A 272600-nucleotide genomic window follows, 5' to 3' on the forward strand; every position below is an offset into this window, starting at 1 on the left:
CGGTGATTCCGATGTCAATTACGAAAGCCCCGCCCCAGTTTCAATTCAAATATGGTAGCACAAAGCAGAAAATAGTAAAACATAATTATTTCATGTTTACAACATTAACCGGAAAACAGTACAAAAGTGTTGCAAATGATGAAAATCACTGTGCATGTAGCAGACAAACTAAACCAAACAGACAAAAAAAAACCCGACGTTTCGAGCAGATAACCGCTCTTCTTCAGGGACAGACAAAATAATTTAAAAGCAAACAACGAAAACTACATGCTGTAGTTTAAAAACAAATTCAAGTCAAAAACTGTAGGCAAGTTCACTCGGTAGCAAACAAGACAGCAAACATATGTCGGGTTATATAAAGGGTATATTAAGAGTATAAAACGTTTAATAACCTTAAAAACATTTTTGATAATCTACTGCTCAGCAAACAAAAATGTTTTACAGAAAACGTTTAAATGTCGGGTTATATAAAGGGTATAAAAACGTTTTAATATCATTCCAAAAACATTCTTGAAAACTTGATACAAAACATTCTAAATAGAATGATATTTTGGGGTTGAAAAAATATTTTGCGAAAAATGTTTGCCCAAAATATTTTCAATAACGTTTTAAAACGTTTTCATGACCTTTATATAACCCGACATTTAAATGTTATTAAAAGGTTTTGAAAAAACATTTTAAGAACATTTCTATGTTTGCTGGGTTCAAATATTTTAACATAATGTTATTTAAGTTTTGACACAATATTTGGCAAAAATGTTTTACAATAACATTTTTGAAAACATTTAAAAATATTGTTGTAGTGTGTTTTCATACAAAACGTTTTAAAACGTTATCATGACCTTTATATAACCCGACATTTTAATGTTATTAAAACGTTTTTACCAAACCAAAAGCCAAAATATAACTTATTTAAAACGTTTTTAAAACGTTTTTATGTTTGCTGGATAGATATGTTTTTGGCTAGTTATAAAACTTGGATGCAAATCCTGCTTGGATTATTATTCTTGGGGTGGTTTGTGGCACGAAAACGCATGTTGAGATGATATTGTATTCATAAGCACATCCCTAGAACTATTAAATTTACCATTTGTGTAGCATGTACCAATTGTAAATGACAAGAGTCCGAAACTATATGAAACCCTGCCTGGACCATTATTTGGGTGGTTTGTGGCACGAAAACGCTTGTTGAGATGCTATTATATTCATAAGCACACCCCTAGAACTATAAAATTTGGTATATGGCTACCTGACACTGCTGATTCCAAATTCCAAAGCTGTAATCTGTGATGTGCCCTCAGTAATTTAATTTGATGATTTATCTTTGTTTACAAAGTTACATGAGTGATGACATTTTGGGGGAATTCCCCTCTCAAATTGAGCAAAACAAGTTGAATCATATCTAATTTGGAATATTTGGAAACCCCCTGAGGTTGTAAAGGGAAAGTGATGTAATGGAATTCCCTAAGGAAGTGATGTAATGAGAAAGGTTAATGTTATAAGTAAGACTTGGGAATTTCCCAGATTGAGCATAGTGTGAAGGCAGTAAATGGCCCAGAATAGAATGGGGTTTTTCCCAGGCTTGGTATATAATAAGAAAATGAATACATGAATACAAAACCCACCCAAGTCCATGGGAAGTGATTTTGAGAGAAAAACCTGTGTATCATTTTAATTCCTCAAGTTAGATTTTCCTGGTCAATATGGTAAGTTTTACGTGCAAATGAGTGGATTAAACTGTATAAAGTATGACGATTAGCATTTCAGGGACTTTGTAGGGTTCATTTTAAATTTTGGACTTGGGTGGTTTTTGAATCATATACAAAGACAACAACGTTGGAATGAGATTACCACTAGTAAGATAATACAAAATAAAGCACACAGGTATGTATAATGTTGATAAGCATTCTGCCATGTAATATAAACCACACGCCTACTATCATTAAACACATTTTTTCTTTCAAAAGTCACTCTCCAGCAATGAATGTGTTACAAGTGGACTTTTATACATACTGGATTTCAATCAATGTGTTACAAGACTCAAATCACGGAATTGGGTGGTTCTTTCATACATGCTATTTCTCACATGCTCAATAGACACAGATGATGAATTTGAGTTGTTCTTTCATACATATGACAGGCTTATGTATAGCAACAACTTCCCATGCTTAACTCAATTTGGCCAACGTATGGACTTGGGTGGGTTTTTGTATTCATATATTCAAATGTAAACAATGATTCACAGTTGATAGTATTGATCTGGGCTAGCTAGCTAACATGCTTATAGTCCAATTCCTTCAAAGAAAGAAAATTGCAAACCAGAAATATTTTATGTAGTCAAAGTACTACTATGTGCCGGTGTTGTCGGAGAAGATCTAGAATACGTCAAAGAACGTACTTCTTCCAAGAAAGGAAAATATATTCTTGCTGAAGTCTGGTTAAAGAAGCAACGCAACTGTCAAAATAAGTGGGGACAACTGCATCGCAGTCCTGCTTCCTGAAGATATTGTGAGAAAGGTGGAAATAGCACCAAGTTTGGAGAAAGCAGCGCAAGGAGTTAAATTTGGAGAATTGCGCAAGGAGTTTAGCATAGGAGAACGGCGCAAGGAATTTAGTATAGGAGAACTGCGCAAGGAGTTATAAACCTGTTTGGAGAACACCATTTTCGTATAAGGATTTTATACGCAAGGATTTATCAATGCAAGTGTACAAAGGACTTATAAACAAATGAATAAGGATATATTACAGCAGTCGTCCAGAACACTGCAAGAACTTTATGATCACCAAGAAGAAGAATGCTGGCTAAGTACTAAATAGATAAAGAGTGATTATTGTGTATGTGCATTGTTGTCATATGTTGTACCAATAATAACGTACTTTCAATTAAAGACTTAGATTTTGTTAGCATAATTAAACATATTTGTGTTGTGCATTCGTGTGAGTTCGGGTAAAAGGTGATTTTGGCCTTGAGTCAAGTACGACTCGTAACAAATCATATACTGTGTAGCATGTTGTTAATGAAAGAGTCCAAAAATGGATGAAAACCCTGCCTGGACCATTATGGGGGTGGTTCCTGGTCGGCACGAAAACACATGTTGCGATGTTTTTATATTCATAAGTTCACCCTCTATAATGCTCTAAAACTATGAGATTTGGTATAGGCTATATGTTACCTTGTCCGGCTGATTCCAAAGCTGTAATCACAGACAGTGTAGCATGCCAATTATTGTAAATGAGCAGTGTCCGAAATGGAAGGGGCCGATATGGGTTGTCCTGCAGAAAGTAGAATATACTTTTTGACATTATAAATAGTAAAACATTATTATTTTATTTTTACAATATTACTAGTCTGTAGTAGTAACGTAGAAATTAAAAATTTCGGCATTTTCAATCTCGTGTTCGAATTAGAAGCTAATGAATTCGGGGCGACTTTCGGGACTAGACTTGATCATGTTGATCCTCCAGTCCTCGAATACTCACGCACGGCGCTAAGGCAACGTGAAGGATTGTGGGTAAAAAAAGGCGCCGCCATTAGAGGCCAGAAGGATTCAGGCTATTTCGGGACACCGGACGGCATATCAATGCTGATGCTTCTAGTAACTAGTTTGATATTTCTCTTAATCACCTGTGTGTATTGGATTACGAGCAAATGCCAGTCGGTGTCTCGTCTTCCCAGATCATGGTTAACAGCGTGTCGTCATCAATATCGAATGTGACCTGAGTTTATGTGATTGGGGTTTTCTGCCAGCGCCAATCATGCCAATCGATCATCTCTATCGATGTGGTACAAATTTGAGTAATGGCATGAGCTACACTATTTTGGTACTTAGATGTTTTCTTGTTTTATTATTGCGTCGCATAGCTAACTCGCGTAAAGTTGGTCTTTTATCTGTGAGCATCGCTAACAGTACTGTTTTCTGGATGGATTGGAATCAAGATTGAAAATGCCGAAATTGACGCAAAGCCAAACATCGTCTGTAGATATAAACAGTTCCAAAGGCATAGTTCTTTTTTAGTTATACATGTTACTACTACAGACTAGTTAATGTTGTAAACATGAAATAGTTATGTTTTACTATTTTCTGATAAAAGTATATTCTACTTTTCAAGTTTGCAGGACAGCCTATATCAAGGCAGTGATAATGTGTTTTCTTTCGTTTTGGACACTGCTCATTTACAATTGGAACCTGCTACACTGTTTGTGATTACAGCTTTGGAATCAGCAGTCTTGTTTTTCCACCTAACCCTTAGTTGACCACTACTTGTCTTTAAAGTTATAAATGAGATCTGGATCTCCTGACTTAAGTGGTTTGAGATCTTTAACGTTTTGATTTGATTATAGTAATCTGCTTGCTTCTGTTACGAATGAATTTAACGGGGTTTTCAATTGTATACGATGAACTCAAACCTTTAAAACACACAATCAACACAATTTCTCATACCAAAATCCGTTGAAGTTTTAACAGTATTAAAATACTGTCGATGATACCTGATAGCTGAAAATTGAAAACCTGCAAAACCTTAGCATACTGCAGTTACTGTCCGTTTTCCTATACACAATACACAGTGCTCTCACCATTGACGCGCGACCTTTGCAAATAGTATATGTTAGAAGTATTATGCGTTTGCCTAGTTAACATCACTGTGTGAAAAATAACCGGCCAATTTTTAAAGTATTCTCCAAACTTCTAGCAAATATATTTCTCTAACATGACCTAAAATTACAGCTAGGTTAGATGTTCAGAAATAGTCGCACTTTCGTAACATATGAGTGAGGGCAAGGCATAGCTAGCTCATAGCTAGCCAACTCCCCGTGTTAATTGAATGGAGATTTGACCGAAAATATTGGTAACGGACCGCTCAGTTCTGAAGGATGCCACAAAAAAAACGGTACAAGCTACATTTTAAGTATTCTATGAAATTCTAGAAAATATAGTTTTGTAACATGTCCTAAATTTTTAGCTAATTTAGGTGTTTGGAAATAGTCGCACTTTTTTTGTTTTAGGAAGGATATGTAAACGACAGATAACACCAAAAATATGAAGAAATTATTTCCAAACCGTGTTAAGTCAACAATCATTATGTTGCTCATTTTCAAGAATGCTGGTTAACAAAAAGCAGACCATTGTCTCATTTCGTGAACAAAGGCCCACATACCATTGTTTCCTTGCGTGTCCTTTATAGTCGGTTACCCAACTGAAGCTAATAATACCAAATCATTGCGATACCGCACATATAAAACAGACACATGTGCACAACCAGAGAAGATCTGATTTAATCAGTTGAGCTGTTTTCAATGAGTGTTATCTTGGTTTAATAGTTTTTAATGGGGTTTAAGTCCTGCAAAGGTCGTGGTGAATTCTACTGTAGACATGACTGCATCATGGTGGGATAAAAACAGTTAAAATCTATGATAAAACCTTCCAATGACAGTGTGTATCATTCCAATGAATCTACAATACGGTATAATATAAACTCGGTTTACAACGTCGCATTTGCCAACTGTTGAGTCCATAGTAATAGTGTTATTATGATACCCTTACTGGCTTTATTATGCAATTATCTTTTGGGACCCCATTGGAAATAAGCCTGCATACGTAGCCAGGCCTTTATGGGATATCCTTGCCTTGCAACTGTTGGTGTTGTGGCGTGTGTGCCGTTCCAATCTGTGATGTGGCATTTGGTGGTTTATGCACATTTATTGTTGTTAAATTTTGATGCTTTGTACTTGATGTCTTATAATTTTTATGTATTTTTGTATATGTTGCAAAGCTAATTAACTAAACTAAACTATATCCACAAGGAAACCAAATTATATTTATATCTGACTGATTAAATATACTACTTTTTTTTGATATCTTCAGGACATTTGTGCTTCCATAATGCATGTTTTAAAAGAAATATATCACCTTTGTTTGATCAATAATTACCGCTCGTTGTCCCTTTGTGGAAATTATTTAATCCAGTGATTTGGTCATATCTTATTCAGAATAAAGTAAAACATTTGTTTGTTAGACTATTTTTTGTGAACTATAATTATGCTACTTGCATTTGTTTTTTGTTTTTATTTATTTGTTTGTTTGTTTGCTTTTAACACACACCCTAACTACAAAAGACTTGGTGATTACTGGAATTTTTTAATTATGATATTAAAATGTTTAAATGCTTTCTAGTGATCATGTTAAGGGCAAGGTAGGTTAAAATTTCCTTTTAAATTTCTTTTTGTCTAAGATATAAGTAATATAAAGTTTTCAGGAGTTAGTTGAATAGTGGTGCAAGAAGTCCTTAATTTGTCAAGAGAAATGACAACAGAATGCTTTAAATCTTCATATTTGTTTTAAAATAAATATCCATAAAATAACCATGAGAAATATCATTTTCAACCCCCCTTATTGTACCATACATGGCTAAAGGCTTACGTTAAAAGAATATTATAAATACACACAAGTTTTTTTTGTTTGTTTTTTGACACATGTTATTGTCCATCTCTAAAAGTTGAACCGATATTTTATATACATCGAAGTTATTTAGTACTAATTAATCTGTTTAAAACATCCAACGAGCACTTCCAAAATGCCTTAAATTTCACCATAATGCAGCATCATTATGTGTATTTTTAGAAATTGGTCAAATGTTGTGCATGTTTGTTTTATAGTGAACGTTTTCAATGCAGTGATGTTGTTTGTTGAAGAGCCGTTAATAAGTTAATATTATACTGCGCGCAAAAAGTTTCTTTACACTTGGAACAAGAGCAATTTCTTAAAGACTTTAATTAAAACTTAATTACCAATGAAAGTGATCGATTTGTTTTTCTGCGTATTTTTATACCCCATTCAGCATGATGCGACTTTATTTCCGCAACTTAACCAATTTGAATGAAAAAAGAGATCATTTCAAAAATGACCAAAATGACACATACTAATGAAACGCCTGCTTTCAGCATTGGATCCTCTTGAAATGACTACAACTTTCTTTTTATGACCTATTATAACATAAATCTACAAATAAGGTGGATGTAATCCTCTATTTTGATGTGGCAGGCTATAGATCATGGCCATGCTCGCTGGATATTAACTGGATATTGATGGGTACCAATCATTTTGATACACCCTAACACAGCGCATGGATCGTGTATGTGTAGTGATGTATTGAACCCGTTAAAAGGCGGCGAGAACCGCGCCCTGAAGGAAAAAAATATCCAAATTTCAAAATCCACTTTTAAAACTCCATTTTTTTGTCATAGTATAACTTGTAAAACTTTATATTTAGTGTATCTTTAGTGTCCTTAAGAAATCTCTTTTGTTTGAAGTGTAAAGATGTACTTTTGTGGACAGTAAAATGGCTGTACTAAAATCTCGAAAATATGTTTTCACAGTCGTGGTGTTCATGGGTCCATTTAAATCACTAAATGGGGTTACATTGAGTTTCACCATCTTTTGTAGTTTATCAATGATCTGGTGTTAATAAATAAATGGATGGTATTAAGGTATCTGGAATGAGCGTTTTGAGCGTTTTGAGCGTTTCGACAGTATATTTTGTGGGACATGAGAGCACATCAGACATATCAAATTGCATTCTTAATACGAAAAATGTCCTTCTGATATCAAATAATATTTTTATTTTTTGAAATTCACGATATAATACAAATTTTATGACAAATTATTAAAATTTGATATTTTTCAAATTTTTGATACATAACAGTCCTCGAAGTTAACTTCTTAAATCTAATGATATGTTCTAAAAGTGTATGTAGCTGGGAGGAAAAGCCGATGATCAATTGAAAATGTTGACCTTTCATATATTGAAGTTATACATTTTTTTCCTAAAAAGACCTATTTTTTTTGGTGTTTGGGGGGAAAATCCATATCTTCTATACGAAAGGTCAAAATTGTACTTTGAGGACTGTTAAATGTCAATTTTTTTTACATTGCGAATGTCAAAAAATCACAATTATTTGATATCAGAAGGACATTCTTCGTATTCAGAATGCGATTAGATATGTCTGATGTGCTCTAATGTCCCACAATAAATACTGTCCAAACGCGCATACCCCATCCTTTAAATAGATAAATAAGTACATAAATACGTGTAATTTTAGTGCAAATTAAAGTATAGAAATTATTTTGAAAATTATTTTTAAATCATTTCATTATCATGTAAACAAACCTGGAGGTCATTTTGTTTGCAATCATATTAAAAAAAAACACCAAAAAAAAACCTTTGTCTCTTATTGTCATAATTACCATTGTAAAGACTTGTCTTTGTCACAGTCTACACTCTGAAATAGGTTTAGGAATCGCCATCGTGTATGAGCTGTGTAGGAGTATAATATAGGTTTTCCTGGCCAATTTCGCAACATGTGCGTTCGATTTAATAAAAGTGTCATTCGTTTTCGCGCAAGATTGAATGATTGCAACGAATCCCGATTTCTTTTTCGCATTATGAGCAATCGATTTCATTTTAGTTCAATCAAATTAATGTATGATCAGAACAATTAATTATTGTGAATTCAATTTCGTTCTTGAATGTTTCAATTTCACCATTAGACGTCTAATTTAAAGGAATAGGCAATCAATTTCGCAAAAGATGCACGGGGGACTGCGAAACGTTGTTAATCCTATTTTCAATTTCATGCATTGACAATCTAATTAGCGAAAAGGAATTCAATTTGAAATTATGCGGATTTTCAAGTATACTGACATAGGCCTATAGACCCTACGTCTACGTTGCAGCAGAAAAAAAGCGAGTAGCCCTATGTAACACAGAATAAACACACACACACATGTTTTAATGGGTAGGCCTAATGCTTGTAATGAGAAGTATACTTTAGGTATACAGTGTTCATTAAAGCACATTAATGCTTGCAAATACGAATACGAATGTAACATGTTAATATTGTTTTTAACACACGAACACATTAAAATATGTTTAAAACGTCGCTTAACACGTTCGGGTGTTAGCAATATTAACACTTGAACATGTCAGTTAATCCAGTGGCGTAGCGTCATAGGGGCACGGGGGTGGGGGCACGTGCCTCCAATCGATCTGAAAATTTTTAAAATCCCACAGGAAAATGGCCGAAAACGGCTTGTGCCCCCCAATCAGACCCGGTGCCCCTCAATCATGGTCGGTGCCCCCCCAATAAAAATTAATAAAATGTTATACTAGGCCTATTCGCCACTTGCACGGTTCCGCCATTATGCACTATGTGCGGGGAGAGCCTCGAACTGGCAGCATACATGAATGGGAATTGAACCAGTCATAACATTCTGTGTAAGGTTACGTAATTCTTCCTTTCATGTATGCTGCCAGTTCGAGGCTCTCCCGCATATAGTGCATAATGGCGGAACCGTGCAAGTGGCGAATAGGCTCTATATATAGTTCAGATTTTCACACAATGAAATGGACACGATTGGGGTCTAATTAAACAGGTTGTGATGTGAAGGATATGTTTATAAGTCGACTGCAAAATATGCTTATTTAATTTCTAGATGTTGCGTTGACTGTGTTCATTCAGTTTTTATTCTTATACGATAGATAATGGTTATATAATTATACAATTAAAAATACGAAGATTTAAAAAGATCTATCGTAAGAAAAAGTAGCATTAACTTAAAGGAAAAGTTTTATTATATGTTTATAATTTATATGATTAACTAGACTGAGCTTGATTGAACTATGGGACATAGGCCTACATCACTTTATGGTTTCTGAACTAAACCGGGAAAATGCTTTTAAATATTATAATTAGTTATAATTCATTTTCTGTTTTACTAGGCCTATGCATACGGCAATTTTAAGCATTACTTATAAATATGTTTTCCTTCACATTTAATATAGCAACGTGCTTGTTTGAACAATGTTGACGATACATGTATCTAATGTTCAATATAAACACGATAAATAGCATTTTATATTTGAACCATTGTAAAAAATTTGAGAACTTATGGATTTGATTATGCACTTTGCGAATTCGATTGAACATTTTTCATTTTGTTTCCGCATATATGAATTTGTATTTCCAAATAGGCTCTGAATTCAAGGCCACGTAAATTTGGCTGCACAATTTGCGAAATTTGCTGCACAATGTGCGAAATTGGGTGCACTATTTTAAATTTTGAATGCGTATTAAATGAAATAGATTGCACATTTGCTAAATTGAAATCGAGAATGTAAGCGTTCATTCAATTTCGCACGAAAAGGAATGACACTTATACTAAACTGAACGACCAAAGTTTGAAATTGGACGGGAAAAAGCTAGTCGATTCAACAGGGGTCGAGGTATTCCAAAGTTTAATAGTCAATGGTTTGCAACCGGGTGGAGTGTACAAAATACGTGCTTTCAATTTGTCCATTGAACTGCAGGATATTCTAATGGTTTATTTATGATTGATGATACTCAGAAACTAAATGGATATCTGGTCATGTGTGAGAGCTGGTACTCAGTACGATGATAACTGGTACCAGGAAAGTTTACATCTTCTCTGCTGGTACAAATCAAACAACAATCTACGTATGCGTAAGTGGGATGACCAATACAACATGCTGGAAATGCATAAAAATTGGAACATTCCATGTAAATAGGGCTTAAAATTATTACAAAAATGCTATGCAAATTTTAAATTAATAATTCATATGAATTTTTATGGATGATCTCAACCTAAATTTTTTTTTTAAATAAATTTGTTATACAAACGATGACCTCTCTCTCTGCACCACTACTTTTTGTATAAATATAATAATAGTAGAATAACAGTTATATTTTAATCACGGTTTCAAATATTTTCTATAATCCGTATACCATCCTCGAGTCATTTAAGTATGTTAATTTTTTGCAGGAATCTCTTTTGCTAGTTAGATTGCTTGCATCATTTCCTTTATGAAAATCATTACATTTAGAGATAAAAAAAAAACAATGTCTAAATTACTGACTCGGTAAAGGTATACAGACTATAGGAGTCATTCTTCGCTAAGGTGCCTATTTGCAGTCCCGCCACTTCCAAAGGTCATAACTTTAATACGTATCGAGATTTCGATTTTGTTCGCAGTTGTTGAATATTGACATTAATTTTATATCTTAAAACATCAAAATATTGGAAGAAGTTCTTATTTTCGAGAAAATTACTTGTACGGGGTGTTACAAACCCCCAAATCTCAAAGTCCAGATTGGGGTCATCAAAACTTTTGATGCTGATATCTTTTAGTGGATAATTTCAAACAGAGGAATTACACATTATTTGTTATCTATTGTGGAAAAAGTTATTAAGGAGTAAAAATAATATCACCCTTTATGTCTAATATTTCCTGTCCCGAAATTTGCGTCTTCTACCGTTACTGAGAAGAAAAGTAATTTTGTTAAGTCATTATAATCATGTATATTTGACACTGAGAGAACGAGCCAATCTGCAGTCAATTCATTTGGACAAAAACGGACCTCGTGTCGTGCAATACATTCATCTAAACTAACCATTTCTTCACTCATACGGGTGGGTATTAATCGTTATCAGATCACTAAAATGTTCGTATTTTTGATATTTTGTTATTACAACAGTTGTAAGTTCAATTCACCGACTTCATTGACCATTAGTATGTTACAGTTTTACTACTAGGATCGTAAGTTCGTTTATTTCGTAATGTACCATTACAACATATCCGTCACAACTTTGTGACGGATGTCACAACTTTGTGACGGATATGACGTTCAAAGATGATTTGAACCCTGTTTGAAAGACAAACCCAGTAAACCCAAAAACGTTTTAAAAGTTATATTTTGGGTTTTGGTTTAGGTAAAAACGTTTTAATAACATCAAATATCGGGTTATATAAAGGTCATGAAAACGTTTTAAAACGTTTTGTATGAAAACACACTACAACAATATTTTTTAAATGTTTTCAAAATGTTATTGTAAAACATTTTTGCAAACATTTTGGACAAATATTTTGTCAACACTTAAATAACATTATGTTAAAATATTTGCACCCAGGAAATACAGAAATGTTCTTAAAATGTCTTTTTCAAAACGGTTTAATAACATTTAAATGACGGAAAATTTTTGCAAACGTTATTGCAAATATTTTGGGCAAACATTCTTACAAAATATTTTTTCAACTCCAAAATAACATTCTGTTTAGAATGTTTTGTATTAAAGGTCCGTAACCCGATCGACAGCATCATCCCCCGATTTTTTTCATTGTTGTTGAGGTTTTGGTATCACATAATAGATACTATTTTTCTCATTACTATCCTGAATTTGACGCTCCAAGTCGATGTATTTCCGGAGAAATCATGAAACACAGCGGTTTTTACAGGCTACCATTTTACACGACACGGGAGTTTTGGGTAGTCATAGAATGAAATCGGAAAAGATTCGGAAGACTTCACCCCAGTACCAATTCGTCCGCAAAAATACATCAAATAGGCCCCCTAATGTCAAACTATAGATGGCGCTATAATGATATAAAACAAAAAACAAAAATAAAGAAATACATAAGAGGCGAAATAAATAAGGGAACATGACCTATATTGTCAAGCATGATACGAGGAATATGAAAAAAATTATGAGAGCACCTCCCCCCATTAAAAAATTAGTTAAAAAATAAAACAAAGAAAAATCATAAATATGTGAAAATGTGCATCATATAGCTAAAAATAAAGAAATAATTAAGCGAAGTAAATACAGCATGGGCTATCTTGTCAAGAATGATAATGAGCGCAGTGATATGCAATGTTTTCGCCAGCCCATAGGGCTGGTATCTAATTCTGAGATGGGATTTGTGTACACTAAAGATTAGCTAAGATTATAGCCTTCTTCTATTGGTATGAATTATTTTTTTACTTCTTGTGGTGGAAATGTTTTTGATGTCTGCTAATTCGATTTGCAAGGAAAAGAAAGTATGTTTTGCCGTTTCAACGAACGAAAACGATTGATTATTGCCAAATTTATGTTTGAATTAATTATGACTTAAAAAGTTATCATAGGTTAGGCCTACACATATAAACATAAACTTGTTCAGCAATCAGCATATCAAAAAAATGACATGGTCAACAATTAGTAATTAGCGGGGAATGATCACTGGAACCATGAACGAGGTCATACTGAGCATAGCATGATGTTTGGTTGCCTGTGAGTGCATAATTGATAATATATCAGATCTAATAATGTTGTAGAATCAAAATCTTCATTATATGGACCACATTGAAGTCAAAGTAATTATCTATCCTATCCTGTATCGTTTTATGGATAAAATTGACTCAAAATGTTATTGATGATATTATTGCTATCTTTAACATCAGTTTTGTCTTTTCAACGGGAAAAATCCGATGGAAAATAAAGTTTCTAGGGGCTAGCTATAATATTGAACAATATATCCCATATTTTGACATGCACTTATAGAAAATAAATAAATTATTGTCTTACTTTATAAATTATAAATACTGTAAAATGACACATAACTAAAGTGAGGCCACTTTCTATCTTTTTATTTGATTCATAAAATTACATTCAACAAAATGATTGGAGACTGAGAAAACACACAATGCAGACTATTACAGAATGGAGTAGGTAAGATGCCATGTCCATAGCTTTGCAGGAGTTTCGGACTAACAATCAACACATTCAAAAAATACAGTTTAAAAGTGAAGATTGTAGTGAGTGATCAGTCCTTTATCATGTGCTTGCCACTATCTACTTTATAGTAAACTATACATTGCGAAATAATATAAAATCATTTTAAAATAAAATGTGCATGTAAGTTGAGTTTACATAGCGAATTAACTAACAACTGCAGTGTATTTCTTGATTTTAATAATAAGCATGGGTAAAAAGTAGTAAAGACAAAAATGCAGAACAAATTGGAGTAATGAATTAAAGAGTTGACAAGAGTTATAGGAGTTAATGCTTTTTGCTGTTTCAGTGTGCATGTTCTCACCATTGATGTTTTGGTGAACTGTCATGTAACATGGATGTAAGTGTGATCCTAAAAATGCCTTTCACGGTGACCCAAACTATTTACAAGACCTCTTCTAGCTTCTTCTGCATTGAGGCTGGCCTTCCTTTTAAAGGGAATTTTTATTTATGATTAATCAGTATGAATAGAGGGTATAAAAGTGTACAGGGGCGAGCCGGTTTTCAGTGCCAAGGCGAACACTTCCTGTTTCCACCGGGACATGCGCTCGGCCGTTGTTTCGGGATGCCTGACCAGAATGCAATTCACGCGTACCAGTGTATTGGCTTGCTAATTATGCTAATTATTCACATTTATGCTGAAATTGTTCCCGTTTTCTCACATAGATGGATAAAGGGGACAATATTTGACATTGTATGTAAGTTTGAAGAGAATCCATATCCTAAACCGATAGGGTTACCCCCCTTTAAGTTTTCAAAAATATTTTTGGAATGTTATCAAAACGTTTTTATACCCTTACTATAACCTGACATTTAAACGTTTTCTGTAAAACATTTCGTGTTTGCTGGGCAGTAGATTATCAAAAAATCAAATTTTTTTAATGTTATGAAAACATTTTATACCGTTATGTGCCCGGCTTACGTGATCATAGAGAAAAGTCATGAAAATAATCCATATATGGGGTCACGAGTCAACTTTCACTTCTTACTGAAAAAACTTTATATCTTTAATACGAAAAGTCGCATCTTGAAACCTGACCTTCGAGCATGTTTAATTTAATATTTGACATATTTAACCTTAAAACTTCTGAATTAAATGTAATGTAATGTAATGTAATGTAATGTAATGTAATGTAATGTAATGTAATGTAATGTAATGTAATGTAATGTAATGTAACAATATTGACTTTATCATTCCTTGCGACGAGTGGAACAATTTGTGATACTTTGCACCATGATATCATTGTAATATTTAGCCCATTATGACCTATAGACATGATAGAGGGAAATGATAGCAATTATATCTTTATCATTAATTGAAAGAATGCAGAAAGAACCGAAAATCAAAAGAAAGGAAAAGAAACACATAAACATTAGTACCACTTGGTAGAAAAATGATTTAAAAAAATTAAACATGTTTTATGTCCCTTCTCAGTGTTTCCTATTTTAGGCTACTTCATTTGATTTTGATTTTTATCAATTATGTTAAAATTTTGCTTGAGATGATTTCTATAGCCTTGCCAGTTTATAAGTATTATTTTGGGGGCCCACATACTAGAACAATAAAATGAAAATGGCCACATTATTACGCACAATCGAATACCTTTACAGAACAGGGAATAATTAGGCTTTTAATTTTACAACTAGTTCTTGGAGCCCCGTTTTTGTTCTTGTGTGATAGGCTTAATGAATATACTTTGTGTTTTTTTGATGTTGTATTAATTTAGTTCTGGTAAGGGGATGCTCAATGCTGGCATTATTGGCCTTTCGATCATCTCCTCCTTAACTGTCTTTTTTTTTTAATGTTTCGATGAATTTTGTATTTTATTATGGAAGTAAAGATTCATTCATTCATTCATTCATTCATTCATTCATTCATTCATTCATTCATTCATTCATTCATTCACAATTATGTGTATAGGCCTATATATGCCGTAGTAATTATGAATATATTCGAATTGACTACACAGTGAACATGCTGAATAATGTATAAAGCAAGCCAGGTACATGTAGACAATTTAAGCCTGTCCGCTAAGTTTAAGTGAGTTCAAGTAAGAGAGATAATACCAAATTTGGGTCTAATCAGATAATATTCAGATTACAGTCTTATTTTGACCAAGTACACTGCGCTATTGAATTCTGGTTTAAAACCACTTTGAATGGAACATACGCTTCATTTAATGTAACTCTCTAATTGAAACTTATTTTATTTGGTTGTGTACCAAGGTACACTAACTTTTTCTCAACAATTGATTGATCGTATTTACAAACACTTTAACCATAAAAATATTAAAAAAAAAAAAAAAAAAAAAAAACACCTCCTATAGCACATACATATGCTTTTCATCACTACTGAATATCACTACTGGGTGAAAGTTTTATGTCATTTTCCCAAAAAAGTCCAAATTGCAGACCAGCTAAAATCTTGTAGTGCAAAAAATAAATACAATATGTTATCCAGTGATTCAGTGTCAGCTAGTATCGTGCTGCAAATAAACCAGTACAGAAGCACACAGTCTACATGGTTTGGATATTTCATCAGCACTTTGTTGCTTCTCACAGATACACCCCACACTAAACCTGACAGTGCTTTTGTGGAATGCACCTCTGTGTGTAGTTTGCAAAAATAGTTAAATCAGTGCAATTTGTTTCAAAGTTCTTCTCATACGCACTGAACTGCGAAAAGCGATGAATAACAGATTCGTTTTACCTTGGACGCTTATTGTCATGATTGTCATAAAAGGCATAACCATAAAAACTTGACCTTACTATATAACAGTCCAAACTTTAAAATAGTTAGTATATAGTCTGGTAGAAATAGTATCTTCCTATGCACCTGAATGGTGTATTTTTCTAACCTACACAGCAAAACCATACCAGTACTGAAAAATATGATGAAATGACACAATAAGTCCATGTGTCGTTATGTTCATAGTACGAGGGTTGGTCAATAATATCCCGCAACCATTATTTATCTCCGCTCATGCATGACTTAGATGACTGTTACTTATGATCAATAAAGTTTGTACCTTTGTCTTTCAAAACGCACAACAATTAGTATCAGAGTACCTTTAATTACGTAATCTCATTTGCATAAAGTCATTGCTATATGTACACTGACAATTGTCAACATTGGCGAGAAATTTGAATTGGCTTTGAGGAACGTGTCATAAAAAGAAGCAGAAGTAAGGACCAAAGCAGTTTACAAGCCTTATTTTTGGTATGAGGTAATCTGAGTATATTCAATTGATAATTGTGAAAGAAGAAATGTATCCGTCAACAGATGAGGAAATGGACCGTCTTTGAACTTCACCAAAAATAGGCCTATAACAACAAGCAAAAATGGTGTGAAAAAGAGCCCACACGGCAGAAGAAAGAATCCAAATTATCTCCAAAATAGAACAAAATCAAACATGGTTATTGGTATGGTATTAGAGATCATAGTCAGGACAATAGAATTTGTTGCAACAAAAATAAAAATATGCGCATGCGTTGATGGTATGCATGATTGAAAGTACCAAAAATGTATGAAAAAAGTAAAAATTAATCAAAAACGCGCTAAAAATATGACTAATACAAGGTTTGCGGAACAGTAGCTGTGTGAGTGAATTGCTATACCAAGTCTTATGCCAAAATTAGACACACCTTTCGAAATTCAAATTTCTTATTCAATCCAGAGCCTCTCTATGGTGTGCTACTTTAATTACAAAAACAAGACCTTTTGAAATTAAGGGTTCATTAAGAAAGAAATGTTTATCGTTTCACCACTGGGACCTCCCTTTTTTATAATCAGTAGATACCCAATCAAACCAGGTACCATTGGTTAAATTTTGTCATCGATTAATCTTTCTATCTCTTATTATGTAAAGAGCAATGGGTGATAAAGCCTACTCAAAATTGGAGATATTCAACATGATTTCTTTTCTTTAATAAAAATGGTATATGTCTAAAAAGAGTCCAGCATCATGCCTATGATATCGGGCTATAAAGCTGCAAAAACCGTGCCAGATTCTATACTTTTATTCTCGAGATATTTGGAATTATGTAACAATACCTCAATTTGGCGCGAGATTTACTTGACTACTTTTCACCATAAATCAGGCAGTGCCCATACGCTATTGTGTTTATGCTAATGTCATTACGTAATCAAGCATTCAGCATCGCCAATACATATTCGTTTTGAAAGACAAAAGTACAAACTTGAATTTAGCGTAAGTAACAGCCATCCAAGTCATGCATGAGCGGAGATACACCATAGTTGCGGGAACTTATTGACCAGCCCTCGTATACAAGTATTTAAACTTCAAAGGTGCTTGCATATGTTCATTGAACGATGATGATCAAAATAAATCCAGAGGCCACAAGAAAAGTGTACTTGAGTCCAAGATGGCGCCCAAATTCGCGAACAGATCATTCCATGCTAATTTAAAACAGAATGAGTGTACGCCCGACCTCTTGGATGGTGTTCTACCATTAGTCGTGGGTACCTTTTGTAGTCCCCTAGATGAGGTCATAAAAAAAAGTCAAATTTACCCTTTTTTTGCCGAAATTTTTGCGACCTTGAGCATATTAGCTCATATTGAGCTGAATTTGGTTAATAACAGGTCCCTTTACAAAGAACCCATTTTAAAGGACAATATCTCAGCAACTAAATCAGCTACGACCTATAGGGCTAATCAGCTGGTCATAAATGAGCAACAGCCAAAAAATAGATATTTACATTTAGTGTCAATTTCAGGGGGGTCAATCGCAGACCCCCGTGCTGTTGAACAAATTATTTTCAACTTTTCACGGACCAATGATAATATTTCCTTACTATTTAAGGGCCATTTAATGCTCAAAATGTTTTAACTACGTGTACCTAGCAAAGTCTATCTGATTCTCAACTTCTCACATCGAACCCACTTTCCTCGGTGTTCATTATGCAAATACGACTGGCTGTATCTATTGCTCTAAGCATTCAGTCTAGATTAGCGATATTTGAGTTTTGCGGGTTATTGGTGTTGGATGCCTTGGGAGTCGTCATGGTGTATATTATTCGAACAAACCCCAATATCATATAAATAGTACGAGGGCTGGTCAATAAGTTCCCGCAACTATGGTGTATCTCCGCTCATGCATGACTTGGATGACTGTTACTTACGCTAAATACAAGTTTGTACTTTTGTCTGTCAAAAAAATGTATTAGCGATGTTGAATACTTGATTACGTAATGAATAGCATAAACACAATAGCGTGAGGACACTGCCTGATTTATGGTGAAAAGTAGTCAAGAAAATCTCGCGCCAAATTGAGGTATTGTTACATAATTTCAAATATCTTGAAAATAAAAGTATGTAATCTGGCGCGGTTTTTGCGACTTTATAGACCGAACCCCGGTGGGTTCAGTTTGTATTTAAAGGTAGGACGTATGACCGTTTCATGATTTGAAAATGACCCCCTATTTCCGGGGAATCGAGGACATTTTCAGCATTTTTACCCCCTATTATACCTCCCCTATTTTTTTGAGGACACATTTTTATTTCAACCCCTTATCACGAGGAATCAAGGACATTTTTCCCAAATAAATACCCCTATTTTGACCACTTCAAGGACGCTTTTAAATTTTCCCCCTATTTCACGGTGAAATGAGGACAATTCTTTTTGGAAAAAATACCCTATCAATCAAACGGACAGAAAATATACAAAAAACAAAAACTGTAGCGGTAAAACGCGGAGGGAAGTCGTAAAAATACACCCCTAGGTTTGCTCCAAAACACCCCTAATTTGGACAATCGCGAACAATTTTGTCCTCGAAAATTCCGCGGACATATCTTGAAAAGTACCCCTAATTGGAACCATCATGCGTACACATTGTCAGTGAAGACTGAACCCACCGGCGATAACATATGAATGATGCTGTACTCTTTTTAGACCTATACCATTTTTATTCAAGATAAGGGATCATGTTGAATATCTCCAATTATGAGTAGGCTTTATCACCCATTGTTCTTTACATAATAAGAGATGGAAAGATTATTCGATGACAAAATTTAACAAATGGTACCTGGTTCGATTGGGTATCTACTGGTTATTAAAAAGGGAGATCCCAGTGGTGAAATCACAAAATGTTTTTCTTAATGAACCCTTTGTTTTCTAAAGGTCATGTTTTTGTAATCAAAGTAGCACACCATTGAATAAGAAATTTGAATTTCGAAAGCATAAGACTTAGTATAGCAATTCACTCACACAGCTACTGTTCCGCAACTCTTGTATAAGTCATATTTTTAGCGTTTTTTTGGTAAAAGTGTCTGTTTTTCATACATTTTGGTACTTTTAATTATGCATACCATCAACGCATGCGCATATTTCTATTTTTATTGCAACAATTTCTATTGTCCGGACTTTGATCTCTCATACTATATCAATAATCATATTTGTTTTTGTTTTATTCTGGAGATAATTTGGAATCTTGCTTCTACCTTGTGGGCTCTTTTCTCATGATTGTCACACCATTTTTGTTTGTCGTTAAAGGCCTATATTTGGTGAAGTTCAAGGACGGACCCTTCCTCATCTGTTGACGCGTACGGATACATTTCTTCTTTCACAATATTATCAATTGAATATTACCTCATACTAAAAATATAAACTACTTTGGTTCTTACTTTTGCTTCTTTTTATTACACGTTCCTCAACTACAATTCAAATTTCCCGCCAATGTTGACAATTGTGAGTGTGCATATAGTAATGACTTTATGCAAATGAGATTACGCAATTAAAGATACTCTAATACTAATTGTTATGTATTTTAAAAGACAAAGGTACAAACTTTATTGATCGTAAGTAACAGTCATCTAAGTCATGCATGAGCAGAGATAAATAGTAGTTGCGTGATATTATTGACCAACCCTTGTACACTGTTTACCTTTTAAAGCAAAATGAAAATAGATAATTTAATATACCCAGCAATTTAGCAGTATATCCAGCAGTATATTACAGAAAACGTTAAATGTCGGGTTAAAGGGTATGTGAGGGTCAAGGGTATACAAGGTTTTAATAACATTCAAAAAACATTTTGTTCAAAACTTGTTGCAAAACATTCTAAATAGACTTAAGTACACAAAATGTTTGCCAAATGATATTTTACTATAGCATTTCGAATTTTGGTTTAAAATGTTGTTGTATTATTTTTTCAGTATAACACGTTTTAAAAATGAGTTTTCATGATTTAACTAAAACCAAAAACACATGCATTATCATGTTTTAAAAACATTTTGGTGTTTTTGGCCTTATGTAAACGTATACCCTATGACCATGCATGAAAACGAGCTAAAATGAATGAAATGCACGAATTTTATTACAAATAATTGCAAATAATATTGATTTTTTTCTCACCATTTTGAAGGAGAGGTAGATAATGTAGATAGTTTTATACTGCCTTTAATGTAGGATAGATCTGGTACCCTGAATCTGACAGTAAGATAGATAATTCATGTGGATTATTAAATCATCGTCAGTTTTTTTAGACGATGAATGCGAGAAGGCAAGCAGTACCATCCCGGGTATTGTGTTGTCACCTTCTTGATGCTCCTGAATTGACTATACCCTACAAGAACGTGCGATGTGCAAAAAGTACCAAATGGAGCCGTTCATCTTTATCAATTAATCGTAAATGGACAGACGGTGGTGGTGGAAGTGTACCAGTGGAAAGAGTCCCAGGAAAGAGTACGGTTTCTTAACCCCACCGGTTGATTGGAACAAAGCCGATTATGATGTACATCAAAATTTTGCCAAATAAGTAATGTGTGCTTTATTTATGTTTTTCTCTTATTTTCATTCTATAGTTCAGGGATTCCAGTTTGAAGAGGCTGCTTACACCATTGGTGAAACATGTGGGAAGTTAGAGGTTACGGTCATAAGAACGGGTAGTGGAAGTATACCACAAGGAACCACACTAAAGATTATTAAGCATGTTATCAATTAAAAACAACAACTTCTTGTCATGCTTAATATTAGCGAAATCTTAATCTGTATAAGCTTGCTTATCAAACGCGAGAATTAAAACGTCACATTTTTAACAAGGACTGAGTTTCTGATGTCCATTTAATGTAATAATTATTAGAAAATGAAAAAAGAGGGACATTATAGGAAGTTTTAAAAAAATTGTTTCTATTTTACTATATTTTTACTTTTTTCTTTATTTCATTGTGATGTCATGTATTTATGACAGTGACGACCCTATGCATGCTAGCAAATTAGATATTTTAAAGACACATCTTGAGCCTATCTTGAACCTTACTCTTCATTACAAAAGTGTTTGGGGTATATAGGCCCTGCGTAATACGTTTCAATTTTGTGTTGAGATCCTACGTTAAATGAGTGGCGTCAACAACCCGTCATTAAAAGTGTGCGGCGTTTGGTCTGAATTGTCAAGAAGGGCTAAAAATAAATTAAAAGTGGTTCATTTTGCCATAATGTGTGGGTGTCGTCCCCCAGTCCTCCTGCCCCCAGAATTGACGTCCATGCGTTAAAATAACAATTATATAGACTACAGTGGTCCACCATTACCACGGTTTGCACAAGTATAGGCCACATATCTATTAATGATAACCCATAATGTTTACCTTTTGTAAAATGTCATGTGTGTATAAACACGAAGTGCACATCAATATTTTGTGGTTAGGCATCTATCCTCTTACACCAATGCTTACCAATCTAGCCTAAGTATTTTGTTTTCCCCAGAAATAACCGCATCAGATGGCATAGGAAATAATGCTGCTATCTACCCAGATGACTACACAACACAAGAAGCTTTCATTACCTTCTTAGAAAATCAACAAAGCCAAGTGGTAACATTCAACATCAATGCAGATGGTAACAATGAAGGCGCAGAGACATTTACGCTGACTTTGAGTAAAGTGTCTGGTTTCGGTGATGTTAGCCAAGCAGTGGCGACCGTGACTATCCAGGACCAAAACGGTACATGTTCTACTATTTTCATTTCTTTAATTGCCAAGTAGATATAATTCCTAGAATTCTACTACTCATCCCATGCAATACTATACTTTTCAACTTGTCTACCTGAAGAGATTTGTCATTGTTTCACACAAATATTTGTTTATCAACTGCTTTGTTTTCAGTTATATATTCTGTAGAAGACCCTGATATTACTCGGATAGAATCATCTGGATCACAGCCAGTGTATTTTATTAGAACTGGTGACTTCTGCAGAGCTTCTGAAATTTGTAAGTTCACACTACTTACATGACTTACGGTTATCTGAGAGAAGTATGCTTCGTTACTTGTTGTAATTAACATGTAATTAGGGGCTGTGCAATAATTATGAGCCCTGGGGAGGGTAAAATTAGGGGGGGCCAAGCAATTGTTGGCAAGTCAAGAGGGGGGCAAGCGATTTTTAGCACACATTCATGGGGCGCCTTTTTAATAAAACGCTCTAAAAAGGCTTCGGAAAACAGTACGGAAACGCTTAAATATGCAAATTTTCCTGCTCGCTGCGCCCGCAACATACATCTAGACCATTTAATGTTTGCAAATTGGGATCCCAAAAATTTGGCATGTTCAAGGGGGGGGGGGGGGCAACGGATTGTTTGGCGGGCCGAGGGGGGCAAGCGATTTGGGGCGAGCCGTTTGAAAATTTTACCCCCCGGCTCATAATTATTGCACAGCCCCTTAAGGTATCATGAAAACCAACAGCAACAAATGGACCTTACTCTATATCGCCGAATTATCATTATCATTGCTGAAAAATGATGATAAAAAAGTACAAAACCAAAACAACCTTTTAATTACGGATGATTTTAAAAACTGGAAAAACGTAACCCCGGCTTAAGAGCATCTTTATAATGTTCTGATTAGGACTATGCAGCTCTATGCGATGTGGTGGTTGGGAAATAGAAAACGAGATACATCAAAAGTTTAATTTTAATTTAATTTTAGTTTTGCATTTACGGCAAATGTTTACAAAAAAGGTTTAATGGGTTTGTGATTCAAATGTGTTGTTTCTTGGCGAGTGTGCAAGTTCAAGAGAAATTGGTGAAGTGTCAGAGCCCTGATTCATGATTATTATACTTTAAAATCAACAGTCGTTTCTACTAGACGTGGTACAGCACTGCCTGGCGAAGACTACATCGGGTTTACTAGCCGTCTAGTTTCCTTTGGGACTAATTCCAACAGAGCCTCTTTGGATCTTGTTGTTATCGATGATCGTAATGAGGAACGCACTGAGAGGTTCACGGTGGAGATTCAAGGATCTGATATACAAATTGGGAGCGGGGTCACAACTGTGACTGTACAAGATAACGATGGTATGAATTTCTACACATTCAGTGCTGAATTCGCCCTATAAAGACTGTAATAATTCTGCAGTAGCATGACTAAATTATTGATGAGCACTCTACTTAAAACCGATCAAGCAGATGAAGAAGAACCTACGGCCAACATGGGATCGGTGTTGGCCTAAAAGTTCTTTTAAGGTAGGAGCATCGGATAATAGACCCATGCAGGAAAATAGCCACTATTTCAAATCAGAATTATGTATCCATTTCAAATATATAACCAATTGAAGATAAGTCTTTACTCCACTGATTTTTAATGTTTCATGAAAATTTAAGCAATTCTTATGTTTTTCTTTATTTTTTGAAAATTCCCTAATTTTTTCTACTAATAATTATTGCTAGCCTAGAGGGAATGTGATATGGTCTCCATAGTTTGTGGGGTGGTTAATAAGCCTAATATCTAAATTCTCTCGCCAGATTTTTTGGATAAAGTGTTTATTTTTTGAGAAAAATCATTTTTTCTATTTTTAAATTAGGGAAATCTAGAAACACCCATAACTTAAAATAGAAACACTTTATTAAAAAAAGCTGGCGAGAAAAGTTTCTAAATTTAATAACCTTTCATATGACACCTTGTTTGTTAAAATTGGCCCTATGGTTAGCTCAGACAATAATTATGAAATTGGATCATTCAGTGTTTCTAGATCAAATCAAGAAAATTTGAGCAAGTACTAACATTACCTTCAAATATCCCCTATATTACTGACCAATATATTGGGAAACAATCACTAATATTATTTGGTAACATTTTTGTAATAAAAAGATCCAAAAAGCAGTTCTATAAATGGGATAGAAAGGAGAAAAAATAATATTTAAACATAGTATCCATTTTCAAACTTTTACCAATTTTTGTGAACGAGGCTTAGTGTCAAAACCACTTTATGTGCAAAGTCAATGGGGCTTTCTAATGATAAAAAATGGCATAACTCAAAAACGCTTTGTTGGCAAAAATTAAAACTTGGCAGGCAAGTTTTTCTCACCCAACTACACATCCTGTATCATTTTAAACCAAATCTGTGCATGAAAGCAGCCTTTGATTAACTTTTCTGTTTAATATTATATCTTCCAAACCAAATTCATTCACAGGTATTGTAGCCTACTCGAATGAATGTACAGCCCCAGTTAGTATAAGTGATACATGGCAGCCATGTTGGTTCTTTTAGTAGGCCTATGACAACAATGAGTACATTCAGTGTGCTTTTACCAAAAAGCAAAACTAAAAGGAAAATTACTGTAAATGATTTCTCCCCGCCATTATGCAGCTGATGGGCTAAATTCGTAAATGGCATGCATTTCGTGTCCTCTTTTGATGATCAAACATCTTTTACACGTGATTAAACTTTTTTTTTATCATTTAAATTTCAACTTTCATATATAGGAAAAGTAAGGTTTAGCAAATCAGAGTACAGTGCAGTAGAAGGATCCGGAAGCGCGGATTTGACCATTGAAGTCGACAGTGACATCACTCCAACAAGAGTGGGTATGTTTTACTTTGCTTTTCCAATCAAACAATGCATTAGTTACGAATAATATGATGTACAAGCAAGTTGTCAATCATATGCCCTACAGCATGTACAGGTAGTGACCAAAGTTACATGTTACCGCTCTCTGTAAAAGTGATTGGAATTATTTCTACTGTATATATGCCAAGTTATTATATATAATATAATGTATGAAAACTATTAAACCACTGTATTTACTGTTATTATATAGGTGGAAACAATCATTGGTAGTGGCACAGCTATCGCAGGCACTGATTACACCATTGTGAGCAGCAGATTCATCGATTTCAGCACCTCAGAGACATCCAAGACATTCTCTGTGCCCATCCTTGACGATGGAGATGATGAAAACGACGAAACGTTCAGAGTAGCTATTGTCAGTACTACGTCTGGTTCTAAAGGTGATCCTGATGAAGCCATTGTTACTATTTTGGATGATGACAAAATTTCTGGGTCAGGTAAAGTACATAATAGTGGGTTAGAGGTGATATTCTGACGGAGCTCGATGAGTTCTCTGTTCCTCAGATCTTCTCCATGCGATTGGCAATTGGTCTCTTAACCCCGGTTTTCAACACTCTGCTAAGATTTAAAAGCCTGAAGCTTAGTAGCTCCTAGCTCCTAGCTCCACCGAATTGGAAAGGGATGTTCCGTGGGAGGAGGTTAATATATTTGCTAAGCCGGCTCACTTTTGTGTATTTTATAGCCTTTTAGAGATGGAAATATTGCCGATTTACTATAATCATAATAACCGCTCATATCAAATAATTATGGTGAGCCCTTAATGAGACCTAGATGTGTATAGATTAGGTTTCATGCCCGGTTTCATGTTTCTTTCAATATTATCTTGCAATATGCTGCTGAGGTGTACGCAACTAGCAACTTATCAATATCTAGTACTACTCGATGTAACCTATCAAAGACTTATCAATATTTTACAACATAAAATATTCGCCTCATTGTTTTGTAGGCTTGTCAATTGGAGCTATAATTGGTATTGCTGGCGGTGTTGGAGGAGGTGTACTTCTGCTCATTGTTATCGGAATCTGCCTTGCTGTGTCGTCATTAAGACCTGGTCCAAGACCTGTCGCAGTAGCAGCAAGAGGCAGAGCGGGCGGTCTTGCGCCATACAACATCAATAGGGCAGTGAATTATGCACCAGATGACGGCTATCAAGGATACGGGCAACCACGGGTACGGTAGTTTAAAGGAGCATTTCGTTATTCTAGCATGCACTTTGAAGTGGTTTCAGTTTGAGAATAAATTCCAACTTCTGAGGGGGCTACATCTCCCGCAAACTCCCTACGTCACGAGTCCCCTGGCTTCATTTTGGGCGTCATTTTGAGAAACAGTGCAACTTCTGAGGCCCCTCCCTTGCGCGTTCGGCGCTGACGCACCAAAGTCAACTTTAAAGAGATCTGCCCCCTCCCCTCCACTTTTCAAGATGGAATAAACGCCCCTGATCAATTAGACTCCATAGTAATATTGTTTAATAATAATTATTATTATTTCTCTTCATTCTTTTACAGAGACAACCTGTATACTATCGCTAAGGAGTTGGTATGTGGAATCGGGATCAATGAGGAATGAAGAGAAGACGTTTGTCACTGGTTGTTGAAGAATGTTTTAAACAGTACTATGTAAATACAGTATATGATAAGTGTGTTTGATTAATAAGCACAACGACAGTAAATGAGTAAATAGGAATACAGTTGAAATACATCGTGACAAAATCGCCTTTAGAAGAAGGTTGCTGGAGATATTTTGCGGTAAACCTTTGACGAGCGCGTACATGAATTCATAAATTTCCACTCGGCAACAGCAGATCGCCTCAGCAGTCAAACAGAGACAAGTACGTTTCAACGCAGTAAATACGCGATGTACGCTTAAAATACGCTCTGGTCAAAGGTTTACTGCAAAATATTATAGTAATTAAACAATAATATGTAAATAATGATTATAGTAAACACGTCAATAAAGGAATAAAAATTATATGGTGACAAAATCACCTTCAGCATGTTCTCAAGAAGGTGTAGATATTAGTAATTAAACAATACTATAATATAATGATAGGTAAATACGCTAGTAAGGGAACAAAAGTATATACATCGTGCATGACATCCTTTGGTAGCATGGCCTCCATTATAATGTAATATGAATGTTACGGGAGGACCTATTCCACTCATGTAAATAGTTTGCTTATGAAATACTTCGTTACCTTGCAGTCATAGTTGGCATCATTTCCGGGCATCATTTCTTAAAAGTTTGATAGTCAAAATCGGATAGCATCGTTTGCACAGTATTTTTGTGGGACCTTTGGGCACACCAGACACATCAAAGTGCAGTCTGGATATAAGGAATCAACTGATGATATTAAATAATTGTGATTTTTTTAAAATTTGCGATATAATATACAAATTTTATGGCAAATTTATATTGAAAATTGATATTTGTATGTATCTGGGAAATTATGACCTTTCGTATTGAAGATATAAATATAAAAATATATATCTTCACTTTACTTTGAGGACTGATAAATATCAAAATTATCTAATTTTTAATCATTTTGCTATAGAATTTGTATTATATCGCGAATTTCAAACAATCAAATTTATAAGCAGGACATTCGTCGTATTCAGAATGCAATTGGTGTGTCTGATGTGCTCTCAAGTCCCACAAAAATTACTGCAAACGTTGTTATCCGATCCCTTAAGGGATCTAGAATGAGTGTTTATGGCGTTTCGACAGTATTTTTTGTGGGACACGAGAGCACCTCAGACGTATCGAATTGCATTCTGAATACGAAGCATGTCTTTCTGATATCAAATAATTTTTGAAATTCACGATATAATAAATTTTATGACAAATTATTAAAATTTGATATTTTTCAAATTTTGATATATAACAGTCCTCGAAATAAATTTCATAAATCTAATGATATATTCTTAAAGTGTATGTAATTGGGAGGAAAAGCCGACGATCACTTTTTATATTGACGATATGGATTTTTTTCCCAAAAAGACCAAAAAAATCCATATCTTCAATACGAAAGGTCAACATTTTCAATTGATCGTCGGCTTTTCATCCCACCTACATACACTTTAAGTATAAATCATAAGATTTATAAAGTATACTTCAAGTACTGTTAAATATCAAAAATATCAATTTTTAATGATTTGCCATAAAATGTGTACTACATTGCGAATTTCAAAAAATCAAAATTATTTGATATCAGAAGGACATTCTTCGTATTCAGAATGCAAATGTCTGATGTGCTCTAATGTCCCACAATAAATACTGCCCAAACGTTCATACCCCTTCCCTTAATGTGACCCTGTTTATGCTAATATGTATTTCAACATGACCATGTAAAATATATATGGTGTATTGCATTTTAAAATCACCTTCAGTAGCACGATCACCATTGTTATTGTAAAATAATGAAGGTGACGGGAACTATTCCACTCATGTAAATAGTTTGCTTATGAAATGACTTAATTTCTTGACACGCAGTTATAATTGACATTCAGTTTCTTGAAGGTGTAATAGTTATATTAGTTGGACCCGGCTTATGCTTATGGTGTGTTGTATATTTCAAAGGTTCTAAGCATTAAAAACAGCTAATTGCTACTTATTGTGACTCTAATTGAATATATGAATACAAAACCCACCCAAGTCCATACTTTGGCCAAATTGAGATAAGCATGGGAAATTGTTGCTATACATAGGCCTGTCATATGTATGAAAGAACAACTCAAATTCATCCTCTGTGTCTATTGAGCATGTGAAAAATAGCATGCATGAAAGAATCACCCAAGTCCATGATTTGAGTCTTGTAACACATTGATTGAAATCCAGTATGTATAAAAGTCCAGTTGTAACACATTCATTGCTGGAGAGTGACTTTTGAAAAAAAAAATGGGTTTAATCAAGGAAAGTGTGTGGGTTTATATTACATGGCAGAATGCTTATCAACATTATACATACCTGTGTGCTTTATTTTGTATTATCTTACTAGTGATAATCTCATTCCAACATTGTTGTCTTTGTATTTGATTCAAAAAACCACCCAAGTCCAGCATTTAAAATGAACCCCCACGAAGTCCCTGAAATGCTAATCGTCATACCTAATACAGTTTAACCCACCCATTTGCACGTACAACTTACCATACTGACCAGGTAAATCTAACTGAAGGAATTAAAATGATACACAGGTTTTTTTCTCAAAATCACTTCCCATGGACTTGGGTGGGTTTTGTATTCATGTATTCAATTGCTACTTAGTGTGACTCTAATTGTTACTTAGTGTGACTGTTCTAAAACTCCCAAGGATTTTTCGTACAGTCCTGTTCAAAATGTTCTGCTGGAACCGCTTGACTTGACAAATCGTGATCATCTAAAAGACGTTTTGAAACTTACTGCAATTATAAAGTTCCACCGTAGACTGGCATTTGGAAAAATGCATTTGATTTTCGTCTGAACTTTACATCGTAGATAGTGAAAACTATTCTTCTCCTGAGTTCCTTAAGCTAGTTTTCCTGAATTCATTAAGCTAGAGGAACAATTTGCCTCAATTTGGCAGTTTCACCTTGAACCTTTTGAGACCTATAACTACATGTACACGAATGTTACATTTGAGCATGTTTTATTTTTGACCCCTATTTGGGGGGAAGTGTCAGGGTCCTTTTTGAGGGTTATGGGGTTGAGAAACAGTTTAGCAAATAAGCAAATTTGGATTCAAAAAAATATAAGTTGGTACCAGCTTTAACGCAAGCATGCCGCATGCAGCTTAAAGCCATATTATAATATTTTCATACAAAATAGATCAGTATTTCTTTGCCATAAAATGTTAGCTTTTACTGCCAGATATATATATCCCTTTTATTTTTGAGCCGAACAACTAAGGCAAAGCAAAGAAAATTTACTACCAGTGCCGATATCACCAATACGTATCACTCCTTCGGTCGTGTTATGGTACGATGCTTTGTTGTACTAGATCACGGTCCCGCACGCCATATATATACGTACTGTGTTATGAACATCGTGTATGCGTTCGACTAATAATTCCATTGTAATAATAAAACGACGGTTCCTGCGTTTTATTCAAGATCTCGGATTTTGACAAAACTACAGCACCTAGAGTCTTGATTTTTGCAGGGTATATTGTTGGTTTAATAAAGTACAATATAATCGTGTAAAAAAGAATTTTGAAATATTGAGGGCATCCTCCTCAGCAAATGTTATAATATGGCTTTAAATAGACAAATAGTTTCCAAAATAGAACCAGTCCACCATTGTTTTATATTGTTTCTGTATATATCAGGTAATATAAAACTTATTGTAAGAATTTTTCTCTATTAAAATACATATCTTTGCTTCTGCTGTTACTTCTTGTCCATTTTGTCTTTTCAAGCATGGAAAAATACCGTGTGTTCTATGTATGCTTGAAGTATGTCTTTAAGATTGTATTCAAGACAATGCTAAATCCATGTTGGTTCAAGTGATATTGATATGCAATAAGATAAAATGTCGCAATATGTGTCGACTCAAATACATTTTACATGTTTTATATCCACGTTTTGCTTAACTCAATCAAACCAATGCACATGCCAAACCCTATTGACACATTTTGAGATTAAGATAATTCGCCATAGGGAAAAAAATGGTATAACCTTTTAAGATCCAAATTATGATGAACACTGTATCCGGACTCTGAAAGGCAAACTATAGCCACGAACTACTTCCCTCCACACCCTCTTTTCATCTGGACTACAATAACAACAATACGAAAGACTGAATGCGATTGCTTGAAATGGACTCACCAGCTAAGTTGCAAACCAACTTCTAAAAGTTTCGGGCAATTCAAATATATAAAAAAGGCTATTTGTTTTAAAATGTTAACCTTTTTTATGTTTGAATATCTCGATTCTTTGCATGACATCAGTTGATCATCTTGTGACCCAGTGTTCACCGGCAACATCTGGTACCATGGATCTTCAAAGCTTCAGAGCCGAAAGAAGGGCAAGCAGTTTTTGGCCAGCCGAGAGGGGGGGGGGCAAGCGATTTTTGGCACACATTCATGGGGCGCGTTTTTAAATAAAACGCTCTAAAAAGGCTTCGGAAAACAGTACGGAAACGCTTTATTATGCAAATTTTCTTGCTCGCTACGCTCGCAACATTTATCTAGACCGTTTAAGGTTTGCAAATTGAGATCCCAAAAATTTGGCATGTGCAGGGGGGGCAAAGCATTTTTGGCGGGCCGAGAGGGTGGCAAGCGATTTTTGGCAGGCCGAGAGGGGGGGACAAGCGATTTTTGGCGGGCCGTTTGGAAATCCCCCCCCCCCCCCGGGGGCTCATAATTATTGCACAGCACCTTACTCATGTGTGAATTCTAACAAAAGGCGCTGGTTCCCGTAGTATTCCTCATTCAAACCAATTCAATGCACGACCTCGGAATTACCTGCATGACTTTGGCGGGCTATTTTGAAACTGTTATGGTAACCCCACTTGCACGTATGCATGCAGGTACTTCTTTTGAAAGTCCTAAACAAGGTACTAAACAGTCGCTGATAGGATATGCAGCTTATAGAACACGGATAACCTCTATTCTGATTTTAGAATCTGGCCATGTGTCCTGAACTCGCCACCCTTAGCGTTACATCACAAATATTATGAATTTTTACACCAATCGATTTTCTAATTAGATTATCTCCACAATTATCAACCCTAAACAAGCAAAAGTATACATTTTTGGAAAGCTTAAGGCATAAGCAATTCAAATATACACATTTCAACTCATTATGCAGGGTGACCTTGAAGTTATACAGGGTGGAATAAAAAGATTCGGATAAAAAAATGGGTTACTTAATGCATTGCTTATTACCAACTTTCATTTGGTTAGAGGATGGGAGAACCCATTGACTTTGGAAGAAACCAAAATCACAGCTGTTTGGTAATCTCGGAATACAGGATGTCCCAAAGTATGCTAGAATTTTTTTTACAATTCAGCCTATTTTGAACTGAAACATTTTGCCCCTAACCCATACAGAAAAAGTAAGTCAATATTTAGATTCCTCATCAAATGTCCCTTCAGAAAATCTACACTTTGACTATGGTAGGATAAGTAATTAAAATTTTACAGTAACGTTTAGATTTGAAGACATCCGCATTACTTACTACAGTGTTTAATATGAACACGGGTAGTTTTGTATGGAAAAGTTTGTATTTTCTAGACTAAACCAATGATAAATGATTAAAAACAATAGTAGAATAATGTTTAGCTGTAAGGTCATGAGTCTTTTCGAGTCAAAATCCAGTTTATAGCCTTTACAGAACCAGATTATGCACTAAAAATATCAATCCCATAGAGTTTGTGTGTACCACATCCCCCACCTCCACATCCCCCGCCTCCGCCACCCTGCCCATTCTGAATTCTATGAAGCACAGTATCAGTATTAAAAGGGCTAACACAATTCTTTTTACAGGGTTGAAAGTGCATTTTATTTAGCAATAACATGAGACCACAAGCATGGCAATAGCTTCTTGCTTAGCAGAGATATCATCATTAAATTGGAGTCGAATTTGGGAAAATATAACATCGCCACCTTTTTTGACTGGCGAGTTGAAGACGCACGACCATCTACCAGTTCATTGATCGCGAAAGCCCGAGTAAATATTCGACTATTTAATTTGGATATTCAGCAGGACTTTGTCCCTAACATATACTGTCAATCATACATGTTTATCAATTAATTTAACCGCAAGCACAAAGCATGTAAGTACAAGACGCGCTAGACTACATCGTGCACCTAGTGAGAGTTTAACTTTCGCGCCAACACAAAGCACCGCAAATTCTACAGATAGTTGTGTACGACATACACATTCAATCTTATCAATATCAAAGACCCTAGATACAAGAGTGGATACAAAATCTACCATTGGACACGCACATTGGTAGATTCTGTATCCACTCCTGCCTCTTGGGTCCCCAATGTTGATCAATATTTTGATCGTGTATGGGCCGCATTGCATATCGAGGGTTGAGAACTCAAGAAATGCCATTAGAGAAAAACAAGTTTTAATATTTTTGCTCACTAAACCTATTTATAACTAACAATGTATATAAGTATCTGATTGAACTCAAATATGGTTCTATAACTGGAAGTTGTATCCTATTCATTATAACAAATGTCAATTATGATAAAGAATAGTGGTATTTAGAATTTTCTTTAGAATTCCTTAAGTACTGAGTTACCTCTTTCTGGGGCTAATTATTTAAATATGTAATCTCTGAGTTACGGCTTATAATCTATTAATAATAGAAGCCAATGACAAATCAACTATCTATTATAGTTCTGTAACTACACTAAAACATTTTTTTTAATGAAATTCGTTTAAAAAGGGAATAGCCCAGCAAACACAAAAACGTTTTAAAAACGTTTTTAATAAGTTATATTTTGGCTGTTGGGTGAGGTAAAAACGTTTTAAGAACATTAAAATGTCGGGTTATATAAAGGTCACGAAAACGTTTTAAAACGTTTTGTATGAAAACACACTACAACAATATTTTTAAAATGTTTTCAAAAATGTTATTGTAAACTATTTTTGCAAACATTTTTTGCCAAATATTTTATCAACACTTAAATAACATTATGTTAAAATATTTGCACTCAGCAAACACAGAAATGTTCTTAAAATGTTTTTTTTCAAAACGTTTTAATAACATTTAAATGTCGGGTTATATAAAGGTCGTGAAAACGTTATTAAAACGTTATTGCAAATATTTTGGGCAAACCTTTATCGCAAAATATTTGTTCAACCCCAAAATAACATTCTGTTTAGAATGTTTTGTATCAAGTTTTCAAAAACGTTTTTGGAATGTTATTAAAACGTTGTATACCCTTTATATAACCCGACATTTAAACGTTTTCTCTAAAACATTTTTTGTTTGCTGAGCAGTAGATTATCAAAAAATGATTTTTAATGTTATGAAAACGTTTTATGCCCTTAATATACCCTTTATATAACCCGACATTTAAACGTTTTCTGACAACCTTTTATAACCTTTTGCGAATGATATCGAAAACGTTTTGTGTTTGCTGGGAGGGCGCCCAATGGGAGGTTTGATGTGGCATGAAGGTTGAACAGTGCAGGCCAGAAAAGACTTATCTCAGCGTTTGACATGTTTGACCAAATTAGGATCGGGCAAAAAAGCCTCAACTCAGAGTTGAGGCTTTCTGGCTTACTGCAAGTGGCTATATTGAGATGTGGCTAAATAGAATTGTGCTATTATTTGCAATATGAAGTATAAGATGGATTAGTTTCAATTTGTGTGCGGCACTTCAACATAATTGATAATCTCAAGTGGCATGAAGGTTCAACTGTGTAATTGTGCAGGCCAGAAAGACTTTGTTATCTCAGCGTTTGACCAATTTCAGTTCGGGCTAAAAAGCCTCAACTCAGAGTTGGCTTACTGCAATTGGCTACACTGATAGCCAGAATGGAGTTAAGTGACTCTATAAGTGGAGTAAACTAGCACTGACTCTCCAAAGGAGTCACCTGATTATCACAGGAGAGTCAGTTGACTCTACCTGTGGGGTCAATTGACTCTACATTCAGAGTCGTCGACGGAGTCAAGAAATTTATGACTCTTCAAGGGAGTCAGACTCTGTAATTGCTTGGCTTTTGACACCATGGAATGTATATTCTCCCATTCCAAGAGGAGGGTGGTCAAGCTAAATTTTCTCCATCGTGTCGTCTGACAATCGCCTATGGCGCGAAACTCAGAGTAAAGTCTCCTGTTCCGGTAGGTCTTTACTTTGAATTTTTATCTTGATATACATCTATGTGTATCATTATTTTGTCCTTTTTTTCGGACTGTCGGAGTGACCCTGTAATGGAGTCAGGGTAACTCTATTAATGGAGTCTGGGTTACTCTAGGAGCAGAGTCCAGCCACTACGCGACTCTATGTCCAAAATGACTCTATATTGGGAGTCAAATGACTCCTGTGTAGAGTCATCAACAGTGACTCTTCAGCGGAGTCAAGAAATTTATGACTCTTCAAGGGAGTCAAATGACTCCCAATATGGAGTCATTTTAGACATAGAGTCGCAGAGTGGCTGGACTCTGCTTTTAGAGTCACCTAGACTTGGCTTTCAGTGTGACCTACGGCGCGGTAGAGAGACTGACAATAAGATCTCAGGCATTTTCAAGTAGAAATTCCTCCTTTATCACAAAATAGAGTAATAAGACACATTTTCTTTTGGTAAAATAAAGGCGTAAATAGGCGACACGGTAAAATATCAGTGTCTTCACAACTCTTGCTAGAAACAATTTTAACAATTTTTTCACTCGCATACCGCGCCCTGACGTCGACGCACTTGATGATGGCTCACTACAGCATGATCCCCATGATTGCTATTCAGGTGCAAACAAAAAACCGTATTCACATGTTGACATTTGTGTTATCTACTAGTATGCTTCTGCAAAATGTAAAATGACGATTTTGTTAGTTTGTTTATTTTTTTTTAGTGTATGCCCTATGTCAAGGGGGTGTTGGTTTTATGAGTTGTTTAGATGGTGGATGTTTCCCTACTTTTTCGTCTTTTGGTACATTAAATTTGATGATACATTCCAATAAGTCCAGTAGGCCTAGGACCTGCTCAGAACGCGCTGTTATATACGAATATTTTCTTCTTCGGCATGTCCATCATATACGAATGCTTTTGTCAAAATGATCATTATCAACATTTATTTATTTTGTTTTATTTTATTTGATTATTTTATTTTATTTTATTTTATTTATATAGATCGATTTATTTGATTATATATCATTCATTCATTCATTCATTTATGTATCAGTAATTAATTGTTACTTAATTATTTGCCTTCCACACAAGAGAAACTTTAAACTATTGGTTAACCCACTTTTGGTAAGTAGCCATCACCCCTGACAAGTTGCACATTTTTGGCCCTGTGGGCACAACTCTTGTCATAAAGGGTACATTGTTGACATTAAAATATTCACAATTGCTCATCTTCCAGTACACTTCAGATGTATTAATATAATTAAAGTAGAACGCTAGAATAGATTATCCTTGCAGAAGTTGAACAGTATAAAGCATGTTGACAACACCTGTCTGCATTAAAGACATTTCTTGTGTGCACTGAGTTAGCAGAGAGGTATATGTATGAGCTCTCCCTGACAAGAAACACACAACTTACCAGGGGGAACAGCTACCAATGTTACGGTGGGACATCCTATATAATATTTTGTCTACTGCATTTTATTTCCGTTTTTATTAGTAGTAGTATATAGTAAATGGTTAATTAACAAGTTTATTTTAAATATCAAATAACATATTATTTCACACATAGACGTACAATTAATGTGAGCAATGCACTACTTCATCAATGATCAATACACATCTACAGTAGACGCGTGCAAGTAATGTACCACTAGGCCTACACGTACACGTCATGCGCATAGCTAAGCCGTTGGATGAGCGTAAATTAAAATTAGATTGCACCTGTATGTTTAAAGTCTGTTTTAATTTCAATGGTATGGTCGTTCATATACACCAGGCACAAAAAGAAACTCGTCAGTTATATTCATCCTTGCTGTTCAATAACTTGATAATTTTGGATTATTCTGAAATATACATTTTGTTAATTGGACTTTTCTTTCTCATTTGACACCCTGTTCGTGAACATTGAGCAAGAATTTACCAAGATATGCGCCTCCAAACTCTCAAACCCCAAAATGAAAAGTTGCAATTTTAACGATTCAATTGTGCCTGTTACACTGTGTGTTTTATTGATCATGTTGATTGGCCCGTGGTGCTTGTGTGCAATACAACGATGCGTTCCCATTGAAAATCGTTGAAAATGCAACTTTTGATTTTGTGGTTTGAGGCTTTGGAGGCGCATATCTTGGTCAATTCTTGTTCGTTTTTCACGAACAGGGTGTCAAATGAGAAAGCAACGTCCAATTAACAAAATGTATATTTCAGAATAATCCAAAATTATCATGTTTTTGAACAGCAAGGATGAATATAACTGACGAGTTTCTTTTTGTGCCTGGTGTATATATATATAAATAGCCAATACTTGTGGTGTGTGAGACCAACCGGCTGATTTTTGATGTAATCTGATGTTAATTTGTGCTATCTACTGAAGATAGCTCGAGACAAATGGTACGTAACCGAGGTGCCGTATAAGCCTATACATCTATCAGCGAGTTGAATTGCTCATACTGCAGTTACTGTCCGTTTTCCTATACACAATACACAGTGCTCTCACCATTGACGCGTGACCCCTACAAATGATGTATGTTGGGAGAATGGACACTTGCCTAGTTAACATCACTGTGTGAAAAATAACCAGCCAATATTTTATTTATTCTCCAAAACTTCTAGCAAATATATTTCTCTAACATGACCTAAAATTACAGCTAGGTTAGATGTTCAGAAATGGTCGTACTTTTGTAAAATATGAGTGAGGGCAAGGCATAGCTATATAGCCAACTCCCCGTGTTATTTGAATGGAGATTTGACCGAAAATATTGGTATCGGACCGCTCACTTCTGAAGGATGCCACAAAAAAACGGTAAAAGCTACATTTAAATTACTCTAAATAGGTTCTAGAAAATAAAGTTTTGTAACATGTCCTAAATTTTTAGCTAATTTAGGTGTTTGGAGAGGGTCGTACTTTTGTGTTTTAGGAAGGACATGTAAACGACAGATAACACCAAAAATATGAAGAAATTATTTCTAAACCGTGTTAAGTCAAAAATCATTATGTTGCTCATTTTCAAGAATGCTGGTTTACAAAAAGCACGACATTGTCTGATTTCGTGAACAAAGCCACACATAACATTGTTTCCTTTCGTTTCCTTTATAATCGGTTACCCAACTGAAGCTATGAATACCAGCTTTATTGCGATATCGCACATGAAAACAGTCACTTGTGCACAACCAGAGAAGATCCGATTTAATCAGTTGAGCTGTTTCAATGAGTGTTATCTTGGTTTAATAGCTTTTAATGGGGTTAAGTCCTGCAAAGGTCGAGATGAATTCTACTGTAGACATGACTGCATCATGTAGTGAGTGCACACCAGTAAATAGGAAGCTCCTATAATCCTTGTTTGAAAAGTCACAGTGTTACAAACGAGGAAACGTGCAATACGACTGAATATAATACATTAGGAAAGGCTTAAAAAACAAATAATTAGACCCTGATTCATATTTAATCCTCATTTAGGCCTGGGAAATAGATTGCCTGTAAAAATGAGCAGGATCCGACTTTTATGAAGATTTGGCTAAACTTTCAAAATGTGTTACATTTCAGAAACACCAAGCTATTTGTGAGCCGGCGTAAGCTGTATATTATATAGGGTGATCTAGTCAGCAATTTTCTGGAAAAAAACGCTCGACTCCGTAAGATTTCTCTGGACTGGATGTCTTCAGCTGCCCTTCAACTTGCAGTCAATGGAGGCTATTTACTGGTGTGCACCCTAGTTGTACTAGTATTATATGAATCGGTTACCTGTTGTAAAGCTTAGTAAATCGGCTGCAAATTATCAGCTTTTGTTCTAGCGCTATCCCTGTTCACGGGTATCTCAATTTGGTTCTACATGTATCTCATTTTGATTACGCCATTCAAACACCTTTTAAACCGACCAATAATCCTATTGTTGAAGAGGATAACACGCTTCTACGTATGTCTGTCTATAGAATTTTTAAATAGCTCTAGTCTTTGTTTGCTTTGGCTAAATTAAATCAAAGCATTGTATTTTGTCTAGGTATATGGTTGAATCCAACCAAAAGTGTCCACGGGCCAAAAATAAAAGTCCAAAATAAAAATGTCTCCACAATTTTTTCCTTTTGCCCATTGATTGATGGCATGTTGGCCTTATAGGAACCAAAAGTGCCATTACTAATCTTGAAAAATAAATCCAGGACGTGTGATAATCAAATTTTTTTTGATGCTTTTAGCAAGATTTTGAACACTTCATTTTGATATACAAGTAGTTAAACAGCAAATTTACATAATAAATAATTGTTGAATGAATCAGTATAATGGGTAATAATATTGTCCGGGGGTACCGCTTAAATTTTTTGACAATTAATTTCCATTGGTAGGGACACTTCATTACACATGTCATGTATTATGCTGTATTCGTAAGTAACATTTCAGTATTTGTAGGTAAGAATTAGACTTTTGGTGGATATCACAATCAAATCTTCATTTTTATAAAGCACTTTGAATGTATTATTTTCTTTATGTGCGTTTGTTGATACTTGAGACCCTATCATGTATATTTAATGTCGGTTCACAGTGGTTGAAAGAGGATTGAGGTAAGAAACAAAGGCACTAAAGTGACTTAAGGGGGTACTACACCCATTGATTTTCTTTTGCATTTTTTTTTGCATTTTGTGAAGAAATTACAAAAAAAATTGGACAAAGTGGTATGCAAAATGAAGGGCAAATCTTCTCGTTTTATTGGTGGCATCGGTATCAATGTAGCTTACATGCTTTTGAAGATAGAAGCCAAAAGGAGGTACATCACTGATGATTTAAATTCACTTCATTTTGGAAAGCTTACTATCAACGGATTTCGTTAAAATTTTGGATATGTGTTGCTAACACATTAGGGAAATAATGTTGATATGTAAAATGGGAATAAGTGGTCCCTGATTTCTTTTATGACTTCATGAACTTGGTGCTCCACAACTATCAAAAAAACGAACCGGTTAAAATGCTTCTATTTTCAATGTCGAGCTATATTTTGTATTTTGAACTTGCAACACTATATCACTGAAACTTAATTAAGCCATAGGTAACAGGTTACCACAACCACACTACAGCAATGTTGAAAAAGATTGTATTTTTTGTCACCTATACCACCATATTAGGTAGTTGTCCGTAAGCTTCATTTTTGTGATTTTGGTAACTATTTTATATTTATTTGCCCAATCCAACTCAACTAGGCAATCTAATTTGTACTCACCATTTACATCCCAAGGTATTTTAGTATATCCACCTCACACATTTCCATTATATATCCAGTAACAGACAAAATATCAAAATTGATGCCTCATTATGAAATGTATGATATCACAGACTATCACATGTATTCATAATTGATGCCTGAATTTGACCTGAACCAATTGACCTATAACCTGACCTTTGATGACCTTATATCCTTTTTTAATCTCTTTTCCTAACAACATAATATAGAAGATACATACATGGTCTATGTATTAAATTGTCTATGTGGAAGAGATTATTTAGGCCTATTTAATTTATTCAGTGTTATAATCAGTGAGTATATTTCTATAGATAGTATAACAAAGGATTTAATGTATTCTATTCATGTATTCTACTTGGACATGTTCAATAGAATAAATCATGGTTTGTTATGAAACACACATCTCAGTTACCAGGATACAGTAAACAAAAAAAATATATAGGGCTAAAATGATTTTCTAAAATGGTTTAAAACCACTTTTTATGTAGAGATATTTTATAAGTTCAGGACATAAGATGATGAACATATTTATATACTTTATAAATTTGCAACAAAAAGAAGAAGATGGGTACTGATGAAAATCGGGGTATTAAATCGCCTTAAATTTGCTTAATTGCACACAAATCGCTTAAAACCGTTATTGCAGACTTGTGAAGTCCATCTTGGAGTCAGTTACATCTTGTGGCCTTTCGTTTGAGGGCAACTATAATTAGCTTTATACTAAGGTCCACCACTGTGTTGTTTAGATCATGAGACAATGAGAAAAGTCGTTTTTGTCCATGGTATTCGTAGGTAAACTTAGCGAAAACGTCAAAAGTTACCTTAGAATAAACCAATTTGGACACAAATTACTCAGAAACCAGGAGGTCGGTAAACGTTTAAAATGAAACACACATGACAGCTGACAAATCCAAGTATTTATCCCCTTCTAATCTTCTTCGAATCTGATTTTTCTTTCAAATGAGCAGACCGTCGTCTATTTCAGTACATATTTTTCAACAATTAAGCCGTATTCAGTTTTGCATGGTGGGCATGTATGTGAATTCGCAACTTTCATTGACATATGATTTGATAGCAAACATATAGGCCTTCGTTATGTACCAATATGGGCATTGGCATGAATGGCGGTGTTTCACAATACTGTCATGATGTCAAATTGTATTCGAAGGTAACATTCGGTTACCGAAATTTACCTACGAATACTTGCTTTTATTGTTGACATCTCAGAAATATTTAAACGCAGGCTATTGAAACTTGGTAGAAATAAAGAGTGTATTACCCTGCACCTATTGCTTAACTATTGTTTACTATTCTCTCAGTTTGTGGAAATGACACAGCTTTTAACATGTATTCGGAGGTAATGCATATTTTTTACCAAACCTATCTTTGTGCCATTTAGAATTTCTGGCAGCTAAACACAATACTAAAGATGTCCGAATGCAATGCATTTCAGTATTGGACATATCAAAGCTTGTATCAATTGCGCATTTATTAGTGATTTCCATTGTTTAAAGATATATCTAGTGCTATGAAAAATTGTATTCGTAGGTAATGTAAAAAAATACCACTCAAAAAATTATCACAAAAAATTCATAATTATGTACAATTATGTTAAAAATTGAACAGGCATTCTTTGAATACACACCTTTCAGGAAATCAATTTAGATTCAATCCAATGACTTCTTTTCATAACTGATTTAGATGTTTTTAAAAATACTTTAAGAAATATTTTGAAAAAATGGGTAAAAATAGCATGTTGTACTGATGTACTAGACTGTCTATTTGAATACAAGTATCGGGAGCATAGCCGCGCTCGTGCGCAGAATTTGGTCTCAATACTAATGTAAATTCGGTCACGTATAGGCCTACGTACGGTCAATTCAGCAGTGGCGTACGCAGCACATTGACAGTGGGGGGGGGTTGTTCAGTTCCCGGCCCCCGAATGGAGTCTGATTAGGAGTAAATTTTGACGTTTTTAACGCTTTTCCCCGAATCCACCGAATGCCCCCCCTTAGCGCACGCCACTGCAATTCAGTCCCTGAAAAAAAAAAAATGTTGGCTAGCCAAAAGGGTGGGGGGGGCAAGCAATTTTGGCAAGCCGAGAGGGGGCAAGCGATTTTGGCATACATTCATGTGGCGCCTTTTAAATAAAATGCTCTAAAAAGGCTTAGGAAAACAGTAGTAAATTTTCCTGCTCGCTGTGCTACCAACAGATAGACCATTTAAAAGGGCATTTCGTGATCCACAGCCTCAGTCATCCTCCCACTTTTCTCAAAAAAAGTTGAGATTTTTATATCACTGGAAACGTACCTCTGGCTACATAATGTTTATGTACAAAATATTTCTTGCAGATTAATTCGTTTAGCAAAGATATCGTGAAATTTGAATTTCGTTCTGGTGCACCAGAACGAAATGGAGCAGTGTAATACACATAATCATACATAACTCGCAAACGCAATATCGGAATCAACTGAAATTTTGGGAATATGCTTTTTTCGAGGATGCTAGGATCACGAAATACTCCTTTAAGGCCGTAAATTGGGATCCCAAAATTTGGCATGTATAAGGGGTGGGGCAAAGAATTTTTGGCGGGCCGAGGGGGGAGGGGGGCAAGCGATTTATGGCAGGCCGGGGGGCAAGCAATTTTGGCGAGCCGTTTGGAAATTTTACCCAGGGGGGGGCTCATAATTATTGCACAGCCCTAATATTTTGAGCTATTTTGTCAGCAAAAATTTACAATTTAAAATGATGAAATTGTGTTCACAAGTTTTCCTGTAGGCCTATCAGAGCTAGCATGTGGGCCTACGGTTTTCCTAAGCCTTTTTAGACTGAGTTTTTAAAAGGCGCGCCAAGAACTTGTGTGCCAAAAATCCGGGGCAAAAATCACTCCCCCACCCGGCTTGCCAAACATTGCCCCCCGGCTCTCCCCCCCTTTCGGCTCGCCAACAATTTCTTGCACCTCCCCCCCAGGGCTCATAATTATTGCGCAGCCCCTTAGCTCAAACAACTGAATTTACTCACTCACGAGCGTTTGAGCTATTATACTCTACGCGCTACCTCATTTATAGCTCTCATTGGCTAAAATCCAATCGCTATCGCTCAGCGATGTCGTATAAATACATCTAACCTTGTTTGTGACCCTTCCCATCATGCACTGCTTCTGCTTCCTGAATGAATGGCCCAGAAGAAACGAAGCAAGAAGACGTCTTCTTCTTCCTAATAATCGTATGTCCAGCTCCGGGATAATGCTCAATGGTGTCACACACGCATAAAAGCTTAATTACTTGACATTTCCGGTGCAGAGACAGAAGTAAAAAGTCGCGAAAGTACGAAACAGTCGGCCGCGCAGCAGGTCAGATCAGAGGTAAGCTTACAAACATGCCATGTATGTCTTGAACCTTCTGAGTTTTTTAGTCAGCAGGGCGGAATACCGCAAGTCGCTAACGTAACTCTGGAACCTAGTAGTACAAGGAACTTATACGATGTCCTCATTCACAAACTGATACTACCTGTCCATCGTATAACTATAAGACTGTTACCGCACGGCAGCTGGTTGAAGGAATATTACACAGTCAAGAATAGGCTCCATCATTTTTTTGTTCTGATCCCTCCCAGTCTCCCAAAACATCAAAAGCGTTGCACATTTACTTACTTTAGACTGTCCTTTTTCATATAACGCAGACAAAGTAGGGCCAAGCTACCTAGAAATGGTCAAAATTTTGGCAAGAAATATTTATGTGTAATCCTATGCAAGTCCCATCACATCGTTATCATCGGCGATCGTGATTTTTTTTTTTCTGAAGTTTGGCTGGTACCCACTAGCGTCATGCATGTGACGTGACACAGCTAAAATAATCGACCGGAAATCGGGGATCATTAAAACGTCAAATTTCAAAACACAGAAAGCAGTAAACTTAATGGCGAGCGGTCCGAATTTTGAGCCATACAAGTTTATGTGGTGAACTAGGAACCTAGAGTAGATGAGTGCAGATATCAGAACCGGGGATGGTCCCCCTTCTCTTTTCGAATAGCTCTGACACTTAAACGTGCACAGGGATGAATCCTCCTGAACACGGGACCAACGGCTTTACGTGACTTCCGAATCACGGACGAAGCATATACAATAAAAAGGTTGTGGCTGCGTAGGTTTGAATAATGATAAGTAAAAGAGTCCAAGAGCAGAAATATTTGGTGTCAAACCACATTTGTATAGATTTATTTGCGTAGCAAAATTAAACACGCTAATTTTCGGTCATAGACCTTTGTCAAGTGATGACCTTTTGCGTGCGGAAAACAAAGGAAGAGGAGAGCACAGAAGCTGCGTGAGGAGTCGCAGCAAGTGAGTCTTGCGTGAAAACATAGATTGAAATGCGCGAGGTCTATCGCGACGCAAAGGGGAAGACACATAAAAGGTCAAAATCAAAATTACTGCAAAGAAAAATGAAGGAAATAAAGAAAGAAAAGTAAAGTAAAGAGAAAAGAAGAGAAGAGAAAAGAAAAATTAGAGTAAAGAAAAGAAACCTGAAAAGAAAAGAGAAAAGAAAAGACAAGAAAAGAAAAAAGAAAAGAAATGAAGAGAAATGAAGAGAAGAGAAGAGAAGAGAAGAGAAGAGAGAAAAGAAAAGAAAAAAGAAGACAAGACAAGAAAAAAGAAAAGAAGAAAAGAAAAGAAGAAAAGAAAAGAAAGGAAATGCAAAAGATGAAAGTAATGTGAAAAGTTAAATATTGAGGTTGAAGACATTAAATTGAATGTTCATCCCATTGGGTTGAAGTGTGCCAAGATTAAATATGATGCGTTGTTCCTCGACTTTCCGTTTGTGAGTATTATGCACTTGGGTGAGAGCGGTAACTGTAAGGTCCGTGATGGTATGACTATCCCCTCTAAAATGTTGAGGGACGGGTTTGGCGGTGTCACGTATGAGGGCGTCCGTCTATGTTCGGTGAACCTATCCGCCAAACGCCGTTCAGTTTCACCGATGTACAGAATATGCGGATGTCGCCGACACCCAAGTGCATAAATCACATGTGTAGAAGTACAAGAAAACTCGCTTCTGATGTGGTAGGTGCCTGAAGTGCTACTGACACAATTAGTATCAGATATATGGTTACAGGTATTGCAAGCACGGCGATGACATGGAACAGTGCCACACGCTGAGCTGTCGGTAGGATTGAGATAGGAGTGAACAAGCCGATCTTTAATGTTCTTATCTCTACGATATGATATCATGGGAGATTCAGGGAATATTTCATTGGTAGAATGGTGGTCTTGAAGGAGTTTTCAATTCCGGATGATGATGTTGCTAACGGTGCGGTGTTGGGATGGTATGTTAATACCATCACTGGACGATTAGAACCATTACTGGGGTTGCTTGATACTGAAGACATTCGTCTCTTGTGATGTTCTGGAAACGTTCGACGGCTGCTGTGGTGACATCGCGGGGATACTCACGATCATAAAGAAATCAATCATCTTGGTAGTTTGCTGATTGAAATCGCCATCATCGCTGCATAAACGTCTTAAACGTAGTACCTGTGAAGATGGGATAGAATCCTTACATGATCTGGGATGAGAAGACGAATATGTGAGATATGAATGTGAGTCTGTAGGCTTGTAGTGGATTGAGGTAGATAACTTGAGCCCTGGTTAACACTGATGGAGATGTCAAGGAAAGTAACCTGAGTGGTAGATATATCCCAAGTAAACTGAAGAGCGGGATGGAATGTGTTTACAAAGTTCATGAATTGGAGAAGATCCTCCTCTCTACAGTTCGCGATGCCCAAAATATCGTCGATGTATCTCAGGAATAGAATGGGCTTAGTACCTTGGTAGCGGGCGAGAAATTGTTGTTCAATAAAACCAGCGAAGATGCATGCGTATACTGGACCAAGTCTAGAACCCATTTTGACGCCACGTAGTTGCAGGTAGAACTTGTCGTTGAATTGAAGCAATTGAGAGTGAGTACTAACTCGGCAAGACGGCACAGTGCGTCGGTGGAGGGATTTTCTCGGATCGCTGATCGAGAAAGAAGCGTAAGCTCGGAGTCCTTCATCATGAGGAATGCAAGTATATAAAGACTTAACATCCATAGTAAACAAAAGAAGACGTTCATCATGTATATCCAGTTCATATACAAGGTACATGTACACTACCTATATCTGCACATGCTAGGCAGTGTATGGGGGCGAGAGAAAATTCTTCAATTAAATTCTGAAATTAAATAACTGAACCTAATTGAAGGATTCCCGACCATATAGGAACTTTTTGGGAGGGAAGATAATTTTCACCTAAGCTAAGGCAAGCCCAAGGCTCGAACCTATGCCCAGCGAGATCACGTCACACTTCCGGTGTGGCGTGCCCAAACTCAAATAATTCTCGGGCGACAGACAAATTACAGGAAAGCGTACCAATTTAAGCTTAGTGTAATATCAATTGCACATTACATACATGTACGAAGTCACAAACTTACAAACTTCAATATATGCACTTCAAATAAAGCAGACCAGCTGTTAATTATTACCAATCCTGCAGAATAACTTACATAATCGTCCATTTCATGGAATCCCGTTGCTCAGAATTGCAAATTCCATTTTTATCTGTCAAATGCGCTGTGGATGTGCTCAGGGATTTTATGATGTGCTTCACTAAATCACAGGTGTGAAACTGACTTTATACCACTCGCTCGCTTTCGCAGGCAAGCGAAGCCTCCACCTGATGGCGCTGGGGCATGACGTCATCATGGACGTGTGCAAAATTTTCGACGGCCGGGCGCCATATAACCCGTTTTGTGATTGGTTGCAAAAACCATTTATTGCAATCGTAAGCCAATCAATGAACGTGACGGCCTTAATTAATGTGACCCTCATGTGACCCGCCAGTAAAGTATGTCTAACCTGATTGGTTTACAAAACTACTTTGGTAATTGCTCAGCCAGTCAGCGTGCTCGATGCTTAAAACAACCTCATAGAGGTTTTCGCGACTCGCGAGGCGAATTCACGTGGTGATCCAGCGATCGAGTATAAATTCAGCGTGACAACTGCACTTGCAGATGTGCAATAACAATACATGGACACAATCACTGACATTTACACAATGAAATAATGAATTATTTATGACATGCATGGGCTGGATTTTACGATCGAGGTAAGGTTTTCGGCCTGTCCCTGCATGAATATCCTTAGTTTTCAGCATCAAAAAATACTTGCGATGACCAGTTTTTTGCGGACACTTTGATAACGGGTAACTTTTATAGGTCATTACTAGGGTAGAAACGATAGTTGTACAGTTGTACAAAATATACATTTTGTTATAGGCCTAAAATGTTTACAAAAAATATATTGGTCCACACGTTGTGCATGTATTCAGTTGTTCGACGTATAGCTCGAACCCTCGTTGATCGTATCTCCCGGCCGGCAGCGCAACGCCTTAACCACTCGGCCATCTCGCCCTCTGGCCATCTTGATGCAAAACTTAAACAGAAACACGGAACGCGGTAGCCCGAAACATCATGGCCCTATTCTAGTTGTTCCTTCCTCACCATAGGGCCATGAATGCTGTACATGTAAGTAGAAGCGGGCACCCTAAACTTGTGTCAGCGGTGATGACGTCACACTGACGGGCGTCTATTTATAGGAAGAATTCAAAACATGGCAACGATAGCCAGGTGCGGATCCAGAGGACACCCGTACACTTTATTGATTTTTAAAACAATAAATAAAGTGTACGGGTATCCAAAAGTGTACGGGTGTAATAAGTTAATGATTAGGCCTACAGTAATAGTGAATAATGGTCCAAGAAAGGCTTCTATCGGGCCTTCACCTTCAATCCGAACTTTATCTAACTAAAATTTTACACAATAATAGTGTCAAAATCGTCCTCCAAATGGCTTCAATTGGACCTTCATTTTGCAAAAATTTCCAGACACCCCCCTTTATATGTACATGTATAAGAAGTTGCCCTAGATTCTTTATGCTTTAGATACATTTGTACCCGGAACTTTATGTAAAAAGCAATTGAATTTATACAATATTGAAAACTTGTCCACGAATGGGAAATGGGCCGTCATGGTCATTTCACAAAAATGACGGAGGTGTGAGTACCTCGGGCTAGGAACGCGGACGGTTCTATTCTGCATTTTCATGTTTTAGTATTTCTTCTTCTTTTGGTGTATGACCTGGTAACTCGCATGAAGATTTAGTGAAGTGAGAAATGCTTTGTTGCGTTGACTTTAAGGCTTCCACTGAGCACTGTCTTAGTTCATCACATAAGCTGGCATTTTGTTCCATTCAGATATTGTCTTGAGGAAGAAGGAGTTCTTGAACACTCCTTTGTTAGCCCTGTGTTCAACAAATTTCTGTTGATGGCCCCTGGTTTCTATTCAACTTGAGATGAGATGTTGGAGAGATGTCTACAAGGTTGTTGTGTATTTTGTAGAGCATGGTCAATCTCTTGATTTTTCTCCGTACTCTTAGATCACCCCATTGGAGATCTTCTGTAGTAGGAATTCCAATTGAATGAACACAGCTTTCAACAGCTGTACTCGATCCAACCATGATCGTATATTGCGTGTTTCAAACTACAATGCCAACGCACAACCTTAGATACAATGCTACCCAATCACGAGTGCGTTGGCATGGTCGGATTCACTTCCGCGTTACTCACGCACAATCACACACGTACGCAAAAAACATCATGCTCTTAAAAGCTGCGTCCATTCAATTTGAATTCCTACTATAGAAGTCTTGTGACTGTTCCTTCTTCTCTGCTGTAGTTTCTTTTGCAGAATCTGGCTGCTTGTCTATTGCAAACTAATCCAGAGATTTACTGTTGCAGATTGTGTGTGGACCCCATGCTGCCACAGCATATTCAAGGTGAGGTCTCACCAAAGAGAGGTACGCTGTGGATTTAACCTCTTCACTGCAGCTCCACAAGTTGCGCCTAATTACACCAAGGACACTCTGAGCTTTACTTGAAGCTTTTTTGGTTTGTTTATTCCAACTGAGAGTGTTGTGGAGTTCAATCCCCAAGTAAGGATGGGATTCTTCAGACGACAGCGGTACACCACAAAAGGTGTATTTCCTCTTGGTGGGGTTCCATGATCCAAAGGATATGGTAGAACACTTCGACGGATTGAAACCCACAAGCCATTCATTCTGCCAGGACTCTCAATAAAATATTTACGACAATACATCAAAATTGTCCAAAGCAACCCCGTTTTACGGTACTTATTTCTTAAAGTTAGTCCAAATTTGAACAAAAAATTTAAAAAAACCTTTCCTAAAAAGTTTTATCTAGTTTAAGGGGGTACTACACCCTTGGCCAATTTTGTGCATATTTTTGCATATTTCTCAAAAATTATAACGTATTACTGACAAGTAAGATATGTATATTATAGGGGCAAGGACTACAACTACTGCACTGAAAATGCAGCAACTCAAGGCAAGTATATAGTTATTGATTTATTGATCAAATACTGGTTTTCCCTCATTTTTGACTGTAACTCCACAACTGTTGTCTCTGCTGAAATAAATTTTCCAGTGCAGTAGTTGTAGTCCTTGCCCCTATAATATCTTACTTGTCACCAATGCGCTATAATTTTTGAGAAAAATGCAAAAATAGGCACAAAATTGGGCAGGGGTGTAGTACCCCCTTAAAAAAATTATAATGAAGAAATTTTTGTGACGATGACCGAAGAAATTAGGATTTTCTCCAAAACTGAGCATTTTTGCCCAAATTTGGCCTCCCAGAGGATTCATCAAATCATCTCCATTCTTAATACTATTTATATACTTTAGACCAACAATTTAGAAGTTTTATATGAGGCCCAAAAGTTTCCATAATTCCAGGGTTAAGACCACAAATTGCTGATTACATTGACTCAATTCTAACATTCCTGATTCAAGTACTATGTTCACTTTGTTGTTTGCAGATAGAGTCAACGATGGAGACCTCCACAACAGGACATCAGATGCAGCCAGCAATGCAGACCTCCACAACAGAAAATCAGATGCAGATAGAGCCAACAATGGACACCTCCACAGCAGGACATCAGATTCAGATGCAGCCAACAATGGAGACCTCCACAACAGGACATCAGATTCAGATACAGCCAACAATGGACACCTCCACAGCAGGACATCAGATTCAGATACAGCCAACAATGGACACCTCCACAGCAGGACATCAGATTCAGATGCAGCCAACAATGGAGACCTCCACAGCAGGACATCAGATTCAGATGCAGCCAACAATGGAGACCTCCACAACAGGACATCAGATTCAGATACAGCCAACAATGGAGACCTCCACAACAGGACATCAGATGCAGCCAGCAATGCAGACCTCCACAACAGGACATCAGATTCAGATGCAGTCAACAATGGAGACCTCCACAACAGGACATCAGATTCAGATGCAGCCAACAATGGACACCTCCACAGCAGGACATCAGATTCAGATGCAGTCAACAATGGACACCTCCACAACAGGACATCAGATTCAGATGCAGCCAACAATGGACACCTCCACAGCAGGACATCAGATTCAGATGCAGCCAACAATGGACACCTCCACAACAGAAAATCAGATGCAGATACAGCCAACAATGGAGACCTCCACAACAGGACATCAGATTCAGATGCAGTCAACAATGGAGACCTCCACAACAGGACATCAGATTCAGATGCAGTCAACAATGGACACCTCTGCAACAGGACATCAGATTCAGATGCAGTCAACAATGGAGATCTCCACAGCAGGAAATCAGATGGAGTCAACAATGGAGACCTCTACAACAGGAACAGGGAATCAGATGCAGATACAGCCAATAATAGAGACCTCCACAACAGAAAATCAGATACAGCCAGTAATCAAGACTTCTACAGCAGGAATTCAGATGCAAATACAGCCAGCAATGGAGACCACCACAGCAAGAAATCAGATTCTCCGGTTCTGTAAAGCATGTAGTGATCTCAGAGTAAAGGATGCGAAGATACAGATTCAGAAACTATATACTACCAAATCAATTCCATATGATGTGTGCTGTTTGTGTTTCCTAATTGTAGTGCCGTCTAAGGAGCTTCAGGTGGGAGTGACAAAGGGTATAGTCCCAAAAATTGAACCACTTGACACTTATGACCTTCATGATAATGCGGGTGATACTCCTGCGGATGATACTCCTGCGGGTAATACTCATGCGGGTAATACTCCTGCGGGTAATACTCCTGTTGTAAATAATGATGCAAAATCTTCAGAGAACTTTGTTGAAATAGCATTTAACAAAACATGCTATAACACAAGACAAAGGAAAAGAAAGTATGGTGGCAAAAAAGTCCCATTAGTTTCCGATGCAAAATTGAAAGACAATGAAAATCTCGACAATAGGAAGGATGGTGTAAAAAAAGATGAAGAAATTGATGATACCAGTGATGCTGAGGATCCCTCTTACATACCTCGTGATGAAGAAAGTGCAGATGATGATGATGATGATGGCAATGATGTTCATATTTCTACCGATCCAGAAAATAATTCAGCAAATGAAATGCCCAAACAGGAGTATGACCCGTGCAAAAGGGCCAAAAAAAACAAGAAATGGAGTTCATCCAAAGCTGTTGGATATGATGAAGCCAACAAGTGTCAACCCAAACCGTCCATTTAGCTGCAAATTATGTACCGATGAATTTGCACAACTTCTTGTGTTTCAAAAACATCTTCAAACACATACTGGTGAAGAACCTATAGCCCACCCGTTTTACTGCACCAAATGCGACAAAGAGTTTACACACCGGGAAATGTACAATGTGCACGAAGTACTGCATACGGGAAATAAGCGGTATGTGTGCAAACATAAGGGCTGTAAAAAGACATTCGCACGCAGTTCCTCTTTTCATCTCCATCAGCGAGCACATACCAATCATAAACCGTTCAAGTGTAAGTACTGTGAAAAAGGATTCCGTACTCGTACACAGGTAGTTATTCATGAACGCTATCACACGGGTGAACGACGTTTTAAGTGTAAGCAGTGTGATAAAGCGTTTTACCTCAAAGTGAATTTGATTGATCATGAAACTATCCATACTGGTGAAAAGCCGTTTCAGTGTAATCTTTGTCCATACCGTTGTCGGCTTGAAAAGATGCTTCAGACGCATCAGAAAACACACCTCCTAAAACATTACCGATGTGAGAGGTGTTTACATGTCTTTACTCACAAATTCCGATTTGATACTCACCGCAAACTGAACAAGTGTAAACCTCCAAGACCAGCGCCAATAAAAGTAAATGTCAAAGATTCTGAAGAAAGAAAGGTTGACATAGATATTACACCCATGACCGTATGTCTAGACCAAGAAATAATTGAGTTTTTGGATACGCCAAACGACCAGCATAAACCTTTCCGGTGTAAAAGTTGCAAGAAGAAAGCATTCCGAAGCATTGGGTCTTTTATAAAGCATGTCTCGGGTCACATGCCAGAAGGATATCAAGAAACCAAACCCTATAAATGCGCAGAATGTGGATCACGCTTTAAATCTAGAGGAGTTCTAGGAGAGCATAAAGTAGTCCATACTGTGGTCAGACCATTCAGTTGTACTTACTCAGGGTGCGATTCTGCTTTCAAGTCCCAAAGTCACCTCAAGTTGCACATTCAAAATGTTCATACCAAAATCAAGTCGTACATTTGCGAGATTTGTGCCAAGGCATTTGCTAACTCCACAAAACTCAGAATGCACCTGAAAACTCACAGCGACGAGAAACCAATTCCATGTAGTCAGTGCGACAAATCGTTCAAGTTTGAATACCAACTGAAGCGACACGTGAACCGAATACACAATTACGACGGCGTCAAGGTTGTGTGCGAGCAGTGCGGGAAGGCTTGTAAAACTCGGGATGACTTGCGCAGTCATGCTTTTATCCATACCGGGTTAAAGCCGTATGCATGTCATTATTGTAGCTATCGTTGTAATAGGAATGAAAACTTGAAAAAGCATATGAAAGTACACATGGAAAAAACAGAACAAAGGAAAGATAACAAAGGTGGAAGTCAAATTGGTAATCGTGTAAAACGGATTCAAATACAAACCGATGTATTATCATCTGCATTATCATCTGCATCATCATCACCAATTGGTCATGAAACTGTGCATGCTGTATCAAGCATTCCACTCATACAAGATGGTGTGCATGTACACCCCCTCAAACCAGGTTTAAGTGAAGAACAAACTGTGCATGCTGTATCAAGCATTCCACTCATACAAGATGGTGTGCATGTACAAACACTCAAACCAGGTTTAAGCGAAGAACAGGTGCAAGGAAATGAAACTGTTAGTGCAGTAGCATATGTTCTACATTGTATATAGACTATTTCTGTACCCATATCGGGCTATTCCAGTTAAAATCCATATACCCCGTATGGAAGACATGACCTTACATGTAATCTCCCACATACATGTAGGGGGTGTAGATTTTAAATGGAGTCATCCATTCAGGTAATCCCATTTGAAATTCACACTCCCTGAGTGGAAAATTAAGGGAATGTCTTCCATAGGGGCTGTACGGATTTCAACTGAAATTTACCCATTTGTGAGACTATCAAGTAAGGCACCAGAAACAAATATATTCGATCTTTGGATCGACCGTCGATGCTGCTTCGATGCTTGTTATTAATGAACTATCAACTAATTAATTAGAATTAATGCTAAATTTATATTGGGCAATATTCCTACAGGCACAAATTACTACAAAAATGTATTTCATCACAATTAACAATAGTAAATCAATTGATTTCATAAATAATAAGGATCGACCAAGCATCGATGGTCGATCGAAAGTTCAAACTAATTTGTTTCTATTGCCTAAACTTGATTTGCTCCACATGAAGTTGTCAATATTTTTGTCATTGCTCTAATTTAGCAACCCAAAATATGAGCAAAACAAAAATTTCATGAACTGTAAATTAGGTAATTTGGTATCATTATTTGGTATAATTTTTTGGTATTTTGTCACGTACATGTAAGTTTATTTATTGGGCATTTTTAATGAGAAAAAGAAATTGACAACAAATACTTTTTGCATAATGACTATCTTTTTTCACCTTGATGTGGCAGTGATGTCAACTCATTGAGGCAGCTGTTTCACACGTGCATAGATGCAGCGTCTTTAATCATGTGCATGTGTACACCGGCGCTTTGAGCGAACTCTAGCGATTTGAAGCTGCACCCAATGAAATGCTCATTGACGTCACTGCCACATGTACATGTATCAGGGTGAAAATGGCATAACTTAAACTTGCTTTGTACATTCTTGAAACAGATTCATCAGGATCGTTCATAGTTTATTTGATTGATAAAGGTTCTTTTTCAGATCCAATTAAAATGATACTAATCACTCGGACATATTTCAATTCCTATCAGGAATTTTGTTCACTCTGGTACGGGTGTTTCTAGATGTTTTTAGCAACCAAACCAACCAAAATCACGTAATTGTGTGGGAGGAGACTCAGGTTATTGACCAAGAATCCGACAAAACCACACAATGGCTAAAGGAAGCAATCTGGATCAGGAGTAGAGGAAAGGACACTATGAATAAAGGCAAGGGGCCTACCGACTGGACAAAATTTATGACCAGGTCATAAATACTCGGCAACGAGAAAGTTTGGTGACGTCATCAAAACCAGACAGAAGTGTTGCCAGTGCTAAAAACATCTAGAAACACCAGTACCAGAGTGAACAAGATTCCTGATAGGAATTGAAATATTTCTGAGTGAGTAGTATCATAATAATTGGATTTGAAAAAGAACCTTTATCAATCAGTTGCTTTGTACATTCTGTAAATTTTGTAAATGAAATGGCAATGGAAGAAGATTATTCTTGGGTGGAACTCTAGCTTCCCTATTCATTGTGCTTGTCTCTAAAGTGACACTTTCTCAACTGTACAAATATTGACTGCTATGAGGGTCATGGTTAAAATTATAGACTTGAGGTGATCTCAAAACCGTGCTATGGCCTGAGGCGCAGCTGAGGGTCATAGTATGGTTTTGAGATAACCGTGGGCCTATAATTTTAACCATGACCCGAATAAAGCAGTCACTGTTTGTTTACCGCATAATACAGATTTTTGTCATCTGAAAAGGCCTATTTCATTTCTCATTAAAGACCATGGTTAAATTTTACAATTGACAATTGACCAATTATTCCTCGGGGTTTTTGTCGGTTGTCAACCAATCGCGTCACCACAACTGGCAAGCAGCGCATCAACGCCGCGTGCGTAATGTCAACTACACCATCGCACGAGCGTAGAGTTTGATCGGGACGTAACCAGTCCATAGTTTGTTTCCATGACTGGTCCATAGTTCATTTTGATGAAATTCTCAAATACAGGGCATAGTTAAAACAATGCCCCCTATCAGATGACATGAATATATTATTATGTAAAATTTTAATTTAAGATTTGAATCAATGTGACCTTGTCTTACTGTTAAAATTAACAGAATACTTTGAGGACTGTTGAATATCAAAAATATCAATTTAATAATTTGCCATAAAATTGTTATTATATTGTGAATTTCAAAAAATCTAAATTATTTGATATCAGGACATTTTTTATAAATTTTATAGTTGAATTGGATACATCCAAATTCATTAGTTTGTAGGATTAAAGCAGAGCAGCCAGGGTCTTAGCTAGCCACCCGTCTGGCCGTCATTTTAGACGGGGAGTTTGCTCCGGGACAGGCAAAATTAATCCCTTTGACAGATGCTATACTAGTATTATAAATTTTAGTAGACCCAATTTGTAGAACAAGGCCATCAGCACATCTTTGAACCCCCAATGGGCTATAGACGTCTGGTAAATGTTTTAAAGGTCAAATTAGGACAGCCAATTTCATTCAAAATCAAATGAGGGACAACCCTCAATTTCTAGCTAAGACCCTGAGAGCAACTTTGAATAATGGTGAGTCGCAGCCTTCTGGTCATACAGGAAATGAGTCAAGGAAGATACCGGTCACATTTCCATTAGCCTTTTGAGATATGGCGGACACAATAGGATGGCGCTGCACAAAGTGTGTAAAGTCTTTTGAATTTGCTGGGTTTTACCCAGATTGAAGTCTGCCCTCCTTTTGTGTACGCCAGTTTCGAAAAAGTTATTATGACAAAATAATGTACATATAAAACCCAATAGCATGAACCTGGAGATCTCACGTATTGAACCCATACCTTTCCCTATGAGTGTGGGCTTTATTCTTCTCAATATTTGAGCACAAACACTGAGCTCTCCAACTGGCCTTAACCCTAACCCAACTAGGACTCACTAAAGCTCAATATTAAAACCACTCTGCGTGCATGCATTCCACGTGACTTGATGACGCAATCAGACCAAGTCATAATATACCCAGGGAATCGTTGGCCGGGCCAACGTCACCTGTGTAGCTACCTGCTTGGGATCTTCTGCGTGGCATGCGAGGGGTCCGAGGTTCGAATCCCGGGGGTGCCAAGTGACTTTCTTCTTCATCTTTTCTCCTTTTTCGTTCTTTCTTTCCCTTCCGATAGCACAAAAACCACGGGTAGGGTTAGGGTTAAGCTACATGCATGTTTTTCCTATATGCCTCCTTAACCCTAACCCAACTAGGACTCACTAAAGCTCACTATTAAAACCACTCTGCGTGCATGCATTCCACGGGACTTGATGACTTAATCAGACCAAGTCATATATACCCAGGGAATCGTTGGCGGGCCAACGTCACCTGTGTAGCTACATGCTGGGGATCTTCTGCGTGGCATGCGAGGGGTCCGAGGTTCGAATCCCGGGGTGCCAAGTGACTTTCTTCTTCATCTTCTCTCCTTTTCGTTCCTTCTTTCCTTCCAATAGCACAAAAACCATGGGTAGGGTTAGGGTTAATGTTTTAATTTAGATATTAAATCCCCTATAGAACACTGCAGTTAAGCAGCCAAGATAATAAGTGAGACCTGTTTCTTTCATTTTATGTCATTATTTGGCAAGGAATAACAAAATATAAAACCAAAATCATATAATTATTTATGGCTTTAAAAGTAGTGCACGGTTGAGCTGGCATGTTTAATTTAAGGTGGTACTACACCCCTGATAAACGTTGTGACTAATAAACATTATTTTTCACCAGGTTCGCCGTCGCAAATTTTCCGTGTTGTGACTAATTTTGCATTTTTCTCGAAAACCAACTACACGCTGGTAACAAAAGTTATGTATAGGGGCAAGGAATCCAATTACATGTACTTCAATGAAATTTGAGTGATTCAAGACAAGTGGTTCATTATAATTATGTTAAGTTAAGGTACATTCTAGCGGTACAATGTACCTCTTTTCTTATCATAAATAACGTACCGCTTGTCTTCAGTCACTGAAATTCAGTGTTATAATTTTTTGAGAAAAATGCAAAAATATAATTATGTGACCCGGCAGCACAACTGAGCCCTGAAGTCGCCAATCATCATTTTTTAGATATTCAACCAAAATATTCTGCTTGAAATTAGCTTTAAAATGATGTATACCATGTCTATAGTACTTGACATTTAAGTAGTGAAAAATCAATAAAACAGTCAATAAATCCTTTGTTTCCTATTGTTTATTGTTAAGTTCAATGGAGCATATCTCAATAGTGGCACTGGCGACATCCGGGCTCAGTTGTGGAGGATGGTCACATATAGTCACAAATTTATCAAGGGGTACGTAGTACCACCTTAAGAATTGAGTTTAGAAGTGGGCTTATACAATGTATGCATATTACTCATTATTAGTGATTTTTTTCACAAGGAAGTACATGTAGTTCTAAGGTGTATGATAATATTGTAAAGAATATTTGATTTTAGTAATTCTGTTGCAGAGGTTGCATTTAAAGCCATGTTTAAATAACATTTATATTAAAAATAGATTTGTATTTCTTTTCCACAAAATGTTTGTTTTCACTGTCAGATATGTCCCTTTTTAATTTTGACCCGTACAGATTAGGCAAACAAAGAAAATCAATATTTTAATACCAGTGCATGTGTCTCCAATGCTTGTCACTATGTCTATCGTGACTGAGTTAGGTCCTTTTGATGTGTTATGACCTTCTGCACGCCATTGTACTAACAGTGTTAAGTGTATTGTGTAAGCATTTGACTAATATTTCAATAACAACATACTCCTGTTGTTTTATTCAAAATCACAGATTTTGTCACAACTACAGCACCTAAAGCCTTGATTTTTCAGGTATGTTAGTTGACTAAATTACACTACACTCGTGTAAAAATCACAATTTTGAAAAACATTGAGGGTATCCTTAGCAAATGTTTCAATATGGCTTTAGGTGCGTTTTCTGGTTATCTAGCCTTTGCTAAGTTTAGCAGGCCGTTGCAACTCGTCAGATACCAGCGTTAATGCAAAAAGGTGGTATACACCGTCGGCTTCCCCCCATTATTACCCACCAGCGCCATTGATAAGTCACGGCCGCTGCCATTAATATTGAATATTGGTACAATTCATTTGTTTATGTTTCTTATGTTCTTTCTTTTATAACTATGACCATTTATACATGTACTTTATGACTGTATCCGTTTGTTTGGTAAATTTTCATGAAATATTGATAAATTGAAGAATTTGTAATTAAACCCTGGGCGTCGCCATTTTAGAAAAGTGAAGAAAAATGCTGCTGCCACCACAACAGTACTAAAAGCTGCCTAAAAAAACATGACGTCACGAATATGCTAATTAAAGAAAAATGCTGCTGCCATCTACGTCCACATGTTGCAAGCGTGATTTATCGCTGACCTCGCATCGATGAACGGAGTTGCAAGTCCATCGCACTTCGTGCTCTATAATACGTCCATGAGTTTAGGCTAAGCATTTCTCTTTATTATTTCCATTTGAGTGTCCAACTGCTCAACATCAACTTCATCGGTTTCTCACCAGTTATCGCAACTCTTTAATAATAATCAACTTTCATCAAAATTTCACCCTGCTACATTATGTTGCAACACATCTATCCATAGTTGGTAACCCACGCTTTAGAAAGGGTGAGTTTGAAGGGTCCACAAAATGCCTGAAAGGGCGAGTTTAAAAAATTCTTGTTAAAATGCGTGTCCAAATATAAAGCATGGTCACTGATAAAAAGGGTAGGTTTACATGTAGAAGTCGACAATTGCAATCTTAAAGCTTACTGTAATTTCTGATTGAATGACACTAAATGAAACACACAAAAAATATTGAAATCCCATTCTGTTTAGTCATCTAAAACTTCAATGTAATTCTCTTTGGATGCAAATCTGCACCTCCTGGACCACCATAACCACTTATCTATGATCAGTAACCACACTTAGAAAGGATGGGTTTCAGAGTTTTGGTATAAAGGGTATAAAATAAAAAGGGTGGGTTTGTAACACCGCTGCCAACTATGCTATCCTGGATTCACTGTTCATATACAGGGTATCTCTATTCAGAGTGTTTTAAGGTGTAATTAAAGGTGCGTATTGCCCTGACGTATCTTTAGGTGGGTGGTCTGATTGTAATATCTTCTACCGTGTTAAGGGAGGTGTAATGAGCGTGAACCTGGTTTGGATGCAGAGGGAGTGTGCCTGTAACAGACACAGACACCAGAAAAGGACCAGCTCAGATCGCGCGCCAAATAAGTTTGCAGTCCAGAAATTTCATTTTTTTCTCAGCCTTGCAAAAAATAGGCAGAGGTGGGAATCGAACCCGGGACCTCGGTGTTGTAAAACCTACTACGTTACCACTGAGCCAACTGACAATCAGCTATGAGAAGTTTGATAGTAATCCTTGATATTGCTGAATAGAATAAATCAATACTGATAGGTCTATTTATCTAATGTACGATGTTATTCAAATTGGCCTATAAACTAGGAATATAATGTGAAATGACTATCAATCAATCAAGTTGTCAAGTTATCAACAATCAATAATAAACCGACGTAGGCCTATCATGGAACATTACCAACTAGGCCTACTAACTAATATACCAAATAAATAAAATAAATAAATAAGTCAGTAAATAAATAAATAGGCATAGGCCTAAATAAATAAATAAATACATAATGCAGAATGCAGTTAGTATTTTAGTTGCAAAATTCCAAACATTCTATTCACACATTCTATTATAATTTTCTGCTATACACGCAAAGGACCTGTGCCTTTAATATGTCCGCGCCTAATCAATAATGAGTCTTTCACCATGCTCACACACCATGTTAAACTATTGTATCCCTGCAAGTATTATCTACTGACCAAGTCCTAACAATGAATGAAATGGATGCTATAATGTACCCAATCAAGCGAACATATCAAGGTCATATCAGGCGTTATACAAAGAATGGTCAAAGGTCAACGTTTCCAAAGAAGTATAGTAATAGATGTAGACACAAGCTTTTCGAGGGAAACATAAACACATAGTCGTCAGTCGTGTGGTTTTTATGAGATTTGATACGGCGCTGAAGTCTATTGGCTGTCCCAAAATCAGTACCAGACCCGGTTTCCAGACGGCAATGTGTGTGTTGTTACAAGGAACGCAAACTCATTTTATCAATGAGTGAACCACATAGAGGCATCTATCGTGAGCCAATCTGCATTCTGTTGCCTGCAAAAGCCGACGATCAGGTAAAAATTCTAAAAGCAGCGTGACTAGATATTTGCGTTAATTTCATGATACGTGTAAAACACATTGAAAACGCCAAATTGCAGTCATAAAATATATAATATTAGTAAATCACCCAATCGAATGTTAACGAGGTATGTGGAAAAGAACTGCAATAACAATAACAAACTATGTGCCCAAAGAGTTGTCTTTGGCATGTCGCTTTTTTTAAATATGACCAAAAATATCAAATTTTGGAAAAACGCCCCAAAATTTAAAACAAACAGGAACCTTCCAAAATAAATATATATTAGCACTCGGCGGCCCAGTCACTACCTGCCGCTGTGATTTGGGAAGTAACTCATTGCTTCCCTCTCCAGATACCGGAACTTCAAGGTCGCTCATACCCCAGCCCTTAAGTCTGTTTACATTCTCCTTTAATTAAGATTTTTAATCCAATTCCATGCAACAGTGAGCGTTTCTTTAAAAGAATACAACAGAAACAAGTCTTTTTCATATCATTTGTACATTATATAATTTATTTTACTCAATCACATATAATATGAAGCTTCTTTTATACAGGTATATTAAACAAAATATCAACCTTTTAATAGAAGAAAACACCATATCCCTACATTATATAGCTGATACATATTGTAAGATGTCTAGGTACAGATAAATGACGGACTTCGGTGGTGATGGTTGAGACCAATATCGATTACATGTAAGGCAAGCGAGACAAATAAAGTGTCCTTATATATGTGATGCGATCAAGCAAAATCAGCCGGATGTGGAAGTATTAAATTTTCAGTTTCTTATGGGATAGTATTAAACAAGCATTTATAAAGAGGCATTTTGCAGAAAACCCAATTGAAATTGAATAACCAGTTCCAATGATATAAGCAATTAAAGAATTTCCAAAACAACAGGAAACAAAAGGAAATATTTCCGAGTTCCGACTGATTTTGCTTGATCGCATCACATATGTTTAATCTGCAAGAGCCAGAATACAATACTTGATCAATAAAAGAGATTTTGAATATTTTTCTGCGTATATTTTTTTACCCACTTCAAAACATATATGCAAGTGGAACAAAACAATTATTTCTTCAATAGAGGTTATCCACTTTACTCATGCGTGACTTCTAACAAAAGGCGCTGGTTCCCGTAGTATTCCTCATTCAAACTAATTCAATGCACGACCTCGGAGTTACCTGCATGACTTTGGCGGGCTATTTTGAAATTTGAAAGTCCTAAACAAGGTATAGGAGTCGCTGGTAGGATATGCAGCTTATAGAACACGGATAACCTCTATTTGAACATGCTGTGAGGAACCTACATGTAGATGGGAAAAGGATGCATTTTGAGAAAAATGGTAGAAATGTGTGTTTCAGTTTTTTTGTTGAAGTGACATGAGGATGCATGATTACTTCTTGCATTAGGCCGAGTTCACATAGGAGTATACGATATTCGCTATACGCTCAGGCCGAGTTCACATAGTATGAGCGTATACCGTATACTCCTATGTGAACTCGGCCTTACTGTTTTGTTAAAAGAAAAATTTGGAATTGTGTAATAAACTGACACAACTCATTATTCATGATTTTGTGACTTAATCACAGAATTAAAACCAGAGAACCAGGACTCGACCGCCATCTTGATACAGGCATGGAGCAAAAATTGGGAGTATTCGGTTTCCCTCGGAATGCGCTAGAGGCATTCGTTGTCATGCAAGCGCGACATGGATGATGGGCGCATTTGAGAGACGCACTTGATGCGACCTGCACGCGAGTACCAAGGCGCTTCAGATGAGATGCAGAATTGTTTTCGTTCGTCTCCGCGCACTGTTGGTAATGACCCGAATACCCCCAATTTTCTCCCCATAGCTGACGGCGCGATTGTACGTGGCGGTATAGGGAGTCCCGGTTCTCCTTCTCTAATTCTGTGGACTTAATAAACCTCGTTTAGATCTACAATCTAGGGTCCTCAATTTGCTTAAAGGATGGCATTATTCCTTATTCCATCTGAATTTCAAGTTTCTGCCAAAGACGAACGGCAATTGTTTACATTTTGAGAGCGTGCAGAGCGTAAACACAGAAGTGGGGTTCTGATTAGCTGAATCAATGGTCTGACAATCATTGCAACAGACCGATAATCTGATTGGCCGATTACGCGTCAAAATGTTGGTCAGCGCCCTTGAAGGACACGCAAAGCTCCGCGTATGTCGCTCATTAACAGGGCGCTCGCGTCAATCTGAGCAAGGGAGTGCCGTTCTTCTCTGAAACCCTGTGTAGGGCAGTTTTAGTTCTAATATAATAAAACTTCAGTTTGCAATAATACTTTGCTTTCTTCAACTTTGCCCAATCATCTTATTATAAGAAAATGCATTCTGCAAAGATTCAATAAACCAGCAACCTTGAGATTATGCAGCCAAGTCCCGGACCACTACATGTACACTATACGCAATAATATTGATTCTGCAAACTGCTGTTTTTACCATTTATGTACTTGAATTTGACTCTTGAATGGATACAGCAATAGAAAAAAGGAAATTGAACTTAAATGGATATGGTATATTATGAAAACTAGTTGTGGTACAAGTTGCAAACCATCGTTGGGCAGGAAAAACCTGTGTCATTTTTGGCCCCTGAACATGTTTAAAGCTAAACTATGTAATCTCTTGGCAGTTTTTTGTTTTAAACATGTTTAAGGGCCACAAGTACATGGGCTGTTTTTCCTGCCCAACAACAAAACAGAACATATTACTGTAAAAGTGGAAATTTTACTTGGTTTTTAAATTCATGATTTTAAGCTGCCATACATCGAAAAAATTACACAAAAGGAATATATTTATGTGTCGTTATTTTTGTGGCAGCTGCTTGGAACACAAAAAGCACAAAAATCATTGTAGCATGAAAGTTTCCACTTTTATAGCATAATTATTAAAGAAGATAGTCACAGCATCCACTGCTCAGGGGCATAGCAAGCGGGTGTACAGGGTGGACCAAGTCCAGGGGCCCAGAGCAAAAGCGAAAATGAAAAATGTTGATAAAGATGTTAAAAGGGCACCACACTGCTCCTTGTCAAATGCTGTGAGCATTTCACATTAATTTATCCAACACCCAGATCTGTCGGTTTCTATTCTTAACTACCCAGAATGAAAACCCCTGCTGTGTTGTTATTAACAGGGCTCTTTATATTTTTTAATTCTACCTTGGAACGTAATTATTACATATGTTCAAATATGAAGAGCCTCATTTAAGACAAAATTTAGGATTGAGAGTTGGTATAAAAATTCTCTGCATACTTCCATACATGCATAGCATACAAAAGTGTACACTGTCCCCAACTGGGCAACTATAAGCAACAACCAACTGATGAAGTTCGGATTTCATAATTCTCAATGTGCATCCCATAATGTATTACAGGATACTGTGAAAATCTTTGATGATATATATCGCCTGCTCAGTGCCAGAAGTGGGTATGTGCAATAGTTGCCATGTGTCAGATGAGTACAATATACTGTGTAAATTGCCAAATGTTCACAGTGCAGCTATTGCTCTTTCCACTTCTGGCACTGAGCAATCAATGTTCGAAGGACAATATAATAGTCAATAACTTACTTGATTTATTTTATTGTATGCTTTTAAAATGTATATCTTGATCAAATGTCATTTAATTGGACTAGCAATAAAATGTGATCTAAGTGATGTAATATTCATTACATTGCACAAAACAAAAATATTTTTAAGTTTTAGTGTCTCATACTTCCATGGTATAATTATCTAGTATAAATTCCTTGGACTTTTATTTTAATTAACACATGACCTCATTGGCGTTAATCCCCACCTTTCGTCAAAATTACCCATTTTTTGTTACTTTTTGACAATCCAGGCTGATCCCCCCCTGCTACGTTTCAAGACGGATTGATGGTAATGCCGGACCTTACACCTGAAGGAGCTGTGCAGTAATTATGTGTACCCTATGGTGGTGAATTCTTAAAATGGTGTGCCAGAAATCAATTACTACCCCCTTTGACTGAGCAAACAAAACCCCCCACCCACCTAATAATTGCCCACCCTGGGTACACAAAATTATTGCACCACCCTAATATCTACTTTTACATTTGTATTTTTCAAGGAAAGATGTACATACTGTGATAAATGGCTATGCAATTGTTGCATATTTTGTTATGGGAGTGAATGCATTCCGAGTTACTTTTCAACACGCATCTTTTTCCCCTCTACAAATTACGCGAGGCATGCTACGGTTGCATATTTTTTACGAAAGGGTATGCTTTCGTAATTACTTTCCCTAGGCCATATTATAAAAATATTGAATGTTTATGAGTTCAATGGTAAGAATATTTTCATGAAGTGAAATATATACCATTCCATTCACTCCGCAAAGCCTCGTTGAATGGAACAGTTCATATTTCACCGAATGAAAATGTTCATTCCATTGAACGAAAAAAACATTCAATATTTGTTTTATATAACTCATCTATATATATTTCTTTTCTTCCACTTAATTTTATAGATCACCAGGAAAACAAAATAAATAAAAAAATATAAGCTACATTTATTTTCGAAGCGGCACTCACACCTATAATTGGTGAGATATATGGTCACCAGGATCGCTATACGCACATGTATGTCAGGGTTGCCATGGTAGCTTCGCATTAGTGCAATGGAAAATTGACTATTGCACTGGCCCGGAGTGCAATAGTCTTTCTTAATATAGCAAAAATAATCAATAGTAATTGACCAATCAAATGACAAGAACCTTCATACGAGTTAATAATAATACGCTATTTTATTGGAGTGAGAGGATGTTCAGGTGTTACTGTATATATATATACACCCAAATACCCCTTTCAAGGAAGTGTAACATTAAAAGTTACTGCAGAGTATGGTTTGTTGTACTTTTCCAGTAAGAATTCCTTGGACAAAATGCCTTTGTTTTTCCTATTTTTTCCTATTGCCACAAATCCCAAGGCATTCTTGTTAGAGCATTTATTGTTACCACTTCCAAGTTTGTCTGAGTGCTGGCGGCATCTTATGTTGATCCTGCCTTGTTTCAGTTTGTCATCGGAATTGCCTGGCTATTCCACTTGAAATCCATCCACCCCTTATGACAAAAATCTTCCACACAGGGGTATAGATTTTAAATGTAGTAAGTCACCCATTCAGGTAACCCGATATGAAATTCATACTCTCAGTGTGGAAGATTAAGCCCCTGTTTTCCATGGGGGATGCAGATTTCAACTGGAATAGCCAAATAAACTGGCTATTAACAAACTGGTCAAGGCTGAAACTCCTCACACAGGGGGTTTTAGTTCATAAGAAATGTGAAGACGCTGTCCTGGGGGGGGGGGTCACTCCCATTGTAGCCTGTACACCATCCGCGATAATCAACTTTTGAAAGCACCCTAAACACGGATTTAACCCTTGGCTAAAACGATACCCTAAACAAGTGTTTTCACACCCTAAACAGGGATTTTATTCCTTGCATCAAATTTCATGCCCTAAATTTCATTTCCGCGTATTAGCAATCGCCATTTTGCTACCCTTTCTCCCAATCTTTCATGTTTTGACACCCTAAACACGATACGCGCGTATCATGCCTACCCACGAAAAACTACCCTTTTTACGTGTTTTCATTATCGCGGATGGTGTACAGGCCACAATGGGAGTGACCCCCCCCCCCCCACCCCGGAGCGCTGGCGCTGTATGAGCATAAGAAGCAGAGCAGTATATTTGCAAGTTTTACAAATGCAGCAGCATTTGCTGAACTATTCTGCTGTCCCTAACAAAGCTAATTCATTATGCAGAAAAAAGCAGCAGGGCAGAGAACAGTCCATTAGAAAATGGAAAATGCTGCATTATGTTGCAACTGAAAAAAAAAATTAAACACAAAAACATCCAACCGTATTAGACTGGCTCAAACAACATCACTCTTGCAGCGTATTTGGTGAATTACTTAGGAGAGAGCATGCAAAATGGGCCATTTCCAGTTGAAATCCATATACACCCTCTACGGAAGACATGACCGTAATCTTCCACACAGGGAGGGTGAATTTCAAATGGAGTTACCTGAATGGGTTATGGTGACTCCATTTTAAATCTACACCCCTAGGAAGATTAAGGTCATGTCTTCTGTCCATATGATTTCAACTGTAATAGCCCAATGTCACGGTCACCTATAGTGATGATTAATAATGATTCAATTTGAAATTTATGAAAAGTTGTAGCAAAGACTTTATCTACAAAATTGGAATGTATCATCAAAATACAATAACAAAGAGAAAAAAATAATATCACTCATACAAACATGTCTGCATGAGTGAAAGTATCTATAATAATAATAATAGTAATAATAATATATAGAATATATTTTTACATATTTGGCATAATTGACACTCAAATGTACATGGTGTTAAATTTCATTATACACAAAAAATTGATTAATACAATAGGAGATCAGGATTATCCATGGGATTTTAATTGACAAGCCGCATCATATTTTGGTTGAATATGAAGCCCCTGTCAAAATGTGGCTGGTTATCATTTACACGATACAAAGCGTGCATAAAAAGAAACCACAGGGAACCAGAAATTTGATACGCATATTTTTCACCACCATCTGGGTGCTGCTGGGGTGCTACATGTAAAAATGCATCCATCCGTTAGCACCCCCACACACGCGATCAGCAGACACCACAACGTGTGTGACTGGGTGTACTAGGAAACATGAAAAGTTTTGGGTCTGTACATCATCCATATGATGATATCCTTATGGTCAATCAAGCTAGTGTTTTCCCTATTACCTTGTAGCATGCATAAACTTTGCTTCACTTTGATGAGGTTAACATGGCGTAGTAGTGACATAGGTGCCTTTATATGGTTGCGTGCAGGTGCGCTGACAAAACACCCTTATTCGAGTGTGCAGAATTGGGATAATACGTACCAATGTGATACTGCAACCAGCAAGAATATGCAATTACATCACTATCAAATAAAATCTGTACCCGTCAGAGAAATTAGATTGGAGAGCTTGGATTCTGTATTCCCAAGCATAATGCTACGGAATTATACCATACTGGATTGTTACTCATAGGGACCAAATTAGTGTACCTCCAGCATTTGGCAAAGGCCCAAATTATGACTGGCATCACAAAGCATGAATGTTACAAAGGTTTGCTCATGTTGCATTGATACCAGCTACAGGAATTGGGCTATCCAGGTTACTTGAATGGGTGACTTATATTAAAATTTATACCCCCCTTTGTGGGAGATTAAGGTCATGTCTTCCATAGGGGGTGTATGGATTTCAACTAGAATAGCCCAATGCATTGCTTTTATTAACATAAACATGTTTGAAATTGCGAAACAATTGGGATATACACTAAGTGAAGCTACAACATGGCAAGTTCTCTGGTATTGGTAGTATTCATATACAAGTGCAATAAACCACACCCACCATTACATTGTCTTACTTTTCAAACATTTCAGTAAAAAGTATTATGCATGTTGTAGAAAATTGAAACTAAAAAATTGCATTAATCTTTCAGTATGCTTTACCATTCTTGAGTTATAGTGCAAGCTTTCCACATTTTCATCAATAACCCATCAGCCAAAAGACCTATAGAAACGCAAAATGTAATTTTTAAAATTATCAGAAATTTCACATATTAAACATGCATGTACCACTCTATAGCAAAATAGAATTTTTAAGGTGTGTAAAATTTGCACATGTATGCATGATGTATGTAATAAACATTCCATTTGACATCCATACACCCCCCTATGGAAGACATGGCCTTAATCTTGCACACAGGGAGTGTGGATTTCATATCTAGGTTACCTGAATGGGTGTCTATATTTGAAATCTACCCCCCCTGTGGGAGATTAAGGTCATGTCTTCTTTAGGGGGTGTATGGATTTCAACTGGAATAGACCAAAGTGTGCCCATTATTCAGCAAACCTGTACAACAAGTAAGGTACTTCAAATTCAACCACTCCATTGAAACATCATGGGGAATCGGGAAATGTCACAACATTCTCACGTTTAATTTCATCAGAAAATACTGCTGTCAGTTTATACTTTGTCTAGCTAGAGCTGCCAGGAGCTTGGGAGTATGAATGCCACTTCATCAAACTTCTCTTACTTAAAGATTGAAACAATCACAGAACAGGAATTATTTCAGTTCTAATTTGCATCATATGGAACCAAGGTTCCCCCTAACGTTTTTGAAATAAATCAAAAAAATATTTTATGAAATGTAAATAATCGGTGTGAGTGTGTAGCCTGATTTGTTTTACACACCTGGACCAATTAATAGCATCACACATCATTGCCTTTAATCACAATAGTTAATTATGTAAAAAAAAGCTGTTTTAAAAGTTACATCTGAGTCAGTCCATAAGAGTCAACTCTCAAACACTACTGTAGGCCAGGACTATGGATTTGGGTGCAACTTTTAAAACAGCCTCTTGTTTTTCATAATGAACCATTGTGACCAAGGAACCGGTGTGTGATGCTATGTATTGGTCCAGATGTATAAACAAATAAGGCTATACATACATACATTTTATTTTTTTTACATTGTGTAAAACATTTGTGTAAAACATTTTTGCGATTAGTTCAAAAAGTGTTAGGGGGAAATTATAAGTTGTGGATCCCTATACTTAAGATAGATGACATGATTTGCATTCATACTTCTATTTGAAACTGATGACAAGAATGGCAATTTTGCTTTACAGCTTGGACAGAGTACAAACACACTATGTTTCCTTTAATTTTTACTTGAACTTACATTTATATGTTCAGCTATATTTCTTGTGTTTTCATATTATGTATTCATATGATGAAGGAAAGGTAGTGGGGAAATATCACATAACTGTCATACAACCAGATTTTGAACTAATGTAGGAACTATATTATGAGGTCATGTAACAAAATTGTGACGTCATATGACAAGATTGTTTGTCATATGACCAGATCACATACATGTATCCATAATATCACAAAACCAAATTATTGTTTCCTGTTGAAATCCTTCAATGTGTGCTACGGACCTGATCGGCCGATTGACAGATATCAGGATAAATTGTTACAAAATTGACTGATTGATGCAAAACTCATACATATAATCTTTTTTGCATACTATTAAATGACACCACTCTCTTATCAAATCACTTAAACATATGGAGAAATAGAATCACACCAACATAAGGCTATTCTAGTTCAAATCCATATACCCCCTGTGGAAGACATGACCTTAATCTCTGACACCGAGGATGTAGATTTCACAGAGGGTGTAGATTTCAAATGGAGTCATCCATTAAACCCACTTGAAATTCACACTCCTTGTGTGGAAGATTAAGGTCATGTCTGGGGTGTATGGATTTCAACTGGAATAGCCCATTGTGTAATCCATGTAAGTTTACCTGCCATATCTGAAGAATGTTGGGGACAGTATATAGTCCTACATCTTGTGTGCGTTTCCCGTAGAGACAAACACAGTGCCAATTTTGTGCATCATTTTTTTCAGCTGTAGCAAAAATATGCCACTGTGACAAAACATAGAGCTGGAAAGCAAAGCCCACGTAAGCGCATACCCCCCCCCCCCCATTGTGTTTATCGCAACAGAAAATGTACACATACAAATATGAGACAACACTTTGTTCAGCTTATAATTATTCGTTTTTTGTTACTGCATGCATCAATAAAACCCAACTTGCATTCGCGTAATATCACATATAAGCATGCACCAGTTATGCATTACACAAAGCGCAATTATTACATTGGAGCCTTGGGAAAAGGTAAAGAGCATTGGACCTTGACCACTGTCCGAAACAGGTAACAGATTAAAGTACTATTATCAATCCTAACTGCATAGTGTGGAATCTGTGAGCCTGTCAATTGATAATAATACCAGTACAAAAATAAAGGTTACTCCAATTTTGTGGAACGTGTTAGACGATAGGTATAGGCTAGGGTGCATCTCTTGCCCCTCATGTTACCCAAATTTCTTGTCCCTAGTCTCAAAATGTGCCATTGGTCAAAATATTACCCCATACCAAATTTAAAATTATTCGAAGTCGTTAAGGGGGCCTCCGTGGCGTTGAAATTGTTGGTCAATGGCCATACCATATGTATAAGGCAGCTATTTTGTTTTGCGTGGTTAACATTAGAAATGACTGCTGCCTTATGTATTTTGTTCATGTAGTTCGGACTATTAATGAATGAAGATGTTAAAATAGTCTAACTCAAAAAATAAAACATAAGGGAGCTATCTACAGAGGTCAAGTTTATGTAAACATAAACGGCTCCCCTTTGCTGTCTCTACTGTGTAATTGTGAATTTGCTTATATCTTTCCTGTTTTCGTGCCAACTTTGACCTGTTAGGCTGATACTACTACAGAAGAGTGATCGCACACTTGCACATTTATAGACCTTGCTCAATTTGATGAGACAGCATCATGTTATACGTTAAAAAGAATGGAAGGCTGAGGTTCTTCAAATCTTCAGATCGGAGTTCTCAGCAGAGATGGTTTCGCGAAGTTGTGAATTGCATTATTGTAGGTAGTGGTGAGCAAACTCAGAAGTTTTAAAAGTTTAAGATTCCAGAGCATTATAGACGCTAGGCCAGATGAATGGCAAAACCTTTGCTCCACATAAAGATCTGCTTTAGGTTCCAATCCAAGAACTACACATGTACCTCATGGAAATATTCATAGGCCTACAAAGGTTACTTAAGTATGTGAATCATATAATTTCAAAAAGTGCCAGTTAAATCATAGTACATAAAAGAAAGTTGCAATGTAAAACCAAACAAAATGGTACACTTTGCAGAAATGCACTCTGCAGTGACAATTGACCAAGTACCAACACAGGAGAAGCACTGGCTTAAACGGCTACAACAAAGACTATGTATAAAGCTGAATGAGGTAAATGATCATGCCAGTACCAGTTGGAGATATCCAATCTCAAGTACCTCAGTCCTGTGTGTTGTCTCATCAAATTCAGCAAGATCTAGATACAAGTGTGTGATCACTACAGTCTGTAGTATAGTAACTATCAGCATAACGGTTCAAAGTTGGCATGGAAACAGGAAAGTTATGAATATTTAAGTAATTTAACAATTACACAGTAAAGAGAGCACAAGGCAGCCATTTGTGTTTACATAAAATTGGTCCTTGTAGATAGCTCCCTTATGTTTAATTTTGGGACATGGGCTTTTTTAACATCTTGATTCATAATAGTCCTAACTACATGAACAAAAAATATAAGGCAGCAATAATTTCTAATGTTAACCATGTATAACAAAATAGCTGCCTTATGCATATGGTATGGCAATTGACCAACAATTTCAATGTTACGGAGGCCCCCCTAAAAGACTTCGGAATAATTTTAAATTTGGTATGGGGTAATATTTTGACCAATGGAACGTTTTGAGACTAGGGACAAGAAATTTGGGTAACATGAGGGGCAAGAGATGCACCCTAGTATAGGCCTCTCCCAACTGCATGCACAGCGTTCTAATGATTCTAAATCAATCCATGATGTTATGAATCTATGCCAATTATTAGCCGAACAAAGTGTATACTAGTCCTTCCATTCTCAAATCAGACAGTCACAGTCCTGTGAATGACTCTATTTTAATAGGAGTATTTTATACATAGCCATCAATTTATTTTCCTTAGTATCTAAGACTCGGAATCTACTACTGTAACCAAATTGGGCGATACATTCTTCTGCCGAGTAAAACCTAACCTTTGCACTTTGCCCTGGCTTGTGTCTGCTTCCTGTTCTTCTCTTCTCAGCTGCATACCGCCCTCTCTGTGGGACCTTGCCATGATTCTGATACTGTTGAGGTTGAACACTCCTGGTTTGCTAAAACATGACCATAGCATGGACTGATGACTGCATTGAGCGGATAAGGTGAACTGTTGTGAGACGTGACCCACCCAGGCAAAGTTTGTGCATTTCACTGGAGGCAGCATGGATGTCCAATAGTCGGGAGGGTTCGATTCTGTTGGCTCAGTAGCAGTTTCACTGAAATAAAATGATAAAGCAACGTTAAACTAGAAACGTCGCGGTTTTCGACGCAAGGCGTCGAATGGGATGCCTCCACCATGGGGGCGATTTAAATTTAAATTTGTACAAATCCAGTTTTAGTAATTTGACCTCCAATGACCCCTGGGTGACTCCAAAATGACATGCCAAAATTTGGCTCTAAATGTTGACTGTACCCACCAAGTTTCATGCCCATATGACCAATTTTATTAATTTGACCTTATATGACCCCTGGGTGACCCTAAAATGACCTTCTAAAAATTGGCTCTAAATGTTGACTGTATCTATCAAGTGTCAGGCCCATACGACCAATTGTTTAGTAATATTTAGTAATTTGACCTTAGATGACCCCTGGGTGACCCCGAATGACCCGGAAATGACCTTCCAAAAATTTGGCTCTAAATGTTGACTGTACCCACCAAGTTTCATGCCCATACGACCAATTTTATTGATTTGACCTTAGATGACCCCTGGGTGACCTCGGATGACCCCAAAATGACCTTCCAAAAATTTGGCTCTAAATGTTGACTGTACCCACCAAGTTTCATGCACATACAACAGTTTTTAGTAATTTGACCTTAAATGACCTTTGACCTCAGTATATGACCTTGAACCCCACCCAAAAAAAAGTAGCCAGAGTTTTTGACCATGACCCACCTATCCTGAAAATTTGAAGTCAATACGCCCATCCATGCCGAGATACAGCCTCCGGACGGACGGACTTAGTAATTTGACCTTAAATGACCTTTGACCTCAGTATATGACCTTGAACCCCACCCAAAAAAAAGTAGCCAGAGTTTTTGACCATGACCCACCTATCCTGAAAATTTGAAGTCAATCCGCCCATCCATGCCCGAGATACAGCCTCCGGACGGACGGAAGCTCGGAAGCACGGAAGCTCGGACATTGCAAAAACAGTATGCCTCGCGGTGGAGGCATAAGGCGGTGGAGGCATAAAAATGGCCCAGAGATAGAAAATCAAAATTACTGTAAAGTGGACATTTTCATGCTTTTCATGTTCCAAGCTGCTACCCGAAAATAACAAAGTGCGAATATATTCCTTTTGTGTATAGGTCAATGTAAGGAAACTTAGAATCGCGTATTTAAGAACGAGGGAAACAGTTCAAAATTAATCCACAAAATTTCCACTTCTACAGTAGTTTAATGCTCTGCATGCTGACCATAAGGCCCAAAAAAAATGTTGTTTGTTTGTCCTCCACCACCCGCTCCTCAGATTAAGGCCTGACCAATTCTTTTTTTTTTTCATTTTTTTTTTTTTTTATAAAAATAAGTAAATTTTTTTTTCAGATTTGGAGTATCTCTGGACCTAGCCAGAGCTACTAAGATCTTTCATGGTTCAAAGTAAAAAAAGCCCCCCAAAAACATTCTGTGTCTTCAATATGCAAAGTTTTAACTTGTGTTCATGTCATAGTCTATTATTTTGAGTGACTTCAAAATACATTGGATTTGAAATCATTAAAAGACTATGACATGAACACAAATTATAACTTTAACTGCATATTAAAGAAACAATTTTTTTTTTTCAAGTCACCATGAATGATTAATAGTAGGGATGACCAATGAACCATCAACTTGATTAGAACACTCCCATAGACATGCAGGGAGCTCAACTGTGCACTGCTTGCACAGACATTTCTAAATTGATCCCATTCTTTTATTTTTCAATATTTTTCTGCAAAAATTGGGGAAATTAATGCCAATTATATTTTGTAACTATCTTGCAAATTACAGCAACATAACTTATTTCATTTTCCTGTAAGTGCGAGTCAAAATTGGTCCATCGCCACAGTGCGCTTAATTGCCAGTGGCTGAGTTCAGCACTGCTCAAGAATGGCACAAAATATTCATGTCAATAATTTCAGGTGAAAAAGCGTGGCCTACTGAGCTGTAATTTGGCAGAGTTGCCAGTAATACCTCTATCATACCCTCTGTAAAAAGGTTAAAAATTGAACAAGTAGATCTCGAGTTACAAATTAAATCACCAGCTTCCCTTTGGAATTTCCATACTCCTTTCAAATCATGCTAAGAAGACACCTTTCTGAACATAAATGTGAAGTTTCGTGCCCATTCGATGTATTTTTCACCTGATTTTAACCCTAAACGTTTTCTTATATTTAGGCCTATACCATATACAACTTGCTGCTGGCTATACCTTGTTTAGAACTTTCAAAAGAAGTACCTGAATGTGCAACCATAACTGTTTCAAAATAGCCCATGAAAGTCATGCAGGTAACTCCGAGGTCATGTATTGAATTGTTTTAAATGAGGAATACTATGGGAACCAGCACCTTTTGTTAGAAGTCACACATGAGCATGATGAGTGAAGTGGATAACCTCTATTGCTGTGAATGAGTCAATGACCTTCAATGACACTTAAGATTTAATTTGCATACACCTACTAATAGGGGGGTGTGTTATTTTGCAAATTTCAACTTTTTAATATGAATTGCAGTTCAAAATATGGTATCAACATTGGAAATCAAGAATATGAAAGAATTTTATTCAAAAATGATTTCTAACCCCCTGTACATGCCCTTGAAAATTTTGAAACAAGGTTTCCGAATTCGCAGGCTTGTGTAGCAGACGACATTAATGGAAGTTGAAATGGCTGTAAACACTTGATTAAAGTGCTTTTCGCTAAAACTATGGGTTGTGTATGTGGCCTTCTTGATTAGCTAGTGTGAAATTAGTTCCATATGATGACATTTGAGCAACATTTATAGGTTACTGAGGTGTAAAAAGTGAGTAGGCCTATCTTTGTGCTCTTAGAAGCAGCAAGTGGATGGAGTAGAAACTAAAACACTTTAAAACGAAAAGATAGACTTTGTCATCACAGATCAAACCACTCATAGTGAAGGTGTAGAAAGTCTTATTGATGAAAGGCTGGATTCTGGGTTTATGTCTGACCATCTTTTCTGTAAGGTGTAGGCCCTAAGGTCCGTATGCACAAAAGAGTTAGACTGGTCTAAGTGGAATTGAGTTCCATCAGGAATGATCTTTTTCTCTGATTTACTTCATAGAGTAGCTAGCAAATTCTAAAGATTTACATGCAAAGTTAAAAAAAAATAATACAAAATAAATAGCTTAAGAAAATGTAAAGGAAAATGTCCCTTGTTCTGGGGCTAAATTCAACTTAGACCCGGTCTAACTCATTTGTGCATACAGACCTGAGAGTCTTACCAAGCACGTAATTGAGAACAGAATAGGTAGACAAGATAATACCCAAGAATAATATTACTCAACTACTACCTCATCGTCGAGCAGTTTGACTCAACAGGCACTTTTTTTTTTTGTTTTTTTTTTTTTGTTTTTTTTTTTCAAACTCTAATGGTGACCCGCAAGTCAAATTGCTAGAATTGTACATTAAACACACCTAAACAGACACAATGCAATTTGCAGGCAGCAGCTAAATCAGCGCCAATATTGCAACATTGAAACAAACAACTATACAAACATCCAATCCAACCCAACCACATCTCCCAGTTAGGCAATGAGGATAAAGTGCCTTGCCCAAGGACACAACACGTTGGCACGAAAGGGCTCGAACTCACAACCTATGCATTATGAGTCGGGCGCCTTATCCACTCGGCCACACGTGCTGCACTTGGCTGCATACAAAGTTAATAAATCATTGAACAAGTCCAATGAATTGACATCCACATTTCCCAGTGAGCCTGAAGGACAAACGCTTTAATGACTTAACACATAGGATATAACTCTAGCTATCTAGAAGACCTTCAAAAGTAGGCCCTATATGAACACATACTTGCATGCATTGTCAGTGCTTCTTGGATCTGGACTCCCTGAAAACCATATAGTCTTACTATACAGGAGCTCTGATTAGTTTACCTCATAATTATAGAGCCATATTTTTCACTAACTAAACTTCAACAGTTACTCAAAACTGATACCAGCCTTTTATCAACTTTATGATGACTAATTGCGCAATAATCCCAAGAACCTTCTTAACATCAACATTCTAGCATTCTCCTTTGTGTCAATGGACAGATTCCAGCAAATCAAGTACATGTATGATAATGACATTTGTGATAGGCCTACTCATTTAAAGTAGCAGAATCTTTCTCATATATAAGCCACAAAGATGACCGATCATGTCTTGTTCCGGGTATCAGAAGCAGAAGGGAGACAGTTTTACCTTTGGGGAATGTGATCTTACAGCTGCATGAGCATGCCATAGGCCTATCTTCCATGGATCCAGGGAAGCATGACAAGCCACCGATCCAAAACCTTGCAGCTGTATCTTGGAAGATATGCAAGGGACACAAGTCTTTCACTTCTTAAATCAAGTGATGTTTGCAATTAAAAAATCATAGAAAACTGTGTGTGAAATATAATGCCGAAAACCTGAACCTCTATTTGAGGAATGTGATGTCTAAGGCAGACTGCGGCTGGATTAACGGACTTAAATGAAGCATTGCACTCTCTTCTCGACAAATAAAAAGTGATATTTATCCTCCAGATGATAAGCTGTTTATGTTATTGTCAACATATTGTATCAAACTCAGCATTTACAATACAAAATAATTATTAAACAGGCTCAAGCATCACAATTTCTTTCAGTTTCTATGATAATCTACTACATTAAGCATGTGCAAGGCTGCCGAATTCAGCAACCTTGTTACCAAAACTTCAGGGGGCATGTACAGGGGGGTTAATCTACTTAAATTTATTTTTAATGATCATATTCTTGTTTAGTATAGTCGATACCATAATTTCAGCAGCAATTCATAAAAAGTTGGAATTATCACACCCCCCTGCTACTAATTGGTCATATTAAACCCAATAACATTGACATTTTTGGTTGTGAAAAAAAAATGTTTACCTGGACTTTGATTTTGCAATTTTGATTTTGTGCCATATCGGCCATCTTGGATGATTTTTGGCAAAATGTTCTCTAAATGCATGATTTCAATGCCTCGGTTTGAAAAAAATTATTGCCATTGACTAGTAAAGTGCCATTTCGTAAGAAACCCCTTTGATACTTTCACAATATGCTTGTTTCATGTTTGCATATATGTTAAAATAAAGAAATATATAAAGGTAAATATATGCTTATGCCAATTTTGCTCCCAATTGATATTTTTGGACCTTGTCATTTTATTTCGTTCCAATGACCGGTCAGAATGGGAAATTTTGAAAATTCATAATTCCAAAAGTTTTTGACCGATTTTGACAATTTAACCACCAAAATACTTCTATTGATGAGTTCTATCCAGAAAACAATATTTTGTAGCAATAGGGGCAACATGAAATTTTGATGGTTATCCCTATTAATAGCATTTACCTCTAGCTAGGTCCAGGAAAACGCCAAATCCAAAAAAAAAATAAAAATAAAAATTTAAAAAAATCTGCCCGCCCACCCGCCCGCACGTCCTCTTTCAAAGCTGTGGAGGACAAACAAACAATTTTTTTTTTGGGCCTAAGCTTCAACAAAAAAAAGTCTGAAGTTTTTTTGAGATATTTTATCAAAATATTAAGAGCTACATCAAGAACCAATGAACCAATAGTGGGCTTGTTTGAACATATTTTGATGCATTTTTCATGCCCGATTCCAAATATGTGACCCACTCTGACAAAACAGGAACAAGTTGCATTTTTAAAATTTCATGATTTTTATATAAATGTAAACACTAGACAATAAGCTTTTTAAAATGATACCAAAATTATACAAACAACATCAATACTTTTCCAAGATATGGATAGTTTTGTAAATGATACCTTGATATTTTGCCTAACTCATCAGGCCTTCTCAACTAGTTTATTTGAAGTGCCAAGTGGAAAATTTCAGTGATTATGAAGTGCCAACATGTTACGGGAGCCTGAGGTCTTTGTGAGTTAGAGCGGGCGCATAGCGGGTATGGTGCAGTGTTGAAGCTTTATCAGGGGTCCAGGAGGCAGCGCCCAGGAAGCTCCTGGATTTTATGTTTTTTTAAAGGCCCAGATTGTATTAAAATTACTGTGTGCCACTTCGACTGACTCCAAGCGCCACAAGTGGCGCGTGCGCCGCCAGTTGAGAGGGTCTGGCCTAACTGCTATTCTGAGAAATGGGCCAATTAGTTTTCCACTTTACACAATATTGAATAGGTATATCATCCTAGTTCAACTCGTATTGATTAAATAATCCTCTTTTCAATGATTACTTTTCATGCTACCACAGTCAAATACCAATGAAAATATTTTGGGAATGTCATCTTTAGAAGCCAATAACTCAAAAACATGTCTGGTGACTTTTTACATGTTTAGTTGGAGTGGGTCATATATATGTTTATGACTTTGTACAATTCTAAATACATTTTGTGAACATTGATTACAACAGAACAGGTGACTGGCTTGTATGATAACGATATTGCTGTCAAAATGAAGCGTTTTACATCATACTTACATATCCGTGTTGATTTCTTCTTCGGCTGTTTCTATCACTACATCTAGATCTGTTGCAGCACAGTTGTACAGATTCAACTGTATGGGCAGGACACAGGTTCTACAAAAGGAGGAGAGAACAAGATATCAATAACCTTTACAAGTGATCAACTTACATGAGTGATAAGTGTTATTGACCTTTACAGGTGTTTAGTTTGTTAGGCTTATAATAGGCAAACATTTTTTTTTTTGTTACTACGCGTATGCTTGCGCAAATTCACGTAAGCGCGTGCCGGTCACGCTGTGCCCAACTGCATGCGCGTCATTCAATATCAATCCAGGATGTTATGAGTCTCATTTTTTGTATGCAACTTTGTCAATGCCCATTATGAAGAATAATGATATCATTGGTGCAATTACCCTGATTTCTTTTTCTGTTTTGTAGCATGACATTATGTCTGGTATCTATCTAAATCTATACATGCAAGGGTAGAAACCTGTCATTTACCAGTGGAAACTCTTTCAAACAAAGTTAGTAGGGCAACTGGTTTTACTCTGTGACACCCTGTATATGCATGGGACCTCCAACATCTGAATGTTTTGTTAACCCTTTTGTGTTACAAGTTTCCGATGAACATACAATTACGCAGGTACACATATACCTTAAAATGTTTCCATCGATGCAGTTTTGTTTATTCTTGGTATTTTTTCCACAATTCTCAGTTCAATTCTCAGTTCAGTAGACAAATCCAAAATTTCTACTCACTTAGACAGTTTCGTCACCCAGGTAGGGCGACTTCTTCAGTAATGCGATGATCCGACGGTTTTCCCGCAAGACTTCTCATCCCTAGGGTGCACACTTCTTAACAGCGGATCATATATTGTCAGCCTGCTACGCTAATTGCCTAAGTCATTTTTACATGTGTCTCATTTGCAATTTTGATTTTCTGAGTAATAAACCCATAATTAATCAAATTTCCAGCTGCATTTTTCATTAACTTGTGGAATACATCAAAGAGATGTACTCCACAAGTTAATGAAAAATGCGGCTGGAAATTTGATTAATTATGGGTTTATTACTCAGAAAATCAAAATTGGAAATGAGAAACATGTAAAAATGACTTAGGCAATTAGCGTAGCAGGCTGACGATATGTTATTTAGAGAATATACCCCTTCATCGCGAATTAGCGTCTCCTGCCCTCTCATCTGATCCATAATGCCTCACAAATCCATCTTGAGTGTTTATTTGAGTCCTTTGAATATTTGGGAAGTCTTGTGGGATAACCGGCGGATCATTGCATTACTGAAAAAGTCACCCGACCTGCGTGACAAAACTGTCCGAGTAGAAATGTTGGATTTGCCTACATAACTGAGAACTTTAATTTATTTCACAATCCTGATGAATCTATTTCAATACATATGTACATATCGTCGGTCACAACACATAGTGGCGTAGATGAAGGACAAAATACATTTCCGATCAAAACGTTTTTGAAGGATATGCTACTAGTAACAGAGTCGATACTCCTCCACGGTTATCTCTTAGTTGCCCGATTCCATTTGTAACTGAAGTTTACGATTCAAACTATTAAACTGTTTCTTTAATAGTTAACAAGGAATAACTATTATACGATAATAGCTAGCTCTAAACCACTATGTCCGAGGAAAGTATTAACATGCCTAGGACAGATGTTAGATAAAAGTGCTGAACTGACCTGTTTCTTGTGAAGTCATGTACTTTAGTTTCTGGGAATCCTAGTGTGTATTTGAGGAGCTGCATCATCACATCTTGACTTGGTTCTTGTTTCTCTTCAGCCTCTGGTTCCTTCACAAATTTCAGATATTGCTGTTCAATTGGTCTCTGCAAATAAAATCAATTACCACTTTTCATGATCAAGAGGAATAAACACAGAGCCATGGGGGGTAGGAGCCCCCTGCCCCTCCCAACTGGAAACTTTTCCCCTGCTGTGCCCCTAATGAGTTGACTGTTTGTACATGCATCACTGGTGGATCGGTATTTTGATCCCCATTTTACCCAACTCCCCCCTTGATTGTGAAAGTCTAGTCACACCACTGAATAAGCATACAATTTGACAGTTTAACTTTGTTTCAATTGTATCATTTCAGTAAATCAGAATTGATGAACACGCAGCAATGCCAGACAAAGATGTTGGGATACTTAATTTGTGTACAGACCTTACTGTCTTGATTTTAAAGGCAAGTGTTTAATCACTTGCTAGAATGATGCTAGTTGTCGAATTACTCTAGTGGTCGAATCACTATATCTCGGTTTGAAATATCACTATGAAACCAATATGAAACACTTACGCACTATTGGCACCCTCTCTTTCGTTTTCAGGGATCAAGGCTAATTTATTACTATAAATTGAATACATGGGTTTTTTTTTAGGACTCTCGCGACAGCTGTGTTGAGGGTGGATATTAACATTTCGCGAAAATTTTCACTTTTACAGTACAAGATATACTCATCAACTAACCCTAGTTATAATCTGTGTAGTGACTTCCTTGTTGAGTGCTTCTATGGCTATTTGATGCTGACCAACAAGGGTGTGGCTTTTACCATCATCATCAACAACAAAGGCCTGTAAGGAAACAAAAATATGATAACAGATTTGTAAGTTTTAGTAGGATACATGGTTTTGAAATAAGCATGAGCCATGGGAAATTTTATTTTCTGTTTAGCCTGATTTGTTTGGCCCAAAATTAAAAGAGGACATATCTGATAGCGAAAACAAACAACATTATTTATTTTTAATGCAAATCACACATTATTGCTTTAAGCCTGTGTTACATTTTAATTGAATAATTACAAAAAGATTGCTTGACATAAAACCATTACATGGGCACATAGGTTATTTACCATTTGTGTCAGTTGCATCAGAAAAAGAAGGAAAAACAAGATCCTAATTTTACTTTGTTGCATTTTTTTCATCTTACCTTCCATAAAACTATAAGACTAAGTTCTGCAGCAATACTAGACTCCAGCATAAGCTTCCGCCATCTCTCGTCTGTTTTCTCCATGCCTTGCAGTTGGTCTGTGGCGTCTACTGGACTCAAGGTACTGGGTGTGGATTTATTGGAAGAGGAATCCGTGGAAGAGAGGAGACTTGTAGGCCTTGAGCGGAAGTAGAAGTCACAGCATGGAGTGGCTGCACTGTCCACCTGGGCAACAACAACAGACATAGTGATAATAACAGCAGAAGGCAATAAACAGGCACTATGGAGTAGGCATAGGAACGTTAAACACATGTACCATAAACGCATGCATGATCCGTCAAACGTTTAGCAATTGTGGTAAACGTGTAACATGCAAGTCATTTTCAACCTTCAATTTTCCATTTTTCAATGCTAATCAACAGCTGAAAGTAACCAAATCTGAAGACCTTAATAATTTACATGAAACTTGCTCAAAACATTCATCATTTAATACTAATACGTCAAAATAATGCATAGTTTCTGACATGAATTTTACCTTATGTACGGCACCATTGGTACTAACATATTCTGCTAGAAATTCCGGTTTTGTGAGGTGCACCGCACCTATCGTATATTTATGAAATCTTGCAGCCAGATGGGGCTGGATCAATGTGTGTTAATACGTTAAACGCACGCATCACTGATGCGTTTAACGTGTAGGAAAATAAACGGAATAACCCATCCCTACTATGGATTACATGCCCAGGGCCTAATAAGAGGGCAGAAGGTTTTTTAGTTGCATCTATTATACAGATCACTAACGCTCAAGCTTAAGACACAAATTATTGTTTGAATTCTGGCTCTTTCCAATAAATGCAGGAGGTACATATCGTCGGGTGCATCACATACTGGTCTATCTTGAATTTTTGACTTTTTTGAGAAAATTGGTATATAGTTCTTTTTTACGGAGCTCTTCCAATACAACAAATTACAGACCTCAATTTTTCCTAGATAATTAGTTATAAAATGTTAAATTTAAACTATCTATGATTTTTTTCAAAATACTGAATTTCACATACTGAACTATCTCGAAAAAAACACGCATTTCTAGAAAATCGCAATTGAAAATCTTCGTTTTAAGTTTATATTTCTATAATTTAATTAGACTATGGATTTTCATAAAAGTGGTTTTAAATTAAAGCATATACTTAACAGATTTATTTAAGTGGAATCTTTAATTATATTTACGTATGTAATATTGCTTAAAACTACACTTAAGTTGTAGTTCTGTATGTGAAATCGTTAATTTCCTGATATCGTATTAAAAGTGCATCACATACTGGTCTATCTCGAGATAGACCAGTATGTGATAAATCTAAAGTCACGCCATTGTTCGCGAAATCGAGATAGCCCCAAGATAGACCAGTATGAAACGCACTTTAAATACGATATCGGGAGATTAACTATTTCACATACTGAACTACAACTTTAGTGTAGTTTTAAGCAATATTGCATACGTAAATATAATTCAAGATTCCACTTAAATAAATCTGTTAAGTATATGCTTTAATTTAAAACTACTTTCATTACAATCCATAGTCTAATTAAATTATAGAAAGGTTAACTTAATACGAAGATTTTCAATTGCGATTTTCTCGAAATACGTGTTTTTCGAGATAGACCAGTATGTGATGCGTCCGACGATATATACCTGCCCTCCATGATCGACAAACCAAGATGGCAGATTTACCATAGCGTTACATATGGTGCAATTTTGAGTCGGTAATCTTTGGGTATAATATTTGAACTTACCACACTTTTCCCAAATGTGATGTTGGTGAACACTACCTCACCATTATTTCTACCATCTGAAAGAGAGTGAGAGAGAGACATAAAATACTTCCAGAGACAGTGCATAGATGTGCGTGCAAAACAGCTGCCTCAATGTGTTCACATCACTGCCACATCAGGATGAAAAATGGTATAGTTAACTATATGTACATATCACACATTGAGATACAACACTAATAACCAAGAAGTGTAAGAAGAATATATTTTAATATTTCTTAAAAAAAGGGATATTGCTTACTTTTGCATGGATTTCTGTACTGGCAAGCTTTCAGGCAAAATCTCTGCGACTCTCCACCACTAATCTTCAGCTCTGTTAAACAAGGAACAAATTCACAAAATCATATTATAATAAAGAACATTTTGTAATATGCCGGTATCCATCTGAAAGAAGACACTCATGGGGACTTACATACAGGGCTGTGACCAGCCTAAATTTAGTGCTGGGTAACAGTGAAACACCCATCTGTGACATGTCTTAGTGTGCCACCTATTGACAAAACTGCTATACAACAATGGCTGCTGTGACCGATCAAGTGCATGTTACAGTGATTGTGTATTTCGCTGCAAATTGCAGTTTTATATGCATGTGAATGTGGACGTGAAAAATAGCAGATTTTGGCCGAGATAGCAATATACATAACTTATGGGAGGAACATTTGTCAATACTCACCCTGTGCTGACCCTTTGGGCCCCAAGCATTCAGCAGCCCATCTAGTGCTAGCACAGGAAACCTGCTCAATACTGAATTCAGTAATGTTAGAATCGTGCACCTGTAAGACAAGAATTATCATAACTCTCAATTAGGGACTCAATCGTGTTTCACCGTTGGTCATCACCGTTTTACAATGATTCGGACACGCCAGACACGATATGATAGAGCGGTGATGAACAACAGTGAAACATGGTTGAAAACAATGAAAACAGCTAAAAATTTCACATGATTATTTCATGAAGAAGTTCAACCTTACAAGAAGATCAGTGGTTTCTCTGTTGATATCAGCAATAAAACTAAATAAAATAAGCCGCAATGTTAAGCTGCTACCTCCAAAATACTGAATGCAACATGCGTACACACAAATTCCAGGCGTGACAAATTTTACGCGCTCACAAGTAACCTGTATGTGCACTTCTGTTAACTTGCGTTCACATATAAACTACTGGAAAAGTGTTCATTTATCACCAATTAACAATGTTTGGCTCCTGTACAAATGTATAGGGAGAGTTGAATACATAATCAATCTTCTCTGAAGAATGAAGACACTACTTATCTTGGAAACAAAACCTGGAAATAAGCATTTCTTGGATATCTTTGATCTTATACAGATACACATATTTACATATCAATACACACAAAGGAAACAACATTTCAACAAAATAGCAACAACAAAGGAAACAACATTTCAACAAAATAGCAACAACAAAACCCTGACTTTACCTACCTGGTTCAGATTATCAACAGCTAGACTCACTAACAGACCAAGGTCTTTGCCTTTGTTGTTGGGCATGTCTGCAGCATGAGCACGGTGTGCAGATGCTGTCAAAGAGACTGAGTTGCTTGTATGTACTACTGCAGTGTGGTACACTGTTCTATGCCTGCGCATTTGGAAGAAACATAAAGTATTAAACTCCAAAATCAAAAACAAAATGATATAATAACAGCATTTTCCATAAAATCTGTGGAATGATATTGCACATGACAATCTGATCATAATTTGACTTTGTAAAAACTTAGGACTCGGTCATGATTGATGAACATTATTTTAGTCCCCACCAGGCCTGAGAGTGTGTCTCTGAAAAAATGTCTGTTTTTGGCGAATGGAGGGTCTGGAACAGAAAATATTTAAACCATATATACTTTTGTACACAACAAGTGTAGAAAAAAATCTGGAAGTTGAAAAAAAAAATATCTGGAAACAGATTAAAATCTGGTCACTTACACCCCTGGTCCCCACTGATTGACAATCCAATATGGCCCATTTCCCCATATCATAGGGCTATTCCAGTTGAAATCCATACACTCCTTATGGAAGACACAACCTTAATCTTCCACACAGGAGGTGTAGATTTCAAATGGTGTCACCCATTCTGGTAACCCCATTTGAAATTCACTCCCTATATTAAGGTCATGTCTTCCACAGGGGATGAATGGATTTCATGTGGAATTTCTCATTCTCCCAGTCGAATTCTGTGGTTCTTCCTCATCATTATCGTAAGTGCAATAGACCTTTTCAACTCGGAAGTTTTCTGAAGACAGCTGCCGTTTGTTTATGAAGACCCAGTTTATAATAATATTCCGGGTCATCGCCCAGCTGTTGGACACTTCTGCTACTTGCGCTTTGCGTCATATGTGTCAATGGCTACTGTTTATGTGAATATGAAAGCGTAGTATGTGTGTTTTACACATTGTATGTGTTGTTAATTTCATTGCCATATGCACCATACACGTTGTGCATCATCAACATCAAGGAAGTAGATCTCATCAAAGGTTTCCATCAATTTACCAGTCTTATTTACAATTGACTAATTTGTTTCAGGAACAACTTTGAGATCAGGTAGTCTCAAATTAGATTCCTGGGTTACATGTCACTTCCAGGCCTAAACCATGATATTCTTATTCCCCTGTCACAAACAAACAGACAAACAAACACTACAAAATCCGAGCATAACTTACCTCATCCTAGGGTTTTCCTCTACAGGTTCATAATAAAACAACATGTTGATTTCATGCACTCCACTCTTATCTGGCCCTCGCACCCACATAGGCAGTTCTATACTCTCCCCAGGGACAAAGTCCCATTGGGTATTGTAATATCAGTCACACGAGATACATTGCACACCTTAACAGTTCTTTCACCCCCTATCTCATCCTTTGGTATAGTCCTGTATATACTACTACTTTGTTGTGATTGGTCATTTGGCGGTTGGATGAGTTGTGATTGGCTGACGGGGGTTTTGGTGACACCAAATGAGAAAAACTCTGGGTGGTTGGAGGCGACCTGGAGTTTCTGCAGCCCATGTGATCCTTTATTGGTGAATTCTACGTAAACCTGCGACACTTCTCCACACAAAAGTGATGATGGGAAATTGGTGAATGCAATCTGTAACATTGAAAAAACAAATCATTGATGTATAAAAGAAATGACTAATCAGCATTGATTTAATAAAATAAATATCAGTTTTAGTTTTTTATTAGGTTCTGTTTATTGTCTAACAAACTGTAAAGGGCGTTGAAAGTACTCTCAAGAAAATTTTCCCATATGCAAATTATGCTTTCACACAACATGCTTATAATTTCTCCTGAACATGTGATGCGGCATGCTACAGACCAAGGGCTGGCAAAACCTTAGCTTCTATAAATTTGGTACATTTTGTTTCCCTGCTGTGATGTAACTTTTAGCATAACATCACACAATGCGCTATTCCAGTTGAAATCCCAATGGAAGATTTAGCTCAAATCTTCCACAGAAGGAGTATGGGTAAATCAGACTGACAATGGGTAGCTTCAATTAGATACAGTCACTCCATTTGTAAAAGATATAGAAAAAAGCCATATCACGGGGCTGTATGGGTTTCAAAATAATCCATTTGAAAAAACAATTTCCAGGGGCTGTATGGGTTTCAAAATAATTAACACTTGCCAATTCCATTTGAAAAACAGACTCCCTCAGTGGAAGACATTTCTTAAATCTTCGACAGGGCAAGGCAGATTTCACATGGAATAGCCCAATTGATTTACATACCTCTACACATGGCACAGAGGGCGCCACTCCAAGATCCAGACGTCTATCTGGACCATACACCACACTACAGCGATCCTGCTTGGTGGAATTTAGCCTAGGTCCCTGAATATCCAAGTCCTGCCTCCCCTGGACTGACACCACACTAGATGAAAATGACGACGGCCTTTTGAGGATAACCTTTGGACTGTCTGGCACTTCTTTGTTCCCAACATCTTTTCCTGGATTCTGATTAGATGAGCCTGATGACTGCGCCGAGAGATTATAGGTGATGCCCAGCACGTGGAGTTCACCGGTCTGGTGTGGTTTAACACAAAGATGAAGCTATAAACACAAGAAAGATCGTTTTATGGATCAATTTCAAAAATATCTCAATTTCGTATGACTTCCTTTTTTTCCTGACACTATAAGCCAAACAAAAATTAGTGTCTCAAAGCTGTGAATCCAATGCAGAAGAATGCACCCCCCCCCCCCAACTCAAGAGCAGTTTAAAATAGGCTTGCGATGTCTGGAATTTTCAAACATTCTTATGCATAATGAAATATTTTCACTAATTACTCACACAATTATACCTATAAATGTTTTCAAAACATATTTTTAACCAACATTTTTATAAAATAAAATCATGAATAGGATTACTATTGAGTTAAAACTAGGCTTAATTATAACTAGGCTTAATCTAAAGGCACATGATTAGAGTTATGGCATTCTCATGATAACTAGGTTTATGATTAGGGTTGACTTATAGGCCTATTGATTTGATTCAAGTCAGGATTATGGTCTAAATCTTTCTAATTACAATTACAGGTGAAGGGTATTATATTAAATTAAGTTTACCTACCGGTTTGATTTCCTGCGCTGAGAGGCATATCTCTGGTATCACTTCAGTTTCTATAACATTGTGAGACTGGTCCAGCTGTGACAAAAATCATACAAATCATTATAAGCAAAATTATTATTTGATGAAAGGGAAAGCCCTGCTGCTACAAATTCTTTGCAAAATACCTGGCTCTTGTTACATGACAGACACAGAGTCTTGGAAAGTTGTGACTAAAGTACCTACGCGGACGAACACATTGTGCAGACTTTGAAGGCACGCATACCTGCAGCAGAGACGCAGCACTGCGCACTGTTTACGCGCTGTATATGCGCGTGTTATCACTTTGTACTTCAGAGTGGCCAAACTGTAGTATCAAAATCCAAGGGTGAAATTAACAGCTTTGGGCTTACCTGTTTTTAGGGCTATTGAAAATATTAAGAAATAATATCTAGAAACAATATTGCAAAAATTTAAGATGGCAGACACACAAGCGATCGGTCATATTACACCATTAAATAAGGCAAAATACTGCCACATTAGAAAGCAAATAACAAGATAAATTAACAAAATATTAGGTAAAAGGTCAGAGTTGGCACTGGATTTTCTTGAAAGTAAGTACACTGGAATTGGCTAATATTACGAGTGAAAATGAGCTTGATTTTTTCAGCTACCAGTTAGTATTTTTTCCTGTTCCAGTTGAAAATCATACACTCTCTATGGAATATCACCTTAATCACCCACACAGGGGTGTGAATTTCAAATGGAGTCACCCATTCAGGTAACCCCATTTGATATTCACACTCCCTCTGTGGAAGAAAAGGTCATAGTTTCTACAGGGGTGTACGGATTTCAACTGGAATAGCTTCACTCACTTTTCCATTCAGCACATCAGCTTCATTAGATAGGACGGTTGGCTGCTGCTCTGGGTTCTCCTGGTTCACCGTCTCATAGTTTACTGCTACAAACTTCCACAGCAGAGTGATGTTGGTGAGTACCAGCGATACTTTGAGGGGGTTCTCTAGCATTACCTCCACAGTGATGGGTTCTGAAATGCAAATAATTGAGAGATTGTGATAAGATTAGAATTATTTTGTACCCCCCCCCCTTCCCCATTGAGCTTCCCCCTTCATGTCAGAGGGCATGAGATGGAACAGCCAATGGAACAGTCAAACACGATCTATCGCGAGTGACGTTATTTTGACCAACCGAATACCTCAATGATATGTGACATGATCAAGGGAAATGAGTCGGATGTCGCTAATATTGATTTTTAGATATTAGCACAGAAAGTCTTAAAATTCTTTTGTTTTATATTGTATCGTAAAGAAAAGGTGTATCAACATGGGGTTTTCAGTTTCTGAAAGCTCTAAATATCCTCTTTAGAAACATATGTAAAACTCATTTTCGACCAGGGTCGACATGTGACTCATTCCCCTTGATCATGTCACATATAGGCCCTCAAAGGTGCTACGGTGACTGATTTCCTACTCTTTCAAGGCACCGGCATGAAATATTAACATCTTGAATTTTGATACTTTTCTTGATTTTTTTACAATTTTATACACTGTACTCTGCACCTAGCAAGAAAAATTATCATTTTGGATTTTTATACCCTTTCCTGAGTTTTTACAATTTTATACATTGCACCCAGCTGAAATGAAAAATTAACATTTTGGATTTTTATACCATTTCCTGATCTTATACATTGTACCCACCTGCAGTTATTTTATGTACACGTACAGTTATACTCTAAAAGACCATACAGAAGGTTACTATTCGTTGGGTGCATTACATAGTGATGGATCTACACTTTATGGTAAAATCCATAGTGACGAATGTTGGATTTCAAAAAAATTGTGAAATCCATAGTGACAGATAACTGTGATATTGACTGCTATGAGGGGCATGGTTAAGATGTGATGTACGATTTCACATTTTAACATTTTAAAAACAACTTTCAACTGTTTACTTTTAATAGACACATGAATTGCTGCAGTGACATTAATGGCAACTTTATAATCCATGCCCAATACAATTTGCCTACTCAACGTTTTCCCCGATGCCCATTTTTGATAAATTTGCAACCCCCATCTGTCACTTTGTAAAGCACCCACGAGTTTGACATCAGCCACTATGTAATGCACCTGACGTATTGTCAGGTTGTTTTGTGTTTGAAATGAATGAGGCTGGCACCTTTGAGCCAGAAAAAATCTTACACTTCCCATAATGCATTTCTCCCATTTTAATTTATTGTACTGATCTGCTACATATCTAGTGCAACATGGATCGATAGTGACAAAATGATCCCCAATGAACAGAGCACATCTAGATCTTGAAAAATATGTTTATTTCTTGACTATCGACCCATGTCTAACCAGTCTAATTTTCCAAATGAAAAACAAAGGGACCATGTGCAATATGGGGGTGTCATTTGACAAAATGAGGTGATATGCATGTATCATGTTGCAAAGGATTCTGGAAAGTGTAAAATTTCTTCTGACTTTGAGCATTCTTTACACCAACACGCACATTCCCTAACCCTGAAGCAAGCACTTACCCTCTACAACAGCCAACGGGTTGTTACTATTGTCAGTACTCCCATGTAGTAACTGTAAGCTAGGTCTGAATGAGTCTGGTAATTTTCTGTATTTTCCTGCCACCAACACGGACATCTCCTCCAACTCCTTCCACTGATCCCTTTCCGAACGATTTAACACAGTCTCAAAGGTAAACGATGTGGCTGCTGTTTTTGTTCCTGAATGATGACAAACGACACATGTCACAAAGATTTTACTTATTTTATTTTATTTTATTTTATTTTACAAATTCGGCTAAAATACATCAAAAAGCAAAGCAAAATTACGCAATACATACAAAAGGAAATATAAAAGTAAAATAAATAGACCCAATGGGCTAGCCAGGAAGAGTCAGAAGCATCAAGACACTGTCACCAAAAGGTGTGAATCCTCCAACCCATTGGGGCAATTACATAAAAGATATACTATTGCACTGTTTAAACACATTGTGTGTACATCCACATCACAAGGATGCACCTGCCAGCCACCTCACATGTCTCCCCCCACCTACCAGCCAGGAACAAAAACCAGACCCATGCCATGTGGAGGCCACTCCAAATCATCCCCAAGCCACATTGCCCACATGAAGGAATATTACGGTATTAATACACTTTTGATATGAAGATTAAATGGACAAGTGAGAAATGCACAGCATGGGGTGCCAAAAATGTTATACCCTAAACAGGTATGCCAAAACGGGTCACAAACTGGATGTTTGTCCACCTATTAAAGCAAAATGTGTCCATTCAAACTGCATATTATACAAAAATGCTTATCAACATGATAGCCAGTGCAATGATAAACACATATTCCAAGAAGGCGATGAAAAAACCAAACCTTGTTCTACAGGCAGACAGACCTTCCAAGTAGTGTTGGCTTTTTTTTCTTTTTTTTGTTGTTACAAATGACTGCAAAAATCAACATAATCTGTTTTATTTGAAATTTGGGGAAATACAAAAAAAAAAAATTCCTGATATTTTCAAAATTTGGGTTGGCTTTTTTGTTTGTACAGTAAAAATTTGTTACCCAAATTTTGGAAAATCTGGGTCTGGCCTGTAGAACAGGGTTATCTTTTTCGTCCCCTAAGGGATGGCATACTTTTATTATCAAAAACACACTGGTGAGTTTTGCCAATTACTCGGGTTTCTTTCATGTAACTTACCTTTGTATTGAGGTCTTTGCAGGTTCCCTAGCAACACTCGGGTTGCCGGTTTGTTTATTATCGGCAGCGGCAGTTGAGGTAATGTGGTTAGTGTCTGACCCTCTTGAGCCTGTAGCGACAAGAGTTGCTGTTAACACACACAAAAGTCAAAGAATTTAGTCCTCACCTATACTACAAGGCAGACCTTTGGTAGTCGAGCAATGACTTGTGACCCCGGCCCCCGCACTCCGTTCATCCGCGGGTATTCATGCTCGTCGAAAATTTCGTGAAATAAGGGGTGTTTTCAGATGAAGAAACGCGATTCGCGAAACACACAAAAAAGGGGTGTTTTTTTTAAACCATGTGTTCGCGAAATTGACAAAAAGGCTATTTTCATCGAGCAGCCTACACGTTTCTGCCAGAAAAGGGTATATTAGAAATATCGTTCGCGTTTTAGGGAAAATAGGGGTATTGTCGAAGGGCAAATAATTCGCGAAATCGCTAAAAAAAAGGGGTGTTTTTCCCCTAAAAACTTCAAGAAATGAGATGCAAAAGGGGGTCTTTTTAGTTCACTGACAAGCATGAATACCTGCAGATGCACGGAGTGCGGGGGCCGGGCTTGTGACTCGATAAAAACAGATGAGAATCAATTACAGGGTTCCCGCACCTTGAAGCCTTTAAAATTCAAGGACATTTTAAGGACTTTCAAAGTTTAGGCATGATTTTCAAGGACTTACCACAATACAAAATCATGATGCGGCTCTACATGCGGCACGTACTAACGAAAGTAACAGCTCTCCTCTCCCACTCCCCAAATTTTGTCAAAATTATATTTTAGATAAATTCCAATTTTCAAGGACCTTGTGCAAATTTCCAGGACTTTCAAGGCCTTGAAAAGGCGCTTTCCAAATTCAAGGACTCTCAAGGACTGCAGGAACCCTGCAATTTTCCCATTGATATTGTACAGTGACTCAAAACTTGACCAAAGAATGAGCTCAAATGTCTAGACTTGGCCTGAATTTTTTTGACTTGAATACAAATCTGGCTTTTACAAAATAGAAAACAGGTGTATGCATAAACAATGTTTATGCATAATTACATATACACTACCTCGGTCTCCCAATATGTTAATCATGCATAGCTGAGAACCCACGCAAAGAATTATTTCATGTTAACATTTTCATTAGGACATAAATTGTGTGTGTAACACCTGTGAATTATAGCTGTAGAGTATAAAATGCTGAAATTAATCAATGTGATGCGATCAAGCAAAATCAGTCGGAACTCGGAAATATCAAATTTTCAGTTTTTATAGGATAGTAAAAAGCATTTAGAAATCGGGATTTTGCAGAAAACACCATTCAAATTGAACAACCAGTTCCAAAGATATAAAAAGAGTTTCCAAAACAAAAGGAAACAAACGGAAATATTTCCTTTGTATCCCTATATCTCAAAATCAATATTTCCGAATTCCGACTGATTTTGCTTGATCGCATCACAAATATGAAACACTTTATAATAAGAATAAAAAGCACTGGATTTGAAGACTGTTTGGATGAGGAAACTTATTGTGATTGTTGTACCATGTAGGCCGCCATCTTGTTTGAGTGCTTTCGTTGCTTTCACTAGCACTGAGGCTAAATTTAAATCTGTCAGTCTACTAATCTATCCACATGGTTGCTTCATGGTGCTGACTGCTTGCGATGTATAATAATTGCTATAGCTCTTCAGGTTTCACCCAGTTATATTATTTTGGTAATACCGTATTGGTCCGAGTATAGTCCCACCCGTTTCTTAGGTGAAAATTGTTCACAATTGGGGGGTGGGATTATACTCACAATTTTTTTTTTTTTTTACAATTTCTGGAATTTTTTGAAAAATGGGGGTGGGACTATACTCGAACGTGGGACTATACTCGGACGAATACGGTAATAGTTTGTTAATTCTCATTGGTCAGTTTTAATCATTTGCCTACATATCCCACCAAGTCTTACCTTAAACACAAATAGATATTCCCTCAAAAACGCTCCCTGCTGTGTTGCCGGTTGCTTGCTCTCATTGGTCAGTAGATGCTTGAAGGCTGCTGTAGCATTCTCTAACTGTTTCAAATTGAAAGACTGACGACCAATTGTGAAGTTGATATGATCCTGAAATAAACACACAAACAGGTGCAACACCATCAGGAAACATGTGAGAAAGGAGTAACTTTCACGATTTTGATTTGATTTGTTTGAGATTGACAACTCAAGGTAACCCAAGAAAACCTCTTATGGCGCTCCATATTTCCCAATTTCCATTGGGGTCCTTTTGCACACAGAGATGGGTTGACACCCTACTCTACTCCAAACTGACTGGGAGCTGCATGTACAGGTTTGGCTCTTCTGTACACAGGACCGAAGGTTTCTCCTCCAAAGGAAAGAATCGGTTATTCTAGTTGAAATCCATATACACCCCAAGACACAGTCTTAATCTTCCACACAGGGAGTGTGAATTTCATATGGGGTTACCTGAGTGGGTGACTTCATTGAAATCGACATATCCTGTGCAGGAGATTAAGGTCATGTCTTCCACAGAGAACATACACAAACATATATAAGCATATCATAATAGAGCCAAGGATACTAACCTCTGCAAGACTCCATCTTTTACCCTTGTAAACCTGCAGGGCTTGACAGTAGGACCTCAAGGCATGCTTTCTCTGAGGAGCACAACAAAAATGAAGAATAAAAAATACAATATTAATATCAAAATTGCTACTAAAGACTATAGAACTGTAGAATACGGTTTAACTAAATGGGAAAAGGGGGCAAATAGGCTTACTAACCTTTATCTCAACTTGCACACTACCCGAGAGTACATATGTGACTGGACACTACGAATGAGCCGTAAACTTGGCAAATTGTATTCTGAGTTACAGTGTAAAATGTGTGTGAAGGTCGTATTCATAGGTATCTCAATTCATTGCGACAAGTATCTCATCAAACACTGTTTAAACCAATAAATAATCCTATTGCTGAAGAGATTAGAAAGCTTCTACCTATTTCTATAGAATCTTTCTTTAAATAGTTCTTGTCTTTGTTTGCTTTGGCTAAATCCTGTTCAAGTGGTGGATAACAAAGCATTGTATTTTGTCTAGGTATGTATAACCAATAATTAACAATGAAAGGACATTCCTGAACCTCCTTGACTTGGAGATGATTTGAAATGACTGCCAATTATGACTGTTTGATATTTATTATCAGAAATGTGGAAAAAGAGACACATGTAGAACCGAAAAAAGGTTCAACAAACCATAACCCCGCTTCTGGATATCGTTTGACAATAATCGTCATTTCTCATTATCTTTTGGATAATCTTCTTACATCTCTCTTCATAGATAGTTACATTACCCTTTAGAAAGAAAATATGTTGTAGGAATACCTATTTAGATTTGAAAGTTAGTTTATCACTAATTATTCCAAACCTCTTGGTGTTACAAAAATGAAAATTGACTCTTACAAAAAGTTCAATATTCAGAACTGATGTATCAGTATCTCCAACAGAGCCCTACATAGGGCTCTGTTGTATTTCCTCATCATATGCCACATAGTAGTAATGACCGGTGTACAATTAACCAGCAGCCATTTTGTGACTCATGCGATTCAACTTTGTCCAAATCGGTATAGGCAGTTTCTCTGGCATAGTGCCGTGGGCCTGACACTACTCAATCATCAAGTTTAAGCACTTTTTCTATTTTTGGGGAGTATACTCTCCAATCAAGGTGGATAGGCTTTAGCTTTAGCCTTATCTTCCATTACGATTCCAATGAAGTAAAACAAAGAAAAAATTTAAAAAGCAGGTTGTATATCCAAAGTAACAAAAAATAAAAACTACAAATAAAACCAAAAACAAAACATGCCTGTAATAAATAGGAACAAAAACTTTCAATTACTTAAAAAGTGAGATTTTTACCTGTGCGGCCTTGCTGTATCTATGTCCAGCTAGTATCATATGAAATGCATATTTTCGCACCATTGGTTTCCTCATGTTGATAAAACAATGCGCCGCTTGCTCCAAAAAGAGGGCGCTTCTAAGATCGGAGTCCTCACCAGTCATTCGAATAAACTCCATAGCTGCCTCAGCAAACATCCCTCTTGCTTTCAGGATATCAGTGCTTAATATAATAGCTCTTGTGGCAAAAGCTGGTTTTCTAGAAAAAATGATAAATGACAAGGAAATTAGTTATTTTCTTCCTTGCAGGGACTGCCTTTTGAGGAGAGTAAAGCCATCGCTCTCTACTGCTCTCCCCAATCTGATATAGAGAGTGATTTTTAGCTCTTAGTTGACATTCTCTCCTTACATTCTATTGCAAATGCTCTAAACAGCTCTCCTTGAAGGCTCCAGAAGAGCTATTTAATGCTCTCCTGCAAATTCAAAAAGACAGTTTCTGCTTCAGTAGTCTCCACCGCAGCCGGTTTGATCCTGCTCACTCCACGCAAACTGGTCTGCCAATGATAACATTACAAGTTCTTTTTGATTGGCTCTAATATTTTTCACGCATCATCAAGCATGACTTGTAACAATGCTGTCAATAGGTTAATGACCGTTAATCAGCTACTTAATATTCATGAGTCGTGATAATAGTCATGTGGAGTCAAACTCAGATGTACCACAAGAAGAGTTTCTGGATCTGTTTCTGTAAGATGCTCTTAGCCATTCAGAAATATACATTACAATTGTCAAATGGTTTGTGTGAAGAGCAAACTGAATAAAACTGGCAGCTAAGAAGACTACCCATTCAGTCTTGTCCAGAGGTTGGGGTAGAGAGGGGGGGGGTCCTTGGTGAAAAATGTGTGTCACTGATGAGAATGGTAGAATTTCAGGCAATGGGTTCGCAAAATTTGTGGGAGAGTAGGGTCATGTCAACCATTGGGAGATGTATATGGATTTAAACTGGAATAACCAAATTTTTTGCTGAAAGCTTATTAAAACTAAGTATACATATATTTACCAGCATATATTAACTTAATGGAATTCAGTACTTACTTGCAAGTGTTTAGATATGTTGTGACTGCGTTCTCCATGTAATGATGGGGATAAGCCTTCTGCATACTTCCCAACATAAATGCTGATATTGCTGCCATTTCCTGGGTGAAAAAAACAACAACAACAGGTGCTTAATTGGTAAAATAAATGATAACAAAGGGCTATTCCAGTTGAAATCCATAAATCCCAAATGGAAAATATGACCTTAATTTCCCACACAAGGGGTGTAGATTTTGAATGGGGTCACCCATTTTGGTAACCCTATTTGAAATTCTTGTGTAGAAGATTATGGCCATGTATTCCATAGGGTATATTGATTTCAACCAGAACAGCCCAATTCCCCACATTTGAAGGTGTCCTTTTGGGTACGGAATCTCATTCACCAATTCATCATCGGAACATTGCCATTTTAATTAATTTATATATTTTATTCATATCTATTCAAGGTAGCCAGTGGTCCAATTCAGCCAAATAGCTGGTCTAACAGTAACATGGGGCCCTGCTACACATTTACAAATGTGTCATGAACTGGTATGTTATTAAGAGTGGTTATGTTTCATGAGCATGCCTCCTCAGATGGGGTGTTTGGTACCACTTGGGGAGGGGCAAAGTTGCACATTAACCATGGGCTACATAAAAATGTCTAATAGCAATTGAACTGGAGAAGCTTTTGGCGGGAAAAGGTCATCAAACTTAACACGGGGTCCAATTTCAAACTTGCTCAAATTGTGTTAAAAACCATTTCATTGTATTCCTCTAGTCACAATGATTCAGAAAATGTATAGTTTGACCTATCTAGGACGTACCGTTCTTGAGTTATAACCAAAAAGGTCAAAGGTCACGTTTTTGGCTCTATGGGGGTCAATAACATCGAAGTGCTCTAATTTTGACAAAAGAGGTGTCAAATTGTTTGTTTTGATAAAACAGTTCAAATAAGGATAGGATTGCACTATTGGGGATGTTTCGTTACCCAGGTAACGCAACAAAATAGGTCAAGTACCATTGAGGCCTATTGACCTTGACCTATTTTGCTTACTTGGTAACGAAAAATCCAAGATTGTGCAATCCTATCCTTATTTGAATTGTTTTATCAAAACAAACAATCACCCTATATTTTCTTACGCAGTGTATACCAACTTGATTTTTGTTCAATTGGATTCCTTGGAACATGAGCTTTCCAAAAACATATACTTTTGCTGTACATGTAATTGGGTCTTAAGTTTTAAAGATACATAATTTCAATATAACCAAAAATAGATACACAAATATGAAAATTTAGTAATGAAACAATAGAATTTACAAAGTTATTCAAACACAATAAAAAATTAATAAAAAAGTGAATAAAAAACACTAAGTACATGTTCAAAATTGTATGACTTATCCAAGCATAAGTTTCCGGCTACATGTACATCTAGCAAAATACTATCATTAATCAAAATCTTGATGAATTTTTTTATATCAGAATCAACCATAGACATTGATTAAATGAGCTCAATTAATTTTCCCAGGTGCACCAAACTTAATGTAAATAAATCTATCTTTTAATCGACAAATGCTTTGCCATTGACTGAAAGCACTTCCTGTGAACTTATAATTAAACATGTTAAAGTGAGAATGAAATGGAATTTCACTGGCGATACACGGTGCTCCTGGCATGTTTCTTATGCAATGTATTAGAAGTAGCTAAATCTTTTGGGGTTTTTCTCTTGTTTGTGAAAGACGGGTTACAGACTGATTCTATGACAATAGGAGCATGGATATCTGCCTCACAGACTTTTACATTCATAATCGGTAAGCTCTTGGCAGTTCAAATTGGATTCACAATTTTGTTGCTTATGACCAAAGAGATTATTGTTCACTTAAGGGGTACTACACCCTGCCCAATTTTGTGCCTATTTTTGCATTTTTCTCAAAATTATAGAGCATTGGTGACAAGTAAGATATATATATTATAGGGGCAAGGACTACAACTGCTACACTGGAAATTTTATTTCATCACAGACAACAGTTGTGGAGTTACAGTCAAAAATGAGGGAAAACCAATATTTGATCAATAAATCAATAACTACTTGCCTTGAGTTGCTGAATTTTCAGTGCAGTAGTTGTAGTCCTTGCCCCTATAATATACATATCTTACTTGTCACCAATGCACTATAATTTTGAGAAAAACGCAAAAATAAGCAAAAAATTGGCTAGGGGTGTAGTACCCCCTTAATTTGTTTTCCGAGGGTCTTCTTATCTGTATGTCTTCTCCATATAGCTGCTAGCATGTTAAAGGCTGTTATTACACACAGGGCATAATTTAGTGTCAGAATTTTGCAAAATTGTGACAAAAAGTTTTATTTGTAAAGCAATAATTATGTATAGCAATGACATTTAATATGTTTGTGTGATTGCATAGCAATTTGGCTAGATTATGTAGCAAAATGCGATGCGATACAGGTTATATTATAATGCCCTGATTACACGTGGATGTCAATTTGCCGTAGAAGTGATGATGTAACAGGATAACTACCGTAGCAATAGGTTAAAACAAGTTTTAAATATATCGCCCTGCACTACAAGCAGGTTGCACTCATCGCCCGTTTGTCTACAGTCATAGATTGAATACAATATTACCACTCTTTTCAAAGATCTAACAGGTGCGAGTGATCAGCAATCAGGGGTAGCGCTGGCAGGTTAAAACAAGGGGTCATGGATGACCCCTTAACTGACTTAAAATTAAAAACTTAGGGGTCAAATAATTTTTTAAAGGGTCAAGTGAACAATTCTCATGACGTGTCTATGCTTATGCTCCCCCAACCTCTGGAACCCCACAAGGTATTTCTATTTTAATTATTCATAATTTTTTTAATGATTTTTGATTTTATCTATTTCATTAAAAAATTTATTTGTTTTGTTCTTTGTTTTAGGCCCCTACTATTATTTATATTTTGCATTTTCTCATTTTATTTCATTTGGATTTGTCATGTTTTTTACTTGGTTTTTGATTTTATCTAGTTCATTAAAATGTATTTGTTTTATTTTTTGTTTTATTTTTATTTAGTAATTTTGCATTTTCTTATTTTATTTTATTTGGATTTTTCATAATTTCTTTTTTTATTTAATTTTTTATTTTATCTATTTCAATGAAATTTATTTGCTTTATATTTTTGTTTCACTCTTATTTATATTAATTTTGCATTTTCTTATTTTATTTATTAATCATTGGGTTTTTATTTTCATTATTTATCTCTTTAATAGAATTATGAATATTCATTAGCTCTTAGCATATAATGAACCAATCACTGTCCGTTATTGAGCTATGTAAGCATAATGGCATACAGGCTTGATATAGCAAGCAATTTCTCCACACAGTCCAATTTTTATTTCTTTTTTTAGCGACCTATTTTGCTCGGATTTGCCCGTTTGGGGCAACAATACAGTCTTATTTTAACAGTTTTATGTCAAATATACCTAATCCTATGCTCTTATGAAACATGAAAAAGGTTTCTTTTGTTTAAGTTATGAAAATTGATCAATTCCCGGCGACCATTATTTTTGCTTTTTTGTGAAGATCAGAACATTTGATCATTTCCGGTGACAATTTTGCTTTCATCCTCGTAAATTGCTATGTAATTTCCGTCGATTTACTTGAAGATCTTTGCAAATTCAACCATAAAGTCATCATTGTTGATTCATAATCTACTGTAAAACCAAGTGTGTTTGTCAATATTGATGAAAACCAAGCTAAGAATGATGGTAGTTTCGACATGGTTTCATTGTTTACATGTTTTATTTGATGTAGTCGGCCCAGAAAGTCGGCGTCATGCTTTGACGCATAAGTTTTACTGAAACAAACTTCTGTGCGTCAAAAGCTTCAGAAACGCGTCCATGACGCAATGACGCAAGTTAGCGCGACCCTGGTCAGCAATATGATATGAATGTTCTATAGAATTACGATCCAAGTAATAACCCTGTTCTTTGACATGGTTCAATGCAGAGGTATTTTAAAAATATTGTTTGATTTTGTGATTTGTAAACTTTGGCAAGCAGTTATCGACCGCCTCATCCCCTTTTTTTTCCTTCTAAATTGAGATGAAAGAAAGCTTGCATTTTTCTCATTACCCCAATAAATAGGGATGCAAGCTGACCTGAAGGAAAAAGCCTGTAAAGTATGTGAATCTGGGCCAAAAGCCTGCAAAACGGGCTGAAAATAAAGAAAAGTGCAGGAATTTGGACTTCATGAAAGCAGGAATTCCTGCAAAAGCAGGAAAACTTGCCTCCCTGAATAAAATAATAAAGTATGTCTGTTAAAGATATTGCAACATATGCTGAGTTTTTTACATGATTGTAATGTACTTTGTTAAAACTAACATACCCTGCAAAAATGAAGACTTAGGTGCTGTAGTTTTGTAATAATCCGAGATTTTGAATAAAAAGCAGGAACCATTGTTTAATTATTACAAAGGAAATAATAGTCGAACCTGTACGCTATGTTCATAACACAGTACGTAAATGGCGTACGGGACGGTCATACACACATCAGAGGACAGTGCACGATCGACGGAGTGACACGCATTGGCGGCTTTAGAGCTGGTTGTAAATTCCAATTTTCTTCGCTTTACCTCAGTTGTTCAGCTCAAAATTAAAAAGGACATATATCTGACAGTAAAAGCTGACATTTTATGGAAAAAAATTATGGAGAAAAAAATAACCAGAGGGAAAGAAAGCCTTGGTGCCCCATGCCTTTGCATTGGTGCCCCTCAAAATGTGTAACTTAAGAATATTCTTTAGCATGTGATTGCCTTGGTGCCCCTACAGGCCTTAGCAGAATGGCCTGGCTGCCCTCGCAAATGCCAAAATGAAGTTTTTGACTGAAAAACTAATCTATTTTATATGGAAATGTTACAAAATGGCTTTAATAAAAAAATGCCAATATTTTGGGTTTTCTGCTTTCTGTCTGAATTCCATGGGGGAGGGGGAGGTTAAGTTGAAATTTATACACTTATTTATTTCAGCCCGTTTTGGGACTTCTTAACCCAAATTTAAACACGCCAGGCTTTTTTTCACCAATTTCAAGCTTTTGAGAGGTACTATCTCACATAGCATTTCCAAAGTTCATTTTCTAAGTTTTATATTGTATGCCTAACATGCTTTAACTAAAATATTCTATTAACAGCACCCATCATCACATATACAATAAAGATTACTGGAGAGAGGCCACTAATGATTTGTGGTGGAATCCTCTCTAGTTTAACACTTCTCTGTGCATCAATGACTCAAAGCATCACAACTTTTGGACTTTGCTTAGCACTCTATGGTAAGAGGCCGTTTTCCTGTGAACTTATTAGTCTTATTCTTGTAGTGCACCAAGTTTATCATTTGACTTCATGCAGACATAGGTAACAGGCATTTAAATGTAAAAATAAAACATCTTGAATGTGTTATAGGACCATAAAAGGAAGCTAAAAAAGTTGGTTTGGTAGAGTCCTGGGAGGGTCATCATTAAATTCCCACATATACCGGACTAGTTGGTCAACGTTGCACGTCTCCGTCTGTACGGACACTCGCAGCAACCCAACAACACATCAAATAGTGCTTCATATCTTCAGAGCACTGCAGTTTTCTTTTGTTTATTTTTTCACATGAAAAAATACATAATCAGAGTTTCCTACTAATTCTTTAGGAAAGGGTGGTGTTCATTTCATTTTGTAGGTCAAATCCAACAATGTGTGAAAACCTACTCAAGTTGAGTTATGTCTCTGGATCATAAGCTTCAAAATGATATTTAACTTGTCACAGTTTCTCCCTCATTTATCTTCAAAAGTCAATATTTCAATGAATTCTTTTGTTTTCTGACATGTACACGGAACCATACCTCCTTTTCTACCCTGGCAACCCTTCCGGTCATTTTGTGACAACAGGTCTCATTTATTGCTTTTTTCTACACATTGCAGGAATAGGTTATGGTATGATATACATGTCAACCATCATAGCCATCTCCCACTACTACAAAGATGCCAAACTGAACACAGCCATAGGATTCATGAGCACTGGCGGTGCTGTAGCCATGATGATCTTCCCACCAACTGCTGACTTTCTCATCCGAGTCTACGGGTGGCGAGGAGCCTTGCTAATTCTGGGTGCCATCAATTTTCATCTACTCATATGCTGCGCTGTCATACGTCCTCATCAGGTGCATCGCACCACTGAGTTAAGTCCTCTTCTACCCAATGATGCTGAAAGACAAACTATTCCTGTTCTACCCAACAATGCTGAAAGTGAAACTATTCATCTTCTACCCAACGATGCTGAAAGTCAAACTTCAGAGGAGGAAGCATGCTTTTCAGGACACATACTGCAACATTTGCTGATCATAGCCAGAGTAATACAGGACTTCTTTAAGCATACATGTAGATTATTCTTTCGCACACCAAAGTTCATTCCTGTACCAATCTATATCATCTTTTCAAGTGCCTGCTTCTCTGGTTGGATAGTATTCCAAGTACCTCATCTCATCATGAAAGGTATACCCTCGCAACAGGCTGCATTTCTAGCATCCATTGGTGGCATTGGGTTCATAACAGGCGAATTCTGCGGGTCCAATTCTTGATGCAAATTTCTTGGCGGGACTAGCCTCGGTATGATAACATTTGTTCTCAATGCTACTGTCTTCTTTCTAGACACTATAAGTACATCATTTTGGGTTTTAGCAGTGTTAGCAGTCCTGAATGGACTCTGTTGTGGTTCACAGACTGTGATTTTTTATGCCGTATGCAAGCAGATTCTGCCAGACAATGATGTCCTTTATGGGTTTTCTGTAGCCACTGCATTCGTTGCCATGGGACATCTTATGAGTGGATTTGTCATTGGTATGTGTGAGTTGATTGTTTTAACTATCAAAACCAGTCTTCTGAATTTGCAAAGATGGTTGTGTAGGGTGAGCGAGTATGTGCGAAATACGTCCTATATTGTTATATTAGATATACCGTCCACAGTTACTAGCTTAAATTCCATAAACACAAAAATACACACAAAAAATGGAGGAAAACATCCTCAGTATGTCGCTTGAGTACGGATTCGGACATCCATGTTTGCATAGTCCTAAACAGCGTTCACGTTTGGAGGCGATTGCATGTAGGGGTGGATGTGTGCGTTTCTGGAGTTAGAAGTAATTTTATGAATTTGTAATTAAATATCAGTGAGTTTAAATTCACCTTTCAAAAACTATTTTGAAAACATTTTGATAAAAAATTGTTGTACGATGTACGTACATTCAATGTTCCACTTTGAAGTACAGAGTAATGTTAACTGTTATATTTTTTAATCCTTAATATACGTTATTTAATCTTCTCATTGGTATTCAGGTTACTTTCTTCACACCTATGGAGCCAGTTTTGTGATACTGGGTATCTCTTCCCTCATCGCTGCACTTTTGCTGCTTGTATCTACCGTAATTCCAACCATATCACCAACCTGACAGTAAACCATGGATATGGGGCAACGTCACCTTAATCAATAGAGGCCGTCAGCGTGACGTCATATGCCGCCATCTTGTGGGTACACGCTGCGATGGTCGTTCGATCTCCATGCATGAACAGCAAAATCACCGCGTTGATGCGTGATAACAGCTGCGTGGCAAGCTGCGCCCTGCTCATAGTGTCCGATGCATGAACACGCATATCATTTGTACCCACAAGATGGCTAAAGGCTGACGGCCTCTATTCATAGCAAATACATTGGGAGACCTCGTTTGTAAAATTTCTTGTAAACAAGTCCAAGGATATATTGGGTAAAATGATGTAAAACAAACCTCAATGTACTTACCCTAATAATTTAATACACAATTTGAGATCATAGGCAGAGAAAGCTCAGTCACCACAAGAAACACACTGAGTTCTTGGCTTAACAAGAGAGGTACCATCTGAACATGATGAGTCAAGCTGCCTTTGGGTAACTCAAATTTGAAGCATATCAATATAGTATTGAATTTATCATGACAGTTAATGTATTAGTAGTATTGAATTTATCATTGTTGAAATCCATACACCCCCAATGAAAAACATTACCTTCATATCCCACACAGGGGGTGTAGATTTCAACTGAAATTAGTCCCAAACAAAAATGTTTGGTAGACTCATAACCGGTGCGATCTTACCTTTCCGATGTTGATTAAGATACTTCTTGCATCGATCCCGAGAAGCAAAAAAAACCAATAGTCATTTTGTCCCACATAAATGAATAAATAACAAAACCCCGATCCCCGGTGGACTCACCCAAAAGGTGACGTCACACCATATGATCGCCCTTATCCGACTTGGGATCCCCTACTCGGACCAAACTTGTAGGGGTGGCGGGTCCGGGATAATCAACACCGGAAAGGTAAGATCGCACCGGTTATGAGTCTACCAAACATTTTTGTTTGGGACTAGACTCAGTACACCGGTCGATCTTACCGTTTCCGATGTTGATTAAGATACTTCTTGCATCAACATCTGAAAGATCGATCTAGCAAGTAACCGACGGATGGAGGTACAAGATTGGTCAGCATCAGATCAGGGATCGGGGCGGTAGCGATGGTTTTCGCGAGGTCAGAAAATATTTTCCCCCAACGGCCGGGAAACAAAAAAGACCACGCGATCACAGACATAAACCTCCTTACTTAATAAGTTTGGTGGTTAAGAATAGCGACACTGGTTCTTACCATGCTGAGTATTCTGTATAGTCTGAAAACCTGGTACCCGTACACCACCGTATTATGATCGCCGAACAATGTCCCGGTAAACCTCCGCCCGTCTCTGATTACTAACGTAAGCGGAAGTATCGTAGAGAAGGGCGAAGGTGGCTTCCGGGACACCGCCTGCTAGATCTCCTCAAGGGACAACCGAGCGGTATACCCAAGATGATGAGATAGCTCATGTCGAGTGGGTCGTGGGACGCGAAACCTTCGCGATCCCGGACCCCACCAACACCTGGACCAGCCATTGCGACAGCGGCTGGACCGAAAGGCTCTGTAAGGGTGATGAATGCGGTCGTGAGTCCCTCGCAAGGCTTGTGTTGGAAGAAATAGTGCTGCAGCGCCTTATCGGACACCCCAGCCTATCTTTGGCTTCAGCCGAACCTTGCCCAACCCTGGGGATTGGAGAGGGGCGAATGTCGGTATGCACGCGCCCGTTCAGTAGTCACGAGAACAGAGCGCCCGAAACAGTGTCGCTCCAGTGTTTGTGAACACGGAAGCTAACCTCGAGACCGTGTGCAACTCAGCACCGCCGTCCGAAGCCAACGCCAAACCGGAAAGCCATCTTGAGAGTTACGTATTTAAGCGTCGCTTTTGGACGGAAGGTCAAAGGGTGACCCTTAAAGTAATCTAAGACTGTGTTGGGATCCCTTAGGAGGATCACTTTCCTTTTTGGTAGACACTCGTTGAACATACCGTCGAGGCGTAGACTAATAAGGTAACCATCGGCTATGATAGTCGACCCGTCTCGAAACCTCGGTGAATGGAGAGGACAGCTGACTTATAGCTGGCCCCAGTGGCCCGCTGAAGTCTTGCTTGGAACTTTTCTGTCAGAAACTCCGGAACTAGCAGCACGGAGGCTCTAGCGGGAGAGCTATTTGTCTCATTGCACCAAGCGTAGTATGGAGCCAGACTCTGGCTATACGTACGGAGGGTAGACTTCCGTCTAGCCCCGGCGATGAGAAAAACAGCTTCTGATGAAAAGTATCCCTCCGCTGCGTGTTCCTGGTAAGGGCCATGCAGCTAACTGCAGGTGCTCTAGTGATAGACTGGTACCTCCGCTCCGGGCATCCGGAGTAGATCTGGTACCTCGGGAGTGCCAGCGGCCTTGCCGCTAGCAGAATGACAATGCAGTCTTCCCACCCGATCTTGGCCACCACCCTCATGAGTAGTGAGATCGGAGGGACTGCATAAGCTGTCATCCTCCCCAGTCTATGGACAGAGCGCCCACGGTGAATGCTTGGGGTCCGTGACCCTTGAGCAGTACACCGGCAGTGGATGATTGCGATGAGATGCGACCAGATCTTTCGAGGGTGGTACATCCTTGAAGATCTTCTGAGCGACCTGCGGAGCAAGGGACCATTCTGCTGGTCCCGACACCCTTCCTCGTGACAGATTGTGCGCGAGGATGCTGGTGACGCCCGCGATGTGTATCGCTCTCATCGTAATCTGCCTGAACTTGCACCACCCTATCAGGTGTCGTGCATGCAGGCTCAATCGTGGTGGCCCGGAGTCCCCTTGTCTGTTGGGGTAGGCTACCACGGTTGTGTTATCCGTCAGGACAACGGTATGTGATTCCACGATCACCTCCTCGTAAGCGAGGAGGTTGATGTGAAACTCTGTCTCTATGGCCCCCATAGGCCCGAGGCGGAGTCTCCGTGGATGTGGACCCCCAGCCCGTTTTGGCGCTTATGGTCGTCACTACGTGACATACCGGGGTGCAGGAAACCTGACACCCTGGGTCAAATTGGGCTGATGGGTCCACCACCAGAGTTCCTCTCGCGCGATCTCCGACAACGGAACCGCGAGGGATATTGGTGACGACTGGGCCTGCAAGCAGGCTAGAAGGTGTAGTTGGGTAAGCCTAACGTAGAACCCGCAGTACAGTACGAGGTCTACCATACTGGCCATTAGGCCTACCACCTTCATCCATGCCACAGCGGGTTTTGCCGAGACTCGGCCAAGAGTCAGGCACACCGCACCATGTTAAATCACCCGCTCGGGTGAGAGCACGCGAACCCCTCCGTGAGGGTGATCTGGGCCCCTACAAATAGTGGTGACTGCGTCGGGACCACGCTGGACTTTTTGAGCTGATCAAAAATCCAGGGTCCCGCACCCCACGGACTATCAACCCCATGAGACCCGTAGTCTTCAGTGGAGTGCGTCCGTATATGAGCCAAACGTCCAGGTAGCAACTGATGTTGACACCCCTGTGCTTCAGATGCGCTGCCACCGCTCTGACCAAGAGTGTTAAACACCCTGGGAGAGATGGACAGGCTGGATGGCGGTATCAAAACTGGTAATTTTGATCCTGTACCTAGAAGCGCAGATGCCTCCGATCTTGAGAGGCGATTGGCATATGCAGATAGGCGTCCGAGAGATCTAGCGATGCTGTTCCCATGCCCCTGATGGAGCAGGCTAGCACCGGCGAGAGTCCCCATTCTGAACCTCTGGGCCTGAAGAACGTGTTCAACAGCCTGCGGTTCCGGATGGGGCTCCCGTCGCCGGTCTTCCTTGGAGCCAATGGCTCCAAGATCACCCGTAGAACGGGGGGGTAGACCGGGACAATCGCCCGCCTCGTGAGAAGCTGTGTGATCCCCTGTCAGTAGTGCCCGGCGCTGGGGGCCGTCTGGCGGCACTACTGTGGACCTCTGAAATGTGCAGATGAATGTGGGGAGACTGGGTTGCCAGTCTGTAACCCCCACTCACCACTGACCATACCCAGGCGCTCAAAGAGATGGTTTCCCACCTCTGGGTGAAAGCCATAAGCGGTAGATCCACTGGGAGATCCCCTGTGGAAAAACCGCTGAGCCCCCAGGAATGCTCTGCCTAGCTTCCCTTGGAAGAGCGCTTGCTCTTCTTCGGGCTTGCCAGCTGTTCCTGTGCTACCCTTGCGCCTCCCAGAAATGGGTGCTGCAGAGGTAGTGGGCTCGGGTACTGTTGGTGGTGCACGGCCTGCTGAAGTCGGAGCTCCTACCCATGGTAAGGGCAGTTTCCGACCTCTTCAGAGTGCTCCCGTTGGTAGCTTCTTTGCACGGTCCTCCACCGTGGCGCAGAAGCATCCAAAGAGAAAAGGACCCTGCCTTTCCATCGCGTTGAGCGATTGGAGTGGCAGGCCCCTCCCCGGCGCTGAGTGGACGCCCTATGGGCTAGGCCCATGGAGCTCGCGTTGAGGCTAGCTGTTAGCACCGCTAATAGGCTCACCTCGCGGAAGAGCTCAGATGTTGTCTGAGCGTGATGCGCTTGACGACATCTGGGTCCCTCTCGGATCCCCTCAGGTAGGTCCGTGGTCCTCCGCGTTACACGCAGAGAAGCGTGCAAGCAGCTTGGCGGCGTCATAGCTCTACTGAGCTCGACAGCCCTACGATATCTACCCGTGAGGTTTGCGGGAATGAGAGTGTGGCGTCCCTGTGAGGAAGCAGCAGCTGAGCATCCTACTGAAAGGATCCCTGGTCCTCCTCCATGGACTCCCCCTTAGGGGGTGTCCGGAGGAAGATCAGTGCTGTTGCTCCCCTCGCGGGGCAGCGGGGGAAGGAGTTTGGAGTGATGTCACTACCGGACTCAGCTTCCGACTCCTTTCCCTCGCCCACAGTATCCGTATCATGCTCCGATGAGGACGGTCACTGAGGACGGGCATCTGAAAGCGGGTAAGAAGGCATAACCACTGTGTGGCTCGCCGACTACCTGCCAGCAGAAGAGGGAGTACTCCCGCAAGACCCTGAGGTATCCGCCATGGCACCACTGGGTCCGCTTGCTCTCGCAGCCGTCGTCCTAGCGCTAGCAGCACGGGGCCTACCCTGATCAAGATCTGGGTTAGCCCCATGCCGGCTGGCCTGGTCAACAGCTGATGTTGGTACTGCGTGGCCATCGCTGGCGACACTTGCCGCGGTGCTAGGCGTGGAAGAAACACCCTGCGGCGGGTACCACGGGGCATACCCCCGACCGCTGACCCTGAAAGGATCCGCCACCAGGGTAACCCCATGGTACTGCAGTACCAGCACCGCCTCCCCTTGTTGCCACAGAGACTGTGGCGACTAAAGCGGTGCTGCGATACCGGTGCGGTATCAGCGTGGGTACCGTGAGGGTTCCCAACTGTGGACCGCTGTACCCTCGCCACACTGCGTTCCCTGTTTTGGGGATCAAGCTGTGTGCTGGCGTGGTACCGGTAGCGGTACTAAGCGTAGGTGCCCGTGAGGGCTCCGGCTGTGTACCACTGTACCCATGCCTCACTGCGTTCCCCGCACGGGGATCAAGCCGTGTGTATGGGTACCCGCTATACCGGCTGTCCCTTGGCTAGAGGGAGCTTGCCTAGTACCACGGGTAGCTGGCGTGCATACCCCGATCAATCACCTCGCCACCTGAATAGGCAGCGTCAATCAATGGAGCTATGCCCTGTTGATTTGACAGTGATCGATCAAGAGAGGTAATTGACCCATTGGCGGTAATGGATCACCCACGCTCCGCTGGCTCTCGAGGACATAAGTGGGTTGTTGATCAGCTAGGCTGTTCAAGCTACTTACTGTACCCTCTAGAGCTTCGCCCAAGGTCGCTGTGTGTGGCGGACCACTCACGGCAGCTATGGGCGGGTGCATAGCGGCTACCACTGAAGTCAAGCCGTAGCTCGTCTTTGTAGCTGTCACCGAATGCACCTGGGTCGCTGTCCCGTGAGAGACTGCGAGCCCAACCCCTGAATAATCGCCAGCCAGTCCCTGTGGACAGCCAGCAGTTATTCTAGGGCCCAGGGTATCACTCGGCGGTCCCGCCATGGGCGCTGCCGTGTGACAACCCCAGTTGGTTCTGCTAAGACTACACCCACAGCGTTAGCAGCGGTATCGTCTCTGCTGAACCCATGCATGCTAGGGTTCAACCCAGGCAAGCCGGGGTACCCTTGCATGCTGCCCGTCGCTAGCTACTACTGTGGCTGTTTGAGCCTGTAGATATGCCTGCAACAGGCGGGTGTCCTCCTGCTAAAACCCGTGAGGATTTTTCGCTAGAGGACTGGTATCCTCCTGCTACAAACCCGCTAGGGTTTTCGCTGGTGGTTACCGCTCTGCTGCCTGCTACTTTGCTCCGACGTATAGTCAGTGCTTTCGCTGGCTGCTGAGCCTTTGGGCGCTAACTAGCAGTCCCGAAGGAACCGCCTGCTTGTCCGGGACCGGAGCCCCTTAAGCAGACCTGCCATGACCCATAGGGGCTGTCACAGCAGAATCTACCGTGTCGACTGGTATCCTCCTGCTGCAAAACCCGCTAGGGTTTTCGCTGGTGGTTACCGCTCTGCTGCCTGCTACTTTGCTCCGACATATAGTCAGTGCTTTCGCTGGCTGCTGAGCCTTTGGGACCGCTTAGCAGTCCCGAAGGAACCGCCTGCTTGTCCGGGGACCGGAGCCCCTTAAGCAGACCTGCCATGACCCATAGGGGCTGTCACAGCAGAATCCACCGTGTCGACCTTACCAGTGCCCTTGGTAGATTTCTTCTTCGTCTTATGGCGATGGACGGAGCCTATCCAAATCGTCAAGCTGGAACTCGGAGAGTCCTAAGCAAAAGAAAGACATCTAGAAGATCGTGAGCACTCCTGTGGGTGAAACAGAGCGGGTGTGGGTCCCGCTCCGTCACCAGGGAAGGGCAAGCCCGACAGGGCGAGGCGAAGCGAGGAGAAAAGGGAGGGGGCACTACCCCCAACAACGCGACTCAAGCCCAGTAAGCAAACCTGAGCACGGAGGCTGGTCGCTGCGTTAGTGGTAAAGTAAGGACTGGCTAACTTTATTACTAAAATGTCAGGCGGGTCCCTACCAATCCCCACCGTATGAATATCTGATTAACTTCGTCTTTATTGGACGGTAATGAAGACATAACGATAGAGTAATCACCCTAACATAGCAACAATAACCTACCGTACATGAAATACAATGTGTATGTACAAACATCTATTGTAACTTACAGGCTGCAATGGTTGTTTTACGTGGGAAACAAAATGAATGGCGTCAACAGCGGCCATTTTGAATTGCTCGTGTCCCCATTATACAAGCGGAGGCACGATATGTAGCTAAGTTTTGGATCGTTTTTGTCACTTTTAGCCAGAAAATGCCGTCAAAACTATCCTCAGCCGAACAATACCGGTTTGGTTTTACCTAAGGTGTGAAACTACAACCGTATATCTCGCCAATTAGTCGAGAAATTGATACACAGTGCTATGAACAATCGATAGGCACGTCTGTGTCAGTCGGAGACCAAGGAGGATAAGGCGATCATATGGTGTGGCGTCACCTTTTGGGTGAGTCCACGGGGATCGGGGGTTTTGTTATTTATTCATTTATGTGGGACAAAATGACTATTGGTTTTTCCGCATCTCGGGATCGATGCAAGAAGTATCTTAATCAACATCGGAAGCGGTAAGATCGACCGGTGTACTGAGTCTCACACTCTCTGCATATCGTCCACAGGGGGTGTATGGGTTTCGACCGGAATAGCCCAAGTCAGAGCATAATGTACTAAACATCCAACTTACCAATGATCCTGCAAAATGCATCCACGCTTGGTCACCGCCAAAGTCCCTCTTTGCTGTATGGTATGATGTATAGGCTAACTCGTACATCTGTACAAGGAATGCCAAATCAGCCAGGCGTCTCATCTGTAGCTCAGGAGACTCACGTAGGTATCTATATTTGGGTATAACAAGGAATTCATCATTTATAACATTACAGTGTGCAAAAGAATTAATGTAGCGGTTATGTTCACCCCTGTTTATCCTAAACAGCCAATGCATATACTCTTTAGCTCAGATTTAAGACTTATTTGTTGCAATTGGTTGAGAATTAAAGAAACGGTGATCTAAAACCTAAGTCTGCAAATTGGTTCACAAAATTTGCGTTGACAAGTTGTTTAAGACGCCCAAAGCCGAGGCCAAATGGGCTGTCTTTTTGATGATATGAATTTAAATTGGAGCGATATTTACAGGATTCCTTGTCTTCCTCCCTATCAACCAAACTTTTTCAAAATTCTGCATAGAATTATAGGTATAAATGAAAATCTGTTTAAATATGGTTATGTTGATTCAAATCTTTGTACTTTTTGTAATCAGGAGTTAGAAAATATCCCGCATTTATTTTGGCAATGTGGTACTTCCGCTCAATTTTGGAAGAAGGTTCAAGATAATATCTTTAAAAAAGAGTTAGTCTTACCATGAAGGATGTTCTGATGGGCATATTAGATGTTGATTATTGTCATTATAATTTTGTTGTTCTTCAGGGAAAAAGTTTATTTATAATGCAAGATGTAATAAAAATAAGCTGGACATACAAGGTTTTAAATGTATGCTTAATAATGTAGCTGAGACTGAAAAACACATTGCAAACAATAAAGGTAAAATGTATGAATGGAATAAAAGATGGAACTCTATAAATATGTAATAACTGTTACTTTCATCAATGTAATATTATGGTACTAATTGTGGCTCATATAATTATGTATAACTGAGATCTTGTTTGATAAATAAATGCACAGGGCACCTTGTGTGCTCTGTGGAAAGATAAAAAAAAAGTATGAAAAAAAATTAATACTATTGTTTTCTACTCAATGAGAGTACAACTTACTAGTTTTAATGTGCTAATATGACCCGTGAAAGTAATGATAAGTTTGATGCAAATTTCAGTGACTGAAATATTTAATTGATTTATGCATTCTGTTGAATGCACATTGGAAATTAGACCCAAATAAGCTTAAATTTTGCATGTTGTTGCAAAAGTCCATATTCCATTTTCTACTTGGAATTCCGTTAAAACTGAGAATGGAGAACTCTATAAACCAAACATCAGAAAGACAACAGTTTGATTTTGGTACAATTACCGAATAGGGTGGAACTTGCTAGACTCGAGTCCAATCCTCGTTTACAGAGTTTAGGGTTTAGGTTAAATGTTGGGGTAGGGCAGTCTTGTAATAAGACTAGTAGAGTTGCACCCTATTCGGCAATCATTCCTAGATTTTACTCACTTTCCACCCATATCAGGTGTATTTATTGTAGCTGCTTTCTCCGCTTGTTTGTTTCCTCCAAACCACTTCTTGGTAGCGCTAAAAAGAGACCTGTGCAATCCTTTTCTAGTGGCCAACTGTTAAAAACAAAAGAGGAAATTGTCAGCATAGATCAAACAACACCATTTCTTGCACCCATTTTACTTTTGGTAATATAGCTAGGATGCAGTATTTGGATATTATAATGAGCTAATTTGCATATTTTACACCTTTTTAATTAATCCATGCTGGATATTTTTTCCCTCCCCTTAGTCACTAAACTCCAAATATGGGCTGAAAATGTGTCAATTTTGGCAACAAAAAAGAGGAAATCAGCTCAAAAGATGAACTCTCACACCCCTGTCAGTGGTTCAATGGAATATTTCTAAAATCTAAGGTGCTGTATCATGGTATCATAAGCATACTACTGAACAAGTTTAAACCGTAGGATGAATCATGTCATGCATATCAATCAAATTTGGCTGATGTGATTGACCATTGATATTATGGGCCAGCTGAAATGCTGGCAGGTCAGCTGAAAATTATATAAAAAAAGTTCAGCGCCAGCTCTGGGTAGCACATCGTAATATCATGATCTCCGTTTAATTGTCCATTCCTGACAAGCACCTCATTTACTACTGTTTGGTCACAGATTCTTATCGACATACATGGGCACAGCTGTTACTACTTCATAACCCACGGTTAATGAACTATAACAGCTATATATGCACTGTACACCCAAATTACTTCAATTTTTGAAAAAAAAAAAAAAAATTGTTTGTTTGTCCTCCACAGCTTTGAAAGAGGAGGTGCGGGTGGGCGGGCAGGCAGGCATTTTTTTTTTTAATTTGGCGTATTTCTGGACCGAGCTAGAGCTAAATGCTACAATCATTCATGTCGACTTTAAAAAACCCAACATTTTGTTTCTTTTTAATATGCAAAGTTATAATTTGTGTTTATGTGATAGTCAATTTGTTAATGATTTCAAAATGGATATAAATCCAATGTTATTTGCAGTCATTAATAATAAGTTTTTAATAATAAATTTACTTTTACCTTAATAATAATAGACTATGACATGAACACAAATTATAACTTTGCATAATGTTTTTTGGGGGCTTTTTATTTTCAACCATGAACGATCATTCAGCTCTAGCTAGGACCAGAGATTCTCCAAATAGAAAAAACTTTGATTTTTGTTGGGTTTTTTTCCAAATGAAAACTAGATGGACCGCGGTTCTCGGATGTCGCGGTTTTCGACGCATAGCGTCGACCGTGATGCCTCCACCAAAGGGAGTGATGTGGAATTCACAAGTTGATACAAAGCTTCAAGCCTAAAAGAGGAGACTGAATTTGACCTGAGATGACACCTGGATGACCCCAAAACAACTGTTCAATGACTCCTGGGTGACCCCAAAATGACCGCCCAAAAATTTGGCTCTAAATGTTGACTGTACCCACCAAGTTTCATGCCCATATAGTAATTATACTAATTTGACCTCAGATGACCCCTGTGACCCCAAAATGACCTTCCAAAAATTTGGCTCTAAATGTTAACTGTACCCACCAAGTTTCATGCCCATACGATAGTTTTTACTAATTTGACCTCAGATGACCCCTGGTGACCCCCAAATGACCTTCCAAAAATTGGTTCTAAATGTTGACTGTACCCACCAAGTTTCATGCCCATCGACAGTTTTTACTAATTTGACCTCAGATGACCCCTGGTGACCCGAAATGACCTTCCAAAAATTTGGCTCTGACTATTGACTGTACCCTCCAAATTTCATGCCCATACGACAGTTTTACTCATTTGACCTCAGATGACCCCTGTGTGACCCTGGATGACCCCAAAATGACCTTCAAAAATTAGGCTCTGAATGTTGACTGTACCCTCCAAGTTTCATGCCCATACGACAGTTTTACTAATTTGACCTCAGATGACCCTGGGTGACCCCAGATGACCCCAAAATGACCGTCCAAAATTTGGCTCTAAATGTTGACTGTACCTACCAAGTTTCATGGCCATATGACTATTTTTGCTAATTTGACCTCAGATGACCCCTGCATGACCTCAGGAGACCTTGACCCACTAACCAATATAAACTTGTTCTGTCTGGGGTCAGGATGCACCCACCCACCAAGTTTGAGTAACGTGCGACCCCCCAGTCTCCGAGAAAAGAGGTAAATATGGGAAATGGGCCCTCTGACCTCAAATGACCTTTTACCTCAGTATATGACCTTGAACCTCACCCAAAAAAAAAGTAGCCAGAGTTTTTGACCATGACCCACCTATCCTGAAAATCTGAAGTCAATCCGCCCATCCATGCCCGAGATATCGCATCCGGACGGAAGCACGGAAGGACGGACGGAAGCTCGGAAGCACGGAAGCACGGAAGCACGGACATTGCAAAAACAGGATGCCTCGCGGTGGAGGCATAAAAATGGAAAAACAAAATTTATGTTTTACTAATACATGGAAGTCTCATACCGAGGCAGATTTGCCATGCATGGCATTTTTGAATGAATTGCGTTGAAATTTATCTGAAAGTTTATCTGACATGGGGGAAAAAATAATATTGTAAGGAGACCTTTACATCATTCTTAGTTAAATTTCGATTTTTATAGTGGGTGCTCCCCCAAGGTGGCATCATACACCTATACTAAGGTATCCACAGAGCATTTGGATATCTATTTAGTGTCTATCAGTATAGTGCTCATGGAAAATGTCACCATTTTATTTGTGCATAACTCGAGGGGGGGGAGGGGGTAAAAAGTTGTGCATGTTTTGTGCGTATGCGAAAATGGCGAAAATTATGGGCAACCCAGGCTATCATATATTGAAAACACCCAAGGTCTACCATACTTGGTTGTAAAGTTACAAAGTTTTGCGGTGTCTATATTTTTATGTATTTTTCTGAGGGAGGGGGGGGTTACTCGATATTTTGCCTTTATCTCAATTTCAAATTTGCCGCCTTTGGCACATACAGATACAACCAAATAGTGACTGCATAATCTTTTTATGAACAAGTACAGGGCGAGACAAAAAAGTGCAAATATTTGTATCTACTATAAAATAAACAAAAAAACAAAACAAAACATTGTCAACTTCTCTAACCTGTTCATTGAGAGTCCTAATCATCTTCTCTATATACGGCAGGAGTCCTCTGACCACAAACTCATGGATAAATATCCTCAATCTGTCATGATCTGATAATGTTAAACACAGCCCGTGTGCAGTGTCACCAGGCTTCTGAACCTTTGGCCGAGGCGGTGGTGTACCAGTGACATTACCACCAACAATGTGAACTTTTGCCACAGGTTTGATAGAGTTTGTTAGGTTCTCTTCTTCGAAGGAATCAAGTCTCTCACTAGAGCGGACCCTGTCATCACTGGTGTCGTCTAACGGATGTGAAATGATCTCATTGGTGGTGTGCTCTGTCATGTCTATGTCTTGCGGTGATGGGTCATTTGGTCCATCTGCAATTGTAACAGCTTCATGCAGAAAATAACAAACAATACATGAAACATCATGCTTCTTGTTGTGTGAAGGTCTACGGTTTTTAAGTTTAATTAAAGCATAGTTACAAACCACAGCAAGAGCAACTATCTATCAAGAACATTACATAAACTCAAGCCCTGCTGAGCAAAATGGAATCAAACAAATACCCAACAGGCAGGTGGTGTGCGGCACAAATTTACTAAATTTGGGTATTTTCGTTTGTCGGCAGGACTATTTTGAAATCTTAAAATGCTTACAATATCACAAACCAAGTATGTTAATTAATAATATTAATACAAGTTAACCGTTGGGATTCCATAATGAACCCCACAAACTAACCTTGAAATTATTTAAATACAGTACCAATTTGATTATTACTGGGTGACAGTCGCCTGTAACGGTCTAAAATCCACCGTGTTGGCTGGGCTGCAATCACTGAGTGTGCAAATTGAACAGCGAAATTCACTTCTGTGTTCTGAGTGTATGGAAAGTGCCATACAGCTGAGCAGTTTTGCCGTCTCTGTCAATCCTGCTGCTCGTCATCTGCTAACAGGGTAATTCTAGACTCACTCAATCAACATTTCAATCAATTAGGCCAAACAAGGCGGTTCTCGAACCACGAGTCTCGCCTGCTTTTGTGACCACCTGCTTTTGCGATAACTGTTGGTAGAGAGGTAAATGAATTTGGCGGTTATCGGCTGGGCACGATTATCTGGCCGATGGTAACTGTACCCACCAAGTTTCATGCCCATGCAACAGTTTTTACTAATATGACCTAAGATGACCCCTGGTGGCCCTGAAATGACCTTCTAAAATGTTGGCTCTAAATGTTGACTGTACCCCTCGTGCTAAGTTTCATGCCCATACGACAGTTTTTACTAATTTGACCTCAGATGACCCCTGGTGGCCTCGAAATGACCTTCCAAAAATTTGGCTTTAAATGTTGACTGTACCCATCAAGTTTCATGCCCATACTGAGTTTTTACTAATTTGTCCTCAGATGACCCTGGTGACTCGAAATTACCTTCCAAATATTTGGCTTTAAATGTTGACTGTACCCACCAAGTTCCATGTCCATCCAACAGTTTTTACTAATTTGACCTCAGATGACCCCGAAATGACCTTCCAAAAATTTGGCTTGAAATGTTGACTGTACCCACCAAGTTTCATGTCCATACGACAGTTTTACTAATTTGACCTCAGATGACCCTGGTGACCCCAAAATGACCTTCCAAAATTTGGCTTTAAATGTTGACTGTACCCACCAAGTTTCATGTCCATCGACAGTTTTTACTAATTTGACCTCAGATGACCCCTGGTGACCCCAAAATGACCTTCCAAAAATTTGGCTTTAAATGATGACTGTACCCACCAAGTTTCATGCCCATACGAGTTTTTAATAACTTGACCTCAGATGACCCCTGAGTGACCTCGGATGACCCGTAATGACCTTCCAAAAATTTGGCAAAACCAAAGAACTATTTCATCAAAGTAATAAATCAAAACAGAAAGATGCTTCCTTTACGAGTTATCACTCATTGAAAGTGCTACTTTGCTATACTTTACATGGAAAGCGACTATCTTAAAGTCGTCATATTTCCTTAATTACATGACCGATCAAGCTGTTATTGGGATATGTGATGCACAGTTGAAAATTAATTGTTAAAAGATTTGGTGACCTCAGTTGACCTTTGACCTTGTATGTGACCTTTGACCTCACGAAATTGGAAAAAGTATGTTGCGCTGAAAAATCAAATTTGGCAATACCAAAGAACTATTTCATCAAATAAATCAAAACAGAAAGATGCTTCCTTTACGAGTTATCACTCATTGAAAGTGCTACTTTGCTATACTTTACAAAAGCGACTATCTTAAAGTCGTCATATTTCCTTAATTACATGACCGATCAAGCTGTTATTGGGATATGTGATGCACAGTTGAAAATTAATTATTAAAAGATTTGGTGACCTCAGTTGACCTTTGACCTTGTATGTGACCTTTGACCTCATGAAAATCTAATCAGGTCGAGTACCTCTAGCCACGCAACTCCCCATCAAGTTACGTCACTACCCCATACGGATCTCCAGATAATCTGTTCACAAGGTATTTTGCTTATTACGCATATATTATGCAAATTAGGTACTTAATTACCATATTTTACGCTCAAAATCTAATCAGGTCGAGAACCTCTGGCCCGCTTCTCCTCACCAAGTTCGTCACTGTACCCCATCACGGATCTCCAGATAAGCTGTTCACAAGGGTTTTTTGCTTGATACGCATCAAATACGCATAAATTATGCAAATTAGGTACTTAATTAGCATATTTTGCGCTGAAAATCTAATCAGGTCGAGAACATCTGGCCACGCTTACTCCCCACCAAGTTACGTCACTGTACCCCATACGGATCTCCAGATAAGCTGTTCACAAGGTTTTTTTTTTGCTTGTTATGCATCAAATACGCATAGATTGTGGAAATTAGGTACTTAATTAGCATATTTTGCGCTGAAAATCTAATCAGGTCGAGAACATCTGGCTACGCTACTCCCCACCAAGTCACGTCACTGTACCCCATACGGATCTCCAGATAATCTGTTCACAAGGTATTTTGTTTATTACGCATAAATTATGCAAATTAGGTACTTAATTACCATATTTTGCGCTCAAAATCTAATCAGGTCGACACCCTCTGGTCATGCTACCCCTATAAAGTTTCATCATCATAGCACTTACGGTTCTCAAGATAACGCGTTCACAAGCTTTTTCCGAACACACACACACGCTTTCTCCCCACACGCACACACCCCACACACACGGACACACACACACCATAGTGATTACTAAGTCTCTCCCTGAACATTCAGGCGAGACAAAAATTGCTTGATTGGCCAACCCTAATCTTGAAAATCTGGGGAAAAAAGTTTTTACTGCACAAAAGAACACCAACCCTAATTTTGGAAATTACAGAAAATTAAAGTGCGTTTCTTTCTTTTCCTTCAAAAGATTTGACATCCCAATAAGTTTTCGAAATAATTTCTTCACACTTTTAAACTAAACATGAATGAAGCGATACCCCAAATGCATACTTTTGTGGCAATCTATTAAGCTAATATATAGTAATTAGGCCCCATATATATGATTTGGCTATGACTTAAAAATTATTATTGAAATAAAAATAATCCACCAACCCTATTCCATGGAGAGGTCTTAAGTACCAATCAACCTTTTTTTTGCCTTAAACAGCAGCTTCACAACTCATTTATTTAATACCTTCAGCACTGTCTGGTGTTGAGACAGCATCTCCTATTTTGCCAGCAGCATTTTGTCCTCCTCCTTCCTCAATATGTTCAGGCCCAGATTCCATAACTCTATCAGGAAACACATCTTCAGACTGCTGGGATACATTGTCACCATCACCAACCTCCTGCTGCAACACAAATCATGTTTATACAATGTACTTATTAAAGAATGCATCACTGGACAGTTTTAAATGACTACCATTTGACCTTTGATGCAAAGCTGCATGTAACCGACATAAACCTTAGGTCAGTTTATTGTGACAATGTGGTTCCACACATTATGAGCTACGCTTTCCAGAAATGTGAGGTCATAATTTTTAATGCACATGTTAACATACACACCAAGCCTCAAAACTCATATATTTATGGGTGCGATGCCATAAACCCCTGTCCATTGCAGGGTTGTGATTCAAAGCTTGTGTAATATCCTGAAAGTAGTAGAAAATCCTGAAAAACAGTGTGAAATTGGGCTAAAATACCCCCAAATGGCCTAAAAATCCACAAAATTACATAAATTTTGGCCACAAAAATCATGAAATCAGGAAAAATCCTGAAGAATCACACCCCTGCCATCGAGTGCTGCTCATTTTCAGAGGGCTAGTTTAAAAGGAACAGGACCAATCGCTACATTGCCTAGCTGTATTTACCCTCACCCGATACACACACATCAATAGAGCTCAACTGAATCAGTCACCTTTAACAAAGATTTTACTGGGCTAGTTTACAATCACTTCATTCCCTCTTCATATGCCCCCTCCCCCCCCATCCCCATCCCACACACACATCAATAGAGCTCAATTGATTCAGTCACCCCTAACAAAGATTTGCCTAGAACAAACAATTTATAACTGGGCCCTTTCACAAAGTTTGTCAATGACATATCCAAAGCAAACAAAATCCAACTTACCCAGGTATCAACAGTTTTGTTTAGATATTGACTCCATGGGTCAGGCATAGTGTTGGCGGCATCACTGCTATTAGGTACTGCATTCTCTGCAGCGTGTAATGAACGAGAGTTGATGCGAAGCAGGTGGCACGCATGGGTTCCATAGAGGGACTTCATACTCTGATAGATAGCTTCCGCTCTGTGTGTTACAAAAAAACAACATTTCAATGACATCATAATCTTGCAGACCAAAGGATACGGAATGACATGATCTTCGTCGATCTCTCTTTTTTAAATGAATGAAATGCACTCATCACCACAGAGATTCACATAAAATATCTCTACCTACAAAGTGCCTTCTCCCTACGATATTTATTTTCAGATAAAACTAATTTTGAAGATGACTTTCTGCATTAAATATTTATTACAGATTTTGACAAAAAAGACCGTTCCCAATAAGTCTTTATACCATTGTTAATCAGAGATGTCAACAAGTCATTTTTTGCAAGTCAAGTCCAAGTCACAAGTCCTTTTGTCCAAGTCCCAAGTAAGTCAAGTCATTTTGAAAAAGTTGCAAGTCAAGTCAAGTCACAAGTCATCAAATCACAAGTCAAGTCTCAAGTAAGTCACAACTTGTCACAAGTCACTACAAGTCTATTCACCAGTTCTGTGTTTGCTGGGACAGGACTCAAGAGTTTTCAACCCGACATACTTTTACTTCCCACGCCGAGCCCGTGTCGCTGATTGAGGGCACTATACATTTATTTATTTCCAGTTCAGGTTATGCCGGACACGAGGCCCGCCAGCGGATAATTCATTAATATAATTGTAGGCCTATTAATATTCATAAATTCTATCCATAAATTTCAATTTACAGGAAAGTAACCTCAGACTTGCGTTGGTAACAAGTCAATTTTTTCAAGTCCAAGTCCAAGTCATTTTGTCTAAGTCACAAGTAAGTCAAGTCATTTTGCAAAAGTTGCAAGTCAAGTCACAAGTCCCAAAAATAGTGACTTGAGTCAGACTCAAGTCTACATCTCTGTTGTTAATTTGTCATTGGTAAAGAAACACATTTGTGATGTGATCAAGCAAAATTGAGTCGGATGTTGGCCATATCTCTGGAAACGTAAGTTTAATTATGATGGGATTTCAGCAAAATAAAGATCCAAGAATAGCTCATGTAATGAAATTGGAAATGGATTTTAATTTCGAATGACATCGGACTCATTTAGCTTGATGGCATCACATATATCCAAATTATATCTAGAACAATTTTGTGACATATTATAGGCTCCACCCAGCTTACAAAAGTTTCTTTTCCATGTAATTCAGGGAATCAAAAAGCAGCAGTATGTTTACAAACAGCTTAGATTAGCTGCTTTTCTCTGATGCATAAAAACACTATCATAAGCTCCTAAATAATCTTTGTATTGAACTCTCATCAGATATTATCAATTAGATGTGTTGAAATGCCTGCAATGGAAAAACCGCATCAGATTCAACATCAGAAGAGTTTTGATCAAGACATAGGATTATTTTTTGTGCTTATATACCTGTTCAAATGAACATCGGAAATGTCAGGAAAACCAGGTCACATGTACCAGGTGCGAACACGGCATAATAAAGCATACGCAAGTGTCCTTATTCCTGCGTATATTCACATAAACGCTGGCAAGTGGCATGCATTACGCACAATGTAACTTGTATAAATGCTGCCATATACCAGGTCATCATAAAAAACGGCACCTGTCTTCACAAAACTACGACTATAGGGACTTACTTTTCCTCTTCCCCTTCAGTATTGTCATGCACCAGGATGAAGTACTTGAAAATATTAGGACACAACCACTTTGGAGATGCACCCTTTGCACTGTGTTGTATACGATGTTGCTCCTGACTAAGCTTGTTGAACTGGTCCATGGGGTCTGTGTGATTAGTCGACACTACCAACATGCCTGATTGGTAATAAGTCAAGGAAAATCAACCTGTTTTGTTGCACACATGTTTATTGAAGTTTAAAGGCAGGCTAAAATAATATAAAAAAATGATAAAAAGGATATGGTAGATAAGCTACACAACTTTGACATTCTCTAAAGAGGACGACTCCAAAATAAAGTGAGTGGGTTGTCATGTTGGGCTATTCAAGTTGAAATCCATTATACACCCCAAATGGAAGACATAACCTTAATCTTCCACACAGGGGGTGTAGATTTCAAATACACCAGGCACAAAAAGAAACTCGTCAGTTATATTCATCCTTGCTGTTCAATAACTTGATAATTTTGGATTATTCTGAAATATACATTTTGTTAATTGGACTTTTCTTTCTCATTTGACACCCTGTTCATGAACAATGAGCAAGTATTGACCAAGATATGCGCCTCCAAACTCTCAAACCCCAAAATGAAAAGTTGCAATTTTAATGATTCAATTGTGCCTGTTACACTGTGTGCTTTATTGATTGGCCCGTGGTGCTTGTGTGCAATACAACGATGCTTTGGAGGGGCATATCTTGGTCTATTCTTGAGACAAACGAACAAGACTGACCAAGATAAGCGCCTCCAAAGCCTCTAACCCCAAAATCAAAAGTTACATTTTAACGATTTTCAATGGGAACGCATCGTTGTATTGCACACAGCACCATGGGCCAATCAATAAAGCACACAGTGTAACAGGCACAATTGAATCGTTAAAATTGCAACTTTTCATTTTGGGTTTGAGAGTTTGAGGGCATATCTTGGTCAATTCTTGCTCAATGTTCACGAACAGGGTGTCAAATGAGAAAGCAAAGTCCAAAGTAACAAAATGTATATTTCAGAATAATCCAAAATTATCAAGTTATTGAACAGCAATGATGAATATAACTGACGAGTTTCTTTTTGTGCCTGGTGTAAAGTCAATAAACCTAGGGTGTTTTTCGATTGGCCAACACCACACATCAATAATGGTGCCGTGAGTGTTGACCAAATCTGCCCAATTCGGCCCAAGTACCACTATCATGGTGTTAGCTACCCACCTGTTTACCTGTCATTTTGGACAGGCAGTTTACTCCTGGGACAGGCACGATTAATGCCTGTGACATATGCTAAATTCTGAAAATAATACTTGAATAAGTTCTGTGAACTCAAAAGAGGACCAGACTAATAAATGAAGGCCATAACAATACCTATTTGAACTGACTCAACCCCAAGAAGGTGCAGAGGTCTGGTTTATATTTTCAGGCTGAAATGTTGAAGGCAGTTTTGGTGAAAATGACAGGCACATGTCAAGTCCTAGCTAAGACCCTGACCACTATTATAAGATTACACATTTTTTAATCATGCTGAACTGTACATTACATTCACCTGCCAGTTTAACATGGTAAATCAGTCTGCTAATTTTTGTTAAGGATACATGCTATGTTATGCTTCGGGAATTCATGATCAGACGGCACCATCACTTGTAGAAAAGCTTCTCTATAGGCCTCAAACCAGGATGTTGAAGCTGAAATTGAAACAAAAAAACAATAGTGAAAAGTTAAGTTTAAAACACAAGTCTTCATAAATTATTCTGCAGTTGAAAATCTCACTGACTCTTTAGGAGTTGGAACTGCAGTCCATCAGTTTTTTAGATCAATGCTCTGCAGAATAATTTTAAGGCCTAAACTAAGTGTTCTATTGACTTCAACCATTCTACCTTGTCATTGAAAAAAGATTGTACTGTAATAATAAATTAGGTTTAGCAAGTTACTCCAATTCGCCAAACATTGAGACCAACCTCTAAGCGATTTACAATAAACAGTTTACAGTTGACAACGATCTGAGGGCACCAACGTCAAAACCGAAAAAGGGCAAGCGATGGTCTTGATGATCTCACCTCCATGAAATTCGAGCCCTGATAGCAACCATCAAATAATTTTTATTATTTTCAGAAAAATACTCTACTTTGCCTTCTAGAATAACTATTTTCTCTTAGAATATTTAGTACTTCATACTCACAACTCAATTGAAGGTCATATGATCCTACAGTCATAACATTACCACTGTTCCCATCAATATGAGGTGGCTGTGCCTGGCCCACTGCATCATTCATCATCTTGCGCGCTAGGGTTGCTGATGGTGGCTGCATATTCATCTCATTCAGGTGAATACGCATGTTGTGTACCGTGTGAGTTTGACCAGTTGGATCTCGAATGTGAGCTGAATAGGGAGAAAATCATGGTGATTCAATAATTATAATTTGGTTCACCTCAAGTTTGGTAGTGACGTCAATTGCTTTTTCAAGGCAAGAGAACATTGCAATCAAAATTTCAAAATCTATTTAAAATCGCTGAAGCATGACACCGTGTAAAGCATTGGAAATTTAGAAGTAAACACACCTGATCGCGATGGGCAATCGCATCCAAAATGTTAGGCATTTAAATTATATCCAAATGGGTCAAAATTTGAAAATAATTTTTATCACTTAAGGGCTGGGGTATGAACGTTTGGACAGTATTTATTTTGGGACATCAGAGCACATCAGACATATCGAATTGCACTCTGAATACGAAGAATGTCATTCTGATATCAAATAATTTTGATTTTTGAAATTGCAATTTAATACACATTCTATGGCAAATCATTAAAATTGATATTTTTGATATTTAACAGTACTTGAAGTAAACTTTATAAATCTGATGATTTATACTTAAAGTGTATGTACGTGGGATGAAAAGCCGACGATCAATTGAAAATTTTGACCTTTCATTATTGAAGATATGGATTTTTTTCCCAAAACACCAAAAAAATTAGGTCTTTTTGGGAAAAAATCCATATCTTCAATATGAAAGGTCAAAATTTTCAATTGACCGTTGGTTTTCCTTCCTGCTACATACACTTTAAGAATATATCATTAGATTTATATAATTTACTTTCGAGGACTGTTATATATCAAAATTTGAAAAATATCAAATTTGTATAATTTGTCATAAAATTTGTATTATATTGTGATTTTCAAAAATGAAAATTATTTGATATCAGAAAGACATGCTTCAGTATTCAGAATGCAATTCGATAGGTCTGAGGTGCTCTCATGTCCCACAAAAAATACTGTCGAAACCCAATAAACGCTCATTTTAGATCCCTTAAGGTTAAACAATATCTTTTCAGGCTTTGTCAGCTAAAAAAATATATTATCATCTTACACGTAAGAAAACATGCATACCAATCATGTGAATTAAAAAAAAGTTAAAAAAAGTGTAAAATGACCATTTTAGCTTATTTTGTCACCTTCAGTCATCTCCTATTGTTCAATTTGTTTACCGATGCTTGGTAACAAATTTGATTGACAGGCAGTAGCTTGTCATCTGTCATCATAACACAATCTCTATTATAAAACATACTATAAAGATGTCAGCCTCATGTCAAATCGCCCATCAAATCGTCTGCAGTTGCAAGCTCGACCGGCCCAAGACGCACTTTTCGGCCTCAAAGACACTGCCCCATTGTAATGCAGCCAGAAAAACCCGACCGACCCTGTATAGTTTTTGAGGCCTGTGATTGGTTTGGGGGGCACCAGGGGAATCGGGTGGGGAACATCTCCAATTTTAAAATGAAAACCTTAGAATACTGACTGGATGAGTCGGCTAGATAATGGTACTCATTTAACATGCATGTGGTCAAATCTTTTATATTATTGAGAACACCTTTTCAAGCTTTTTCATGTCCAAAATTGATGAATTTTGATCCGTTATCGGACAGCATGTTATACTCATAATACTGATTGTGTCGGGTTTTGCGTTCAAAAACTCATCTCTTTTTTCCTCAATGAATATTACCCAAGGAAGAAGTAGGCCCCTATGTAATGTGTATTAATGAACGATGACGTTTGAGATGATGCTATACTGATGTATATAGGCCTATGTATACTCTAATATCAAGTCATGTTTAAGTCTAAATGGAAGCAAATTTCGGTCAAAAGGTTTGATATGAACCTTTTAGCGGTATCCTTTGGCTTTATGTGGCTGTCGGGGTGGACTTGGGGTGGGGGTGGGGAGGTTGGTTGGGTGTGTGTGGGGTGTGTAGGCCTATGTATTTCCCTTGGGATAGGCCTACTATTTTAGTCTCAATTTGTAGTGACATCACTCTGTATGTTTAACATACCAAATTTTACAAATTATTCTGATCACACAATGTATTCTTCATGAACATTAGTACCCCCCCCTCCCACATACTCGAAGGGGGGGGTCAAAAATTTAATGAATCATTGTTTTTATATTGCCCATTATATATATCAAGTTCAGTCATGTAGGCTATGTTATTAGGCAACAAAAGAACTTTGAAGAATGTCTCTCATGTACAAAAGTATAGGAAACTGCAAATTTAAAACCACTTTTTTAGGGTGAAGGAAGCATTTTTTCAAAAAAAAGCCTAAAACAGGTTCTATGTCAAAAATGGTCTCTTTTGGGGTGCTAAATCTGCTAAAATGTTTGTTGTCCTGAAATTTTAACTAAAAGCACACTGATCGTCAAGGCCCATGATGGGGTGCCGGTTGGGGGGGGGTGGGGTGGGGTGGTTTAGGCAGTGGATGCCAAGCACAAAAAAATGATTAATTATTGCCTTTGTTGTTTGCTTCACATATATCAGCATCAGCCATATTGGTCATGTAATAAAGCCAAAAACATTTTTTAAGAGTGTCTCTTGTGCATAAAAGTATAGGAAACTCAAAACTTTAAAGCATGTTTTCTGGCAGAAGGAAGCACTTTTTATTAAAGTAAGTGTAGAACAAAGCCAGGAGCTTTGAAATGTGCTTTTTACTTTTTGAAATGGCCTTTCCTGTGGTGCTAAATGGGCAGAACCCATCTGGCTTCAGGGGGCTTCACCCCTTGACCCCCACCGGGGCCCTTAAACAGGCCCCGGACCCCGCCCGTGTTAGGCGAGAGCTACGCTTCGCTTAAACCCATAAGTTCAGGATTTTTGGGGTCAGCCTGTGACATCTCTGAGTTTAGTCCCAATTTGTAGTGACATCACTCTGTATGTTGAACATACCGAATTTTACAAAATCTTCTTATCATACAATGTATTCTTCATGCACATTAGTACCCCCATGTGGGCCCCCTCCCACATACCCAAGAGGGGGTCAAAATTTGATGAATCATAGCTTTTATATTGCGCATCACATATATCAATTTCAGCCATGTAGGCCATTGTATTAGGCAAAAACAAAACTTTAAAGAATGTCTCATGTACAAAAGTATATAGGAAACTCAAAGCTTTGAAGCATGTTTTCTGGAAGAAGGAAGCACTTTTTATTAAAAGTGTAAAACAAGCCAGGAGCTTTGAAATGTTATTTTACCCTCTGAAATGTCCTTTTGGTGCTAAATCTGCAGAAACCATATAGCTCCCGGGGCTTAGCCCCTCGACCCCCACCGAGCTTAGTCCCTTAGCGGGCCCGAAACCCTTGGCCGACAGCTCTTTTGGGGTTGCCAAAAATACCTACCGTGTTGCCAATTTGGTAAAATTTTTTGATGACCAAAATGTAGGCAGTCATATCTGATGACCACAGATAGTTTGTTTACCGGGTGTCAGTATTTTATTCAAAATACTGATTTCAATACTAATTTTAGTCTGCTTAGGGGTAAGGTGTATCGGTGGTGGTTGGGGGTCATAAAATGCCCCAAAAAAAGGGGTGGGGTGGGGTTGCAATTTTATTGCCCGTTTTATTGACGCCGACTTTTTATAAAGTTGGAACCCCCACTTCTGAAGAAAATGATTCTTATTTCACACAAACAATAATATGCCCCTAACAAAAACAAAATAGTATAGGCCTACAATAACATCATTAAAAAGTGAAGTTACTTCCTTTCCCCTACCCCATGATCGTACATCCCGAGGCACGATTGTTTTATGCTCGGCACTCGACCAATCATGTGAATGAGAGGGAAATTCGTAAAAAAATATAAAAGGTAGGCCCACCTTATGGACCCGGGCCCGTTAAAAGCAAAGCCGAGCGTAACAGAGACCTTAGGCCTATCCGGGAGGCCTATAAAAGTGAGTCCGAAAACCCGAAAGGGCCTTTTTACGGGCTCCTCCGACCCTCAAACTCCACGGCCAAACTGGACCCTTTACCGCTCCCTTCTCCCCCATTTTGGGATCCGTGCAATGGCCAACAGCAGTGTAGGCCTATAGGGGAGTAAAGTTATCATTTGATCTTTTACAGGAGGCGGAGGGGCTTGATTTTTACACATACGGGCCTACATTATTCTCCTACCCAGCAGCACCAATGTATTCATGAAACTCCCTATTTACTATTAGGCCTAGGCCTATTCATTGAAGTTTTGCAATAATTTTCATGCTCTTTTGCTATTGTATTTCTTCTATGATATATTTTGTTCTTCTTTAATATAAAAAAATATACTTATTGCTTTACGTAGGCCTATTTATCTAATTTCCTTTATTGTATAGGGGCCTAGGCTACAGATTTATTTTAGAGAAAGGGAGCTCTCCAGTGGTGTATAGTCATAGGGCATATTCCCCAATCGATCTGTCTTAAAAATTTCCCGTAGGAAAATTGTCGAAAAAGCGGCTCGTGCCCCTCCCCAATCAGACCCAGTGCTTCAATCATGGTGGTGCCCCCCCCCATGTGATGAACCATACTACGCCACTGATCTGTGGCGTGGCGCACTCATAGAGGCACAGGGTAACATGCCCCCAATCAATCTGAAAATTTAGAAAATCCCATAGGAAAATTGTAGAAAATGGCTTCTGCCCCCAAATCCCCAACCAGACCCAGTGCCGCCCCTCCCCATCATGTTGGTGCCCCCCCAATATGGTGACCTACGCTCGCCACTAAGAAGAGAGGGTGCAGGAGAAAGAAGTGGAGGCGAAGAAAAGCGGCATAGAAATTGGAAACAGTTGTTTGTCATAGTGGTGCAAATTGGTATTGGGTCGAGTTAGTCTTAGCCATGCCGTTAGTGTCACCGAGGTCGTGACCTCTTATATTTATCGTATTTATGAAAGCGTGTGTGCGGAGAAACATCTCGAGGATATAATACAAAATTGTAAAATTTTCACCATTATGCTGAAATCATGTAAGTATTTAATTGTTGGCTGCAATGTCACACTAATCATTAATTACCATGCCCATTGTGCAATCAACAGATTGAAAGATAAAGCTAATACAAATGATTTTGTTCACGTGTATGACTTGTCATGGCCGTAACCAGTCTTGAAATCCGTGAAAATGACAGCATTGATGTGACAAAACACACAGATATTTCATTTTTGGCGAATCCTAGTAAAATTAGCATACCACGTGTGAGTTAAGAAGGTATCATAGAAATAATGTAGCTAAGAATTCTGGCGATAACATCAGACACAAAACGAATATTATTGTTGCAAAATGACAATAAAGTGGTACCAGATTTCACTCAAATTCTGTCAATGCATAAGCTTATAAAATGAAATTCACACAAGCTGTATTTTAAATTGATAGGAACATTATTATATTGACCTGTTTATAATCTGCAGGCAAATCGAGAGAGAAATCGGGGCTTGTGTCAATAAATTATGGCCTCTGTCACAAAAATCTTCATGCTCATGATACGTGAACAAAATTGAAACACTTTCAAAGTACATTTGTGTATGAGCTAGATTAATAAATAATAATTAATAATAATGCTTAGAATGTTATCTTTGAGATGATTTATTATTTTTATGCCTACGATGTTTATTTTCTGAGAAAAAAAATGGTTTAGGTGGCTGCATAACAGCCAATTTGAACCTAGAACCATCCAAATTGTGTGTAACCTTAAATAGTAACTAGATATTGTAGAAAGTGTAAACTATTCTTTATCTAAATCCATATGAGTAATGAACAATTTGCTGCCAATTTCAAGAAAATCAGAGAAAGTTTGTTTTTTACCCTGTAGGCCTACAATCTGCAAATTTACCATCAGTTGGGGATGTTCACTCCCATAACTGTCACCTTGACCAATTGCATTTAAGTCTTAGTTAAGTTTGCATATATATCTATACTAATAAAATAATGAGCTCTGTGTGTCTGTCTGTCTGTCTGTCTGTCTGTCCGGCTATGCGTTTCGCCGCGCTTTGACGCATCGTTCCGATATTTCAGACATGGGTACCGGGCGTGCGCTGTTTATCGGGTAGTTTTAAAGGTCATCGGAGGTCAAGGTCAAAAGTTGGTGGGTGGGATCCTTGATACGTAGGGAATATATGCCCAAAATAAAATCGAGGTCAACCGAGGTCAAAGGTCATTACGGAGGGGTCAAATTTCAAACTTTGTCCAATCGGGCTCAAATTTGGTGGGTGGAATCCTTGATACAAAGGGAATATATGCCTGAAATAAACTTGAGGTCAACCGAGGTCAAAGGTCATTACGGAGGGGTCAAATTTCAAACTTTGTCCAATCGGGCTCAAATTTGGTGGGTGGAATCCTTCATACAAAGGGAATATATGCCTGAAATAAAATTGAGGTCAACCGAGGTCAAAGGTCATTACCGAGGGGTCAAATTTCAAATTTTGTCCGATCGGGCTCAAACTTGGTGGGTGCAATCGTTGCCACAAGGGGAATATATGCACGAAATATCATTAAGGTCAACGGAGGTCAAAGGTCATTACGGAGGGGTCAAATCTCAAACTTTGTCCGATCGGGCTCAAACTTGGTGGTGGAATACTTGATACGAGGGCAATATATGCACGAAATAAAATTGAGGTCAACCGAGGTCAAAAGGTCATTACGGAGGGGGTCAAATTTTAAAGTTTGTTCAATCAGGCTGAGGTCATTAAGCGAAGGACATCTAGGGTCAGATGTTATATGGGGTGATTGGGAGTCAAACTGTATCGCTATCATGCTGGTGGTGCTCTCACGTACAGCTGGGGTGCCCTCACAGCTGCAGGTTCTCTAGTTTTGTAAGTTACATGTACCATAGCTTTCTCTGCATACCCCAAAAATATGAAAAACACATGCAGGAAGTGTTTCTTGAATACAAAGTGCAAAATTCATCCGCATTGTAGCAAGTGAACTGCAAGTCCTTGATCTTGATGTTATTAATTAAAGGTATGAGAGGCAAACCTTAGTTTAAACACATTTGCTAGTCAGCCAAATTCGTCTAGACTGGGGCCCAAACACAATACGTATTTACAATTACATAGAAATTTAAAAGAACAGATTGGACAGGCTGGTCAAGGAAACCTACATAAATATGTTTTCTATAATTCACTTGACCATATATGATTTTTTATGGTGATAAGACAATCGCACATGGCCGTGTGTCGTGAAGTGGTGTTCTCAATAGGGTGGTGTTGTTTCATATTTTAGTAAAAAATGACCTATTTGTAATAAGTAAGCACCTTTAATCATATCCAATGCCATCAAATTTGCATTCATTTTAAAGCCTATAGTGTACTCCTTAATTTGATACCAAACTTAATATTCTGAGGTTTTAATTAAAAAGTTGTAAGTAATTAAGTAAGCGAAGGCGCAGGGTGGTGCAATTGGGATACGGAATTGGGATACGGGACCATGTAAAGTCTATGGGAGAAATGAGCACTCGGCTCATCAAGGTTTTTCAATATTACAACAATGAACAAAGTCTTTAAATAAGATACTGCCTAAAGCCCTAGAATGTACTCTTTAATTTGATACCAAATTTGATGTTCTGAGATTTGAAATAAAAAAGATTTAATTAATTAAGTAAACGAAGACGCTGGGTGGTGCAAAATTGGGATACGGCACCATGTAAAGTCTATGGGAGAAACGAGCACTCATCAGTTAATCATGGTTTTCTACATTACAACAGTGAATGAAGTCTTTAAATCTCTATTTTTATACTATTAAGATCTATTTGTTTTGTGATATATTAATTAATTAATTAATAAATAAATTAATTAAATAATTAATTAATATTAATTAATTAATTAATAATTAATTAATCAATTAAGTAAACGAAGACGCTGGGTGGTGCAAAATTGGGATACGGCACCATGTAAAGTCTATGGGAGAAACGAGCACTCATCATTTAATCATGGTTTTCTACATTACAACAGTGAATGAAGTCTTTAAATCTCTATTTTTATACTATTAATTGTAAGTTCAGGTAATTTTTCAGCATGGTTGGCAAAGGTCAAAAAATAGATTTTGCTTATACCTTTGGAGGTTGAAGTACTTTGGTAGTGTGTTACAGTGACGGGCATTGTTCGTCCATTTTTTGCTTGTTGCCATGGTAACAGCCAATTCTTAGTTTTATGCAGTTTTTAGTCAATTTCAGGGTAAAAAAGTGAAATTTAACCTATTTTGGCTGGCTAATTGCAGCAATACATGACACATTTTTACAAAACCAAATATAACATGATATAGACCTACCTCCATACGTTACGAAGAAAGTTTGAAATCTTTTGAAAATATCATCTTTATGTATTTTTGGGAACTGGCAACACTGCAAGTTTTCACATAGTGAAAAATGTGATATTTTACCCCATCTTTGCATCGAAAAAAATCTATATGCCGGAGCACTCTGGATATTGATATTATAGCAGGTGGTTAAGGTGACCTGGCCCCACTCATATCTGATGAAAACAGCTTGGGCACTTGTATACATTGGAAGTAGTGTTGCCATAAAATGATGCATTTTGGCAAATTTAACAAAATGAGATTTTCACAAAATATGATATGAATTGTTACACAAAAGCAGGTTTCTTAAGATTGATTATATCTTTCCATAGCCTTATGATGAAGGTGTCTTAGTTCGACTCATTTCTAATGAGAAAAGCTTGTTATATTGTATATCAAAAATCAGTGTTGCCAGAAAATGATGCATTTTGGTAAATTAAAAATGAGATTTTTTTTTTACAAACTATGGTATAAATTGTTACACTGGTGCAGGTTTCACATATCTCTCCTTAGTCATAATGATTAAGGTGTCTTAGGTTCACTCATTTCTAATGAGAAAAGCTTGTTATATTGCAAATCAAAAAGCAGTGTTGCCAGAAAATGCTGCATTTTAGTAAAAAGTAGGGTGTTTTTTTACAAACTATGCTATTAATTGTTACATTGGTGCAGGTTTCACATATCTCTCCTTAGTCATAATGATTAAGGTGTCTTAGGTTCACTCATTTCTAATGAGAAAAGCTTGTTATATTGCAAATCAAAAAGCAGTGTTGCCAGAAAATGCCGCATTTTGGTAAAAAAATTGGGTTTTTTTACAAACTATGCTATAAATTGTTAAATTGGTGCAGGTTTCACATATCTTTCCTAGTCATAATGATAAGAAAAGGTTGTTATGTTGTCAATCAAAAAAGCAGTGTTGCCAGAAAATGGTGCAGTTTGGTTAATTAAAAAATAGATTTTTACAAACTATGATATAAATTGCTACACTGATGCAGGTTTTTGTGTGTCTCCATATCCTTATTGATAAAGGGGTCTTAGGTTCACTCATTTCCGAATAGAGAATTTGTTATATTTTATATCAAAAAATAGTATTGCCAGAATGATGCATTTCTAATGACAAAAGCTTGTTATATTGTATATATCAAAAGCAGTGTTGCCAGAAAATGCTACATTTTGGTAATTTAAAAAAAATGAGATTTGTTTTTTCAAACTTTTTTCCTGTGTCTCTCCATATCCTGATGATAAAGGGTTCTTAGGCGCACACATTTCCGATGAGAAAAGTTTATTATATTGTATATCAAAAGCAGTGTTGCCAGAAAATTTTTGGCAAAATCAAATACTGAGTTTTTACTATGTGATTATTAAGGTTTGTACTATGACATTTGTTTATTGCATTATCTAATCTTGTTTGGTTCATGAATTAAAAAATAAAAATAAAAAACAATTCTGACTTTACAGGCCTTTCAGAGACACCCTGTATTGGAAGGTATTGTGCTTTGAATAAATTTATGACTGGAATTTATTCTGCAGCGTGTTCATGAACTTTTCATATTGTCATTTCATATTGTCAAAAGATGACACAGTAGGCCTATAATAAGGAATTGATTAATTTAGGTGTATTTTATCTTGGATCAAGTGTCGTCCATAGTAAATTTGCCCATATTGGTATAGCTTTCTACCTGTAAAGATTGTTTCTGCTAGAATTAGGTTTTTATGTCGCATATTTAAAAGGAACAATTTTTAACTACAATATTTCAAGACCAAGAACCAAATTGGGTGCTACTCTGTGACACAATTGGGCGAGTATGGTATGATTCCAAGTTGGTAATAGGAATTTGCTTCGTTTGCATATTTATTATTTTCTTCTGATGGCCTTCAAGATGTGGATATTTTCAGAAAAGAGATGAAGTTGTTTATTCAACTTGAATAATTTAAATTTAGGAAGATATGAAATGTGCTGGATATGTTTCTGCTGAGCCATGAAATGGTATAAGCCTATCATAGTGAATGTTACTTGCTTACTTACTAACTTACCGGGCTAACTTACCGACTAAACTTTTCGTGTGAAATGCACATATCTTGAAATTTCACAAAGGTATGACATCCAAGTGGTGTCAAGGGAAAGAGAAAAAAGTAAAGTATATGATAAAATATTTCCCCACCCGGGGGTGACACTCATAAAAAGACCTAGGTCAATAATCATATGGGTCCTTTTCATGTCTCAAAGTGCCTAGAAGGTATGACCTCCCGAGTGCTGTCAAATGAAAGAGGTATAAGTACAGAATATCTCAAAATGCCAAAAAGGTAGGACCCCCTGAGTGATGACACCACTTAGAGTGGGGGGTCATACCTTCTTGGCATGACACCACTCAGGGGGTCATACCTTTTTGGCATTTTAAGATAAAGATTTCAAGATATTGACCCAGGTCTTAGGAGGAGTGTCACCCTCTATGGGGAAATTATGTTTATTATATTCTTTACTTACATCTCATGGAAATCTTAGGTAAACTGAGTATGTATTTTTGGATTATAAACTTTTTTTAATTACACTCAATTTTTAAAGTAGGCCTACATACAGCTTCGGTATGAAAATTTTCAGCATTTCACGTTATCTCCCAGTGATACCTTGGTGGTATTTACCAAGAAATACCAGTATTTCACACCCTATTAGTATTAATTATTCCACATAAAAAGTTAATTATCAACATTTCAGACACTTTGTATCAAAGCAAAATAATTTTATGAAACATAACCTTCATCCGTGGCGTTGACCTTTTTAAAGACAGTTCTTGTTTGTGATTGCCACGGTCAAAAGGCCCTTATAGACATAGATAGGCTAGGTATATTCAAAAATACAATTATTTTAGCATAAAACATTGAAATCACCTTTTTTACAAACACCCAATGTAATTTTCCTGGCAACACTTCTTTTTGATATACAATTTACAAAACTTTTCTTTTTACACCCTATATTATTATCCTGGCAACACTTATTTTTGATATAGGCCTACAATTTTCCAAACTTTTCTTATGGGAAAGAAGTGAACATAAGTCTCCTTTATATGGAGAGACACAAGATACCTGCATCGGGGTAACAATTTAACTTATATCACAGTTTGTAAAAATCTCATTTTTTAAATTGATCAACATGCACCATTTTCTGGCAACAATGCTCTTTGATTTACAATGTAACAAGCTTTTTCATGAGTGAACCCTTTATCATATGACTAAGGAGAGATATGTGAAACCTGCACCAGTGCTGTAACCATTTATATCATAGTTTGTAAAAAATATCATTTTTTAATTTACCAAAATGCATCATTTTCTGGCAACACTACTTTTTGATATACAATATAACAAGCTTTTCTCATTAGAAATGAGTCAACCGAAGACCCCTTTATCATAAGGATATAGAGAGATAATGAATCTTAAGAAACTTGGTTTTGTGTAATTACAATTCATATCATATTTTGTGAAAATCTCAATTTTGCCAAAATGAACCCATTTTCTGGCAACACTGCTTTTTGATTTTCAATATAACAAGCTTTTTCTCATTACAAATGAGTGAACCTAAGACCCCTTTATCATATGACTAAGGAGAGATATGTGAAACCTGCACCAGTGTAACAATTTATAGCATAGTTTGTAAAAAAACCCCATTTTTTACCAAAATGCACCATTTTCTGGCAACACTGCTTTTTGATTTTCAATATAACAAGCTTTTTTTTATATTACGAATGAGTGAACCAAAGACCCCTTTATCATATGACTAAGGAGAGATATGTGAAACCTGCACCAGTGTAACAAGTTATAGCATAGCTTGTGAAAAATCACATTTTTAATTTACCAAAATGCATCATTTTCTGGCAACACTGATTTTTGATATACAATATAACAGGCTTTTCTCTTTGGAAATGAGTCTAACTAAGACACCTTCATCATAAGGATATGGAAAGATATAATCAATCTTAAGAAACCTGCTTTTGTGTAACAATTCATATCATATTTTGTGAAAATCTCATTTTGTTAAATTTGCCAAAATGTATCATTTTATGGCAACACTGCTTCCAATGTATACAAGTGCCCAAGCTGTTTTCATCAGATATGAGTGGGGCCAGGTCACCTTCACCACCTGCTATAATATCAATATCCAGAGTGCTCCGGCATATAGATTTTTTCGATGCAAAGATGGGGTAAAATATCACATTTTTCACTATGTGAAATATTGCAGTGTTGCCAGGTCCAAAAAAAGACATAAAGATGATATTAAAAAAAATTGCAAACTTTCTTCGCAACATATGGAGATAGGTCTATATCATGTAATATTTGGTTTTGCAAAAATGTGTCATGTATTGCTGCAATTAGCCAGCCAAAATAGGTTAAATTTCACTTTTTTAACCCTGAATTTGACTAAAAACTGCATAAAACAAAGAATTGGCTGTTACCATGGCAACAAGCAAAAAATGGACGAACATTGCTCGTCACTGTAACAGGCTACCAAAGTACTTCAACCCTGCAAGGTATAAGCAAAATCTATTTTTTGACCTTTGCCAACCATGCTGAAAAATTACCTGAAATTACAATTAAGATCTATTTGTTTTGTGATATATTAATTAATTAATATTAATTAATAATTAATAATTCATTCATTCATTCATTAATTCATTAATTCATTAATTCATTAATTAAATAATTATAATATAATTTATGTTTGACTTGATCTCAACAAAAGTATCAAGAAACTCGATTTGTATGTCCTAAACTCAGCTGATCATGAAGACATAATTTGCTCTGTTAAAAAACTGAACATCACTGGCAAGCAAGACTGCTATTGCAGGGAAGAATCTGAAGTGAGTTAAACTTGTAGTTATTACCTGTAGTTTTTTACATTTTGAAGTCAACACAAGAGATTGGTTCTTTTAATTTTTTTAAACTGAACAAAATTTACATCTTATGTCGGCATGTTTCGGTGTACCGTAAGTGACATCACACCACAGAAAGTACCCTATTTAGGTGTAACCTTATCAAAGTAAACATTTTTAGGATGGTTGTTGCTTGCACTTTGCAAATGTATTAATGTTTTTAAGAATACACTAAGATTTTAGTATAAAGAGGCCCTTGTAGCAGTTCAAGTATTATTTTTGTATTTTCCTCAAATTTTGATGGAAAATTTTGTAACGTGTCATTCCGTGTATCAAAAAAGTACATCAAGTAGGTGTAACTCTATCAAAGTATACATTTTTGGGTGGGTTATTGCCTCTACTTTGCACCAATAAGGTTGTTTTTTTGATAGGTGCTATGGTTTGGATGTTACATCATTTTGAGGAGGTGCTACTTTTTGACAACTTTTTCATACATGTACATATTTGGATTTTTACCTGATTTAGACTTACCCCTACTGTAATTTAGATGCCATTTTTGGAAAGATTGGACGTTTTCCATTCAGAAAATGTTTACTTTTGCTATGATAGGATCTATAATTTGGAAGTTATGAATGTTTCAATGCAAAATGATCATGAACCTAGAAATTTACTAACTAAACGCAAAGGAACCCCACTTCAAGACACACGGCCACATGGAATTTTAGAGGGATTTTGATAGCAGTTCCATTAAAAAAAGCTGCTATCATCATGCAGGGCTCGAAATAAGGAGGGCCCAAGGGTCCTCGGCCCCTGAAAATCAGTGAGGGCCCACAAAAGGCACATCTGGCAGGCCCAAATGGCCCACAAAGTTTGTGGCAATTTGCTCACTTTTTTGTGGGGTTTATACTAAACATAGGTTTTAAATCAATGGCCCAAATTCGGGCCCACAAAACTTTGCGAGGGCCCTCAAACATTTAAGATCAAGGGCCCAAATGGCCCTCAGAAATTCTGGCTTATTTCGAGGCCTGCATCATGAGACTAAGATCTAGAAACACCACCGAAATGCTGTTTGGGGGAATTTTGCTAGCAGAATCTTTTTGATGAAAATCAATCTTTGACAAGATATAACTTTGCTACGGAAAGTGCATATATGACAAAAAGGTTTTCAGTTTTGGCTTTCTTTACTCAAGGGCTTTAATTTGATACCGGTATATAAAATGATGCAGTTTGATGGCAAATTTGAATTCACCTACATGTATAAGGCCAAGTAACAAAAATAACATGTATACCGTCCCAGCCCTCACTGATTTTTGGAGATTTTCAAATATTTTTGTTATTTTTCCTATTTGCTCCCTTACTTTATTTCTGAAATTGTTGTGATGAAAAGACATGTTCTGTTCTTGGTTATCATTTATAAACACATTGCAAACACTTTCTTCAAGCTAGGGGTAAGGCTTCAAGGGAAATTTATAACAAAAATATCTGGGGGCCTCCCCGATTTGATGATGTGTTGACAAACACTTTGCAAAATTTTGCAATTTTACACAGAAATGAATGGTAAAAAAAATAACGCAATAACAAATAATAAAGACCTCCCTCACCGATTTTTGAAAAAGTCCGGACGATATACATGTTATTTTTGTTACTTGGCCTAAACATACGGTACGGTACCTAAAGTTTATCACCTACATGTAACAGCAAGGAATTTTGCGTATGCGTAACAAAAATTGTTAAAGGGCTTCTGTGCCATAGCATCACGTGATCATGCAATGCATGTGAAGCATGTAGCCTTGCAGGCGTGACCTCCAGTTCTTTTTACGCTATCTGTCGGCATGAGTGCGAAAGCAAACTTTGCAAAAGACTGTAGGTAGTAACGTGTAGCGGTGTCAGTAAAACACCCAACACCGCCACCGAAAATAAAACACCGAAATAACCGGGTCAACCGAAAATGAATGACTGGCATGTCAGGCATCAGAACGTCACATGCAATCAATGATGGCAAGTGTAAACACCGTCGAAATCACCGTACTCGACATACTGATTATTGATTTCTGATTCACTTCTGCCGATCATTATAATAGAGTAGGCATGCCTCCTGTACAAACAAAGTAATTTGGGAGGCCAAAATACGCACCTTGAATTTTCGAAATACGAAAAAAAAACCAAAAAACTTTGAAACCGGCAAATTTGTGTTTTTGCCAAATAAATACCCCGGATAAATACCCCTTTCGTCATGCTCAAATCCTTGAAAGGCTACATTTTTACCCTCATAAATAAAGTTGCATTTCCCTCACATCTCATAAAACATTTCTTACCTATTTAGATATATATATTTTCCACCAAGATCGTTGTTTATATCCTGGGAATTGTCTATCGTTGTTATTCTAAATTCTGAAATTATCAGGTAATTATCCTGTACGAATTCTACCAAATCAAAACCGGGATCAAAACACGTATGCGGTACTTTCCCACACATCAGCGGTCTAAATATAGATTGGGGTTTGACCTGACCTAGATAATCTAGCGACCCTGGAAGCAAGTGCCGTCAGCTGGACCAACTGAATAGATGAGAATATTTTTCGTTGTTTTAAATATCCACAATAACAAGAGAAGTAAATAATACACTCAGACATCATTTTAACATACATGTGTTTCTTTCTTTTTTTCATAATACCGTACTATAAAAACAAAACTAACAAACAAACAAAAATGCTGTGATTATTTAAAAAAAAAATCTAATTCAAACCTGAGAATGGAAAACTTTGATTTAAAAACATTACGCAAGCACAGCACATGACAGCAGTGCCATAAATTGAAATAAATAAATAGATAATCAAAAACAAAAACAAAAAACAGATGAATAAATAATTACTAAAAAACGGCCTAATTTTTCAAGAAAACACGCAAGGCATTGTGAAATTGAGAAAATGAAAGATAAAGAAACACGGCAAGGACTCAATTTTTTTTTTAATTTCGTTAAAATCATGCATGGATTTATGATCACATTGCTACAAAAAAATCAATGTATCAAAATATAATAATAATAATATTAAATAATAATAATAAATAAAAGCAAACTAATTAACAAAAGCTACGTAAACATGTTGAATATTGTGTTCTAAAAATTGATCATCATGCAGATGGACCTCATTAATCCATTTAATTATTTGTCCGCCAGTATTATTTTTCCGACGACAAACATTTCATATTTATAGAATATCGAGGTAAAAAGTTCCCCTACTTTCCGGTCCCACACTCACAGCGGAAAGGTAGACTATTGCTCATGCTGTAAGAATTTTCCACTGTGGGAATTTTCCATATAAAAAAGTATCTTGACGTTTGTTTGCCTAATTAATTATTCATGAGCTCATCAATTGAAGCATTGGGATGTCTAGGGATTTTCCGTTCAAAAAGGGGAAATCCCTTGGTTTGTCTTAGTATATTAGCTTTGTCACGCCCAATATTTCCATATTTGGGTATTGTTGACATCATCAAACAACAGGCATCCAAATCTGACCAATCACAATCAAGATCTCTAAATGATACTGGGCGCCCGCCCTTGCTTACTAAATAAGTCAACCCCGCCATGTGGTCTTCTGTGGGAATATCCCTATCAGGGCCTGGCTTGGAGCCGGCCGCCAATGCATTTGAAACTTTTGAGTGACTGTTCGCCGTCATGGCCGTGACTAAAAACCATGCGCTATTTTAGCACTCTGTGAATGGTAAACAATGACATCGGGAAGAGGCTAGACGTGGACTGGAAGAATTGATAACTCGTGAATAATTTTCCGATTTTCAGAGCAAGTTTGCACTATTATTTTTAATTTATTTTTGTTTTGTTTTTTTATGCGGGAAATGGTCTGAGAAAATCAAAGGAATATTTGAGTATTGTTTGACATTGTGATTTGAATCTTTTTGAGTGTGTCACTTTTTGGTTTTTTTTTTTTTTTTTTTGCTCTCGTGGTTCATTTTATACCAGGCGATTCTAGAGAGTTGGAGGCGAATCGCCCATCGTGTGATGGATGCCACCGCGTGTCCAGGATCTTTTCATGCGGGGGCTCAGAGGGGCTTTCAGAGTTATGCAGCAGGGGCTTAATGGCTAAAAGCGGCTGATTTTACATGATTTTTAACAAAGTGCGGGAGCTACAGCACCCAAAGCCCCCGGACATGCCACTGAACGCTGCCTGTATTATAATAATGCTTTGTAATTGTAAACAGCTCATAATCAACACAAAATCGATTGCCGTGCATGAATACGGTCTTGTCGGACGCTTTGAGAAATTTAGCGATCTCAAGTGTGATTCCAAGTAAGAACCGGGTAAGAACTCTCTTTTAAAAACATCAAAAACCGCCCGATGGGCGTGACGGTGTTTAACTTACTTTTGAGAAACTTAGCGATACTCAAGTGTAATTCCAAGTAAGAACTCAATTTTAAAAACATCGTATTAAACATAAACATCAAAAACCACCGATGGGCGACGGTGTTATTAAACTTAGTTTGGTGTCTACCAAACCATCAAAATTTTCGGTGTACACGGTGTATAACGCTTTGATCCACCGTCGAGTGGGTGCTTCAATAGCACCGGTTTTATTCGGTGTACCGAAACACCGCTACACGTTAGTAGGTAGTAGGTACGGCATATAGGACTGGTAGCAAGTCTAGTCTATTGCCTACAAGCATGGCAAGAAAAAAAGCTACAGACATGACAGCACATACATGTACTATCAACGGCAATTCCTAGTCCGAATAATCAGACCCAGAACAAAATATTAATTTCTGACATGATCCTGTACTGGGTCTGAACTGTTTCGTATGAAATCTTGATGGCAAATTGTACAATAGCATCACATGGCTCTACGTGACAGCTTTTTAATCCCTATTCATGTTACGTGAATCACGCTATTGTGGACCATCCTTCTGATACTTGAGTGTTTGGACAAGCGGAACAGTCTTTTGTCTACCTCTCTGTTTGTAAACAAACCAGGAGGTCAAAATCGTCCTCCTCGCCGAATACGAAAGTCAGCGTAATAGTACGGCACTAGGTAATTCCTATCAACATGCAACAATCAATCGCAACATGAACATCATGAATTAAATGAATGACAAGATTGTCATGATTGTTGTTATCAAATGGGCATTGTTGGGCCGGGAACTTGGGGCTAATACTATCATGTAAACATGTTTTCTAACATATGCTATATCACTTCTTTAGTCTTCATACCTTCAGAGGTTAATTTGCAAAAAGGTCGGACCATTTCCACAAATGACAGGTTGTTTTTCTGTGCCAGAACCTCTGCGTCGTGGCTGCACAAAACTGCAACCATCGGTCCGAACGTATTTTGAATAAATTCAACGGCACTTTGCGAACACTGCGCCATTTTATCGTATCACCTGCACTTAGATACAATAAAGGAACGTCCACAACGGACAAACACAGCTGCAAATTTGTGCTATTATGCAAAATATGAGATTATGCTGTCCCGATGTCGTAGACTTCTCTCGGTCAGGTGTCCGCCATCTTGGATTTACGCCACCTCTGCGAAATGCATCGTGGGATACATAATGTTAATCAATTATCGAATTTCTATCAATAAGGGGGTGTGTCCATTCAACTTTCCTGGTCCATAATAGTAGACTTCAAAGTTTGGCAGATGCAAAGTTTCTTTATTTAGGGACCATTCACAAACACTTGTAAGGGGGGCCTGATGCAAAAAAAATTCATCGCAAAAATTTTTCGGAGTCCCCTTTACAGACCTCAACAATTTCAGGCCCCTTTTGACATGAAAATTATGGGTCAACCCCATAGAAAAGCATATAAACTCAATTTTCCCAGGAAAGTTTGTGTTCATTTTTTCAGCCCCCCCCCCCCTTAGGAGGGTCAAAAATTTTCAGGGCCCCCTTTTTGCATCAGGCCCCCCTAACAAGTGTTTGTGAACGGTCCCTTAGGCCAAAGAAAAAAGTTTGTCTCAGGAGTAAATCAATCTGAGACTATACAGTTAGCAACCTGGACAACCGATTCTTTTGTTCTGCAAGGCTCACTCAGTCATTGAATGAGGCAATACAAACGATCGAATTTGGTGTTGAAATGAGCTAAATTTTGCGTTACACCTTTTCATTGTAAAATTAATTTTCTCGGCCAAATGAAAAGCAATCCTTTTCATTGTTTCAGTAAATGTCAGGAAAAACTGTAGTGCTTGATACTGTATTTTTTTTCAAATCCTAGTGTTAAACTTAGGCGTGAAATTTAGTCATTTAGTGTAAGATTTTCGATTTTGATAGGCTTAAACTCTGCCCGCGAGCCTTTTTTGGATCAACCTTTTAGCTTTTCAAAGTAAGATAGTTCGCTAATGAAGGATTTTTCCCAACTTTCTAACGCACATCACCGTGAGCGATATATCATAGTTTTGTCAGAATTTCCGTTTTGATTTCACCATCTTTCACTGTCGGCTGAAAAAGTTTCAAAATCAACACGTGAAATCTAAGGCTAAAGTACTAGCATTGTGGATCGATATCCCTGGGTTTAATAGGAATACCGGCATGGCTATAGTGTTGCCAGAACTTCAATATAGCAAAGAAATTCCCAGACCTATAAGCGCTCCTACTGATCATGTTTAACCAGAACACCCAATTGGGGATTTAATCGCTGGTCGGGCAATTTGCTTTCAATGAAAAATTGACCTGGATAACAACAAAGGAAATATCGACTATTTCTGCTGGTTGCTCTCGAGATAAAAGTACTCACCATTACCTACTTTTACTTAGTTTGACATTTTCGGAGCATGAATGGAAAAAGGGTAAAACAAAAACGGAGATTCTGACAAAACTATAACATATAGACCCACACGATGTGCTTTACAGAGGTGGGAAATATCTTTCTTTAGCAAACTATGTTAGTTTGAGACGCTAAAACATGAATTCCGTGAAAAGCTCGCAGGCGAATTCAAGGCCTATAAAAATCAAAAATATCACACTAAAAGACACAATTTGATGCTTAATTTTAACACCAGGATTTAAAAAAATGTATATCCAAGCACCAAGTTTTTAACTGACATTACTGAAGAAAAAAAAAAAATATTGCTTTATATTTGACCGAGAAGATTAATTTCATAGCAAAAAGGTGTATCTCTGAATTGTGCTGATTTTTACATGTATCGATCGACTTTTAGCGCGACTAAGCATTTCTAAAGAATTGGTTGTCCAGGCGGCTGACTGTATAGTCTCAGAAATCAATGGTAAAACGGCTACCGTAAAATGGGGTAACTTTGGGCACTTTTCAGAGTTTTTAAACCACTGCTTCCAAACAAAATCAATTATATTTCTAATTAACTCTTTTTATAACATTAGGGTTCCCTTCTACACCTTGAAGTTGAAAAAGATTTTTTAATAATTTTGTAAGGATGCCCTAGGGGTTAAAAATAGCCTGACCAAGGTTACCCCGCATTTGGGACAACTTTGGTCAGATTATTGCATTCGTTTCCATGAAGAAAAAAAAATAAAAAATAATCTTCGCTGTAGGCCTATATGGACAAGTTTTTGTTTTTTGTGACATTTGGCCCCTTGCAAAATTAATCAAGCACAAATCGTTGCTCACAAATATCGATTTTTATTTTTCTGAAAAAAATGTAAAAAAATACTCATTTTTGCCGTGGTCAAAAATCCCGATTTTTTGGTAAATTTCAAGGAAGTTGGACATGAGCGACTACAATTTCTTCAAAATATATTTCTCAACAAATTGACACCAAATATGACTAAAAACAATATTGCTGTACGAAAATATGACCATCTAAAAAAATATATTTGACCGACCAAAGTTACCCCGCTGACCGAAGTTACCCCATTTTACGGTACGTTTCGCAGACTTTTTTTTCTGAATGTAGGCCTAAAAGAAAAAAAGAAAAAAAATCTATTAAAATATGAAAACTAATAATGACTAATGTGCTAAAATGTGAATTTTAAAAACTACAACTAAGGCCTAAAAAAATAGTTTGATTGGCGTAACATAAAATATAAATTGTAGGCCTAGATAGGTCGGGTTTTTTTGTTCTTCTTCTTCTGCTCCTAGGAAATGACAGTCAAAATTGAGGAAATAATGCCTTGAGAAGAAAAAAGAAAGAGAGGAAAAAGGAGAAAGAAAAAGAAAAGAGGAGAAGAAGGGGAAACTAGAAACCACTTGTGTTTGAGCAAACACGAATATCTATGCCCGTGACCCCACCCCTTAACCAAGCACTCCCCATGCAAAAGTTACTGACCAACATGTGAAAGCCCTTGTTATAAACTTTAATTGATATAAGTATCAATCATCCTCATAGCACCTAAAATTAAAAAGCGCCCAATTGGGCGTTAAATCCAACAGTTGGTGACCACCATGTGGAAGCCCTTGTTATAAACTTTAATTGATATAAGTATTATCCCCATAGCACCTTAAATATAAAAGCGCCCAATTGGGCGCCAAATCCAAAAGTTGGTAACCATTATATGGAAGCCCTTTTTATAAGCTTTAATTGATATAAGAATCATCCTCATAGCACTTAAAATAAAAAAAAGCGCCCAATTGGGCGCCAAATCTAAAAACTGGTGACCACCCCTTGGTCACCCCTTACAAACCGTGACAACCCTTAACCCTCCTAACACCCATTAACCAACCATACTCCATGTCCCACAATGACAGCCTTTTGAGGTGGTCCAAGGCACCAATATCAAAATGCCTACACATTCCCTTTTAAGGATATTTTTGTTAAGTGATCAATTTCCTTGACGTACGATTCGGGCCGTTATCATTGCAAACACAGGTAGCTAACAAAACGCTACCTATTGCGTTACACTGTGTTAATAGGTTGTACCTAGTTTGCTTTTTAAAGCCTTTGAACTTTGACCTCTGGGGTTGTGGCTACCATAGAATACATCTAGGGTCATGGGCCATCATTGTACCAAGTATGAACCCTGAGGGCGCTGTAGTTCTTGAGCTAGAGCTGTTTGAAATTTTACACATATTGCTCCCTGTAGCCCATGACCTTTGACCTCTGGGGTCGATGTTAATTCAGGAAATATCTAAGGGTCATGGGCCATCATTGTACCAAGCATGAACCCTGAGGGTGTTATAGTTCTTTAGCTAAAGCGGTTTAAAAAAATTACACATATTGCTCCCTGTAGCCTGTGACCTTTGACCTCTGGGGTCGTGGCTACCATAAGTTACTTCTAGAGGTCATGGGCCATCATTATACTAAGTATGAACCCTGAGGGCGCTGTAGTTCTTGAGCTAGAGTTGTTTGAAATTTTACACATATTGCCCCCTGTAGCCCATGACCTTTGACCTCTGGGGTCGAGGTACTCTAGGATGATGCTAAGGGCCATGGGCCATCAGTATACCAAGTTTGGGCCCAGAGGCTGCTTTGGTTCTTGAGCTAGAGGGGTGCAAAAAGTGATCTTGAGAAGAAGAAGAAGAACTAGAAACCACAGTTGTGTTTGACCAAACACGAATATCTATGCCCGTGGCCCACACTCTCTCTAACACCCCACCAGACCATCACTCTCTTATACTCCACCAGACACTCACTCGCTCTAAAACACCACCAGACTGGACCACAATCTCTCTAATACCCCACCAGACCCTCACTCTCTCTTATACTCCACCAGACACTCACTCGCTCTAAAACACCATCAGGCTGACCCATACTTTCTCTAATGCCCCACCAGACCCCCCCTCTCTCTTATACTCCACCAGACACACACGCTCTAAAACACAACAGGCTGACCCATACTCTCTCTAATACCCCACTAAGCCTTCACTCTCTCTTATACTCCACTATACACTCACTCGCTCTAAAACACCACCAGGCTGACCCATACTCTCTCTAATACCCTACCAAGCCTTCACTCTCTCTTATACCTCATCAAACCATCAATCTCTCTAAAACACCACCAGACTGGACCACATTCTCTCTAATACCCCACCAGACCCTCTCTCTTATACGCCACCAGACACTCACTCGCTCTAAAACACCACCAGGCTGACCCAAACTCTCTCTAATACCCCACCAAGCCATCACTCTCTCTTATACTCCACCAGACACTCACTAGCTCTAAAACACCACCAGACTGGCACACACTCTTTCTAATACCCCACCAGACCCTCACTCTCTCTTATACGCCACCAGACACTCACTCGCTCTAAAACACCACCAGGCTGAACCAAACTCTCTCTAATACCCCACCCAGCCATCACTCTCTCTTATACTCCACCAGACACTCATTCGCTCTAAAACACCAACAGGCTGACCCATACTCTCTCTAATACCCCACCAAGCCTTCACTCTCTCTTATACTCCACCAGACACTCACTCGCTCTAAAACACCAACAGGCTGACCCATACTCTCTCTAATACCCCACCAAGCCTTCACTCTCTCTTATACTCCACCAGACACTCGCTCTAAAACACCACCAGGCTGACCCAAACTGTCTCTAATACCCCACCCAGTCATCACTCTCTCTTATACTCCACCAGACACTCACTCGCTCTAAAACACCAACAGGCTGACCCATACTCTCTCTAATACCCCACCAAGCCTTCACTCTCTCTTATACTCCACCAGACACTCACTCGCTCTAAAACACCAACAGGCTGACCCATACTCTCTCTAATACCCCACCAAGCCTTCACTCTCTCTTATACTCCACCAGACACTCACTCGCTGTAAAACACCACCAGGCTGACCCCAACTCTCTCTAATACCTCACCCAGCCATCACTCGCTCTTATACTCCATCAGACCCTCACTCTCTCTGAAACACCACCAGACTGGAGAATACCCCTTTAATCCCAAAACATTGTGTCCCTTTAAGCGGTTAACCTCTTAACCCCATTGTACGTCTTGACGTATATTTGAAGCCTTCATCATAGCAAATACATGTAGCTACCAAAATGCTACCTATTGCGATACACTGTGTTAACCGGTCGTACCTATTTTGCTTTTTAAAGCATATGAACTTTGACCTCTGGGGTTGCGGCTAGCATAGCATACTTCTAGGGTCATAGGTCATCATTGTACCAAGTATGAACCCTGAGGGCGCTATAGTAGTTGAGCTAGAGCTGTTTGAAGTTTTACACATATTGCCCCCTGTAGCCCATGACCTTTGACCTTTGGGGTCGGGGGTACCCTAGGATGTATCTAGGGGTCATGGGCCATCATTGTACCAAGTATGGGCCCAGGGGTTACTTTAATTCCTGAGCTAGAGGGGTGCAAAGGACTGATCTTGAGAAGAAGGAGAAGGAGAACTAGAAACCACAGTTGTGTTTGACCAAACACGAATATCTATGCCCGTGATGACCACACCTAACCCCTTCCCTATTCACAAACAAAAACTTGGTGAGCACCATGTGAAACCCCTTGTTTTAAACTTTCATTTTGATATACATGTAATGCTCATAACACTAGACTGGCCCATACTCTCTCTAATACCCTACCAAGCCTTCACTCTCATTTATACCCCACCAGACCCTCACTCTCTCTAAAACACCACCAGACTGGACCACACTCTCTCTGATACCCCACCAGACCCTCACTCTCTCTTATACTCCACCAGAAACTCACTCGCTCTAAAACACCACCAGGCTGACCCATACTCTCTCTAATACCCCACCAAGCCTTCACTCTCTCTTATACTCCACTATACACTCACTCTCTCTAAAACACCACCAGACTGGCACATACTCTCTCTTATACCCTACCAAGCCTTCACTCTCTCTTATATCCCATCAGACCATCAATCTCTCTAAAACACCACCAGACTGGACCACACTCTCTCTTATATCCCATCAGACCATCAATCTCTCTAAAACACCACCAGACTGGACCACACTCTCTCTAATACCCCACCAGACCCTCACGCTCTCTTATACTCCACCAGACACTCACTCGCTCTAAAACACCATCAGACTGGCCCACACTCTCTCTAATACCCCATCAGACCCTTACTCTCTCTTAAACTCCACCAGACCATCACTCTCTCTAAAACGCCACCAGACTGGACCTCACTCTCTCTAATACCCCACCAGACCCTCACTCTCTCTTATACTCCACCAGACACTCACTCGCTCTAAAACACCACCAGGCTGATCCAAACTCTCTCTAATACCCCACCAGACCCTCACCCTCTCTTATACTCCACCAGACACTCACTCGCTCTAAAACACCAACAGGCTGACCCATACTCTCTCTAATACCCCACCAAGCCTTCACTCTCTCTTATACTCCACCAGACACTCACTCGCTCTAAAACCAAACACGAATATCTATGCCCGTGGCCCACACTCTCTCTAACACCCCACCAGACCATCACTCTCTTATACTCCACCAGACACTCACTCGCTCTAAAACACCACCAGACTGGACCACAATCTCTCTAATACCCCACCAGACCCTCACTCTCTCTTATACTCCACCAGACACTCACTCGCTCTAAAACACCAACAGGCTGACCCATACTCTCTCTAATATCCCACCAAGCCTTCACTCTCTCTTATACTCCACCAGACACTCACTCGCTCTAAAACACCAACAGGCTGACCCATACTCTCTCTAATACCCCACCCAGCCATCACTCTCTCTTATACTCCACCAGACACTCACTAGCTCTAAAACACCACCAGACTGGACCACACTCTCTCTAATACCCCACCAGACCCTCACTCTCTCTTATACTCCACCAGACACTCACTAGCTCTAAAACACCACCAGACTGGCGCACACTCTCTCTAATACCTCACCAGAACCTCACTCTCTCTTATAATCCACCAGACACTCACTCGCTCTAAAACACCCCCAGGCTGGCCCAAACTCTCTCTAATACCCCACCAAGCCACCACTCTCTCTTATACTCCATCAGATAGCAAGACAACGTTGGCCCAACGTTGGCAATGGTCGGCATGGTCGCGGTCGGTAAGCCGACGCCAAGCCAACGTTGGACCAACATTGACATGCCAACCTTTAGTCATGGTTGGTATGGGAACGTCAGGCCAACGTTGGGTCAACGTTGTTATGCCAACCTTATATTATGGTCGGTATGCCAACGTCAAGCCAACGTAGCCAGCCAACCTTAAAATGACGGTCGGCATGCCAACGTTGGGCCAACGTTGTTGTGCCAACCTTAAATGATGGTCAGTATGCCAACGTCGAGCCAACGTAGCCAGCCAACCTTAAAATGACGGTCGGTATGCCAACGTTGGGCCAACGTTGTTGTGCCAACCTTAAATGATGGTCGGTATGCCAACGTCGAGCCAACATAGCAAGCCAACCTTAAAATGACGGTCGGTACGCCGAGGATGGGCCAACGTTGTTGTGCCAACCTTAAAATGATAGTCGGTATGCCAACGTTGCACCAACGTAGCCAGCCAGTCGTAAAATGACGGTTGTTACGTGGAGGTTGGGCCAATGTCGTCGCACAAACGGCTGGAATCCCAACATTGGACCAACGATGGTATAAGCTGTTGTTCAAGTCATGGAAATGGTCATGTTTATAATTATTTTCTTTTTATTACTAAGGCGTATTAAAGAGTGACAATAAATAAAGACTATAAAAGCCCACTAGATAAACTAATAATAATATCAAATAATAATAATAATAATAATAATAATAATAATAATAATAATAATAATAATAATAATAATAACAATAATAATAACAATAATAATAATAATAGGCCTTATGAATAATAATGATAATGATATTAAATAATAATGATGATGATAATAATGATAATGCTTATACCATACTAGGTATGTAATTATAATAAGAACAATATTGCTAGGAATTAAATCAACAGTAAGAATTATATTTTTATATTACTTCTTTTTTTTCTTAAATCAACATTTATAGCAAATTAATGTCATCAATATTCACAGTAAATTTGATCAATATCCTAAACGATGCACTTTGGCAGGTTTAGTCATGAAAATATAGCTTATATTAACTTAAAACACTTTCTGAACTATGTAATCCCAGTTAGCTCAATTGGTAGAGCATCAGACTGTTAAACAGAAGGTCCCTGGTTCGAATCCCGGTAGGTACTAAGGTAAGTGACTTGTGTAAAATTAAGGTAGTTAATTTGTCTTCGTTGTAAAATAGAGAGCCAGGTAATTTAAGACTTAAAGTAAGCACAGTATACACAAGTAACTAATTTTATTCGTTTATTTTTTTCTCATTGGGCTTGTTTGTCAATGTTGGCTCAACGTTGGCCAAATAACGTTGGCCCAACATCAAAGATTTGACGTTGGCCCAACGTCACAAATTACATTTGTATTGAGGTTGGGTCAAAGTTGGGCCGACATTGGCCCAACGTTGCAGAGGTTGGCGGCCTGGCCAAATCCACGTTGGGCCTACGTCAAAAAACCAACGTTGGCCCAACGTAGTAAGGTCGGTTCGCTCACGTTTGACCAACGTTGGGCCAACGTAGTGTTGCTATCTGGGATATCGACCCTCACTCTCTCTGAAACACCACCAGACTGGAGAATACCCCTTTAATCCCAAAACATTGTGTCCCTTTAAGTGGTTAACCTCTTAACCCCATTGTACGTCTTGACGTATATTTGAAGCCTTCATCATTGCAAATACAGGTAGCTACCAAAATGCTACCTATTGCGATACACTGTGTTAACCGGTCGTACCTATTTTGCTTTTTAAAGCATATGAACTTTGACCTCTGGGGTTGCGGCTAGCATAGCATACTTCTAGGGTCATAGGCCATCATTGTTCCAAGTATGAACCCTGAGGGCGCTATAGTAGTTGAGCTAGAGCTGTTTGAAATTTTACACATATTGCCCCTGTAGCCCATGACCTTTGACCTTTGGGGTCGGGGGGGTACACTAGATGTATCTAGGGTCATGGGCCATCATTGTACCAAGTATGGGCCCAGGGGCTACTTTAGTTCCTGAGCTAGAGGGGTGCAAAGGACTGATCTTGAGAAGAAGGAGAACCAGAAACCACAGTTGTGTTTGACCAAACACGAATATCTATGCCCGTGGCCCACACTCTCTCTAACACCCCACCAGACCATCACTCTCTTATACTCCACCAGACACTCACTCGCTCTAAAACACCACCAGACTGGACCACACTCTCTCTAATACCCCACCAGACCCTCACTGTCTTATACTCCACCAGACACTCACTCGCTCTAAAACACCATCAGACTGACCCATACTCTCTCTAATGCCCCACCAGACCCCCACTCTCTCTTATACTCCACCAGACACTCACACGCTCTAAAACACCAACAGGCTGACCCATACTCTCTCTAATACCCCACCAAGCCTTCACTCTCTCTTATACTCCACTATACACTCACTCTCTCTAAAACACCACCAGGCTGACCCATACTCTCTAATACCCCACCAAGCCTTCACTCTTTCTTATACCTCATCAGACCATCAATCTCTCTAAAACACCACCAGACTGGACCACATTCTCTCTAATACCCCACCAGACCCTCTCTCTTATACTCCACCAGACACTCACTCGCTCTAAAACACCACCAGGCTGACCCAAACTCTCTCTAATACCCCACCAAGCCAACACTCTCTCTTATACTCCACCAGACACTCACTAGCTCTAAAACACCACCAGACTGGCACACACTCTTTCTAATACCCCACCAGACCCTCACTCTCTCTTATACGCCACCAGACACTCACTCGCTCTAAAACACCACCAGGCTGACCCAAACTCTCTCTAATACCCCACCCAGCCATCACTCTCTCTTATACTCCACCAGACACTCACTCGCTCTAAAACACCAACAGGCTGACCCATACTCTCTCTAATACCCCACCAAGCCTTCACTCTCTCTTATACTCCACCAGACACTCACTCGCTCTAAAACACCAACAGGCTGACCCATACTCTCTCTAATACCCCACCAAGCCTTCACTCTATACTCCACCAGACACTCACTCGCTCTAAAACACCACCAGGCTGACCCCAACTCTCTCTAATACCCCACCCAGCCATCACTCTCTCTTATACTCCACCAGACACTCACTAGCTCTAAAACACCCCCATATTGGCGCACTCTCTCTAATACCTCACCAGACCCTCACTCTCTCTTATAATCCACCAGACACTCACTCGCTCTAAAACACCACCAGGCTGGCCCAAAGTCTCTCTAATACCCCACCAAGCCTTCACTCTCTCTTATACTCCACCAGACACTCACTCGCTCTAAAACACCACCAGGCTGACCCCAACTCTCTCTAATACCCCACCCAGCCATCACTCTCTCTTATACTCCACCAGACACTCACTAGCTCTAAAACACCCCCATATTGGCGCACTCTCTCTAATACCTCACCAGACCCTCACTCTCTCTTATAATCCACCAGACACTCACTCGCTCTAAAACACCACCAGGCTGGCCCAAACTCTCTCTAATACCCCACCAAGCCTTCACTCTCTCTTATACTCCACCAGACACTCACTCGCTCTAAAACACCACCAGGCTGACCCCAACTCTCTCTAATACCCCACCCAGCCATCACTCTCTCTTATACTCCACCAGACACTCACTAGCTCTAAAACACCCCCAGATTGGCGCACACTCTCTCTAATACCTCACCAGACCCTCACTCTCTCTTATAATCCACCAGACACTCACTCGCTCTAAAACACCACCAGGCTGGCCCAAACTCTCTCTAATACCCCACCAAGCCATCACTCTCTCTTATACTCCATCAGACCCTCACTCTCTGAAACACCACCAGACTGGAGAATACCCCTTTAATCCCAAAACATTGTGTCCCTTTAAGCGGTTAACCTCTTAACCCCATTGTACGTCTTGACGTATATTTGAAGCCTTTATTATTGCAAATACAGGTAGCTACCAAAATGCTACCTATTGCGATACACTGTGTTAACCGGTCGTACTTATTTTGCTTTTTAAAGCATATGAACTTTGACCTCTGGGGTTGCGGCTAGCATAGCATACTTCTAGTGTCATAGGCCATCATTGTTCCAAGTATGAACCCTGAGGGCGCTATAGTTTTTGTGCTCGAGCTGTTCGAAATTTTACACATATTGCCCCCTGTAGCCCATGACCTTTGCCCTTTGCGGTCGCGGGTACACTAGGATGTATCTAGGGGTCATGGGCCATCATTGTACCAAGTATGGGCCCAGGGGCTACTTTAGTTCCTGAGCTAGAGGGGTGCAAAGGACTGATCTTGAGAAGGAGAAGGAGAAGGAGGAGAAGGAGAAGGAGAAGGAGAAGGAGAATCCGAAGACTAAACAGAACAAATACAATATCTATGCCCCGTTGCACGGGCATAGATAACTAGAAATGGCACAGTTGTGTTTGACCAAACACGAATATCTATGCCCGTGACCACACCCAACCCCCCTTCCCCTATTCACAAAACGAAAACTTATACCCTTGGTATAAGCTTTAAATGATATAAGTATCATTATCATAGCACCTAAAATTAAAAAAACGCCCAATTGGGCGCCAAATGCAAAAGTTAGTGACCATCATGTGAAAGCCCTTGTTATAATAAACTTTAATTGATATAAGTATCATCCTCATAGCACCTAAAATAAAAAAGCGCCCAATTGGGCGCCAAATCCAAAAACTGGTGACCACCATGTGGAAGCCCTTGTTATAAACTTTAATTGATATAAGTATTATCCTCATAGCACCTTAAATTTAAAATTGGGCGCCAAATCCAAAAGTTGGTGACCATTATTTGGAAGCCCTTTTTATAAGCTTTCATTGATAAGTATCATCATCATAGCACTTAAAATAAAAAAGCGCCCAATTGGGCGCCAAATCTAAAAAACTGGTGACCACCCCCTTGGTCCCCCCCTTACAAACCGTGACAACCCTTACCCCTCCTAACACCCATTAACCAACCATACACCATGTCCCACAATGACAGCCTTTTGAGGTGGTCCAAGGCACCAATATCAAAATGCCTACACATTCCCTTTTAAGGGAATTTTTGTCAAGTGATCAATTTCCTTGACGTACGATTCGGGCCGTTATCATTGCAAACACAGGTAGCTACCAAAACGCTACCTATTACGCTACACTGTGTTAATAGGTTGTACCTAGTTTGCTTTTTAAAGCCTTTGAACTTTGACCTCTGGGGTTGCGGCTACCACAGAATACATCTAGGGTCATGGGCCATCATTGTACCAAGTATGAATCCTGAGGGCGCTGTAGTTCTTGAACTAGAGCTGTTTGAAATTTTACACATATTGCCCCCTGTAGCCCATGACCTTTGACCTCTGGGGTCGATGTTAATTCAGGAAATATCTAAGGGTCATGGGCCATCATTGTACCAATCATGAACCCTGAGGGCGCTACAGTTCTTGAGCTAAAGCGGTTTTAAAAATTTACACATATTGCCCTCTGTAGCCTGTGACCTTTGACCTCTGGGGTCGAGGCTACAATAAGTTACTTCTAATGGTCATGGGCCATCATTATACCAAGTATGAACCCTGAGGGCGCTATAGTTCTAGAGCTAGAGCTGTTTGAAATTCTTGCACAATTGCCTCCTATAGCCCATGACCTTTGACCTCTGGGGTCAGGGGTACCCTAGGATGTTTCTAGGGGTCATGGGCCATCATTGTACCAAGTATGGGCCCCAAGGCTACTTTAGTTCTTGAGCTAGAGGAGTGCAAAGAACTGGTCTTGAGAAGGAGAAGGAGGAGGAGAAGAACTAGATGGCACAGCGACTGTGTTTGACCAAACACGAATATCTATGCCCGTGACCACACCTAACCCCCCTTCTGCTATTCACAAACGATAACTCCACAGACAATTATGTTCACATCAAATTTCAGGAAAACATTTATTAAAACCTATGTATAAGATTGATGATTTGCAATCTTGTATACAAATCTTCTTTTTATTTATTTATTCTGGGTGAATAAATGTGAAATGGTGTTTGTCCCTGGTGGTCAGTCTAGACTGTAAAGACAGCCAGGCATTACCTTGATCAGAACAGCCTGCCAGGTCTTTGTCATCCACTGAATCTGCCCTGAATTCAAATACAGTAATGGAGATAGTGGATAATTTTGTATCTGTTAATATTTACTTCCCTGGAATTGAAACAAACTGTAACCTTTGGGCATCAGTATTGGACAGGAGATTAGATAATGCACCACTGCATGATACTTTAACATATGGTGATTGATTTTCCTTCATAACATCCTTTAAAAAAACACAAAACAAAAGAGTTTTTATTTGCTTCTATGAAGCAAAGAAAATATAAAACAATATTTCCTTAATGTTCATTCCAAATAATATGTAACAGTAATTCTGATATCATAAATAATTTAGGATATAACTTCACTGTTTTTACAGGATGGTTTGACTCACATAAACATTAAAATGAAGATGAGCGCTTCAAAAGTCAGTTATCAATATATCAGTCTTAATTAATGCAATGAAGTCAAATTGTATGTTGTTACAGGTGTCCTCAGGTGTAATTTGTAGACTAGCTAAATATGTGCTTCCATTGGTTTCAAAGTTTCTGATGTCAGCAGTGAGAGTGGAATGAGGTCTCTCTTGCAATGTTGCCTGTGGCAAAAAAGGTAAATAGAAAAAAGAAATTTAGTCATGTTTTAGTGAAATATGCAATATACTGTACAAGTGGTTATTTTTGGCGAGGGTTTTATTTTTGCTGATTTCATGAATCGAGTTGCATCCGTAAAACACCTTGTGACGTAATAATTTATTGCAAGTGTAGGGCAAAACTAGGTAATCGTGAAAATTACAACTGCAAACATATTTCACTCCAAATTCAACACTACACAAAAAATGCCACTAATACAGTAATGGCTACAGATGCAGTCAGATATAAGGGACTGTTCAATATATACACACCAGAGGGAGAGTGGGAGTTTTCATGGGAAATATTATTTTTGAGGGAAAACAATTGGGGAGTATCCAAAAATTGCACTCCCCTGGTAAATATTCAACAGTCCCTAAAAGGATAAATATAGTAATGGGGAGCAATTTGGATCTATTTGTTTGACCATTTCAATTATTTTCAACTAACAAATAGAGCAGTTCGTAAACACAAATAATCACCTGGGGAGTTACTTGATCTTGATGTACATGGACAGAGACATATTTATACACAGACAGAAGGAATGATTGTAACCCCCCTTATGGCTAAGGGGCTGTGCAATAATTATGAGCCCCCCCCCTCCTGGGTGGATACAATTTTCTAACGGCTCGCCAAAAATTGTTCCCCCCCCCCCCCCCCAATTTTACCCTCCCCGAGGGCTCATAATTATTGCACAGCCCCTAAAACAAAGTTAGGTGGATTAAAAAAGATGGAAACTATATTATGTACTTACGTTGTGAAAAGGAAACTGGTTGAAAAGGTTCAGTAATGAAGTTGGTACTCCAGTTGAATTTGAAACAGCACTTTACTTGCATGTAGTGGAACAGATATATTTGGTTTTGGTCAGTATATGATTTGTAGAGATGTAGTTGATATCACTGGTTGCAGATGTTAGGTTGGCATGAAGTTGCACTTGTTCATATAGTCCACCTGAAATGCTGCAGTGTATCTTAAATGTATACTGACATTGATGACTGCGGGATTTGTGAATTCATACAGTTCATCATTCTGATGACAGGTGTGCCATTATGAGCTTGGAGATTTCAAGTGCTTGCATTTTGCACCATATTAGCTGATATTGAACAAATAGGTTTGATATTCTGTTCATATTCTCCATAGGCCTTCCGTCTGTTCACATTCTGTACAGAAATAAAAATTGATAATGTAAAAAAAGTTAGCATATGTCTTATATCAAAATACACTATAGGCATTTTCTGTATTGAAATAAGCTTTATATTCTGTTTGCTTGGTACTAAGCTTTAGAGAAATGTTGTAATTGGCTTTGATGAGACAACATCTCCTTCATAGCTTCCTTCTCATGGAAATGTATTTAAATTAAAAAGACCAACAGGAGGAGACCATAGCTACATGTATAGAGGGAGTGATGCAAATTTTGGAAACTCTTTTAACTGTGTCACTATATAGAGCATTAGAAATGGCAGGTGTATGCCTAGTGCTCTATTGCAACAACTTATAAAATGCAAAAAATGATAACCTCCCCAGTCCTATTACACAGAAGGGATACCGATACACTATTACATTATTGCAATCCCGGGATTGCAATATTCCTTTTATGGCTAAAGTGAGGAGGATAAAAATTAATAATGAAAAGCAGATACTCACCTTCCCCCAAGAATGTGTTTAGTAAGTGTATAATTCAGTGATATTCTGTTAAACATGTTTACTTCCGCCAAATATCATTAAGGTAACAAACTGTAAAATGGGCTTGATATTAAAATTTTGCTGAAGAAACTGTGTTTGCTATTTTGATAACAATATTCATGAAGGTAACATATTTCTTGTACTAAGCTTTAAATTCTCATCATCTTTGGAACTGTGCTATGTTAAACTGTTTTCTTGGGTATGGCTCAGGGTTCGGCATGATTCTTGAAATTTGCTTGCCAATATAAAAGCTTCAAAACTTTTTTTTAATTTTCGCATTGTTGAATGCTAACAGTGTGCTTGGGTTTAGACTCAGCACTTGGCATTATAATTGTTGCAATTTGCTTGCCACTAATTAAGGTCTAAACTTTTACATTGCGGCATACTTAACAGTGTATCTGGGGTCTGGCTCAACACTCAGCATAACAATTGTTTTGATTTACTTGCCACTAAGTTTAAAACTAACTTTGGGTGGGTTTGGCTCAACACTCAGCATAAACAATTGTCGAAATTTGCTTATTACCTTAATCAGTTAATGATATGCTTGGAGATTCAAGTCTGCTATGATGGTTGCAAGCTGATGCATATTTGGTACTCGTAGAACTTGGCTTGAAAGGCAGATTATGGCTGGTTTGCTCTATGGTCACTTACAGTTTGATATGCTTGGAGATTCAAGTCTGCTATGATGGTTGCAAGCTGATGCATATTTGGTACTTGTAGAACTTGGCTTGAAAGGCAGATTATGGCTGGTTTGCTCTATGGTCACTTATAGTTTGATATGCTTGGAGATTCAAGTCTGCTATGATGGTTGCAAGCTGAGGCATATGTGGTACTCGTAGAACTTGGCTTGAAAGGCAGATTATGGCTGGTATTCTCTATGGTCACTTACAGTTTCAAGTGATTGTTGATGTGGTTCTCAATTCTTCAATATATCTTTGATCTGGGTAGCAAATTTGATATAAATATAAGTGACAAGTTGGCTATGCGTATAGGTAAAACATAATAAAGGGATCATATGATACACTACATGTGATTTGGTACATTTGGTCTACATTAAAGCCAAAAATTTATCTGCTTTATACATTTATACTGCTTTCTTCTGCTTTGTAAATTTTGCAATTTTCAAAATTTTACATTGTTCACAAAAAGTTAATTTTACGATTTTGGCCTGATGTATAGTCCATATTTCAACGGAATATTTCATGGTAAAACATTCTTTATTATGTTACATTTTCAAGTCGATTTTAATATTTATATCATTTTATTGATAAGATTGTTCATTATTTTCATTTTTTGTGGAGTTCTGATGTTTTTTATTCTCTTTTTATGAAAACTGCCTTTTCTGCTTTTCATCCGAATTCTGCTTTATTTGCAGAAATCTGCAACATTGAAAATGTCAGGCTTTAGTCTACATTAATGTGAAGAGTATAATTTACAATTTAATAGAGAGGGAAACTGGCTCATGGTAGCTGAAATGCGAGGCTAATACCGATGCTTGATATTCTGCAGGCATTGGCTTGATGTAAACATGATCCAAAAGAGTTCCTTTAGCAGTGGTAGGAGTGGTTATTAATTGGTGATATCTCTGCAATGCTTCAATTGGTGGTTTCTTGAGAAGATCGTGATTGAAGTCGCCAAGAATAACAACATAATCAACATCTAGCATCTCTATCTGGGTGCACAAGTTGTTCAGCACATTTGAAATCACAGTAATGCTTGTACTAACTGGCTTGTAGACTGTCATGATAACCATAGATGGATTGCCATTGGTTCTTATAGCAAGGATATCACATTCATCTACTTCAAGTGGTAGTGCAGTAAATAGAACACTCTCATGGACATACATTGCAGTACCTCTGCCTCTAGCTTGTTCAGATGGTTTTGTCATGGCAACAAGTTCATATCCTGGTATTTCATAGTTAGTTTTGTCATGAACAGTACTGAGCCATGTTTCTGATAGAGCTATGACATGAGCTTTGCTAATTTCAAAGTCACTTCTGATATCATCAATGTGTTTGGCAAGACTTTGTACATTGTGATGGACAATTATGAAATGCTCTCTCTGATTTGTATGCAAAATCTGGTTAGCAACTGAAAGATCACATGGTAACATCTCGGATACGTACTGGTGAACCTTTTCATTACAGAAGATTCTCTTTGCATTGTAGTTTTTCAGATACAGACCACTGAGATGTGTGACACGACTAATTGCTACATAGGCCATGCATGCTCTGGTTCCTTTCAATGAGACTACTGCTTGATCTGTCGTTTGTCCTTGAACTTTGTGCATTGTGATTGCCCAAGCTAGTTTCAATGGATATTGCTTACGTGTTCTAGTTTGATGTCCAGATTCATCTTGGATTTCAATGCTTTCTTGATGTGGTTTGATGACAACACAGTTAGCATATTCATTTGGTAGTGGACTTTTTTGCCTTGCATTTGCACCACACTTTGCATTATCAAATTGTACATAGATAGCACTTGGTTGATCGTTTGCATCATTAGGTAGGATAGATTTGACTGTGCCAGTGACTCCATTGCAAAGACCATCAGGTACATCTAGATTTGTTGTAAGCATTACTCTAGCTTCATCTGCTAAGCATAGTTGAGATTGCAGCACTGTTTTACCAATTTGTTCAGACTTGTATGGGACTTTTCTGATTTGACTTTGTCCTCCAGTTTGTTTCATATCAAGAGCAAGGATAATGATTTTTTGACTTGGTAGAGATTGTAGCATTGCTTGGTTATGACTGTCAACATCTACATTGGTTGCATAGATATGAAGTGCTTCTTTTGGTGGTATCAGATCTGTTCTGGAACCAACAGTTCGTGATATGAGCTTTTCCTCATCAGAAGGATTCATAGCATCACTTTGTTTTCGTACACGTAAGCGATTGAGTAGCTGAGCAAATTCAAGATCATCTTGCTGACGCATGATTTGTGTGAGTTTACAAATTTGGAAGTTGTCAGTCCACATATCATTTAACATGTTCAATGGATTCTCATCTGGAACACACAGTGGAGTGCTTGGATTGATCGGTGGGATTTGATAGAAATCTCCAACAGCTAGTACTGGAATATTCCCAAAGAATGAACGATCTGAAGCTCGCTTTATTTGCTGTAGTCTACCATGAATATATTGCAACTGCTTTTTGCTAACCATTGAGATTTCGTCTATGATTAATAACTGCAGGTGTTTCAACTTTGTACGCATGGTATTGAGTGACTCTTCTCTTAGTGGCTTGTAATCTTTAGTCGCATGTATACTGATATTCAGAGCAGAACAAATTGTTTCTCCTTCAACATTGAAAGCAGCTGTGCCAGTGTGTGCAACAACTAGTACTGTCTTTTCTTGTTGTGTGTCACGCAAGGTGTCAAAGATTTTCTCTGCATGATATCTGATACATCTTGTTACATGAGATTTGCCTGTGCCAGCTCCACCAGTGAGAAATATTCTGAAAGGTTCTGGATTTTCACCGTTCATTTTTTTCATACACCATTGGTGAACATACTTGAAAAGCTGTAACTGTTTATCATTGAGAGCTCTGATCATTGTTGCAACTTGGTCATCTGAAGGAACTGATCTTATAGTCTCAACTGGTGATCGATACGAGTTTTCATTGCATTTCTTGGATGTATTTGCTTGCAGTTCAGGAATTTCAATTTCATTGAAATCATCGTCAGATTCATTGCTTAACATGATTTTGTCTTCAAGACCATCAAGACGTTCTTGTTCAGCTTGTGGTGCTAATGCAGCCCATGCATCTTCAAGATTACCATTTGCATTTTGCATTTCATTCCATGCAGTATCTATTTTGTCATTGATAGGCTCATACTGTTTCATGTTGTCTTTCACTACCACTTTAACTGATTTCACACCATTCTGTGTTCTGACATAACCAGTATGATAGTACAATGCAAAACTGGCAAAATCTTCTGGTTTGAGCTCAATGTGACGGTGTGGCAGGTACATACGTAAGATGTTCATGTAGTACTTTTCTGGATCTTTTTCAAGCTTTATCTTTGGATAGCGTATGATGGCAGGTTTACCTACACGTTCTTTTGCATTCCCAAGATCTCTACCAAGATATTCAAGATCATAGCTCTGGCTTGTACTTCTTGAACTTTCTTCATCATCAGATTCATCAGTTGTAGCTCTGTTTACAGTTTTGGATGTAAAGCGGAACTTGGATACGAATGTTGCCAAGCACATATCACTGAATTTGGGTATATCTGGTCTGCCATAGTACTTTTCAAGCAAATTTGTCATCCATACTTGATCTGTGGGGTCTTTGTTCTGCATCAAAGATAATGGTAGTGATATTCTCTGACCATCTGGATCTGTCTGTACAAAAACTACATCTCTTGTACAATCTTTCAAGTGCATGCTACATACTCTGTATATACTCTCCATAACACTCAACTCTCGACTGTGCAGATAGACATTTCCAATTTTTCTGAGCTCTGTAACAGCATCACTATTGTCTTGGCTAGCCTCTTTTTGTGCATTTCTCAATAGATCACCTACTTGACGTTCACATTTGGTTAAATATGACATGATATATTTGATACAACTATAAGCATCAAGTACAATTTGAATGTCCATATTGCCATTCCATGCTCGGATTAAGTGGGGGTTGTAGTTATTGATCAACACTTCTGCAGGTTTTCTTTTCAGATAGATTGTAGATCGTGATGCGAGTGTTATAAGTGCCATTTCTAGGTCTGCTTGAGAAACATTTGCAGCATCAAAGATTTCAGTAACAGAAGTACTTTCTGATATTTCTGTATCTGGATCAGTTAGAGAATCATGTATTTTCTCGATAACAGTTTTAGCTTCAATTTGTGCATCTGCCTCACCTTGGTCATCAAGTACATGTAATTCATCAGGAATGTTATCATCAGTTTCATCATCATCATCTGAATCATCATATGTATCTAAGTTTCTTGCTATGAAAGTTTGTTTTGAAGGTGGTTTGGGAAAGTTGAAGCGACATGTTTTGCCTGTTTTGCGACACGACTTGGTATGATTCTTGCTATGCATTTGACATGATTTGACAATTTCATGGAGTTCTGGATCATCATCTTCAGATGGTAGTTCACATGTAACATATTTGTCAACAAATTCAACAATGTCACAATCTGATACATCATATACATCAGGAGCATCTTCTACCCAAACTAACATATGAATGTGTGGCCAACCTCTCTGTTGGAATTCTGTGCGATAGAAATAGTCAACAACTTTGCCAACGGGTTCAGCAGGCGATTTAATGACATCTTTGATATACTTTTTCACTCTGTGCTCAAACATTCTAGTTGGGGTTACTGTGTTTGAATATATGTGTTCGCAATGTGTTTCCCAGTTCATGTCTTTGTGCTCTTCAGGTGTAAGTGGTGGTTTGCCTTGCTGTTCAAGAATTGCATTATCAATTTCAATCCATCTACGGTCAGCAGCACTAAATGTTAGAAACCATGTTGGAATGCCAATTTGTCGAATCATTGCAAATAAATCTTTCAGTGTCGCATCCCAGTATGATGGTGTTCCTCTTATCTGTCTCAGATATCGAAATCCTGAATCTCTCTCAATCATTTGTTTGACTTGTTCTTTGTCTGCAAGCATTTCGGGCGTGATAGGTTTTCCATCAGGAGTTTTGGTATGACCTTGTCTCATGGCAATTGATATCTGGGAAGTTATCATGTTCACTTCGGTTGCATACTGGGCAAAGAAAATGTACTGTGGGTCACTAGCAAAACGACTATCAGAAGAAAAGAGCCTTGCATTGAAATATCTGCTTGGAGAAACTTTTATGTTTCTTTGTTCAGTGTTTGTATTCTTGGCATCAGGAAATTGAGCTGGGAATGCTTCTGCTTCTACATTAAGAACATTGACTGGTCTATTGCCTTCTGCAGGTGCAAGACTAAGTATAGAATCATCACAGTGATCTGCAAGATATTGTGCTAAGTCAACTGGCTGCAAGAATGACATGAGTGGGGCAGATGTATTAGTAATATCATCATCATCATCATCTGGGTTTGTTTCAGGGTTGTCTTCATCTGGAATTTCAGGATTTGGTTCATCATCAGCATGAACTTCATGATCAGATTCAATATCAGAGTTTACTGTATTACATAGTTGTTCATCTACGAAGTCTGAAATGGTTTCCATATCAGTATCTTGGTATTGGTCTGTGTGTTCACTAGCATTAACAGGATCAGATTTGTTAGCATTACTAGCATGATTCTCATTTTCACAAGGCGTCTGTTTTAAATTGTCTGTGTTTACAGTTTCAACTAGGCCTTGTTCATCTGTCAAATTGGAACTATGAGCTGTCTCTGTTTCAATATCTTCAGGTTCTGATTCAGAACTTTCATCAAGATGTTCATTAGCAACAATAGGATCATTATGAACAGCATCTAGTTGTTCAGTATTTACTTCAATATCTTTAAAGACTGGATTTGTTTGCTTCAGGACATCAAGAGCACTTCTAATCTTGCTAGGACACACTTGTTTGTACATGACATGACCTTTGTATTTCAATGCACGTTTCAATTTTACTCGAACAATGCTATCATCAGTAGGAAGACGTGGCAATGCTTCAGCTGTACTTTGAACATCTGCTTTTACACATACGACTTGGCCATGAATACCTTTCTGACAACCTTTGTATAGAGGAACTAGTTTCATGAAAGGAATGACAGGTGCTATCAAGTGTCTTTCAAGAATGTTCAAATCCGACAGTTCTGGAGGCTGTGGGCATAGTTCTAGCTTATTGGCTTGTGACAATGTTGGTACTTTATGGTCTTTTATGTTGTTATGACAGGTTTTGCAAATCCATGCAATAGTTGGCAAATTATCATAATCAGTGTTTACTGGCATAGCTGCTAAGAGACTGGGCTTAATGTACTTCAACTTCTTGAACTGCACAACTTGGTCACGGAAGAATAAGCGGTTGCATATAATGCAGTTGTGTATGGGTTTCTCTTCTTGTATTTCTGTCTTGAATTTCATGATAACTTTATTGATGTCACTTTTAGAAGATTTGCGGGAAGACGTTGCCTGTTGGATTTGTCTAGCTCTTCTTTGAGGATCTTGATAGTTTGCTTTCTTTTGGTTCAAAATCCGTCTTTTGTTTCTCATGTAATTGATACTTCTTTTAATCAGTAGCAAAGCTCTGTGTCTTTTATAGTCCAATTTCTTTCTCATCAATATTGACGGTTTGTTTTCATGATATCGTTTGTTTTGTTTCATCAAAAGTTCAGCTCTATTCCTTACATAGTGGTCTTTCTTTCGGTTTAATACAACATTCTTATTCCTTGCATAGTGTTCTGATCTTTGGTGCAATATAACATTCCTTTTCTTTACATAGTGGTCTCTCTTGTGGTCTAATACAACATTCCTATTCTTCATATAGTGGTCTCTCCTGTGATCTAATACACCATTCCTATTCTTCACATAGTGGTCTCTCTTGTGGTCTAATACATCATTCCTATTCTTCACATAGTGGTCTCTCCTGTGGTCTAATACAACATTCCTATTCTTCACATAGCGGTCTCTCTTGTGGTCTAATACAACATTCCTATTCTTCACATAGTGGTCTTTCTTGTGGTCTAATACAACATCCCTGTTCCTTACATAGTGGTCTCTCCTGTGGTCTAATACACCATTCCTATTTTTCACATAGTGGTCTTTCTTGTTGTCTAATACATCATTCCTGTTCCTTACATAGTGGTCTCTCCTGTGGTCTAATACAACATTCCTATTTTTCACATAGTTGTCTCTCTTGTGGTCTAATATAACATTCCTGTTCCTTACATGGTGGTCTGATCTTTGCTTCAATATGTTGTGTTTATCCGCAGCATAGATAGCTTTCTTCTTAGCACATACACTTTCTTTGATTTTATCATAGTATTTCTTGTTTCTAGCTTGAACTTTTGCTTTGCGATTATCATCTTTGGACCAAAATGAACACCCTGGCTGATCATTATCATTGCAGCTATCTGATTCATATAAAGCAGATGTGGATTGAGTCTGCGGAATGGTTGACGAATTCTGATTGCTACATGCACTGATCATAGTTTGATTAGATTCATGTTGAGATTCTAAATTTTGACTTACAATTTCATCGGCACTTTGAAATCCACCATCATTCACAAGTTGACATGGTTTTGCAGTGGTCATAGCAGTTGATTGTGGTTCGTGGTCTGTACTTTCCTGTTCATCATCTCTTCGTCTTTGGCTTGGATTTTGGCATGGATTTTGGCATGGATTTTGGCATGTACATGCCTCTCCCGGGGGATTAGTACCCCGTTCGAGACATGTCAGAAGACCCTGTTGCATGAGCAGCAGGTGGAATGAAAGGTGGCAAAAGTAGAAATGCCAGAAGGGATAGAATAGAATAGGCAGGAGAGGAGGAAGAGGAGAGGAGGGAGAAGAGGAAAGGAGAGAGGAGAGAAGAGAGAAGAGGAGAGAGACGGAGAGGAAGAGAGGACAGGAGAGAATGGGTGTGGAGGAGAGGAGAGAGGAGGGGACGGGAGAGCAGAGAAGAGAGAAAAGGGAGAGAGATCAGGGCAGAGAAGAAAAAGAAAGGAGAAATGGAGAGGAGGGGAGGAAGTCATGGGTTTAACATCAAAGAAATGAGAGCAGAGGAGCCGATGGGGTGGACGAGAAGAGAGAAGGATGGGGGCAGGAGAGGAGGAAGAGGAGAGGAGGGAGAAGAGGAAAGGAGAGAGGAGAGAAGAGAGAAGAGGAGAGAGACGGAGAGGTAGAGAGGACAGGAGAGAATGGGTGTGGAGGAGAGGAGAGAGAAGGGGACGGGAGAGCAGAGAAGAGAGAAAAGGGAGAGAGATCAGAGCAGAGAAGAAAAAGAAAGGAGAAATGAAGGGAGAGGAGGGAGGGGAAGGGAAGGGAATATAAGTCATGGGTTTAACATCAAAGAAATGAGAGCAGAGGAGCCGATGGGGTGGACGAGAAGAGAAGGATGGGGGAAGAGAAGAGAGAAGGGAAGTGAAGAGGAAGGGGACAGGAATGGAAGAGAAGTTGGGTTTAACATGAAAGAGAAAAGGAGAGCAGAGCAGAGTGGATGGAACAGCAGGATAAATGTGGGATGAGGAGAGGAGAGAAGACAAGACGAGAGAGGTGAGGAGAGGAGATGAAAGAGAAAAGACAGGGAGAGGAGAGAGGGGAGGGGAGGGGGAGAGGAGAAGACAGAAGGAGAGGATGAGAGGAGACGGAAAATAGAGAAGTAAAGGAAGAGAGGAGGGGAGTGGAGGAGAAGTGAAGGGAAACGAAGTCGTGGTTTTAACATCAAGAGGGGATGGAAGCAGTGGATAGGGAGGGGAGAGAAGAGGAGCCCGGAGAGAAGGGGACAGGAGGGGAGGAGAAAAGACAAGGGAAGTAAAGAGGAGAGGGGGTAGGAGGGAGGGAAAGGGAAGGTAATGGAGGTTGGGTTTAACATCAAGAGGAGACCAGAGGAAGGTAACAGCAGGATGACGGAGGCAGAGATGAGAAAGGTAGGAGGGGAGAGAAAGGGAATGCAATGGAATGCAATTAAATGGAAAGGAAAGGAAGTGAATGAAATGGAATGGAAGGAAATGGAAGGAATGGAAAGGAAGGGAAGGGAAAGGAAGGAAAAGCAATGGAAGGGTATATAAATAAGGGAATTGGAATGGAAGGAAAAGGAAGGGGGCGGAAGGGAATGGAAGGAGTGGAATGGTATGTAATGGAAGGGATTGCAATACAATTGAATGGAATGGAATGGAAAGGGAAGTAAGTGAACGGAATGGAAGGGAATAGAAGGGAATGGAAGGGAAGGGAATTTAAGACAATGGAATGGAAGGGAATAGACGGTAAGAGAGGAATGAAAGAGAATGGAAAGGAAGGGAATGGAAGTGAAATAAAGAGAATGGAAGGGAAGGGAGTGGGAGGGAAGGGAGTGGAGGGAAGGGAAGGGAATGGAATGCAAGGGAAGGAAAGGGGATGGGATGGAATGGAATGGAGTGGATGGAAATACAATGCAATTGAATAGAAGAGAAGGGAATGGAAGGGAATGGAATGGAAGGGAAAGGAAGGAAATGGGAGGAAAGGTAAGAGAATGGAAGGGAAGGTAAGGGAATGGAAGGGAAGGTAAGGGAATGGAATGGAAGGGATGGAATGAAAGGGAATGGAAAGGAGGGGATGGAATGGAATGGAAGGGATGGAATGAAAGGGAATGGAAAGGAGGGGATGGAATGAAATAGAATGGAATGGAATGGAAGGTAATGCAATGTAAGGGAAAGCAATGGAAGGGAATGCAATGGAAGGGAATGCAATGGAAGGGAATGCAATGGAAGGGAATGCAATGGAAGGGAATGCGATGGAAGGGAAAGCAATGGAAGTGAAGTGAAGGGAAGTGAAAGGAATGGAAGCGAAGTCATGGGTTTAACATCAAGCATGTCACGGAGACAGGATTGGTTATTCAGCATCCAAGGTTGATATGAGTAGTTGTATGTTCCACACCAAGTAAATCACGAAGAGAAGTTTGGTTACAAGCAGATATCCAGGGGTTATCCAGAGGTTGGCATATGAAAGAAATAGAAAAGAGAATTGCACATAATTAGTATCAAATTACAATTTGCTAAACATAGCCAAGTTAGTTTGATTTATTTTGCCTTTCAAAAGAACCCACAAATCTCAGTAGCATTTCGGGGGAGGGGGGGGGGTACCACCCATATATGCAAAGCAGAAAAAAGCTCCCTTGATCTTTGTGTGTATTACCTAATAGTATGGCCGGACATTATTATAGGGGCAAGGACTACAACTAGTGCACTGAAAATTCAGCAACTCAAGGCAAGTAGTTTTTGACTGTAACTCCACAACTGTTGTCTGTGTTGAAATAAAATTTCAAGTGCAGTAGTTGTAGTCCTTGCCCCTATAATATACACATCTTAATTCTTACCATTGCACTATAATTTGTGAGAAAAATGCACAAATAGGCACAAGATTGGGCAGGGGTGTAGTACCCCCTTAATCCTGAAATGATAAAAATTTGATTGGTTCCATTTTTTCAGATTTTCTCATCAGTGTCACATGTGATCAAAGTAGAGAACATTCAGTTCTTTTAATACAATTAGGTCGAAGCCTTGAATGTTGCAACCGGGTGTGTTACCACAAAAAATGAAACAGCAAGGCTAGCTAATAAAAAAAAAACCTACAGTACTCCGATTATGAAATGTAGCCATAATTCTTCCTTTAGGGTAATGATACTTGGTAATTGACATACCCTGTAGAGCAGTCACTGCCAGCCAAATTAGAAACAGTGGTAGACTGTATGACGTTTGAGACAGCTAATAGAGTAGCGGCTTATTTGATGCAGCTTGTTATTCCAAGTGCTAATATGATACCAATTTTATTGAAATCGGCCAGTTGAGACAGTGCCAGCCAAATAACGACATAGAAGGGGAGGCCGATTCTGACCTTTATTTTCTAGTTTTAAGGGAATTTTGTCAAGTCACATCATGGTCACATTTAGGATTCCATGTTACTCTTTGAAGCACCTCCACAGTTTGTAAATTTTGCCTTATTTTCTATACTGGAAGGTTTGACAAACTTCTTTTTTCACACAAGGTGCAATTGACCAAAATAGGCATAACTCGCGTAACATATTTACAACAAAATTGACACCCTAAGTTAAGCCCTGTATTTTCTGTACTGTCAGCTTTTTTTCTTGACAAATATGTTTCCATTTATAATTTGTACCCTAATATCAATAGTTATATAGAGAAAAAAATCTTGTTTTATACAAGTTTGGTGTTTGAAAATGAATCCCAAAGTGAGGAAATTTCACCAAAATGAAAACCCAAATTTTGAAAAAATATTTTTCTTCAATTAATGTAGAAAATGTCAATCCAAGACTCAAATGAATGATAGTTTTAATTTTATCATTTTGATGCCAAACTTGTAATTGTTACCAGATATTTGCAATGTTCTTGCTGATTTCAGTTTTTGGCTGTGAACACAATCTCATGGAATTGCCCAAATGCCTTTTGGTATCTACTTACATATTTTTATGTCTAGGAAGGCCATTTACATACTTATTCTCTTATAATATTAATCAAGTTTTTATATTGTACAAATGACCACAAAACTTAACAATGAGCCCTAAGCCCATTGTTTAAATGACTTACCTGCTGCTTCTTAGCCTTCTCCTCCTCATACCTCCTCTTTTTTGCTTCTTTCTTCTTCTGCTCTTTAGATGGCATTCTGTATCAACAAATTATTTAAAGAAATTACAATTTTGCATTTCACAATTTTATTTAATACAGAATTAAAAACAATTCTTACCCTCTTTACCCCGGAGGGGGGAGGTGGGAGAGGGGGGGGTTCTTCAAAAAAATTTGTATGGGGATGTCAATATGTGCCAAGTAGACTTAAGGATGCTGACTTTCTCTATACCAACTTTTTCCTGTTTTTGCTACCCACCAGTATACCAATTTTTCACAAAAAAACACACAAAAAGCACCCAAATTTGCCCTCATTGGGCTCTATTAGGGGCATTGATACACCAAAATCGCTCTTTACCAAGTTTCATATACCGGTATATCGCAAATGTGCACAACTGCACATCCATATCAAAATAATGCACTTGCCAGCTGCTACAGGTGTCTCATTTCACATCAAGTTGGCAAACTGTATAGTAAGATATTGAGGCAATTCTCTTGCCATACATGTGCGTTCCGTAGAAATTGACTTGTCTGATTTCATGAATGACTTACTGGTCTTTGTAAATCTGTAACTGGATGTGTGATATGGGTAATTAAGATTTCAAGGTTTTAAAAAAGAAAATTAACAAAATATCTATTGTGGAATTTTTTACCAAAGATACAGTTGGATCATCAAAATATTAACAGAATATTTAAAGCCATATCATAACAATTCCTTACAAAATAGATTAGTATTTCTCATATCCCTGGTATTTCTTTGCAATAAAATGTTAGCGTTTATTATCAGATATGACCCCCCCCCCCTTTATTTTAAGCCGACCAACTGAGGTTAAAGCAGAGAAAATTGGAATTTACTACCAGCGCCGATGTTGCCAATGCGTATTACTCCGTCAGTTGTCTTACGGTACTATCCTTTGATGTGTATATCCGTCCTACCCACCACTGTACGAACTTGATTTTTAGCAGGTTAATTATGTTCGTTTAATTTAAAAGTACAAAATAATCATGTAAAAAACAGAATTTTGAAAAATATTGAGGGTGTCCTCCTCAGTAAAAATTATAATATGGCTTTAATATGTGTTGCAAAAAATGTCAACGCTTATCTACCAAAAAGCAATAACTTGGAACTCTAGCTTAATTCGAATGTGTACCTATTGTGTGCAGATAAGGTTGGTTATTCAGCATTGAAGGTTGACATCATGAGTAGTTTATATGTTCCACACCAAGTAGATCACAAAGAGAAGTTTGGTTACATGCATATATCCAGGGGTTATCCAGAGGTTGGCATATGAAAGAAGTAGAAAAGAGAATTGCACTCAATTAGTATTCAAATTTACCAGCATTTTGCTGTTTTTGCTGCCCATCTATCAGTATTCACAAACAATTCCCCCCAAATACTAAAAAAGCACCCAAATTTGCCCTATTTGGGCTGGGGGCACATTTGCTCAAATACGCCCAATTGGGCACATCGGTCTCCACTAAAAACCCACCCATCAATACCAAAATCGCTGAAAAGGTCCAGGATATTTTCCTGTGGGGGCACAGAGGGGCTTTCAGAGTTAATGCGGCGGGCTTAAGGCTAAAATCGCCAAAAAACGGCTGATTTTACATGATCTTCAACATCTATGTTCAAAATTTGTACAGTACAATTCGGTATATTGGTGATCATATTTTCTACACCATAATTTATGACCCTCCATCCAAAAATGTTATGTTACCCACTGCAGATTGAGAAGGAGTGGGATGAAAGAACCGTAGAACTCATGTGAATAATTTGAGCTGGGTACATGTGATATGAACAACATTCAAAGAAATTTTGTTTGAAATGACTGACTTTGAAACAATTATTGTTGAAATTAATGCTAAAAGGGCAAATATTATAAATAGTGGCTTATAAAAATGAGTAGGGACATCCATACTTATGTACATTCTACTTACTTACTTTGAATACTCACCATGAAGGCTGAAAAGAAAAAAGTAACTCACACAGTCACTCATGTTTTATTTTATTTTATTTTATTTTTTTGATAAGTATTTGTTATTGAGCCATCTTATTTACTAGGTGCTAACAAATTTAAACTGAATAGGAGTGGTGCATTATTTCTCATCTAAAGAGGACCAAAAAATATTTATATTTGATATCTTTTCAATCCAAATTGTAGGAATTCGGATGTTTAAATTTAAAGATTCACACAGCTTCACCAATATACTTTCCAGGCTACTTTCCTCTTGGTGACTTCCTGATGTTGAAGTGTGCTATATTGAAGTGCGTTATATGTATTTTGATACAAGGTCATGTTGCATGGTAGTTTTTGAAATTTAAACCATTTTGAACAGACTAAGAAGACTGAAAGATACCCTTGGCCCTAAGCAGGATTTTATCTGAAAGTACCACCTTTACAGGTTTTTGATAAAATAAACCCTTCTAGTACATGTCTTTGTTTATGATTTTCAGGGAATCCCCTGAAACAGTCTAGCAGAGGAAACACATTTTGCGAAATAGTGGGATCATTAAAATGACCATAGGTACAACCAGGCCCGTACGCAGGATTTTTTGGGGGGTGCTGATTTTCAAAAGTGCACTTTTTCAAGAGGGGGGGGCGATTTTGAAAAAAGTGGACTTTCTTCCCAAAATTTGGACCTTTTTTGACCAAAAAAGCGTAAAACGCCTGATTTTTTGCTTCGCTATGCTGCAAATTGTGATATTTTGGGACTTTTTGAATACTTTGCTAATTTGCGTACATGGGCCTGGTCACAACTAGAAGTTTAGAAACACCCCTTTTTTCCTGAAAACAGGCATTTTTGACCCCCTAAACAAGATTCTCGCAATTCATGTGCATTCTCTGACAAGGACCCTTAATTCACATTTTCTGGTCATGCATGTATACACTGCCTCCCCCTGGGTTAATTAGAGTGTTTCATATTGAATGTACATTGTTTGTTACTGCTCAGCTTTTTAAATGGCCAGTCAACCCTAATTTTGGCCGGTCGGTGGAGGGCAAGCAAACAAAAAAAATGTTGACCCTCATGGTGAGGACGAACGAGTAGCAGTAGGCCCTATGTTTAATTTGGGCTATCAATGGCAATATTAATTTTACTGACATGATTGTATCTAGACAACGATGCCGAATAGGAAAGTAATGGGAGTCTCGTCTGTTTGCATCAGTGGTGTGGCATCATAGGGGCACAGGCAGCCTTTGAACTAAGGATCTGAAGGGGCATGGCAACTTGGGCCAGTTGATAATTGCCTTGGATTTTCACAGAAAAGGCAAGGCAGCACAGCAGTTTGTATTATTTCAAGAGGGCATCATGGCAAATGTTGAAAACTTGAGAAGGGCAGCAAAGCAATTTCTCAAAAGTGACGAAAACACACACAAACATAGATAGATAATTGTATAATGAAGGGGCAGGGTTGGGGCACCGACGGCAACTTTATTAGTGGGCACGAATTTGTAGACTTAATTGGCAATATCAAATTTAGTGAAGCCTTTCATGCACATCCACACATCCCAGCACACATCCACCAGATTATCCATTAGCTTAAATATAATCATTATCATTAATTATGCACATCTGGATAATTATTAATGTTTTGCCTATAAGGTCCAATAAATCATAAATTTTTGTAAATATGGTATGGCAAAGGAACTATGTATCATTTGACTCAAATGCACACACTGCCCAAGTACACGTGGTGGGAAAATGTAGTTTGTACAGTGTGCACTTGTGCTAGGGGAGTGTATTTGGATGGGAAATATTAAAATGATGAATAAAATAATGCTATAATAATGATATCAAAACATGATAACTTGAAATTCACCACAAACAACAATTTCTTGAAATGTTTTACTTCCAGTTTGCTTTTTTTTTTCTGTATCAGTCAGAGTGTGAATGCTACATGTATGAGTGGCATACAGTGTGCATAGGCTGTCACAATCATGACAATGTAGGTATCTACCCTGTGTGTAGCATACATGTACATTTTGTGTAGCACTAGATTTACCTTTTTCAGTGCCCTGGGCCAGGCTACAATTTAGGGCACTTGCTATCTGGATCCATGCATGTGTTACTCCCCACCCAACCCCATCCATGTAACCTATTGTTTTGATTATGTCTATGATCAGAGGACTCAGTGCATGAGTGGAGTTAACAGGCTTGTGAGAAGTGAGAGTAAATCTACTCTCACTTTCTTACATGCATGTAGGCACGCACTGTATACATATTTTTTACATACATATTTTATTTATTTCCATCATATCAAAATACATGCAAGCAAATTTAAAAAAAAGATGGCGGAGATGTAACAAAAGGCAAAAGCCTGAATTGAGCGTTACACCACCTTAAAAGAAATATTAGGCTAATTAATATAATACGGTACTAGGATTACAGAAATTAAGAATTACACTCAAATACAGATACATACATTTACACACACACACAAACAGATGTCTCAAGCAACAAAAGCAAGGTATTATGTAGGAAAATAACTCACAAAAATAAATCATTTGATCAATAAGTCAGAATTACGGATGTGATAAGAAAAATAGTTTCAACAAATCCTAAACCAATTATATACATGTACCAAATACTGATACATAATTTACAACAAAGATATATTATATAATGCTTAGATTTTCCTCCATGAGAAAAGACGACAAACGCTTTTTAAAAGAATTTAAATTTCGAGCCGCTTTAATATCATGGGGGAACGAGTTCTAAAGTTCGGTCCCAAAGTTAATACAGATTTAATTTTGTGTATTTCGAGTCTGAATCAGTTTTGTTTCTCGTATCATATTTGTGAATACTTTCCAATTCTGTAAATAAATTATCAAATGATTGAGGAAGTAAACCAGTTTTATACTTATACATAAATATACCCAGTTCTTTGTTGTACAATGTATGGTATGGTACCCGTACCCATGGTACCCATGTCCACAGGTACGGGTCCGGGTCCCGGGCCATGATTCCGGGTACGGGTCCCAGGCCATGAGTACGGGTACGGGTCCCAGGCCATGAGTACGGGTATGGGTACGGGTCCCGGGCCATGAGTACAGGTACAGGTACGGGTCCCAGGCCAGGAGTACGGGTACGGGTCCCAGTCCATGAGTACGGGTACGGGTCCGAAGCCAAAATAGGGCATGAGTACGGGTACGGGTCCAGAGCCATGGGTATGGGTACGGGTACGGAAATTGGGACTCGAGTACGGGTACGGGTATGAGTACAGGTACGGGTACTACAAGTCTGGGGCACGGCTAGTGACTGCCTTGGGTGAAGGACATATTTTGAGGGCATTACGGCAGTGGGGATGGGCACCCATGGCAGGGCTGGGCACAGGGTGATGGGGGCATGGGGTGGTGGGAGCACGTGTCCCCTCCATCGATCTGAAAATATAGAAAATCCCAGGTATAGGAAAAATTGCCTCAATCAGACCCTGTGCCCCCAATAATGGTCGGTGCCCTCGGACAACCCAACAGGGTTCAGTTTTTGATAAAAAAGACGTATATTTTTTATATCACTTTTTTAGTTTTTGCCGGTAAAACCTGTTTTTGTCCAGCCGTAAAAGCCATGGTTCAAACCATTTTTCCACCTGCGGCAAAAACCTGCGACCCCCGGGTGCCCCCCCCCCCCATATGACCAATCCTACGCCACTGATTTATATAAAAAATAAACTGTATACAATCTGATCAATATCCGCGTGTGATCCTACATGCATGTACTATGTAGGTATGCCAGTCGGGATGCCAGGCAAACCTTTAACACATTTGCTAGTCAGCCAAATTCGCCTAGAACACAATACATATAAATTTACATCTAATTTAAAAGAACAGGTAGGTCAAGGAAACTTACATAAATATGTTGTCTATACTTCACTTGACCCAAATATATGAATTTTTATGGTGATGAGATACTCGCACATGGAATTTTAGAGGGATTTTGATAGCAGTTCCAAATAGAAAAGCTGCTATCATCAAGAGACTAAGATCTAGAAACACCACCAAAATGTTGTTTTGTTTTAGCGCTGAATCTTTTTGATGAAAGTCAATCTTTGACGTTGACAAGATGTAACTTTGCTACAGAAAGCTATGCATGTATGACAAAAAGGTTTTCAGTTTTGCCTTTCTTTCAGGGGCTATGCAAAAATTTCTGAACGGCCCACCAAAAATTGCTTGCCCCCCTTCTCGGCCTGCCAAAAATCGCTTGCCCCCTTTACAGATGCCAGATTTTTGGGATCCCAATTTTAAGCTTAAATGGTCTAGATATATGTTGCGATATGCCAGATTTTTGGGATCCCAATTTTAAGCTTAAATGGTCTAGATATATGTTGCGAGCTGTGTTTCCGTACTGATTTTCTAAGCCTTTTAGAGCGCTTTTATTTAAAAGGCGCCCATGAATGTGTGCCAAAATCGCTTGCCCCCCCCCTCTCGGCTGGCCAAAATTGCTTCCCCCTTACAGCTTGCCAAAATGTCTTGCCCCCCAAATGTTACCCCCCCAGGGCTCATAATTATTGCACAGCCCTTGCTGTCAGTCAAGCATGCAAGGGCTTTAAATTTGATATATAAAATGAGGCCGTTTGATGGCAAATTTGAATTCACCTGGCAGCATACCTATACTATGTCTACACATGTACGATGTACACCCAGTCGAATGTGTGACTGTTGTAGGAACCCATGATTCGATTACTATCTAGTACCGTACAATACGATATGATACGTGATTGACACAATGGACATACATGTATGGCCACCGTGACATCTGACTATGCACGGTGACAAGTAAAAACGTACATTTTAATGCATTTAACAATGTTCAAGCTACATTACACTGATCCAATATCATCCACAATACGTCGAAATGTTTTCAAATATAAACATCATCATTTGATTCACCAAAATTCAGTAATATTCACGAAAATAAAATGACGAAATAAAGTACACTACACTCACCTGATAGATACCGTGTTGATTTGACCAGTCAGTCCCACTTCAACTCGGCCCCCTGTCAATTCGGACCCGTGCCATTCGGTACCATACCAATTCGGCCGCAAACCAATTCGGACACATGCCAATTCGGTCCCAAACCAAGCCATGCAAAGCTCACGCCGAAAGGGGGGGGCAAGCAATTTTCGGCAAGCCAAGAGGGGGGGCAAGCGATTTTGGCACGCATTCATGGGACACCATTTTAATAAAACACCTTAGGAAAAGTGTCAGTGTAGGCCTAATATTAAAAAAATGAAGGCCTATTCCATAAATTATTATTAGGCCTATACTTCTTAAAATTATGCTTATGCATTAAACCGGGCACCTGTGACTACAGTTTCTTTAATTTTGGCATAGGCCTATCTCCCTTATTGTCCTCATTCATTTCGTCTTTTAATATTAAGCATGTGACCGAATTGGTTTGGGACCGAATTGCCATGTGGCCGAATTGGTAAGTGGCCGAATTGGTTTGGTCCGAGTCGACCTGCTACCCCGTGAATGCCGTTTTTTTTATAGAGGTCCATTCTCCGATAAAGCGTTCAAGTTTGGTCTCAGGAATGACAAAATGCCAACCACGAAGAATTCATAAAATTCATTCAGATCGTAAACTTTAATAGTTTAATAACACAAAACAATGCATGGGTGATTTTTCAACAATACTTCATTTTGAGCAATATTACTTGTACGTATTGGGGGTAAGGTATTAAACGTCTGTGGCAACGTATCTGTGAAGCCTTTCCCACCGTCTTAATCGTGCAAGTGTAAAAACTGACCGACTTAATACCCATACTTGATCAGTCATCACCCAATGTACTAAAGTCTGGTATGGTATTTGGCTTCATTTATCACAGCGTTTTTTCCGAAGGGAGTAGAATTTAGTAACGTATCTGTGACGACATGAACGTATAAACGTCAGGACTTTTGCCATTAATAGACCTGATTTTTTTTACTTTGAAACCATTGTGTATATGTTCCATATAATATAATATAACTATGGAGCCTGCTTGATCCATCACATATGAGAACATTTATCTAGCCAATTATTTTCACAGATTGTTATCCATTAGAAATATGGTAATGTATCTGTGAACAATATTGGCGACAGAGTCTCAAAGTCCTGTTGGAAAAATTTAATAATCTGTGTTGTGATGTTTTATAGGCCTACTTTATAATTAGGGCATGATCCCAGATAACACACGGACGTCGGTCCGACGTCGGATATAAGGAGCTAGCAAAGTCGACCGGACGTCGGGATTCGTGTCGGGTGCTCATCGGGGGTGCATCCTGCCGTCGACAAGTAAAAGACGTTGTTCCAACGCTGGGCCGTCGTTTTGTCTACTGTCATGCCGATTTTATTCCGATGTTTAAAAAGGGTTGTCCCGACGTGGGACCAACTTTTTCATGTCGACTTGAAAAGGACGTCGTTCCGACTTAGGGGACAATGTTTTGCCGGCTACGGACCTTACTTATGCCGACGAGAAAAGTACGTTGGATTGTTTTAGGGCCAACTCTTTGCCTACGCTAGTGCCGATGGTATACCAACATAAAAAGTACGTTGGTTTTACTTACACTTTTTGCCACTGCTGATTGTATACGACATATGATGGTCCGACTTCGTAAAGTACGGCAACGGAAGTTGTGAAGGCATCGTAGTGAGGAGAATCCTAGTTGTAAACACATAAAACCATGACGTAGTCATACACCGACCATGATAAAGTAAAGTACAGTACATCATGTAGTAAATGTATGACCCCGTGGTTAAACATGTTTCTGTTGACCGTTTTCTTTCACAAACATCAGTAAACGTCTGTGCCTACCTGTTTCGAGATTTTAAAAAGCTCTAATATAGCAATAGGCCTACATTAGGCCCTAACTGGTTAAACATGGGTGAATTTGATGTATATAGTTTAATAGGTTTACACGTTAAAAATTCAAATTGGAAGACAAATATTTAGAAAATACTTACTTGAACCTGCATAGGCCTAAGTTAGATCCTTCTACTTCTACGCAAGTGCTTCTCAAAGCCTGCTCGGCAACTAGACAACACTTATCTCCTCATCACTCTTCAATGAATACGAGCAGCAATCATATAAACAGTATAATGTACAGCCAAAAGATATAATATTATCCATAACTTCCAAAAATATTAACGATATAGCGATTGTCTCTTTGTGCCATTTGAATTTCAACTGCCACTGCTGTATGTAATTCTACAGCGTGCATTGGCTGTACATGTTTACGGCAACGGAGGCCAAAAGTTCACTTCCAACACTGGGCAACAGGGGTGAAGATCAGATCAAATGTTATAACGGTTTTGTATAGTCTCATCACCCGTGAGCTGCCTACTCATTTCAAAACAAACATCGTCATGATAATAGCTAGCCTATGACTGGGTCATCATTTCAACTCTAAAATCGAGATTATAATATTGCTAGTAGGCCTAGGCATGTGCCTATTTTTTTTGGGGGGGGGGAATCTTTTTGTTTTGCGTTAGTCATTTACACAGGTTATTATTATTATGACGTGAGTTTTAAAATTGTTCAACACATTTAGTATATCACTTTCGACCAGGTAAATGTAGGCCTACAGAACAGGTATAAAGATGAGCCATTGCCGGGGGGGGGGCTATGAATTAAGTAATTAATAGGCCTACCCCATTCCAGGCAAAGAAATTTTTAACCCAATTTTGCAATTTAAATTATGCAAATAAAGATCGTCCTATAGGCCTACGTATATAGGCCTATACGGTTCACTGTCGTTGGACCAACGTTTTACCGACTACCCATAAAAGACGTCGTTACTCGACCGTAGGTCCGACTTTTTTCCGACTATGCATGAAAGACGCCGGCTGACTGTTGTTGGCCCGACGTCCTTCCAACTATCTGAAGAAGACGTCGTTACATTGCCGTAGGCCCGACGCCGTTCCGTAGAAGCAAGTGCGACTCCGACGTGTTCCCACCATGTCCAACCCATTGCCAACGTAGGCCCGACGTATCGGTGTTTACTGGGATACCAGCTAATGAAAAGTACCTATAATCCATTATATGCGCGCATGTTTAGAGAGCAGGGACATATTATACGGAACACACCTTGGCTGGCGACATGCAGGAAAACAATGGACATGCATATAAATCAGCTTTATTGTTTACTTTGTAGGCACGTTACAACCTCTAGCCTCACACATTTTAGAAAGCAACTCCTAACTATAAGTTAGGCCTATATTAATAAAAGTTATTTCTTTCTGACGAAACAAATTTAAGTCTGAATACGACTTGAAACTATGGGCGACACAGATTGGGCATTTTGAACACTTTATCGGAGAATGTCCCTAGAGTTTAGGAATACGTAATATCCTGTTGCGTAAATGCAGCATGGTGATGGTCATATTCCTTCATTTAGACTATGAACTTTGACCTCTGGGATTGCAGCTACCATAGTATACTTCTAGGGCCACGGTCCATCAGTGTTCTAAATATGAACCCTGAGGGCGCTGTAGTTTTCGAGCTAGAGCTGTTTGAAATTTAACACATATTGCCCCTGTAGCCCATGACCTTTGACCTCTGGGGTCGGGGGGTACCTTAGGATGTTTCTAGGGTCATGGGCCATCATTATACCAAGTATGGGCCCTGAGGCTACTTTTTAGTTCTTAAGCTAGAGGAGTGCAAAGGACTGATCTTGAGAAGGAGAAGGAGAAGGAGGAGAAGGAGAAGGAGAAGGAGAAGCCGAAGACTAAACACAACAAATACAATATCTATGCCCCGTTAACACGGGCATAGATAAGAACTAGAAACCACTTGTGTTTGAGCAAACACGAATATCTATGCCCGTGACCCCACCCCTTAACCAAGCACTCCCAATGCAAAAGTTACTGACCAACATGTGAAAGCCCTTGTTATAAACTTTAATTGATATAAGTATCAATCATCCTCATAGCACCTAAAATTAAAAAGCGCCCAATTGGGCGCCAAATCCAAAAGTTGGTGACCACCATGTGGAAGCCCTTGCTATAAACTTTAATTGATATAAGTATTATCCCCATTGCACCTTAAATATAAAAGCGCCCAATTGGGCGCCAAATCCAAAAGTTGGTGACCATTATATGGAAGTCCTTTTTATAAGCTTTAATTGATATAAGAATCATCCTCATAGCACTTAAAATATTTAAAAAAGCGCCCAATTGGGCGCCAAATCTAAAAAACCTGGTGACCCCCCCCTTGGTCACCCCCTTACAAACCGTGACAACCCTTAACCCTCCTAACACCCATTAACCAACCATACTCCATGTCCCACAATGACAGCCTTTTGAGGTGGTCCAAGGCACCAATATCAAAATGCCTACACATTCCCTTTTAAGGATATTTTTGTTAAGTGATCAATTTCCTTGACGTACGATTCGGGCCGTTATCATTGCAAACACAGGTAGCTAACAAAACGCTACCTATTGCGTTACACTGTGTTAATAGGTTGTACCTAGTTTGCTTTTTAAAGCCTTTGAACTTTGACCTCTGGGGTTGTGGCTACCATAGAATACATCTAGGGTCATGGGCCATCATTGTACCAAGTATGAACCCTGAGGGCGCTGTAGTTCTTGAGCTAGAGCTGTTTGAAATTTTACACATATTGCTCCCTGTAGCCCATGACCTTTGACCTCTGGGGTCGATGTTAATTCAGGAAATATCTAAGGGTCATGGGCCATCATTGTACCAAGCATGAACCCTGAGGGTGCTATAGTTCTTTAGCTAAAGCGGTTTTAAAAATTACACATATTGCTCCCTGTAGCCTGTGACCTTTGACCTCTGGGGTCGTGGCTACCATAAGTTACTTCTAGAGGTCATGGGCCATCATTATACTAAGTATGAACCCTGAGGGCGCTGTAGTTCTTGAGCTAGAGCTGTTTGAAATTTTACACATATTGCCCCCTGTAGCCCATGACCTTTGACCTCTGGGGTCGAGGTACTCTAGGATGATGCTAAGGGCCATGGGCCATCAGTATACCAAGTTTGGGCCCAGAGGCTGCTTTGGTTCTTGAGCTAGAGGGGTGCAAAAAGTGATCTTGAGAAGAAGAAGAAGAAGAAGGAGAACTAGAAACCACAGTTGTGTTTGACCAAACACGAATATCTATGCCCGTGGCCCACACTCTCTCTAACACCCCACCAGACCATCACTCTCTTATACTCCACCAGACACTCACTCGCTCTAAAACACCACCAGACTGGACCACACTCTCTCTAATACCCCACCAGACCCTCACTCTGTCTTATACTCCACCAGACACTCACTCGCTCTAAAACACCATCAGACTGACCCATACTCTCTCTAATGCCCCACCAGACCCCCACTCTCTCTTATACTCCACCAGACACTCACACGCTCTAAAACACCAACAGGCTGACCCATACTCTCTCTAATACCCCACTAAGCCTTCACTCTCTCTTATACTCCACTATACACTCACTCTCTCTAAAACACCACCAGGCTGACCCATACTCTCTAATACCCTACCAAGCCTTCACTCTTTCTTATACCTCATCAGACCATCAATCTCTCTAAAACACCACCAGACTGGACCACATTCTCTCTAATACCCCACCAGACCCTCTCTCTTATACTCCACCAGACACTCACTCGCTCTAAAACACCACCAGGCTGACCCAAACTCTCTCTAATACCCCACCAAGCCAACACTCTCTCTTATACTCCACCAGACACTCACTAGCTCTAAAACACCACCAGACTGGCACACACTCTTTCTAATACCCCACCAGACCCTCACTCTCTCTTATACGCCACCAGACACTCACTCGCTCTACAACACCACCAGGCTGACCCAAACTCTCTCTAATACCCCACCCAGCCATCACTCTCTCTTATACTCCACCAGACACTCACTCGCTCTAAAACACCAACAGGCTGACCCATACTCTCTAATACCCCACCAAGCCTTCACTCTCTCTTATACTCCACCAGACACTCACTCGCTCTAAAACACCAACAGGCTGACCCATACTCTCTCTAATACCCCACCAAGCCTTCACTCTCTCTTATACTCCACCAGACACTCACTCGCTCTAAAACACCACCAGGCTGACCCCAACTCTCTCTAATACCCCACCCAGCCATCACTCTCTTATACTCCACCAGACACTCACTAGCTCTAAAACCCCCCAGATTGGCGCACACTCTCTCTAATACCTCACCAGACCCTCACTCTCTCTTATAATCCACCAGACACTCACTCGCTCTAAAACACCACCAGGCTGGCCCAAACTCTCTCTAATACCCCACCAAGCCTTCACTCTCTCTTATACTCCACCAGACACTCACTCGCTCTAAAACACCACCAGGCTGACCCCAACTCTCTCTAATACCCCACCCAGCCATCACTCTCTCTTATACTCCACCAGACACTCACTAGCTCTAAAACACCCCCAGATTGGCGCACACTCTCTCTAATACCTCACCAGACCCTCACTCTCTTATAATCCACCAGACACTCACTCGCTCTAAAACACCACCAGGCTGGCCCAAACTCTCTCTAATACCCCACCAAGCCATCACTCTCTCTTATACTCCATCAGACCCTCACTCTCTCTGAAACACCACCAGACTGGAGAATACCCCTTTAATCCCAAAACATTGTGTCCCTTTAAGCGGTTAACCTCTTAACCCCATTGTACGTCTTGACGTATATTTGAAGCCTTTATTATTGCAAATACAGGTAGCTACCAAAATGCTACCTATTGCGATACACTGTGTTAACCTGTCGTACTTATTTTGCTTTTTAAAGCATATGAACTTTGACCTCTGGGGTTGCGGCTAGCATAGCATACTTCTAGTGTCATAGGCCATCATTGTTCCAAGTATGAACCCTGAGGGCGCTATAGTAGTTGAGCTAGAGCTGTTTGAAATTTTACACATATTGCCCCCTGTAGCCCATGACCTTTGACCTTTGGGGTCGGGGGTACACTAGGATGTATCTAGGGGTCATGGGCCATCATTGTACCAAGTATGGGCCCAGGGGCTACTTTAGTTCCTGAGCTAGAGGGGTGCAAAGGACTGATCTTGAGAAGGAGAAGGAGAAGGAGGAGAAGGAGAAGGAGAAGGAGAATCCGAAGACTAAACAGAACAAATACAATATCTATGCCCCGTTGCACGGGCATAGATAAGGAGAAGACTGTACTAAACAGAACAAAGACAATATCTATGCCACCGTTCCACGGGCATAGATAAGAAGTCGAAGACTAAACACAACAAATACAATATCTATGCCACCGTTCCACGGGCATAGATAAGGAGGAGAAGGAGAAGTCGAAGACTAAACACAACAAATACAATATCTATGCCCCGTTGCACGGGCATAGATAAGAAGGAGAACTAGAAACCACAGTTGTGTTTGACCAAACACGAATATCTATGCCCGTGGCCCACACTCTCTCTAACACCCCACCAGACCATCACTCTCTTATACTCCACCAGACACTCACTCGCTCTAAAACACTACCAGACTGGACCACACTCTCTCTAATACCCCACCAGACCCTCACTCTCTCTTATACTCCACCAGACACTCACTCACTCTAAAACACCATCAGGCTGACCCATACTCTCTCTAATGCCCCACCAGACCCCCACTCTCTCTAATTATACTCCACCAGACACTCACACGCTCTAAAACACCAACAGGCTGACCCGTACTCTCTCTAATACCCCACTAAGCCTTCACTCTCTCTTATACTCCACTATACACTCACTCTCTCTAAAACACCATCAGACTGACCCATACTCTCTCTAATACCCTACCAAGCCTTCCCTCTCTCTTATACCTCATCAGACCATCAATCTCTCTAAAACACCACCAGACTGGACCACATTCTCTCTAATACCCCACCATACCACCCTCTCTCTCTTATACTCCACCAGACACTCACTCGCTCTAAAACACCACCAGGCTGACCCAAACTCTCTCTAATAACCCACCAAGCCATCACTCTCTCTTTTACTCCACCAGACACTCACTAGCTCTAAAACACCACCAGACTGGCACATACTCTTTCTAATACCCCACCAGACCCTCACTCTCTCTTATACGCCACCAGACACTCACTCGCTCTAAAACATCACCAGGCTGACCCAAACTCTCTCTAATACCCCACCCAGCCATCACTCTCTCTTATACTCCACCAGACACTCACTCGCTCTAAAACACCAACAGGCTGACCCATATTCTCTAATACCCCACCGAACCTTCACTCTCTCTTATACTCCACCAGACACTCACTCGCTCTAAAACACCAACAGGCTGACCCATACTCTCTCTAATACCCCACCAAGCCTTCACTCTCTCTTATACTCCACCAGACACTCACTCGCTCTAAAACACCACCAGACTGGACCACATTCTCTCTAATACCCCACCAGACCCTCTCTCTTATACTCCACCAGACACTCACTCGCTCTAAAACACCACCAGGCTGACCCCAACTCTCTCTAATACCCCACCCAGCCATCACTCTCTCTTATACTCCACCAGACACTCACTAGCTCTAAAACACCCCCAGATTGGCGCACACTCTCTCTAATACCTCACCAGACCCTCACTCTCTCTTATAATCCACCAGACACTCACTCGCTCTAAAACACCACCAGGCTGGCCCAAACTCTCTCTAATACCCCAAGCCATCACTCTCTCTTATACTCCATCAGACCCTCACTCTCTCTGAAACACCACCAGACTGGAGAATACCCCTTTAATCCCAAAACATTGTGTCCCTTTAAGCGGTTAACCTCTTATCCGCATTGTACGTCTTGACGTATATTTGAAGCCTTCATCATTGCAAATACAGGTAGCTACCAAAATGCTACCTATTGCGATACACTGTGTTAACTGGTCGTACCTATTTTGCTTTTTAAAGCATATGAACTTTGACCTCTGGGGTTGCGGCTAGCATATCATACTTCTAGGGTCATAGGCCATCATTGTACCAAGTATGAACCCTGAGGGCGCTATAGTAGTTGAGCTAGAGCTGTTTGAAATTTTACACATATTGTCCCCTGTAGCCCATGACCTTTGACCTTTGGGGTCGGGGGGTACCCTAGGATGTATCTAGGGGTCATGGGCCATCATTGTACCAAGTATGGGCCCAGGGGCTACTTTAGTTCCTGAGCTAGAGGGGTGCAAAGGACTGATCTTGAGAAGAAGGAGAAGGAGAACTAGAAACCACAGTTGTGTTTGACCAAACACGAATATCTATGCCCGTGGCCCACACTCTCTCTAACACCCCACCAGACCATCACTCTCTTATACTCCACCAGACACTCACTCGCTCTAAAACACCACCAGACTGGACCACACTCTCTCTAATACCCTACCAGACCCTCACTCTCTCTTATACTCCACCAGACACTCACTCGCTCTAAAACACCATCAGGCTGACCCATACTCTCTCTAATGCCCCACCAGACTCCCACTCTCTCTTATACTCTACCAGACACTCATACGCTCTACAACACCAACAAGCTGACCCATAATCTCTCTAATACCCCACTAAGCCTTCACTCTCTCTTATACTCCACTATACACTCACTCTCTCTAAAACACCACCAGGCTGACCCATACTCTCTCTAATACCCTACCAAGCCTTCACTCTCTCTTATACCTCATCAGACCATCAATCTCTCTAAAACACCACCAGACTGGACCAAATTATCTCTAATACCCCACCAGACCCTCTCTCTTATACGCCACCAGACACTCACTCGCTCTAAAACACCACCAGGCTGACCCAAACTCTCTCTAATACCCCACCCACCCATCACTCTCTTATACTCCACCAGACACTCACTAGCTCTAAAACACCACCAGACTGGCACACACTCTTTCTAATACCCCACAAGACCCTCACTCTCTCTTATACGCCACCAGACACTCACTCGCTCTAAAACACCACCAGGCTGACCCAAACTCTCTCTAATACCCCACCCAGCCATCACTCTCTCTTATACTCCACCAGACACTCACTCGCTCTAAAACACCAACAGGCTGACCCATACTCTCTCTAATACCCCACCAAGCCTTCACCCTCTCTTATACTCCACCAGACACTCACTCGCTCTAAAACACCAACAGGCTGACCCATACTCTCTCTAATACCCCACCAAGCCTTCACTCTCTCTTATACTCCACCAGACACTCACTCGCTCTAAAACACCACCAGGCTGACCCATACTCTCTCTAATACCCCACCCAGGCCATCACTCGCTCTTATACTCCACCAGACACTCACTAGCTCTAAAACACCCCCAGATTGGCGCACACTCTCTCTAATACCTCACCAGACCCTCACTCTCTCTTATAATCCACCAGACACTCACTCGCTCTAAAACACCACCAGGCTGGCCCAAACTCTCTCTAATACCCCACCAAGCATTCACTCTCTTATACTCCATCAGACCCTCACTCTCTCTGAAACACCACCAGACTGGAGAATACCCCTTTAATCCCAAAACATTGTGTCCCTTTAAGCGGTTAACCTCTTAACCCCATTGTACGTCTTGACGTATATTTGAAGCCTTCATCATTGCAAATACAGGTAGCTACCAAAATGCTACCTATTGCGATACACTGTGTTAACCGGTCGTACCTATTTTGCTTTTTAAAGCATATGAACTTTGACCTCTGGGGTTGCGGCTAGCATAGCATACTTCTAGGGTCATAGGCCATCATTGTACCAAGTATGAACCCTGAGGGCGCTATAGTAGTTGAGCTAGAGCTGTTTGAAATTTTACACATATTGCCCCCTGTAGCCCATGACCTTTGACCTTTGGGGTCGGGGGTACCCTAGGATGTATCTAGGGTCATGGGCCATCATTGTACCAAGTATGGGCCCAGTGACTACTTTAGTTCCTGAGCTAGAGGGGTGCAAAGGACTGATCTTGAGAAGGAGAAGAAGGAGAAGAACTAGATGGCACAGCGACTGTGTTTGACCAAACACGAATATCTATGCCCGTGACCACACCTAACCCCCCTTCCGCTATTCACAAACGATAATTCCACAGACAATTATGTTCACATCAAATTTCAGGAAAACATTTATTAAAACCTATGTATAAGATTGATGATTTGCAATCTTGTATACAAATCTTATTTTTATTTATTTATTCTGGGTGAATAAATGTGAAATGGTGTTTGTCCCTGGTGGTCAGTCTAGACTGTAAAGACAGCCAGGCATTACCTTGATCAGAACAGCCTGCCAGGTCTTTGTCATCCACTGAATCTGCCCCTGAATTCAAATACAGTAATGGAGATAGTGGATAATTTTGTATCTGTTAATATTTACTTCCTGGAATTGAAACAAACTGCAACCTTTGGGCATCAGTATTGGACAGGAGATTAGATAATGCACCACTGCATGATACTTTAACATATGGTGATTGATTTTCCTTCATAACATCCTTTAAAAAAACACAAAACAAAAGAGTTTTTATTTGCTTCTATGAAGCAAAGAAAATATAAAACAATATTTCCTAAATGTTCATTCCAAATATATGTTACAGTAATTCTGATATCATAAATAATTTAGGATATAACTTCACTGTTTTTACAGGATGTTTTGACTCTACGCAAACATTAAAATGAAGATGAACGCTTCAAAAAGTCAGTTATCAATATATCAGTCTTAATTAATGCAATGAAGTCAAATTGTATGTTGTTACAGGTGTCCTCAGGTGTAATTTGTAGACTAGCTAAATATGTGCTTCCATTGGAAATACATGCAAATTATGCCGGTTTCAAAGTTTCTGATGTCAGCAGTGAGAGTGGAATGAGGTCTCTCTTGCAATGTTGCCTGTGGCAAAAAAGGTAAATAGAAAAAAAGAAATTTAGTCATGTTTTAGTGAAATATGCAATATACTGTACAAGTGGTTATTTTTGGCGAGGGTTTTATTTTTGCTGATTTCATGAATCGAGTTGCATCCGTAAAACACCTTGTGACGTAATAATGTATTGCAAGTGTAGGGCAAAACTAGGTAATCGTGAAAATTACAACTGCAAACATATTTCACTCCAAATTCAACACTACACAAAAAAATGCCACTTATACAGTAATGGCTACAGATGCAGTCAGATATAAGGGACTGTTCAATATATACATCAGAGGGGAGAGTGGGAATTTTCATGGGGAAATATTATTTTTTGAGGGGAAAACAATTAGGGGAGTATCCAAAAAATTGCACTCCCTGGTAAATATTCAACAGTCCCTAAAAGGATAAATATAGTAATGGGGAGCAATTTGGATCTATTTGTTTGACCATTTCAATTATTTTCAACTAACAAATAGAGCAGTTCGTAAACACAAATAATCCCCTGGGGAGTTACTTGATCTTGATGTACATGGACAGAGACATATTTATACACAGACAGAAGGAATGATTGTAACCCCCTTATGGCTAAGGGGCTGTGCAATAATTATGAGCCCCCCCTGGGTGGATAAAATTTTCTAACGGCTCGCCAAAAATTGCTTGACCCCCGTTTGGCTCACCAAAATGTCTTGCACCCCCACCAATTTTACCCTCCCCCAGGGCTCATAATTATTGCACAGCCCCTAAAACAAAGTTAGGTGGATTAAAAAAGATGGAAACTATATTATGTACTTACGTTGTGAAAAGGAAACTGGTTGAAAAGGTTCAGTAATGAAGTTGGTAATCCACAGTTGAATTTGAAACAGCACTTTACTTGCATGTAGTGGAACAGATATATTTGGTTTTGGTCAGTATATGATTTGTAGAGATGTAGTTGATATCACTGGTTGCAGATGTTAGGTTGGCATGAAGTTGCACTTGTTCATATAGTCCACCTGAAATGCTGCAGTGTATCTTAAATGTATACTGACATTGATGACTGCGGGATTTGTGAATTCATACACTTCATCATTCTGATGACAGGTGTGCCATTATGAGCTTGGAGATATCAAGTGCTTGCATTTTGCACCATATTAGTTGATATTGAACAAATAGGTTTGATATTATGTTCATATTCTCCATAGGCCTTCCGTCTGTTCACATTCTGTACAGAAATAAAAATTGATAATGTAAAAAAATTTAGCATATGTCAGTTTTATGTCTTATATCAAAATAAACTATAGGCATTTTCTGTATTGAAATAAGCTTTATATTCTGTTTGCTTGGTACTAAGCTTTAGAGAAATGTTGTAATTGGCTTTGATGAGACAACATCTCCTTCATAGCTTCCTTCTCATGGAAATGTATTTAAATTAAAAAGAACAACAGGAGGAGGCCATAGCTACATGTATAGAGGGAGTGATGCAAATTTTGGAAACTCTTTTAACTGTGTCACTATATAGAGCATTAGAAATGGCAGGTGTATGCCTAGTGCTCTATTGCAACAACTTATAAAATGCAAAAAATGATAACCTCCCCAGTCCTATTACACAGAAGGGATACCGATACACTATTACATTATTGCAATCCGGGATTGCAATATTCCTTTATGGCTAAAGTGAGGAGGATAAAAATTAATAATGAAAAGCAGATACTCACCTTCCCCCAAGAAGGTGTTTTGTAAGTGTATAATTCAGTGATATTCTGCTAAACATGTTTACTTCCGCCAAATATCATTAAGGTAACAAACTGTAAAATGGGCTTGATATTAAAATTTTGCTGAAGAAACTGTGATTGCTATTTTGATAACAATATTCATGAAGGTAACATATTTCTTGTACTAAGCTTTAAATTCTCATCATCTTTGGAACTGTGCTATGTTAAATTGTATTCTTGGGTATGGCTCAGGGTTCGGCATGATTCTTGAAATTTGCTTGCCAATATAAAAGCTTCAAAACTTTTTTTTAACTTTGGCATTGTTGAATGCTAACAGTGTGCTTGGGTTTAGACTCAGCACTTGGCATTATAATTGTTGCAATTTGCTTGCCACTAATTAAGGTCTAAACTTTTACATTGTGGCATACTTAACAGTGTATCTGGGGTCTGGCTCAACACTCAGCATAACAATTGTTTTGATTTACTTGCCACTAAGTTTAAAACTAACTTTGGGTGGGTTTGGCTCAACACTCAGCATAAACAATTGTCGAAATTTGCTTATTACCTTAATGATATGCTTGGAGATTCAAGTCTGCTATGATGGTTGCAAGCTGATGCATATTTGGTACTCGTAGAACTTGGCTTGAAAGGCAGATTATGGCTGGTTTGCTCTATGGTCACTTACAGTTTGATATGCTTGGAGATTCAAGTCTGCTATGATGGTTGCAAGCTGATGCATATTTGGTACTTGTAGAACTTGGCTTGAAAGGCAGATTATGGCTGGTTTGCTCTACATGTATGGTCACTTATAGTTTGATATGCTTGGAGATTCAAGTCTGCTATGATGGTTGCAAGCTGATGCATATGTGGTACTCGTAGAACTTGGCTTGAAAGGCAGATTATGGCTGGTATTCTCTATGGTCACTTACAGTTTCAAGTGATCGTTGATGTGGTTCTCAATTCTTCAATATATCTTTGATCTGGGTAGCAAATTTGATATAAATATAAGTGACAAGTTGGCTATGCGTATAGGTAAAACATAATAAAGGGATCATATGATACACTACATGTGATTTGGTACATTTGGTCTACATTAAAGCCAAAAATTTATCTGCTTTATACATTTATACTGCTTTCTTCTGCTTTGTAAATTTTGCAATTTTCAAAATTTTACATTGTTCACAAAAAGTTAATTTTACGATTTTGGCCTGATGTATAGTCCATATTTCACCGGAATATTTCATGGTAAAACATTCTTTATTATGTTACATTTTCAAGTCGATTTTAATATTTATATCATTTTATTGATAAGATTGTTCATTATTTTCATTTTTGTGGAGTTCTGATGTTTTTATTCTCTTTTTATGAAAACTGCCTTTTCTGCTTTTCATCCGAATTCTGCTTTATTTGCAGAAATCTGCAACATTGAAAACTTCAGGCTTTAGTCTACATTAATGTGAAGAGTATACAATTTACAATTTAATAGAGAGGAAACTGGCTCATGGTAGCTGAAATGCGAGGCTAATACCGATGCTTGATATTCTGCAGGGATTGGCTTGATGTAAACATGATCCAAAAGAGTTCCTTTAGCAGTGGTAGGAGTGGTTATTAATTGGTGATATCTCTGCAATGCTTCAATTGGTGGTTTCTTGAGAAGATCGTGATTGAAATCGCCAAGAATAACAACATAATCAACATCTAGCATCTCTATCTGGGTGCACAAGTTGTTCAGCACATTTGAAATCACAGTAATGCTTGTACTAACTGGCTTGTAGACTGTCATGATAACCATAGATGGATTGCCATTGGTTCTTATAGCAAGGATATCACATTCATCTACTTCAAGTGGTAGTGCAGTAAATAGAACACTCTCATGGACATACATTGCAGTACCTCTGCCTCTAGCTTGCTCAGGTGGTTTTGTCATGGCAACAAGTTCATATCCTGGTATTTCATAGTTAGTTTTGTCATGAACAGTACTGAGCCATGTTTCTGATAGAGCTATGACATGAGCTTTGCTAATTTCAAAGTCACTTCTGATATCATCAATGTGTTTGGCAAGACTTTGTACATTGTGATGGACAATTATGAAATGCTCTCTCTGATTTGTATGCAAAATCTGGTTAGCAACTGAAAGATCACATGGTAACATCTCGGATACGTACTGGTGAACCTTTTCATTACAGAAGATTCTCTTTGCATTGTAGTTTTCAGATACAGACCACTGAGATGTGTGACACGACTAATTGCTACATAGGCCATGCATGCTCTGGTTCCTTTCAATGAGACTACTGCTTGATCTGTCGTTTGTCCTTGAACTTTGTGCATTGTGATTGCCCAAGCTAGTTTCAATGGATATTGCTTACGTGTTCTAGTTTGATGTCCAGATTCATCATGGATTTCAATGCTTTCTTGATGTGGTTTGATGACAACACAGTTAGCATATTCATTTGGTAGTGGACTTTTTTGCCTTGCATTTGCACCACACTTTGCATTATCAAATTGTACATAGATAGCACTTGGTTGATCGTTTGCATCATTAGGTAGGATAGATTTGACTGTGCCAGTGACTCCATTGCAAAGACCATCAGGTACATCTAGATTTGTTGTAAGCATTACTCTAGCTTCATCTGCTAAGCATAGTTGAGATTGCAGCACTGTTTTACCAATTTGTTCAGACTTGTATGGGACTTTTCTGATTTGACTTTGTCCTCCAGTTTGTTTCATATCAAGAGCAAGGATAATGATTTTTTGACTTGGTAGAGATTGTAGCATTGCTTGGTTATGACTGTCAACATCTACATTGGTTGCATAGATATGAAGTGCTTCTTTTGGTGGTATCAGATCTGTTCTGGAACCAACAGTTCGTGATATGAGCTTTTCCTCATCAGAAGGATTCATAGCATCACTTTGTTTTCGTACACGTAAGCGATTGAGTAGCTGAGCAAATTCAAGATCATCTTGCTGACGCATGATTTGTGTGAGTTCACAAATTTGGAAGTTGTCAGTCCACATATCATTTAACATGTTCAATGGATTCTCATCTGGAACACACAGTGGAGTGCTTGGATTGATCGGTGGGATTTGATAGAAATCTCCAACAGCTAGTACTGGAATATTCCCAAAGAATGAACGATCTGAAGCTCGCTTTATTTGCTGTAGTCTACCATGAATATATTGCAACTGCTTTTTGCTAACCATTGAGATTTCGTCTATGATTAATAACTGCAGGTGTTTCAACTTTGTACGCATGGTATTGAGTGACTCTTCTCGTAGTGGCTTGTAATCTTTAGTCGCATGTATACTGATATTCAGAGCAGAACAAATTGTTTCTCCTTCAACATTGAAAGCAGCTGTGCCAGTGTGTGCAACAACTAGTACTGTCTTTTCTTGTTGTGTGTCACGCAAGGTGTCAAAGATTTTCTCTGCATGATATCTGATACATCTTGTTACATGAGATTTGCCTGTGCCAGCTCCACCAGTGAGAAATATTCTGAAAGGTTCTGGATTTTCACCGTTCATTTTTTTCATACACCATTGGTGAACATACTTGAAAAGCTGTAACTGTTTATCATTGAGAGCTCTGATCATTGTTGCAACTTGGTCATCTGAAGGAACTGATCTTATAGTCTCAACTGGTGATCGATACGAGTTTTCATTGCATTTCTTGGATGTATTTGCTTGCAGTTCAGGAATTTCAATTTCATTGAAATCATCGTCAGATTCATTGCTTAACATGATTTTGTCTTCAAGACCATCAAGACGTTCTTGTTCAGCTTGTGGTGCTAATGCAGCCCATGCATCTTCAAGATTACCATTTGCATTTTGCATTTCATTCCATGCAGTATCTATTTTGTCATTGATAGGCTCATACTGTTTCATGTTGTCTTTCACTACCACTTTAACTGATTTCACACCATTCTGTGTTCTGACATAACCAGTATGATAGTACAATGCAAAACTGGCAAAATCTTCTGGTTTGAGCTCAATGTGACGGTGTGGCAGGTACATACGTAAGATGTTCATGTAGTACTTTTCTGGATCTTTTTCAAGCTTTATCTTTGGATAGCGTATGATGGCAGGTTTACCTACACGTTCTTTTGCATTCCCAAGATCTCTACCAAGATATTCAAGATCATAGCTCTGGCTTGTACTTCTTGAACTTTCTTCATCATCAGATTCATCAGTTGTAGCTCTGTTTACACTTTTGGATGTAAAGCGGAACTTGGATACGAATGTTGCCAAGCACATATCACTGAATTTGGGTATATCTGGTCTGCCATAGTACTTTTCAAGCAAATTTGTCATCCATACTTGATCTGTGGGGTCTTTGTTCTGCATCAAAGATAATGGTAGTGATATTCTCTGACCATCTGGATCTGTCTGTACAAAACTACATCTCTTGTACAATCTTTCAAGTGCATGCTACATACTCTGTATATACTCTCCATAACACTCAACTCTCGACTGTGCAGATAGACATTTCCAATTTTTCTGAGCTCTGTAACAGCATCACTATTGTCTTGTCTAGCCTCTTTTTGTGCATTTCTCAATAGATCACCTACTTGACGTTCACATTTGGTTAAATATGACATGATATATTTGATACAACTATAAGTAGGTATGTCACAGTGGCTGCACAATAATTCTGCTACACTGTGCATGCAAGCATAACAGTGAATTGAAAAGGGCGCGCTTCAAATTTGGCCAATTTTTGAAAACATCCATGTCATTAAATGAATATCTTCATATGCTTCATTTATCCAAATTGTTTAAATTTTTAATATATGGTGTGTGAAGCCTTTCCGAGGCTAACATCGGGTCCTTAAAATTAAAAATTGTTTTGTTCAAGAGTTACTGACTGTTTTTATGGATTTTTGAAGATCGCTCATAAATCAGTAAATATAGGCCTATTGAAGTAAAGGAACTACCACCATTTAGCTGAAATATTAATCTTTCTTAGCATGTAAATTAATTCCGTCGACAACGAATGAAACACTTCCCTAAAACTAGTTGAAGCAAAACATTAATCAATGATATTTTTAGGGAGTAATTTTCCAAACCACAATAGCACTAAGCCATTGTGTGTGTCCAAGGCCATACTATTTTTTGTATACGCGGTACAGTAAAATGCTATTGCTTTTACTGATTGTCCTCCCATGTTAATCCAGATGACAAAATGTTAATTTAAAGTCTCATTGCAACGGAATTTTAATTTTTACTTTTCGGACTTGGCTTTGAGTAATGGTAACACATACCATGTTTACAGTAAAAATTAAAATTATATTCCAGACACCGTCAAAATGTCAAACTTTTTATTTTTTTGTATTTTTTTAAATAATTAACTGCAGTTCATTTATTCAACCTCATAACAGGATCATACTTAAAAAATTTATGATGAATGAACAGACGTTCATTAAATATTGAAAAAAACTAAAATTACTCATGCCTAATATGCATAATAAAATCATAAATACATAATTAGCTGTAATTACCTAATTTGCATAATTAATTACTTTTTGTGTATTTTTTGTTATCAATTGAAAGAACTTTGCATACATATGTGTGCAAAAAACCCGCACCTTTATATCATGTACGGTTTTCTATTGGCATCAATTTTGCATATTAATTAGCTGAACTTAGTAATTTTTTGAGATTTAATTTGTCTGCAGATTGGCCAAAATTGCTAAAATAGTATAGTTGGTTAATTTATTATAATTATTCAATGATAGATTTTTTAATTTTGTTTTCTGTAACGAAGTCAGGAAAGATAGGCATTTAACATGTGATATTTATATTAACGCTGCTTTTTCAATCAAGCGTCCAAATATACCTTCAAAATCTCGAAATGTGCCAATTTTGTCATTACAGCCATTTGTGGCAGGATTTCATTCCATCTACGAGCATCTTTAAATTGACACTACGTCACAATGCATTGACCGATTTCAATTCTGTTTTTTGATTTTTGATGCTTTAATAAAGCTCAATAATGTAGGAACATTAAATAACGTGTTTCTGCTGCGATTATTTTTGAGGTGATATGCCTACTATAAGCATCAAGTACAATTTGAATGTCCATATTGCCATTCCATGCTCGGATTAAGTGGGGGTTGTAGTTATTGATCAACACTTCTGCAGGTTTTCTTTTCAGATAGATTGTAGATCGTGATGCGAGTGTTATAAGTGCCATTTCTAGGTCTGCTTGAGAAACATTTGCAGCATCAAAGATTTCAGTAACAGAAGTACTTTCTGATATTTCTGTATCTGGATCAGTTAGAGAATCATGTATTTTCTCGATAACAGTTTTAGCTTCAATTTGTGCATCTGCCTCACCTTGGTCATCAAGTACATGTAATTCATCAGGAATGTTATCATCAGTTTCATCATCATCATCTGAATCATCATATGTATCTAAGTTTCTTGCTATGAAAGTTTGTTTTGAAGGTGGTTTGGGAAAGTTGAAGCGACATGTTTTGCCTGTTTTGCGACACGACTTGGTATGATTCTTGCTATGCATTTGACATGATTTGACAATTTCATGGAGTTCTGGATCATCATCTTCAGATGGTAGTTCACATGTAACATATTTGTCAACAAATTCAACAATGTCACAATCTGATACATCATATACATCAGGAGCATCTTCTACCCAAACTAACATATGAATGTGTGGCCAACCTCTCTGTTGGAATTCTGTGCGATAGAAATAGTCAACAACTTTGCCAATGGGTTCAGCAGGCGATTTAATGACATCTTTGATATACTTTTTCACTCTGTGCTCAAACATTCTAGTTGGGGTTACTGTGTTTGAATATATGTGTTCGCAATGTGTTTCCCAGTTCATGTCTTTGTGCTCTTCAGGTGTAAGTGGTGGTTTGCCTTGCTGTTCAAGAATTGCATTATCAATTTCAATCCATCTACGGTCAGCAGCACTAAACGTTAGAAACCATGTTGGAATGCCAATTTGTCGAATCATTGCAAATAAATCTTTCAGTGTCGCATCCCAGTATGATGGTGTTCCTCTTATCTGTCTCAGATATCGAAATCCTGAATCTCTCTCAATCATTTGTTTGACTTGCTCTTTGTCTGCAAGCATTTCGGGCGTGATAGGTTTTCCATCAGGAGTTTTGGTATGACCTTGTCTCATGGCAATTGATATCTGGGAAGTTATCATGTTCACTTCGGTTGCATACTGGGCAAAGAAAATGTACTGTGGGTCACTAGCAAAACGACTATCAGAAGAAAAGAGCCTTGCATTGAAATATCTGCTTGGGGAAACTTTTATGTTTCTTTGTTCAGTGTTTGTATTCTTGGCATCAGGAAATTGAGCTGGGAATGCTTCTGCTTCTACATTGAGAACATTGACTGGTCTATTGCCTTCTGCAGGTGCAAGACTAAGTATAGAATCATCACAGTGATCTGCAAGATATTGTGCTAAGTCAACTGGCTGCAAGAATGACATGAGTGGGGCAGATGTATTAGTAATATCATCATCATCATCTTGGTTTGTTTCAGGGTTGTCTTCATCTGGAATTTCAGGATTTTGTTCATCATCAGCATGAACTTCATAATCAGATTCAACATCAGAGTTTACTATATCAGATAGTTGTTCATCTATGAATTCTGAAATGGTTTCCACATCAGTATCTTGGTATTGGTCAGTGTGTTCACTAGCATTAACAGGATCAGATTTGTTAGCATTACTAACATCGTTCTCATTATCACAAGGAGTCTGTTTTGAGTTTTCTATGTTTACAGTTTCAACTAGGTTTTGTTCATCTGCCAAATTGGAACTATGAGCTGACTCTGTTTCAATATCTTCAGGTTCTGATTCAGAACTTTGATCAACATGTTCATTAGCAACAATAGGATCTTCATGAACAGCATCTAGTTGTTCAGTGTTTACTTCAATGTCTTTAAACACTGGATTTGTTTGCTTGAGGACATCAAGAGCACTTCTAATCTTGCTAGGACACACTTGTTTGTACATGACATGACCTTTGTACTTTAATGCACGTTTCAATTTCACTCGGACAATGCTATCATCAGTAGGAAGACGTGGCAATGCTTCAGCTGTACTTTGAACATCTGCTTTTACACACACTACTTGGCCATGAATGCCTTTTTGACAACCTTTGTACAGAGGAACAAGTTTCATGAAAGGAATGACAGGTGCTATCAAGTGTCTTTCGAGAATGTTCAGTTCTGACAGTTCTGGAGGTTGTGGGCACAGTTCTAGCTTGTTGGCTTGTGACAATGTTGGTACTTTATGGTCCTTTATGTTGTTATGACAGGTTTTGCAAATCCAGGCAATAGTTGGCAAATTATCATAATCTGTGTTTACTGGCATAGCTGCTAAGAGACTAGGCTTACCATACTTTAGTTTCTTGAACTGAACAACTTGGTCTCGGAAGAATAAACGGTTGCATATAATGCAGTTGTGTATGGGTTTCTCTTCTTGTATTTCTGTCTTGAATTTCATGATAACTTTATTGATGTCACTTTTAGAAGATTTGCGGGAAGACGTTGCCTGTTGGATTTGTCTAGCTCTTCTTTGAGGATCTTGATAGTTTGCTTTCTTTTGGTTCAAAATCCGTCTTTTGTTTCTCAAGTAATTGATACTTCTTTTAATCAGTAGCAAAGCTCTGTGTCTTGTATAGTCCAATTTCTTTCTCATCAATATTGATGGTTTGTTTTCAAGATATCGTTTGTTTTGTTTCATCAAAAGTTCAGCTCTGTTCCTTACATAGTGGTCTTTCTTTCGGTTTAATACAACATTCTTATTCCTTGCATAGTGTTCTGATCTTTGGTGCAATATAAGATTCCTTTTCTTTACATAGTGTTCTCTCTTGTGGTCTAATAGAACATTCCTATTCTTCACATAGTGGTCTCTCCTGTGATCTAATACACCATTCCTATTCTTCACATAGTGGTCTCTCTTGTGGTCTAATACAACATTCCTATTCTTCACATAGTGGTCTCTCTTGTGGTCTAATACAACATTCCTATTCTTCACATAGTGGTCTCTCCTGTGGTCTAATACATCATTCCTATTCTTCACATAGTGGTCTCTCTTGTGGTCTAATACAACATTCCTATTCTTCACAAAGTGGTCTCTCCTGTGGTCTAATACAACATTCCTATTCCTCACATAGTGGTCTCTCTTGTGGTCTAATACAACATTCCTATTTTTCACATAGTGGTCTCTCTTGTGGTCTAATATAACATTCCTGTTCCTTACATGGTGGTCTGATCTTTGCTTCAATATGTTGTGTTTATCCGCAGCATAGGTAGCTTTCTTCTTAGCACATACACTTTCTTTGATTTTAGCATAGTATTTCTTGTTTCTAGCTTGAACTTTTGCTTTGCGACTATCATCTTTGGACCAAAATGAACACCCTGGCTGATCATTATCATTGCAGCTATCTGATTCATATAAAGCAGATGTGGATTGAGTCTGCGGAATGGTTGACGAATTCTGATTGCTACATGCACTGATCATAGTTTGATTAGATTCATGTTGAGATTCTAAATTTTGACTTATAATTTCATCGGCACTTTGAAATCCACCATCATTCACAAGTTGACATGGTTTTGCAGTGGTCATAGCAGTTGATTGTGGTTCATGGTCTGTACTTTCCTGTTCATCTCTTCGTCTTTGGCTTGGATTTTGGCATGGATTTTGGCATGGATTTTGGCATGGATTTTGGCATATACATGCCTCTCCCGGGGGATTAGTACCCCGTTCGAGACATGTCAGAAGACCCTGTTGCATGAGCAGCAGGTGGAATGAAAGGTGGCAAAAGTAGAAATGCCAGAAGTAGAGAGGAGAGAAGAGAGAACAGGAGAGAGACGGAGAGGAAGAGAGAACAGGAGAGAATGGGTGTGGAGGAGAGAGGAGGGGACGGGAGAGCAGAGAAAAGGGAGAGAGATCAGGGCAGAGAAGAAAAAGAAAGGATAAATGAAGGGAGAGGAGTGGTGGGGAAGGGAAGGGAATATAAGTCATGGGTTTAACATCAAAGAAATGAGAGCAGAAGAGCCGATGGGGTGGACGAGAAGAGAGAAGGATGGGGGAAGAAGAGAAGAGAGAAGGGAAGTGAAGTGAAGAGGAAGGAGACAGGAATGGAAGGGAAGTTGGGTTTAACATGGAAAAGAAAAGGAGAGCAGAGCAGAGTGGAGGGAACAGCAGGATAAATGTGGGATGAGGAGACAAGACAAGACGAGAGAGGTGAGGAGAGGAGATGAAAGAGAAAAGAAAGGGAGAGGAGAGATAAGGAGAGAGGGGAGTGGAGGGGAGAGGAGAGGAGAAGACAGAAGGAGAGGATGAGAGACGGAAAATAGAGAAGTAAAGGAAGAGAGGAGGGGAGTGGAGGAGAAGTGAAGGGAAACGAAGCCGTGGTTTTAACATCAAGAGGGGATGGAAGCAGTGGATAGGGAGGGGAGAGAAGAGGAGCCCGGAGAGAAGGGGGCAGGAGGGGAGGAGAAAAGACAAGGGAAGTAAAGAGGAGAGGGGGTAGCAGGGAAAGGGAAGGTAATGGAGGTTGGGTTTAACATCAAGAGGAGACCAGAGGAAGGTAACAGCAGGATGACAGAGGCAGAGATGAGAAAGGTGGGAGAGGGGAGAGAAAGGGAATGCAATGGAATGCAATTAAATGGAAAGGAAAGGAAAGGAAATGAATGAAATGGAATGGAAGGAAATGGAAGGAATGGAAAGGAAGGGAAGGGAAGGAAGGGAAAGGAAAGGAAAGAAAAGCAATGGAAGGGTAAATAAATAAGGGGAATAGAATGGAAGGAAAAGGAAGGGAATGGAAGAGAAAGGAAGGGGATAGAAGGGAATGGAAGGGGTGGAATGGTATGTAATGGAAGGGATTGCAATGCAATGCAATGGAAAGGGAAGGAAGTGAACGGAATGGAAGGGAATAGAAGGGAAGGGAAGGGAATTTAAGACAATGGAATGGAAGGGAATAGACGGTAAGAGAGAGGAACGAAAGAGAATGGAAAGGAAGGGAATGGAAAGGAAGGGAATGGTAAGGAAGGGAGTGGTAGGGAATGGTAAGGAAAGGGAATGGTAGGGAATGGTAAGGAAGGGAATGGTAAGGAATGGGAATGGAAGTGAAATAAAGGGAAAGGAAGGGAAGAGAGTGGAAGGGAAGGGAGTGGGAGGGAAGGCAAGGCAAGGCAAAGCAAGGGAAGGGAAGGGAAGGGAAGGGGAGGGAATGGAATGCAAGGGAATGGAATGGGAGGGAAGGGGATGGGATGGAGTGGATGGAAATACAATGCAATTGAATAGAAGAGAAGGGAATGGAATGGAATGGAAATGAGAGGGAATGGAAGGGAAAGGAATGGAAGGAAAGGGAAAGGAAGGAAATGGAAGGGAAGGTAAGGGAATGGAATGGAAGGGATGGAATGGAATGGAAGGGGTGGAATGAAAGGGAATGGAAAGAAGGGGATGGAATGAAATAGAATGGAATGGAAGGTAATGTAATGTAAGGGAAAGCAATGGAAGTGAATTGAAGGGAAGTGAAAGGAATGGAAGCGAAGTCATGTGTTTAACATCAAGCATGTCATGGAGACAGGATTGGTTATTCAGCATCAAGGTTGATATGAGTAGTTGTATGTTCCACACCAAGTAGATCACGAAGAGAAGTTTGGTTACAAGCGGATATCCAGGGGTTGTCCAGAGGTTGGCATATGAAAGAAATAGAAAAGAAAATTGCACATAATTAGTATCAAATTACAATTTGCTGAACATTCGCCACTTGCACGGTTCCGACATTATGTACTATATGCGGGGAGAGCCTCGAACTGGCAGCATACATGAAAGGAAGAATTACGTAACCTTACACAGAATGTTATGACTGGTTCAATTCCCATTCATGTATGCTGCCAGTTCGAGGCTCTCCCCGCACATAGTGCATAATGGCGGAACCGTGCAAGTGGCGAATAGCCAAGTTAGTTTGATTTATTTTGCCTTTCAAAAGAACCCACAAATCTCAGTACCATTTCGGGGGGGGGGGGGTACCACCCATATATACAAAGCAGAAAAAAGCTCCCTTGATCTTTGTGTGTGGAAGGTCACAGTGGGGCGAAAACTTAAAATTAGTCGCACCATGTTGTATGTATCTCAAGTTGTTCCTCTCATCACAGGGAATAAAAAAGTCAATTGTCATATTTTTCTACAGTGCTTAGTTCAGGAGTTATAAGGTCGGACATTCCATAATGTGTTTCATGATATTTGTTTTTCTTCTATATTATTATCTCAATTTGTTCACATCTTTTTAGCAGACAAAATGTAATGTGAGAAACCGTAATGCAAGTAAATAGCCTTTTCCTCACTATCTATACATGTGAAGCTGCTCCATATTTTCTATCACCCTAATTGTATACAGTATATACCTGCTACACAAACTCAACTGGATATACCACTTTCTGCTTGATGAAACTTTTGAATTGAAATTATGCCCATTTTAGGCAAGTCCTTTGTGCGTAATGTCAGTAAACGATTTTCTCATCAGTGTCACATGTGATCAAAGTAGAGAACATTCAGTTCTTTTAATACAATTAGGTCGAAGCCTTGAATGTTGGGTTTGTTACCACAAAAAATGAAACAGCTAGCTAATAAAAAAAACCTACAGTACTCCGATTATGAAATGTAGCCATAATTCTTCCTTTAGGGTAATGATACTTGGTAATTGGCATACCCTGTAGAGCAGTCACTGCCAGCCAAATTAGAAACAGTGGTAGAGCTGTATGACGTTTGAGACAGCTAATAGAGTAGCGGCTTATTTGATGCAACTTGTTATTCCAAGTACTAATATCATACCAATTTTATTGAAATCGGCCAGTTGAGACAGTGCCAGCCAAATAACGACATACAAGGGGGAGGCCGATTCTGACCTTTATTTTCTAGTTTTAAGGGGGTACTACACCCCTCCATAAATGTTTGTCTATTTTTGTATTTTTCTCAAAAAGTAATAACACAGTGGTAACAAAAGTTATCTGTATTATAGGGGAGGAATCCAATTACTACACTGGAATTTCAGTGACCCAAGACAAGCAGTTCATTTATTTATGACAAGAAAAGAGGTACAGCAAGGATGTACCTCATATCCTATCATATTTACTGAACTGCTTGTCTTGAATCACTGAAATTTCAGTGAAGTAATTGGATTCCTTGCATCAATAATATACATAACTTTTGTTACCAGTGTGTTATTATTTTTGATAAAATGTAAAATTGTCTAAATTACCACAGGGGTGTAGTACCCCTTAAGGGAATTTTGTCAAGTCACATCATGGTCACATTTAGGATTCCATGTTACTCTTTGAAGCACCTCCATAGTTTGTAAATTTTGCCTAATTTTCTATAATGGAAGGTTTGACAAACTTCTTTTTTCACACAAGGTGCAATTGACCAAAATAGGCATAACTCGTGTAACATTTTTACAACAAAATTGACACCCTAAGTTAAGCCCTGTATTTTCTGTACTGTCAGCTTTTTTTCTTGACAAATGTGTTTCCATTTATAATTTGTATCCTAATATCAATAGTTATATAGAGAAGTAGTTTTATACAAGTTTGGTGTTTGAAAATGAATCCCAAAGTGAGGAAATTTAACCAAAATGAAAATCCAAATTTTGAAAAAATATTTTTCTTCAATTAATGTAGAAAATGTCAATCCAAGACTCAAATGAAAGATAGTTTTGATTTTATCATTTTGATGCCAAACTTGTAATTGTTACCAGATATTTGCAATGTTCTTGCTGATTTCAGTTTTTGGCTGTGAACACAATCTCATGGAATTGCCCAAATGCCTTTTGGTATCTACTTATATAGTTTTAGGTCTAGGAAGGCCATTTACATACTTATTCTCTTATAATATTAATCAAGTGTTCATATTGTGCAAATGACCACAAAACTGAACAATGAGCCCTAAGCCCATTGTTTAAATGACTTACCTGCTGTTTCTTAGCCTTCTCCTCCTCATACCTCCTCTTTCTCGCTTCTTTTTTCTTCTGCTCTTTAGATGGCATTCTGTATCAACAAATTATTTAAAGAAATTACAATTTTGTATTTCACAATTGTATTTAATACAGAATTACCCTCTTTACCCCGGAGGGGGGAGGTGGGGGGTCTTCAAAAAAATTAGTATGGGGATGTGCCACGTAGACTTAAGGATGCTGACTTTCTCTACACCAACTTTTTCCTGTTTTTGCTACCCACCATTATACCAATTTTTCACAAAAAACACACAAAAAGCACCCAAATTTGCCCTCATTGGGGTCTATTAGGGGCATCGATACACCAAAATCGCTGAAAAGGTAACACTAACTAGGGCTCTTTACCAAGTTTTATATACCGGTATATCGCAAATGTGCACATCCATATCAAAATAATGCACTTGCCAGCTGCTACAGGTGTCTCATTTCACATCAAGTTGGCAAACTATATACCGTAGTAAGATATTAAGGCAATTCTCTTGCCATACATGTGCGTTCCGTAGAAATTGACTTGTCTGATTTCATGAATGACTTACTGGTCTTTGTAAATCTGTAACTGGATGTGTGACATGGGTAATTAAGATTTCAAGGTTTTAAAAAAGAAAATTAACATATAATATATATCTATTGCGGAATTTTTTACCAAAGATACAGTTGGATCATCAAAATATTGACAGAATATTTAAAGCCATATTATAACAATTCCTTACAAAATAGATTTGTATTTCTCATATCCCTGGTATTTCTTTGCAATAAAATGTTAGCGTTTATTATCAGATATGCCCCCCTTTTTCTTTTTTTTAAGCCGACCAACTGAGGTTATAGCAGAGAAAATTGGAATTTACTAGGCCTACCACCCGGTGGGGTCACTCCCTGGCAGGGGGGACACGTAGGACCGTTACCACAAGTACAAATTACCCCCTTTCGCAGTCGATTTCAAGGACAAATCATGAAATTTTACCCCCTTTTTTACTCCAAAACAAGGACAAAATGGTACTCTGAAACACCCCTATTTTTTAGATTCCGAGGACACATTTCCTATTTTGACCCTATTTCAACATTTCAAGGACAAGGCTTTTATGAATGTTTTTTTCAGTAATTAACAACAGGGCATCACTGAATTCAAGTACATGTAGTACCCCTTGCATCATTGGCTATTAGAGTGTTTCATATTGAATCTACATTGTTTGTTACTGCTCAGCTTTTTAAATGCCTGGTCAACCCTAATTTTGGCCAATTTTGGGTCCGTCGGTGGAAGGCAAGCAAACAAACAAAAAATACATGATTGTATCGAAAACAATGCCGAATACTAAAGTAATGGGAGGCTCGTCTGTTTGCATCAGTGGCTTGGCATCATAGCGGCACAGGCAGCCTTTGAACTAAGGATCTGAAGGGGCATGGCAACTTGGATTTTCACTGAAAAGGCAAGGCATTATAATTTAATTTCTAATTCACCGATTTGATATTTTATTCACCGATTTAATATTAAATCTGCTAATTTTAAATTTGTAAGTAATTAATTCACAGATTTAATATTAAATTGGCAGATTTAAAATTTATTTTACGAATGTTATATTTAATTCGAAATTTTCATATTTAATTCTTGAATTTAATATTAATTCGCAGATTTAATATTTAATTCGCAGATTTAATAATTAAATTAGCAGATTTATTAATATTCGTATATTTTAATATTATATTAGCATTCGAATTCGCAGATTTAATATTTAATTGAATATTGAATTCGCAAATATTAAATGTGTAGATGGGCAATTCCACGGTAACGGAAGGACATTTGCACTCTAAAACGACATTTCAAACTTGGGAATCAAAAACACCTTTATTAGTTATATCAAACAAATGTTACTATTTCATTACTATTACTGCTACCTTCAAATTCCACATTTTTTTTTCGCAGAAATACCTTCCGCGTATGAAATATGAATATTAATGAGCTCGGTAACGGAAGGACGGTAAAACGGACATGGATTTTTTACCTAAATTTCTTTTGCATAAATTATATGAATTTTGTAAGGCAACATTGTTTTCAAGATGAGAAATGTAATCCTTTGAGTGTTAGCTACTTAGTTTCACTTTTCATTTGAAATTATGTGTTTCGGTAATATAATTACAATGCCTTAAGTGGATTAGCCATGGTAACGGAAGGACGGTAACGGAAGGACAAAAGGTTTACTCAATTTTAGGGGATAATAAAATACATAAGAAATACAAAAATCATGAAAAACACCACAGTATGTTAAACTTCCAACTATCATTGAGCAATTGTGTACAAAAAACCTGTAACAACATCTTAATGAGGATGTGTAAATTGGATCCAAAGAAATACAAAAATCATGAAAAACACCACAGTATGTTAAACTTCCAACTATCATTGAGCAATTGTGTACAAAAAACCTGTAACAACATCTTAATGAGGATGTGTAAATTGGATCCAAAGTAAGGCAGTTTTTCTTTAAAAAATCAAAAAATTTAGCCAAAAAACAGGTTTTTTGAAGAAATTTCACTGTAAACATATTTTTAATTATCTGTAAGATAGCTCAAATGACAGAGCACATTGAACTCTTTCATCTGATACCAAATGTGTCATTGTAGCATTTGTAGTTTCAAAGTTCTAAGCATTTTTCAATTTTTTTCTCATGTCCACTTTGGTGTGGAATTGCCCAGATGTAATATATAATTCGCAGATTTAATATCAAATCTGCGAATATTAAATTCAAGAATTAAATATAAAATTTGTAATTTAAATATCAAATCTGCGAATTAAATATAAAATCCGTGAATTTAATATAAATTTCGCGAATTAAATTTCAAATCTGTGAATTCAATATTATATCTGTGAATTTAATATTGAATAAATTAAATATTAAATCTACGAATTTAATATTAAATCTGCGAATTAAATATTATATTAGATTCGTTAATTAAATATTAAATTTGTGAATTAAATTAATAAGTTGTATCATCTGGGGTGGGGTCTCCCATTCACATGCATGGTATACGATGGGTGGGTTTTCACCACAGACGAAAGCGCCCAGTATGTGTATTTTCATGTTGGTAAAAGTGCCCAATTTGGGCAAAATTGGTTGCTTTTTCAAGGTAATTGGTATACAGTGATGGTTTGAAAATTAAGGCCAAAATTACGTTTCAGATAATGGCGACGTTTTGGAGTCGGGCAGGAAGAATCACGTACAAATTTTGTGAGAGAAACCACCCCCAACATCTAGTCTGGCTGGTTAAATTAGAAATATTAGTATTAAAAAATGCTGTCAGTTAATTTCGCAGTCCGTATAACCTTGAGTACCGGTATGCTATTTGCTAAGGCCAAATAAAAAAATAAACATGTTTCACGTCCCCTCCCGCTTCCTTTTTTGAGGTTTTCTCAAATTATTTTTTATTTTTTGAAATTCAGTTATAACTTTCCAAAAAATATGTCTAGGAAGTTGGGATGCTTTCCATAGCCTTGTTAAGACACAAGCAACATTTTAGGAAGGTTTTGTGATCATCAGAGGGGTGTAACTCTCAGAACAACAAATAAAAAAGGGCCTCCTCCTTTTTCCAGGCATTATTGTATGTACAGATTGTACGCTAAAACAGCTCTAAGTATGGGTATTTACACCCATTTTGCGATAAAAAATAGAAAATAAAAAGCCCCCTCTTCCTCCTTTTTTTCGAAAACCCGGACGTGAAACATGTTTTATTTTTTACTTAGCCTAATACTTTTCCAACCGGACATTTGAATTACTGTTGTAAGAGTAATTAGCCAATCACGGTTCGGTATTTTAATGACGTCATATGCTTTGGAAAATGGCTCTATTGGATTCCGCAGTCCTTAAAACCCCCGATTTGAAAGTTTTTATAATAATTCTTGTAACACAGGCATTTGAATAACTGTGGGAGGAATAATTGACCAATCACATATCAACATATTAATGACGTCATACGCTTTCCAAAATGTCATCACTGAATTTCGCACCCCTTGGAACCCCTATTTTGCTTTTTCAATTAAAATTTTAACATATGTCATTTGAAATACTGTTGTTAAAATAATCGACCAATCTCCGTTCAGCATTTTGATGACGTCATACATTTTTGAAAATGCCTCCATTGAATTCTGCAGCCTCAAAAACCTCTAAAATAGTCATTTTACTGTGTTTTTATGCGTTTGATTGCCCGTTTATAATTTTGGCACACTTTGAGGCGATTCTGGCCCACTGTGCGCCGGTGTGACTTTTACGATATCAGTTTCAGTGTCTTGCTTGGCATCTAAATTAATTCAGTCATAGGCCTACTCTCATTTTCGTATTTATTTAATAGAGTAGGCCCTATTCTTGTTTTAGTTGGCAAAATACAGAGGCAGATATAGTCCCGGGATATAGTCATACTTCCAAGTTTTCTACTTTCTTGAATTTGTGTCAACATGAAGGCCTAAGCGCTTAAGCTTACATCCAAGCCGGGCATCCAAGTTCGCATGGTCGGTACTACGACTCGATGTTTCAGACTTTACTTGTGAGAAAAGGAAAGTAGGCCTAATAAATTATGAGAAGAGGTCACAAATAGGATCAAATAAAATAATCCAACAAAGAATCACCCTGCCTAAATGCCGGACATAGGCTAGGCCTACATGTTTTAAACTTTATTATTATCCACCACGAATGGAGTGCCAATTTCTATTAGCCTAGGCTGTCTTTCTATCAACAAACGTGGAATCTCCCAGCTTGACCAATTTGGCATTACTAGTCTATAGTATCTAGTACCGTACAATACGATATACGTGATTGACACAATGGACACATGTATCATGGCCACGTCCATGTCAAAACTGACTATATGCACGGTGACAAGTAAAAATGTACATTTTAATGCATTTAACAATGTTCAAGCTACATTACACTGATCCAATATCATCCACAATACGTCGAAATGTTTTCAAATATAACATCATCATTTGATTCACCAAAATTCAGTAATATTCACTAAAATAAAATGACGAAATAAAGTACACTACACTCACCTGATAGATAGCGTGTTGATTTGACAGTCCCGTTTCAACTCGGCCTCCAGTCAATTCGGACCCGTGTCATTCGGTACCATACCAATTCGGTCCCAAACCAAGCCATGCCAAGCTCACGCACTATCAACAGTTTTGTGATCATATTAAAACATTTTCTGAGGAGAACACCCTGATTTTTTTTTAAATTCTGGTTTTTACCCTACACGGTTGTATGATGTACTATATGATGAGCCCTGGGGAGGGTAAAATGGGGGGGGCAAGACATTTTGGCGAGCCGAAAGGGGTGGGGAAGCAAGTTTTGGCAAGCCGAGAGGGGGGGGGAAGCGATTTTTGGCAGGCGGCAGATGACATGATCGAGCCGGCAACTTGTAAAACCGCCCGGCCGTAGGCCTATGGCATTTTCCAATATAATCGGTTAGCAGTTTTGTGGGGTTCAATCCGGTTCATTATCGAACGAGCGGAGCGGAGCGGAGCGGAGAGGAGAGGAGAGGAGAGGGAGAGGAGAGGAGAGGAGGAGGAGAGAGAGGAGAGGAGAGGAGCCTAGGCGAGGCGAGGAGAGGAGAGGAGAGAAGAGAAAGAGAAGGGGAAAAGTTAAAAGTCGGGTCAATCTATAGGCCCTGTGATCATTTTAGGCATTGCTTGAACGAGGGTCCTTTGCCTAAAAGCATGTGAAAATTACTGTGGGCTTGCTGATATATGCAGGGCCTGTCACATTTGCCAAAGTCAGTAGGCCTATTGTGACGGACTCCATGCTGACTTCAATTCAATATACGGCATCTAAGGTCTTAGACCTATAAAAGTATCAGTGTAGGCCTAATATTAAAAAAATTGCAAAATGAAGGCCTATTCCATAAATTATTATTAGGCCTATACTTCTTAAAATTATGCTTATGCATTAAACCGGGCACCTGTGACTACACTTTCTTTACTTTTGGCATATCTCCCTTATTGTCCTCATTAATTTCGTCTTTTAATATTAAGCATGTGACCGAATTGGTTTGGGACCGAATTGGCATGTGGCCGAATTGGTATGTGGCCGAGTTGGTTTGGGTCCGAGTCGACCTGCTACCCCGTGAATGCCGTTTAGAGGTCCATTCTCCGATAAAGCGTTCAAGTTTGGTCTCAGGAATGACAAAATCGCCAACCACGAAGAATTCATAAAATTCATTCAGAATCGTAAACTTCAATAGTTTAAGAACCCCGTTAAGAACACAAAACAATGCATGGGTGATTTTTCATCCATACTTCATTTTTGAGCAATATTACTTGTACGTAGGCCTATTGGGGGTAACGTATCTGTGGTAACGTATCTGTGAAGCCCTTTCCCACCGTCTTTATCGTGCAAGTGTAAAAACTGACCGACTTAATACCCATACTTGATCAGTCATCACCCAATGTCAGGGTTCGCAGGTTTTTGCCGCAGGTGGAAAAAACCGCGGTTTTAACCGTGGTTTTAATCACTTGGCAAAAACAGTTTTTGCCAGTTTTTGTGATTTGTAATTCAGTTTTTTCATCTCAAAACAAATTATTAAGTTACAAAAATAATTTCCTGAGTGTAACAAGGCCAGATTTTGTAATTATAAGTAACATTAAGTAAAATTAAAGGCATGCATTTTCATTGTTCAAGGGCATTTAACCGAAATGTGACATATATCAAATTCAAAACTTTTTCATTTTAAGGACTTGATGAGAAAAAAAATAAGTTGAATGAATCATTAAAAGTTGTGTGTTACTGTTTATGAGCTTTCTGTAGTACTTTTTAATATTTGACTGACTATAAGTGAGTTTTTGCCAGTTTTTGCCATTTTTGCCGGTTTAAACCAGGCATAAAAACAGTTTTTGGCACCCTTCCCGGCAAAAACCGAACCCTGCCCAATGTACTAAAGTCTGGTATGGTATTTGGCTTCATTTATCACAGCGTTTTTTCCGAAGGGAGTAGAATTTAGGTAACGTATCTGTGACGACATGAACGTAACGTCAGGACTTTTTGCCGAAGTTAATAGACCTGATTTTTTTTACTAAACCATTGTGTATATGTTCCATATATATAATATAACTATGGAGCCTGCTTGATCCATCACATATGAGAACATTCATCTAGCCAATTATTTTCACAGATTGTTATCTATTAGAAATATGGTAACGTATCTGTGAAAGCTTGTGAACAATATTGGCGACAGTCCTCAAAGTCCTGTTGGAAAAATTTAATATTCTGTGTTGTGATATTTTATACTTTATAATTAGGGCATGATACCAGCTGATGAAAAGTACCTATAATCCATTATATGCGCGCATGTTTAGAGAGCAGGGACATATTATACGGAACACACCTTGGCTGGCGACATGGAGGAAAACAATGGACATGCATAATCAGCTTTATTGTTTTATTTCTAGGCACGTTACAACCTCTAGCCTCACACATTTTAGAAAGCAACTCCTAAGTATAAGTTATATTAATAAAAGTTATTTCTTTCTGACGAAACAAGTCTGAATACGACTTGAAACTATGGGCGACACAGATTTTGCATTTTGAACACTTTATCGGAGAATGTCCCTAGAGTTAGGAATACGCAATATCCTGTTGCGTAAATGCAGCATGGTGATGGTCATATTCCTTCATTTAGACTATGAACTTTATGCAGCATGGTGATGGTCACATTCCTTCATTTAGACTATGAACTTTGACCTCTGGGATTGCAGCTACCATAGTATACTTATGGGGCCACGGCCCATCATCGTACTAAATATGAACCCTGAGGGCGCTGTAGTTTTCGAGCTAGAGCTGTTTGAAATTTAACACAAGTTGCCCCCTGTAGCCCATGACCTTTGACCTCTGGGGTCGGGGGTACCTTAGGATGTTTCTAGGGGTCATGGGACATCATTATACCAAGTATGGGCCCCGAGGCTACTTTAATTCTTAAGCTAGAGGAGTGCAAAGGACTGATCTTGAGAAGGAGGAGAAGGAGAAGGAGGAGAAGGAGAAGGAGAAGTCGAAGACTAAACACAACAAATACAATATCTATGCCCCGTTACACGGACATAGATAAGGAGAAGGAGAAGCCGAAGACTAAACACAACAAATACAATATCTATGCCCCGTTAACACGGGCATAGATAAGGAGAAGGAGGAGAAGGAGAAGCCGAAGACTAAACACAACAAATACAATATCTATGCCCCGTTACACGGGCATAGATAAGGAGAAGACTAGATGGCACAGTAACTGTGTTTGACCAAACACGAATATCTATGCCCGTGACCACACCTAACTCCCTTCCCCTATTCACAAACGAAAACTTGGTGAGCACCATGTGAAAGCCCTTGTTTAAAGCTTTCATTTGATACACATGTAATGCTCATAACACCAGACTGGCCCACACTCTCTCTAATACCCTACACTGCTTCACTCTCTTTTTACCTCATCAGACCATCACTCTCTCTCTAAAACAACATCAGACTGGACCACACTCTCTCTAATACCCCACGAAACCCCCATACTCTCTTATACTCCACCAGACCATCACTCTCTCTAAAACACCATCAGACTGGATCATACTCTCTCTAATACCCCACCAAGCCTTCACTCTCTCTTATACCCCACTAGACCATCAATCGCTCTAAACACCACCAGACTGGACCACACTCTCTCTAATACCCCACCAGACCATCACTCTCTCTTATACTCCACCAGACACTCACTCGCTCTAAAAAACCACCAGGCTGACCCATACTCTCTCTAATGCCCACCAGACCCTCACTCTCTCTTATACACCACCAGACACTCACACGCTCTAAAACACCAACAGGCTGACCCATACTCTCTCTAATACCCCACGAAGCCTTCACTCTCTCTTATACTCCACTATACACTCACTCTCTCTAAAACACCACCAGGCTGACCCATACTCTCTCTAATACCCTACCAAGCCTTCACTCTCTCTTATACCTCATCAGACCATCAATCTCTCTAAAACACCACCAGACTGGACCACACTCTCTCTAATACCCCACCAGACACTCACTCTCTCTTATACTCCACTAGACACTCACTCGCTCTAAAACACCACCAGGCTGACCCAAACTCTCTCTAATACCCCACCCAGCCATCACTCTCTCTTATACTCCACCAGACACTCACTAGCTCTAAAACACCACCAGACTGACCCACACTCTCTCTAATACCCCACCAGACCCTCACTCTCTCTTATACTCCACCAGACACCCACTCGCTCTAAAACACCACCAGATTGACCCACACTCTCTCTAATACCCCACCAGATCCTCACTCTCTCTTATACTCCACCAGACACCCACTCGCTCTAAAACACCAACACGCTGACCCAAACTCTCTCTCTAATACCCCACCAAGCCTTCACTCTCTCTTATTCTCCACCAGACACTCACTCGCTCTAAAACACCACCAGGCTGACCCAAACTCTCTCTAAAACCCCACCCAGCCATCACTCTCTCTTATACTCCACCAGACACTCACTAGCTCTAAAACACCACCAGACTGGCGCACACTCTCTCTAATACCTCACCAGACCCTCACTCTCTCTTATAATCCACCAGACACTCACTCGCTCTAAAACACCACCAGGCTGGCCCAAACTCTCTCTAATACCCCACCAAGCCATCTCTCTCTCTTATACTCCATCAGACCCTCACTCTCTCTGAAACACTACCAGTCTGGAGAATACCCCTTAAATCCCAAAACATTGTGTCCCTAAAACCTCTTAACCACATTGTACGTCTTGACGTATATTTGAAGCCTTCATCATTGCAAATACAGGTAGCTACCAAAATGCTACCTATTGCGATATACTGTGTTAACCGGTCGTACCTATTTTGCTTTTTAAAGCATATGAACTTTGACCTCTGGGGTTGCGGCTAGCATAGCATACTTCTAGGGTCACAGGCCATCATTGTACCAAGTATGAACCCTGAGGGCGCTATAGTTTTTGAGCTAGAGCTGTTTGAAATTTTACACATATTGCCCCCTGTAGCCCATGACCTTTGACCTCTGGGGTCGGGAGTACCCTAAGATGTATCTAGGGGTACTTCTAGGGTCTGAGGCCATCATTGTACCAAGTATGAACCCTGAGGGCGCTATAGTTTTTGAGCTAGAGCTGTTTGAAATTTTACACATATTGCCCCCTGTAGCCCATGACCTTTGACCTCTGGGGTCGGGAGTACCCTAAGATGTATCTAGGGGTCAGGGGCCATCATTGTACCAAGTATGGGCCCCTGAGGCTTCTTTGGTTCTTGAGCTAGAGGAGCGCAAAGGACTGATCTTGAGAAGGAGAAGAAGACGAAGGAGAAGGAGAAGCCGAAGACTAAACACAACAAATACAATATCTATGCCCCGTTGCACGGGCATAGATAACTAAACTAGAAACCACAGGTGTGTTTGAGCAAACACGAATATCTATGCCCGTGACCACACCCAACCCCCCTTCCCCTATTCACAAAACGAAAACTTATACCCCTTGGTATAAGCTTTAAATGATATAAGTATCATTATCATAGCACCTAAAATAAAAAACCGCCCAATTGGGCGCCAAATGCAAAAGTTAGTGACCATCATGTGAAAGCCCTTGTTATAAACTTTAATTGATATAAGTATCATCCTCATAGCACCTAAAATAAAAAAGCGCCCAATTGGGCGCCAAATCAAAAGTTGGTGACCACCATGTGGAAGCCCTTGTTATAAACTTTAATTGATATAAGTATTATCCTCATAGCACCTTAATAAAAAAAAGCGCCCAATTGGGCGCCAAATCAAAAGTTGGTGACCATTATGTGGAAGCCCTTTTATAAGCTTTAATTGATATAAGTATCATCCTCATAGAAGTATCATTATCATAGCACCTAAAATAAAAACCGCCCAATTGGGCGCCAAATCAAAAGTTGGTGACCACCATGTGGAAGCCCTTGTTATAAACTTTAATTGATATAAGTATTATCCTCATTTAGTTTAGTTTAGTTTTTATTTAGCATTGCAACATATACAAAAATACAGAAAAATGGTAAGACATCAAGTACAATGCATCAAAATTTAACAACAATAATAAAATGTGCACAAACCACAAAATGCCATCCCAGATTGGAACGGCATACACGCCACAACACCAAAAGTTGCAAGGCAAGGATAGCCCATAAAAGCCTGGCTACGTATGCAGGCTTATTTCCAATGGGGTCCCAAAACAAAAAATGGCTGTGGACGTGGAGGAAAATAGAAAAAAAAGAGACATTTGGACATAAGCCTACATACGTATAAATTCTGCAGATTCCTGCTTCAAAGCACTATCAGCCAGGTGTTTTTGACAGCCTTTTGAAAGCCATCCTGTTGCTTATGGACTGAATTTGAGGCGGCAAGTCATTCCAATCTAAGATGGCATTATAGTAGAAGGACTTGTTGGCAATACCTTTGACTCTGGGCACAAAGAAATTAAAATTACTAGATCTGGTACGATGGGTATGAGCACTTGAGGTTCTAATGAAGTTGTTTCTGAGGTATGGTGCACCAGTATCATTGAAGATGTTGAATACGTGGTTAAGCCTTAATTGTTTAGCACGGTCCTGAGAATTTAGAAGTTTAATGGAGTTACGAGTCAACTGATCAATGTGGGACCTGGGAGACAAATTTAGAATAAAGCGGACTATTTTGTTTTGGGTGATCTGTAATTTGTGTTTAGCTCTGGTACTGATACCAACAAACCATGCTGAACAGCAGTAATCAAGGTGACACTGTATGAGAGCAGCACACAAATTTTTGCGAAGGGTTTGATTGAGATAGTTTGAATGCCTATAAAGAAACTTAAGACGCCCAATGACTTTCCTGACAAGAACATCAACCATGTTGTCACCGAGAGTGTTTGATCCATTGTGATTCCAAGATAATTAATACTATCTTGGGAGCAGATAATTTGCCCGTTATAATTGATGTTAAAATCAGTGACTCTCTTTAATTTCACATGAGAGCCAAATAAAATACACTCGGTCTTACCCACATGCAGGGATAATTCATTGTCGATTAGCCACTGATTACATGATTGAAGTTCTTTGTTGAGTTCATGGGAAACGACAGTGTCATCTTTGTCCGAAACTAAGATGACACTGTCGTCGGCATATAGTAATAGTTTATTGTGCACGGAGGACACCATGTCATTGCTGTAGCAAAGGTACAGCAGGGGACCCAATAAACTACCTTGTGGAACCCCACAGGTAATTTTCATGAAATCCGATGAAATGCCATCAACCGAGACAAGTTGTTGCCTGTTGGACAAATATGATCTAAACCAACCAGGGTTGATTCCCATGCACTCAAGTTTAGAACACAAAATATTATGATTTACGCTGTCAAAAGCTTTCTGTACATCTAGTAACAGCATCCCAACATAATTGCCCTTTGAAAGCTCAGATTTTATATAATCAGTCAAATGAATAAGGCAGGTTTCTGTGGAAAAGCCTGGACGGAAGCCAGATTGGTATTGGTATAAAATCTGTTTTTCTCTTAGGTATTCATCAAGCTGAACAAAAATACATCTTTCAAGAATTTTTGAAATGCAACTCAGAATGCTCACTGGCCTGTAATTGCCCACGTCCAATCTACTGTTCTTTTTGTAAAGGGGAATTATTTTGGCACACTTCAAGTCATCCGGCACAGTCTTGGTGACAATTGATAGATTAACAATATGGGTGACAACAGAGGTAAGTTGGGGGGCCCCATCTTTCAAAAACTTGGGCGCCAACCCATCCAAACCAGCACCTTTATGAGCATCAAGATTGGATAAAGCCTTGAGTATAAAATCTTCGGTAACTAACTCAAGATCAAACTCATTAGGAGTCACACCTTTGTCCAAATAGAATTGTTTAAAAGTCACCGAGTCCGTGCCAAATTTCTTGAGTGGAGAGGGCAATTTACTGACCAGTGTTGAGGCAATATTTGTGAAAAAATTGTTGATGTGGTTGCAAACAGAAAGAGTGTCGTAACACAAATTACCAGCAATGTCTAAGACGATTTTCCCTTTACTTTTGGATTTGTCACTGGAACCCAGAAGTTTTAGATGTTCCCAGAGCTTCTTAGGATTACCCATGCTATCCTCGAGTTTCGATTGAAAGAATGAAGCCTTCGCATTTTTGATATCCCTCTGGACTTCATTGCGTAATGCAGTGAAATCCTGATAAGAATAGTCACTACTACCTTTGAGAACCATTTTCCTGATTGTATCACGCTTCCGTATCTTTTCGAGAATAGCTGGGGCCATCCAGGGCTCTGTGCGTATTTTAATACGCACATCTCTTTCGGATTGCAATTTGGTCTAGAACATTAGTCAATATGATTTTAAAATTGATCCAGGCAGTATTGACACACTCACAGTTTAGAACAGTTGACCAGTCACAGTTTGATAGCATATTTCTAAAAGATTCAACAGAGTATTGCTTCATTGATCTAATACGAATAATATTTTGAGAATTCAATGGAACCTAACAGACTTTCTAGTGCAGTACACCAGAAAATGATCACTAAAACCCGTAGGCATGACACCACACTGAAAAACCTTGTCAAGATTGTTACATAAAATGTGATCGATACAGGATTCAGTTGTTTCAGTTACACGGGTAGGCTCTTTGATGACATTTTCAAAACCTGCACCAGAAAGTCTGTTAAGGTAAGATCTAGTTGTGCTGGAATTATGCACAGACTCTTCTAAAGTGCAAATATTAAAGTCACCAAGTATGTAGGTTTCCTGTTCAAGTGGAAGAGTATTAAAGATTTTATCTAATCTGGTTATAACATCAGTAAATATCTGTGACCTGTATATCACACCAAGTAAGATGGGCTTGGACTTGGGCAACAACAAATCACACCAAACCACTTCATTATCGCCTTCACTCATAAGGTCATTGCGAAGATTAAAAGCCAGGTCGCTTCTTATATATAAGCAGGCGCCACCACCATTGCGGTTCCTATCGCATCGTGAAGACGTTGTAATTGTCGATACCAATCTCATTGTCAGTAACCGATGAATCAAGCATAGTTTCCGTAATTGCGATGACAGCTGCATTGGTTTGTTGGGCGATAACTTTGAGGTTTGAAAGTTTGGGTATTAGGGATCTGGTGTTGACATGAAGAAAGTTGAGACCTTTCTTAGGGAATAGACTGAAATCTGCTGGGGTCGTGTTTGACATGCGTGGCCCGGGGTTAACATGAACGTCACCGGATCTTATGAGGGCATAATTTAGAGGATACTGAATGTTATGATTTGAATGCAGTTGGGTTGGTGTTGACCAACCTGCAGTGTAGTCTCTGGAGACAGTCCATTTTATGTAATTGGAGAGCTTACATGGTGGAACAGGCGGAGCTCTCAGAGAATCATTGCTGAAGAAAAGTCTTAGCACCTTAAATAAAAAAAAGCGCCCAATTGGGCGCCAAATCCAAAAGTTGGTGACCATTATGTGGAAGCCCTTTTTATAAGCTTTAATTGATATAAGTATCATCCTCAATCCAAAAGTTGGTGACCACCATGTGGAAGCCCTTGTTATAAACTTTAATTGATATAAGTATTATCCTCATAGCACCTTAAATAAAAAAGCGCCCAATTGGGCGCCAAATCCAAAAGTTGGTGACCATTATGTGGAAGCCCTTTTTATAAGCTTTAATTGATATAAGTATCATCCTCATAGAAGTATCATTATCATAGCACCTAAAATAAAAAACCGCCCAATTGGGCGCCAAATCCAAAAGTTGGTGACCACCATGTGGAAGCCCTTGTTATAAACTTTAATTGATATAAGTATTATCCTCATAGCACCTTAAATAAAAAAAAGCGCCCAATTGGGCGCCAAATCAAAAGTTGGTGACCATTATGTGGAAGCCCTTTTATAAGCTTTAATTGATATAAGTATCATCCTCATAGCACTTAAAATAAAAAAGCGCCCAATTGGGCGCCAAATCTAAAAAAACTGGGTGACCACCCCCTTACAAACCGTGAGAACCCTTAACCCTCCTAACACCCATTAACCAACCATACGCCATGTCCCACAATGACAGCCTTTTGAGGTGGTCCAAGGCACCAATATCAAAATGCCTACACATTCCCTTTTAAGGGAATTTTTGTCAAGTGATCAATTTCCTTGACGTACGATTCGGGCCGTTATCATTGCAAACACAGGTAGCTAGCAAAACGCTACCTATTGCGCTACACTGTGTTAATAGGTTGTACCTAGTTTGCTTTTTAAAGCCTTTGAACTTTGACCTCTGGGGTTGCGGCTACCACAGAATACATCTAGGGCACAGAGGAGTAAGATAGACAGAGCGCGTACGTACCACCAGTCAAAGTCTCCGCCTCATCCGATAATGAGGGCGAATGTTCCATGAAATGCGACAGGCGAGACTGCTACGCAATTACCGCGTATTTTCATTGTCTATTGCGTAATCGCGAAAAAGCAGCACGCTCTATCGCGATATCTGCGAAGGCACGCAGCGCTGGCGTGATTGTTAGACACAGCACGATCGAACAATCGGCCCTCATGAATATGCGAGAACTGGTAGCATACAATACACGGGGACTTTGACTGGTGGTACGCGCTCTGTCTATCTTACTCCTCTGTGATCTAGGGTCATGGGCCATCATTGTACCAAGTATGAACCCTGAGGGCGCTGTAGTTATTGAACTAGAGCTGTTTGAAATTTTACACATATTGCTCCCTGTAGCCCATGACCTTTGACCTCTGGGGTCGATGTTAATTCAGGAAATATCTAAGGGTCATGGGCCATCATTGTACCAAGCATGAACCCTGAGGGCGCTATAGTTCTTTAGCTAAAGCGGTTTAAAAAAATTACGCATATCGCTCCCTGTAGCCTGTGACCTTTGACCTCTGGGGTCGTGGCTACCATAAGTTACTGTTAGAGGTCATGGGCCGTCATTATACTAAGTATGAACCCTGAGGGCGCTGTAGTTCTTGAGCTAGAGCTGTTTGAAATTTTACACATATTGCCCCCTGTAGCCCATGACCTTTGACCTCTGGTGTCGGGGTACCCTAGGATGATGCTAAGGGTCATGGGCCATCAGTATACCAAGTTTGGGCCCCGCATGCACATAATTTCCAAATTTAAGTATGTGTACCTCGGCCTCATCAACAAAATTTGCACACTTTACAATTAATTTGGGTGTAACACTATGACTCCAATGAGTAATACAACTCCAAACGGTAATTTTTTAGCTAATAATGGCATATATTTTAGGTTTTCTTTTAAAAACATTTTAGGCCATAAAATGGGGATAAAAAAATCCACCCTGTTTAGGGGATGTGCACTACGAGTGGTGGAATTAGTCTATCTATCCTAGCCTATGCCAAAACAAAATCGGTGTGAAGGAAAAAATAAAACCAATTTCATTTATAGATCGTAAAAATGTTTGGGTTTGAAAATCCAGAGAAAAACTAGGCCTATTTAAATTAATGTTCGAAAAAATCAGTTTATAAATTCAACATGCTGTCATAAATGTCATATCAATTATGTATCAGGATACTGGCAAGTCATTCAAGCAGGCGCTCGAAAATGAATGTGCTGCACTTGGGTGCACTTGTGTGCCGCATTAGTCGATATTTCTATGCTTATGTCACTGATTCTGACCCGCTTGGTTCACTTTTGTGGCTTGATCAATAAATCAATTAACGTGGCAGAAGTTTATCGGAAGTTGATAAACAGTGAAAGAGGAAAAGTTATTTGTTCCTGCTGCTACAATAAACAGAGAATTTCCATGACACACTGTGTCAGTAATATCCAAGGCAGAATGCTGTGAACTTGAGGTACGTGATTCGGTAATTATTGCATTTAAATTTTAATAAAAACTAAAATTCATGATTGTAAATCTTTTTTTAAAAACTTTTAAGCTTACTCAAAAAACGCAATTCCAGTCATGCCAGCAGTTGTAATAACTTAAAGTAACTACAAATTCCGAACGTTTGAAGACTTGTTGAAGTTGTTCTCAAGTTGTTCGAAAAGTTCTAACTTTAGTATGAACAACCGGTAGTTTGTGATACGAAAGTTAGAAGGTGCGAGAACGAGTATGTCACTATGTGTTCTCATGTCACGTCGTATCGTCAGACTCATGAGTGACCGTACCTTGTTTGGCACACATACACGTTCACCCCAGTTGCCATACACATGATAGTACATTACTCAAGAACTCTAGCATCGAATTTGCACACGATAGTTACACATTTGATGCTAGAGTGCGTTGGTATTGTTTTTCGGTCGGACAGCGGTGCAATCTTTTACACCGGAGCGGCGGAGGTTATTTATTCTGTTAGTGTTAAGGGAGAGGGTACTACACCCTGCCCAATTTTGTGCCTATTTTTGCATTTTTCTCTAAAATTATAGCGCATTGGTGACAAGTAAGATATGTATATTAATTATTATTGTAGCATTGGAGGAAAAGGAGGATAATGCAAGAAACAAGAAGGAAATGACAATACAACAGGTACTAGATGATGGTGGCCTTTGGGAAACAGTGCAATATATGAATCATGTTCTTAAAAATACAAAACGACAGACAGACAGACTCAAGAAAATGAAAGCCCAAGTGCAAATAAGGAAATTTTTATTGTGCAATAATACAAAAAACATATTACTTGGTCAGACGGAGGAAAAACTCAAAGATAGTCTTGCAGAGGTGCTTGATGAAACACCAAATGTGAATATTGTAAATATGACACGTATTTTATCTGATACTTCAAGTATTGTTAATCTGAACTTTACGCAAAAATGGAAAAAACGAAAACAATGAAGAGACAGACTACAGGGGGTTTATCAAGGGAAAGTGCCAAAATGTTGATGAGGATGGTGTCTCCTATGAGGAATTTTGTATTAACTATGAGAATGACAATGAAGATTACTTTTCCAATGTATCTGAATTCGTACATGACATTTTAGTGAAGGATGTTACACTGCATTGGGATTAAGTCAATCCCAATGAAGTACATGTATAACATCCTTCACTAAAATGTAAACCAACCCATGTATATTTCGTGTTTTTTAAACTCATTATAAATAAAATATGGCATGAGCTTCATCAAAAACATTTTATTATATTATACACATGTTCATAAATTTTGTTGACAAATATATGTAAATATTCTTTCAAAATTTACAATCATGACTTGTAATGTTGACAAGAGGCCATGTTCTATGGAGTTTAAAATATACATTGTACAATCAAATTAAACTCATGTAAATATGTAAATTATGTAGATCATAGCATTTTCTTAAACAATAACAGTACATGGTGAAATAATGTCTTGCTTCATACAGTGTTCTTTATCAGCGATTTCATTCCTGAAATGGAAAGAAGGCAGAGAAACAAACTGTAAAATTTAATATATAATATATGTGCATTGGTTAAATTTTCACACATTTTGCAGTTTCACAATAGCAGCTCTTTAGACTTCAATTCCAGAAGCACTCCACAGTCCACAAATATTTTCATTAAACTTATTATTTGTACTATTACAGTTCTGATTGCCATACCTGATTTATACAAAGTTATATGTTAAAAATGAAAATTTTGAATTGTGAAAATTAAAATGTGTGAAAATTAAGCCTTAAATAAGGCTTCTAAGACAAGTTTTATGGCAAACAATCTCAAACATGTATGTACAAAAGCTGTTACTTCCATGTTTCTCATTTTATTGTGTATATGCACAAACTGTATAGTACGTGAACATTTTGTGGCACGAAAATTAAAAAACATGAAATTTAATTAATTGTTCTATTAAAATACATACAACTGAGGTAACTGTTAAACATGAAACAGTTTTATCACTCATTTCAACATTATTTCCACCAATGGACATATATTATTGCTCAAATCAATCATAACGCAACAATTTTCATGCCACAAAAATTTTCACGGAGCGAAAATTCCGTTAATTTGGTGCGAAAATACCGCTGCGAAAAAGGTTACGATTCGTAAACGAAAGTATTTTACATATTCTGTGTTATTATCACAAAGTTACTTCTTTTGTAAATAAACAAACCAAAAGAAACACCAAATATTAGCATTTTAATACTGTATACCTTTATAAATGTCCCCAAAAGCTGTACACACTGACGCAACTTTTTACTACAGAAAACTGCGTAAAATTGACCAAAACATAAATCGCCATATCTCCGGAACCCAATGACGTATTAACTTCATTTAAAAAACAATTTTTAAGTTTTAAGAAGATCTTTCAAATGAGCCTATTTTGAATTAATTCTAAAGAACTTTGTTTTTTTGCCTATTTGCCTATATAGGGGCAAGGACTACAACTACTGCACTGTAAATTTTATTTCAGCACAGACAACAGTTGTGGAGTTACAGTTAAAAATGAGGGGAAACCAATATTTGATCAATAAATCAATATTAACTACTTGCCTTGAGTTGCTGAATTTTCAGTGCAGTAGTTGTAGTCCTTGCCCCTATAATATACACATCTTACTTGTCACCAATGCGCTATAATTTTTGAGAAAAATGCAAATATAGGCACAAAATTGGCCAGGGGTGTAGTACCCCCTAAAAATTGGATCGATTGAGCCCGTATTTATTGAGTCGAGCTATGAGTTTTAAAATATTGGACAGAGGCGTGAGTGAGTCAATATTTTAAAACTCATAGCTTAAACCAATAAATATTGAAGCGTAAAGCATCAATTTTATCATTATTATGTTTTGGATCCAATATTTTCACACACTTGGACTCACCAAAACATAATAATGTTGAAATTTGGATGAAAGTTATTTTGATGAGTCAACTGAATCTTTTGAGTAGGTATGCCAGGCAAACACATTTGCTAGTCAGCCAAATTCGCCAAAAATGTCAATGCATTTTTACATAGAAATTTAAAACAACTGGCCGAAGAAAGAAACCTACATAAATATGTTTTCTATACTTCACTTGATCCAAATATATGATTTTTTATGGTGATAAATCACTCGCACATGGAATTTTAGAGGGATTTTGATAGCAGTTCCATTAAAAAAAGCTGCTATAGATCATCATGAGACTAAGATCTAGAAACACCCCCGAAATGCCGTTTTGGGGAATTTTGCTAGCTGAATCTTTTTGACATTGTTTGATGAAAGTCAATCTTTGACAAGATGTAACTTTGCTACGGAAAGTGCTATGAAAAAAAGGTTTTCATTTTTGGCTTTGTTTACTCAAGGGCTTTAATTTGATATATAAAATGATGCAGTTTGATGGCAAATTTGAATTCACCTAGCATACCTATTTTGAGTACTGTAAGATTTGCCTATTTTGGACAGTCTAAAATTTTGCTGACGTGTAATTTTAGCAATCGCCTGTCGTCAGTACGGGCGCACAGACTTTTTACCGGACTTTCTTACATTAGGATGTCTTGCATTTGCAATAAACGGACATTATAATATTCGTAATTATTGTTACCCACCATACCCTAAAGTCTGGTCATTGAAGAAAGTCCCGTTATAACGTGAAAACTACCAAGAGAGGACATATAAATCGAAGTATGCATTCGGCAGTGTGTAATGGCCGCTGTTATTTTCACTCGGCGCAAGCGCAGATAGCTCATTTTAGGTGACGTCACCACCATTATCCGAAAGCTTCCGACTTTGGATTTATGAATGAAATTTAGGAGCGGAGTTTCCGGAGTTTTCCGAATTATGCAATATACACAACCTATGACCTTTTTACGTCAGAATATTAATAAGCATCATGGCGCCCACTGAAAGAAAACCCAATGGGAATTGATACAGTTTTCAGCAAATTATGCTACTTTTTTGAACAGCTTAAATCGATAAGTAACTTTTATCAATTTTGTTTGGAGTTGGGAAATTAACTGTAGTAAAATTTGACTCCTCAGTTGTTGGAAATTCTTTCTTGGAACAAATAAAATATATTTTGTTTTTAAAAAATAAGTCAAATAAAAAATTGTTTATATTATATTACGTTGCTAAAAATAGGAGTGGGCTATAGATGGCTCATACTTTGTTTTAATTTCTAAACAGTTTTTTTTTGTTCTATATAACCTATCTCAGCATGAAATGACAAAATTTTTGGCATGGGGTCTGAAAAAAAAGTGTGCAGCGCCCTCTTGTGTCGCCATACCTTATCTTTGTGGAGGAGTGGATTTGAGTACAAAATCCTTCATAGTACTCCTTTTCTGGCATTTTGCTATGATGTTGGTGTCTAAATATAATGTAAATGAGCTAAAGATACCTAATTTTGAAAGTTTCATGAAAATCGGACATTCCGTTTTTTAAAAAAAAAATTGCCATTTTGGGACAAAATTGAGCGTGAGGGCGCTTTTCAAGATTTTGCGCAAATTGTCTTTCTTTCGGTATTTTATTGTTTGTTTACATCTATGAAGATACACCGAAGTTTGATTAGACTTTGCCATAGTCGATTTGTATAAATAAAAGCATGGGAAATGATGAAAGCATTCAGTTGAACTCGAAATATGCTTATTATTGAATGCAACATATCATAATGTCATAATTGTATTGGCACTTCAATACTGAACAATTCTGCCAGTTTATTAATCGGTCATGTGTCATATGGTGGGACCCCAAAATAGTGGGAGGCGTTACATTTTTCTCTCCTCTTCCAGATTTAACTTGTTGGTACAGAGCTATTCTTTATCCAATTGCATAAAGTTTGGGCTCATTATACAGCTTGATTATTCTACTTTTCAAATATGTTTCACAATTTGAAATTATCATTTGTTTAATTAGTGAAAAATATTAAAATGTTAACGAGGATAAACCTGGAGGATAAGCGGTAGAGGATAAGCGGTAGAGGAGTATGTGCAATCTCTATGAGAAATGTTGTGGAAACATGATATCTTTTTGAATTTTAAATTTTATCATTGCCAAATTCTGTGCTATACATGCAAATCATATCTCAAATCAAAGCTTGTTCATTCATTATTCATATTCAACTATTAGTTTGATCTATTTCATGTTTTCAAGTACTCACTGAGAACTGCAAGTCACAAGACCCACAATTTTTCCCTATTCACTACACACAAATGCCAAGATTTTCAGTCACAACATGCGTTTTGGCTTTAAATTGTTGTTACTTGAGAATTATACACCCTAAGATAGGAAAAGTATACATTTTTGGAAAGCATTTTACCCAGGGAATCCAAATATGCAGTTAAAATAAATGTAGGATACACTCTAAAGAAAATATTTTCAAAATGTAATCAACATTTGTGCGTAAAGTTACATACATTTTCACACCCTGTATCACCACTTTGGCCAATCATAACATAGTAAAAGTACACATTTTATTAAAGCTCATAGTGTTGCCTGCCACAAAATTAGATTGTACATTACATGTAGAGGTATTCCATATCAGTAGCAAATGCAATGAATTATCAATTTTCTAGTAAAATTATTTTTTTTCATGATATCACCCTATATATTTTCTTACACACCCTGTATATCAACATCAATTTTGCATTGTTGGATTCCTTGGAATATTAGCTTTCCAAAAATGTATAGTTTTGTTGGTGTGAGATGTATAGTTTTAGACATGTATTAATTTAAGTGAAAATGAAGACAAATGATCAAAATCAGTGTTTGTAACGCAAATGTGCCCCACCATATGACACGTGACCAATCGCGAATGATTCCAGGTTAAAAATAGACTATGGACTTTCAATTTTAAACAGGATTTTGAACGGGCAAAGTCCCTGTAACACTCACACTGTCAATCATAGCCTACTTGTTTATCAATCAAATTTAACTGCAAGTAAATACAAGACGCGCTCTTGCACTTACTGACGCGTTCATGCAATTACACAACACAAAAAGGCCGCATACTAGTAGGGAGGACCAATAGAACAGATAATCCCATGAGACAATACCCTAGCACAGAGCGCTCTGTTAAAACACAGTTTTTAAATTGTTGCTATTTTTTAATTTTTTACTCTATTTCCCCGAGAATTTCAGGTTACGTAGATAAATATTATATCAACAATTCCTCCAACTCCCATTGTGATAGCCCCTGTTGTTTTCTGTCCAGCGATTCACAAACTTGACTCAGGACCGCCTTCGAAAATCTGTCCAGAAACTAAGTCCAGCAGCAATTAGCTTGGGAAGCCAGGAGACCTTGCAAATTTTAAAGATGGTGCCTGGCGCGGGTGTAAACATTCGAACTTTGACACACCCTTTTGCATACATCCGGGATACCTACCTAGCTCTCTGCCAGCGTTCCAGAAATTTTTGTATCTTGCTGTATGCCGAAGTTACAAATTATTTACTTGATTTTAAGGTAGGGACTGAGTCCGGAATTGAGTCCCGCCGGGTAGCAGTACCGGGCAGGAATTCCATGCCGGATACCGAAATTAAAAAAAAAAAAAAAAAAAAAAATTTTGCGGTTTTGTAGTGTCCCTGGACCTAGACCTAAATGCTAGGATCATTCATGGTTGACCTAAAAAAAAAGAAGAAAAAAATGCATTCAAATTCAATGCATTTTGAAAATACAAAACATCTTGAATTTTTTTTTTTTTTTTTTTTTTAGGTCAACCATGAATGATCCTAGCATTTAGGTCTAGGTCCAGGACACTACAAAACCGAAAAAAAAACTTAAAAAAAACTTTTTTTTTTTTTTTTTTTAAATTTGGTACCGGGTACCGCTTGAAAAATAAACGGGTACCCGGGCACAAAATTACCTGAAAATCCCAACCCTACTTGATTTTGAAGCCGTTTGATCGAATTTGAAAGTTTCTAAGTTGTATGATATTCAGTAATATTATCGTCAATTAAATGTGAAGTTTCAGTCCATTTCGATTTAATTTACACCCGGAACGATGCGCTCAAACATTCATAGTATACCCTATTTTCTAACTTTCTCAGCAGAGCTAAGTCAAAATTCATTTTTTTTTTTGCATTTGAAATTTTGTTTATGCTAATTTAACATCCCAAATATTGGAAATTTTTAATTTTTTTAATTTTTGGAGTGTCCCAAGTCAGCCATCTTGGATTTTTATGTATAAATTTTGCTTAATTCTGCTATTTTGAGGCCCGATATGTAAATATGCATGCATGTTGTTGGTGTTAAATTAAATTTTCTTTTATGTGTCAACTAACTTTCACTTTGTACTAAAATTGCAATATTTAAGAGAATACATCTTTTTATTAAAAATAAAAATATATGATAATAGAAATAATAGATATTGTCTAATTTACCTAGTTTGCTCTTCTTCTTGTCTCATGAATCACGATATATAGAAATTTCAAAAATTCACAATACATCAACCGTTTGACCAATTTTAACCATTCAAAAACCAATATTCTAGTTGTCACCAGTTCTTTCATTTACACTTAGTATGAAAGCAGTAGGATAAGTTTAAAATTTTGATGGTCCTCCCTAATACTAGCTCATACTTGTGTACCATGTAGTTATTAATGGTAATGACAGGTACCAGGAGGATTTAATCCATAACGAGATCTGGGCGACCAATCACAAGCCAGATCCATTTAAAGATGCATTACATCATGGCCAATTTTAGTAGGCCAGATTTCCGACAATCTCATCCATACATTTGTAGAAGCTCATAGACAGCTGTGTTAAGCATTCTGACCGCAATCCAAAGTCAGTAGTCCACTTGGGAAGCTAACAAACAGAGGGAGTAGGGTGACTCACTGAAAAGATCAGATGTGAAAATCTATCAATTGTGCACACATTAATTTCAGAGTTTTAAGCTTAAATACAATATCCAGAGTATGCACAATGGGCAAGTGGACTACGGGTAGTCTAAAGTTTGATCTGCTCGAGAAATTTGAGCTTTTTACCAGAAGTAGTTTGTCCGCAACGCTCATCAGAATGTTCATTTGGATGTCACCATTGGATTGTACATGACAAAAGGTCGTTGACCCCCATGTATTTGTATAGCAGTATCGAAGGAACATTCAAACGAGTGCTACGGACAAACTAATTGTGATAAAATGCTCAAATTTCTTGAGCAGTTTGAACTAATGATCATCTTCATAGCTATTAACTTAAAAACAGTGAATGGATGTTAACTATCTAAAATTCATGAAAAGTGCCCTCATGCTCAATTTTGACCCAAAATGTCCATTTTTAAGAAAACGCAATGTCCAATTTTCATGCAACTTCCAAAATTAGGTATTTTGAGCTCATTTACATATTAGACACCAAAATCATAGCAACATGCCAGAAAAGGACTACATGTACTTTGAAGGATTTTGTACTCGAATCCACTCCCTCCACAATGATAAGGTATGGTGACACAAGAGGCGCTGCACACTTTTTTTCTTGGACACCAAAAAAAAAATGTTGTCATTTCATGTTGAGATAGATTATATAGAACAAAAAAAAAATGTTTAGAAATTAAAATAACCAAAAAAGTCATTTGGCTTCGATATAGCCCACTGGTACTTAAAATGTATTGCATTGTTCAAATTGTCTATAGGGATATTTCAATGAAAAACAAGAAATAGCAAAATATCAGTAACATCCCATTTTACCGTAACCCCCACCATGGTTGACTCAGGGGTTCTTTTCACGCTGAACACGATGGCGCTATTCACAACATGCGATACTCAATCGTTTAGCCCAAAGAGCATGATAAAAACATATTGTCTTGTTATGACAGGATTACCCGATATTGCAGGACAGCAAAGTCCGGTTGGTAAAGGAATTCCCGTTATTGCGGGACAAGTAAGTATGTCTCGTAAAAAGTCTGTGCGCTCGTACTGGTCGTGATCGGCAGTGTTTACTTCTGAACTTCCATTGCTTTACACGGTGTCATGCTTCAGCAAGTCCAACTAGATTTTGAATGCAATGGTCTCTAGCTAGAAGCTATCGGTGCGCAAATTCTTGGCTAGACTTCTCGAGCAAATGATACAGCCACAGGGCCCAAAAGCATATGAATAAAAACTTCTTCCTCAAGTTAATTATTGTCTCAAAATATGAGGATATTGTTCTTGACATATTAGCATGATTAGTGACACATGTGAGATTCCTTCATCAATTCACCATGACTGGATGTACTTACGAAAAATGTCATTTTGTGTCAATTTTTTCGAGTGATCCTCAGCCATCAAAAGGTGATCAACAAATGTAGTGCTGGGCTCACATGTTCAAGAAAATATGACACCGGAAGGGTGTCACCATCAGTTTGCAATGACAAGTCAATGTTTGCCAATTGGGAGATCGATTGATTTGCCCAGCACCAGGGGTAGCGTTAACCCCCGATCGGGGGTGAATGACCCCCTAAATTTAAAAAATATTAATTTTTCACCCTCTATAAATTGGGAATCATTTTATGTGCAAGCTCGGGGGTAAACTCTGACCCTCTACTTTTGAACCTTACTCCTACCCCTGACTACACTGCAAAATATTTTTCACCCCCTGAGATTTAATTGTCACCCCATGTATTTGGATTTTCTGCAAGCTCAGGAGTGAAAAACACGGGAAAACAACCCCCGACTTTCAGGCCTTAATGAATGCTACCCCTGCCCAGCACTGGATTTTCCCATTGATATGCAATGAGCGGCGCTGGTCGATCGTCAAAACAACTTTGATCAAGCAAGGTTGCAGAAGTAAACGGACTCATAATATGGTCGGAATTTGTACTGAACTGTGTTTCCGGTTAAAAGTAATAAGCAAACACTTCAGCTAAGATACATGAATGTTAGCCAAGCTCAATTGTAGCCAAATTGGACAATCTAAAAAATTGTTTTTTAACATGCGTTATAAAACAGACGACACTATAAATGACTGAACGTGTTATACTAGCACCGTCTATCTTCTATCCACACAGTAACTATTGCGTCGTCATGGATAGTATATAGATTTCTTGATCAATTCTCAAGTTGTAGCAGGTTCCATAGGGTGTCTTCATTGTTAATTGTTTTCATTATAAATGTCGCAAAATATTAAATTTGACAATAATTAACAACCTGTTTGACCTCTCCTTATATTCATACATTCATTTGCATTGCTCACCTGTGTTTTCATATCATATTTTGTGGTGAAAAATGATTACAAATTATGCGTAATTTGCAAACATTTTTGGAGCAACGATTTCTTCGTACCGACGGCTAAGTGTAGTTAGTCCTCAGGGAATTTTGAACCCACCCAAAAGATGAGATCAATGAAGATCAATTACCTCAACTTTGTGAGTATAGACAAATACAGTGGGATTAAAATCATCCATGCACGCCCAAACCCTGGTACAATCACTATAAAGCTTAAGAGTACCAGGAATACATATATAAAAAAATATATTTGTGAGGCGCTAAAAGTCAACATTCCTTGTACATATATGGTCATTTTCACAGTAAAGGGTGTAACTTTTGATTTTTTGGGTCCAAATTTCAAACCACTAAAATATGTTTCTGTTTACTGAAATCATGCATAGAAGCAACTTAAATTCCAGTAAAATAATGTTTCAAGGCTTAAACCTTTTGATTTCTAATAAAAAATTTGACATTTCCATAACATTTTGGTTAAAATCTAAGAAAAATGTATTTTACATAACCTCAGAAAATTATGACATGAAAGCTGGAATACATGTGAAATCCCATTCCAAAGTAAGTCAACAGATATAAGTTAAATGTTATACCATGTTTTGCTATGTTTGTAATTGCAGTTTTGAAAAATTTTAACATCAAGTGTCATTTACAATGGAAATTTCCAAACCTTAAACATATTTTTTAAGTTTTAATTGGGTTCCTAAAATAATTTGAATGTCTAACTTCATGTACAAATACTACTTGATGAAAGGAACCTCCCAGCCAAGTTTCACAGAAATTGGAGTTATTTTTTAGAATTGGCAATTCAAGCGATTTGTGTTTCGGAGGCTTCAGTTAACAACACAAGTGATCATAAAAGTAAAATATTTGGCTAACCACTACAAGTTGACATAAAAAATAGGTAAAAAATATCACAATTACCAATTTTCATGCTTTGCTTCTAAGTATTGAATTTCAGTTGTGACAAAAATTAAATTATCACAGCAAGTCATTTTTTTTTTTTTTTTTTTTTTGTTAACAATTGTTAAACATTGCAGAAGTAGTTTTTTGAAAACAACAGTGTTGGGATCATCTAAGCTGTTATTTTCTTGTATATATTGAATCAATGATTCTATGCGGCAGATATTGTAGATTTATCACATGTTAATTTTTTCACCCATTTGTTAAGTATGGTGTTTTTTGCATGTGAAGCCTCCGAAACAGGCTTTTTTGGATATCAGTATATTTTTCAAACATTAACCATAATGTCAAATTTTTTTTTAATTTATGACATTCTGCCAATATCAAGTAATAATTACAATGCAGATATCAGTATGAAACACACCAATTTAGATATAGATGATAATTAATCTTATTGTTGTTTCGGAGGCTTCATTTGTTTCGGAGGCTTCAATTGTTAACGGAAAGTTTGTATTGGGTCCCATTTTCAAACGGTGATATATATCTCCACGATTTAAAAACATGTGACTTGAGGATCTACTTTGCTACATTTTGATAAATAGATTTGATGAGCTCTTTTATTTATATTTGCACAAGCTTGCTGAACAGTTTGTTTAAAAAAAAACAAAAAAGTTAACGGAAAAACGGCTCTTTGAAGTCAAGATTTTATAAAAATTTTAAAAGCTTGCAAATTGACTAATTTTTGTTACCCATTTCAAGTTAAGATAACAACTGTTATGAATCAAGAAGAAGTGAAGAAATAACCAAGAATTATGAACCAAAGCTACACCCACAAAGTTTGTTAACAATTGTCAACGGAAAATGAAGCCTCCGAAACAACAAATATCAAGTCCGGTTCTCAAAAATACAGGGCTGTTCACAATTAAATCTAATGTGGCAGTGTTTACTGAACATATGACTGTACTTTCAGGATAAGAAAAATTATCCATGAACTAACTGAAGAAAACACAGGGTTTTACAAAAATGTTACTGTTTTTATAGTTTTTCAAAATGGCAATATTAAGTACATTTAAGCCTGCTAAAACTGAACGCAGTAACTCCCAAAGCTGATTATGCTACCCAAGGTAGCTGCTAACTAGATGACTTATGTGGCCAAAAATCATGGAATTCTGTGGCTTTATTAGAACACTACGGATTAAAATGTTAAAAATCCAAAGTTACGCCCTTTACCGTGAAAATGACCATATATACATGTATGTACATGTACTTTAACACATGCCTCAACTGTAGGATCCTCAACCGTAGGATCCTCCACCCCTGACTTCACTTCGTTTGAATTGCAATATCTCAAGAAGTAAATAAAGTGTGAAGTTGTTTCTTTCCACAATTTAAGCAACAAAATGAGACCAAACTAGTTCAGTATCCCTCTCCATTCTTGAGATCTGAGTAAAATGAAAAAATGTAACGCCTCCACCTTTTCCTATACCCCAATTCATGACGCACAACCCTACCTCTCTGTTTGTAAACAGATGAGGAGGTCAAAATTGTCATCCTCGGTGAATAGGAAAGTCAGTGTAATAGTACGGCACTAGTCATCACATCAGTCATGTATGTAGGGCCTACACATAATGATATTATTATTGGATTGGATGCAGAATAATATCAATGTTAATTATCAACTGATATTTCTTCATATTTGAAGAGCTTTGTTTCAAAACCCCTTACATCCACTTGAGCAATTTTAAGAAAACATCAAAAAATCAACAAAAAAATCACTGTTATAAGGGAGTTTGCAACAAAAGCAGTTTCTGACGGGATGCTAAACCTACCCAGGCATCCCGCCAAAAACTGCTTTTGTTGCAGACCCCCTTACATTAGTGATTTTTTTGATGATTTTGTGATGTTTTGTCAAAATTGCTCAAGTGATAAGGGGTTTTGAAACAAAGCTCTTCATTTGTTCTTTTTAAAATGTGAGAGAAAAGCATTGATTTGATTTAAGAACTTGGCCAAAATTTAGTACTGGGCTTATAGCCGAGTACACCCTTGTTCCCAGAATGTTAAAAATAGGGGGTGGGGCTTATACCTGAAGGTGGGCTTATACCAGGGGTAGCATTAAGGCCCGAAAGTCGGGGGGGGGGGTTGTTTTCCCGTGTTTTTCACTCCCGAGCTTGCAGAAAATCCAAATACATGGGGTGAAAATTAAATCTCGGGGGTGACAATTTTTTGCAGTGAGTCAGGGGTAGGAGTAAGGTCCAAAAGTAGAGGGTCAGAGTTCACCCCTGAGCTTGCACATATTCCCAATATAGAGGGTGAAAAATTTAGTACTGGGCTTATAGCCGAGTACACCCTTGTTCCCAGAATGTTTTGAAAAATAGGGGGTGGGGCTTATACCTGAAGGTGGGCTTATACCAGGGGTAGCATTAAGGCCCGAAAGTCGGGGGTTGTTTTCCACTCCCGAGCTTGCAGAAAATCCAAATACATGGGGTGAAAATTAAATCTCGGGGGTGAAAATTAAATCTCGGGGGTGAAAATTAAATCTCGGGGGTGAAAATTTTTTTGCAGTGTAGTCAGGGGTAGGAGTAAGGTCCAAAAGTAGAGGGTCAGAGTTCACCCCTGAGCTTGCACATATTCCCAATATAGAGGGTGAAAAATTAACATTTTTTAAATTTAGGGGGTCGTTCACCCCCGATCGCGGGTTAACGCTACCTCTGGCTTATACCCGGGTGGTTATGGTAATTTCTTCATTTCTTGAAATTGCTCCTGGGTTTGCAAAATGGCTCCTGGTTCAGCAAAATCCCAAGGACCAGGAGCCGCTTTTTGGTTCCTGGTCTTGACATGCTTAATGTAAGGCTTGTGCATCCATGTTAAAAAAATCAGAACATTTTCACTTTTTCAGCTCAATTGTGAGTAATTAGCAAGCCAATACATTGGTATACATGTACATGTGTGAATTGCACTGTGTTCCTGATCATTGTAAACAGCGAAACATGTAAAGAAAACTTCTTAGAGTTTATTTTGAGAAGAAATGGATTTTATGTCAATATAGTTCACATACATTTTACATGTTATAGAAAGCTGTTACTAACTATTCTTAGTCAGTGGGAGTGGTCTAGTTCGTAGACACATAATCTGATTGGACAATTGCATGATTGCATAACATATTGTTAGAAGAATATGAAAGCAGTAGGCACAAGGGAAGGGGAGGGACTGGTGTACTTGATTCAAAACTGTGTAAAATTCTACTCATATTTGTATAAACAAAGACTCATTCTTACCTCCAAAAATATGACCTATTCATGTAGCATTAAAACAGCTTCCAAAATGTGCTAATTTTGGACTTTTACCATAGTGTTTTAACCCCCCAAAGCCAATTAAAAGAGTATCCTCTAGCTAGAAGTAGGCCTATAACAGCAAAAATAGAAAACATGACACTTGACAGCAGGCTACACATGTTATCTACTGACTGCTGATTTCCTTGTTTTGTTTACAAACAGTAATGAAAATCTAGTAATGCACGTTAATAACATTATGTCCCACCAGTATACACACTTCTTCAATACTAACAACTGTTTGCAGTTTTTCATCCACTCAAAATAAGAAGTGCTGAACTTCATCATTTTCTTATCAATGTCATCGCTTTCCCCACTGTATGGACTGCTGTGTCACTGATTCTCATCACCTCCTGACCTCGTAGACGTGTGACGACTATTGCAATACTAGATTTCTGTTTGTCATCCTACCGCTAGTGCTTCTTCACCATAACATCAAGCTATCTACATGTACTGAACTAACACAAGGCAAGTTCCTTTTTCTTTTCTTTTTTATCCAGGGAATAACCATGGGGTGGTGGGGGTGGGAACTGACTTGCACAATTGGAAATTTATATATATTTCCAGTTGAATTTGGGATGGGTACTTTTGGGTAGAATTAGAAATCAGCCTTCATAGCCTGTTTCCATTGCTTTGTTGGAATGGGCTACTTCGGTTGAAATCCACTGCTCAGTTGTTTACCATATGTCAAAAGCTGTAGTTCATGTTTGGGTAAAAGATAATACATGTATATGTTTATATTCATATCCATCATATTCATATAAAATCAAAACGCTTCACAGCATTAAAGTTAAAAGAAACATTTTCCAAACATTTTTAAATTATTGCACAAGAAATTTACAAGAATTAAGAAGATATTTCAATGTAAAACATCAAAATAACAAACTAAAAAACAGATTATTGCAAAACAATAACATATTTTTAAAGTAGCATATATATATATATTGCATGCAGCATTTCATACACATTGTATAACATGCTGTAGAAATGTTTTTCCTTAACATGTGCACCCATTTCCTGTTGGTGATGACCCATTAATTGTCACAAGCACTCACGCTTAAGGTAGTATGAACGGCTAATCAAGCTTGCAGCAAAATAGCCACAATAGCAAATTGGAATTGTGTATTAATTTAAAACTTAGAACAAACTAAAGATAAGTCTTCACTCCACCTATTTTTAGAGTTTCATAAAAATTCTACCATTTCTTATGTATTTCTTTATTTTTTGAAAATTACCTAAATTTTTCCACATAATAATTTTTTTGCCTACATGGAGTATGCTATGGTTTCCAAACTTTCAGGGATGGTGTATAAGCTTAATATCTAAATTCTCTCGCCAGCTTTTTTGGATAAAGTGTTTAATTTTTTAGAAAATACATTTTTAAATTTTTGATTTTAGAAACACCTATAACTTAAAATAGAAACACTTAATGAAAAAAAGCTGGCGAGAGAATTTTCTAAATTTGATTAACTTTCATATGACACCTTGTTTGTTGAAATTGGACCTGTAGTTAGCTCTAAAAAATTCTAGAATTTAGGTAATTTAGTGTTTCTAGAAAAAGTCAAGAAAATTGAAAAAGTACTAACATTACCATTTTATATCTCCTTTGTTAAGGCCAATATCTTGGAAAAAATTACTGTCCTTTATTAAGTAGCATTTTTGCAATAAAATAAATCAAAAAACAGATTTATGTATTGGGTATAAAGGAGAGAAAATCACATTTAAACAAATTACTTGTTTTCAAAAATTAAGCTGATTTGAAGAACTTGGCAACATGCCAAAAACATGCCGTGTGCAAAGTCTATGGAGTTTTCCAATCACAAAAAATTACATAAGTCAAAAACGCTCTTTTGGAAAAAAAAATTAAAAATTGGCAGGTGAGTATTTCTCACCAATCTCCACATTCTGTATCATTTTCAAGCAAATCTGAGCATGACACCGTAGCCGTTCATACTACCTTAATGCATATTTATTAATTAGCCAGCATTCAATCCCCTGCTATTGACCAGCTTAATTTTTTTAACATACTAATTATGTGTAATTTGATATGCTATAAATATGTGTTTATGTGCCATGCACCCATTTCCACGTCATGTGCAATGTATAATAATTGTCCCCATGCGCTAAGTTGTGGGTGTTACAGTGTGTATTGGATTGATATTTTGTGTGTCAGTTGTTTTGTCAAGTTAATTTGAATTCTCACATTATTATTTGTTTAATAAATTTATCCTTTTTTAATACTTTTTTTTGCAGACAGTGAAGTAATTCCTGATTATGACAAACCACATATATCATATGTTAGGAAGGTGAAACCAAATCCAGAAGATGCGTGCAATTACAGCTCCACACTGCACACTCATTTGTGTGATCTTCATGATTGCACATCCCAGCCTGTATGTTACAGCAACAGACATCCACCTGACTGACCTCAAGTATACAACTCACCCTATGCTATTCTTCAATTCTTCCGACATTGCTACATTGCAGGAGAAAGCTCGCTCTTCACATCAAAAGATCGCCAAACTTCTTCAAGATGCCACCGTTACCATGATAAGTAAACCACAGTACTATTTACCTGCGTTAGATTACGAGACGTTTGGAGGTAAATGGAACGAGATGTACGGAAATAATCTTGGTGCATTAGCAATGTATTGTGTGCTGTTTCCAGAGGATGATGAAGCATTTTTATTTGCTGTTGAGTACATGGACAGATTGGCTGCTCTACCAAAGTGGCAGGTCATCAGCACACCGAACGACGAAGTGCCAGTAGCCCATACTCTCACAGGATTCACCACTGCATTTGATTTTCTATACCCTGTACTGGATCCAAAACGGCGAATGATATATCTTCGAAAAATACTTCAAGTTACAAAGGAATTCTATTTTTATGCGAAGCGTCGTTCTTGGGGGAGCTTCTATTTGCAGAATCATGTGGCTACAAATTACTTAGCATTGATGCATGGAAGTTTAGTCGTAGCTGTGCATTACAGACCCGCTTTATTTTGGTTGAAAGAAGCAGTGAAAAAATTTGAAAGAACAATGACGCTTTTGAATCACATTGTAGATGGTTCTCTTGATGAGGGTGTCCCATATGGCAGTTACACTTCACGATCAGTGACGCAATATATTTACCTTGTCCGTAGGCACATTGATATTGACCACACCAAAGATTTTTGGATTCGGCAACATTTCTGGTATTACTATAACACCGTTATGTCAAATGTTCAGCGGACAGTTGGTATTGGAGATAGCAATAATAATTGGTTTTATGGCCCAGAAAGTCAGCTGGTTTTCCTAGATAATTACGTTCTTAGAAATGGGTATGGAAATTGGTTAGCAAATGAAATACGAAAACAAAGAACTAAGAATACTTCAGAGAAGTTAGGTCCAGCTCAGCACCAACTATGGAGCACCCTTCACACTGAATTTGTGTGGTTTAATGATGCAATCCCAAATAAAGCACCCTCTAAATATGGGCAACAAGATATTCATGTTTTCAATGACTGGGGTGTTGTAACATTTAGTACCAAAAGCACAAATGTAAGGAATGATACATTCTTCGCTTTCAAATCTGGCAAACTGCACGGGCGTGCAGTGTTTGACGTGGTCCAGCGTGGTATGTATTCATCTTGGGTCAAAGGTTGGAGAAGTTTTAATCCAGGTCATGAGCATCCTGATCAAAACATGTTTGTCTTTGCACCAAGTGGACACTTGTTTATCACTGATGGCTTGTATGCACCAAAATTCACCTACCTTAACAATGTGTTGACATTCTCCCCCTCGCCTACAAGTAGATGCTTCCAACCTTGGGAGGGTCAGCTTGGTGAATGCGACAAGTATCTGCGTTGGACTGATCCAAGTACGAAGAGATACGGGGGTGAGCTAATTGGTGCTATTTTAGAGAATGGGATGGTGTTCACAAGCGGTGAGGTCGTTGAAGCGTACAGCAGTGCAATGAAATTAGAGTCAGTCTACAGGAGTTTGGTGCTTATAAACCCAGATATATTGGTCATTTTAGATCACTTAAAATCCAAGTCTACCTCGCCCATTACTCATTTCAGTGCTTTTTTCCATAATCTTGGAACATCTTTTGAACAGGATAAATACAAAAAGTTCTCTGGGGTAAAAATACCAACATCCGATGGTCCAATGCAAATGTTTTGGCTCAATGACAGAGGAGAAAGTCCTAAAGCTGAGCTTCCCAAGAAAAGTCGGGACCATACTTCCAATTATCAAGCTCGCGAAACAAACTATGTCAACATAACAATGAAAATGTCGTCAAAAACAATCAACAGAGTAGCTTATGTGTTGCTAGGACCATCAGCAACTTTAAAAGACATCAGATTTGTAGATAGAAGAGGCACTGGCACCACACTCTTAGTGACAACTAATCAAGAATCATACAATGTTGCCATAGCAACAACTCATAGCAACCCAGTGTCACGGCAGAGTTATCTTGGAAACCCCGGATTTGCTAATGTGAAATTAACTAACGGTACTGTGATCCATTTTGGTGTCAACTCAAGTCAGCTCATTCCATATGAAGACGTTAATAAATCGGTCACTACCGCAAGACTTTCTTTCAGTATTACTCCATATTTTCAGTGCATGTTTGTTTTGCTTTGGTTTGCATTGATTGTTTACAGGATAAAAAACAAAAACAGATTGAGAAAGAGTAGAAGACGTGTGTTATTGCTCATCAATGTCTGTTTGACGGTGTTTGTGATTGCGATCATTGGCACAAGTCACGGAATCCTAACATGTGAATCAAGTCCGCTTACGAATGCATTACCATCAGTGGTCATTACTTCCTTACCAGGATCAGGGGCAGAGCTGATTGGCTGGCTGTTCTACTATAATCCTGATTTAGCGTATGCTGAAGCGCCATCTTATGTTGTAGAAGTCCCAAGAGATGGAAATTTCCAAATGAATCCATTAGCGGATGCATGTTATTGGACCGAAGAAGATTTACAAGAATACCCAATTTTGACATCGTGGGTGGAGGCTTTGTTTGCAGATTTATCTACTATGTTATTGTCAAAGAAACGGAATTGGGAAACCAATTTCAAGAAACGTTGCCTTCAAAGTGAAACCTTTAATGTAAGACACTTGTTACAAACAGAAGATGATTCTCCTGATGTGTCAGGGGATATACTTTTCAAAGCATTCACTCAAGATGATTTACTTAATCATGTAAAAGAGCACCCTGGTGCTCAAACAGTACTACATCTCACCAGTGGCAGTTGGGGTTTAAAACTTCACTGGTTATACGGGATACTAGGGCACAACATGCGAGCTATCCATGTCATACGAGACCCACGTGCGTGGGTAGCAAACTTTCTGCGGAACGGTCATAACCTGTACCAAGAGTTTGCAGTGCAGCAGGAATTAAGTGTAATGTTCAAGCAATCCAATAGAACATGCGTACCTAGAGGGCGCTATGCCAAAGAATATAATCCGCTATGGATTGAACTGAGAAAGCAGAGTCGAGGAGTGCAGCTTCATCTTCAGTTAGCTCATTTGTGGGAAGCAAATACACATGCAGTGTTGACTAATTTGATGACATTGCCTGCAACCAATGCAAGGATTGTACGATACGAGGATCTGGTGATGGATTCCCAGGGATCGGCAGAAGTTGTCTATGACTTCATTGGTAAGTATTTTAAGAGTCCTTCTAAAAAGTGTTAATACCAATTGATGCATTTTAACTTAATTAATTCCTGGATATCATTTCAAAGCTCTCAACACAGGTTTTATAGTAACTGTTTGATGTAAAAAACTTGAGAATAGAAGTTCTTGATCATTTGCATTTTGTGTAATGACTGAACCTGTTGAATGAAATTATTACAACAGGGCAATTATAACAGCTGGATGGTACTAGAACTTGAATTGCATGGCATATATTGGGCTTTTCCAGTTGAACGCCATACTGCATCCCTATGGAAGACATGACCTGTATCTTCTGCACAGAGAGTGTGAATTACATATGGAGTTACCTGAATGGGTGACTCCTTTTGAAATCTACACCCCCTGTGTAGGAGATTAGGGTCATGTTTTCCACGGGGGTGTATGTGTTTCAAATTGAATAGCCCATTATAAACACATTTGAGTTCTATTTGCCTATAAAATGTAATCACTGAGTGATTTCTCACGTGTATCCCAATTGACCGTGTTTACAATACCAACCTCCCCCCCCCCACACACACCCTATACATTCAATGAGATTACATCATCATAATTCAATTTCTAGTAGTAGCTGATACAAGTTTTCCTATTTTTGTGCCTTTTGTACAGGTTACCCACTTCGTCCAGCAATGATACACCAGCTTTTGCAGGCAACTCACAGTGGTGTCTATCGCACATCGTACGAGGGCGTAATATCTGAAGAAACACTGACTGTGTGGCAGCAAGAGTTAACCGATGAACAGATTAAAGATATTGAGACTGTGTGTGGTGAACTTATGGACAAATTGAAATACAAAAAGATTATGGACAGTTGACCTGACCATTTGTGGACAGTTGACCACCTGACCAAAGATTATGGACAGTTGACCACTTGACCAATTGATGTACAAAGATTATGGACAGTTGACCACTTGACCAATTGATGCACAAAGATTATGGACAGTTGGCCACCTGACCATTTGTGGACAGTTGACCACCTGACCAAAGATTAAGGATGGTTGACCACTTGACCAATTGATGCACAAAGATTATGGACAGTTGGCCACCTGACCATTTGTGGACAGTTGACCACCTGACCAAAGATTAAGGACAGTTGACCACTTGACCAATTGATGCACAAAGATTATGGACAGTTGACCACTTGACCAATTGATGCACAAAGATTATGGACAGTTGGCCACCTGACCATTTGTGGACAGTTGACCACCTGACCAAAGATTATGGACAGTTGACCACTTGACTAATTGATGCACAAAGATTATGGACAGTTGGTCACCTGACCATTTGTGAACAGTTGACCACCTGACCAAAGATTAAGGATGGTTGACCACTTGACCAATTGATGTACAAAGATTATGGACAGTTGACCACTTGACCAATTGATGCACAAAGATTATGGACAGTTGGCCACCTGACCATTTGTGGACAGTTGACCACCTGACCAAAGATTAAGGATGGTTGACCACTTGACCAATTGATGCACAAAGATTATGGACAGTTGACCACTTGACCAATTGATGCACAAAGATTATGGACAGTTGGCCACCTGACCAGTCGATATATGTTCACCAGATTCTTATTGCTGCCATCCCCAGAGGTACACTGGCACACAGCTACAATGTACTTCATTGGTACTTCAGAGTACATGTACATGTGTTGGTACTCTATAGTATACACATTGGAATCACACGTACACACACTGGTACTGCACTCGCACTCTAGAGTACATTGTAATCACAAAGTAGCTGGGTAGCAGTGTATACATGTATCTGGGGTGCCAGTATTAGGATATAGTATTAGTTAACCTGTCTGGTCTACATTTAGCTGTAAAGAAAGTAGGCAAAAAGTATAGGACTTTAATTATACTGTGAGGCTTCTTGCAGATGGTTTAAGATTGTCACAAGACAATTCTCAAAATAAAATATAATATAATCTGTGATGTTTTAAAGCCCGCTGATTGTGAGCTGATCAAACTATACAGCTTTTAGGTTACTTTGACCTCATCAAAATACATATCAAAAATGCTGCATTTGGACATGATTTGTAATAGTCACATTGTTTGACACTATTTTGATCTTGTATTTATTTTAAGGGGTACTACACCCTTGGCCAATTTTGTGCCTCTTTTTGCATTTTCTCAAAAATTATAGCACATTGTAAGTAAGATGTATATTATAGGGGTAAGGAAGGACTACAACTTCTGTACTGAAAATTCAGCAACTCAAAGTATAAAGTAGGTATTGATTTATTGATTAAATATTGGTTTTCCCTCATTTTTGACTGTAACTCCACAACTGTTGGCTGTGCTGAAATAAAATGTCCAGTGCAGTAGTTGTAGTCCTTGCCCCTAGAATATATATATATATATATATATCTTACTTGTTCCCAATACGCTATGATTTTTGAGAAAAATGCAAAAATAGGCACACAATTGGGCAGGGGTGTAGTACCCCCTTAATCATGTTGTATCATATTTAATATACTGTCATTTTGTACTGTTTTGTAAACTATGAAATATGTTTCCTTTCATTGTTTTCAAATACCAAATTAAAAAAATATCAATTTTTAGTAATTTGCCATAAAATAATATCACAAATTTCAAAAAATCAAAATTATTTGATATCAGAAGGACATTTCTTGTTTTCAGAATGTAATTTGGTGTTTCGGATGTGCTCTCATGTCCCACAAAAAACACTGTGCAATTGTTGATATCTGATCCCCATCACAATGGAGTTATTTGATAAGGTTGCTAGTTGTTAGTAAATGCATATCAGCATGCCAACCAATTTTTTTGAAAGATCATGCTAGATTTGTCAAGTTAAGGGCTCTGGTAGCAAAGTTTGGACAGTATTTTTTGTGGGACATGAAAGCACATCAGATATATCAAATTGCATTCTGAATACGAAGAATGTCCTTCTGATATCAAATAATTTTGATTATTTGAAATTTGCGATATAATACAGAGTTTATGGCAAATGATTAAAAATTTATATTTTTGATATTTAACAGTTCTCGAAGTAAACTTTATAAATCTAATGATACATAACATTAAAAGAAACAAACTTCTGATATCAAATAATTTAGATTTTTTGAAATTTGCGATATTATTTTATGTACTTAAAGTATATGTAGCTTCATGGGATGAAAAGCCGACGATCAATTGAAAATTTTGACCTTTCGTATATGGATTTTTCCCCAAAACACCAAAGAAATGTTGGTCTTTTTTTTTGGGGGGGGGATATATATCTTTAATATGAAAAGTTCAACATTTTTAATTGATCATCGGCTTTTCATCCCAGCTACATACACTTTAAGTACATATCATTAGGTTTATGAAGTTTATTTCGCGGACTGTTAAATATAAAAAATTTCAGAAAATTTCAAATTTTCATAATTTGTCATAAAAATTATATCGCAAATTTCAAAAAAATCAAAACTATATATTTGATATCAGAAGGACAAACCTCATATTCAGAATGCAATTCAATATGTGACACGATCAAGGGAAATGAGTCGGATGTCGCTAATATTGATTCTGAGATATTGGCAAAGAAAGTGTTCAAATTCTTTTGTTTTATATTGTTTTCAGCGATTGATAAATTGATATAACTTTGCAAAGAAAAGACGTATCAACATGGGGTTTTCAGTTTCAGAAAGCTCTAATTGTCCTCTTTAGAAACATATGTAAACCTCATTTTCGACCAGGGTCGACATGCGACTCATTCCCCTTGACCATGTCACATATGTCGAATGTGCTCTCATGTCCCACAAAAAATACTATCCAAATGTTGCTATCAGAGCCCTTAAGTCAATCAAATTTAATTTTGAAGTGTTTTCTTTTTCTTGTATTTTTTGTTGAGTTGAATTCATGTGTGTTCATTATAGTTAATCTCATTTCAAGTTGAGAATATTCCATATTAGGTTAACACGCGATTTGGATCTTCTGCAAAATCCAACATGGCGTTACTTAAGGGGTGGGGTATGAACGTTTGGACAGTATTTATTGTGGGACATTAGAGCACATCAGACATATCGAATTGCATTCTGAATACGAAGAGTGTCTTTCTGATATCAAATAATTTGATTTTTTGACATTCGCAATGTAATACACATTTTATGGCAAATGATTGAAAATTGATATTTATATATATCAAAAATGTGAAAAATATCAAATTTTAATAATTTGTCAAAAAAATTGTATTATATCGTGAATTTCAAAAAATAATTTGATATCAGAAAGACATTCTTCATATTCATAATGCAATTCGATATGTCTGATGTGCTCTCATGTCCCATAAAAAATAAAATGCTCAAAACGCTCATTCCAGATCCCTTAAGACCAATTATAGTTTGTAAATGACATGGATTTGACATTTGTATCAGTCCCTATCTCAAAATGGGCTTATACCCCCTACATAATGGAAGATTACGAAAGGTATCGCCCATTCAGATAATCCCATTTCAAATTCACACTCCCTGTGTGGAAGATTAAGGTCATGTTTTCCATAGGGGGTGTATGGATTTTAACCGGAATAGCCCAATGAGCTTTATCACAATTGCTATGGGTTCAATGTTAATCTTTCAATTGATGTGCAAAATACATGTAGTGTTATCATCATTGTCACCATCATCATCATCATCATCATGCATCATTGTCATCATCATCATCATCATCATGCATCATTGTCACCATCATCATCATCATCATCATCATCATGATGCATCATTGTCATCATCATTATTTTTATTATTTATATGTGACGTGTCATGTCAAAAGGAGACACTTTTGGGGCAGGATCGTAAATGGAGAAATAGCCAAAAACCTGCCCAGGGTGATTTTTTAACAATTTGGGTTTGTTGCGAATTTGTGATGTTATTAATGTTAAAAATATTGTCTGATAGTTTCAGACCGGAATATAATAATCCGATTTCATTGGGGAAAACGGCGTTGTGGAGCAAAAAATCTTTATTTAAGATGTTAAAACCTCGAAATTGATAACCTGCCCAAAAGTGTCACCTTTTGACATGACACGTCACATATTACATTATGCAATGTACGAATACTGTAGTAATGTTATTTTATTACAGCTTTGTAATAAAAAACATTGTCATCATATCATCATTGTCATCATCATCATCATCATCATCATCATCATCATCATTATCATTATCATTATTATCATCATATTATTTATATTATATTATGCAATAGCTTGCAATGTACCGTAGTATGTTATTTTATTATTATATAGCTTTTATACAGTTTGTAATAAAATAATGATATCATTTTAAAAATATGTTTTGTTTTTGATATTGCAAACAACTAGGCGGTTACCCGTATTTCGCGGTTTTCGGCTATCATGGTTATTGGCTTTTGCAGATCTCAAAATCAGGGTGTGTTCTTTGGCTGGGATCACTTTCCTAACAGCTGAGCTCAATTGCAGCTTTTTTGCAATTTGACCTGACTTTCGCCCTCAATTTGAAATTTGACCTGACCTTTGACCTGGATGACCTAACAAATGCAAACCTGAGCTTTCTTGGCTAAAGTTACACCCACTCACAAAGTTTGAGCTCCATTATGAGCAATTTGACATTTTTACGTTTTTTGACCTCTTAACCGTAGGTCTGACAAAAAGGTCACCGTGGAAACTTTTGTTTGTTTGTCCAAGGTCCACTCACCCACCAAGTTTGAGCTCCACAGGGGTCATTTGAAATTTCTACCATTTTTGACCTATGACCTCTTAACCATCAATCTGACGAAAAGGTCACTGTGGAAACTTTTGTTTGTTAGTCCAATGTCCAGTTACCCACCAAGTTTGAGCTCCATAGAGGCAATTTGAAATTTCTACCTTTTTTGACCTATGACCTCTTAACCGTAGGTCTGACAAAAAGGTCACTGTGGAAACTTTTATTTGTCAGTCCAAGATCCACCCACCCACCAAGTTTGAGCTCCAAAGGGGCAATTTTAAATTTCTACCATTTTTGACCTTTTGAAAAGGCCATCTATGAATTTATGGAGTCCCCATCATTTTATGAGTTGTGGATTATAACATTTTACAATCCACCATAAGTCCTTTAACCTAATATTAAGGTAACTCCCGGTGGCCTGGGTGAGGTACTCCCAATAATTTTGGCGGAGGCCCAAGTAATAAAAGCAAAATTCATATGCATGCATTCAGATGCATGCATTCAGATGCAGCTTGCTGAACAGTGCATCCAACAATAGAAAATTGCATCCTGGACGCACGAACACGCCTTCGCGAGAGCCTTGCATACATGTACCTTACAATGGTTTTCCATGTAAAAGAAACCGCTGCTAAATGACCCAGCTTTCACTTGCTACTATTTTATATGTTGGATTAGCTCGTTCACGTAGCGGTTCCGTTGTCCCACTGGCCTACTACACCGTAGATTGTATGGCGATCGGAGTGTTATCGTCAGAGCACCTCGGACTAATGTTGGATGTGTGTACGTGGGGTGTACTTGTGGGAGACTGCATATTTAGGGGGGAGGGTATATGTGTGTTTGGGATTTAAACAATTGAAATATTAAAGAATGTGTCAAAATATTTCAATAATGTGCTATTTGTTTGCTAGTGTAATGTGGATGATTGACAGTCAGTCCTGCTCAGTGAAGGCACTGGGGTGGGGGAATGTCCCCCAAACTTGGTCTTTGCCCTTCTCACTGTCCCCTTAGTCAAAATGAGAACTCCCCTGTCCCTCCTCCTCTTCCAATCTTGGGCTTTGCTCCCCCACTTTCCCCAGATAGAATAAGACCCCCTGAAAATGAATTCATGGTGCCACCACTGGCTGTGCTCACATCTATCACATATCCCATTTCAAGAGTGAGTCGCAATCTGAAATGAAATGAATCACTGTCATAATCATATAACAAGGGTTATGTCCATCATATATTACTTTATTAGTCGCAATCACCTGTTGTGATTTCCGCAATAAAAGGCCTACTGTTGAATACCAGATGCTCATGTATCAAATGCCCGACATAGTGGCCGAGCATGGTTAACATCTAAAGCAAAAATAAGGAAAGGAAAATTGAGAATGTTATCTCCACATAAGTATTAATATGTGACCAGCTCCAACAAAACCCGGAACAAGTCGCTAGACATGTTTTTGAGTTATAGGCCTTTACAGATGACATTTCCATAAAAAAAAATCTAATTTTGGAATTCTTAATTTCATGGCATTTGACTGTGGGACTGAGTAGACTTTCAAATCTTTTAAAGTACTTCTTAAAACGAGGTTTATTTAATCAATAATTAACAATTGAACTATGATAATCCCCCGGGGGTGCCACTCATATACCATTGCATGTTGTCATCACTGACCAGACACTTTTATTTTCACCCAAAACACTGACATGCCCAAGGGCTGAAAGGTAACCCTTACCACTGACCTGCTATGAAAAAAGGATACCCAAATCACTGACCACAGCCATGGTGCAAACAAAGGTACCCATATCACTGACCTTACATGTCCCAATGACCCTTTTCACTGACGAAGGTAGAAAGCAATATTTACCTAGTGTATTGCGCGGGTGACAAACAGCGATGGCAAATGTCACTTCACGATTTCCAAAATGGTTCCTGTCATATCTGGTTCAGCAGTCAAACGTATGTCGTAATCCATTCCGATTACACAGTATCTGTACCTTGTACAAAATTCGTAGTCTCTACGCTCGTCTCTACGCAGCCCGCTCGGCAGCATCTGCTCGCGCCACTTTCAAAAGGTCTTTTTAACACAGGAAATTCTAGTAAAATGTCGACTTTTCTACCTATCTATAACCACTACAGGAAAACGAAAAATGTTTTTAAATATCTTCGCTCGGTATTAAAAACTTTGATATATCTACTTTCAAATAATATAAATTATAAATGCATTGCGTTTTGGGAAAAGGTGGCACTTTTTACTTAGAAAGTTGTACGTTTTTCAATTTTTAATGGGAAATGAGACATTTTTCTTTCTTTTTCAAGTTTTTTGAGCAAATTTTTTGATAAATAATTTCATAACATTTCACTAGAACATGCTAACATTTTTCTTCGCATTGGAATAAACACTTGAGAGAGTTATCTTTCTGATGATATAAAATTCATGTTTATTAGTGGATAGCAAATGGTGGCACTTTTGATCCAAAATAATAATAAATATCACCAAAACTCATATTTTCGATGTGCACGGGGATTCCTAACAATGGAAATCAATCAGCCATAACGAGTGAACAATGCGGAGCACAATGGGTTTTTCCATGCTTGCCTAATACAAGGTCGTGCAGTAAAAAAATATTGCTCTTCATACTACCACTTTTATGCTCATATTGTGGCCAAACTTTTTCATATATGCACAAACATCACCGAGTTTTAATCATGGTACAAGACCGGGCACAAGACTAATATATTACACTTACAGACCCGGAAGTAAGAAGTTGTTTACAATCAGGAACGAAAACAGCGGCTGACGTCAAATACTGGACTTTGATTTTTCATGAACCCAAAACGCCGACATACCGGTATCTATTGTAAAAAGGTACCCTTTTTCCAGAAAACACCAAAATTGAGACCCTTTTCGGCGTCCAGCGCTGGACGTGGCCTATGCTTAAAAAGATACCCTTTTACCGCGAAATTTTGGTCGGTGATGACTTCATTGACGGTTCAACTGGCACCCCCGGGGATAATCCCTATTCAATTCTGTGTAAGGCAGGAAACTAATTATCCCATTATTTAGAATAGCAACTTTGCAAAAATATCAAGGTATCATTTACAAAATTATCCATATCTTGAAAAGTATTGATGTTATGTACATAATATTGGTATCTTTTTAAAGCTTATATTGTCTAGTGCTTACATTTTTGTTCCTGGATTTGTCAGAACGGGCCACATATATGAACAGTCTATGGTTTGTAGTAAATTGGGGTTATTTAGTATAAAAAAATTGTCATTGATACTTGGGAGATCTGACTGTGGAAGATACTTGACCGTGGGCTTTGTACAATTCCCTGACAAAACGTGACAATTTGTAATACCAATTTCTTTTATATTTTTCTTTTGTTTATACCAATATAGGTCTAAATGGTGCTGGGTTAAATTACGGAGACGGTGTCTGTATGTAACATCAACTGAACAAAACCAGTCTTCTACCACCACTTTGTCAGTATTCCACCGGTAGTACATGTAACATCATCATGGCAATAATCCAAATCTCACTTGTGCAATATTTTACCTTGTTGGTCTTCCTTATATGTCTTCATACTACTTCAGCAGATAAGCTTCCTAAACTGAAGTACACCAAACATCCAATGTTATACTACAGTGCTGAAGAAGTTGAAGGTTTGCAACTGAAAGCTCTCACTACGCATGCTAAAATTGCCGGTGTTCTCAAAAACGCTGTCAAGACAATGCTAGCCAAGCAAGAACAGTATCTTCCTCCCAAAGATTACAAGGTATTTGGATCAAAGTGGAATGAGGTGTACGGTAACAACCTAGGTATCGTGGCATTCTATTGTGTCTTATTTCCAGAAGATCGCAATGCTCAGAGTTTTACACTGAAATATATGGACATCATGGTAAGCTTACCCAAATGGCAGGTGATCGCCATACCAGATGATGAAGTGCCAGTAGCTCATTCCCTGACAGGATTTACAACAGCTTATGACATGCTGTATCCTGTATTGGATCCACCTAGAAGAAAACTTTATCTGCAAAGAATTGTCAATGTAACCAAAGAATTTTACGATTTTGCAAAGTACAGATCTTGGGGTAGATTCTTACTGCAAAATCATGTTGCTACAAACTACCTGGCCCTTATTCACGGTAGTCTGGTAGCATCGGCTCATTATGAACCTGCCATGACATGGCTAAAATTTGGAATGGGAATGTTTGAGAAGAGTATGAAATTATTGAATCATATTGTTGATGGGTCTTTGGATGAAGGGGTTGCTTATGGGAGCTATACATCAAGATCAGTGACACAATACATTTTCTTAGCCCTTCGCCATTTTGATGTTGACCATACAAATGGATTTTGGATAAAGCAACATTTTTGGTTTTATTACAACACCATCTTGCCTCATTTTCAAAGAACAGTCGGTATTGCAGATAGCAATAATAATTGGTTTTATGGGCCAGAGAGTCAGCTGGTATTTATCGATGCATATGTGTTAAAGAATGGTTATGGTAACTGGCTTGCCCACGAAATACGAGAGCATAGAAGCAGTGATACAAAACTGAAATTATTGCCAGCTGAAAGCCAACTGTGGTGCACACTTCATACAGAATTCATTTGGTACAATGCTCAGCTAGGCAAGACAGTACCGCCTCAAAGCGGCAAGCCAGATCTTCATGTATTCAACGATTGGGGAGTAGTCACATTCAGTCATGTATCACCAAAGATGGACACGGATACATTCCTTGCCTTCAAATCGGGGAAGCTTCACGGAAGAGGCATCTTTGATCTTGTCCAACGTAACATGTATCAATCGTGGGTCAAAGGTTGGAAAAGTTTTAACCCGGGGCATGAACATCCAGATCAAAACACATTTATTTTTGCCCCCGCTGGGAAGCTATTCATTACGGATGGTTTGTATGCTTCCAAGTATTCGTATCTCAACAATGGGTGGTCATTTGCACCTTCACCAACCAGTGAGTGTTTTCAGCCTTGGGAAGGACAATTAGGAGAGTGTAGCAAGTGGTTAGGATGGCGCAAACCAAGCGCTAGCAAGTATGGTGCAGAATTGATCACAGCAAGCATGAATAATGACTTGATATTCACGAGTGGGGAAGCTGTCCAAGCATATGATTCATCTATGAAATTGGAATCTGTGTACAGGAGCTTACTTCTTGTCAATCATCAGATTTTGGTTGTTCTGGATCATATAAAAACCAAAACTGTTTCACCAGTATCTCAGTTTAGTACCTTCTTCCACAATCTTGCCTCATCTTTTGAGCAAGATACATTCAAGGACCACCTCTCTGGGGTTAAAATTTCAACGGATGATGGTGATATGCGGATGTTCTGGGTGAGCGACACAGGGGAAAGTCCAAAAGCAACGCTAGCTATGAAACCAAAAGATCACACATCTCAGTTTCAACCTGTGGAAACAAATTATGTTAATATCACAATGAAATTATCTCGTAGAAGTGTTACAGTTGCTTATGTCCTCGTCGGATACAGAGCTACACTTACCGACTTTGAATTTGTTGACAGCTCAAATGCTGGTGCCAAACTACTTGTTAAGACCTCTTCACAGACATATGATATTTCCATAGCAACTGACCATAGCAACCCCATTTCACGTCATCAGTTCTTAGGGTATCCAGGGTTTGCATCGGTGAAGTTAAAGAATGGGAAATTGATCAACTTTGGTGCGAATGAAAGTGCAACTCCCACTGAACAACCAGGAAATGACGACAGTGCAAAGTGGTTTAACACAGTCAATCTCTCCCTTGGGTTCACAATGTCAGCTTGTGTGGCGCTATACCTCCTGAAAGGACGATTGCGATTGAAACTACATCGAAGGTCAAAGGTCACTTTAACAATTGTCATGCTAATTTGGTTGCTTGTGGTTGGACAGTTAGCCATTAAATGTAGTCAGTCTTCATGTTTTATGTTGAATACCTCTCCAAAGCGAACTATCATCGGTCTTATGGCTCGGCAGAAATACTGCCCTCTATTGTAATCACAGCACTTCCGGGGTCAGGAGCGGAGCTGATTGGATGGTTGTTCTACAACAATCCAGATGTCGCTTATGTGCAGCTTCCGTCGTCTGTCGTGAAAATGCCAAGAGCGCCCAAATTTAGACTGAATACATTCGCTGATGCTTGCTTGTGGACTTATGAAGACTTAGCCAAACATCCACAAATGAGAACTTGGATCCAATTGCTGCGTCAAAATTTACCCACTTTTGTGTCAGATGCAATATTAGATGAACCAGATGAAGGTGTACTGAAACAGTCGGATGTGATTTATAAAGAGTATACCACGCAGGATTTACATGAGCACATCGTAAAGTATCCCAATGCACAAACAGTTTTGCACTTCACTAGTGGTAGTTGGGGTCTTAAATTACCATGGTTACACGGTATCCTTGGAAACAACTTGCGTGCAATTCATGTTGTCCGTGATCCACGATCATGGATAGCAACTTTTCTGCGTGACAACATGGATTTGTATAAAAAACTGAACGTACAAGAGGAGGTGGATAGAATGTTTGAGCAAGCAGACGACGACTGTATACCCAACGGGCGTTACGCGGAAGAATACGACAAACTCCGGGAGCGTCTTCATGAACTCAAGAGTGCCCCACCGCATCTTCTGTTAGCTTGGTTGTGGTCATCGAACACTCAGGCTGTATTGAGAACAGTAACATCGTTACCAGAGAGCAATTCCAGATTGGTCAGATTTGAAGATTTAGTCAGTAATGGAGAGAACACAGCCAACTTGGTGTACAAATTTATAGGTAAGTAATTGGAACAAGAGAAGACATCTTAAAGATCCCATAATGCATTTCTCTCATTTCATTTTCTGTGCTGATTTGATAGCTACATTTAGTGCAACATGGGTCGATAGTGACGAAATGTACCCCAATGAACAGAGCACATCCAGATCTTGTAAAATGTGTTCATTTCTTGACTATCGACCCATGTTTAGCCAGTCTATTCTCAAAATGGAAACAAAGGGCACCTGTAAAGTAATAGGAGTGTCATTTGACGAATGGGTAACAGACAATTTGACCAAAAGTAAGTCAAAAACGTACATTTTTCCAGTAGCTGATCATAGTTTGTTTACTTCACCTGGAATTATCTGGAGAGGGGGTTGGAGCTGAAGGGTATTCAAGTCCCCACACCCAAATTATTGGAGACTGAGCCACTGCTAGCACCCTGGTTTGGGAGCATATGCCATAAACAGATTTGATCTTCAAATAACAATACAAAATGATCTTGTTTTGAATTCACATTTTTACAGGGAGCCAATAATTAAGTTGGTAGGTTAAAAGATTGGGCTATTCACTTCTTCCATACTCATCAAGTTTGAAGGTAGAGCCTCGATCTGGCACAATTCTTTCTTTCATGTCTGTTACCAGTTTGAGGCTCTACCCAATATGGCGGAACCATGGAAGGGGTGAATTCCTGTTGAAATCCTTACACCCCTGTGGAAGACATGACCTTAATCTTCCACACAGGGAGTGAATTTCAAATGGGGTTACCTGAATGGGTGACTCCATTTGAAATCCACTTCCCCTTTGTGGGAGGTTAAGGTACTTTCTTCCACAGGGGTGTATGGATTTCAACTGGAATAGCACATTATGTTCATTTCACTTATTCCAACAAACTGACCAGTGTTTCTATAAAATGTCTGTAAAATTTATTTAAAAAAAACTAATCTCATTCCAGGACGTTGCTTCACTTTTCAATTGTGTTCATAATTTTTATTTTCTTTCACGTGCCACACCTTCTCTCAGGCTTTCCACTCCCACCTACGATGACGCATCAGCTTCTTCAAGCGACAAACAGCGATATTTACAAGATAGAGTATGAGGGCGTCATATCTCAAACCACCGTAACAAGATGGCAGCAGGATTTGGCTGAACACCAGATAGGAGACATCGAGGAGGTGTGCGGTCAACTGATGGAAAAACTTGGCTACACGCAGATGGGACCATGGAGATTCAAGTCTGAAGCAGATGATGCAATGTCTAAAGAAACCCAATAGGGTAGGGTAGTTGTGTATGTCATCCATCCAAAGAAATCAGCTGGGGAGAACTTGGATTCTGCCATGTTTGGGTGTCATGCATGGATGGGAAAATGTGTACCTCTGTATTATTTTGCCATGGGCTTGCAAAGCATTTTAAGTGCATGTTTACCAGGTATATGCTACATGCACATGCACAACTTGTGCTACATTCATGCTTGCTTTTTTTAAACACAATCATCATTCAATTTCAGGCTTTTGCTAATAAATATGCTTGGGGTGTATTTGGTTCCCACTACGACAATCCAGAATATAGCAGATTTCTCTGCATCACTATGCACGGGGGTCTGAGTTCTCCTTGTCTAGTATCTTTGGACCCATCAGATCTACCATACAGACTGTCCCAAAATGACCAGTACCTGTTTGTATGATAGTTTGTAATTTCAAACATTTTACTTGAGCATTAACATGACTAACATAACAGTATACAACATGTATTTCAACATCCAGGTATATGGTTGATGCTGAAGATTGAAAAACTTATGATGTTAATCAAAATCCATTGGGCTATTCCATTTAAAATCCACACTACCCCTGTGGAAGATTTTGGAAATATCTTCCACAGGGGGAGTGTGAATTTCAAATGGAATGAACACATTATGGAATTGCATACACCCTCTGTGAAAGATTCAACCTGAATCTTCCACTGAGGGAGGGTGAGTTTCAAATGGAGCTGCAATGCGATAATTCCATCTGAAATTCATACTCCCCCTGTGGAAGATATTTACACAGCGTTGCAACGCATCAGAAGTTGCAACATCCATTGTAAGTTAAGACACATGTAAGTTTACAAGTTTACAATTTCACAGAGTTGATTGATATGCATTGTAAGTTATAGGGATCTGTAATAGTAATGCAGTGGGCTATTCACAAGCAGCTACAGGGCGACAGGTAACCTCAGTATTTTCTTGTCAACCTAACCCTAACCCTAACCCCCCAATTAGATAAGATGTTGATTGACAGGATAGCGGGCAAACTGATTACTGCTTGCTGTGTGACAACAATAGGTTACCTGTCGCCCTGTACAGCCACAATACATAAGCATGAAACCAACCTGGTAGTAGTCTTCATAACATTGCGTCGGCAGAGTGCCACACTATCGTAAGGGCAGTAGAATGTAATAGCTGCCATTTGCAACATTTCAATAAATGTACTTACTTTTAACCAATAACACAAGAAAAACACACAACTACATGTACTACATGTAAAGGTGATATCTTGGGTTAGCTTAGTGGGCATCAGGCAAGTAATACAGAACATCAACACTTTACAATGAGGGGTTTGTGCTGCAAACAATAGGTGTTTTACAAAAGGCAGCTATTACATTCTATTGCACTTACGATAGTGTAGCACTCTGCCGACAAATTTGCAATATATAGATTTACAGTGCGTGCAGAGTTGAGTATAGATATATCAAATGCTGGCCACATTTTTTCAAATGGGTGAAATAAAGGCTCTGTAGGTGACTGTGCTGGTATTCTACCGATGAGTAACTTCTGTAGACTTACATTGTCATCGTTAAATAGCAGTAATGATGGCTCTGTCGATAAGGCACTAGACTCTGACGCACAAGGGTACAAGTTTGAGCCTCAGTACAGTAGTCTCATTAGTTTGCTCTTGGGAAAACTCAAGTTAACTTGGAATTCTTCTGAACAAAGAACATACTGAGCACTAATTATCCCGCTGTAACCTGTACGAATGCAGGGAGCTGATCCTGGCTGGTTTGTGTTACACTCCACATGTTAAGAGTGATTTTTTACCTCTTCTATGATTTGCATGTTCTATATTTTCTATTGGTCATTGGTTCAAATAGCTCTTCAAAACCTTTGCTAAGGAACTAAAGCAGAATTTTTTACAACTCACTTCGTCAGTGGGCTATTCCCTTTGAAATCCATACACCCCGTACGGAACACATGACCTTAATCTCCCACACAGATGTTATTTCAAATGGGGTTACTTTAGAGTCCGAAGTTTACCGTTTTCTAAAATCCATTTTCCGTGTTGTAATCTGTGTTGTAAAATTTGTAAATCCGTGTCATTAATAAAGCTTAAAATGTATAAACAATGAAGTGTTCAATATCGCGATCAATATGCTCTGATTGGAATATTCTCACGATAATAGGCCGACTATTACGATGTTTGGAGGGATATAGGGGGTTCATGCCTTGGTAATATACCTTTATTTCGGTATATTAAACAGTATTTTTATCATAAAAATTGACATGCACAACTCATGATTGTTTTTAACATTTATTTCTCTTATCTTTTAACAATTTTTGTCACATCATACACAAATGTCATTTTGCGTGTTGTACCTCCGATTCCGTGAGTTTCTTCCATTTTTCGTAAAACGGAAAACTTAGGACTCTAGGTTACCTGAATCGGTGACTCCATTTGAAATCTGCACCCCTGTGTAAGTTCATTTGATTTCAACTGGAATACCCTTTTCAAAAGAGAATACTGATAAATTTGACAGTGCCCTAAATGGATTTAATTATTGTGAATTTATGGGCAAGTAAGATTTGATATTTTCTCCTCCTGCCAGTAATAAAAGAAGTAAGGTATCAGGGAACAGTGCATTACTATACATGAAGAAAGTTCATGCAAAATAAGTTATTTTATCAAATATATAACCAGAATAAGCATTGAATTCTTGTATTTTTAAATTAGAATATACATAGATATATGTGACCGTCCACGGCGAATGAGCCGTAAATTCCTCCCCCGGTCAATTTTGTTTTATTTCGTGTTTAAAAAATAAACATCATAAACTTTAAAATGGTATATCATTTGACTTCAAACGATATCCAGAAGCGGGGTTATGGTTTGTTAAACTTTGCTCCTTCAACAAAATTATAGCTTTTTACGTTTTTACATGTGTCTCTTTTTCCACATGGCTGGCAATATATATCAAACAGTCATAATTGGCGGTCATTTCAAATCATCCCCAAGTCAACGAGGTTTAAGAAAGTTCTCTCATTGTTAATTGTTGGTTATGCATACCTGTACAAAATACAATGCCTGATAACCCACCACTTGAACAGGATTTAGCAAAAGCAAACAAAGACCAGAGCTATTAAAAGTTCTATAACCGGTCATCTAAGGTAGAAGCTTATTATCCACTTCAACTATAGGATTATTGATTAGTTTTTGACTATCAAAATGAGTCGGATGTCGGGCCAGCTTAAGTTATCGATGAATACGACCTTCGTACACATTTTACACCGTAACACAGAATACAATTTAGGGAATTTACGGCTCGTTTGTGCTGCCGGGTCACATATGCTCTAATTTATATATGGAAATGCTCAAATCTTAAGATCAATTCAAAAGATTTTTCTTCCTTTATTTAAGAATGAGTTAGCAATTTTAAAGACAAGTAAGCTCAATCAATAAGGCATTCGATTATGGTGCGAGAGGTTGCCCTTGGCGGTGGTTTAGTACGATCTCATGAAAAAATTTTCAACTTGAAGTTCCCCTGGACAAGGAACTCATTGCTAATTGTCTTGTTGTAACCTGTACAAAACTCGGGGAGCTGATCCTGGTTGCGGTGTTCAATTGTGGAATGTCTAGGGTTTGCACTCTTGAAGCTGCAAAGTCCCTGAGTTGTTGTTAAATGGTTTATGGAATGATGTGGCCCACAAGGTCTTAGGTAGGATATTAAGGTTTGAGCTAGTAAATTAAAAAAACCTGTGTAATTTAAAGATTGATCTGTGTACAAAGTATAGGCCATGTGGGCAAAGCAAAAACTGGGTGTGTATTTACAAATTTATTTCTTTAAAACACTCCCTACACGGCTGGCTGCATAAGCCCCTTGGATGTGGGGCTGTAGTGGTTAGTGTCAACCTGAAAAGTGTGCTGGGGCTTGTGCATCAACATGTAGGTGTTGTGCCTGTGTGTAGCACACTATAAATCACTGCATTAACTGCACTGAGTTCTATGAAAGGTTTATGATAATTGTTATCAGCATTGAAAGAGGTGGTGCTATTGTTTTATAAAAAGGATGATTTTTTATGCAGTAAATGTGAGACTTCTAAAGGATTGTGAAGGTGAGAGGTGCCATGATATTTGTGTTCAGGAGTGACAAATATTACGTTGTAGTGGATACAAGACATTTTATAAGTTATGTTGGGTTCTGTTTTGAGTTGTGAAATCTTCTATTTGTATTCTGCTTGTTTTGTACAAAATGAAGTTATTGATCATGATAAAAATTATGATCACATGACAGTGATAAATGAAAAAGAGTTCTATGCAAGTAAAAATGTGACATGATCTGGTCCATGGGGGCCAAAGGAGGCATTTTTGAAAATTTAGTTAACACTGTAATTAATACCTTATACAAACATTAGGCTATCACAATACTGAAAACACCAAAGGTCTAGCACACTTGGTTACAAAGGTATGAAGTTCTGTGATGCTTACTTTCTTATGTATTTCATTGGGTTTTATTTAACCCCAATTTTTGCCGTATCTCAATTTCAAATTTGCCGCCTTTGGCCCCCACGGACCAGATCGTGTCACATATGTTACTATCAGTGGAAGTATTAAGATTGATAGAGGTGCTACTGTTTCTTGTTTTATGAAAAGGCTGATTTTTATATGCAGTAAATGTGGGACTTGTAAAGGATTATGAAAGCGAGAAGTGTCTTGATGTTTGTGTTCAGGAGTGACTAAATATTATGCTTTATGTGTTTACCAAAGACTTTGTTGGGTTCTGTTTGGAGTTTATGAAATCTTGGAAGATATTTTTATTGTCATTTTTGCCCATGTTTTGGGCTTTAATCCTGCTTGTTTGTTTTTTATTAAAGGGCAGGTCTATAGCAAAAACAAGTTTATCTCTATTCGAAGAGAATAATTATTACATTACAAGTTGACACGTGTTGCAATTTTTTTGTGCGTATTTCTCCTGAAAAAGGAGAAATTGTGTGGGTAAAGTTCAGCCTCGCACGTGTTCTTCCCCGCTTGAAGCGCACGTGTTCTCCCCGCTTGACTGATGACGAGGTAAATAAAGCGGATACTTTATCGTGCTCTCATCATACAATCACAATCACTTTGACAAGTTTGACATTAGCAACAATGAGCTGAACAATATGCACGCTATTGTTCTCTTTCGGGAACAAAGCCCACACAGTAATTGTTACTATGCGTTGTAATACTTCATCCAACTGAAACTATAACATTGCAATATACAGGGAAATCAGATACATTAGTTTGTGGACTAACACGGTTTATATGCTAGTCTCAGATGAAATTCTAAGCTCAAATTATGTATTTATTTTTTAGGCCTAATATTTCTCATGATATTGATATACAAATTGTAATATCACAATTGTCTAATATATAAAAAAGAAGCGGCTGATTTTATCCATATGTTTAAAAACCATGAAATTTGTAATACTTAATTTGGATTTTTTTCTGTGAACATCAACAGTATACGTTCTGTCCATTGAGAGCATTTATAGTCCCTTTTCTCACAGCGGGCACATCTCATTTCATGACGTCACCGGTTTTCTAGGCCAAATCTGTCTCGTTCGAAGGAACTCACCGCTTAAGTTGGTTTTTGCGAAATATCAATTTTATTTTCTTATTTTCTCAAAAAGGAGTCATTTTCATTGTCCTCATAATATTAGCTTGCCAATGATATGATGTTTTTGCTATAGACCTGCCCTTTAAAAAATGAAGTTATTGATCATGATCATTTATGATAACATGCCAGTAATAAATGAAAAAGAGTTAAATGAAAGTGAAAATGCAAATAGGTTTATTTTGTTACTAAACGCTTTATGTTGGCTTCTGTTTGGAGTTGTGAAATCTTGTGGATATATTTTATTATCATTTTTGCCCATGTTTTGGACTCAAATTCTGCTTGTTTAAAACAAATTATTAATCATGATTAATTATGATGACATGACAGTAATAAATGAAAAAGGAGTAGATGGAAGTTAAAACAGGTGTATGATAATTGTTATCAATGAAGTATTAATTAATTAATTGAGGTGGTGCTATTTAATGTTTGATAAAAATACTGATTTTATATGCAGTAAATTTGGGACTTGTAAAGGTGCGAGGTGCCATGATATTCTTGTTCAGGAAGGACAAATATTAAGCTGTATTTGGTTACAGAATGCTCTATATTGGGTTCTGTTTTGAGTAGTGAAATCTTGTGGATTTAATTTATATTAGACAGCACATGTTGTAGTGGTTATAATGTAACTAGTAGAATGTTGCAATAATTGGGCTGTTCCATTTGAGAGCCATATACCCCTAAATGACAGGTTGTCTGGATGCGGACTAAGACTCTGTAATAATACACACCTATGCAAGACATGACCTTAATCTGCCACACAGGGGGTGTAGATTTCAAATGGATTTGCCCAAGTAATCCCACTTGAAATCCACACCCTGTTTCGAAGTTTAAGGTAATGTCTTCCAAATGGGGTGTATGGATTTCAACTGGTATAGTCTATTGTAGATACACTAATATTAATATTAATATTGATAAAAACTTATATTGTAGTGGTACTTGGCTACTTGCCTATTTCATAACAGTAATACTTGTGTCATATAGGTAAGGGATAGTTAAACTTACATGTCAGCAAATTATTTTGCTTGGGGGGAATAGCTTACTCTGTTTGAGAGCAAGTAATCATTGCCACTTTTAGACATTGTGTCATGTAAATTACTAGCTAATGAATTGTTGGTGAAATTGGCAAAACTAAAGTGGCTTTTATTACCAATCTTATTTATTACTAATAAGAGGTACATATTTTTTTTTTTTTACTAATTCTTGAATCATGTGTTTGATTTAATAATCTGTTATCTCTTGATCAGATCAGTAAATCACTAATTGGACTATTCCATTTGAAATCCAAACACCCCCTATGGAAGATATGACATAAAAGCTTGTTTTAGTAAAAATGACGGACATTTGTCAAATCCTAGTTATACTCTGATCATCTCATAATAGGCAGGACTCATAACATTGATATAGATTGGAGTACACACAGCTGGGCGCAGCACGCACGCAAACTGCACTTTGTGATTTGTGTGACTGGCACACTTGTGTGAATTTACACAGATGCAAGTTGGAACTTTATTGACTCGCATAGTAACTTAAACCAAAAAATTCTCACCTATTATGAGCTGATCATAGGATAAGACACTGGGTGTAAGGATTTCATCTGGAATTGCCCATTGGTCACGATAAGTGTACATTATTGTTATATTCTTTTTCAATTTGGACAACTCATAATTTTGCATCAAAATCCTAAACTGCATAACTGTAGCAGCTGATGTTATTTATTTTGTATATTATTTTATGTAACTAACATTCTTGCCATTTTGGTTTTATACAAAATAATCCAATATCATGTTGGTTTCAAGTTGTTTCATGTTCTTGTAGTTGCATCTCATGGTTTTCATACTTTTTTATAATTTTTATAAATATGACCAGCTTTGTAAATGTTTGGTGTATTCTTTTTAATCTAACATCTCAAATAATTGGGCTTTTTCGTTTGAAATCCATACACCCACTGTGGAAGATGTGACCTTAATAATCCCACACAGGGGGTGTAGACTTCAAATGGAGTCACCCATTTAGGTAATCCCATCTAAAATCCAGACTCCTGTGTGGAAGATTAAGGTCATGTCTTCCATAGTGGTGTATAGATTTCAAATGGAATAACAGGTGACTCCATTTGAAATCTACACTCCCTGTGTAGGAGATTTAAGTCATGTCTTCCATAGGGGTGTATGGATTTCAACTGGAATAGCCCATTTGAAAATGATTGTACATTTTCGTAGATATTGTAAATTCATGTTATTCAAAACTTTTCAGGAAACTGTTGTTGGTTTTGGTTTCAAAATATTTGTGTAAAATGTTTTAAAAATGAACATTTCAATTTTGTCCATTCCCATCAAGAGCTTCATTTACTAATATACAACATATAGTCTGTATATCTACCTCGAGTCACCGGCACTAGCTTTGAAGTTCAGCGTGTTCTGCGTTGGCTTAGCATAGTTTCTTGTGTGTAAATATGTGGCACGTTGATCGCACATGTAAAAGTATGCATACGCACCAAGTAACGCTGAGCTTACGCAGAACACTTCAAAGCTAGTGCTGGTGACTTGAGGTAGATATACTGACTATAGTTCATGTTTGGTTTCAATGAGTACACGTTCACTACTATCAGGTAACGGGAAAACTAGAAGAGACCCACTAACCTACTTGTGGATCTTCCCAAAAGAACTGGCTTTTATCTGTTTATCACATGATAAAAACATGATACAGTTAACTTTGGAAAAGAGATTCCAATAATGTTCTTCTGCATGTAGCTGGCAATGGTGGAACTTGTAGACATTTTCTGCACTTAACTGGGGCTCAACCACTCAAAGTTGGGACAAGTAATTATGAATTTTGACAATTATGGACATCAGTTGGTAATAGTCATCGCTGATTTCTAAAGATTGGTAACTGGTGGTTGCAGAAAATATTTGCAAGGCAAGTAATTTTTGGGTTGTTCCATTTGAAATCCATACACCCCCTATATATGTAGAAGACATGACCTTAATCTTCCACACACACAGAGTGTGAATTTCAATTGGGGTTACCTGAATGGGTGATTCCCTATGAAATATCCCTATGCAGGAGATTAAGGTCATGTCTTCCATAGAGGGTGTATGGATTTCAACTGGACTAGCCTATTAGTTGAAGGACGTAAATTCACATAAGCGCTGTACCAGTCATGCATTAGGCAATGTTCAACTAGCGTAAGTGCTTCGTCCAACTGCGTGCACGCTCTTTTATATCAATACACAATGTTACAAATCTCTTTTGTTTGCCTGGACAAACTATAGATGAATTGACTTCTGACGTCAATGCCTGGCAGTATGCGCACGCATCATCACAATTTCCATTGTTTTTTGCCTGGCAGTATGATTGTGTTTTATTTAAAAGTCCTGCCACACCACAATAAAACTATTGAACAGTGTAGTGGTTGCATGGGGTTCACTCAAGCATAAAGATATACCAGTCCCTTGCCTTTGTTGATAAACATTGAGGTCAACTCATCTATAGATAGTGTACCTATTGACATGGTATTGTGTTACTTTATTTACATCATAAAATTAAGAATATTAAAGGTGGGCGATCATATATTAAAGGTGGGCGATCAAATATTTTATGAACATGTTTTCTATCTTACACCTTACAACTAAAGCAATATGTTCCAAATTTTGAGTCAAATGCTCCACCAGTTTTAGATGCTAACGTAACACTGACCCATTACACCACCTGTTTGTTCATACCATCTAAATGAAATATCTTGGGCTATAAATTTTATTGGGGTAATAAGAAAAATATGACCTTCTTGATCAAAATCTCAGTTTTTATGAGGTAAAATAGGGATGAGGGGTCACACACCTTTGATGCATTTAGTGTATAATTACTTGTTCTTAGTTAAATTTACAATTTTATGTTGAATTTTATAATAAGTGCACTTGCCATAAGAAATGCATGCAATAAGTAAAGTGTATTATATTTTTGACTTCATATTTTGTGTGTTTTGACAAGTTTACACCAGAGGTGTAGAACTAGGACATTCCATTTGAATTCCATACACCCCTTTATGGGAAACATGACTATGAGTGTGAATTCCAACTGGGGTTACCTGAATGGTTGACTCCAGGTGTAATCCACACCCCTCTGTAGGAGTGTATATTAAGGATTTCAACTGAAATAGTCCATTTTCTCGGGGGTCAGTTCCAGTCTTTGAAACAAAACACTTGGAAAGTATTTTTCACAAGACATTATCGTCCACAAAGATATTTTTCAGGATGATAATGAATTTAAGATTTGAAGAAAAGGAATATGAAGAGCTTATTTCTAGACCGTGTTAAGTCCCATGTTTCTGATTTCCCTGTGCGATATTGCAATGTGTTGTAATGCTAGCCGGGGGATGCTAGGTATTATAATTTCAGTTGGATGCACCATTACAAAGCAAACAGTGGATGGATGCACAGTAACAATACTGTGTGAGGTTTTGTTTCCCAATTGAGAACAATAGTCTGCGTATTGTTATGCAGCATTGTTATGGTAAATTATAGCTTGTTGATGGTACAACTCATTGTTGCTAATGTCAAACGTGTCAAAGTAATATTGTGATTGTATCACACAAGTAAATGAGACACATGGGGTTGGTGACTTAACACGGTGTGGAAATAAGCTCTTCATATGTGCATATCCATATCAAAACGATGCACTTGTCGGCTGCTACATGTGTCTTATTTCACATAATAGATACCAGAATCATGTCAAGTGGAAGTCAATTCAAATCATCCCCAAGTCACATGGTTAAGGAATGTTCTCTGTATGTTGATCATAAATTGTGATTTTGCATGATAGACCTTTTTTCCCTGATACATGTATCACCCATCAATCAATACTGGGTCCAGGATTTACGTCATCTGAGCCCTGAATCGCAAATACTGCGATCAACTTTACATGATGCACTGGGCCCTTAATGCTATATGCATTACATTTGTCTTGCCATAAAAAGTAAACAAACATGACACAATCATAAAAACAAAACAGAGTTTGATTTTGAAACAGCATCACATTTTTTATGTTTCTTTTGTATTTTGTTGGATCAAAGCAAGCTGAAACAAAGGTCCTTTAAACAATTATATTGTCGAAGCTGAGGTGAAAGAAGATAAAACGAAAAGAAAATGTGCAGTGCATGGTGTTTCCGCATTGCATGCACCTGTAAATGGCTGTGGTTTCTTTACATCCAAGATCCAAATTGATTAACTGTTGTCACAGGATAAGGACTATAGCATGAAACAATGTGCACTAGGATATTTTTTTTATTTTTTAGAAAAAGATATTTGAAGGCTAAGAACACATTTTCAATACTCAATGCAAGTATTGTTAAGGCTGGATCTGGCCAGCAGGCCATGTTGTTGTGTTTGAACATACAGATGAATACCATATTTCTATAAACTTTGAAGTGACTTAGCCCCAACAAAAACAGTTTTGCATCACGGAAAAACTGGATGGCTACAGTCATTATACAAAGGGACAGCTTATAAATAGTTACAGCCATATTGTAACATTTGCTGGGGAGGATGCATGACCTCAAGTTTGGTCAAAATTTTGATTTTAACATGATTGTATTGCCATTTGACCAATATTTCGATCATAATAATTAAACGTTTTGTTCAGACGATTTATTCAAAATTTCAGATTTAATGTCAAAACTACAGCGCCTAAAGTCTTGATTTGTGCAGGGTATGTTCATTAAAGTACAGATTTAAGTTCAGATTTAATGTCAAAACTACAGCACCTAAAGTCTTGATGTGTGCAGGGTATGTTCATTAAAGTACAATTCATTAAAGAATCTTGAAAAATGTTGAGGGCATCCTTCTCAGCGAATGTTACATAATGGCTTTAAGTGTAATTCATCAGTATGAGAAAACTACAACTATTGTGTAGCCCTAATTTTGAGTAGTTATGTTGGTTAGTTTTTATGATACCTTATTTCCCGAAATAAAAGCCCCCAGGGGCGTTGTATTTTCCAAACGGACGGGGGGGGGCATTGACTTCTGGTTCACTTTCGGGTTTCCAATCAGATTTTTGCCGATTATTGATGCTATTATCGACTATGTGGGCAACTTGGTAAGCTTACTACACAAGATAGCATGGAAATATCGGCATTTTTGAAACATCTTGGTTGAAAAAAGTTGTGGGGCATCTATTTGAGGGGGGGGCAACTATTCAAGGAAATACGGTATATATAGTTGTTGTAAATATCTAATGTTCCAAAGATTTGTTGTTCAGCTGTTAAAATTAAGTATGCAAAGGTTCTATATAAGGTTCTTTGTATTTTAGTGTTGTTACTAATTGTTATATTATTATATGTTATTGCATGGTAGAATTCAGGTTATGCAAACTCATTTTCTATCTAGTTTTCACACAGTAACAACTCACCACTAACAGTAATATTTTATATTTATTACCATAGCATGTGCCTTTTGATAAATTTGAATCATATTTTTAAATATTTGACCCATTCTTAAAAAACCAGGATGTGTTGTTCCACCTCAAAATAGTTAAAAGATAGAAAAATGGTGCTGTCCAGCTTAAAAATAGTCCAAAGATTGAAAAACGGTGCTAAAGCTGAATGTTTATATATTTTGGTCAACTGCAGTAGGAATGTGAAATTTCACCATCATGTTGAAAGAGTTGTAATAATTGGAGCAAATATGTGATTGATTTGTCCCCTTACTTTCTTGTTAAAATGGGCATGTATGTTTGTAACTCCCTATTTATTTATTTCAATTATATAATTAATTAGACATATTAAACATATTGATTGCACACAGGTGGATGATCAATGTTGACATTGTCACCATGTTCCAAGTTTTGTGAGAATAGGGCTTACAGTGGGTTATATTGGGCTCTTCGAATTAAAATCCATGCACCCCCTATCGAAGACTTGACCTTAATCTTCCACACAGGGAGTGTTAAATTCAAATGAGGGGTTACCTGAATGGGTGAGTCCATTTGAAATCTGCACACCCTGTATGGAAGATTAAAGTCATGTCTTCCATAGGGGGTGTATGGATTTCATCTGGAATAGCCCATTGTCACCATGTTCCTGGTTTTGTGAGAAATGGGTTACAGTGGGTCACATTCATTGCTACCTTTTACCTGTCGAATGAATAAAGTTTTAACATATTACATTCTTCCAACTAACATATTACTCTGTTGCTTACATTCTGTTCTTTATTTTTCTTTGTACAAGGAAAGTTCTATTGTATAGTTTGATCAGCTCGTAATCAGGCAGAATTGTTACACTTTTACCACTACACCGAAAGGTAAAGACCCACGTTTCAAGTGATATAGTTGATCTGTTGGGCCTATAATGTGTGTATGAAAGAAGTATAGGATTTAAATAAGTTTTATTTATTTTTTCCGGTTTTGGAGTGTCCCTGGACCTAGACCTAGATGCTAGGATCATTCATGGTTGACCTAAAAAAAAAAAATTTCAAGATATTTTGTATTTTTAATATGCAAATTGATAATTTGTATTTATTTCATAGTCTATTAATGATTTAAAAATGCATTGAATTTAAATGCATTTTTAAATCATTAATAAAGTATGACATGAAAAAAAATTTCAATTTTTATATTAAAATACAAAATATCTTGAAATTTATTTTTTTTTTTTTTTAGGTCAACCATGAATGATCTAACATCTAAATCCAGGACACTCAAAACCGAAAAAAAAAATTATTAAAAAAAAAAAAAAAATTATACTCGAACGTGGGACTATACTCGGATGAATACGGTAATTCATGATGCTTCTGACAAGACGTCACAAGACAATTCTCGAAATCAATATAAATCTGTGATGTTATAAGACTTGCCGATTATGAGCTGATCAGATCAAAGTATAGTCGACACACTTGGGAGGTTGCAGTTTCTTAATATGCCAATTCTTAATTGTACTTGTACGCCAATCAAATCTGTGGAAAACTACTCACAGCAGAGTGATGTTGAATTAACTGGCATACATAGACCTGTAGCCTGGAATTATTTTGGGGTGGAGCAGATTTTTGGAAAAGTGGACTTAGGGCAGATTTTTGGAAAAAAATAAAAAATTGTTGGCGCTGCACAAAATTGGGTAATTTTGGTGAATTGTGGGTGATCTTGGAACATTTTTGGTAATTTGTGGTGGAAGGTTAGGGTATTTTTAGAGCAGATTCGAGGGCATTTTTGGGGCCTTGGTGGATTGGGGGTCTGGTCAAACAAATTGCAATCTCTCAAGTGTGTTAAAATGATGGAATTACTGGATGTACCTCTGCTAGCTATGTGGGTTAAGGTCTGTTGATCGACTTAACCGCAATTGCTTTGTGTTGCGTTGCCGCACTGCATCATAGTGCAAAATACTGCATTGTGTTGTCACAATAAAGTTAAATACATTTTAACTTGGAAATGCGACAAGTTGCGGCACAAAGTAATCAATATATATCAGGAATGCAAAGCAAGTGCAGCGTAGTATGAATAGACCTTAACTCATGTAATTTTTAGTTTTTAGTGATGTTGAGAGACAATTTAAAACCATGAAAATTAAAAGAGACATATGTGACCATCCCCGATAAATGGGTTGTAATGTTGTCATTTTCACTTTTTGAGATATTAATCAGGTACATTTTCCTCAAACTAAGCTTTGCAATCAGGTGGTGGTCGCTGTGCATTCTCTAAATTCAGTAAATTTTCATCGTCAACCGTGTAATTGAATGGAATTATTTTGAAATTTTAAAATGCTTGAAATATCACAAACAAATAGGCCTATGTTAATAAATAATATAAATACAAGCTAAAACCGTTGGGGTTCGATAATGAACCCCACAAAACTAACCAAGTATATGGAAAATGCCATACGGCCGGGCGGTTTCACAAGTTGCTGGCTCGATCATGCCATTCGCCGCCTGCTTTGCAATGATTGATATATTACATGACTTTGCTTGTTTACAATTAAGAAAAAAATCAGTAAAAGAGT

At 38.2% G+C, this 272600-nt stretch overlaps 9 protein-coding genes and 1 long non-coding RNA gene across 10 annotated transcripts; 6 read left to right on the forward strand and 4 right to left on the reverse strand.

Annotated features, from left to right (window-relative positions):
• Positions 1–21133: 21133 nt before the first annotated feature.
• Positions 21134–27119, forward strand: LOC140172756 (FRAS1-related extracellular matrix protein 2-like). The gene is made up of 9 exons (XM_072195886.1): positions 21134–21329; positions 21449–21538; positions 22347–22583; positions 22745–22849; positions 23708–23929; positions 25338–25439; positions 25671–25919; positions 26429–26652; positions 26988–27119. Exons 1-9 carry the CDS (start codon positions 21134–21136, stop codon positions 27009–27011), a joined length of 1449 nt encoding a protein of 482 aa, XP_072051987.1. The 3' UTR covers positions 27012–27119.
• A 16543-nt stretch (positions 27120–43662) lies between these two features.
• On the forward strand, positions 43663–52248 carry LOC140136240 (uncharacterized). Its single transcript, XM_072157964.1, has 2 exons — positions 43663–43854; positions 50417–52248. Exon 2 carries the CDS (start codon positions 50429–50431, stop codon positions 52142–52144), a length of 1716 nt encoding a protein of 571 aa, XP_072014065.1. The 5' UTR covers positions 43663–43854; positions 50417–50428; the 3' UTR covers positions 52145–52248.
• An 18972-nt stretch (positions 52249–71220) lies between these two features.
• LOC140136241 (trafficking protein particle complex subunit 8-like) lies at positions 71221–144806 on the reverse strand. Its single transcript, XM_072157965.1, is given in 29 exon segments — positions 71221–73141; positions 79587–79685; positions 81281–81426; positions 82064–82168; positions 82524–82748; positions 84315–84370; positions 84592–84663; positions 85024–85123; positions 85793–85946; positions 87025–87139; positions 87142–87451; positions 88094–88414; positions 88932–89006; positions 89783–89955; positions 91468–91665; positions 92649–92775; positions 94622–94774; positions 95254–95325; positions 96579–96816; positions 97653–97753; positions 112877–113027; positions 114358–114473; positions 117494–117870; positions 121146–121299; positions 122082–122259; positions 123841–124015; positions 125454–125543; positions 126038–126238; positions 144511–144806. Coding segments are annotated over 29 exon segments (4788 nt in total). The 5' UTR covers positions 144668–144806; the 3' UTR covers positions 71221–72792.
• On the forward strand, positions 103615–104247 carry LOC140136433 (monocarboxylate transporter 12-like). The gene has a single exon (XM_072158158.1). The coding sequence runs from the start codon at positions 103615–103617 to the stop codon at positions 104245–104247; it is 633 nt and encodes a 210-aa protein (XP_072014259.1).
• Positions 144807–158794: 13988 nt separating the features above from the next.
• Positions 158795–174099, reverse strand: LOC140136242 (uncharacterized). The gene is made up of 6 exons (XM_072157966.1): positions 173923–174099; positions 172736–172811; positions 168690–168902; positions 161094–161510; positions 159642–160047; positions 158795–158856 (listed from the first exon to the last, which is right to left on the reverse strand). Exons 2-4 carry the CDS (start codon positions 172808–172810, stop codon positions 161487–161489), a joined length of 312 nt encoding a protein of 103 aa, XP_072014067.1. The 5' UTR covers position 172811; positions 173923–174099; the 3' UTR covers positions 158795–158856; positions 159642–160047; positions 161094–161486.
• Positions 174100–190709: 16610 nt separating this feature from the next.
• On the reverse strand, positions 190710–194490 carry LOC140136243 (uncharacterized). Its single transcript, XR_011856630.1, has 3 exons — positions 193864–194490; positions 192401–192808; positions 190710–191591 (listed from the first exon to the last, which is right to left on the reverse strand). It is a non-coding gene; the product is annotated as an uncharacterized lncRNA (long non-coding RNA).
• A 249-nt stretch (positions 194491–194739) lies between these two features.
• LOC140172757 (uncharacterized) lies at positions 194740–207363 on the reverse strand. The gene is made up of 4 exons (XM_072195887.1): positions 207257–207363; positions 199347–203064; positions 195464–197677; positions 194740–195428 (listed from the first exon to the last, which is right to left on the reverse strand). Exons 1-4 carry the CDS (start codon positions 207329–207331, stop codon positions 194740–194742), a joined length of 6696 nt encoding a protein of 2231 aa, XP_072051988.1. The 5' UTR covers positions 207332–207363.
• Positions 207364–224021: 16658 nt separating this feature from the next.
• On the forward strand, positions 224022–249499 carry LOC140136245 (dermatan-sulfate epimerase-like protein). The gene is made up of 3 exons (XM_072157967.1): positions 224022–224145; positions 240845–244244; positions 244886–249499. Exons 2-3 carry the CDS (start codon positions 240917–240919, stop codon positions 245089–245091), a joined length of 3534 nt encoding a protein of 1177 aa, XP_072014068.1. The 5' UTR covers positions 224022–224145; positions 240845–240916; the 3' UTR covers positions 245092–249499.
• A 3972-nt stretch (positions 249500–253471) lies between these two features.
• Positions 253472–255863, forward strand: LOC140172758 (dermatan-sulfate epimerase-like protein). The gene is made up of 2 exons (XM_072195888.1): positions 253472–255744; positions 255860–255863. Exons 1-2 carry the CDS (start codon positions 253472–253474, stop codon positions 255861–255863), a joined length of 2277 nt encoding a protein of 758 aa, XP_072051989.1.
• On the forward strand, positions 255771–260999 carry LOC140136246 (dermatan-sulfate epimerase-like protein). The gene is made up of 3 exons (XM_072157968.1): positions 255771–256744; positions 257747–259988; positions 260408–260999. The coding sequence occupies exons 1-2, from the start codon at positions 255886–255888 to the stop codon at positions 257995–257997; spliced, it is 1110 nt and encodes a 369-aa protein (XP_072014069.1). The 5' UTR covers positions 255771–255885; the 3' UTR covers positions 257998–259988; positions 260408–260999.
• Positions 261000–272600: the final 11601 nt, after the last annotated feature.

Source organism: Amphiura filiformis, chromosome 16 (genome assembly GCF_039555335.1).
Source record: "Amphiura filiformis chromosome 16, Afil_fr2py, whole genome shotgun sequence".
Classification (NCBI taxonomy): domain Eukaryota; kingdom Metazoa; phylum Echinodermata; class Ophiuroidea; order Amphilepidida; family Amphiuridae; genus Amphiura; species Amphiura filiformis.

Coding starts and splice junctions, on each gene's coding strand:
- LOC140136240 (XM_072157964.1), top strand. CDS start 50,429: ATGGAGACCTCCACAACAGGACATCAGATGCAGCCAGCAATGCAGACC.
- LOC140172758 (XM_072195888.1), top strand. CDS start 253,472: ATGGCAATAATCCAAATCTCACTTGTGCAATATTTTACCTTGTTGGTC.
- LOC140136242 (XM_072157966.1), bottom strand. CDS start 172,810: ATGCCATCTAAAGAGCAGAAGAAGAAAGAAGCAAAAAAGAGGAGGTAT. Junction 168,903..172,735: donor AGAAGGCTAAGAAGCAGCAG/GTAAGTCATTTA, acceptor CTCATGCAACAG/GGTCTTCTGACATGTCTCGA. Junction 161,511..168,689: donor TTCAAAGTGCCGATGAAATT/GTAAGTCAAAAT, acceptor TTTGCTACCCAG/ATCAAAGATATATTGAAGAA.
- LOC140172757 (XM_072195887.1), bottom strand. CDS start 207,331: ATGCCATCTAAAGAGCAGAAGAAAAAAGAAGCGAGAAAGAGGAGGTAT. Junction 203,065..207,256: donor AGAAGGCTAAGAAACAGCAG/GTAAGTCATTTA, acceptor CTCATGCAACAG/GGTCTTCTGACATGTCTCGA. Junction 195,429..195,463: donor TGTAATGAAAAGGTTCACCA/GTACGTATCCGA, acceptor GTGATCTTTCAG/TTGCTAACCAGATTTTGCAT.
- LOC140136245 (XM_072157967.1), top strand. CDS start 240,917: ATGCGTGCAATTACAGCTCCACACTGCACACTCATTTGTGTGATCTTC. Junction 244,245..244,885: donor AGTTGTCTATGACTTCATTG/GTAAGTATTTTA, acceptor CCTTTTGTACAG/GTTACCCACTTCGTCCAGCA.
- LOC140136433 (XM_072158158.1), top strand. CDS start 103,615: ATGTCAACCATCATAGCCATCTCCCACTACTACAAAGATGCCAAACTG.
- LOC140136246 (XM_072157968.1), top strand. CDS start 255,886: ATGTTTTATGTTGAATACCTCTCCAAAGCGAACTATCATCGGTCTTAT. Junction 256,745..257,746: donor CTTGGTGTACAAATTTATAG/GTAAGTAATTGG, acceptor ACCTTCTCTCAG/GCTTTCCACTCCCACCTACG.
- LOC140172756 (XM_072195886.1), top strand. CDS start 21,134: ATGAATGCGAGAAGGCAAGCAGTACCATCCCGGGTATTGTGTTGTCAC. Junction 25,440..25,670: donor CATCACTCCAACAAGAGTGG/GTATGTTTTACT, acceptor CTGTTATTATAT/AGGTGGAAACAATCATTGGT. Junction 26,653..26,987: donor AAGGATACGGGCAACCACGG/GTACGGTAGTTT, acceptor ATTCTTTTACAG/AGACAACCTGTATACTATCG.